The 276,438-nt window shown below is 37.4% G+C and overlaps 2 protein-coding genes and 2 long non-coding RNA genes across 10 annotated transcripts; 2 read left to right on the top strand and 2 right to left on the bottom strand.

Moving 5' to 3' along the window:
* Positions 1–16,421: 16,421 nt before the first annotated feature.
* CWF19L2 (CWF19 like cell cycle control factor 2) lies at positions 16,422–156,193 on the bottom strand. The gene is made up of 18 exons (XM_036902659.2): positions 156,038–156,193; positions 154,386–154,496; positions 153,557–153,679; positions 145,710–145,823; positions 144,860–144,979; positions 140,376–140,469; positions 135,625–135,740; positions 118,564–119,225; positions 108,620–108,716; positions 106,869–106,958; positions 85,234–85,350; positions 83,346–83,483; positions 44,880–45,092; positions 41,715–41,831; positions 36,525–36,680; positions 34,708–34,788; positions 30,020–30,121; positions 16,422–27,249 (listed from the first exon to the last, which is right to left on the bottom strand). The coding sequence occupies exons 1-18, from the start codon at positions 156,128–156,130 to the stop codon at positions 27,106–27,108; spliced, it is 2,688 nt and encodes an 895-aa protein (XP_036758554.2). The 5' UTR covers positions 156,131–156,193; the 3' UTR covers positions 16,422–27,105.
* Positions 83,399–119,098, top strand: LOC118921072 (uncharacterized). Its single transcript, XR_005028183.2, has 2 exons — positions 83,399–85,368; positions 118,781–119,098. It is a non-coding gene; the product is annotated as an uncharacterized LOC118921072 (long non-coding RNA).
* A 29,987-nt stretch (positions 156,194–186,180) lies between the features above and the next one.
* Positions 186,181–253,649, bottom strand: ALKBH8 (alkB homolog 8, tRNA methyltransferase). Of its 4 annotated transcripts, none has more exons than XM_057491041.1 (12): positions 253,255–253,649; positions 248,299–248,434; positions 236,610–236,847; positions 234,128–234,259; positions 233,379–233,474; positions 231,906–232,010; positions 230,722–230,792; positions 221,912–222,018; positions 202,232–202,383; positions 193,232–193,488; positions 189,549–189,698; positions 186,181–188,623 (listed from the first exon to the last, which is right to left on the bottom strand). In XM_057491041.1, the coding sequence occupies exons 1-12, from the start codon at positions 253,605–253,607 to the stop codon at positions 188,066–188,068; spliced, it is 2,355 nt and encodes a 784-aa protein (XP_057347024.1). In that variant the 5' UTR covers positions 253,608–253,649; the 3' UTR covers positions 186,181–188,065. The 4 variants fall into 4 exon arrangements, with proteins under 4 accessions (XP_057347024.1, XP_057347027.1, XP_057347026.1 ...); XM_057491044.1 differs by having other exon boundaries at positions 253,217–253,267; XM_057491043.1 differs by lacking the exon at positions 253,255–253,649 and adding an exon at positions 253,004–253,246.
* On the top strand, positions 253,510–263,809 carry LOC130680443 (uncharacterized). 4 transcript variants are annotated; one of them, XR_008993473.1, is made up of 5 exons: positions 253,516–253,654; positions 255,729–255,805; positions 256,178–256,321; positions 257,391–257,440; positions 259,286–263,809. It is a non-coding gene; the product is annotated as an uncharacterized LOC130680443 (long non-coding RNA). The 4 variants fall into 4 exon arrangements; XR_008993472.1 differs by lacking the exon at positions 257,391–257,440 and having other exon boundaries at positions 253,510–253,624; XR_008993470.1 differs by lacking the exon at positions 257,391–257,440.
* The last annotated feature ends 12,629 nt before the right edge of the window (positions 263,810–276,438 follow it).

Genomic DNA, 276,438 nt, shown 5'->3' on the forward strand with positions numbered 1-276,438 from the left:
AAACATAATTATCACTGCACCATTTCTTAAAGGATCCCTTTAGGCTTTCTAAATTTAGCGAACTCACATAGCACCACCTAAGTTTAATTCTGCAGCTGGTGCAGCCATTTCCAAGTAGAACACCATTTACAACTCAGATTTCAGCATATCCACCAGGTTGTTTCTGTTATCTGTTGTCATCACAGCTCTCCTCCTTTGCACAATTATCATAAAGTCTGTTAGTCATGATAATAATAGGCTCTCGATTTGGCATAAAAGTGTGCTCTTGACTCACGTGACAAAGCAATGACTTAGTATTCTAAGTTTCAGCTGAGGGCTTAACTTTCCACAATTTTAGACAAGCCCTCCAAGAGTGACCTATGGAAACTGTAATCTTTGTGGTTCATTCACATCATAAAGCATTCTAAAGCACGGTTTGTCAGAATGTGAACTGTCTTAAGATTCAACTAAGTCTCTAAAAAGGAACTGCATCTTCTTTCAGCTTTAAAAGGATGTAGAGGTCCTGATGCATGACCTTCATGAACACATCTTGCATCTCCTTTTTTCTGACCAGTCGTCTAATCTCCCCCACTCTCCAGGGCTCTTCAGTTAGCAACTCAACCCCAAAGGGGGTGAAAAACTTAAATCCAACCACCTCATCCTGAGCAGCTTTTGATGTCTCCTATCTCCTTCATTTCTTCCAACTTACACCTCTTAGTCTGGCTTCTCTACACCTGTCATCCTCTAGGCAATCTCCTAATTGCACGGCACTAAAATACAGGAGATAATTTGGCAATAACAGAGGGCAAGGAGAAATTTGGTAAAAAAAAAAAATAAATAAAGGTGATATTTTCCTGTGTGGGCCCAGGGAGAGGAGAAGGTCTGTGAACACACACATTAATAATTTTATCCTATTATCTATTTAATGGTGAAAGAAATTTAGTCTATTTGATAAAAATTTAGTTGATTTAACTCCTCCCTTTTCCCATCCTCCTACTTCACAATTTTTATTTCATATATCTCAGATAATAATCAGGTAAATATTTATATTATATTGCATTATATTTTCTATAATTTTTAATGTTTCAAAACCAAAATTCAAAGAGTTACTTAGATACAACCTCTAACTTCACTGACTTAATTGCTTATATTTCTTTTTTATTAAGCTTTTCATTGTCTGTTTTATGTGCATTTCTTGCTCTACCTGAAAAAAAAACCTGGAGCAAATATTTGCTATGAAAATATGTGAGTGAACTACTTAAAAGTCTTGCATGTATGAAATAGTTTGTAAAGCCTTTTAGAATTATTGAACCAACAGCTTCTCCTCAAAAATCTATAGCTGTTGTTTCACAGTTTTCTAACCTTTAATATTGTGGAGAAGACTGATGCCTACACTCTTCTTTTTCCTTTTTTGGTAATATACTTTTCTCAGCCTGGATGATTTTAGACATTTTAATATTTGAAATTCAGAAGTATAACTATGGACTAATATTAATTAATTGTCTCGTACTTGCTGAGGTTTTTGGATGTGATGATCTGTCTTCATTCCAGGGAACTGGTGTCACTATTTAATTTCTTCTCCTGAATCTGCCTCAGTCTTTTCTTCTAAAATTCCTAAATTGTAACTCCCTATCTATTTTCTTCTCATAGCTTCTATCTATATCTAAGTTCTGGGAGAATTTCTGAAATCAGCCTGAATTTTTTGGGCTTTTGGTATTCTGAAATATTCCGAATAATGTTCATATTCGAAAGAAAGCGATTGGATCTGTGACAGACTTGGTGACTAACACCTGTTTCAAACCTCCACACTCTTTCCCAACCCCGCCCAAAAGAGGCTTTCTCAATCTCCTTCATGGCTAGTGGTAGAGGCCTTGGGACATCATCCTGGTGAATGAGATGCAAGCAGAGGTCAGGGTCGGGGCGACTCTAGAAAACTTCAGCTTTCTTGATAAAAAGACAGATGTGACTGATACCAACTCTTTCCACTTCTTTGCAACAAAAACATGATGCCTGGAAAGGAAGAAAACATTTTGTCACCAGAATGGAAGCCTAAAACATTTGCAGATAGGCTTGCAATAACAATTTGGAGTCAGCCAACCAACACAAGCATTTGCATACTCCCCAACTTCTTGCTGTATGAGATAATTAGAAGTTTTTATTTCACAAGTCACAGTTAGTATTCTACTTGCAGCTGAACACATTCTAATCATTTCAGTATTTCACTCTCAACAAAAGAAAATCTAATTTTATGCCTTAAGAAATCCACTTTTTGTCATTTGGCTGATGGGCTCACTTTATCAGCAGTAACACAGATTTCACTTGAAATTCCCACAGAAAGGTCATCCAGGACTTCTGTTGCTGCTAAGTCTCGCCCAGTTTTATCTAGGAGCCTGTAGGGGTATCTTACAGATATTCCCAGTCCAGCTTATTCCCTGGACTACTCCATCTCCTGGTTCACATCTGCTACCCATGAAGCCACAGAGGGTTCCCCATTATTGCTATAGTTTTAGACATCTACCATGAAAATGCTGATACTCATTTGAAGGAAATACTTTCTGAAGTTCCTGAATCTGCCAACTCTGAAGGCGTTAGAGCAGCACTTTGTTCTTTACAGAAATGAGAAGGATGATAATAACTACAAGTTACTGAGCATTTAACTATGTCCCAGACTAAATGTTTTATGCAGAGTACCTCATTTTCTTCCTACAACCACCCTTATAATGTATGTTACTTTTATTTTACAATTAGACTAAGTAACTAGTCCAAGTTCACCAAACTAGCAGTGGAATCTGAAGTCAAATTTTTTTCCCTTTTAAATTTTTTATTAAGGTATGATTGATATACACTCTTATGAAGGTTCCACATGAAAAAACAATGCAGTTACTACATTAACCCATATTATCAAGTCCGCACCCATACCCCAATGCAGTCACTGTCCATTAGTGTAGTAAGATGCCACAGATTCACTATGCCTTCTCTGTGCTACACTGTTCTCCCCGTGATCCCCCAAACCATGTGTACTAAACATAATACTCCTCCATCCCCTTCTCCCTCCCTCCACACCTGCCCTCCCCCACCCCTCCCCTTTGGTAATCACTAGTCCCTTCTTGGAGTCTGTGAGTCTGCTGCTGTTTTGTACCTTCAGTTTTACTTCCTTGTTATACTTCACAAATGAGGGAAATCATTTGGTACTTGTCTTTCTCCGCCTGGCTTATTTCACTGAGCATCATGTCCTCCAGCTCCATCCATGTTGTTGCAAATGGTAGGATTTGTTTTCTTCTTATGGCTGAATAGTATTCCATTGTGTATATGTACCACATCTTCTTTATCCATTCATCTACTGACGGACACTTAGGTTGCTTCCATATCTTGGCTATTGTAAAAAGTGCTGCAAAAAACATAGGGGTGCATCTGTCTTTTTGAATCTGAGAAGTCTGAAGTCGAATTTAAAGATGACTCCACCACATCTAGCCTCTTTGCCCCGTTGCACTGTTACCTGGGGACCTAAGGAGAATGGAATGTTAAATTGGGAGTTTCCACTGAGGCTCCACCATAAGAGACATAAAATTATGAAGTGATGTCACAAGGTGCAAACTTTGAAATGAAATTGGACAACTCTAAAGTCATGTTGAGGATGCCAAGGAATCAAGGCAGTGGAGAGTCACAGAGGATTTGTGAAAAAATCTGGAGAGTAACTGAGTGGAGAAACAGTCATTCCCCAAAGGGGAGGGGCCGAAGGGCAACTCTGCTTCCTTCATGTCCAACCTGCAGAGAGAACTTGTGGTGGGACCACTCTGAGAGCTGGACAGCTGTCTTCTGAAGTTGAGAAGAAACAGTGGACTAGAGTGGACACCTGCCTGAGAAATCTACTGGAGGTTCTCATCCATTTCAGTGTCACCAGCTGGGCACTCCGTCGGTGAGAGCAAGGCAGAAGCTGTGCTGGGATTGCTCTGCCCTCCCCAGTTTTATGAGTCAAGGATGCATCAGTGTTTTCCACAGACCAAATGTGGGCCCCAATGGGAGAGAGAGCTGGCCTGGAGACTGCAAGGAAACTAGGGCTGGGACACGAGTGACAACACAGGCAGAGTCCACTGTACACCTTAAAGTCAGTGTGGCCCACCAGGGAGACCACCGGACGCCATGAATACAGCCACAGCACAGTCAACTGTCTACACCTGCCAGGCCCAGAAGGGCTGAAACCCCCTTAGAGGCTGAAACCCCCTTAGAACCTACTCAGCGCAACTCTGGCTTCCTTTCTGCTCTCCCACTCCCAGTGCCAGCCCCACCAGGAGTCAGTACTAAGAGCAGCTAGTGATGTAGGGGTAAAAAAATCACCAAGAAGCCACCTTCTTTCAGAGAGGGCAGGGGGATGGCCCACCCACCACAGGGCCTAACTGGAAAATAGGAAATCTGTACCTTGGACAGAAAAGTTTTCCAATATATTGGACTGAACATTTTAAACTGCAGAATCAGGGCAACTTAGAGTTACCTAATACTATTCAAGAAAGCTATGAGCTTGCCCAAGTTTCAGAGGCACAGGAAAAATTTCCTCCATTATATAGATTTTAAGAGACTAGAAGAAACAAAATAAATTGCTTTCAGCTGTGTTGTCAGCATATCCATACCCAAATATACACTGGGCAAACACCCATTTCCCTCAGAAGCCCTATAAAAAAACAGCTTCTTCAGCTTTTACCTAGGGCTTTCTCTCTCCATGGAGCTTAAACAAAACTCTGTGGGAACCAGTTGGAAAAGCAGGCACCCTACAGTACTTTCCATACTTCGCCTGTAACTCAGGCACCTACTAAACTGTCCTTCCCAATACAGCCCCAAACTCAAAGCCTTCAGGCAAATCAGTGCATACAGACTGATGTCTCGTGGGCCTTCTCACCCGCTCAGCAGCCACACGGTCATATTTCAGTCTTAGTGATGTCTCAGGGTGACATCCCTGCCGCACTGGCAAATAGTTAACCCAGTTGTGCACAAAAGAGGCAGGACCACCCCAAGAGAAGTTCTGGAAATTAATGGGAATATTATTCAAACAACGTAGTTGTGTCTAAGAATGTAGCCACTGAAGAGACCATCTTTTGTTCTCTTTTATAATAGTGCATTCTATTGATTTTTAAAATTTTATGTGTAGATAGGTTATGTTCTCTATGGATTTCATCCAGGCAGTAAAGGTGGCATTAAAAAAATTATTATTATGAAAATGAGAATTGGGTCTCATATGACTGATAACTGGACTTATATTACTTTATATTATTTACCCAATCTATAATTTTCTGATTCATATATGCATTTCTTGATTTCTTTTACTGAAGTATAGTTGACAGATAATATTACATTGGTTTCAAGTATACAACATAGTGATTCAACAGTTATACATATTATTAAATTCTTATCCCAACTAGCAATTACTGTCAACATAGAAAAATGTTACAGAATCATTGGCTCTGTTCTCCAGGCTGCACATCCATCCTGGTGACCAACTTATATTATGATTGAGATTTGTGCTTCTTTATCCCCCACAGCAACCCTGCTCACCTACCTCAAGCCCTCCCTCAAAAATGAACAAGTAGGACTACATCAAACTACATTTTTTACTTTGAAAAATTTCATATATTCAAAAGAGTTGCAAGAAAAATACATTGTTTGCTATTCTACTAGATTGGCCAGTTTTAATATCTTTGCCTTATTTGCTTTCTCTCTCTCTCTACACACACACACACACACACACACACACACACACACACGCATGCACACACACACACACACACACACACAATTTTACCCCCAAACATTTGAGAGCTACTTGCAGACTTTGATACTTCTTCCCTAAATACTTCAACATGCATCTCCAAAGAACAAAAGCATTCTCCTCCATAATGCAATGACTACACTTAGGAAACTTAACACTGATAAAAAACTAGTATCTAAGATACAGTCCCTATTCAAATTTGGCCAACTGTTTCTTTATGGTTTTTCTTTTTTTCCATCCAGGAATTAGTCAAACAGCACACATTGTATTTAGTTGTTATATCTATTTAGGTTTCTCTAATCTGATCAGTTCACCAGCCCCTTTGTGTCTATTATGTCACTGACACTTTTGAGGAGTGCTGGCCACTTGTTTTACAGTGTGCCTTGACACCTGATTGTTTCATGATAAGGAGATTCAGTCAAAAAAAATTTTGCCAGAATATGACACAGGTAGTGTGTACTTCTCAATGCATCACACTGGAGCAAATGGATACCATTTTATTCCATTATGATGGCAATGTGGTTTGATCATTTGGTTAAGGAAATATCCATCAGATTTTTCCAGTGAACAGACACTGATTTGTGGATGTATATAAAGTAAAATTTTAAAAACTGTGCCTTCTAGTGATACTCTTCTTGAGAGGAAAACCTAATGCTCACAAAATGCAAGCAATCTCCTTTCCACTACTTTTTTACTTGTTATGAAGATTCCAGAAGCTCAACCCTCAAAAGATGTTAGTAAGTTAGTAACCTTAACAATATTCCATCTGATTGTATTCAATTATCATGCATTTTAGATAAAATATTTGTTCAAAAACTGAGGTACTTAAATAGAAGTGGTAGATGAAAGTTAAATGTATACTTTTGTTTGTTTTCCTGTGCTCACTGAATAAACTTCATTCTCTATAATTGCATTTTATATGACCATGTTTATTAATGTTATATAAATTTTATTATTTACATTTAATTAAGTCTTATGTTATATATTAACATATAGATACATGTACTAATAAACATAGTCACACACACATAGTACTACTATATGTCTAGCTCCTTTTGGGCCCAGGCATGCTTTAAAATCCAAGTGGCAGGCAGGTAAGTAGCTGGATGAGTAGAGTCTCATCTCTGCCGCAAAATCTCCTCAAAGAATGTGCCTTACTACGGACAGATCTTGAATTCAAAGAATAGCTCATAAAATTAAATTGTAGCAAACCCCTTGAGAAAAAACAGCTTTTGATTTTTAATAGAATGTAATATGCTGCTGTGGGCATTCAAATTCCTTGGTCACTGATCTGCTGATTTGGCCCATTTGGTTCTCATTTAGAGTATTTAAAGATGAATCTTAACAGACCATAATAGCTTGAAATATTTAAGTAAGGTCCAAAAAAATGAGCAGTATATTTTCTTCTTACTAGAAAAGTAAGATCCCCTGAGTATTATGAACACTTTGTGTAATTATACAGAAATCCACAAAAATTATATCAGCTAATAACACACCACCTTGTTCCTCATTCCCTTGAGGTACATTCAAAAGAAAAACAGATGATTAATTTGTTAAGTTCAAGTAAGCAGGAAATTTCATTCAATACTTGAAAAACTGCTTCTCTGCAGTGAAACCTAAGTTGCATATTCAGGATAAAGCACATACAGAACAGTGTAAACTCACACCTTGACCCAAATAAGACTTTGTATTCAGCAAAACTCAGCTACCAAGGCAACTTGGAATTAACCAAGTTATCACTGTATGGATTCAGGTCCTCCATAAAGCAGCCAAATAGAGAACGTTTGAAAATGGAGAACCTGTATTTACAAGCTCGTCTTTATTACCAGGCACTTGTCTGTGTGATGAGTACGTAGTAACTCATTGAATTTCAACAGTTTTCTGAGATTTTTCTTGATACACCTCCACTGTCATTACAGTCTAAGAGCCTTTAGGTCAAGTTTTATTTTGTGTTCCATTCCCAGAGCGGTGCCCAGTGCCTACACCATAGTAAGTACAAAAGAGCATTAAATTAATGTGCATAAGCCATACAATTATTAACATATGACTGACTATATCAATCCAAAGTCCATGCTCTTCACAGTGTTTCCAAATAGGACTTCATATATTAGTGGAAAAAACTACATAAATTGAAGTGGATTGCATTTACCTTGCCACTAATTCTATTTAATGCCAAAAATATACACAACTACATTCAATTATTGAACTGTAAAATGTATCCAGTGGGCAGTCTGACAACAGCTACACTAAATGATAGTAACTCTAATGAAATATGATTGTTATGCAATTGATGATCAACACTTTAATATTCAGTACCTAAAAGGTAGTTGGCATGTCTCTTTATCATTCAAATATTTCTTAATGGAAACTACAATTGGAAAGGTAAGACTGATGAAAAGTATTAACTATGCAATAAATTCTGTTACTGCATATTTCATAAAGATAAATCCTACATGATCATTCTGGCACCTAGATATACCAATAAATCATCACAAAAAAGGCCCTATTAGGCCCTATTAGTAGAGATATTTGAAAGTTTCTGCTGAACGATTCCAAAGTCTTGTCAATTTTTATCAAAATGTTTTAAGAAACCAAGAATTTCTGGCTATGTTTAATTCAGGGAAGGAATTACCAAAAGTGACTCTCTACAGTTGTGTTGGGGTCAACAATTCGTGGATTCTCTCTCAAAGTTCAGTAAATTGACCTATGTTTAATGATACAAAAATACAAATGATAAACGGAAAGAAGGAAAGAGTGTGACTCCACTTCATTTAACTGTTACTCTTTATGAACAGCAGGGTACCACTGAAGCTGCTCCAATTCCTTCCTACCTGATCAGAGAAAGTGTTGCTTGTATCAAAGAAGTTGCATAAATAAATCTCTGTAAGAGTCCTGCAGTTCTTATCCTTCTTGGCGCTTCAGTAGCATTGTTCCTTCATCTGTACACTGATATGCCTGTGGAATGTTTGACCAAGACTGCAACACTGCAACATTTATTCCAGCCTTTATTTCATTGTAACAAGATGACTGCAAGATCTTCTTAGTGACCTTCCTGAATTTTACATACTCCCTTTCAGATTCATTTTCTAACATCTGCCCTAATGCCATAATACTGATGGGAAAAGCCATAATTACTTAGACTTTTGAGACTTTCCAAAATGTGAACCAGATCCATCAGGGTATTCTCATCTACTGAGAATTCATACAACTTTTGTAGATACATATGGTTTACTTGTATCGCCCAAACGTGGTTTGTATATTTTTCACCTTTGCCCTTTGCTCACACTGTTCCACCCAACCAGAACATCACATCCTAACAACCATCTAGAATCTTATCCATTGACTCAGTAAATTCGTTTTCTAAAATTGTCCCATCATGAACGCTCTCATTTCTTCTGAGATCCTTTTGATGCGATCCACAAGTTCTTCAGTTGTTTTAAAACATCATTTTAACATGATCAAACTTTCCAAAATTTAACACCTTAAAACTTTAATCTCCTTGAAGATAAAAAGCCCATCTTACTTTTTTCATACTTCCATTCTGCCTAACAGTCTGCTGTTTATAGTAGATACTCAGTAAATACTTGCTAATTTCACCAAAACCATGCCCTTTGTATTTTCCTATCATTTTCTTTGTTCATTTTGAAATGGAGTTATAGCTTCTATCAGTCGGGGGCATGTCTGTCTGTGAACTCTCATTGTCTGTAGAAACACTGGCTCCTGTTCTCTCTGTGTTATAGAAACTTTGTATGGAATTTACCTGATGAAATTCTGTCACTTGTTTTGAATAAAATTTGCTTCTACTTTTAGAGAGGGAATAGGCCAGGGTGGCTTCTTTTACTTGACAACATTGAATGATATTACACTCACTCATCATTAGGATTGTTTCCAATTTCTCCTGCTTTTTGCAGATTTACCCAGCATGCTATACAGTAAATATTTTGGCAATCTGAGGTTTCCTTTGTATTTGTGGATGTTAAAAGCCCAGTTTTCCCTCCACTTCCTTTTGTGCAGATGCTGATACTGATGCCAGGGTTCTTGTTTGCAGAGTCGAAGAATGAACTTAGCAAACACCCAAGGTAGGAGAGCCAGAGAGAGGCTTTTATTGAGAGAGACAGTGAGAGGACAGACAGAGCTCCTGGCTCACGCCAAGAGGGGACAAGAGAGCCTGGGGTGGTGCGTTGTCTAGGGGTTTTATAGGCAACTGAGGATTTTGGGGAACCGGATAAAGGGCTTAGGGGTATGGGCTTGTTAAGTGCTCCCTGAATATTTAGAATTAATTTAACACAAGGAACTTACTGCTCTGATTTCTCTCTGAGATACCAGTGTCTCAGTCTGGGAGCATATCAAACAAGGCTGCCTGCCCAGCCCTCAAGGTGGGCTGAGGTATTATTTGCTAAAGAATAAGTTAAGAATCTTACTTCTTAACTTCCTGGGTATTAAAATGCAATCTTATCTTTAAGGTGGAATCCTTCCTGCCTTTTACTATGTTGTTTATAGCTGGGCTTGCTTGCCATTAATTGCCCAGATTGCAAAATCACCTCAGCAGATCTGAAGGACGAAAGACAGCACATAGGCTTGGGCCTTTTAGCATGTTAAAGTGAATCTTACACATGATTATAAATGATTAGCATAATAAAAACATATGCTACTCTTCTTTATTTGGGGAATATTAACTGATCTCACTGAAGAATGACTCTAGAACTTAATGTTTAACACAGAGTTTTGGCAGGAGGTTTCCTTGCATGTAGTTACATTGCTCTGACTGCAGATATCCTGCCCTGCTTTTTCTGGAGGCCCCCACCCTCCTCTGACTACACCCATGGCCCCTGTCTCAATGCCATGCAGAGCCCATTGTTGGTAGTTTGTCCCTACATGCTTATAAATGGGGGCTACAGGAACACTGCTTTGATGATGATGTCTGTGGGTCTTGAGTTTTGCTATTCTATATTCAAGCTGCTTATTGCTATTTATAGATGGACTTAGTGAGGCTCAAAAACTATGTCACTGTCATCATTGCAAAACTATTTTTGAACCATCACTCACCTAACAAGACTCCTGAGAAAAATGTGAGGGTAAAAATGGATGAAATTAATTAGTTAAGTGAAGTATACTACTTATATTTGGCTTATTGACTGTGTTGTGCCATCCTGGAAGGTATCTGGAACATCTTTGGAAGAGCCAATGCTTTTATTATATATAGCTGCCATCCTGGAAGGTATCTGGAACATCTTTGGAAGAGCCAATGCTTTTATTATATATAGAAAAGTGCTATAAAAATAATTTGTTTAAACCAATTCAATCATTGGTATGCTATCTAGGTAATGAGTATTTTCACAGCCCTCATTTTCCATTATCTTTTAATTTTCAGGAAAAATGATATAACTGGATGTAACCAAAATAAATACCAATAAAAATACAAAGAGGGATTCTGAAATGTTCTGCCTTAAAAGTCAAACAAAAATTAGTAAACAGCACCAGTAATTCAAATGCCCTTCACAAACAAAAACTTAAGTTTCTCCTGTTAGAAAAATTAGTAAGAATACTTCTTCACTGTCTCTAAACTGAAACATATTCCAGCAAAATACTACAAGAAAGTGAATCAAATGACTTTTTTATTTCCCAGTGTATAAAGAAGCTATGTCTACACCTATACTGTAGTCTTTCAAGTGTGCAATAGCATTATGTCTAGAAAAATGTATATACCTTAAATTAAAAATACTTTATTGTTAAATAATGCTAAGCATCACCTGAGCTTTTGGTGAGCTGTCGTCTTCTTGCTGGTGGTCAGTCTTGCCTTGATGTGGGTGGCTGCTGAGTGGTCAGGGTGGTGGTTGCTGAAGGCTGGGGTGGCTTTAGCAATTTCTTAATATAAAACAACAATGAAGTTTGCTGCATCGATTGAGTCTTCCTTTCACTTGAACATTTAGAAGCCAGTGTAGGGTTATTAATCGGCCTAATTTCAAAATTGTTGTGTCTCAGGTAATAGGGAGGTCCAACGAGAGGGAGAGAGACGGGGAATGGTCAATCAGTGGAGCAATACGAACATACGCATTCACTGATGGAAGTTTGCTGTCTTACATGGGCCCAGTTTGTTGCACCCAAACCAGTTACAAAAGGAGCAAGAAAGATCACTGATTACAGATCACAATAACAAATACAATAATGAAAAAGTTTGAAATACTGCAAAAATTACAAAAATGTGAGACAGACACATGAAGTGAGCAAATGCTATTGGGAAAATAGACTTGCTTGACACAAGGTTGCCAAAAACCTTAAATTTGTAAAAAAATGTACCTATAAAGTAGGATAAAGCAAAGTGCAGTAAAACGAAGTATGCCTGTATACTAAACTCTGAAAGATGCACATTTTGAAAGAACTTTCCTATCTATCTATCTATCCAGTACTCTTCAGTTTAGACAATGTCATCTGAATTCTATATTTGAAGCAGAATAGAAAAGAAACTAGAGTTTTATTCAAAACCACAAAGGGAAACAGCATGTAACTCCTAGTACTATACTCACTACAAATAAATTTTCCCTCTAGAAAAGAATCAACTGAATTCTTTATTTTTTTTATATTGGTAGAAATGTGGTGGCAAACTGAAATTAAAATAAGTAAAGGAAATACACATTAGTATTTTTAGGTAAATGTACACAATGATAAAATTGGAACAGAATCAAAGTTTTAAACAGGCATAATTTTCTTTCAAATAGCAATAATTTCATGTGAAATTACTGAATAAGTAGGCAATAGTCTGTGAAAAACTGTATTCATTTTCTAGTATCCTGTACAAGTATATCTGACACTAGATATGTTTCTGGAGGTTTCCTAATACAGTTAACAAATTCACATCATAAAATGTCATGTAATAATAAAATATCCTTCCCAATAGATGTTCTATAAAGTGGCTTAAGTCCATGACTGCATACCTATATGGAGCATTCTTAACTGTATTAATTTTAGAAAATAGAGCAGAAAAATAAATAATAGTAGGTGCTTTATCTTTAGTATTGAACTTTTAAGATTAATATTTGAATAGGAACATTACTATGCTAAATTACACAAGAGAACGAACAATTTATGCTTTTAAAAATTTAATGCACCCATCTCAATCATGTTGGCTCCAAAGGTACAAGAATACCAGCAGAAATTTTCTGAAGATTATGTTAATAGTCCCTGGGTCATTTCTGTGTCCTCTGGCACCAGAAAACACTGACTGAGCTCTATCAAGTGTTTCTGGATCTCAATGCTTCTTCCCTTTGGTAGCTCCTCTCTTAGTTCTGTTATCTTGTTTTCAATTTTTTCTTTATATTTCTAGACACAGAATTATTTTTCAGGGAAAAGTGAATTGATGTGTAACCTGCAGAAAGATCTAGAACACTGATCAATAATACAAGTTGAAGCTCTTTCTGATAATGCCAATGGAAGGGTCCTGGACCAGAAAGGGGGCAAAACAAGCCTTATAAAGAAAACTATCACCTTATCTTTTAAAGCGCCAACTAAGATGAACCAAATTTCGGGTTCTAGTCCTAGGAATTTACCTAAGAGAAGAAATATAAAAACAAATCAAATAACATCTTAAAAGTCCTACATCAGAATGCTGTGCCGGGTACAATTAGGGCACAAAGGAGAAAGTGATGAATTTTACTCATGGTGTCAGTAAGAATTCCATAAAGAAGATTAACATCTGGACTGAACAAGGTCTTCAAAATTAGTAGATATCCCCCAATCTGTGTGTTGTGGAAAGGCGGTGGAGAAGCAGTCTAACTGACACAGCATGAACAAAGGTAAAGAGGCCGAACTAGCACAACATGTTAAGGGAATTACAGTTGAGTATGACTTTCACTGAATGGGAGGAGTTAGAAGTAACAGTAGAAAGGAAGGATGAAGTCATATTATGAAAAACATTTCTCATGCTGAGGAGTTTGGCCTTCATCCTGTAAGTACAGAAGAACCCTTCAAGGAGTGACATGGTCTTCTAGAGAAGTAATTCTGGTATTAGTAGAAGAAAAGGGCAAAACTAAAGGGGAAACAATAGTTGAGCTATTATAGTGATCCGGAAGAGAGATGATAGGAGGTCTGCAATAACGCTGTATCAAAGGGAACATGGAGGGTATCTGTGACGTGCTAAAGACATGACTGCTAATGGAATGTGGAAGAGAAAAGAGATGACTTTCAGGTTTCTGGTGGGAGGTTGTGAGGGGGTTCATTCACCACAAGGGAAACTAATGAAGGAAGAAAAAATCTGGAGATCAGTAAAATATGTTTTATTTGAATATGTTGATTTTGAAGTGCCTCATGGGATATTTAGGTAGAGAACTCATTTAAGGAGTATACAGAGAAAAAGGAACCACTAACTCTATCAATAAGAAACAATTAGAGGAGAAAAGAAAATAGAGACAGGACTACCAATGAAGTAAAAAGAGAAGCTTCAAGTAACATTCAATGTTCAGTCCTACAGAGAAGATAAATAAGATGAAGACTGAAAAAAGTTTTTTGGTTAATTTGTTTTGATTAGGCAACTGGATCAGCAATGCTATTGTAGCTCCCAAAATAAGTAGCTACTGGAGCCTCACTGAGGTAGATTTAAGGAAGAATAGGAGAGAACTTTGGATAGTAAGAAGAATGGCAGCAACCTACATCTCTGTCTTCCCATATCCCCCAGAAACAATACAGAACAAGGACAAACACATTTACACAGAAACCATACCCTCAACCTAAGGGGAACCTAGACATATTCTAACTTCAAATTACTTGTAACTGAAATTACCAAAGTGAGTGATCTCTTATGTTCCTACCACAGGCCTTTGAAGCAAAGAGCCCAAGAAAAACTGAGCAGAGTAAAAAAAAAAAAAAAAAAGGAGCCTGCCGTAGGCCTAAAATTAGTCTAAAATCACAGTAGAAACAGAAATTCCAATCTAGGAGGACAAAATGAGTATGCAAGATGCCCTTTGGTAACCTGGGTGGTAGAGAGAAGCAAAAACAGAAAACTCAAGAGTCCGACAAACAAAAACAAAGCAAACAAAAAAACACAGCACACAGCATCCCTTTCCCCACTACAAAATTTACAAAATCCATTAAAGCAACTGGACTTTCCTATACTGACAGAGAGAGTGCTTTTCACAGGGAAATTTGTAATCACCCCAAATCCAAACAATTAATGGGAAATGAATAAATCTCTATAATGGTAGTATAGGAAATCAGAAGATAGTAACACACATCAACAATGAAAATTTTCTACAAAAAGAAAAACTATCACACAAAAGAAAACCGTAACACATCAAACTTTATTAAAACACACAAGCATTTGGGGATATGAAAAAGCAATCTTAATTGGAAATTCAAAAAATTAAAAACAAATAAGCAAAACCAGGAATAAATAGATGATTAAATTGAAAAAATAAATGGAAAAAAAGACAATCATAACAGAAATGAAGATTAAATTATAAGGTACACAGGGAGAACAGACTAAATGAAAACTTAACAGGCATTGAAGAAATACAGAAAAACATGCAAGAGAATAAATATGAGGGAGGAAAAAGGAAAAAGGATCAAAGAATGAAATGGAAGATAGACCAAAGAGATAAACCACATATAATTGGAGTCTATGAAGACAACAAAAACAATGTAACAGAACTGATATTAAAACCATAGTACATGAAAACATAACAGAAAAAAGATCTGAATCTACATTTTGAAAGAGATCTTGTAATGAGAAATGTCAACTCTGAGACATCCTGGTAAAACTTCCAGACTTGAAATTTTTTAAAAATCCACAAGGATTCCAGTTTATACCATCAATAAGTTGTAAGGATAAGAGAAATTAGACTGGCATCAGACTTCTCAAGTATATAAAAATAAAAAACAAGGGCAATCAATGAAACAGCATTTTCAAAAACCTGAAAAAGTATGAATTAAGGATTTTATATTCACCATGCCATCTTTCAAGTACCAATACTATAGAAGAACATCTATAAACATAAAAACTTAGAGAATTATGCATCCATGAGCCATTCACAAGGAATCTATTAATGAATGAGCTATACTCAACAACAATAACAAAAAAATGCTGAGTATTTATTTACTATGCTTAATAGTAGCTTTAAGACTAAACAGATAGTAGGGATCAGAGTGCAAAACCAATATATAAAGATTATATGTTATGATTGGGTAGAAATAACACAACTAAAAAATGGAGCAGAAAGAAGAAAATACAATAAGCTCACTGTTACATAGGCAATAGGTATGAATTAAGGAATTAAAAACCCAATAAATCAGATAATAGACATATAAATAAGAAAATAGGGGATAAAGTGTAAGTACAATGGTAACCACTAGAACAAAAATTCAAACCTTCCTAAATATAAGTAAACATTTTAAAATAAAATAGCAAATAATGCAATTATAGAGAAATAAACAAAGCAAATGTAATAATTATAAAATCTGTGACAGACTTAAAACCAGTCATATTAATAAATATTAATAGGGTTAGTCATCTATTAAAAGTTCACTGTGGCTCTCAAAGCAAGAATCAATGTTATGCTGCATATAAGAAACAAAGTGATTTAAGAAGGTTAAAAATATGGAACTGACAATGGAATACCAAGTCAATGAAAAAAAAAAAAGGAGGGGTACCAATCTAGGTATCAGGCAAAATATAATCCAAACCAAAAAGCATAAATGTGACAAAGACCCTTTTTAATGTAAAAATCAGAATTTTACAATAAAGACATAACACATATGAATATGTATGTACCAAATAACACTGCACCATCATATTGTAAAGCAAAAAACTACAGGAGATACAGGCAAAGATAGAAATGCACTATAATAGGAAAATTAACAAGCAAAACAAAGTGAAAGACAGAATAAGTAGACAAAAAGTGAGTATGCATATAGAAAACCTAAACAACATAATCAATTAGACCTTATGACTATAAATCAAATTTTACATCCTGATAATAGACTGTACACCTTAAATGCATAGGCTATTTACAAAAATTGATCAGATACAAGGTCACAAAGTTCCATAAAGTAGAAATATTACCAGAAAGAGAATTCTTTAACACAACCAAGTAATATCAGAAATTATTAACAAACTCAAAATGCAACAATTATCTTAGATTGAAATTAATAAACATTATTTCAAATAATCCTTAGATAAAATGAGAAATGTAAACTAAAAGTAACAATTTGTAAGAATTATAACAAAAACACTTTCTATCAGAATCTATGAAATGTAGTTAATCAGAAAAATATCAATAAAAGAATGAGAATACATGAATTAAATTTAAAAACTAGAAGCTTTCGTAAGATTGTACATCAATGACACCTTAATAAAAAATAAGGAACATACAAAAAAATAGCTTAAAACTAAGGTTTTGATGAGTTTATTAAATTTTCATAATTGTCACTAATATCCCCAAGTCTGAAAAGAAAGAGTCATGTCATTTTCCTCTTATTTGCCTGCTTTTTCTTATTAAGAAAACAGTGGAAATGGCTGAAGGTTAATGGGCTAACCTAGGACAAAGTGAACAGTGGAGCTGACTTTTGAAGTGAGTGCTCCAGTGCTACAAACGGAATTGGGAAGTGTTAGAAAAAGCATAAAACCTAAATGTGATTTATTCCCACCAGGAGGTTTAAACATTTTAACAGTAAGGTATTAAAGGGCCATCTGGTGGAAAATATGCCAGGAAGCTGCTCAAACTGAGAGTGGGGTTTGGAGCGGGTGGGTGATTGGTAAGGACCTGGCAATACCTGTTTGAGTTTTTTAAACCTACCAACGAAATTAAGACAAATGTAATTGAGAAGGCCCTATTTGGATATAATTGGCTTAAGCGACATCTGGGAAAGAATGTCTATAGTACTCAGCCAATGAGGAACCAGGGGAGGGACTCACGTGCTAGGGAATAAATTACTTGCGCCAATGGCCTCAGGTGTGCCTCCTCACCAGACACTCGATGTTGCAAGACTGTCATTAAAGCCTCGCTTCGCTGTTCTCTTTGCCTCCATGTCCACTTACTGAATTTGGACCAGTGAGTGTGTTTCTCACAGAAGTAACTTAAATCCCACAGATCTTCCCCAATGGGAATGGGAAAGATTCCTAACTAGATAATAAGAACTCTGACACAGAATATTTAATATCTCAGGGAAAGGCCACAGAGTTCAACAACTCTAACAAAACAAACTATCTCAACCACCCTCCACTCACCATGGTTCCCCACAACTCCCTAAGCTACAAAAAAAAGTAGATAGAATATGATTTACCTACGCCTCAAACTACAGAGAGAAGTCTAGCAAAGACCTCCAAGCGTGAGCGAGACAAAAAGAAACATCCTGGCTGCTCTGCATACACACGGTGGCAAAATATTAGTAAAAGAATAAATGTACAAATGAGCTGAATAATGCATGCAAACTACAAAGAGCATGACTAAAAGAAAACTCCGCAAAAGAAATTTCTATATGTTGCTTCTTGAAGAACTTGATAAAAATCTGAATATTAAAAAAAAGCTCAAAAACAATGATTTAAAATAAAAGAACACAGAGATCACTGAGCTACAAAAAATGAGCTAGCAAAATAAAAATGAGCATACAGCATTGCTACAGAATCAGTAAATAAACTATTAACAGCAGGAAACAGAATAGGCAAGGCTGAAAAAAATCAAACTCGTTTTATGTCCATTTACTCAGGTGACACCAAATGTAAATTTTGATCAACTCAAAGGAATGCAGAGTACTGAAAAGAGCAAATATTTGAATAAATATCCTCATTTTAAAAAATCTCTTTAAATAAAATTAGGTGTTTAAAGCAAAAATAATTACAAGGTATCTGTGAATTATAACAGATAAGAAGTAAAAAGTAGGATAACAAAGGACAAGATGGGAGAAATGAAAGAATAAAGTTTCAAGGTTATTAAATGTGGTGTGCCATTTTTTGGTGGACCAACTCTGGGTGGCCTCCACCCTCTTCTGATCCTGGGCACTTCCTCTGTGCTCCCATGGCCTTGAGTGTGGACATGACCTGTGACATGCTTCTAACCAACAGTATATGGCAACAGAGTAGGTGATTATGTGACTGGGTCATGTAAGACTTCACAGGCAATCTTGCTGGAATTTCCTTCTCCTTTGCTGGCTGTGAGGGATTAAGCAGCTACGTTGGGGAGCCCATGTGGTAAGGAACTGCTGGTGCCTGATAGGAGCAGAAGGTTGCCTGCGGCCAAAGACCAGCAAAAAACTGACGCTTTAAGTCCTACTTGCAAAGAACTGAGATCTACAAAGAACCATGTTAAGTGCAGAAATGCATCTTTTCCCAGTTCAGCCCCGAGATGAGAACTCTGTCCTGGCTGACACCTTGATTGCAGCCTGGTGAGTCCTTAGGCAGAGGACCCAGTCAAGCTGTGCCTGTATTCCTGACCCACAGAGGCTGTTAGATAATAAATGTGTGTAGCTTTAAGCTGCTGAGTTTGTGGTAATTTGCTCTGCAATAAAAAAAATATTATCATATGATGTTTATTAGGTTTAAATCTATCACCTATTTGTTTTCTGTTTGTCCCATCCGTACCTTGTTTCCCTTTTCTTTTTCTATGTTTCTTCCATTTTATCTTCTTTGTTGGCTGACTGCTATAAAACTTTATTTGCTTGCTTTTCATCTTAGTCTACTTTAAAGTTCATAATTATACATCTTCATCACAGTCTATGTTCAAGTTACGTTAAACACTTCTGGTATAGGGTAACAACCTTATAATAGTATACTTCTATTTTGCCCCTTCCCACTTTTGCACTATTATTGTCATTTATTTTGCTTTTACATATGTTATAAACCTCACACTACTTGTTTTTGCGTAAACAATAAAGAGATTTGGAGAGGAGAAAAAAAATCTTTTGTTTACCCATGTAAGCCTTTTCAGTGCCTAACTTTGCATGCCTGGTAATTTCTGACTGGATGACAGACACTTTGAAATTTATGTTGTGACTATGTAGGAAAGGACCCCCCCCACTTCCCCTACTGTTCTATGACAGCTGCCCTTGGCTTCACCACAGATGTCTGTCTGGCCTTAAGAAACCTCTTGTACCCATGGGAAAGGAGCTAAATAAGGGCCTTGAAGGCCAGATGCCTGGCTATGAAGGCCACACACATGCGCATCTTAGAACACTTAATGTAACCATGAAGTAGCAGTATAGCAGTATATGAAGTACAGCTGTGTGCAGAATAAAGTGGCCTGTTTGAGCACCATCCATGACAACACCTGCTGCCTTCTCTGCTCTTCACATTGCCCAAAAACCTCAGAGGCAACCCCCAGACCCCGACACTTGGCACTGTGAGCAAGATGAGGTACGTGATTGGGACAGCAACAGTCCTTCGGCTCCCCTGAACATGGAGGGGTGGGTGGAGGAGATGTGGCCCCGGGCCTCTATTTTGGTACCTGGTGGCAACGCACTTGACCGCTTAGCCGGCACTGGAGGATTGGGAGTCTATACAGCTGACTTCAAAGGTTATACGGATGGCATTGGAAATGCTAGAGTCCCTAGTCCCTCAGGCCCACAGGGAATCGGCTGGGCAAGGGGCATGGATGTTCCTGACGGTCATCCACCATGCTGCTCGCAAAACTGTGGAGTTGCAGTAGCGAGTGCAGAGTCTCCGCCGGAAGAAGGAGGACTTTGGGCAACGACTGGTAGCTCCCGAACGTATGTTACAGATCAGTGAGTAACTGCCCTATACTCGTCGGGGGCAGGAGGCCCGGAGTGCAGCGCAGCGTTATTGGTTTGCATGCTGCTCCACTGTGCGGCCACCTGGGGGGATGCAGGAACCTGTAGCCACAAGGGGGCAGCCGGGTGACCCCCAGACAGCTACCCAGCAAATGAAGTACACAGCCATAGAATTGCAGAATTTGGCCAAGCAGGGTACGCAACATTTGGGGGAACCTGTGCCTGCCTGGCTGTTCTGACTGTGAGATGAGGGCGCTGAGAACACAATGTGTGTCAGCTTTAGCTCACTTAGGAGACATATGAGTAGAGCGACCTCAAGAAACCAAAGTGAGAACTACTGCAGTAAAGCAGCACAAGGAGAAAATAAATAAAACAGCCACGGCGAAAACGGCGCCAGGGGTGGCTGCGGTAGGACCGCTGAAAGTGAGCCGCAGACAGGTACGGACTGACCTTTTGGCTGCTGGATTGGCTCGTGAAAAGCTTGATGGACAGCCTTTAGAGGTCTTGATGGGACTATCGGAGCAGTAGCGTCCAAACCAACGCTATCGCCCACTGCCCCCAAAGCAGGTGCGGGAGAGCGCTGTGGCAGACCAGGAACCGGCGCCCCAAGCACTGACTTCCTCCCTGGCTAGGGGTGGGGCCGAGGTACCTGGTATACTGGGACACCGCAGGACCAGAGGCCATTTGTTGAACTTGCCACTCACTGGTCCCCACAGAATGTATAGGGGGTGTTGGCGTGGGTGGATATGGGTGCTGACTCCACCCTCCTTCATGGCAACTCGGATAGATTCCGGGACCCCTTTGCAGTCATATGGTGGGAAAACTGTGCAGGTGCAGCGAGTGACTGTGACTCTGAGAATTGGGCACCTGCCCCCACATCTGTATGCAGTTTATGTACCTCTGATAGCGGAATACATTCTAGGGGTGGATGTGCTATACTGTCTAACAATGCAAATAAAATGACTCTGGGAGAGTTTCAGTTGCGTGTGTGTGTGTTGTGAAAACAGTGCGGGGAGGTCATCTGCACCACACACCTTTAGTGTTGCCACAAGCCACCCGCCCAGTGAACGTTAAACAATACCGGCTGCCTGGTGGACAGGAGGAAATCAGCCAAACCATTTTGCAGTTAGAGGAAGTAAACATCATCCGCCCAGCACACAGACCTTTTAATTCACCCGTGTGGCCTGACGGCACTTTGAGAATGACAGTGGACTATCGGGAACTAAATAAAGTGACTCCCCTGCTGCATGCTGCAGTACCAAACATTACTGACCTGATGGATGAATTGACTGTGACTTTGGGAACTTATATTTTGTGTTGGATCTGGCTAATGCCTTCTTTTCCACTGACATTGCACCAGAAAGCCAGGAACAGTTAGTTTGCCTTCAAGTGGGAGAGCAGGTAGTGGACATTCACTGTCCTCCCACAAGGATACCTGCACAGTCCTACTTTGTGTCATGGTTTGGTGGCTAGTGACCTGGCCACCTGGTTCCATCCACCCTCAGTTCAAGTGTTCCATTATGTAGATGATATAATGTTGACTTCTGATTCTCTCCAAGATCTAGAAGCTGTGGCTCACAATTTGCACCAGGCCCTCCGGGGGTGGGGATGGGCCAACAAAGACCAGGTGCAGAGACCTGGTTACTCTGTCATGTTCTTGGGTGTTGTCTGGTCAGCTAAGACAAAGTGTTACCTGAAGCAGTGATTGATAAAATACAACAGTACCCCCACCCAGAAACTGTTAAGCAGCTACAAACATATGTGGGCTTGTTGGGGTATTAGAGAATGTTTATCCCTCACTTAGCCGTGCTGGTGAAGCCACTGCATCGCCTTATAAAGCGAGGGGAAGCGTGGGACTGGACGCCAGAGGTAGAAAAGGCTTTTGCAGAGACAAAAAGAGCAGTGGCTCAGGCCCAGGTGCTGCAAGTCACTGACCCCTCCACACCGTTCCTGCTGACAGTGTGTGCCAGCACAGATGGGTGCAGGTGGGGATTATGGCAGAATCAAGAGGTCCGCCAAGTCCCAATAGGATTTTGGTCTCAGTTGTGGAAGGGAGCTGAGACTCACTATTTGCTGTTGGAGAAACAGCTGGCAGCAGTGTATGCTGCCTTACTGGCTACTGAAGGAATCACGGGAACACAAGCAGTCTCCTTGTCTGTTACAGTTCTTTAGATTGTTTCTGTGGGCTCTGGGTACAGGGCTCTGCTTTGTGTGCAAGAAAGAAGCAGGCGGCTGCTGTCCTATAGAAAGGGGTGGGATGTAGGGAAGGTTCCCCCTCCCCACTGTTCTATGAGGACAGCTGCCACCGCTTCACCCCAGATATGTCTGGCCTTGAGAAACCTGTTGTCCCCATGCGAAAGGAGCTAGATAAGGGCCTTGAAGGCCAGATGCCTAGCCATGAAGGCCACATGCATGCGCATCTTAAAACACTTATGTAACTATGAATTAGCGGTATAGCAGTATAAGAAGCACAGCTTTGTGCAGAATAAAGTGGCCTCCTTGAGTGCCCTCCATGATGACCCCCGCTGCCTTCTTTGCTCTTTGCATTGCCCCAAAACCTCAAATGCAACCCCCGGACCCTGACAGACCACTGAATATATTTTTATTCCTATAAATATTTTGAAGTTTTATCCTGGGATGTAGTTAAGTTACTTGGAAACAGTTCAATTCTTTTGCCTCTTACTTTTAAGTTTCGTTTATCTAGACTGGAATAGTGCTAAGTCTTGAGACAATTATGCTGCAATACACACTACCGTTCTGTGTACTCTACCCAATTCCTGGTCAATCTTGAAATTTTCTATTCTAGCTAGTGGTGAAGGTTACTTCTTATCCTCTCAGGTAGGTCAATCTTTGCCTGGCCTTGGGTAGTTTGCTCTCATGCTAATCAGTGCACAGAAACTTGACCCTCTGAAGATCTCTAGAGCTCCCTTTCTGCCCAGCAATGTCCTCTCTAGTGACCTGCCATCCTGGTCTCTCCAGACTCACAGTCTATTCCCTCAATTTGGTAAGTGCAACTAAGCTTTCCTTGGATTCCCCACCTTGTACCACAAGATGGGAACTCTCAAGGCAGAAAGATAAGGAATTGCAGGGCTTATCTTAATTTGTTTCCCATCTCTTAGGGATCATTAAATTTTCTTGCATTATAGCCCATCATTTGGAACCATCATTTCATATATATTGTCTATTTTTTGGTTGTTTTAAACAGGAAGACAATGTGGTTCCTTTGTCTGGACTGAAAGCATTAAGTCTTAAGCTATTTCTTATAAAAAGAAAGGCTCATTCTGTGTTGAACCAAGAGTCCACAGGGCAGAGCAAGAAGTCCCCCAGAGTCATTCTCCAGAAGCAGGCCTGCAGCCCTTATCAAGCAATGGGCAACATGTGTGCAACTTAATTTTAGAATTGCCAGTAAAGAATGACTGCAATGTAAATCAAGTTGTCTGTCTTTTTCAATGAATGCACCTGCTGCAGTTATTGTATTATTTTCTTACTATTTTATGTGTGGGGTGTGTTGTGTATGTATATGTATGCATGCATGTAAGGGGTACAAACAACTTAAGTTCAAAAATCTTCAGATTTAAAGCACCTGAGTAGCTGCATCTCAGTAGATGGGATCCTGAATCTCAAGCCTAAGCTTAATGCCCTACTTGAATAAGACTTTCTTGGGAGGATATGAATATATTTTCCATGGGGGTGGAATGTAAATTTGTAGCCAGAAGGTGGACTTTGGTGGATTCAAGATGGACACAAATTATTTGACACTACTCTCATAGAGGAAGGGTTATGACCCCTTTTTTTCTTCTTTTAATAGACACACTACCTTGGCTTTAAGTCAATTAGCAAACAGAAATTACTTATCAGTAGTTTCTCCCCTCTTCTTGAAAGTAGGGAAGCTCTGTGACAATTTTGACAAAGAGAAAACTAAAAATGAAGCTATGCTAATTTCTGGGCCCTGGCCCTAAGAGAGTGGCACCTTCCACCTCCTATTTCGTGGAACTGCCTTTTAGAATGGTTGCTCTGGAGGAGGCCAGATGTCATAGAGCAAGTCCAACTACCCTGAAATTTCCGTACAAGAAACTATTGTTATCAGCCTGTCCCTACTCCAGTCATCCACTCCAGGCACTAGGCTTGTGAGTGAAGCAGCTAATTTGGTCTATTCAGGCTCCCGCATGCACTATACGAAGAATGGAGGCTCTACACATATGGCCCCAGGTATCTCCAGAAGTTTGAGTCACTCTAGCTGAGGCCCCAGAAATCGTGAAGCAGAGGCAAATCACCCAGCTGAACCCTGATCAAACTCCTTACCTATATAACCATAGGGTATAATAAAATGGCTGTGATAAATATCAGGAAGAAAATCAGCAAAGTCTCCTGGCTTTCAATTGAGTTTAGATATCCTTATTATAGACACAGATACAGTACAGATGTCAAGTTGGTATTTGGATGTATGGTTCTGGAGTTCAGTAAAGAGGTCCAGAGTGAACATATAACTTTGGGAGACATCCTTCTTATCCTGTTCTAGTTTTCCTTTTTCCATAGTACTGATCACCTCTGATATTTTTTAGGTAATTTATTTATTATGTCTAATGTTTATTACCTATCTTCCCAGATACAATGTAAGCTCCTCAAGGACAGGGGTTTTTGCCTTACTCACTAATGTGTCATCATGCGTGCAGAACAGTGAGTGGAGTAGAAGACAATCAAATTATTTGTTGATTTGTTGAATAAATGAACCAACTTAAAAATGGTATTTAAGACCATTTTAGTGATGAAATTACCTTGGGAGAGAGTGAGTGTAATAGAGAAAAGATAATGTTTGAGGAGGGGCATTTCACCTTTTAGAGGCTGAAAAGAGGAAGAGGAATCAGCAAGAGGATGTAGCCAGCAAGGAAGGGACATAAATGAGAGAGTGTTTTAGAAGCAGGTAAAGAAAGTGTTTCAAGTTAGGTTAATGATGATATAGACAGAGTAAGAAATGCACTGATAATTACTCAGTTTGCTGATGTAGAACGTCCACTGAGGACACTGACATCAACAATTTAAGTGGAATGGTGCAGATAAAGTCTAACCATACAAAGAACAAGAGATTGGAAGGAGAGGAAATAGACTTTTAAAAAATGAGTTCTGCTGGGGAAGAAAAATGGTAGAGAGGGATGTTGTGATGAGAGTGTTTGCTGTTGATAGAATATAAAATGTTTCACATGTTCACAGGAATAAACTTACAGTCAGGGAAAATCCAAACAGTACAAAGAGAGTAGGGGCAGATGAGTACGTGAGAAGGGATGAAATCTGAAACATAAATGAGTGAATGGCCCCTAGATAAGAACATAATAATTTATCTACAGTTAGAAAGATAAAGAGTAGAGTACATGGGTATGGAAGTAGGATATTGATAGATGTGGTAGAAATTTCCTTCTATTTGCTTCTATTTTCTCAGTAAAAAAGGGGGCAAGGTCTTCCACTAAGAATGAAGACAGAAGATGTATGAAATAGTCTTTTAGCACTGTACTCAAATACACTTGGCCCATTTCATGCTCTAGAATTTATACTGTGCTGCAATTATTTATGTACATGTCTTTTTCTCCACTAAACTGTAAAATAATTTATGGTGGGGAAGTGCTTTTTATTTTTGCATTACCACTATGTAACAAAATACTCTGCAAATAACTGTTAACTCACTGATTGAATAAACAACCATTACAGATTCCTCTAAGACTTTGCAGCAAAGACAAAAGAGTTTGAAAACAGCAATAAATAAAATACTATCAAGTACCTATTTGATGAATACACTTAAATGCAATTTGCAAATATTGAGAAACTGAAACCATTAAACTTCAAGTTGTACATGAAATTTTAAAATTACAAATACAACATCAACATTTCTTTCTTAACATACTAAAGAAATAATGAGATACTGCTATTAAAAATAACTGTAGAGTTACGTGTTAAGAGTACAGGACACAGATTCTAGGCATTCAACATTTCATGACAAAATGCCAAGGTTCAGCTCCAAATGATGATCTGATTAAAATTTTTAACTTTCATACAAAATTCAAACAACAACAAATTGTATTATTTGAAGCAATTATATTTAAAATCACCAAAATTCAAATACACTATTTAAAAATTGAGAAAGAAAAATGATCGAATCATGAACTTGTTATATTTCATTTAATTATTTATTACTTTTGGGATATTCTTTTTCCTTTAATCAAATGAGTAACAGTGATATATATGCTATTAGTAGAAAATTAAGAGCTCATCTATAAAATGCTATGAAAAGAAATTTCAATTATTACTGAATACTCCAACCAGTTTAAAAATGCAAAAGAAGGCACTCCATAGACTTGATTTTGAAGCAGCCCCACCTCCCTCTGAACTAATAAATAATTTGCTAGGTGTCCTAAATAAGCCCTCAGAAAAGTTTATATATTAACTGAATAGTTCAGAACACCAAGCCACAGGTACAGAAAGGAACAGCCGTTTCCTGAGTCCACAGGAGCAGGTGGGGAAGGAAACGGCAGAATCTAATGATGCACAGTTGCCAGAGACCCAGAGCATGACTCTCTTTCCCCATGACCTGCGGGTCAGTTTTTAGTTAGATGCAATGGATATAAAACTGAAAGGAATCAGCAGAGGAAATAAAAAATGAAAGGTATGACTCAACATTTTTTACTTTTGGTGAAGTCAAATGGTTTCCACCACTGAGCAAACTGCAGTGCTTTCTTCCTCTGATCCTCAAAGTTTTCTCGGATCCCTTTCCTCCAAAGTCTGGGTTCCAAATCCAGCATCCCACCAAGGATTTCCTTTTAAAGAATGAGAAAAACAGAAACATGGATGTATAAATGCTGAAAACATGAATGAATGAAAGAGGTATGAAATTATGTTTATTCCTCTACTAAACATAACATTAAGCAGTTCTCCATAAGGATATTCAAATTTTACATAAATATTAGTTTCAAATTTTAAAAAATCTTGTTTTCAGTTAGTCCTAACTATGCAAGCCCTGTAATTCTAGGGAGTTGAGGCTGTGTCTCTTGTCAAGCTATCTGTCCATTTTGTTGCTTGTTAGCACACCTAATAGCCAACAGCAAAGAGGAGGAAGAGAAAGTGAAATTTAACTAATTCAGTCCTTATTAGCTGCTCTGATAAACAGTTTGAAGAAAAAGTTAATTAACGTAGCAATTACAAACTTTTTTGTTTAACTGCAGTTGAATCTCAGGCTAACATTCTATCTGTTACCCAGGATATTTTATAAGTTTCTTCTCTGATTAGCTGGGAATCTTTTTTTCAGGAAACAAAACCATAATTTAATACTAATCCAAGTAAACTCAGAACTAAAAATTATTAATCACCTTTATTTGAAAAGTCACATTCCCAGGCTCTGAAAGGAATAGATTTTGTCTGCTTATTATTCTAGGTTATTTCCTTCATGATCCTCTTCCTGTGCTGTTAGCTACAGAAGCTAATCAAATTTAGGCTTGTGAGTATCCATGCACAGAAAGTTATGCGGGAGACGTGTAATGCTGAGAGGGAAGTCAGTATGGTGATTCAGGAAAACACACGACTGAGGGTCGAATTCTGCTTATTCAGTTGAGCTCTCCACAACTGTGTGGTGAGATCTTGGACATAATCTAAGACAGGCTCTTCATCGTAACAGTTACACCAAGGGCCCACTGCGTACAAGCAGGTGCTAAATATTGTAGGTGATAGAAAAATAATTAACATATATCTGTCTGTCTTCAGAGAGCTCATAACAGAATGTGGAGCATTACTGGGAGCCAGAATAATAACCCAACTATGGGAAGGATTGTTTTATATAGTAGAATAAGGTAAATGCCAAAGCAGACTATAGAGACTCAAAAAAGATGACATTTGTTGGATAAATCAGGAAAAATTTCATGGAAAAGGAACCTCTTTCACTGGGAAAAGAACTAAAGAAGCCAAAAGAGACAACAGTTTGTAGAAGACATCAAGAGAAATGGGGTAAATTTAGATTTAATGCAAGAGATACCTGGGCACCAGCCCAAGAAAGTAATGTAGTTTAGAAAATCTAGCTTATAAATTGAACTCAAGTTGTCTCCATAAAACATCAAGTTTTATCTACTGTCTACCATATAGGATTGATTTTTGTTAAAAGATGCAGCTGTCACTGGGAAGAGACTATCCCTTCTTGCTATCTGAGCAACTGCTTAGGAAGCAGGCTGAAGGAATTCTTGGGCTCACAGACTTCCTTGAAGAGCAAATTTTGCACAAAATGGGTCAGCGGTGCAATCCTGAAGAAGCTTTCCTTTTATCATTAAAACAGGATCATTCGAACCATAAGACATGCATAATACTTGGAGGGGGGCAACCTCCCACTTAAGTTTACACAAGTTAAAAAAAAAAGGGTATTTTACTTTGCTTTCATTAGAATCAAGTTAAAAAAAAATCCAGTCACTGAGCCTTCAGTCATAAAGCTCTATTGAATAACAAAATAATTTTTTCAGGACAATTAAAACAAATTTCTTTATAGTTAACTCTGGAATAAAATATTCTGAAAATTTCTCAAAGTTTCTGTAATATTATCTCAACAGTTCAAAGATAGATGGGCATGATTTGGGGCCTTTGGTGAGGGCAACAGCATGAAGGTTTTGAATCCAAACCTCTGGGAGTGCGAATCCTCTTGACATGTTTGTTGCAGAAGGTGGTCCTCCACAGGAGGTGAAAGCGGAGAGGGAGAATAGGAACCTCTGGGCAAGTCCATCAAGGCTCCTCTAATTTAGAGACTGTATGAGCAGAAAGGCCTGAGCTACACTATTAAACGATCACTTCTAGAGATATTATTGCCCAGACTTCTTTTGACTTCTTCAGTGGCTACATTAATTTCATTCCAGTCCCTACTACTAATATACATACTTCCCAGATATTCAGTAGATCTTATATTTAGGGACTATATGCCTAGAAGAAAGTAATGGAAAGAACCTACTAGCAATCAAAAGACCTACACTTTAATATCTATCTAAAAACTACCTATGTGAAATGAGTCATATATTCTTCTCTCTATATAGTCCTTAATGATAAATGAAGAGGTGAGATGATTTGTTCTCTAGTTCAACCATGAGCATATGTACCCCTCCTGGTTCTGTTACTTATTAGTACATGACCCTGGGCAAGTCACATAACCTCTCTGTAGCTTAGTTCCTTCATCTGTAAATGGAAGTTAACAGTATCTACGTAACAAGAGTTATTGTGAGCATTAAATGAGCGCTCAGAACAGAAGCTGGCTCATTGTAAGGCTTCAAAAAATGTTAGCAATTATCATTCTCAGCACAAGGCTGGCTGACTTGACAGGAAAACACTACTGTCACTGTTGACACTGTCCACAAATGTTTGGTTCCAAAGTGACATTCCTGACTGTTATAAATATGCTGGGGATATTTTCATTAATAGTTTCTAGGTTTTCCCTTTAAAAAGTGGGTGGAACAATGCTCACCAACTTCCCGGAATATACTGCCCAAAGTTTTGATTTCCCTTCAAAAGAAAAGTGTTACCAAATTGCTAATCTCTAGAATTTTATTAAATCTGTGCACATACCTTCCCAAAGTAATGAGGGAATTTGTGTTGATCTTCAATAACATGGGCAAACCCACCTTGGAGGCCAAAATCCACAGAGAAGTAAGGTAAGCCTCTTGGTACCTAAATAATCAAACCACACATAAATATAGCATGAAATCAGAAAGTTATGCTTAATCAATCTTCCTGACATGACAGGAATTAAGCATACTTCAAGACAAACATACACAATGAATTTCCAATTTTACAGGTTCTTAAGCAATGACCTAACTTTCTCAGTTAAGTATTTCATTTAATAGACTTTCAGCCAGACAGATCTTCCTAACATCAGCAATTATAATCAAAACCAATTATTTCCCTGTCTTTGGAGAAAACAGGAAAGAATAGGTGCTTTTTAATATATATATGAAATATAACAGAATAATTTGTCTTAGACTATTCAAATAGAGAATAAGGAAATTTTTTCTTGTATTTTCCTCACAATGCAGAATAGAAGGGCCTAGCCATATACTTAGAGCTTTTTTTACAGTATCCCTGAAATTTTACTATTTGTTTACCATAGTTAAATTAAACATGAACAGTCATAATATTTTATTAACTGGTGAGATGGGTATAGCAATAGTTTGTTGTAACAACCTCATTTCAAAATATTTCCAGGATTAACTATTATCTTTTCTTCCCTCCCTTTTTCTACACATACACACACACATAGAACACATTATGCACACAAAATATTTTTAACTTTATCTTGGTTGGAAATGGACATAATTTCTTGCTTCATCATTTAAATAGATTTTGGTCCTTCCAAGTTTTTCCGCCAGCCCCAATTCTGTCATGAGAAATTATCCAAGTGGGTCCACTTACAGTAATATCTCTTCTCTCTCATCCCCTTATTCAGACAGCATTTACTCATTCTGGCACTAAATCACATATTTCTACTAACTGTATGTATTTTATTATGTCCTCAAGAAGGCATGACTTGAAAAGAGTGTGGTATGGAGAAAACAGAGTGAGCATCTTGAAATAATATAAGGCAATTAAAATTAGGGCTTATAAAGAATTGACCATGCTATAGGAAAAGCATAAGTAAAAAAATCAGTTTACAAAATAGTAGAATGTAGAGAAATGGAGAGCTGTTTTGTGGCTTTGTGTTTTTTTATATTTTCACATTATTATCAAGAGACAGATAAAGTCTCTAATCGTAGCTCTGATTCTTTTAACTGTAACCTTAAGCAAGTTATTTAACATCTCTTGAGTCTCATGAGAAATACGAAGAGCTCAGAGGTTTGCTGTGAGGATTAAATAGGAAAATGCACATAAAGTGCACAGCCCAATGCTTGGCACAGAGATCACTCAAACATTACTTTCATTTCTGTCTCCCAAACAATAGTGCTTTGTGCAAACCAGGTGGTCAAAGAAAAAAGGATGGAAGGCTTCATTAGAATACCTTTGCTATCTGAAGCAGGTAAGTACGTATCAAACATAAATCTGAATGGCTAAAAGAACATTATGGAACTAAAGGACACACTTCAAGGGAGAGAGAACTTGAGGAAGCAACTGCGATGGCCACGCCCTTGCCTTTGTTTGTGTCATACGGTACTTGGCAAAATAATGGCCTGTTTGCCATGAATATATTATCTTGTATGGCAAAAGGGACTCTGCAAATGCAGTGAAGGTAGGACCTTGAAATGGGGAGATTATTCTGGTTTATGCAGGTGGACCCAGTGTAATCATAAGGGTACTTATACGGCAAGACAAAAAGGTTAACAGTCAGAGAAAGAGTGAAAGATCCTGCACTACTGACTTTGAAGATGAAGAAAATGACCACGAGTTGGAGTGCAGCGGTGGCTTCTGGAAACTGGAAAAGGCAAAGGAATGCACTGCCCCCTAGAGTCTCCGAAAGGAGTGCAGGCCTGCTAACACCCTGACTGCAGCCCAGTGAAACCCATCACAGTGTAGCCTCCAGAACTACAAGATAATAAAACTGTTGTTTTAAATCCCTAAATTCATGGTAATTTATTACAGCAGCAATAGGAAACTAATACACATACCAATTCTCAACTGACTCTGGCGTAACTGCCAAGGTGGCTCAGGGAACTCACTACCTCTTTTACACAAAGAGCAGCTGCTGCTACAAGCTTCTCATCAGTTCCGGTGCTGGAGGCTGCAGAAGCTACAAGCTCCTGTCTTTCTCCAAGAGTTGTTAGCAGGCACTGCAAAGGCTCTAGTTGCAAAGTAGAGGCACGTTTAGCACTTTCCTTTTCCTGCCTTGACCAGCCAGAGGGAAAAGAAGTTGGAACTCTGGTATGAGTTATGAAAAGCACTGACAGACTTATAGCAAAAAAAATTTACTGACGGTGGAAAAACAGCATCATCTGATTTTTCCCCTTTTAATATTCCAGATGTTACTTCTGAACTTCCTGTAACTGTCTTTGAGTTTGAAGGTCACAAACTTTCCTTGAAACAGACTTTCCTTAGATTTAAAAATCAGTCCCTAAATATGTTAGATGTTTTCCAACTATAGTTACCACAAAATTAAACTTAAAAATCACAACATTTAAAAGTTGGGGAGAATTTATATGAAATCTCAATAAAATAGCCTTGTGAAAAGAGACCACTTTTCTTGACAAGTTATTTCAAATCATGCAAATCCTCTTCAAGGAACATTCAGCATTATTTCCCTTGTAAGACTACACTGCAAAGAAAGCAAAAAACCCAAAGAAAGTAAATAAAATGGTCACAAAAAGAGATGCTTATACTTATAGAGAAAAACAAAAATAAACGAAGAAATCAACAAAGAATCTGAATGATTACAAGTATGTGAATCTCTACTAAAAACCAAGGATCTACTGGGGGAAAAAAATCACTCCACCCCCAATGAAGCAGGTAAAATACTTTCCGAAACTACCAAAGATATAGAGCTTAAAAGAAGTATAATGAGTTCTTTATAATAAAAATAATGTTGAAAAATAATGACTCAAGATTGTTCACTTCATGCTCAGAGACAATTTTATCATTTTAAAAAGACACTGGAAAGCTTGCTAACCTAAAAATGACCTCCTCTGGAATTACTCTTATACTCAAGTTCTCCAAATAATTAGTAAATCCTACAGCTAAGAGGGACCTCAGTAGGTCACCTGGCTCATTCCCCATCTGCCATGAATCTCAGATATAACACTATGTGGTAACTTAGAGAAGGTAATTTTTGCTATCTTTGAAATGCTTACCATTCCAACAACAATCTGTATCTGTTTTTATTTTCCATATTGGTTAAATCAGATGTTAAAACCTTCCCAGTACTCAATTCGAGTATTTATCCGGGTTTTAAAAAACAACTTACAATAGGTACTAGGTGGTTTACTGGTAAGAAAACTGCACATACAGTATAACAAATGGAAAATAATACCTTTCTTCTAAAATTTCTACTTCGAAATATTTTCAACTGTCTTTAAAATCATGTTCTAAAAGAGTACTTAATGGTGTTGGAAATTATGAGGAGTGAAAACCCAGTCACTAAAGATGTGGGTACATTAGATAGGCTCATGAAAGACGGATGTAAACAGAACATTTATGAAGTTTTTTTTTTTGGTTTTTGTTTTTTTTTAAATATATGTCTGGCTCAATTCACCAGCAAGCAAGAAAAGAAGGTTATAGGAAATGTTTTACCCTTGAATTAAAACTATCTCCAATGCAATGAAATTTCAATCCTTTGACTGGGAGATAATAAATGTAATAGAGAATTCTTTCAGTCACATTTATCAGGAGTCTAGCTTTCCAAAGAAATGGGAGAGAAATAATCTAGTGACAGCTACCAGAATAAGGGTCAGCAAACTAAAAAAAAAAAAAAAAGTTTTATTTAAATGAAATTTTTTGGGCTTTGCAGATCATACAGTCTCGGTTAAAATTCTCAACTCTGCCCTTGTAGCAAGAAAGCTGAAAAAAACAATACACAAATACATGGGTGTGCCTGTGTTTCAATAAAACTTTGTTTACATTAACAGACAGCAGGTCAGACTTCGCACACAGGCTGGAGTTCCCAAACCCTGTGCTAGACTAGAAGTTACATAAGGTCCTCTCTGTTTTGTTTCACTGTATAAAAAATACTAGAATAGTGCCTGGTAAATAGTAGGCATTTGATAAATATGCAGTATAAATTACTTTTTGAATAGAGAAACAAAAAGGAATCCACAGTTTATTATATCTCTAGTCCATTTAATTTGTATTTCTAGAAGAGTGAGGTCTTTAGAAAAAGTACTCAACTTATGTGTAAATTTTATCTAAAATTAATGGGCATTTCATTAAACTATGAAACATGGTTTAGGAAATACAAAAGAATGTATAAAGAAAAAAAAGGTACAAATTCAAAAGTGAGGCTCTAGAAAAATGTTTCTCATTGTAATTCCAGTAACAAGAAGGCCCCTCTCACCACCTGTCCCACGTAGCCCCTGTGGCAGTCTGATGGCTGTCATAGCCAGCTAAGGGGACTACGATGGCAGAGGGATGGGTCAGGAATAAGCATTCAAATAAGCATTTGAACGAATAAGCATTTGCTAGACCAGACTGGATGAAAATAATTTCTTTATTTGTAAAATTAGTTACTTCACCTTTAGTCACTCAGCCAAATGGTCTCTTTCTCAAATGGGACATGAAAATTAATGAAGATTCTGAATACTGGAGTAATTTCTTATATTTGAAAAAATGATACTTACAGACTTTCTGATATCTTTTGAAGAGAGATCAATCAATTTCTTGTTCATAGACCATTCTTCATCAGATTCCATTATGGCTTTCTAAGAAACAGACATTTGTTAATGAAAAAATAATTATGTAAGCAAATACAAAATAAATACCACTAATTAATTAATTATATGTGGTAGGTCATTATTTTGAATGGATTAAGGCTTTAATTTCTGTTAATACAGGAACTTGATTTTTTTAAAGTATTTAAAAACAATCCTTAATAAGATAAAGCAATTTAATAGTGATCATAATTTGTGAACACAAGAGTTCACAAATTCCTTACTCAAGGAATCTACTCAAAATTTCATTTAGTTTTACTGCTGTTTTCTATAATATAAAGAGTAATTTTTATACCATCTGCCAACCAAGTATTTGAACTACTTCTGGTTATTTAACCAAGTAAAAATACAGGAAAAAAAATACACAGAAATGGCAACATAAGGCTTACTAAGCTAAGCAGTTATGACCAGTATTTATGGTAGAGAACTATTTTATAAAAAAAAAAAAGTTATTTCATTTTGTAATCATCATTAATGAAGCAAATTTTAAAAATGAAATTAATACTCAAATAAGCACAATTTAAATACTTCACATATGCTGCTATTTCCTATTTAAAAGGAATGGGTTGCTTCTGTCGACATTAGCATGCAACACATTCAAGATAAAACTGAAGCCAAATCAAATAAATGCATCTTTAATGATCATATAAAAGGTTTACTTTAGAAAAGTGATACATGATTCTGCTAAGAGATGACATTTCTGTCCCCCAACAGTAACAGAAAAACAGTGGCTCCTCTACATTGTGCCGTGTACTTCAATGCCTATACAATCACCTAAGACTACTGAGGAAGTGCCAAAAAAACAATGAAAAGAAGTATACTCTCTCTTTCTCAACTGATTTTAATGTAAGACTGCCATGGTTTTAGGATTATCTGATTTATACTCCTATATTTAATAACATTAATTCTTCAAATCAAATGACCAGATTATTTTTAGAAATTTCTACAGAGAAAGTAGATTTTCACCACCTCATTAATCTTATCAAGTTTATAATCCTTTTTATTAAAATTAATTTAGAGTTCATATTAATAAACTTCACTGACCTATACCGTCTAAACATTGTATATGAAGTCTTCCTATACCACCTCACAAAACATTATTGTATTTTTTCACTGGATATGTTACTCTTTCAAATATGGTTCTACATTCACATCGTATTACTCTATAGATTATACTGTGTTCAGGTCAGCATCAAATGCATGCTAGTTAGTAAAAGCTCCTTGAATATTACACTGACAATTAAGAACTCAAGTCATTTATTACATGTCCAAAAATTATGTCAAGGTTACATATTAGTTTCTTTTCACAAATAGTCTGATGAGGCATTAAATACTGAAACAGAAATAACCTGTCACAACAGTTGTAATTTGTAATGTTTGTATGCAACTGTAGTAAGTTTTTCTAGAATTATGACTATAATTTTGACTTCAAAGTACTTCAAGGTAAAACCCTGATTTTTCATTTGAGAAATGAGAAATTAAAATACTAATTAAATTATCATTTGACAGTATATTCATACTTATAAGTAAGCATGCTTTTTAAAGGTCAAAATCCAAATTTCTTTCTAGAAAAATTTATACAGCTGAATTTTTTTGTTCTTTCTTCATTTTATAATATAAAATCAGATTTAAATATATAGGAGAAAAATACAAGAAAAAAAATAACTGTGTCCATAAGACAGTGCTATAGCAAAAAATGAATTCATGTAAAGACTATCTATAAATACCTTAAAATAGATGGGAGCCATATCACCCACTTCCTTTGGGAGAGGAATGCATTCATAAACCATATGATACTGTTTCTTCATGCTCATATTGGTTTCTAAAAAGATGCAGTCCAATCCTTTATCTTCAAACATCTTTACCAATGCTTTTCTGAACATCTGAAGCAAGGAAATTGGGTTGGTAAATAAAGCATTTTAAGGAGATTCAAAATATGAAAACAATAAAAAGTAAAATAAATCCCTTTAAAATAAAAAACAAAGTGTTTAATATCTGAACTCTGTAATGTTACCTTATAATTAGTTTACTTTCTAAATCTACTACATTATTTCTCATATTTAAGCAACTTTTTTTTTAAGCTGAGACTCACTCTGCACAGTTTTATGTATATATTGGAAATGGTTCAAGTAAACTAAAATGAGAGAAGGGAGACATAAAATCAAATTTGAGGTGGTAAAATATGCAGAACTGACAGTATAATCATCCATAAGCCAAAAAAGGTACTCTGAGTAGGTTGGTATCCTTAAATTCAGTAAGACAAGCAGAATTCACTTCTAGTTGTTTCCCTGTGCTCACCAGCTCTCCATTTGCTGGTTTCCTTATGTGTCTACTGAACTTTCACTTATAACCTTGTATATTCAAGCAGCCCCCTATTTTCATATATAATTCAGTCCTACCAAGTATATAAAAGCCAAATATACTAAAAATTGAAAAGACTGTTTTCTTTTCTCAAAGAGCTCAGCATTGTTAAAGAATTCTTTTTTTTTAAGTATTTTTCAAAAACTATTTATTTATGTACTTATTTTCTTATTTCACACTCTTAGGACTGAGGGACAACTGTTTGCAGAGCTTGGCTAGATGGAGCTTAGACATGTGGTCCAGAGATGTTCACATGTATTCACAGGACACCCCTTGCAGGACAGGATATAAAGCCAGGGGTTAGAAGAAGGGGAAGCAAGGCTGCAGACTGGGAGCCAAAAGCCAGCTCTACTTACACTATCATGTGTGGATGGACATCCAAGGGATCTGAGGATTCTAAATTCAAACTTAGGCTTGTAGAGTGCTGTGCAAGTGTATTTGTCTAAGTAGGAAGATGAAACTTTTTTATTTAGATTTATTGGCTTTATTTATAACTTCTTAAAATTTCAATTAAATTTTTAAATTATGATTATAGATCACATTGTAGAGATAATACAGAGAGATCTCACGTACCCTTAACCCAGTTTCCCCCCATGGTAACATCTTATAAAACCACAGTGCAGTTACACAGCCAAGATATTAACAGATACAGTCAAGATACAGAGCAATCCGAACACTGTGAGGATCCCTCTGGTTGCCCTTTTATAGTCACATACACTCTAACCCACCTCTTTCTAAACCTTGGTAACCACCAATCTGTTTTCCTTTTTTTTTAACTTTGTCATTTCAAGAATGTTCTATGAACAGAATCACATAATCTTCTGGGACTGGCATTTTTCACTTAGCATAATTCCCTGGAGATTCAACCAGGTTATGATTAAGGCCCTGCCTAGTAACTGCCATGTGGAGATAGATGTTCAGTTCCCCACTCAGCCTCTGCTGACTTTCTCCAGAAAGGGGAAAGGCTACTTATCGTTGCTAGGTAAGAGATGGGAACTCTGGGCTTCCACTAGGCCTCCATTGATCACTTATTACTGATCATTCATCACTTTCCTGTTTTTCACCCATTTTGTATAAGATAAAAGCAAGCAGGAAAAAAAGGGGGTAAATCAAATAATTTCAAATTTGAGGTGAACTAAAAAGATACCTAGTAAACAACAGATATGGGATGCATTTTCATTTCTGACCACATCTATATATAAGTTCAGCATAACCTCCGTCAACATTGAATTTTTAAAGTCTTGGCTAGAGGCTGCAGACATTCCACCTATAATCTCATTATAGATGATAGATAAATCATTATAGATAATTACTGATGATTGTTTCACCTTTTAAAAATTCTTCTGATTTTGATATCATATTTTATAAGATGACATTAATGAAGACAGTGAACACACAACTGAGGCTAAATTATGATAAAAAATAGTGAAATATAAATACTGGTATAAAAAACTATATGGTAAAACTGATCATTCAAATGTTATAGTTGCCATGTCCCTAATATGATTTCTGCAGATATTCTGCAAAAATCTTCTCCAAAAAAGGCTATGTTCACAAAACTCTCATTTTCCTCTTCCAAGGCAAACAAGAAGACTAAATTTCACAGCCTCTCTGGGACTTAGGTGGGTGGGGCCATGGTCCTGGGTAATGGAATGTATGTAGAAACAACATGTCATTGTATGTTGAAGCAGTCAAGAGGTAATGTGCCCTTTCGTGTTCATTTTCCTCCATTCAAGGGGCTCAAAGAGGAGAATTCTACCACGAGAGCCTGCCATGGAAGGAGCCTGGTGCCTGGATTACGCTTGGAGCTGATGTGCTCAACCCACACTGGACTAGAATGTAAGAAGTTAACTTTTGCTGCCTCAGGGTACTGTGAGTTAGGTTTTGTGTGCAACAGCAATGAAGAATACTAAGATGGGCAATTCACTGACATCAGGAATATGTGTGAAGCTGCTGGTCAGCCAGAAAGTGACAATAGTTAACCCTATTTTTCCCTCTATTCAACTGTATGTCCCAGAAAGTTACCTTCACATGCCTAGTATCACACACACAAGACAATTAAAACACAAATTAAAATGGGAAAGTATACAAAAAATTGGATTTTATAACATAGTTTTCTGGATTGTCTCTATTTTGTTAACTGTTACTATGTTTAAGAATTTTAATTTTTTATGAATATTTTCAGTTAATTGTTATTTATGTCATTATCTAGTTCTGTGGAGAGGAGATAATTTTATATACTAGAAAAAGGAAAATCATTGCTGGAATGGAAATAGATATTTGCTAACCAAACTTTTTTGAAGAAGGTTAAAGTGAATAAAAACAGCAGCAAGAACAGTAACAGAAAATTAGATAATCCAAAAATTATACCAGAAACTGCCTTACCGAACATGTGTCTACAATCCTCCCCTGGCTTAGCTGCTGAATGACTGTTCTAGATTCTATCTGGACAACAGTGAAGAAGACAGACTCAAGATGTCATGGATTATAAATGAAAACTCAAAAGTACTAAGTAAGTGATGATGTAAGAATAGGTCAGCACCAGCAGTTTCCCAAGGAGATGGCCCCATCATGTCACTCCACAGCGACGCTTCTGTGGGTAGGCCTCAGTGACCCCTACACCGCACTGCATCACTAATTTGGGATATTTTTTAAATGGACCTATAGTGCCTGCATATAAAACATATCAAGCATATTTGTCAAACTTAAAAGAATTTAAAGAGGACCAAGGTTTATTACATATTAATAAAACTAAAAACTTGGATTTTATTCACTTGAAATTTGTGATTATTCCCATATGTTTTGCTGAAACTTATTTTTGCATTTTCTATTAAATATAAAATCTAATTTTAAATTCAAATGTTAATAGAAGATGGTGATAAAAACCATTTGAAACAATACTGTTTTCTAAATCAAATCTTTTTTGTATATATTCTCTAAAAGAGGTGAATGACCATAAGAATATATTCACCAGGTCGTAATTGAGTTTTTGTACATATTTGAAAGTAGACAAAAATCTAAAAACTACATTTCTTTAAAAAAGCTAGAAAGCAAATATTTTATTCATTCACTATCTTACAGTAATCTACAACTTCTAACAATTTTTTCTTTAATCACATAAAAAGACCTATAATATCATTTTTTGCATAAAACAATGTCTTTTCCTCCCTCACTTAGTTTTCCATAATGCGTCTTGATTAAAAAATCTGTTGAACTATAATGTAAGCTTTACTACAATATACCATACCTTTAGACAGAATGAATGAATGACTTTATCTCTATGTTTCTTACAAGATGTGGATTATTCATATTCATGGGCTCAGTATCAGCTGAACTAAATAAATTTCTTCTTCATCCACCTCAGTGCTTTTCATCAAGTAGCTTAATTTCTTACAAAAATATAAAACACACAGACTAGATTCCCATATTACTTAAAATCTTTTTGGCACTGTATTTTGCTCAAAGTTAAAAAGTTCTGCATATACAGACTTTTTTTTAAAAAGACATTCCAGAAAAGTTCCAAAATAATTCTGAAAACCAAATTTGAATACTTTCCACTTTATTTCCTGCACTGACATTGACTACTCAAAAAAACAAATAAATTTTCACATTAAATATATTTGTCTACATTCTTACCCTTGCTTAGCCATAGAAGCATTATAACAGTCTGCCCTTTACCTTTCACAGCACAAACTTAAAAGATTATGGGAAGCAACAGATGGAATTTCATGAAATTCAGTCAAAATATCTCATCTTTTGGCATCTTTACTAGAATATGCAAAGACTACTGTTTTCTCTTTTGAAGTCTTACAATTTTTACATTTTCTAGCTGAGGGTCCCTGTAATCTCTATTCAACTGTCAGGCATTAAAAAAACAAGAACATTCTTTCTTTTTTGGTCATTATAAAGTCTTAAAATAATTCAGCAGCAATTTCAGCCATGTTGTACCTTTCAATTTCTTGAAGAACCAGCCACAAAAAAAGTCCCTGAATCCAAAAGCTGGACCAGGTTATGAAGAGAAAATGTAGAAATTAAAGGTGTTAACAAAATCACAGCAGCAAAGGCCAATTCCATTATAGGAAAACATGGCATTTGCTGAATATAAACCTCTGATTTCCAAAATTTATATTTAATTGTCTAAAAGTTATCTTTCCTTTTGGTTGTAATGTATTAGCTTACTGTGGTCAGAATGAGTACCTCATGCTCCACAAAAGCAAAGACTAGAAATTTCACAATTTTTTAAAAAATAAAAATTATTTTGTCACAGTTTATTTAGTAGGCAAAAGCTTTCAGCTATATACCTGAAACTAATAATCTCAATAAAATATTTTTTTCTTAAAGCTTTCAAAACAGGGATTACATAAGGATAATAAAACGGTAGTGAGTGGTGAGAACATAACATATACACCATACACAACTATGGAAATGTATATAGGTGTTTACGTTCATAAAGTAAAATCACTGGATGAAGGTATTAAACCAATGGGAATTTATGACAATAGTTTGCAAAGATGGCTCATAAGCATTACAATGATAATGAGCATTATCATGCTGACCTGAATTTCCTCCCAGATGTCTTCATCCAATAAGGTAGCTGCTCTATGGTGCTGCAAAGGAACTATCAGGCAGTGCCCTTCAGTAAGAGATCGGAAGTTGGGTAAACATAAATATACCTATGGGAAAAAAATTGCAAGGGTGAAATGTTATTGCTATTTATTCTCAGTTGTGACAAATGAACCACTAATAGGCAAACATGTCTAATATTCAATAATGATACCTGTTTATAAGCAATATATTTTATTTTGCCATTTTCTAAGATATTTAAGTTTAAAAATATTTTGAAAGCAATGAAATTGCTTTTAATAAACTGAAAATTCGTGCCACAAGTCTGTTTTAACTGTTATACATCAAAGATTAAGCTTACCCAAGAGCATAATCAATGAAACTTTATCCTTGACATGAGAAAACTATGTTTTCAAAGCCCTAGTAACAGAATAATTTTTGCAAGAATAAAAAAAATACATGGCCAGGTAATGGTACAGAAGTCTAACCAATGCCTATCAGTCAGGCCTGCCTTCTCTCCTTGGCTGAGAAAAGAGAAATAACCCAACTAAGAGAAAAGGGAAATGACTTCAGCATGGCTTTACTTATCTGGTTAAGTTCTACTTATTTATATACATGTATAACCTACAAGCTGGTGCTATTTTTCCATTACACACAAACTTTCTTTAAAAAAAAAGGAAATTAGTATGTATATAGTAAAAAGTATTCATGAGGAGAATAATGCTCAGCAAAGGGGCTTATAAAGAAGAAGCCTAGCAAAAGATACTAAGCACACTTAATATCTCTGTGCCTCCCTGGGCCCAGCCTGTCTTCAGTGCACTAAGGAAAATGAAGGCATTTAAAAAACCCAAACTTCTCCTAAAGTATTATAGGAAAGATTTAAATGTCACTTTCATTTACTCTTATATTTTTTAAAGGTAGGGATCAGCCTGAAGAGGAATGAAATACTTTTACATGTCATAAATACAAAAAATGTAAATGTTTATGTAAAGGACTGGAAAAGAATTGAGAAAAATACAAGCAACTAGTTAATTTTTTTTAATTGATTTAATTTTGAATGGAATTTCTACATTTACCTTTTTGACAAAGTGTGGAGGAAAAGAAAGGAGAAGAAGGGTAAGGAAATAAACTTGTTTAAAGAAACAAAAATCCAAATTGATAAACTATCGTAAAAATCTAAAGATATTAAAGACGAGAGTTGGAATGGAAAAGCCAGTGCCACTTCTTTGTATACACAGGAGTGTGTGTGTGTGTGTGTAAGTGTGTATACACAGCAGATAAATAAATATGTATATTTATAATCCCCAAACTATTAGTTCCTGAAACTAGCGTTCACTCAGCTTCCTCTCCTATCGCTTTTGTCATTCAACCCACTCCAGCTACACTGGACTTCTTTTCTGCTCCATGAATGCCAAGCTCATTTCCTCCTCAAGGCTTTTCACTCACTGATGTCCCTTCCTGAACCACTGTTCATGCATATCTCCATATTGCTTGTTCCTTCTCACCTTTCACATCTTTACTAAAATACCTCCTCAGAGAGGTCTTTTAGACCACTTTCTCAAAAATTCTCCCATCATTTTATACCATTTCCTTACTTTATTTGCTTCATGACAATGAACGCTTGCTTAAATCAGGGGAATTTATTTTATTTTCTGCTCTATTTCACTAGAATATAAGCTCCAGAAGTATATCTGAGTCCCTACTTTTCCCCAGTGACTAATTAGGTTCTGGTACATATCAAATACACAATAAGTATTTACTTTATAAAAGAATTAAATCACCAAATATTTATTGAAATAAGTGAATATTATTAATGCTATTAAATAAGTGATTATTGATATTTATTGAAATAAATGACTGTGAATATACATGCTTGTTATACAATAAGTAAAAGTTATCTATGTCCTCATGGAACTTACAGACTATTGAGGGAGAGATTCAATAAACAATAAAACAAAATACAATAATCTTTAAATTATGACATAATTTCCACTGTTGATGTAAATATAAATAGGTGTAACCACTATGGAAGGCAGTATTAAAGTTTCTCAAAAAAACCAAAAATAGAATACTATATGACCCATCCATTCCACTTCGGGGAATTTATCTACAGAAAACAGAATCATTGATTCAAAGATATATGCACCCCTATGTTTACTGTAGCATTATTTACAACAGCCAAGATATGGAAGCAATCCAAGTGTCCATCAACAGATGAAAGGATAAGGAAGATGCAGTACATATATACAACAAATACTACTCAGTCATAAAAAATGAATAAAATCATGCCACTTGTGACAACAAGGATGGACATAGAGGGTATTATGTTAAGTGAAATAAACCAGACAAAGACAAACACCATATAATTTCACTTATATACAGAATCGTAAAAACAAAACAAATGAATAAACAAAACTGACACAGACTCATAAACACAGAGAACAGACTGGTGGTTGCCATGGGGAGGAAGGTGGAAGTTGGACAGAATAGCTGAAAGGGATAAAGAGGTACAAACTTCCAATTATAAAACAAATTAGTTATGGGAATGAAAGTACAGCACAGGGAATATAGTCAATAATATTGTATTATCTTTGTTGACAGATGGTAACTACACTTATCGTGGTGAGCATTTAGTAATGTACATAATTGTCAAATCACTATGTTGTACACCTGAAACCAATGTAGCAACTATATTTCAATAAAAAAATACAAAAAAATTATGAGATATTCTATGAAGAAACAAATGGGTCCTATGAGAAAGTAAGGGAAGAAGCAGAAGCTACTTTACACTGAGTATCTCTCAAATCAATTCAATACTGAGAATCAAACGCCAATCATGAAAATAAAGTCACACAGCTGGTAAATGGCAGAGCCAGAATTTGAATCTAGGTGGTCTGGTTACAAAGCCAGGGCCCTTAAGCACTACCCATGTTGCCTTTCTAAAGAGTTGGATCACACAAAATGTGAATTTCATCTCATTTAAATATTTATATTTGCTCTAAAGAAGATTCTAAGAATCAGAAGAACTTAGAAAAGAAAAATATTTGAAACAAAGTAAGAGAAGATGGATTTTCTTAGAATCCTGCAAGAGCATGAAGAAAGAGGCAAATCTGCATATACAACTAAATTGTTTTCTTAAGGCAATAAATATTTCTTACCTTAACACCTATTGCAACAATAAGGTGTTTGGGAAATTGAGAGCTGTCAAAACAGTACAGACATTTTTCCATTTGTGCAACAAGACTCTGGTGCTCAGCAATAGCTTTTTTCCTCTGATTCTCTTCCTCTTCACCAACATGTTCCCTCTCAGCTGCTTTGGAGACAAACATGTCATCCAGAGTATAACAGTCTCCATCTGTTTTTCCCATAAACTGAAAAACCAAAACAACAGTAGTGGGGAGAAGTAATAGTTAAGATTTTATTGTACTGTAGCATATCTGTGAGTTCAGTGAGAAAACTCTTACATTTTAAAAAAAGAAAAGAAAAAAAAACATGATTAAAATTTAAACTTGACTTTCAAGGGTCAATCTACCATTATCATCATCAACAACCATCACCATCACCACAAAAGTCCACTTAGTATTTACCAAATGCAATTCTATGTGACTTGATTGTTTTATACTCTTACGATGGGACCGTTATTTCCATTTAGTAGATGAAGAAACTGAACCACAGAGAGGTTAAGAACTACTTTCACTTTAAAATTAGCATACACTCCATATAGAACATATAATATTTTTCAACTATATCTCCAGGCACCTTCTCCACACCTCCTTCAACATCAACTATAGCTACAGTGATGCTTCTAAAACATAAATTCTTCTTTACTTATTTCACTTATGTACCTGCTTAATAATCCTCAAAGAGCTCTACACTGAGAACAGGATGGAAGCCAAACTCCGGTGTGGCCTACTGAATCAGACACAGAAAGGCATGGTGGTCAAAGGCTTGGGCTCCATCTCCAGAATGGCCATGGTCACGTGATGGCCAAGGTGGAATTCTCTCTTATGCACATGACTGTGGATAAGTCATTTACTCTCTGTGTGCTCTATCATTGCTTTATTTTCTCATTTTACTATGATTGTAACAACATTATCTATCTCAGAGGGTTATCTCACTTAATCCTTACAACACATGCCTAACACACAATAAGGACTTTTAAATGTGAGCCACATTATTATTACGAATCACTTCGTGATGTGGCACTGGTGACCTATCCAGTCACATCTGATCACACCTCAGCTAAACTCTATGCTCAAGCCACCCTATTTTCAGTCCCCAAAAGTACTGTTACCTTCAGGCTTTGCACTCATTGCTCTGGCCAGTTTTGCCATTCTACTCCTACTGATGGATCAGAGTGAGGCTTGGATTTATTAGTCACCTCTGTGAAAAGGCCTTCTTCCCCAGTCCTCTAAGTTCCTCCCCCTGCAGTACTCCTGTTACTCTCGTGACAACCGCACCGTATTGGAATTGCTCATCAACTTGTTAACTTAGTACTAAACATCAAAAAGAAAACTTTTTATCATCAACTTTAATGCAATTAACAAGATGTCTGGATACTATCAAACATTTTAAAAAGATTTGAAGAAAGCTAGAGTGGCTGTATTCAAGTCAGAGAAAGTAGACTTCAAAACAAAGTGAATGGAGGATAAAGGTGATCATTTCATAATGATAAAGAGTCATACCATCAAAAGGACATAACAAACCTAAAGTATATGCACCTAATAGAGTTTCAAAATATATGAAGCAAAAACGTGAGAACTGTAGGAGAAATAGACAAACCCACAATTGTAGTTGGAGATTTAAACGCCACTCTCTCAGTAATTGACAGAACAAGTAGGAAATTGACAGATATATAGAAGATTTGAACAAACTATTAACCAATTTGACCTGACATTGACAGAAATTCTAACCAACATCAGCAGAATACATTCTTCTCAATGCACAGAGAACATTTACTAAGATAGATGACATTCTCAGCCACAATACGAGCTTCAATAAATTTAAAGGATTCAACTAACTTAAAGTAAGTGCACTGAACATAATGGAATTAAATTAGAAACCCCGACAAATATATTTGGAAATTGCCAAGTATTTGGAAATTAAATAGCACCCTTCCAAATAACCTGTAAATCAACAAAATAAAAAATAAAAGATATCTAGAATGAATTTTAAACGGCAATGAAAATACAAAATATGAAAATGTGTGGAATATTGCTAATGCAGTACTTAGACAATGACAGCACTAAAACATTCATATTAGAAAACAAGAAAGGCCTCGATTTAAAGATGTCAACTTCCACCTTAAGAAACTAGAAAAATAAGAGAAAATAAAACAATGTTAGCAGAAGAAAATTTCTAAAATGTCACTGATAGAACCAGGTAACACATCACGGGAAGATGGCGGCATGAGTAGTTCAGAGGAAATCTCCTCCCCTAAACAATAAATACAACTATTCCTAAAAGAGACACCAGTGGATGCAGTACAACAGCCAGAATACATCTACATCTGCAAGAACTCAGCATCACACGAAGGGGGTAAGATACAAGCCACAGCCAGGCGGGACCCGAACACTCCCCCACCCCAAAACCCGGCGGGAAGAAAGGGGTCAGAACGGGGAGGGAGTGAAAGCCCAGGACTGCTAAACAACCAGCTCTAGAAATCCGCACCCGGAACGCAGACACAAGGTGCACGGGGTACTGGATACTAGAGAAACGGAAAAGAAAAACCTGTGGTCTGTTCCCCGCAACCGGCGCCGCTGAGACAAAAGAAAAGCGAGTGCTTTCTGCAAGTCTTAAAGAGACAGGGACCCCATAGCTGGACGAAGTTGTCCCGGTAGCTGGGAATACCGGGGAAACTTAGGCGCTCTAAACGGAGGCAGTGCAGCTCTGAAGCCCCTCACAGGACTAGGCAGCTTGCCAGATGTTCCACCAACTGACGCGGACCCCAACACACGGGCCCAGTAGCAGGAGAGTGGGAGCGCACCGGGAGCGGAAGTGCTAGAAGGAACCAAGAACAGATCCGTGCGCCACAGGGCTAGCCCGCAGCGGCGTGACCAAACAGCCTGGGCACAGCTCACGTGCACCGGCAGCAGTGAACCCAGAGCCTGGTACAAGCCTGAGTGGAAAAGCCCCACGCGCACTGGCAGCGGAGCCAGAGGGAGCAGGCATGCTCCCAGGAGTTGACCGGAATCCCAGTCCAACACACAGTCGCCTGGGCCAGACCCAAAGGCCGTTGCTGCCACACAGCTGCCCGGCAGGGTCACCGCTAGCACAGAGGAGTGCACCTGGCGTGCCTGCCACTCCCCGCAGGGCTCCGCGCTGCTCTGACGGACACCACGCCCACAACAGTTTAGAGGACAAACCCGGTGGCTGCTCCAGGAGTGCGGATAACTGTCACAGGCAGCGGAGAAGGGCAAGGCATCCAGCAAGCAGGAAAGGACTTTCTTCTCCCACCTGACACACCCGCAACCTGGCTACAGCCACTGCTATCACCATGAAAAGGCCAAAAAATTTAGTCCAGTCCAATATAGTTCAAACAACACCTGAGAAAGGATCTGCAGAGGCAGACCTAACCAGTCTCCCTGAAAAAGAATACAAAATAAAAATCATAAACCTGCTGAGAGAGCTGCAGAGAAATATGCAAGAGCTAAGGGATGAAGTCCGGAGGGAGATTACAGACATCCGGAGGGAGATTACAGAAGTGAAACAAACTCTGGAAGGATTTATAAGCAGAATGGAAAAGACGCCAGAGGCCATTGATGGAATAGAAACCAGAGAACAGGAACACACAGAAGCTGATGCAGAGAGAGATAAAAGGATCTCCAGGAATGAAACAATATTAAGAGAACTGTGTGACCAATCCAAAAGGAACAATAACCGCATTATAGGGGTACCAGAGGAAGCAGAGAGAGTAAAAGGGATAGAAAGTGTCTTTGAAGAAATAATTGCTGAGAACGTCCCCAAACTGGGGGAGGAAATAGTTGCTCAGACCATGGAAGCACACAGAACTCCCGAGAGACGGGATCCAAACAGGTCAACACCAAGACACATAATAATTAAAATGGCAAAGATCAAGGACAGGGACAGAGTATTAAAGGCAGCCAGAGAGTAAAAAGGTCACCTACAAAGGAAAACCCATCAGGCTATCATCAGACTTCTCAACAGAAACCTTACAGGCCAGAAGAGAATGGCATGATATATGTAATGCAATGAAACAGAAGGGCCTTGAACCAAGGATACTGTATCCAGCACAATTATCATTTAAATATGAAGGAGGGATTAAACAATTCCCAGACAAGCAAAACTTGAGGGAATTTGCCTCCCAGAAACCACCTCTACGGGGCATCCTACAGGGACTGCTCTAGATGGGAGCACTCCTAAAAAGAGCACAGAACAAAACACCCAACATATGAAGAATGGAGGAGGAGGAAAAAGAAGGGAAAGAAATAATCATCAGACTGTGTTTATAACAGCTCAATAAGCGAGTGAGGTCAGACAGTAAGGCAGTAAACAAGCTAACCTTGAACCTTTGGTAACCACAAATCTAAAGCCTGCAATGGCAATAAGTACATATCTTTCAATAATCAACCTAAATGTAAATGGACTGAATGCACCAATCAAAAGACACAGAATAATAGAATGGATAAAAAAGCAAGAACCATCTATATGCTGCTTACAAGAGACTCACCTCAAACCAAAAGACATGCACAGATTAAAAGTCAAGGGTTGGAGAAAGATATTTCATGCAAACAACAGAGAGAAAAAAGCAGGTGTTGCAATACTAGTATCAGACAAAATAGACCCCAAAATAAAGAAAGTAACAAGAGATAAAGAAGGACATTACATAATGATAAAGGGCTCAGTCAAACAAGAGGATATAACCATTATAAACATATACTCCCAATACAGGAGCACCAATATATGTGAAACAAATACTAACAGAATTAAAGGAGGAAACAGAATGCAATGCATTCATTTTGGGAGACTTTAACACACCACTCACCCCAAAGGACAGATCCACCGGACAGAAAAAAAGTAAGGACACAGAGGCACTAAACAACACGCTAGAACAGATGGACCTAATAGACATCTACAAAACTCTACATCCAAAAGCAACAGGATACACATTCTTCTCAAGTGTACATGGAACATTCTCCAGAATAGACCACATACTAGGCCACAAAAAGAACCTCAGTAAATTCCAAAAGATTGAAATCCTACCAACCAACGTTTCAGACCACAAAAGTATAAAACTAGAAATAAATTGTACAAAGAAAGCAAAAAGGCTCACAAACACATGGAGGCTTAACAACATGCTCCTAAATAATCAATGGATCAATGACCAAATTAAAATGGAGATCCAGCAATATATGGAAACAAATGACAACAACAACACAAAGCCCCAACTTCTGTGGGACGCAGCAAAAGCAGTCTTAAGAGGAAAGTATATAGCAATCCAGGCATATTTAAAGAAGTAAGAACAATCCCAAATGAATAGCCTAATGTCACAATTACCGAAATTGGAAAAAGAAGAACAAATGAGGCCTAAGGTCAGCAGACAGAGGGACATAATAAAGATAAGAGAAGAAATAAATAAAATTGAGAAGAATAAATCAATAGAAAAAATCAATGAAACCAAGAGTTGGTTCTTCGAGAAAATAAACAAAATAGATAAGCCTCTAGCCAGACTTATTAAGAGAAAAAGAGAGTCAACACACATCAACAGAATTAGAAACAAGAAATGAAAAATCACAACAGACCCCACAGAAATACAAAGAATTATTAGAGAATACTATGAAAATCTATATGCTAACAAGTTGGAAAACCTAGGAGAAATGGACAACTTCTTAGAAAAATATAACCTTCCAAGACTGACCCAGAAAGAAACAGAAAATCTAAACAGACCAATTACCAGCAATGAAATCGAATCGGTAATCAAAAAACTACCCAAGAACAAAACCCCCGGGCCAGACGGATTTACCTCGCAATTTTTTCAAACATACAGAGAAGACATAACACCCATTCTCCTTAAAGTTTTCCAAAAAATAGAAGAGAAGGGAATACTCCCAAACTCATTCTATGAAGCCAGCATCACCCTAACATCAAAACCAGGCAAAGACCCCCACCAAAAAAGAAAACTACAGACCAATATCCCTGATGAACGTAGATGCAAAAATACTCAACAAAGTATTAGCAAACCGAATTCAAAAATACATCAAGAGGATCATACACCATGACCAAGTGGGATTCATCCCAGGGATGCAAGGATGGTACAACATTCGAAAATCCATCAACGTCATCCACCACATCAACAAAAAGAAGGACAAAAACCACATGATCATTTCCATAGATGCTGCAAATCATTCGACAAAATTCAACATCCATTCATGATAAAAACTCTCAACAAAATGGGCATAGAGGGCAAGTACCTCAACATAATAAAGGGCATATATGATAAACCCACAGCTAACATCATACTGAACAGCTAGAGGCTGAAAGCTTTTCCTCTGAGATTGGGAACAAGACAGGGATGCCCACTATCACCACTGTTATTCAACGTGGTACTGGAGTTCCTAGCCATGGCAATCAGACAAAACAAAGAAATACAAGGAATCCAGATTGGTAAAGAAGAAGTCAAACTGTCACTATTTGCAGATGACATGATATTGTACATAAAAAACCCTAAAGACTCCACTGTAAAACTATGAGAACTAATATCGGAATTCAGCAAAGTTGCAGGATACAAAATTAACACACAGAAATCTGTAGCTTTCCCATACACTAACAATGAACTAATAGAAAGAGCAATCAGGAAAACAATTCTATTCACAATAGCATCAAAAAGAATAAAATACCTAGGAGTAAACCTAACCAAGGAAGTGAAAGACCTATACCCTGAAAACTACAAGACACTCTTAAGAGAAATTAAAGAGGTCACTAACAAGTGGAAACTCATCCCATGCTCCTGGCTAGGAAGAATTAATATCGTCAAAATGGCCATCCTCCCCAAAGCAATATACAGATTCGATGCAATCCCTATCATATTACCAACAGCTTTCTTCAATGAACTGGAACAAATAGCTCAAAAATTCATATAGAAACACCAAAGACCCCAAATAGCCAATGCAATCCTGAGAAGGAAGAATAAAGTGGGGGGGGGGTATCTCGCTCCCCAACTTCAAGCTCTACTACAAAGCCACAGTAATCAAGACAATTTGGTACTGGCACAAGAACAGAGCCACAGACCAGTGGAACAGAATAGAGACTCCAGACATTAACCCAAACATATATGGCCAATTAATATTTGATAAAGGAGCCATGGACATACAATGGGGAAATGACAGTCTCTTCAACAGGTGGTGCTGGCAAAACTGGACAGCTACATGTAAGAGAATGAAACTGGATCACTGTCTAATCCCATACACAAAAGAAAACTCCAAATGGACCAAAGACCTGAATGTAAGTCATGAAACCATAAAACTCTTAGAAAAAAACATAGGCAAAAATCTCTTGGACATAAACATAAGTGACTTCTTCATGAACATATCTTCCTGGGCAAGGTAAACAAAGGCAAAAATGAACAAGTGGGACTATAGCAAGCTAAAAAGCTTCTTTACAGCAAAGGACACCATCAATAGAACAAAAAGGTATCCTACAGTATGGGAGAACATATTCATTAATGACAGATCCGATAAAGGATTGACATCCAAAATATATAAAGAGCTCACACGCCTCAACAAACAAAAAGCAAATAATCCAATTAAAAAATAGGCAGAGATGCTGAATAGACAGTTCTCTAAAGAAGAAATCCAGATGGCCAACAGGCACATCAAAAGATGCTCCACATCACTAATCATCAGAGAAATGCAAATTAAAACTACAATGAGATATCACCTCACACCAGTAAGGATCACCATCATCGAAAAGACAAACAACAACAAATGTTGGCAAGGTTGTGGAGAAAGGGGAACCCTCCTACACTGCTGGTGGGAATGTAAACTAGTTCAACCATTGTGGAAAGCAGTATGGAGGTTCCTCAGAATGCTCAAAATAGAAATACCATTTACCCAGGAATTCCACTTCTAGGAATTTACCCTACGAATGCAGCACTCCAGTTTGAAAAAGACAGATGCACCCCTATGTTTATTGCTGCACTGTTTACAATAGCCAAGATATGGAAGCAACCTAAATGTCCATCAGTAGATGAATGGATAAAGATGTGGTACATATACACAATGGAATACTACGCAGCCATAAGAAAAAAACAGATCCTACCATTCGCAACAACATGGATGGAGCTAGAGGGTATTATTCTCAGTGAAATAAGCCAAGCAGAGAAGGACAATTACCAAATGATTTCACTCATATGTGGAGTATAAGAACAGAGGAAAACTGAAGGAACAAAACAGCAGCAGAATCACAGAACCCAAGAATGGACTAATAGTTACCAAAGAGAAAGGGACTGGGGACGATGGGTGAGAAGGGAGAGATATGGGCGGGGAAAAAAAAGAAAGAGGGCATTACGATTAGCATGTATAGTGCGTGGGGGAGACGGGGAGGGCTGTGCAACACAGAGAAGACAAGTAGTGATATTACAGCATCTTACTACGCAGATGGACAGTGACTGTGAAGGGGTATGTGGGGGGGACTTGGTTAAGGGGGGAACCTAGTAAACATAATGTTCTTTCTGTAATTGTAGATTAATGATACCAAAAAAAAATAGTAGTAGTAGTAGTAGTAGTAAGGCATTTCTCAGAGCACATTAGCTTCATTATTTTTTTTGTATCATTAATGTACAATTACATGAGCAACATTATGGTTACTAGACTTCCCCATTATCAAGTCCCCCCCACATACCCCATTACAGTCACTGTCCTTCAGCGTACTAAGATGCTATAGAAGTGCTACTTGTCTTCTCTGTGTTGTACCGCCTTGTCCTAATTGTGATGTCCCCTTTTCCCCCTTCTCCCTCCCTTCCCACGCACCCTCCCCAGTCCCTCTCGCTTTGGTAACTGTTAGTCCCTTCTTGGGTCCTGTGAGTCTGCTGCTGGGACAGATGAGGGTTGAAAGGGTTAGGAGGGTGAGAGCCAAAGGTTACAGGGTTTCTTCTGAAAGTGAAAAGAAAAGTTCTAAAATCAACTGTGGTGATGGTTGCACATATCTATACACTAAAAACCACTGAACTGTATGCCCTAAATGGGTGAATTGTATGGCATATGAATTGTGTCTCAATAAAGCTGTTTTAAAAAAAATTTACCCAAAGAAAGATCTGGTCTTTGCCTTCTGCCCATGAAGGGTATCTTTAAGCTCCTGGAATGTCCTGCTTCTTGACAGCGGCTTCACTTACCTGGGGGCCTTCAGCCACACCAGATAGTCTATGTTAATAATGTGACTGACAGTGAGGACTTTGGATCACACAGTATCAGCTTCACCTCAAGAGCAGCTGGAACCTAAGGTCATCCTCAGGAGTAACTGGCCATCTCTGTGACCAAACCCTAACAGAAACTCTGCACACTAAGACCTGGGAGAGCTTCCCTGGTTGGCAATATTCTGTCATATTAACACATCATTGCTGGACAACTGGGAGCTTCATGCTAGGATATACAACTCTGAATGTAACACTTTTAGTGAATTCCGCAGGTAAAGTATCAAACCTTGAAGTAAAATATCAAACCTAAGGGTGGCCTTGGGGACCCCTGCACTGGCAGCTGGTGTCCAGGTGTGGTGCTGAAGGCTCTAACACTGTGCAGACATAACCACCAAATGCAATGCACAACCACTGATCAGACCTCAAAAAAAAAACTATAAATATTAAATATAGTTTACACATTCACATTGTTAAAAATAAATTCATGGTTTTGCACAGGCACCACCCAAAAGTGGACACAGGCACCCCCAAAAGTGGACAGCTGCAGCACTACAGCCCTCTTCTGGGACGGTCCTGAAGGACAGTGGTGAAGGGAAATCTTAGCAAGAACTTGGATTAAGTGCATCTGGAGGCTCACTTTGCCTGGACGAGAGATAAACTGACTCATGGACTCTGGCTAATGATGTGTTTGGATGGTCAGCGACCTGGAAGAGCACAATTAAAGAATTAGCAACAAGGGTATCTGGGGAAGAGGTAAGTGGACAGATCTCTCCAGATGGACACAGAGTATAAAGATATTTGTGACTCATATGAAAATCTTTGTCACTAGGACAAAGATATTTATGTCTGACCATTGTCCCAGTGAGCTAATGAACAAGGTGGCCAAGCAGAGATGGAAGTTATACATGGGCTCAGCAACACGGCCTTCTACTGAACAAAGCTGATCTGGCTACAGCCACTGCTGAACAGGAAATGTGCCAACAAGAGAAGCCAGCACTAAGTTCCTAATAGGGTACCACTCCTCAGGCAGATCAGCCAGCTACCTGGCAGGCTGGGGACATCGGACTGCTTCCATCATAAAAGGGGCAGCACTTTGTTCTTGCTGGAATAGACACTCTAGCTGTGAATTTGCCTTCTCTGCATGAAATACTTCTGCCAAAACTACCATCTATAGACTTAAATCATCATGGTATGACACATACCTTTTAACCAAGGAACTAATTTCATAGCAAATAAATGCGGCAATGGACCCATGCAGGTTAAATTCACAGACCCACACTCACTGCTTTCACCACGGAATGACAACCACTAGGCAATGGTCCGTTCCTACTTAACGCACCATGATCCCCCTCCCCATCAGCCTGAGGCAGCTGGCTGCATAGAACAGTAAACTGTGTTTTAAAGACTTTAATTAGCAGTGCTGGCTAGGTGACATCTTGTGGGGCTGAGGGAACACCCTCCAGGATGAAGTACAGGTGCTCTAAACAGGTGCTCTAAATCAGCACCTAAACCATGATGCTGTCCCCCTGCAGCCAGGATTCACAGGTCAGAGGATCTAGGGGGAAAAAAATAGAGGAGTGGCACATATCACTGTTGCCTCTTTAAATACACTAGGAAAATGTTTGCTTTTCATCCCTGTGACTTTAGGCCCTACTGGTCTAGAGGTCTTAGTGCCAAAGGGAAGAATACTTCCACCAAGAACTCAAAATGATTCACTGAACGTGAAGCAGAAGCTGCCACCTGGCTGCTCTGGCTCCTCATTCCAAGGGCAAAGAAGGGAGTTACTAGAGTGGCTGGAGTGCCTGACTTTGAGTATCAAGGGCAAACTGGGTTGGTACTACACAAGGAAAGTAAGCGGAAGTATATCTTGAAGGTAGGAGATCTTGGGCATCTTTTAGTATTTTCATGACCTATGATTAAAGTCAATGATAAACTACAACAACTCAAGGCAAGACTGCTAATCAACGGCTTAGACCTTTGAATGAAGGCTTGGGCCCACTCCACCAGGCAAGAAGGAACCATGACCAGCTAATGTGCTCCCGAGGGCACAGGAATATGGGCTGGATAGTGAAGGAAGCAGCTATAAGTACAAGCTAAAATCACAGTTGCAGAAATTAATACTTAATAGTAATATATGTGTTAATATATATGGTATATAATATTTGGTCATAGTTAAATTATCCCTTCAATAAGTTGATATGAATATGTGTGGGTAAATATACATTTAAATATTAACTGAGTTTTGTATTTTCTTCCCTTCTCTCATCCCCTTCCTATCTAACATAAAATGTATTAATGGTAACTTTGTATTATAATCTGCATAAAGCTTTAACATGTTTTTGGTTGCATGGGGGATAGCTGTATCATGTTAAGCAGAAGCATAACTTTGTAATTTTCTTTATTTGGAAATTAAATATAGTTTGAGGAGATGTGCCAAGTAACAAGGCATGGGTTGTGGTCACTCTGTCAGCTTGACTAGTCTGATATATACTTCCCAGTATTCCCTTTTCTGTGTGTTTCTGGTTTGGGTGGGCAACACAAGAGATTCTTAGAGGAGATTTGGAGAGTGGAAATGAAGCAGAGGCCGTTTTATAGCTTGCATGCACTGTCACTTAACCAGCTGGGTCACTTTTTAATATAAGGCGTCAGCTGAGACTGCAACCAGCCTGCCTTTCCTTCCATCCTCTTTGAGCTTCTCCGACCTCTGGCCCAGGTGTGTGTAGTCAGCTCCTGGACTAGTCTACAGGATTGCCAGACCACCACGGTAAGAGGCAACAAGAACTGGCACATGTTTCTGTCCATCCTGGAGCACTCTAGCTCATCCTGGTGGGTTCCAACTTGTTCATGTTCTCTCCCACTTCACAACCCATTTTTCCTTCCCAAGTGTATGCCCTCTGGACTTAAAGCTTCAACATCAGATGTAAACATAACAGTCTTAAAAAAGCTGCTTAGTGGGGCGGAAGATGGCGGCGTGAGTAGAGCAGCGGAAATCTCCTCCCAAAACAACATATATCTATGAAAATATAACAAAGACAACCCTTCCTAGAATAAAGACCAGAGGACACAGGACAATATCCAGACCACATCCACACCTGAGAGAACCCAGCGCCTCGCGAAGGGGGTAAGATACAAGCCCCGGCCCCGCGGGAGCCGAGCGCCCCTCCCCCCAGCTCCCGGCGGGAGAAGAGCAGGCAGAGCGGGAGGGAGACGGAGCCCAGGGCTGCCGAACACCCAGCCCCAGCCATCCGGGCCAGAGTGTAGGGCCCTCGATACTGGGAAAACGGGGCAGCAAGAACAGTGAGCAGGCACTGGAGGCTGGGCGACAGAGGACATAAGAAAAGCGTGCGACCATTTTTTTTTTTTTGCTTTTTTGCTGCTTTGTTCTGGCGAGCGCTGTTTGGAAGTCTTAAAGGGACAGGGACCCCAATATTAGGGAAACAGGGCAGAAAGACCGGTGAGCAGAGGCCTGAGGCTGGCACCGGAGAATAAAGAAAAACGAACGACCACCTTTTTTTTTTTTAAATAAAAAATTTTTTTTTTTTTTTAATTAAAAAAATTTTTTTTCTTGTTTTTTTTTGTGGTCGTTGTTTTGTTTTGGCGGGTGCTTTTTGGAAGTCTTAAAGGGGCAGGGCGGGCCACTTAATCCAGAGGTAGGGAATCCGGGACCTCTGGGCACCCTAACCCCTGGGCTGCAGGGAGCAGGGAGGCCCCTTACGGAGATAAATAGCCTCCCAGCAGCTCCTGCTCCAACGCGACTCCACCATTTTGGAGTAGCTGCCCGAGCCAGGCCACGCCCACAGCAACAGCGGAGATTAACTCCATAGCAGCCGGGCAGGAAGCAGAAACCCTGTCTGCGCGCAGCTGCGCAGCACAAGCCACTAGAGGCCGCTGTTCTCCCAGGAGAGGAGGGCCACAAACCAACAAGAAGGGAAGTCCTTCCAGCCGTCACTCGTCCCAGTTCTGCAGACTATTCCTATCACCATGAAAAGGCAAAGCTACAGGCAGACAAAGATCACAGAGACAACACCAGAGAAGGAGACAGACCTAACCAGTCTTCCTGACAAAGAATTCAAAATAAGAATCATAAACATGCTGACAGAGATGCAGAGAAATACGCAAGAAAAATGGGATGAAGTCCGGAAAGAGATCACAGATGCCAGAAAGGAGATCGCAGAAATGAAACAAACTCTGGAAGGGTTTATAAGCAGAATGGATAGAATGCAAGAGGCCATTGATGGAATTGAAATCAGAGAACAGGAACGCATGGAAGCTGACATAGAGAGAGACAAAAGGATCTCCAGGAATGAAACAATATTAAGAGAACTGTGTGACCAATCTAAAAGGAGCAATATCCGTATTATAGGGGTCCCAGAAGAAGAAGAGAGAGGCAAAGAGATGGAAAGTATCTTAGAAGAAATAATTGCTGAAAACTTCCCCACACTGGGGGAGGAAGTAATCAAACAGACCACGGAAATACACAGAACCCCCAACAGAAAGGATCCAAGAAGGGCAACACCAAGACACATAATAATTAAAATGGCAAAGATCAAGGACAAGGAAAGAGTGTTAAAGGCAGCTAGAGAGAAAAGGTCACCTATAAAGGGAAACCCATCAGGCTAACGTCAGATTTCTCAACAGAAACCCTACAGGCCAGAAGAGAATGGCATGATATATTTAATACAATGAAACAGAAGGGCCTTGAACCAAGGATACTGTATCCAGCACGACTATCATTCAAATATGACGGTGGGATTAAACAATTCCCAGAAAAACAAAAGCTGAGGGAATTTGCTTTCCACAAACCACCTCTACAGAACATCTTACAGGGACTGCTCTAGATGGGAGCACTCCTAGAAAGAGCACAGCACAAAACACCCAACATATGAAGAATCGAAGAGGAGGAACAAGAAGGGAGAGAAGAAAAGAATCTCCAGACAGTGTATATAACAGCTCAATAAGCGAGCTAAGTTAGGCAGTAAGATACTAAAGAGGCTAACCTTGAACCTTTGGTAACCACGAATTTAAAGCCTGCAATGGCAATAAGTACATATCTTTCAATAGTCACCCTAAATGTTAATGGGTTGAATGCACCAATCAAAAGACACAGAGTAACAGAATGGATAAAAAAGCAAGACCCATCTATATGCTGCTTACAAGAAACTCACCTCAAACCCAAAGACATGTACAGACTAAAAGTCAAGGGATGGAAAAACATATTTCAAGCAAACAACAGTGAGAAGAAAGCAGGGGTTGCAGTACTAATATCAGACAAAATAGACTTCAAAACAAAGAAAGTAACAAGAGATAAAGAAGGACACTACATAATGATAAAGGGCTCAGTCAAACAAGAGGATATAACCATTCTAAATATATATGCACCCAACACAGGAGCACCAGCATATGTGAAACAAATACTAACAGAACTAAAGGGGGATATAGACTGCAATGCATTCATTCTAGGAGACTTCAACACACCACTCACCCCAAAGGATAGATCCACTGGGCAGAAAATAAGTAAGGACACGGAAGCACTGAACAACACAGTAGAGCAGATGGACCTAATAGACATCTATAGAACTCTACATCCAAAAGCAGCGGGATATACATTCTTCTCAAGTGCACATGGAACATTCTCCAGAATAGACCACATACTAGGCCACAAAAAGAGCCTCAGAAAATTCCAAAAGACTGAAATCCTACCAACCAACTTCTCAGACCACAAAGGCATAAAACTAGAAATAAACTGTACAAAGAAAGCAAAGAGGCTCACGAACACATGGAGGCTTAACAACACGATCCTAAATAATCAATGGATCAATGACCAAATCAAAATGGAGATCCAGCAATATATGGAAACAAATGACAACAACAACACTAAGCCCCAACTTCTGTGGGACACAGCAAAAGCAGTCTTAAGAGGAAAGTATATACCAATCCAAGCATATTTAAAAAAGGAAGAGCAATCCCAAATGAATGGTCTAATGTCACAATTATCGAAATTGGAAAAAGAAGAACAGATGAGGCCTAAGGTCAGCAGAAGGAGGGACATAATAAAGATCAGAGAAGAAATAAATAAAATTGAGAAGAATAAAACAATTGCAAAAATCAATGAAACCAAGAGCTGGTTCTTCGAGAAAATAAACAAAATCGATAAGCCTCTAGCCAGACTTATTAAGAAGAAAAGAGAGTCAACACAAATCAACAGTATCAGAAACGAGAAAGGAAAAATCACGACGGACCCCACGGAAATGCAAAGAATTATTGGAGAATACTATGAAAACCTATATGCTAACAAGCTGGGAAACCTAGGAGAAATGGACAACTTCCTAGAAAAATATAACCTTCCAAGATTGACCCAGGAAGAAACAGAAAATCTAAACAGACCAATTACCAGCAATGAAATTGAAGAGGTAATCAAAAAACTACCAAAGAACAAAACCCCCGGGCCAGATGGATTTACCTCAGAATTTTATCAGACATACAGGGAAGACATAATACCCATTCTCCTTAAAGTCTTCCAAAAAATAGAGGAGGAGGGGATACTCCCAAACTCATTCTATGAAGCTAACATCACCCTAATACCAAAACCAGGCAAAGACCCCACCAAAAAAGAAAACTACAGACCAATATCCCTGATGAACGTAGATGCAAAAATACTCAACAAAATATTAGCAAACCGAATTCAAAAATACATCAAAAGGATCATACACCATGACCAAGTGGGATTCATTCCAGGGATGCAAGGATGGTACAACATTCGAAAGTCCATCAACATCATACACCACATCAACAAAAAGAAAGACAAAAACCACATGATCATCTCAATAGATGCTGAAAAAGCATTTGACAAAGTTCAACATCCATTCATGTTAAAAACTCTCAGCAAAATGGGAATAGAGGGCAAGTACCTCAACATAATAAAGGCCATCTATGATAAACCCACAGCCAACATTATATTGAACAGCGAGAAGCTGAAAGCATTTCCTCTGAGATCGGGAACTAGACAGGGATGCCCACTCTCTCCACTGTTATTTAACATAGTACTGGAGGTCCTAGCCACGGCAATCAGACAAAATAAAGAAATACAAGGAATCCAGATTGGTAAAGAAGAAGTTAAACTGTCACTATTTGCAGATGACATGATACTGTACATAAAAAACCCTAAAGACTCCACCCCAAAACTACTAGAACTGATATCAGAATACAGCAAAGTTGCAGGATACAAAATCAACACACAGAAATCTGTGGCTTTCCTATATACTAACAATGAACCAACAGAGAGAGAAATCAGGAAAACAACTCCATTCACAATTGCATCAAAAAAAATAAAATACCTAGGAATAAACCTAACCAAAGAAGTGAAAGACTTATACTCTGAAAACTACAAGTCACTCTTAAGAGAAATTAAAGGGGACACTAACAGATGGAAACTCATCCCATGCTCGTGGCTAGGAAGAATTAATATCGTTAAAATGGCCATCCTGCCCAAAGCAATATACAGATTTGATGCAATCCCTATGAAACTACCAGCAACATTCTTCAATGAACTGGAACAAATAATTCAAAAATTCATATGGAAACACCAAAGACCCCGAATAGCCAAAGCAATCCTGAGAAAGAAGAATAAAGTAGGGGGGATCTCACTCCCCAACTTCAAGCTCTACTATAAAGCCATAGTAATCAAGACAATTTGGTACTGGCACAAGAGCAGAGCCACAGACCAATGGAACAGACTAGAGAATCCAGACATTAACCCAGACATATATGGTCAATTAATATTTGATAAAGGAGCCATGGACATACAATGGCGAAATGACAGTCTCTTCAACAGGTGGTGCTGGCAAAACTGGACAGCTACATGTAGGAGAATGAAACTGGACCATTGTCTAACCCCATATACAAAAGTAAACTCAAAATGGATCAAAGACCTGAATGTAAGCCATGAAACCATTAAACTCCTGGAAGAAAACATAGGCGAAAACCTCTTAGACATAAACATGAGTGACCTCTTCTTGAACATATCTCCCCGGGCAAGGAAAACAACAGCAAAAATGAGTAAGTGGGACTATATTAAGCTGAAAAGCTTCTGTACAGCAAAAGACACCATCAATAGAACAAGAAGGATCCCTACAGTATGGGAGAATATATTTGAAAATGACACATCCGATAAAGGCTTGACGTCCAGAATATATAAGGAGCTCTCACGCCTCAACAAACAAAAAACAAATAACCCAATTAAAAAATGGGCAGAGGAACTGAACAGACAGTTCTCCAAAAAAGAAATACAGATGGCCAACAGACACATGAAAAGATGCTCCACATCGTTAATTATCAGAGAAATGCAAATTAAAACTACAATGAGGTATCACCTCACACCAGTAAGGATGGCTGCCATCCAAAAGACAAACAACAACAAATGTTGGCGAGGCTGTGGAGAAAGGGGAACCCTCCTACACTGCTGGTGGGAATGTAAACTTGTTCAACCATTGTGGAAAGCAGTATGGAGGTACATCAAAATGCTCAAAACAGACTTACCATTTGACCCAGGAATTGCACTCCTAGGAATTTACCCTAAGAATGCAGCAATCAAGTTTGAGAAAGACAGATGCACCCCTATGTTTATTGCAGCACTATTTACAATAGCCAAGAATTGGAAGCAACCTAAATGTCCATCAATAGATGAATGGATAAAGAAGATGTGGTACATATACACAATGGAATACTACTCAGCTATAAGAAAAGGGCAAATCCAATCATTTGCAGCAACATGGATGGAGCTGGAGGGTATTATGCTCAGTGAAACAAGCCAAGCGGAGAAAGAGAAATACCAAATGATTTCACTTATCTGTGGAATATAAGAACAAAGGAAAAACTGAAGGAACAAAACAGCAGCAGAATCACAGAACTCAAGAATGGACTAACAGGTACCAAAGGGAAAGGGACTGGGGAGGATGGGTGGGTAGGGAGGGATAAGGGGGGGAGAAGTAGGGGGGTATTAAGATTAACATGCATGGGGGGGTAGGAGAAAAGGGAGGGCTGTACAACACAGAGAAGGCAAGTAGTGATTCTACAACATTTTGCTATGCTGATGGACAGTGACTGTAAAGGGGTTTATAGGGGAGACCTGGTATAGGGGAGAGCCTAGTAAACATAATATTCGTCATGTAAGTGTAGATTAGTGATAGCAAAAAAAAAAAAAAAAAAGGGCAGTTCCTGTGTGGTAACCTCCAACGAATTCTACACAAGGGTATAAAGGGCATATAAAAGTGTAGGCAAAGGGTCTGTTTGTGTTTATACAGAGGATCAAAGCCTAATTGGGCTACCCCGAAAATGAACTAAGATACGATATGAAAAAGAACTTCCAACATCTGCACCCTCTGGAAGACTCATGCCAGAAGATGATTATCAAAAAACCCCAACAAAGATCCACGCACTGCTACAGCTGTAGATGCACTCATCCCACCAGTTCCTGGACCTGCCATGGGAATGAGGAAGGAGATATCTAAGCTGGCCTGTGCATACAGTAAAACAACAAAATTGGACTGGATCTATACTGTTGGAACTCAACCAAGAATTTGGAGAAGTGCAAATTGTAGCGCTCCAAAGTCTTACAACTACAAACTATTTATTGTTAAAAGAACATATGGCATGTGAACAGTCCCCAGGAATGGGTTGTTTTAATTTGTCTGATTTCTCTCAGACTGTTCAAGTTCAGTTGGACAATATCCACCATATCTTAGATAAGTTTTCACAAATGCCTAAGGTGCCTAACTGGTTTTCTTGGTTTCACTGGAGATGGCTGGTAATTACAGATATGCTTTGGTTATGTAACTATACTCCTATTATGTTAATGTGTGTGTGCAATTTAAGTAGTAGCTTAAAACCTATACATGCTGAAGTTACTCTACAAGAAGATATATCAAAGAAATAATCAATCTTCCCATGTTTTCTTCCGCCTGCTACTTCTATAGCTTTTCTTCTTCCTTCCTAATTACAACCCTTAAATAGAATTCGTGCCTCATATCAAATTTACCGAGTATCATAATTCTTCCAAGTGGTAAAGATACCTCAAGACAAATGCTGGGCATAGAAGCCACAGGGCATAAATATGCAAAGAAGTAAAAAGCTAACTTTTTCAAACAATAAGGCTTCTCTCTCACTTACCAACTTCACATTTCCCTGTATGGCCCCGGAAGATGACTGGTTAGCCAGAGACGGGTAAGATTCCTCAAGGGAGGAACAACCTAAGACAGGCACAGTCGCAGGGGGGCCATCAGGTGAGAAATTGGGGATCAACAGAGGTGAGGCTTAGAACCTCACCCCCCCGTTCTGAGAGAAATCTTCTGCATACGTGGATGTTTTATTGCCCTGGTCTAGCTTGGATTAACACATAGTCTACAGGCACACACCTGATCATCTACATGTGCTCTCTTACAACACTAAACTATGTTTTCTACCTTTATCTTGTATCTACCTACCACTTCAGCATTTTATTAAAAATAATAATAATAAAGAGAGAAATGTGGTATCCACATATAAATCAAGTATAAAAACCAAATGAGTATTCATATTTGAACTGACTGTTTATAGTTCATAATGCATGAGCAAAACCGAAAGTTTCTGTGATGACTGCCCTTGTACTGTTCACTATGTAACTTATTCATTATGTAAGAATTTGTTCTACATGTAAAAACTTGTTTGTTATGCCTCAGAAGATTGGAGACTGACAAAAATTAGGCTTGGGGTGGAATAATGATTGTGCATTGAGCATTGACTCCCCTATACAGAATTTTATTGTCGTTAACAACCATTTGATCAATAAATATGAGAGATGCCCTCACAAAAAAAAAAAAAAAGGACAGACTTCCAATGGTAAAATAAATTAGTAACCGGGATGTAATGTATAGCATAAGGAATATAGTCAAGATATTGTAACAGCCTGGTAGGGTGATAGCTGGAACCTAGAATTATGTATATAAATGTTCTACCACTGTGTTGTACACTTGAAACTCATGTAATGTAATACTGTGTGTCAACTACCCTTCAATAAAAAATAATTATTAAAAAAAAAAAAAAAAAAAAAAAAAGCTGCTTAACCATCTTCCACAATTGTATAAGGTCAAATCCCTGCAAGAAACCTGGTTCTCTATGTCTCTTAGCAGTTCTGTTTCTCTAACTGAAAAGTGACTGATACAGATTTAATCTTCCATAAATAGCAACAACAAGATGTTTTAGTTCCAGGGCTCTGCTTGTACATTTTTTCAAGAATGTTCTAAGAATATTATTTTTAATATCATTAACTATTATTCAAAAATAGTATGTAACAGCATATGAAATTCAGATATTTCAAATGTCAGCTTATAATATGATGGTTGAAAATTCTTGTAATAATAAAATAAAACTACTCCTTTTCTATAAAGTCCACTATCTCTAATGACCAAATCCAATAATACTGTTTCAGTACACTCTATCTGAATATAGTCAATCATCTCCCTTCTCTGGTCTTATGCCCTCGTTGCCATTAAATTTTGCAAATGGTTCTACCATCAACTCATAACCTGTACTGGCTCTTCAACATAATTAGAAAAGCCTCCCATTTTCCACAGTGGCTATTTAAAAGATCACTATCAACCCTGGACATTCCATCAACTAACTCCCCCCTCACTCTCAGTAGATGACCTCAAAAAGGAAACAAATCAGATAAGAATGTCATCTTACTACAACCAAACCTACAAACCATCCAGCAAACAGACTGCTTGTACGTATCCCCTCCCACTGTAATGGAAGGGCACATGTACTCATGTTTAATCCTGCCATCCATACACTAAGCCCTCCTCAAACATTCCAAAGAAGACTAACTGCAGTCTTCTGAGATACGGTACTCGTAACCTCTCCCTCTTCTTTCTCATTCGCCTTTCCTTCCCTTGGCAACAACTCTTCAAATCAGAATTCAAGTACTTAGGCATGCTAAAGATTCTTCTAGCTTAAATATTCCTTCAAAATACATATCCCCTTCCATTACAGTCAAAGCTAAACCTGCTGAATAAATTGTAGAGGGCAGAGAAGAAGTCAGGATTTATTACACAATGACTAATAACTGATAATAATTGCAGATGTCAAGTTATGATTGATATTTAGAATGCAACCATTATTGTAAACTGGTAGAATAAGTCTTTGGGAACAGTCAAATCTCCAATAGCTAAGGGTTTACCATTTAAGTATAAAAACTCTTCTTACTGTAGTCATTCGGAAAGGACATGTACCCAAACAGTACTATAACCTTTCCTTTAAAAGGTTTAAGCCTTTAAAACTTAACATATGGAACTTAATTTAATCTTTTCCTGGTTATAAGGGACAATTATTAAATGTGTCACACTTCAGGAAGGGCCCTCTGAAGGCTAGTTGCTTCTAAGCTAGCTACATCAACCAAGACATCCATGGTTTTTTTTAGTTATTTCTCTCCATTTTCCATCTCATTCTTCGCTCTCTATATTGTTAGCTGTTAGTTTTCATTGCTGTAAGCATTTCTTCTTGTGGTAGTCTCTTTCACCACTTCTAATTTGCTGCTTTTATTATACTTCTGGTCTAACACTGGATAACAAGTACATCAGAATTACATATAATATAAAAGTAGGGCTCCACAGAAAACTTCTCCAGGTAATCAATAAATAACTATTAAATTCAGAGTAAAAATAGAAAAGTTAGCCTACAATCTATAAACATTTTATTAGCATCAAAAAAAGGGACGCAAAATGCCTTTTAAAACCATGACATACCATGGAAAAAAAGATTCATATGCTTGCCTTATTCTCTGGTCTACAATGACATCCTAGCTAAATTTTGTTTCTTCTACTACAAATTACCATTCATATACGGCATTACTATGATGTTAACATACAATAATTTATTACAGGAAGAAAGTAAGGAATTAATTCTGTACATTTTTAAAGTTAATTTAGGATTATTTAAACTCAAAGATTAACGGAATTATTTTTCAAAGTGAAACTAATGCCACCTGGCAAAGGCAAGGAGAGCAAACGCTGTAGTCAGCAACGTAACCGAGCTGTGGTTTTGTTCTTCACTTTATATATTTTATAGTATGTGAAGCACCATATTACCTAGCTCTTCTACAAATAAAGGATCAGTATTATCATCACCTAGTTCATTGAAAAGGACACTAATTTCCAAGTATTAGCTTTACAAAATGACTAGAAATATACTCAGGTTTCAGCTACTCATATAACTACCAGATAAGTATACAAAAAAGCCAACAGTCTTTTGAGGCTCTGCCTACTGGTGATTAAATAACTATTAAGTTTCAGTTGAGAGAAAAATCTCAGATGAAATACATCCTATTATAGCAACTCAGCTGACAAACTCTATTTCTAAAAATTGCTCTCCTGTTAAATCATATACCACTGCAATGCTACAAAGTCAGCAACTAAACTAATATCCCAAATGGCTCATAATTTTAGCTACTAACAAAACCTGTTTAAAAAAGAACAAGAAAAACCAATGGAATTCCATTAAACCATATTAAAATCTTAGGAGGCAACATAACAAATTACTCACTTTCAGATGATTTAAGTCCTTAAGTTAATTTCTGACTTATCTTTCTTCCTCACAAAACATCTTGAGAATTAAAACTAACCTAATTAGAGATGTAAGTTTTTATGACACAAAAATTAGATACTTTTTCATAAATGAAAGAAACCTTGATGGAAGAAAAAAAATACACACATATTATTATGCCCTAGGAAAAGAGAGAATTTACTGGTGCTGAATCACAAAATTAAGAAAACCTCATCTTAAACACTGTAGATGAAAAGTGGGTATTTCTCATGCCTCTATCTCACTGACTCTTCCTATTCATACACATCTCGTGTTTATCATTATTCTTTCAGGGGAGCCTCTTTCACCTCTGTCTTTCTCTCTGTTAGGATTTCATATTGCCATCACAGCTCTAACTTGACTTTTTTATTCAGCAATCCTTTAGTGAATGGTGCCAAGGCTGGGGAACCCTGTTTCACAGGGATTATGAATAGATTATTACAGCAAGGAAAGTTCTTTTGTATTCATTAATGGTAACGACCATCCACATGAATTGGGGAGTTAAGTCGAATTATTACTCTGAGTCTGTTTAATCAGGTGAATAGTTTCCAAATTCAAGCCTGGACACTAAAGATATTAGTGAATTAATACTAAGTATACAAAAATGTTAAATGTCCTCTAACCATGAAAGCTAATTTGTTTTCTCATTTTGATGTTTCAGTAAAAAAAAAATGTGAATTATAACAAACTTTCATCTTATAAAAAATCAGATACTCAGGAAAACTCCATGAAAACTGAAAACTAAAACCCTTTTTAGCATCACTACATAGAAACAATGGTTTGCAACAAATCTATTTAATTGGTATTGCATTATTACATGGGGATTATCAACAGAGAAAAACAGATTAGTCCAATGCTTATAAAAGCATTTCAAGTTTTATGACAATGTTTAATCAAAGTTTTTATCATGACTGAGAAACTATCTTCCAAACTCCAAGCCTTCAAATTCATTGGAAAACGATGAATTAACTAATGAACATAAATTTCATACAAGTTTGGACTCCTTTTCTTAAAAAAGAAAAAAGGATAATTAACATACTAAATGAGTATACCCAATTAACAACAATTTAAACATAGGTCAAAATCCGAGAGTACCACCTACAGTTCTCATAAAATCTCATCATGGTCAAGAACTAAGACGTGGCCACAATGAGATACCACTTCACACTCATTAGGACAGTTGTTATTAAACAATAATAATAATAAGTACTGGTGAGAATGTGGAGAAATTAGAAGAACCCTTGTGTATTGCTGGTGGGAATATACAATGGTGTTGCTGTTGTGGAAAACAGTTGGGTGGTTCCTCAGAAGGTCAACCATACTCTGACTATATGATCCAGCAATTCCACATCTAGATGTACAACCAGAAAAACTAAAAGCAAGGACTCAAAAAGATGCTTGTACACCAATGTTCAAAGCAGCATTTTACTCACAAAAGCTAAAAGGAGGAAACAATCCAGATCTCCACAAATGGATTTTTTTAAGTGACATATACATACAGAGGAATGTTATTCAGGTTTAACAAGGAATGAAAATCTGACACATGTTATAACATGAACAGACCTTGACATTATGCTAAGTGAAATAAGTCAGATGCAAAAGGACAAATACTACATGATTCCACTTACATGAGGTACCAAGAAAAAGCAAATTCATAGGAAAAAAAATAGAATACAGATTACCAGGGTCTAAGGAAGATACGAGGGTGGGAAGAAGAGTTATTGTTTCATGGGTATAAGGCTTCTGCTTGGGATGATAACACCCAAATTTCAAATTTTCTTTAGATGTTACAGGAAAATATCCATGATTTCACTTTTGGATTAGCCTTTTCCAAAGCTATTTTCACCTCCTATCAATGTATGTCTATGAGAATAGGAATGGCTACCATGAGAAATGAATCAACCAAAGGATGCTGCAGTGAGTTGGCAATTTCAACATTCCATACTTTCTTCTAATCATGCCTTTAAGAAAGGTGTGTCATTTAATATCTTACACCTTGTTATTACAATTACAGTGTACCAAAAATAAAATAAAGGATTTAGGTTCTACTGTATGTTAAGGAAATACATGTAACTTGTATTTTAAAGATTATTTCCACTAGAAAATGTATCATGCCTTGAATGTCACAAATTCAGAAAAAAAATACAACTATCAATAGAAACACAAGAATATTTTATTAGACAATAATATTACCTTATTTTCTTAAAATTTAAGGTAAAACCCTAATAACTTTGAGTCTTTCTTTCCCTTCCTATTGTTCTCTTGTACCTTCCAATTTCCCTCCCCTCTAGTCCATTTTTAATGCATTATCAGTACAAAAAGGATAAAATTAATGCCCACAGTGCTAACAAAATTAATAAGAAAGATGTATATAGATCTCATGAAGATGTACCTAAGTTTACGTTGCCAAGGAAACACTGACGTCTTAGATTTCAAATGGAGGAGTTCATATTTAAAGGATGTTGGAGTCAATAGAGGTATTTTAAGAAAGAGCAACGCATACACTGGTTATTCCTAAATACCAATAAATGACACATGGAAATTATACAAAGACAATTAAATTTAGAGAACAGTCAACAACTATTAAGCTGAGTCATTTGAAAGGCAGTACTGATTTAATGAAAAAAAGCTAGACTAGGAATTTAAAGTTGAGGCTTCTGGTACTGGCTTTTGCAACTCATTAGCTGTGGGAACTTGGAAAAATTACCTAGCCTTGCATAAGACACTTAATTCTCTTAAGAGTCTTAATTTCCTCACCAGGAAAATGTGGAAAGCCAAGCATGGTTAATCAAGTCCCTTGCTGGAACCAAATAGCTTTAGTTCTATGATTTCAAAGGAAGAAACTTCCAAAAAGAAGTTACTATATACTTATTATCTTCTAGAAATCATAGTAAGTAGACTGTCATCCATACTCTACGATACAAATTTCCAGTATGATAATAGATGCCCATATTCTTCGTTTGGATATTTTTTGTTGTTCCCCTTTTTTATTAATTATGCAATAATATTCAGGAAAAAAGCCTGAAAAATACAGGAAGGATTAAAAAGAAACACCATAATTCTCCTATCCAAATACAGTTGAACAACACAAGAGTTAGGGAGGGATGCCAACACCCACTGTAATAAACAATCTGCATATAACCTTTGACTCACCAAAAACTTAACTACTGACAGCCTACTGTTGACCAGAAGCCTTGCCAGTAAAATAAAGTCCACTAATGCATTTTATGTGATATGTAGTATATACTGTATTCTTACAATAAAGTAAACCAGAAAATGTTTTTCCAAATTGTCACAGATCTCCAAAAGTTTTTCCAACACATTTCTTGAAAAACAAAACCCACATATAAGTGGACCTGTGCAGTTCAAAATCATATTATTCAAGAGTCAACCATACAAAAATATAATAAAGTTTATACTTGGCATGAGATGACTTTCTAACCTAGTAATAATAAAGAGATGCTATTAAAAATGTAGTGGTAAAATATAACTGGTAAGAAAGTGAACATAATCCAAATTTCACAATTACAAAAAAAGAAGGATGTACCATAAAAATTAAGTAAATGTAATGGAACAGGGTAGGAATGAACACTGACTGGAGGTAGTATCACATTTGCAATCCAACCCAAATATTTCTTCTTCTCAGTTTAGGTTAGGACACTCTGCTGTTGCTCTCAAAAGACTTTCCACTTGTCTTTCACAGTAATTTGCACATCCATAATTATTGAATTCCATTTCTCATAATTATGTACTGAATGCTTCTTTTTCCTCCCTAGCCTACAGCTCCTTAAAGGCAAGGATCATGTCTTCCTAATGTGCCACTGTATCCCCAGTAGAACACCTCACATATTGAATGTATTCAATTACCATTTGTTAACTGAATAAAAAAATAAATGGGATCTTGGTATGTTAACTATTCCTGACTGATTATCTTCTTCCAGGACCTTTTAACCCATTGTCAGGATAACTGCTTAATAAGGAAGGTACACAAATTCAAAGATACCTGCCATGAAAATATGCATCATTTAGATATCCTAGGGTAGGACTGATAAACCATGGCCCACAGGCCAAATAAGGTCAGCCACCTATTTTTCTAAGTAGAGTTTTATTGGAATATAGCTAATACTTTCATTTATGTGTCACCTATGGCTGCTGTTGTGCCACATTAGCAGAGCTGGCCATTGCAACAGAAAGCTGAAAATATTTACTATTTGGCCCATCACAGAAAAAGTCTGCCAACTTCTATCATAGACTAACGACTCTCAACTAATAAAAGAAGAAATAGGGTATTGAACATTTGTGGTCTCTTCATGAAAACACACAACTAAACCATATGCCAATATAAAATTGTCAAGGACTGAGGAAGAAAAAGATGGCAGAATAGGAAGGCAAGACAGTAAGTAACCTTCTCCCACATACACACCAAGGAAGCAACTACAGCAAATACTACTAACCCTGAAAACGACCTGAACACTACAGAACAGATCATCTACACTGGTGAAGAAGAGAAGCCCACATAGAGAAGGGTAAAGTGGCACAGCTGCAATCAATTGGGACCCAAGCCATTCCCCCATCCCAGTCCACAAGCTGGAGGGAGAGGTACCCAGCAGGGGCAGATAAGCACTCAGGAATCCCTCACACCTGGGCCTAGAGATCTGTTCTGGGAACATGAGTCCACACTGCACTGGGCTTTGGTGATTAATGGAACTGGACACCAGGGAGAGTTAGAACATTGTGGGAGGCTGAGACCCCTGCTACTTGTGGAGGACAGGCACGCTCTACCAATCCTTCTGAGACCCAACCAGAGGTGGCAGTTTGAAAGATTTACCAGCAGTGGAAAGGGCGCCAGAGAGGCGGGGGCTGGACAGAGCTCTCTTGGAGGTGAAAGGACAGATGGACGACAATTCCCCAGTCCTCCCTCAGCCCAACTGGCAGGGCACTTGCAGGAGCCAGCCCAATTGCTGGCTAATTAATTGCAGGATAATTAATACACTGCTGAGTTCCTAAATACTAACAGCAAGCTAACAGAAAGAGAAATCAAGAAAACAATTCCATTTACAATTGAATCAGAAAGAATAAAATACCTAGGAATAAACCTAATCAAAGAGATGAAAGAACTGTACTCTGAAAAACTATAGGTCATTCATGAGAGAAATTAAAGAAGACACAAATAAATGGAAATCTATCCCATGCTAATGGATAGGAAGAATTAATATTGTCAAAATGGTCATCCTGCCCAAAGGATTTTATAGATTCAATGCAACCCCTATCAAAATACTAACATCTTTTTTCAATGAACCAGAGCAAAGAATCCTAAAATCCATATGGAACCACAAAAGACCCCAAGTAGCCAAAGCAATCCTAAGAAAGAAGAACAAAGCTGGGGCTATTATGGTCCCTGACTTCAAGGTACATTACAAACCTACAGTAATCAAAACAAGATGGTACTAGTACAAAAACACACTCAAAGATCAATGGAACAGAACAGAGGGCCCAGATATAAATGCATGGATATATGGTTAATTAATATACAATAAAGAAGTCATGAATATACGATGGGGAAAAGACAGACTCTTCAATAACTGCTGTTTGGAAAACTGGACACCTATATGCAAGAGATTGAAACTGGATTATTGTCTAACTCCATACACAAATATAAACTCAAAATGGATTAAAGTCGTAAATATAAGACATGAAACCATAAAACTCCTATGTTTTTCATAAAACATATAAAAAAATATCTTCAACATAAGCATGAGCAGTTTTTTCCTGAACACATCTCCTCAGGCAAGGGAAACAAAATAAAAAATGAACAAGTAGGACTACATCAACTAAAAAGATTCTGTACAGCAAAGGACACCATCAGCAGAACAAAAAGGTAACCTACAGTATGGGAAAACATATTCATAAACAGTTTACTTGATAAGGGTTTAACATCCAAAATATATAAACAACTCATAAGCCTCAACACCATAAAAACAACCCAATTAAAAAAATGGGCAGAGGACCTCAACAGACATTTTTCCACAGAAGAAATACATATGGCCAAACGAGCACCTGAAAATATGCTCTACATCGTTAATCATCAGGGAAATGCAAATCAAAACCACAATGAGTTATCACCTCACACCAGTTAGAATGACCACTATCTAAATGACAAAAAATAACAAATGTTGGCAAGGATGTGGAAAAAAGAGAACCATCCTACATTGTTGGTGGGAATGTCAATTGCTGCAGCCACTATGGAAAGCAGTACAGAGGTTCCTCAGAAGACTAAAAATAGAAATACCATATGACCCATTAATTTCACCTCTAGGAATTAGCCCCCAAAACACAAAATCCCTTATTTGAAAAGATATATGCACCCCTATGTTTATTCTCACGTTATTTACAATAATCAAGATATGGAAGCAACTTAAGTGTCTATCAATAGATGAATAAGACACAGTGGAATATTATTCAGCCATTAAAAAAAGAAATTTGGCCATTTGTGACAACATGGGTGGCCATAGAAGGTATTATGATCAGTGAATTAAGCCAGGCAGAGAAATATAAATACCATATGATTTCATTTATTTGTGGGATATAAAAAAACAAAACAATACAAATGAACAAAAGAGCAGTATACTCAGAAACACTGAGAAGTGAATGGTGGTTACCATAGCGGAGGCATAGCAGTGGGTAGGTGGGGAGAGTGAGGGCAAGAGAGGCACAAAAATTCCTCAATCGTAATATGAGTTGGGATAGAAATGTAGCATGGAGACTATAGCCAATGGTTCTGTAACATCATTCTATGTTGACAGATAGTAACTGCACTAGTTGGCATGAGGCTTTAATAATGTGTCCAGCTAATATAATATGGAATACTTAATATAATTCTACTTGGGGTACATATAAAAGTGATTACCCCATTTTGTTTCAAAAACTTAATTTTTTTTCCTACAATAAGGAACAGAGAAATAAATGTAGTGAGAAAAATAAAATTATATTCATTTGGAAAAATTAGTGAATATTAACAATAAAACAGGAAAAACCATTAATAATAAACATAAAATTGTCACTATTTGCAGACAAATAATATATATAGTTAGATAGCCTTAAAGACAGCACCACAAAACTAGCAGAATTAATATATGAGTCCAACAAAGTTTCAGAATGCAAACAATATATAGAAGTTATTGCATTTCTATATACAAACAACAAAGTAGCTGAAGGAGAAATTAAGAAAACAAACCCATTTACAACTGCATCAAAAAGAACAAAATACCCAGGAATAAATCTAACTAAGGAGGTAAAAGACCTGTCTTTTCTTTGTTGGGGATTTTTGGATTACTCAATCAATATCCTTACTTGTTATTGGTGTGTTCAGATTTTCTATTTCTTCATGATTCAGACATGGTAGGTAGTATATTTCTAGAAATTCATCCATTTCGACTAGGTTGTCTAATTTGTTGGCATATAATTATTTACAGTAGTATGATCTTTTGTATTTCTGTGGTATCAGCTGTAAAGTCTCCTCTTTCATTTATAATTTTATTTGAGTCCTCTTTTTTCTTGGTAAGTCTAGCTAAAAGGTTTGTCAATTTTGTTTGTTTCTAAAAACCAACTCTTAGTTTCATTGATCTTCTCTTTTGTGTTTTCATTCTCTATTTCTTTTAATTCTGGTCTTATCTCTGTTGTCTCCTTCCTTTTGCTAACTTTGGGCTTAAGTTGTTCTTTTTCTAGTTCTCTATGTGTAAAGTTAGGTTATTTGTGATCTTTGTTTTTTCTACATGTAGGTGTTTATTGCTATAAATTCCCCTCTCAGGACTGCTTTTGCTGCATCCCATAAAGTTTGGTATGTTGTGTCTTGATTTTCTCTTTTATTCAATATATTTTTGGATTTCTCACTTTCATCTTTTATTGATCGTTCAGAAGCATGCTGTTTCATTTCCACATATTTGTGAATTTTCCACTTTTCCTCTTGTTGTGATTTCTACAACTGTGGCCTCAAAAGATGTTTGGTATGATTTTCAACTTCTTCAATTTGTTAAAGACTTATTTTGTGACCTAACATATGATCTATTCCTCGACAATGTCCCATGTGCACTTGAGAAGAATATATATTCTGTTGATGTTGGATGGAATGTTCTGTATATGTCTGTTAGGTCCATTTAGTCTAAAGTATCACTTAAGTCCAATGTTTCCTTATTGCTTTTCTGTCTGGATGATCCGTCCATTGAAGAAAGTCAGATACTGAAGTCCTCTAGTATTACTGTACTGTTGTCTATCACTCGTCAGATCTCTTAGTATTTGCTTAATATATTTAGGTGACCTGATACTGGGTGCATATATATTTAAAATTACTCTTCCCTTTATCATTATATAATGGCCTTATTTGTTTCTAGTTACAGTTTTTTACTTCAAGCCTATTTTATCTGATACAAGTATAGTTATCTCTGCTTCTTTTGGTTTCTATTTGCATGGAATATTTTTCTATACCTTCACTTTGAACCTATATTATGTCCTTAAAGTTGAAGTGAGTTTCTTGTAGGAACATATAGTTAAGTTTGTTTTGTTTATTCACTCAGCCACTCTACACCTTCATTGGAGCATTTAATCTATTACATTTAAGTAATTATTGATAGGTAAGGACTAAAGACTTACTATCACTATCTTGTTTATGGTTTCTGGCTGCTTGGTAACTCTTTTTTGTTTCTTCCTCTCTTGCTGTCTTCTTTTGTGAATTCATGATTTTCCATAGTGATATGGTTTGAATCCCTTCTCTTTGTGTATATCTTCTATAGGTCTTTGTTTATGGCTTACTTGGAACATCTTATATATACAACAGTCTTCTTTTAAGCTGATAACAACCTACCTCCTATCTCATAGAAAAATTCTACCCTTTTATTCCCACAACCACCATATTTTATGTTTCTGATGTCACACTTTACTTTCTGTATTGTGTATCTATTAAATTATTGTACTATAAGTATTAATACATTTGTCTTTCAACTTTTACACTACATTAAAATGGTTACCACCACCAAAGTACAGTATTAGAGTACTTTGAATCTGACTATATATTTACCTTTTACCAGTGTGTTGAATATTTTCATATGTTACCATGTTACTAGTGCCCTTTCATTTCATCCTTAAGAACTCCTTTCAGCATCCCTTATAAGGCACGTCTAGTGTTGATAAACTCCCTCAGGTTTCATTTGCTTAGGAAAATCTTTATCTCACATTCATTTATGAAGGACAGCTTTGCTGGGAAAAGTGTTCTCAGTTGGTACTTACTTTCTTTCAGCACTTTGAACATATCATCCCATTCACTCCTGACCTAAAAGGTCTCTGCTGAAAAATCCACTGAAAACAGGTAGGGGGTTGCCATATGTGAGATCTGTTTACTCTCTGTGACTTTTAAAATTCTGTTTATCTTTCACATTAGATTTTATTATACTGTGCCATAGAAAAGATCATTTTTGATTGAAATTTGGGGATTATCTATAAGCTTCATGAATGTGGCTCTCCAAATCTTTCCCCAGGTTTGGGAAATTCTCAGCCATTATTTCTTTAAATAAGCTTTCAACTCCTTTTCCCCCCTCTTCTCCTTTGGGACTCCATTGATGCATAGATTATTTTGGTTAATGGTGTCCCATAAGACCCACAGGCTTTCTCCATTTCTTTTCATTCTTTTTCTTTTTGCTCCTCTTAGTGAATAATTTCAAATGATCTACCTTTGAACTCATTGATCCTTTCTCCTGCTTGATCTGATCTGCTGCTGAAGCTCTCTATTGAATTCTTCAGTAATTGTAATCTTCAGCTCCAAAATTTTTTTTATGCTTTCTGTATCTTTGTTGAACTTCATCTTTTGTTCTTGCATCATTTTCCTGATATTGTTGAATTGTTTACCTGTATTCTCTTATAGCTCTCTGAACATCTTTGGAGCAATTATTTTGAATTATTTGCCAGGTAATTCCTCTCTCTCCTTTTCTTTGGAGCCAGTAAATCTTTAATATTTACTGTATTCCCTGATTTTTCAAGATCCTATAGTTTGCACAGTTGTCTGCACATTTGAATAAGCAGTCACCTCTTGCAGACTTTATGGACTAACTTTGAAGGGAAAATTCCCTTGCAGGTGAGGGTGTGCTGGAACAAGCAGTGACACTGGGTCTGAAGGTGCAGGGCACCAAGTGTGAGGGCATCTGGCAGCACTGGATCATGGGGACTGTGGTGACTCATCGGCTCAAGCTATTGGGGTACAAAGCATCAACTGCAGATTTCTTCATAGGAACTGCAGGGGGTACACAGCAGCTGTAAAGGTTGTTGAGGTCCTCAGCAGCACCTCCAAGTCCAACAGCTAGGGACCAAGGCAAGCAATAATAGTGGTCAAAGCCAGTGGTATGCACATACTATGATGCAGGGTCCAGCTGCAGATGACTGTGTAGTGGCCAGGCCTGGCTGCAATCACATATGTAGTGGTGGGGACCAGACCAGGCATAAAGGGCTGGAGTCAACTAAGGTGCACTGGCAACTGCAGGTCCTGGCTGTGAGCATGCACTACCATGGCTGCTATATCTCACCACAGTGCATGACAGTGGATGCCAGTGATGGGGGTTGGAGCAGAGGTGTACAGGTGCGAGCCAGTGGGGCTAGGTGATGATATAGGCCAGTGACAAAAGGCAGGGCCTGATTTGGGTGCAGAGGCAGTTGCAGGGACCTTGGCTGTTGGCATGCTTCCTGAGGCTACACAGTCTTCCCAAGGACATGTGCACAGAAGTAGAGAATGGTGACAGGTGTCAGGTTGGCAGCATGCATGTGCAGATGTAGAGAGGCTACACCTGAGCACAAACAAGTAGTGTCAGTCAGCCATACATGTCTAGCCTGGCATCCTACACTCACAGAGCTGCAGAGGCCTAGCTAGCTGATGGTGCAGTTTCCAGGCTTCATGGGGTTTTCAGATAAGGGTAAGACAGGAAACAGGAATGGACTCAGGCAGCTGGTGGCAGCAAACATAAATACCTGTGGTGAAAGCTGGTGAACTCTATAAGAGTTCCATAGCAGCTATTCTGGCTACTGGTTTATTCAGTGACGAATGTTGCTTAGTGTATCTGCAAAGCAGATCACTGGGAATCATGATCACTCCCACTCTGTGGCTGCTAATGGTATACCCTGCTTTGCTTCCTTGTTCCTGGCTGTCTCTTTATGTCACAGCTTTGCTGGTCTCTGTGTGGGATGAAACTGAAGTGGGACCTTATGTGGTGCCACAAAATGCTAAGCTAGTCATTCACCTGCTCTTCTTTTCCCTGTAAAGGGAACTCTCTCTTGCTGGAGATTTGCCTCCTGGCACTGAGAGCTTAGGGGACAGAATGACCCAGGCAAAATTAAGCTGTTTTCCTTCCATTTTTGTGCAATCATTTCCAAGTTTTCTGCTCCCTAAATTGCTGAAGTTGGTTAAGTAGACTCCAGAGTTCCTCCAGAGCTGTTTTTTTTTTTTCATGGGTAGCTACCTAATAATTGATCTTCATTGGGGGAATGAACACTGAGGTCTCTTGCTCTGCCATATTGGTGGCATCCCATTAGTAAATTTTTATAATATATTTTACAATGTTCTAGCTTAGTAAATTTGAATTTTAAAAAAACTCAAAGATTTAAAATGTTCAGGGAAACTAGACAAATATCTTCAATCACAATTATTTCCAAATCAGCTAATACTAAAATCAATCCTATACAATATTACTAAAAGATCTCATAATATATAAACAGAAGAAAAACATATTATAAACATGCTCTATTATTTGTTCCCTTAAAGCAATAAGCAATGGTGGTAAAATATGAAAAATACAAAACAAGTCATGACCATTGTATTGTGATTCAATAAAACAAGTCCTTATCCAAATATGGTAGAAGAAAAATACACAAACAACATGACGTATTTTACTTTAAATATATAAACATTAACCTTAGATGGACCTTCAACACTGCCTGATTACCCTACTTTATTTCACTCACCAGTTCTCTCAAAGACCATTTCACACCATCTTCACAGCTGATACCCCTAGTATTTTTATAAACTAATAGAATAGGAAGAAAACATTCATTTCTCCACCACCAAATTTATGATCCTACCTGCATCTGTAACCTAATATTCTGCCTTCCCTCCTGTCCTGATGCCCAGTAACCAACTCCTTTAAAGGCCATCACTTCACTAACTGTTCTCAGATTCTCTCTTGAACCCACTCTAATCAGGTTTTTCTCCTTCACATACCAAGATAATAACACTTAACCTCCACAATACCAAATCTTCAAAGATCTTAACCTCTCAGAAGCAGCTGACGAAGTCATTCACGATTCCCTTTCAGACAGCTTCTGGAACCCATCCTCAGTTCTCCTACCTCACTAGCTATACCTTCTCAATCTGATTCGTTGAATCCTTTTTGTCCTTTTCCATACAGTTCTCCAAGGGCTCAGTCCTCAGAAAATCCTCACTAATGATTTCTTAACTCCCATGTCTTTAAATACATTTAAATGTTGACAATATCCAACTCTATATGGGAGAACATCTACCCAGAGCCTCATAAACAGTAACTCCACACCACAAAGTGAATGTTTAATGAGCATTTCATACTTTATATGTCCAAAAATCGTATTCTTAACCTCCCACCTTCTGCGAAATTTGTCCCCCTGCAAGTTCTTGTATTTCAATAAATGGCATCAGCATTGTCCCAAATCCTAACGCTTCTCACCAGTTTACCATCCTGATCCAAGGAATGAATACAATAGCCTCTTAAGTGATCACTATGCTTCCACTCTTACCTCTTTATATTACCTTCTCAAAAGAGTTTCAAGAAAAATCTTTTCAAAACATAAACCATCTGTGTCCCATTTGGCATTTAAAGGGCTCAGGGTCACCAGTCTGTCCCAACAAGAAGTGCAAAGCTGAAAAACTGAAAAATCAACAACTCTTCTTAAGTCCATCAGGAAAGTGACTACCCCAAAATCAGACAGGTGGGTTCAGAAAATCCTAATTTATCTGTGCAGAAACCAGTGGTTCCCTGGGAACCAGTGTCAGGGCAGGAAAACCTAAACTATAACAAATTGTTGGAGGCTCAGTGTAGACAAGCCTTAGAGTTAAAAACTCCAGGGGTACCCAGTCATATGGTGGAGTTGGGGAGAGCACATACTTTTATATAAGAGAACTACCTCTAAGAGCTCTAACCACATCTTCACAGTAAAGATCAGAAAGAAAAATCCTCTCCTGCTTCCAGCAGCAGCAGGTAAAAAGGAACTATTTTGAAGTACACCAGAGCATTTTGTTTTTCTTAACAAGGGCCACCCTCGGTACAAGCTACTTTACAAGAGCTTAATGTGTTGGGGTTTTGCAAGAGCCTAACTTACCTAAAGGAAGGGACACACCCAACTCCAGGCCCCTCTAGCCTATCTAAACTAAGCAGGGAAAAAACTGAGAAGTACTGGTAAAGTTCACAGTCCAGGGCACAGGAATCCAAAGAACAAACAGATGGATAATATAAGTAAAGAGATGGAAATTCTAAGAAAGAACCAAAAAGAAATGCAAGAGATCAAAAGCACTACACCAGAAAAGAAGAATGTCTCTCATGGGTTTATTAATAGAATGAACCCAGATGAGGAAAGACTCTGAGTCTGAGGATATGACAACAGAAACCTCCACAATGAAAACAGAGGAAGAAAGAACAAAGACCAAAAAAACCAGAACAGAATATACAAGAACTGTGGGAAATTACAAAACAGAAACCAAGTCACAACACTGCCTTACTAAAAACCTTCAAGTGGGTTCCCATTGTTTAAAACATAAACAGAAGTTCTCGCATCAGGGCCTATAACACCTGACATGATCTGACCCCATGTCTGCCGTTGCATCTCCCACTTCTCTCTCCCTTTCTCCTTTCATCCCCAGTCAACGTGCTTTCAATTCTGCTCAAGGTTATCTCAGCTTCAGATCTGCTGCATTTGCTGTCTCTTCTGTGTGAACATCCTTCCCCCAGATATTCACGTGGGCCACTCCCTCATCTTGTTCAGAGTCAGCTCAAACATCACCTTTAAAGAGGCCTTCCTTCAACACTCCCCTGAAAAAAAACCTTAACTCCTCCTATTTTGCTTTATTCCCTACAAAAATATTTTCTATTTTGTAATATATTATTTGTCATGTAACATTTTAAAACTGTATTTTGTTCATTTTCTGGCCCATCCACTAGAAATGTAAGCTCTTTGAGGGAGAACTATGACTTGATCACACTTCTCTACACCCTGTACCTAGAATGTTATCCAGCAAAAAATTAGGTGTTCAATAAACAACTTTTAAATTAACAAATGACTATTACAGCTTTTTACCAGTTTTTTCCTTGTGTATAAATTTGAATGGACTATAAAATTACTAAAACTGTATTTAATTCAGATTTTCACATAGTGGTCTGTCCCATATCTGAGAAGGAAATTTTCATAAAAATATGTCCTTCCTTCTATATTCAATCTCCAGACTCTAGCAGGTTTCTAGCATTTCCCCCAAAATAAAAAGAAGTAATATCCTAATGGGCTAAATTTAAAGATCTCATACAATACTTGTGATGGGAAAATGACTATTTCAATTAGCCCCTAACCCCCAATTGACAAGAAACACATATACACACAGATAACTTGGCTACTTACCCTTATTCTAGTTTTCATTAAGTTAATTTTTTCACCAGGTAATATATTAACATAGCTTAAAAAAAAAGTCTGAAAAGGTATAGAGTAAAAAGTCTCCCCCCTACCTACCTTGTTCAAACTCCTGCCACAAAAAAGCAACCACTGGTATCATAAAACAGAGATGACAAATTTTTTCTGTAAAAACAGTAAATATTTGCAGCTTTGTGAGCTATAAAATCTCTGTTACAAGTATTCAACTTGGCCATTATAGAGCAAAAACAGCCTTAGGCAATATATAAACAAATGTGCATAGTTGTGTTCCAGAAAAACTTTATCTGCAAGAACAGGTAGTGAGCTGAATTATTCCAGTGGGATCAAACCCTAGTTATTGAGCTAAGTTTAAATATATCTCTTGTATAAAAAATGTTAATGGTAGTGTTTTGGAAGGGACTGCAGTAGAAGGGACTGCAACAAAGAATGTTATTTGAAACAAAAAATTCGCCCAACTACCCATAGTGATGTATGAATATACATTTTCATATAAAATACAAAGTTTTCATATAAACTTAGGATTATTCCAATATGCCTTCTGAATCCATAAATTACTACACCAAATACACTCCTTGTAGCCTAATTAGGAAGAACTAGAGGAACACTAACACAAACAGACTGGTAATCTAACTAGCAGCTCACTGTCAACACTAAAGTCTGGCCCTAAACTTTCCTTTAAATGGTAGATCACATATATAATTAAAATTTCATGGGATGCATTAAAAATTAAATCAGAGTCCCTATTTAAAAACTAACTGAAATCCCAAATATGTATTTCCCAATCAAATCAATTCCAAATGCATGTTCCTAATATGTCTTACAAAGGATTTAATTTAATAAAACAAACCACAATTAGAAAGAAACAGTTCTCTCTGAAAAGGAGATCATTGCTAGAATGAGTAACCAGCTTCTCAAAATTCAAACATATTCCAGGCATATAACTTACCTTAGATGCCATTCTCATAAGAAGTTTATTTTGATTTTCTGCTGTTCCCATCTTTTCATTCTTGACTAAATCATTTAGGCTGAGATTACTGTCATCATGAAAATATCTGACCCTTTCTTTTTGCTCACGGGTTGAAGCCTATGACAAAATGAACAATATTAATTTAGTGAAAACATGAGTCTCTCAAGTATTTTTAATGAATTACCTATAAATCTGATGTTAAATGCAAAAATCCCACTATGCATCACAATCTCCCCTTCCACGTTATCCCTGTTCTATCTGCTTCCACGTGGAAGAACTTCTCTTAGAACAACACTCCCTACACTTCTGCCCCTTTACTTTCCTCTTCTCTTGGGATGAAAGCATATCATTATCTGATTTCTGAGTTTGGGGGAAAGGGCGGAATTGCTTTATCCCTTCTCTCTGCTCTGCTTTTCCTTGTTAAGAAGAAGAGCTCCCTTTTCTGCTTCCTTGCCTCCAGCAGCAAAGACACTCAACAGGCAAAAACATGTGACAGAAAAATTCTGAATAAATCGTTTGGAGGTCCAATAAAAATTCCCTTCTCTATATGCAATAGGGAAGTCTCCAGTTATCCAGAGATCATGAAAGCATGTTGGAAACAGAGGTGGAGTATTAGCAAATCCACTTCAAACAGCTCTACCAGAAACACAGCTGACACTCTGATTCTCAACTAAATCCGTTCTGGATTTTCCTATCAGTTGGTCCCATGGCTACATGCAGAAAAGAAAAGTGCTATTTGTTTCCTCCAAAATCAAACCTCCCTATTTCTGTTCTCACATTCCTATATCCAAACCAAACCTGCTTTTCAACCTCCTTGATATCTTTGGAACCACATTTCCAGTATTTTCTCCCAACATTACTATTCCCTGTCTTCACTAGATTCTATCTCATACTCTATGACTTCAATTATTTCCTGGCTCCAGACCTTTAATTTCTAGCCTTCTTACACTTTCATTATGCTCGAAAAACAAACCTCAATCCTGAATGAATCTGTCTGCCACCTTTACTTTCATACCTAGATCACTCAGTAGTAGGCAACTCAAAAAGAGCCACACCACCATCTAGCAATGCACCTAGGGATCCCTAGCCAGTTCTGCCATTTCATGTAATTCAAACCCTTACTGTCTCCTGCCACATCTCTGCTCCAAACTCCTAATTCCGCCCATTTCATTAGAAGAGCTATCGTTCACACACTGTTTCCTGAATGAATGAATTACTATCTCTAGCAGCAAAAGCACTCAACAGGCAAACAATAAACATGAGACAGAAAAATTCTAAATGAATAAATATTTTGTAAACCCAATTACCATTTGTATGATCTTTCAAATTTAAAACTAAAAATCTAACTTAGGAAAACTGAATATATTGTTTTTGCCATCTCAAAAGCCTTAACGTAGTCCTAAAAACTCATTGCTAGAGTTACAAGATGGAAAAGAAAATTAGGCTTACAAAGGATCCAGCAGCTACATAATTGAGACATTACTGTATACAGACGACCCCATCACCATGTCTCAAATCAGCTACACAGACAACAGGTCTGGGAGACCACGGTTTTCCCTATGAGCTATGGTTAAAGTACATGAGAAGAAGCTATAAACAATGAATGTCAAAGAAATGTACACTAAAATTAAAACTGCGTTAAACAATCAATGTTCAGAATTATTTGAAAACTGTGGTTGAATTAGATTCCATTTTGTAAAAAGCAAAGGGACATAACTAAGAATAAAAATAATAACAATTTATTATCATCTAATGTTTGCATTATAAAACTACATTTCAGAAAATATTTTAAAGTAGTCTGATGCAAAGAATTCTCAAGAGTAGAAAAGTAATTCTGAATTAATAAACAAAGACTTGCTGAACATACCGTCTGTCTATTCCTTCTTCCTCCTTTGTATTCCAGAGGTTTTCCCGGTGCGTTTACAGGCCATATGCTTCCAGATCTGTCTGTCCTAACAAGGATCACTTCTTGCTGGTCTTCATTCTATGGGAAGATTCAGAGGTAACTTTTGAAGTTATTGTGAAGAGAGGTAAATGCTTATATTTAGTAACAAAAAAGCATAAAAATGATTCTAACTTTCACATAGTATTATGGATTATCTAAAGTCTCCTGGACTTTCATTTTCCACTATCAAATAAAATGACCATAATCTTTTCAGGGAAAAAGTGGGAAAAAAATACCCAAAATGTATTTTATTTTTTAAAAAGCAACCACAGAAGCAAACTTAAATATAAAGTTTTCATCTCAATAATATTAAAAGATGACTAAGTACCAATATTCAAATAAGCAAGTATGAGAGTAGATGTGTTTAATGAACACTTCTTCAAAGATCACACTAAAACTTGATTATAAGAAATAAAGCAACTACATGACAGAACAAAATTGTTAAATTAGTTACTATAAGGATACTCTACATACACAATGTTATTCTTTCCATTAACATCCCTCAAGTGATTTTCACTTCTCTGACTCTTCAGGATAAGTCACATACTTTCAACCTATAATTTTTTTCCTACAAGTTTTTAGCCAAATACATTGCCTGGTACAGTACAGAATGAGTAAATTTTATTCTATGGCAAAATGGAATATTACTGGAAAGGGTCTAATAAAAAAGTACATAAGAGTATCAGGTAACAGCTTTATTAAAAATAAATTTAAAACAAGACCAAGCAAATTATTCAGATTTTCATCGTTTTCTCAAATCAGAATGATTAAAAATCTATTTTAATTCCATCTAATAGAGACTTAGTTCCCCTGTTAAAATGGAAGAAAAAAACACACACCAATTATTTATCTTACGAAATACTAAGTGGATAGTAAAGATTATTATCACTACTTTTCTTTTTCAACTAAGTGACATTAATTTACAAAGTGTTGTATTTTCAAGGTACATCTACTCATTCTCTTACTGGATAATAGAGAAGAGCAACACATTATAACGTGGCCCCTAAACCTATCATATTGCTAACACTGATCTCTCTAAGGACTTGAAAATTGCTAAATAAATACTTGTCAATTATCATCTTCCTTGATTTGAAAGCATTTAATTCTGTTTATTATTTTCTCAGCCTGAAACTCGTCCAGTTTTAAACACACTATTCTTTCCTAGTTCTGCCTTACCTCTCTGACCCATGCATTCACTCATTCGTTCATTAAATATTTTTGAAAGGGCTCACCTTAGGTAGTAACTAAAAGGAATATAGTCCCTTCCTACAAGAAGTTTATAGGCTATTGAGAGAATTATCCTTTCAGGAATTAATCGGTATAAAGTCAATTTTACTTTCTCCTCTATTACAAACTGCCCTTCAACTGCCAATGATTCTTGGTTTCCATCCTTCAGCCTGAAACCTAATTATCACTCACACTGCCAAAAATTTATTATGTTAAACACAAACAGAATTATGCCATTCTTTGCTGAAAAATCTGCTGGGAGCCCGTATCACCTACGAGATCTATACCGCCCAAAGTGTGGCCCACAAACCAGTGTCAGGCTTAGAATTATCAGCCATGGTACATTTGTTACCAGTCCACGATGACTTAAGTATAAAAACTGAGTGTTTTTAAACTTTTATAGCAATCTTAAGGAGTAATTTATGTTGGATCAAGCTAAGTAAAAAGTTTGGACCTATATTTCACAATATCATTTTAGGACAAATATCTAATAAAAATATTAGTCCATGTACTAAAAACTATTAGTCCACAATGGACTGAAAATTTTAAAAATAAAAAAACCCACTCTGAACCTACACCACAATCTGAGAAACACTACTAGATATTGGAATAAAGGTCAAGCACCTTCACACAGTATAGAAAGTCTTCACATACTAAGGCCTTTTTTAAATTCACTTTTTTCTAGTTCTTTTTTTTTGTAATTTTACTGTATATTTTGCCTCCTAAATAATTTTAGGTGTATTTATATTGCTAGACCATAATCTTCTCAGTAATTATTTGTTTATTTACAATTATCTGTTCACAACTTCCCAGGCCAAAGACCAAGCTCTACACTACTTAGTATCTATAGTGCCTGGCACAGTGTCAAAAAACAGTGGGTATTCAATAAATGCCCGATAAACGGAATTAACAAGCTGGTGCATCAGACAAATTAATTATACTCCCAAAATTAACCCACTGTCCCTTCTGGTCTCCTCTTCTTCCCACTTCTCTAATTTCTGTTCCTCAGGCATACCAATACAAAGGTACTTTTCCCATTTGGATACCCAAGACAGAAATATCGAAAGAGTAGAAATATTAAGTTCTATGTATGCTACTATATTAATACTGAATATGGGACTTATTTAAGAATCTATAACAGTCAACAAACTATAGCCCAGAGGCCAAATCCAGCCTGCTGCTTGTTTTAATTTGGTTTTTATACTACTAAATGGCTGGGAGGAATCAAAATAATAATGTTCCAAGATAAATGAAAGTTATATGCAATTCTACTTTCTGTGTCCATGAATAAAGTTTTACTGGAATACAATTGCTCACTTGTTTATGTATTGTTTATGGCTGCTTCCTCGTTTCAACAGCATGAAAGCTGTGCAGCTGAGTAGTTGTGACAGACTAGATAGTCTACAAAGCCTAAAATATTTACTATTTGGTCTCTAGAGAAAAAGTCTGCCAACCTTTGATCTATATTTTCTTCATCTGATATAGCTAATTCAAAATCACTTAATGGTTTTTTGGGTTTTTTTTGCTACCTGAGAACAAGCTAGATAAAAATTTGCAATTGCTTGACAGTATAAGAATCAGAACCACATTGTAACAGGGTAACTGAATGAGGATCCAGTGTTCTTTCATTTTGTTAAAATACGCATGACTCTCATTTACTTCCATTTTTAGTCATAATGACCATAACAAAAGCCACACACAACCTGCCAGTGTTAAAAAACTGGATGATAGGTCAAAATACATGAAAGTGTCATTCTCAGACACTGGTGAGTGAAGGAATGTGATCCCTGAGAAGGAAAACAAGATGAGCCCTAGGATTGCCATGCTTGCTACCAAGGGGCGCTTTACAGGTTACAGTGCAGGAAGGGGTAATACAAACAGAGCTCAGCTTCCTTGCTGATTAAACTGACATGCACTTAAGCTATTGGAAGTAAGAGAAGATTTAGCAAAGAAAACAAATCAAGCAAACAACAAAAAATAAAAAATGATTCAAATATTAATGCCAATTAAGAATAAAATTTTTTACATAAAAGAAAGGTGATCATAATACAATCTGCTTTAGCGGTGCCTATTTACAGAATCAAGATATAACTTTGTTTAGAAATACAGAAGTAAAAAAGCCAGAAGGAACAGCTAAGAACTAAAAGCGGTTGCCTCCGAGACCACAGTAAACTCTGGGAAGGGCTCAAGGCATTGCTCTTCTTTCATATAGGCCGTTAGCGTATTTGAATGCAACACACTGATTTAAAAGGAAAAAGAATTTGCTTCAGAGCTGGTATTGAAAATTAATAGTTTGCTTGAAAGCCTTTTCCAGCATTCTGGAACTAAAGGAAAACTCTTCTACTAGATCAGATTTTCCTACCAGTTGGTATTTTGCAAGTTTGCCATCATTGAAGGCCATATAGCATCTTTTAAATTTTCAATAAACAAGCAGCTATTATTGTTCTTAGTATTTTCATGATTTTTGGACAATCTCTACGGTATCTCTAATTTTGTCCACAGAGAGCAGGTTGTCCGCTACACTCAGCCAAGGCAGTGAGTGGACTGAACACCAAGCCACATTACATTACCAGGACATGGATTCTGGCTCGATGCTATTTTTCAATCTGTACAAAGGTGCTCACAGGGCTGCATCTGCTCAGGGGAGGCACCTTTTTCTGATTTCATGATGGTACCAGATGGACTTACAGCAACCTTAGTTATATCTCCTTGTTTCAATTCTTAATACTATTTATTTGTGTTTACTTTTTCCCCTTGATCAGCCTTCTTAGTGGCTTATCTGTTAGGTTTTTTTTTTTATAGAATAAACCCTCAGTTTCCTAATCACTTCTTATTTTTGGTTTTATATTTCAGTAATTTCAGCTTTTGTCTGTTCTTCTTATCTCATCTACTCTTTGATATGTTTTCTCTCGTCTCCTATCTCCGTGCTGACTGACCGGCTAATGCCCCTGCTGTCCAGTGTGCTGGTGGGGGCGCTGGAGCCTGAACGCCCAGGTTACAAAGCTGCCTCATTAAATAACCTTCCAAGTTATTTACTCACCTCAAGTTCCTCATTTGTAAAATAAAATAATTCGGTGTTTTCAGGATCAAATAAATTAGTACATGTAAAATATTTAGAACACTGCCAAGGAATAAAGTGATCAGTATTAGCTATAACTTTTAGTTACCTTTCACTTAACCATTTAATCCTTTCTTTTCCTACCTAGGACTTATCCTATCTAATCTCTAAAATTTGCAGAATATTGTTTCTTCTTCACATCCACCTACTATTGTTTCACTTTCGCCTGGTTTTATTTCATAATTCTTATTTTTCATATGAATATTATTCTGTTCTCATGACTGAATCTATTAAACATACTTAATTTTAAAGTCCTTTTAATACTATACTATCATTTCAAATTACTGGCAATAAATGTTTACACCCCAATTATTTTTTACTCTTTCTGAAGAAAAATTAATGTTTTCTGGTATGCTGGTATACAAGCTTACCTTAAGTGGGTTTTTTTTTTCCTTCCCTCCTGTCTCTGCCTACACTTACCTTTCACTAACTGGGAGTGTTATACTGTCTCCACTCAGTCATCAGGATTCCCAGTTCTTACAATGATATCTCACACTGTGAAACTGGGGATATTTCACACAGCCCAAATAATGGCTGCAAGGCTGTATCAGCTTCCTCTACACCTCCCATCATAAACACTTAGCTATGAGCTACAGCCTTTTCCAGACTCCTTTTATGGGAACTCTCAAACCTGGTTCAGGCAAAGAAGGATGGTGTGAGCAGACCTTTTAATTCTCATCATCTCAGATGAGCTCAATTCTCAGCCACCCAGGCTGCCTATTTTTGGAGTTGGATCCCTGCAAACTCCAGCTCCTTATTGTTTTATGTTTCTGTTCAGTCTCCTATCCATCCACAGAGAAGAGTATCTTTATTTTTGAGCTATATTACATCTCTTCCAATTTTCACTCTTAATATTTCATATGAGATTGTTATGTTTCTATACAGAGTGAAGGCCTCAATGCACTAGTGCACCTCTCTATAGTCACAGCACTCAGAAATGCTCCCCAGTTATCTTCCAAGCTCTTTAGGTTGTAGAGACTACTATGCAAACTCCATATCAGCATTGTGATTAAGATAAGAGAGAGCCCAGACACAAACTGAGAATATATCCCATGACCACATCTTTTAAGCTCTTCAAGCCATCAATTCTGGAATCCTTCTAGAACATGCTGTAGAATTAGAATGAAGGCACATATTTATTTTAGCTTTAGTTTTACTTCTTGTCAAGTTAATATAACAGTGAACAAACCTCTCTCTTATAAAGCTGCTAATAGAATACATACTAAATGTACATATAAGCTTGAGAAAATTAAATATTAAATAATGTAAAGAATCACTAATAAACAATTATGAGTAATATTTAAGACTAGATTATAGCTAACTTCATAGCTTCAACAGTGGATTACCTGGGGACATGTTTAACCACTACAAATTTTACTTTTGTTAGGCAGATTATTTTCTAAGGCCAGTGTAGTATCTGGCTCTAGTGTAATATGTAAAGCCAATTCAACTCTTCAGTCTCTTTTCCTTTTTCATCATTGCTTCTTTGGAAACTTTACATATGAAGCGAGCTTTGAGAAGGAATATAACTTAATGTAATATTTTTACCATGTTCCTTTCAGCATTTGCCAGTGTAGAGAGGGATGAGAAGATTTAGAAATTTTTAAATGTTGACTGACATTTTGAAACTGTTTCACCCTAAAATAGTAGAATTCCTTTAGATGTGAAAAAAATTTTAGTTATTTTGACTTATAAAATAGATAAATTTAAGGATGACAAATGGTATATTTTATACATGAGCAGTAGCTAAAAACTGCCTTATATATTTTTCATATTTAAAAAACCAGGGAAAAAGAATTAAAGATGGCAGCGTGAGAGGATAGACAGAGGCTTCCTCCTACAACTGGATACAATTAGGAAATTTAACTGGCGCAACTAATCCTGAGAGAGCAACAGGAAAGAGGATGGCGTCAGACTGCACACACCTGGAGAAAAGAGCAGACCTCAGCCAACGGGGTAACGTACCAGACCTGTGGCTCCGCAGGACCCGAGCCCCTCCCCCAACCCAGCTCACCGGCGGGAGGAAAAGAAACGGAGCAGGGAGGGAGTGGAAGGCTTGGGACTGCTGAACACCTAGCTCCGGAGATCTGCTCTGGGAGCACAAACCTACATTCATTGGTGCTTTCATGAGAATCGCATGCCTACCAGGTTGGAAAGTTAATACAGGCAGAGTTCCTGGGGAGACTAGAATTCCGGCCGCTTGTGGAAAGCAGGGATCAATATCTGGCTGATCTGGGACAAAAATATACCTGTGTGCCCGGAACACTGGCTCAGGCAGTGGAGACAGGCACAGCAGCCGGGAGGCGGGGAACAGCTCTTTCCTCCCCCCAGGCACCAGTACCGCTCCCCTGCGACAACATTGCTTCAGGGGCTGAGCAGCTCCAGATACAACAGCTTCTGGACACTAGACGGCGCCATATACAAACATGAAATGCCAAAGGAACCTTGTCCAGAGTAAAATTATTAATACAACCCCGGAGAAAGATTTAAATGATATGGACCTCGTGACTCTTCCTGAAAGGGAGTTCAAAACAAAAATCATCAACATTCTAATGGAGGTATGGAAAGACATCCAAGAACTCAGGAATGAATTCAGGTCAGAGATCCAATCGTTGATGAGCACGATGGAGGGTATTAAAAGCAGGTTGGATACGGTGGAGGAGACAATAAATGAACTAGAAACTAGAGAAGAGGAATACAAAGAAGCTGAGGCACAGAGAGAGAAAAGGATCTCTAAGAATGAAAGAATATTGAGAGAACTGTGTGACCAATCCAGGCAGAACAATATTTGCATTATAGAGATACCAGAAGAAGGAGAGAGAGAGAGAGGGATGGAAAGTGTCTTTGAGGAGGTAGTTGCTGAAAACTTCCCCAATCTGGGAAAGGACATAGTCTCTCAGGCCATGGAGATCCACAGATCTCCCAACACAAGGGACCCAAGGAAGACAACACCAAGATGCATAGTAATTAAAATGGGAAAGATCAAGGATAAGGACAGACTGTTAAAAGCAGCCAGAGGCAGAAATAAGATCACATACAAAGGAAAGCCCATCAGGCTAACATCAGACTTCTCAGCAGAAATCTCACAGGCCAGAAGGGAGTGGCATGATGTATTTAATGCCATGAAGCAGAAGGGCCTGGAACCAAGATTACTTTATCTGGCAAGATTATCATTTAAATTTGAAAGAGGGATTAAACAATTTCCAGATAAGCAAAAGCTGAGAGAATTTACCTCCCACAAACCATCTCTACAGTCTATTTTGGAGGGACTGCTATAGATGGAAGTGTTCCTAAGGTAGAATAGCTGTCACCAGTGGTAATAAAACCACAGTAAAGAGAGTAGAAGAGCTAATTATGAAGTAAATGCAAAATTAAATTAACTATCCTCAATCAAGGGATAGACAAAAAGTACAGAATTTGATACCTAATATATAAAGAATGAAGGAGGAAGAAAAAGGAGGAGAAATAGAAAAGAACCTTTAGATTGTGTTTGTAACAGCATACTAAGTGAGTTAAGTTAGACTCTTAGATAGTAAGGAAAGTAACCTGGAACCGTTGGTAACTAAAGGCAATAAGTACTTTCGATAATCACCCTAAATGTAAATGGACTGAATGCACCAGTCAAAAGACATAGAATCACTGAATGGATAAAAAAACAAGACCCATCTACATGCTTCTTACAAGAGACTCACCTCAAACCCAAAGACATGCACAGACTAAAAGTCAAGCGATGGAAAAAGATATTTCATGCAAACAATAGGGAGAAAAAAGCAGGTGCTGCAGTACTAGTATCAGACAAAATAGACTTCAAAACAAAGAAGGTAACAAGAGATAAAGAAGGATATTACATAATGATAAAGGGGTCAGTCCAACAAGAGGATATAACCATTCTAAATATATATGCATCCAACACAGGAGCACCAGCATATGTGAAACAAATACTAACAGAACTAAAGGAGGAAATAGAATGCAATGCATTCATTTTAGGAGACCTCAATACACCATTCACTCCAAAGGACAGATCCACCAGACAGAAAATAAGTAAGGACACAGAGGCACTGCACAACACGCTAGAACAGATGGACTTAATAGACATCTACAGAGCTCTACACCCAAAAGCAATAGGATACACATTCTTCTCAAGTGCACAGGGAACATTCTCCAGAAGAGACCACATACTAGGCCACAAAAAGAGCCTATTCTACCAACCAACTTTTCAGACCACAAAGGTAAAAAACTAGAAATTAAATTGTACAAAGAAAGCAAGAAGACTCACAAATACATGGAGGCTTAACAACATGCTCCTAAATAATCAATGGATCAACAACCAAATTAAAATGGAGATCCAGCAACATATGGAAACAAATGACAACAACAACACAAAGCCCCAACGTCTGCGGGATGCAGCAAAAGCAGTCTTAAGAGGAAAGTATATAGCAATCCAGGCATATTTAAAGAAGGAAGAACAAACTGAAATGAATAGTCTAACATCACAATTATCAAAATTGGAAAAAGAAGAACAAATGAGGCCTAAAGTCAGCAGAAGGAGGGAGATAATAAAGATCAGAGAAGAAATAAATAAAATTGAGAAGAATAAAACAATAGAAAAAAATCAATGAAACCAAGAGCTGGTTCTTCGAGAAAATAAACAAAATAGATAAGCCTCTAGCTAGACTTATTAAGAGAAAAAGAGAATCAACACACATCAACAGAATCAGAAATGAGAAAGGAAACATCTCAACAGACCCAACAGAAATACAAAGAATTATTAGAGACTACTATGAAAACCTATATGCTAAGAAGCTGGAAAACCTAGAAGAAATGGACAACTTCCTAGAAAAATGCAACCTTCCAAGAATGACCAAGGACGAAACACAAAATCTAAACAAACCAATTACCAGCAAAGAAATTGAAGTGGTAATCAAAAAACTACCCAAGAACAAAACCCACGGGCCAGATGGATTTACCTCAGAATTTTATCAGACATACAGAGAAGATATAATTCCCATTCTCCTTAAAGTTTTCCAAAAAATAGAAGACAAGGGAATACTCCCAAACTCATTCTATGAAGCCAACATCACCCTAATACCAAAACAAGGCAAAGACCACACCAAAAAAGAAAATTATGGACAAATATCCCTGATGAAAGTAGATGCAAAAATACTCAACAAAATATTAGCAAAAACAGAATTCAAAAACGCATCAAAAGGATCATACACCATAACCAAGTGGGATTCATCCCAGGGATGCAAGGATGGTACAACATCCGAAAATCCAGCAACATCATCCACCACATCAACAAAAAGAAGGACAAAAACCACATGATCATCTCCATAGACACTGAAAAAGCATTCAACAAAATTCAACATTCATTCATGATAAAAACTCTCAACAAAATGGGTACAGAGGGCAAGTACCTCAACATAATAAAGGTCATATATGATAAACCCACAGCCAACATCATACTGAACAGTGAAAAGCTGAAAGCTTTTCCTCTGAGATCGGGAACAAGACAGGGATGCCCACTCTCCCCACTGTTATTCAACATAGTACTGGAGGTCCTAGCCACGGCAATTAGACAAAACAAAGAAATACAAGGAATCCAAATTGGTAAAGAAGAAGTCAAATTGTCACTATTTGCAGATGACATGATATTGTACATAAAAAACCCTAAACACTCCACTCCAAAACTACTAGAACTGATATCGGAATATAGCAAAGTTGCAGGATATAAAATTAACACACAGAAATCTGTGGCTTTCCTATACACTAACAATGAACTAATATAAAGAGAAATCAGGAAAACAATTCCATTCACAAATGCATCAAAAAGAATAAAATACCTAGGAATAAGCCTTACCAAGAAAGTGGAAGACCTATACCCTGAAAACTACAAGACACTCTTAAGAGAAATTAAAGAGGACACTTACAAATGGAAACTCATCCCATGCTCTTGGCTAGGAAGAATTAGTATCATCAAAATGGCCATCTTGCCTAAAGCAATATACAGATTTGATGCAATCCCTATCAAATTACCAACAACATTCTTCAACAAACTAGAACAAATAGTTCAAAAATTCATATGGAAACACCAAACACCCCGAATAGCCAAAGCAATCCTGAAAAGAAAGAATAAAGTTGGGGGTATCTCACTCCCCAACTTCAAGCTCTACTAGAAAGCCACAGTAATCAAGACAATTTGGTACTGGCACAAGAACAAAGCCACAGACCAGTGGAACAGAATAGATACCCCAAATATTAAACCAAACATTTATGGTCAATCAATATATGATAAAGGAGCCATGGACATACAATGGAGAAATGACAGTCTCTTCAACAGATGGTGCTGGCAAAACTGGACAGCTACATGTAAGAGTATGAAACTGGATCCCTGTCTAACACCACACACAAAAGTAAGTTCAAAATGGATCAAAGACCTGAATGTAAGTCATGAAACCATAAAACTCTTAGAAAAAAACACAGGCAAAAATCTCTTGGACATAAACATTAGCGACTTCTTCATGAACATATCTCTCTGGGCAAGGGAAAAAAAAGCAAAAATGAACAAGTGGGACTATATCAAGCTGAAAAGCTTCTGTACAGCAAAGGACACCATCAATAGAACAAAAAAGTACCCTACAGTATGGGAGAATATATTCATAAATGACAGATCCGATAAAGGGTTGACATCCAAAATATATAAAGAGCTCACGCACCTCAACAAACAAAAAGCAAATAATCCAATTAAAAAATGGTCAGAGGAACTGAACAGACAGTTCTCCAAAGAAGAAATTCAGATGGCCAACAGACACATGAAAAGATGCTCCACATCGCTAGTCATCAGAGAAATGCAAATTAAAACCACAATGAGATATCACCTCACACTAGGAAGGATCACCACCATCCAGAAGACAAACAACAACAAATGTTGGCAAGGTTGTGGAGAAACGGGAACCCTCTTACACTGCTGATGGGAATGCAAATTAGTTCAACCATTGTGGAAAGCAGTATGGAGGTTCCTCAAAAAGCTCAAAATGGAAATACTATTTGACCCAGGAATTCCACTTCTAGGAATTTACCCTAAGAATGCAGCACTCCAGTTTGAAAAAGACAGGTGCACCCCTATGTGTATTGCAGCACTATTTACAATAGCGAAGAAATGGAAGCAACCTAAATGTCCATCAGTAGATGAGTGGATAAAGAAGATGTGGTACATATACACAATGGAATATTACTCAGCCATAAGAAAAAAACAGATCCTACCGTTTGCAACAACATGGATGGAGCTAGAGGGTATTATGCTCAGTGAAATAAGCCAGGCGGAGAAAGACAAGTACCAAGATTTCACTCATATGTGGAGTATAAGAACAAAGAAAAACTGAAGGAACAAAACAGCAGCAGAATCACAGAACCCACGAATGGACTAATGGTTACCAAAGGGAAAGGGACTGGGGATGACGGGTGGGAAGGGAGGGATAAGGGCAGGGAAAAAGAAAGGGGGCCTTACAATTAGCATGTATAATGTGGGGGAGTGCATAGGGAGGGCTGTGCAACACAGAGAAGACAAGGAGTGACTCTACAGCATCTTACTATGCTGATGGACAGGGACTGTAATGGGGTTTGTGCAGGGGGACTTGGTGAAGGGGGGAGTCTAGTAACCATAATGTTCTTCATGTAATTGTAGATTAATGATAATAAAATGAAAAAAAAAAGCCAGGACAATTTTTCCACCTAGAAATTAACATTGACATAATTTAATGAAGTTCTAAAATATATCTCTTTTAATTTTAATGACTTGTAATATAGGTATTATTAAGCCACATTTTACTAATGAGGACACTAAAGAAATGATGAAGCCCCTGACTCAACTCTAAAGCTTTGGCTCTAAAAATCCCACGGTACTTCCACTCCCATACTATTTCTATTACGTTCCACTTCTATTATTCCAATTCTCTAATAAAATGAGTTAGTAAAAATGTCACTTTAGTAAACAATGACATTTTTTAAAGAAAAGTTAAACTGATAATGTTCCATTAACTGGTAATCTGTTTCTCAATTACGAAAAATTTCTTTCACCTAAATAAAATCTGCCCACGTTTTGACTGAGAATGCTTGAGTACCTTAATACAGACTCCACAACAAAGCCAAATTTTAACTGTTGATTTAACGTATTTTATGAGACTATGTAGCTTTGAGATGAAACTGCTGGCATTATGAAAAGATATGTCTGTAACTGCCATAAACAGTAAATCAAAAACACTGCAGAACTTTATTTAATAATGACTTCATTTCATTCCACTAATCAATGAATTCATAACACTCAGAAGTACTATTATCATTATATAATCTAATGGCATGAACATGTCTAAAAATATGAACCAGATATGGTTCTAGTCACTAAGGAATTCATAAATTATATAACAGAGAGAGAGAGAGAGGAAACAGGGGATTTATACAAATCTTCATTAGACTACTAAGTAAAATAAAGTATAGATCAAGTAGTACTGGCTCACAAGGGATGGAGAAATGGATCCGTTCATGGATACAAGTGAACTGGGTCTTCAGAAACAAAGATAGGATACAGGGTTCAGAAGTCAAGGAAACAACTTCAGGAAAAGCATAAAGATCTAGTAACAAAGATTTTGAAGCAAAGGCATTATTCATGTTTTTGAAAAATTTTTAATTTACATCACATTTTTAAAGTTCTCAAAAATATTTTAATGTCTTATCTCAAGATAAGAAACTTAGCTAAAGAAGTAAAAAAGGTGAGATATGTCCTAAGGCTCTAACTCCCACAAATCCACAGTTCTTTCAACTTTATCACAATAAACATTTAGATTAATTCTGGTGGCAACTTAAAGGACACTGATGAAAAAAGGAACAGTGTCAAAAAGATCACTCACTCAGGATGTTACTGTAATACTCTAAGCAAGAGATGACGAGGTAAGGGACTAGGGTGGTGACTGCAGAAAAAAGGATGAAGTATGTTGTGACTGCAGAAAAAAGGATGAAGTATGTTCAGAAGGAAAGGCAAAGTAAAACATTACTGAGTGGCAACTTGAATGTGCTTCCAGAAGAAGGAGTTAAGGACTTTGCCATGGTTTTCTTAACTTAGTAAAACAAAAGGATCATCATGCAATTAAGAGAAGGGAAATTATGTACATGAAGGAAATGGCTTTATACATTCTCAAGTTAAAAGTCTAGCAGGCAATGTTGAATACACTAGTTTAGGGCTCAACTTAAAGAGTCCAGCACTAAAGTTACACACTTAGGACTCATATTCACAAAAAGATGTCAACTGAAACCATGAAACTGGGAGATACAGTCAGGATGCATATAGAACTGATTCTTGTCTACCTAGCCCATCTCCTCATACCCCCTCACTCGTATCTTATTCGGTAGCTACTCAGAATGATATAACATATGCAAATCATGCCGTCTCATCCTTACCTTTGCACCCATACCCACACTGTAATGTCTGGAATACCCTTTCCTGCTGGTTTGCCAAAGGAGGATAATGAAGTTGACCAGAAAAGAGAAAGTTGTTTGTTTCTTTTAGGAACACAGAGACTTAAACATATTTAGAAGTTATAAGAAAGTGGCCAACAGAGAAAAAAATTGAAGATTTTGTACAAGAAATGGTGGGAACTGGTTCCAGAGGACAGAAAAGGAATGAGATCAAAAACACTGGTAAAGATCTTGGCCTTACAGGAAATGAGAACATCATTCCCACTGTCAGATAAGACATACATGAAGATTAATTTTCAGAAGAATAGAGAGACACTGAAAACATTCAAATTTATAAACTCTAATTTCCCAATAAGGTAGGAAGCAAAGTGATTGCAAAGAATAAAAAGGGAATCTGGGGAGAAGGGCAAAAGTTTTGAATAATTGCTGAGAGAAATGTAAGGGTTACTGTTAGGCTGGAGGAAGGAAAAACGAGGACATGCAAACAGAACAGAGAGATGCCATAGGGGGAGAACTGACCAGACCCCAAGGTCCGTGCCGTATATGGAAAGAGGCAGCTCTTCCTGAATTCTATCCTTCTGATGTGCCAACTAAGACTGGGATGTCAGCCTCCTCCCTCTTGGAAGGAAAAAAGTTTCTAGTTGTCTATTATGTCACTTTTAGCCAATCATACCTCTCTACACCCCCTAGGATAGCTTGCCCACTCCTCCCCCTCCTAATCCCTTATAAGCCCCCACCTCCCTGACCGGGTGTGACTTCCCCGGCCTGGATACAGACCGTGGAACATCACCCGGGAGTGGCATTCAAATAAACTACCTGGCCCTTTGTTGCCTCTCTTCGCCTGCTTATTTCAGCTAAAATTTATCTTACAGTTACTTGGTTTCCAGGCAAATCTGTACACATAGGAATCTAGGTAAGATTTTTTTTACTTTTTATATTTCAAATTCCAGCTTATCAATCTAGTCAATTATTTTAAATAATTCTTATTTATTTTAAATAATTTCAAGTGTCATACACATGTCTTACCTTATTTCTTGTCAAAAAATTAAAACAACTGAGATTCAGTTCATACTATACTTAAATTTATTTTTAAAAAATTAGGAAGTGACTTTATAGAATTTTAATGAGAATTAAATAAATTCTTATATGTAAGGTGCTTATTTAAAGCTTATTTAAAACAAGTCCTGGCACATTGCATTCCCTTAAAAAAATATCATCTATTGGTATTAGTAATGGTAGCAGGAGTTGCAGTACCATACCTATCATTATTGTTTCGAAACATTAAAATTGTATCTTGAAATTCAATGGAATAAATTTAGAAATAGAACCTGCATAAAAAATATTAAAGGAATTAAAACAAAATGTTTTTCTTAAGGTAATAATTTCTGTTAATACTCAGATGGCACAAATTTAGAAATTTCTAAACCCAGCCATATTTAAGAACTTAATTTTTAGATTTAATTCAAAGAATAACACATGAATGATTTACTGAGTATTTCTGGGTAGACGGGAACATAACAAATACCATAAACTTTTTCTATGATTCATTGGGATATAATTTCAAAATGTATAATATGTTTTTCTCTTGTCTTGGCTTTTTGTTTTGTGGTGGTGTTCAGTTTCCCTCAACTAATTTTATTTTCTTGTCCTCATAAATCTTTGTCAGCAACTGTCTACACCAGTTATTCTAGTCAGAACCCATTCAGTTCTGACTTATTAGGCATACTTATCATGCACTAAGAAACCGAAAACTACATTTTTAGCTTTCCTAAAAACACATTTAACTGGACTGCTTATGACTTTCTTCAGCAACTTGGTATGCATTCTACAACATGGCAAAAGTAATTTTAAAATGCATACAAGGACAAAATTTACTTTAGGGCTGATTTGGTTCACTCAGAATGTTTTCCCCTTAAGTTGCAAACATACAATATAAATATGTGACACCATCCTTCTACCTCCCCGAAAAAAATCTGGAAAGAAGAGATTTAAGAATCAAACCCTTGAAGAGAACATTTAAGTCACAAATGCTACTGAACATCATTAAGGACTCACTATTTCCCATAAGAAGTAGCATTTTATTTTCACCTTAAATTTCATTATACAACAGAAGAAGAAATGAAATGCTAACAATAAACCTGTTGAGGAAAAATCTAGTGAACTCTTAGGGGAAGACGGTGAGTAGACAGAAGACAGAGGTTGCTCCTGGATCATTCTTCTTTCTCCAAGGAAACCAACTAACTCACCAGTTACAGCTTCAGTATCTGTGGCTCAGCCCCAGTTCTAAATTTGAGAGAGTCTACAAAATAAGTCTTCACACCAAAATTCAACTTGGAAACATATCATCACAACTTTCAAAAATAATTACAAATTTCTCTAAATTATTATACCTGAAAGAATACGCTTCACAAAACAGGAAAGAAAAGAAAAGGGAAGGAAAAAGAGAAAGGAAAGGAAAGACGAACCAGAACCAGGGCCTGCATTCCTACACCCAAGGGACGTCCCTCCCACCGTGGGTAATGTTTGGCAGCCATGCAGAAAATTACTTCTGTGGCTCATAACTATGTCTTACAGACAGTAGTCATGAAGAGAATAGCTTTTCCATTGGCAAAGTTATAAAAACAGTGGTAAGATCACCAGGGCTGCAGCCTCAAAACATTCTCTGGATGCTCAGATTGCACTGAGCCCCCTTCACTAACCCCTGTTTCTATGCTTTTCCTTTGGAGCCCTATCAGAGCTGTAATTATATATATGTATAAATAATCTTATTAATATGTTCTCTTTCCAGAGAGAATATTTTCCAAGGGGATATATAATTAAGATCTAAAGGATGAACAGGTGGGAACTAAGGGAATAGTGGAAACAAAGAAAATTCCAAGCAAAGGAAACGTGTTGTGCAAAGGAACTAAGTCAAGATGGAAAGCAGCTACTTCAGAGGCAGAAACGATGATGATGAAAAGATGACGATCACCTTAGTGTAGTAAGTAAGAACAGCAAACAACAGATTTAAGAAACATTTAGCAGGTAATACTGACGCTATTTCATGATAAAGTTGATGTGAGGTGTGAGAAAAATTAGCAGATAGAAGATCCTATGCTATTCTAAAATGTGTTTCCATTTATGTATCATCTATGAAATTGTTTAGCTTTAATTTAGCTTGAAATGTTTGCTCTTTAGTAAGTCTATTTAAAGAAATAAGTTCTCTACTAATGTATAAGATATAACTTCTATTGTAAAGCTCAGAAATTAGTGATACTATGGGGAGGATTAAAAAACAAGTCAAACTGTATACAAAATAGGTACATCCACTGACCTACCTCACTTGGCTGGGGAGGAAACTGGCTAAATGACTGAAATAAAATATTCTTCTGCACTTACTCCGGGTCAGGAAAGGCTATACCATCAAGTTAAGTACACCTACGGTAATGTGATATGGTAAATGGAAGAATAAATGCAAAGCTGCAATAATGTTTATTTTAAGATTTAAAATATTTGGTTTAGAAAATTGAGAATGCAAGTGACTTCTGCAAAGAAAGAACTGAGAAGTATTTGTTGAATAAAGATTAAACCTCACTGCTTAAAAATGAAGAAGCAATGCATCAACACAAGTTTTTTTAATCTTGTAATTTTTCTTTTTTCCTTTTTACTATGTTTATGGGGATCAGTTGCAAAGACTGTGATGCCAAACACAGAAAACCAATCTTGGCATATAGATATTCTGGGAATCACAGCAATAATATTACAGTGAACTCACAATGTACCTAAGAATCAGATGGAAAAGATAGTGTTAAGGGAATAATCAAGTATGGTCTAACTGCTATTAATAGAAATATTTTAAATTACCAGTTAAGTACCTACCTGACTTTATGTATAAAATGCCACAGATGAGTTTATCTGTTTCTTTCATTACTTATTCATGTTTTATGACCATCTAAGGCCTTCAGTTAATTTCTCCATTTCTTTCAAGAAAATGTCAATGAAACCTTGCTCACAACAGCTACCCACAAATTATAATACTGCACTTCTCTTTTTTACCAGAAATGCAAACAAAACTTTAAAACCACTATACTATTATACAATCACTAATTCATTATTCATTGCAAATGGTAAGCTGAATTTTGTACACTATTAAAAGAGAGTAGAGCTACACATAACATGGGAGGGGGCACGGGGAAGGAGCACAGAGAAGACAAGTAGTGACTCTATAGCACCTTGCTACGCTGATGGACAGTGACTAATGGGTATGTGGTGGAGACTTGATAATGGGGGAATCTAGTAACCACAGTGTTGCTCATGTGATTGTATATTAACGATACCAAAATAAATAAATAAACAAACAAATAAATAAATAAAAGAGAGTAGAGCTAAATTCACTTAGAATAAATGTATCTATGATGTGATTCCACTGAAGGATTATTAACAGATAGAAGTTACAGAAGGGCAGATTAGGATCTAATATATTAAAGAATAGAATTAGATTTGTACTGGTATAGAACTGGTAATCTTCCAAAACTCAAGGGCTCCTATCATTCAGTGTCTAAGTACAGGTTAGACAGAGTTACTACATAGTGGGATTATTGTTGAAATAAGGAAACTATACTAATGGGAAGGCCAGACAAGAAGATTTTGAAATTCATGGGTCGTTTTTAAGATTTACATTAGAAAATTAAAGGCATGAAAACAAATTGAAGACATTTATACAACAAATATTTCAAGTATTTCTTGGTGTCTACAATGTGCCAAGTATTACCCTAGGCAGTAGATATGGACTTAAAGAAATAGGACAAGAAATTGTCCTAAATACTAAATGTATTACTTCTAAAGAAGAAGAGAACTAAGCAAACCAGTAATTACAAGTGTTGGTTTTTCAACCAAAGCCAAAATAATATTCATAGACTGCTGAATCAAGAGATTTACCTTGTTCATATAGAGTAACATTTCTAACAAATAAGCTAAGTAATGAAATAATTCCTCCCTGTTCAACTGTTCTATAAATGGGAATCTCTTTTCTCTGAAAGGACAAAATTTCTACCAGAAGTATTTCAGGAGTTTCCTCTAAAAAGTCAGCAAATTTCTGTGTAGTAGTAAGCAACTTTGTATTTCATCCTCATTTCTTAATAAAACTACTCTGAAATGTAGATAAGCCAAGGCCCTGGCCCTGATGGAATAAATGACTTTAATGGCAGTGGAGAATTCTTTCAGAATTGCTCAAAAGGTTTGTTTGACACATGTGCCTGGTAAAGTGTAAGTGGATTGAATGTGCAAGTGTACCATCCCTACAGAGAAGATGAAAATTTTACTTTCTGGTCAAGAATCCTTAGAATATATCAGCCTTTCTATTTGAAGCTTCAAAGGGCTATACAGTTTCCAGCAGAGGCTTACAAACAGAAATTCTACTTTGTATACTACTTTGACTACAAGTTTGCATTCTACTCCACTGAGTTATAAGGTCCACTGCTCATAAGCAAGGAGGAGCTAAAAATCATTAAGACATCATTAATACAGTTACATACTCAAGGGAACCCCTGAAATCCAGCCAGTTTTAGAACCCTTTCATATAAAGTGACTAGTGTCAGGGAAGAGATTGGTACAGAATGCAGGGTGATGACAATACAAATACATTTAATTTGAAAAGATGAATTGCACACAGAACACTTTAAAGGTCCTTGAAGTTTCAAAAGAATAAAAGGTTACAGCTGTTTGAGAGGATTAGAAAAAAAGAAAAAGGCTTCATGAAGGAGGTAAACAAACTGAAAAGTGGACAAAGCCTCAAGAGGGTGATGCATGGCACAGATCATTAACAGCATATGCAAATGTCAAAGAGACATGTAGGTTACACAGAGAGCCTTGGAGGTAAGGCAGAAAAGCAGGGTCATACTGTGGAGGCCATCCTGCAGGAAGATCCAGTACGTGAGTTAGTACTAAGAAACCACAAAAAAGTTTGGGTCCAGAAGTATTACAACTGCCAGGACACTTGAAAAAAATTATTTTGGCAAACGAATCTAAGATAGACTGTACAGTACAACCAGTTTTAGCTATCCTCTTTTAGTCCCTAATTTTTTATCCTCCCTGTAGTTTCTCATTCTCAATTCCTTAATCTGTGCAAAAAATTCTAAATTATCCAGTTTTTAAAAACATTAGCTAGCACAACTTAGTAAAAACAGCTATTTTCCTAAGCTTCCTCTATACTATTACCTAAGTTATTAATAATGTTAGCCTGAAGAAGCTTCCATGGACCTTTGTCTTCATACATTCTCATCTCCTCTCATCCTAACATTAAATTGTGTAAATTAATCTTTGAGGATAGTCTCTTAAAATCAGTTGTAAACCTCAGTATACACCTCTCAACACTGTAATGTACCCAACTCAGCCCTTCAACTTTTTCAATATACATTTACTCCTATGGTGACTTCATACATTATCATGGATTTCAATACCATCTATATGCTAATAACTCCCCAGTTTTTATCTTCAGCCCACGCTTCTCCCTACCCTCAACTTTATCCACCTGCATTACTTGCCATCTCCACTTGTTCCACATCTAAAAGATATCCAAACTCAATTATCTATAACGAAACTTAAAATCTTTGCACCAAAACATATCTCTCCTCTTCCTTCCACACCTCAAATAATGGCCACTTGATTCTTCCAGCTGCTAAGGCAAAACCCTGGGGTCCACTTTGCCTCCTCTCTTTATTTCCTGCTCCCCTTCCACCCGCACCATCATGAAAATCCTGTCAGTTCTTCTTTCAAAACATACACAGAAAATATTTATGTATATAAAAAATTAATCCCTTCTATCTCCTCAGCTACTTGCTTGGTCAAAGCCACTATCATGTCTTGTGTGTGTTATTGCCAAAGCCTAACAAGATTCCAGCTTCTGCCCTTATTTGCCTTCTTAACAAAGAAGCTAGGATGGTTCTGTCAAAATATATTTTCCGTTCACTGCCCAATAATAGCTCTTCATCCCACCTAGGTCAAGTTTAACATGACCTGGCCTCCCATAGTCTCTCTAACCTGGAGCTTCTACGTCCTTTTCTTCCACTCACTCCACTCCGGCAACACTGGTCTCCTTGCTGCTCTTGTACACATTAGATGCGTTCCCACTTCTGTTTCTTGTGCAAGGAGTGCTCTTCATTCAGATACACAGAGATTCACTGTTTTATTTATTTCAGGTTTTTGCATCAATGTCACTTTTTCAGTGAGAATTACCCTGTGTACCCTAAGCCACCAACACGCCTAGCACTCAAGGTCCCCACTACCCTGCCCGAAGATGGAGAACTTTCTAATATGCTGTAGGGTTTATTATTTTTATCATTTACTTTCTCTCCCCACCCAAATGAAACTCCATGAAGATAGTTGCCTTTGTCTGTTTTGCTCACTGATAGATGGAAGAATGAATCCCAGAACAAAATAATTTGTTTTACATGAAGTGGACACAAATTCAAGCCTTTCATTCTGTAAGGGAAGAATTTAAGGACCAGTTTGACTTGTATAACGTTAAAAAGTAAACGGCTAAGTCCAGAATAAAACCAGGTCTCCTTGGCCTATAGATTTTTCCAGAACACTAGTGGAACATAAGCAGTACCTATGAAAATAAATTTTAAAAACAAGCAAATAAACAAGCTTATATACATACAAACACACTTAACAGGTACAGAAATATCTTATATTAAAATATCACCACTGCCCAGTAGCAGTATTACACAAGGTAATTACATACCTACAAATTTCCATGACTTACCTCTGCCACAGATTTTTTTGATGTTTCTGTCATAGTTTCTTTTAATTTATTTGCCTTTTCAAGTTGGGCTTTTAGCTGTTCAGCTAATTCCTTCAAACAGAAAAACAAGAAAAATAAGAGTGCTACATAGTTTCATTCTTCACTGTAGAATACTTCAGATGTATATGACAGAAGGGAAAATAGCATCATGAACACCCACGCAGACATCACCTCCATTCTGCCCCCAACTCCCAGCCTAGTACACTGCCTGTGAATGAGCTCACCCCAGTTACAAACTTCTCAAATACCTGTGGCAGTTGTTTATGCTCTGAAGGTAAATAATTACAAGGATATATATTTTAGAGGAACTAGGGAGATGGAAGAAATACAAAACCTTCAGAATGACATTTATTATTCCTTAGTTATTATAAACTTCCAATATTCAAAATGTCAGTTATTTGAAATAAGGAAAGATCACACAATTTAAAATATTACCTTCTTTATTGAGTAATTTAGATAAGAATTATGAACATATTTAATTTTTACCCTAGAAAGTCTATAGGAATTTATAAAAAAACAACTGACATATAAAGCTATCAATCACAAAGAAGTAAATTAAATAAACAGAAGTATATGACAAGCCAAGAACAGTGTTCTCCACTGCAGTGGTTCTATGCAAATAGGAACACTTCTTTTAACATAAGTTAACCTCCTAACTTGGTGACCTGTCTTCCACTATTTTAACTAATTGCTTTGTACTTTCAAAACTCAAACTTTATTTTCATGCTGTTGTCACTTTGTCTCTCTGATCAATTTCTGGGTTCAGCTGACATTCAGGGTTACCAAGGACCAGATTCAAAGAGAGACAGCACCATATGCAAAATATACCTTTCATTAGACATACAAACTGATAAAAAATAGAAGTATCTTGTTTGGCCACCTTTTGTTCTACTAAAGAATGTTGTACTGATAATACACCAAAACAGAAAGCAACTGAAAAATCACTTACATTTGGGTTTAAGATGAGTACATACATATGACCATGAGGGAATCTATTCTGTAAAGACACAGAAAGCTGTCTGGCATTGCTATTCTGCCATGGGCACTATAACATGTATAACAGGAACGTGAAAATACAATAGATAGATAGATAGATAGATGATAGATAGATAGATAGATAGATAGATAGATAGATAGATAGATAGATAGATAGATAGATACTTGTATTCAATTTTGAAGTAAATCAGTCTTAAAGCAACACATTATTATGGAAATTATATAAGCTAACCTATACAAAGCATCTAACACATTATCAGGCACAAGCACACTGCCTTGCCATTTGAATAAATGAATTAGCCATCCTTTTTAGGAGCTCATTTTCTGGTTCCTAAGTAAGGGAATTTTAGAAAGTAATTTGCACTGTTAATAATACACGACTAAAAATGGGAAAGAAGAGAGTAACATTTTTGTCCCCCTGAAATATGCTCAGTAAGTTAGAAATCCAAAAATAAAGCAAACAGCAAAGTAAAAAAGAACTTAAAAAACATTTAGTTCCCTAGAACCTTAAATTTCAGAAATCTGACAGAGAAAGATAATTTACTTAGAGGTAGACAGTACTGTTTTCAGAAGTGTTCAAGAATTTCTTTAAAGAATCAATAAGCAGCAGTTATTTTCAAAGTGTGCTACATTCACATTGCTAAGGAACTTTCAAAACTACTTGTAAGAAGTTAAATATTTAATTACTATTTTCCAAAAGAACATACAAGTCTTACCATATTTCCCATCATTTCTGCCTTGATGATCTTGGCTCCCAACTTATTCTTCTCATCAACACTCAAGATGTGGATGGAATCATCCTCTGGACTGCCTCTGAAAGGGGCATAGTAAGAGTATAGGAAATGCAGTTACATTGCATGTAACATCGTCAAGACTCAAATGTTATTTTAATTGGCCTCAACAAACAATTCAGCACCAACAAATCATGATTCTGACACATTAAAAAAAAACACCCTCAATGTTCCACCATAAACCAATAGTTTACGGTACTCTGTTACAAAGCCATGATGGCCCATTGGCATTATAATAACTGACTAAAGTCCCAGAAACAATGAGATAAGTAATGTAAGTCAACTAGTCTTCATTATTTAATATTCCCATACTCATTCTAAAAAGGAAACAGAAGAAATTTAAATTCTAGAATCACACCATAATTCTACATGTCTAGGGGAAATTTGTCTCATTCAATGTGATAAATTATTGATAATCTAAGAAACTGTAACCAGGAAATGACATATTTAACCGCATTCCAAAAAACAATGAGATGTGCTCTTTTGCAAAATCAACTCAGAATCAGTCATACAACATAAACAAATTTACAACTATGATCATGTGCCAAACCTGTACGATAGAGTCTCACAAAAGAAAAGAGAAATTTCCAGCCAAGGTTAAATTCCTGGCATACACAGTTTTCCCTGCTTACTGCCTTAAGAAAGGCTCAAAACTACAGTGAAGGAAAGGGGAACACAGGCAGAGCCTGAAGGACTCTTTAGTGAAGGAGACAGATGAATCCAAGAACTTCAAGACAGCTAGAAAAGAGAGAGCTGCACAGTGAGGGAATCCCACAGAACTACACAGCCTTCCCTTTGAGTATTCAGCAAGAAACTACTTGTACTCAGGGAAAAAACTACTCCAAAGAATACAAATATAAAGACATAAATATGTTAAACATTAAAAGGACAGAAAAAGATGTATCATATTTAACACTGGTCAAAAGAAAGCTGAAGTGGCTTAGATTACAGAGAGAAAAATATTACCAGGGACAAAGAAGGTCATTTCACATGAAAAAGTCATTTCATACATTAAGAGTACAGAAGAATCCCTAAAACAGTTACATACCCAATAACAGAGCTTCAAAATACATAATGCAAAAACTGACAGAATTACAAAGAAAAACAAACAAATCCACAATTATACTTGCAGGGTTCAAGACTCCACTCTCAATATTTGATAGCATGAGTAAACAGAAAATCAGCAAGGATATGGAAGACTTGAATAACACTGTCAACTAACATGACCTAATGGACATTCATAGGATACTCCACCCAACAATGAGACACATTTTTTGTGAGTGTATGTAAAACACTTACCAAGACAGACCACATTTTGAGCCACAAAACAAGTCTCAACAAATTAAAAGAGATTCAAGTCATACAAACTATGTTCTCTGACCACAGTGAAATTAAATCAGAAATCATTAACAAAGATCTCTAGAAAATCCTTGACAATTTGAAAACAAAATAGCATACCTATAAATAACCCATGCACCAATAACAAAATAAAAGAGAAACTGAAAACTATTTTGAATTGAATAAATACATAAACACAACATATCAGAATTTGTACGATGTTGCTAAAGCATAACATAGGGAGAAATTTATAGCACTAAATATTTAGAAAAGAAGAAATCTCAGATCAGTTATCTCAGCTTTCAGCTTAAGTAGAAAAAGAAGAGCAAATTAAGCCTACAAGAAGTAATAAAAACCAGAGTGAAAACAAATTAAATAAAAATCAGAAAAACAATAAAGAAATTCAATGAAACCAAAAGCTGTTTAAGATAACCAATGAAATTGATAAACTTACTGATCAGGGAGAAAAAAAGACACAAATTACCAATAAAGAAATGAAAGCAAAGCCACTACCCATTCTAAGAACTTTACAAAAAATATCCATATGGCAAAAAAGCACATTAAGAAATGTTCAACATCAGGAGTTACTAGGGGAATGCAAATTAAAACCATAAGATACTGCTAAGAGCCACGAGAATGGTGGAAATTAAAAAGACTGATCATTCCAAGTTCCAGAACGGATGTAAAGGAACTAGAAGTCTCATATTGGTGTTAATGCACAATGATACAACCACTTGGTAAAACAGTTTGGCAGTTTCTTAAAATTTAAACAAGTAGTTACCATATGTTCAAGCCATTCCTCTTCTAGGTATTTACCCAAGAGAAAAGAAAGCACATAATGAAAGAAAGCAAATGAGTGGTTGCCTAGTGGAGTTGGAAGTGTATGGGGAGGGCTGAGAGGCAGAGATTCTGAAAGGATACTAGGAAACTTTGAGGGAGGTGACAGTTTCATTAGTACACACATACTTCAAAACATACCAAACTGTACACTATATATCTAAATGTGTGTGTGTGAGGATATATGTATGTGTGTATGTGCAAATATACACACGTGTGTACATATACTCACACACATACATATATGCAGTTTATTATGTCAGTTATACCTCAATAAAGCTGTTTTTAAAAACCCTCAGAGGTGAGTGATAAAGAAATGTTAATGCTGAAAAAAACCTGTCCTAATTTCAAATATAAAGGATATATATCCACATTCATGGTTTCCCTTAATTCCTAGATTTCATCATACGCTATTAAAATTAACTACAATTTTCAACATACATTCTGAGCATGTAACAGAAAAATATATAAATAGACCTCCAAATCAACACCTGACCTAACAATTATATACAGAAATTATTTTTAAATAGTGAATTCACCTCAGGCAAAAAAAGAATACAAATCTTTTAATAGACAATATTCGAGTTTTTCTAAAACAGGCATTAATCCCTGCCAGGATTTCTGTAAGAACTTCTTGTATGATGAAAGGAAAGACAATACTCAGGTGCTTGGATAAGAAACCTAAAATATTTCAGGTAAAGCACCATAAGAATGCTACACATTTTTTTTCTCCTCTCCACATTTTAAAAAGCAGTTAAAAAGAAGTTCTTTCACTCTACATTTTAAAAACCAATTAAGATGAACAGTAGGGGCACTTGCCTTCATGTAATCAGGAGAGCATTATTACTTTTTATATGCTTCTGTGGGTTGAGGTATTACTTGTATCGTTAGTTGTACTTTTTTGTACAGAAAATACTTTTCAGTAACTTTTTCAAATTAAATTCTGAGATACACTTCATTTTTATTGTACTATAAATGTAATTTATTTGAATTTCAGGCAAGTCAAGCATATTTCAATAAAAAGTCTTACTCATCAACATAATTTTTTCTCAACCTGCATTCTTTCCCATTTAATTAATTGTCCAGAATTCTATGCTTTGAAATTTTACCATTCCTATCCTTAATATGGAAATCAAAAAAATCAAATTTTACATATATGTATAACGCAAAACAAATTAAATAACCACAATTCATGCCCTTTCTAAAAAGTACCAGTGCAATTATTCCACCACAAATTTAGCTTGCTCCGGATTCTATCTCGGAAACTGCCCAACTTCCAAAATGAGAAACTCTCTGGCTGCTTTTCCTGCTGTTTTTTCCTACCTCGTTTTCACTGCCAACTACTTTTTTATGTGACCAAGTTTTGCTTTCCAACAAAGTTTGTATCTAGTTTATCTGTTTTTCATCTCAACCCCCAGTCAACTGAAAAAATAGAGAGGAAAGATAAAATGGATAAGGGGTGATTTCCCCAATATTTCTCGAAACCTTTCTGTGTTAATCCAGTAGATGCTCCAAACACAACACCAAGTCTACACAGGATTTCTTATTGAGCTCAGTCATTCAGAAAATAAGCCCTCTTGCAAGCAAGCTTGAGTTTGACAGGATCAGGAAGACCAAAAGCCATCCATCAGTCCATCCTTCTTTTGCGGAGGAAAAATTTAGGAATGTGAATAAAATATTGTATCAAATGTCAGTATGTCAATAGATTTCATGCCTACTAATAGATACCAATAACGTAAAAGCTTAAATACCTAAAAACATACTACTAATCAAATCTAAAACTCCCAAATGGAAGCTTTTTCATGAAGCACCAAAGGCTGTTTCTTTAAAATGCCAATTGTAACCTTGTAAGGTCCTTGCCAAGAAGTGGGAAATCCCTCTTTGTACTAAGAAAAGGGTTTTGGAATCAGACTGATAGGGATTCAAATCCAGTTTCTTTGCCATTTACTAGCTTTATGATATTGGGCAAGTATCATAATCTCTCTGAGACTATAAAATCAAAAATTTAATGCCTACCCTCACATTATCAGAATTCAGAATTAAATGAAATAATGTATACAATTACGGTATGCAGCAATATAATGAAATTCCAAACACAACACTTAACCTAGTACTCAGTAATGGTTAGTTCCTTTTGCCACTGAGAGCCCATTAATGAGTCAAAGAAGAATCTTCCAACTAGTCCTCCATTCAGCATGCTTAAAAGCCAATGGGAAATTTCTTCAAGAAAAGAAAAAAAGAATTTCTGAAAGCTGGTACACAGATAAGAAGTAACCAAATCCTTTCAAGGAACCACAGAATTAAAGCCTTCATCACTGAGCCATGGATGTGAACTCACCCTCCTCCTCTCTTCTCCGTTTACTCCTTTGCTTCATGACTTTGTCTCTCAAGTATAACCTCCTAATCAGTGTATCAGCCTCAAAATCTGTTCCATTTAACAAACCAACCTTTCTAAAATACAAATATGATCAGTTTCAAATCCTTGAGAGACTTGTTTCTTAACACTATAGAATATTGCCCAACTCATAAGCATGACTTCTGGAGCCATTTACATGGTATTCAGGAAATATTTTTAGTACTTGCCTATCCACCTTCTTCCCACTTGACTATATTCTGTAAAAGATTCAGAGGCTAAGCACTACACTAGGATTTTGAATGCAAAGACTAGAAAGAGATATACCTTTCCCTTGGGGAGCTACTGCATCCAACATTCCAAAATACTATTTGCAAATGCTCAACTATACAATGCTGTCTCATGTCTCATGCTTTTCCCCTCATGTTGGTTGACCTCTTCCACTTACTGCCTAATGAGTTCATCCTTCAAGACTTCACAACTTTCCCTACACACCTTTCCTGGATTCTGTTCCCCATAATTATATCCCAGAAGAATTAACCATCCCTTCTTGTAAGTGCTGAAAATATAAGAACCTATATGTGCCATGCACTTATATGCTGTATTTGTCCACATGTTTACAAACTGCCTCTATAATACTGTGAATTCCTTGAAGGCACATTCTATGTCATAATCTTTTTATACCATTCAACCTGGGAAACTGAAGTATTCAGTAAATACAAGATGAAGAGCAGAAAACTTGTCAAAACCATCTAATTTAAGTTCTGAGGGACATCTCTGACACAAATACAACCTTCCTTTGTTTCTTCATTCCTTGTCATACCAGCCCAGAACCTTTTTTTCAAAGTTGAATGAGTAAAAGAAACAGTCCATTTCTCGGACTTTCAGTTTCCAAGGATTACTTGAAGGAAATGTGAAGTGCACGTGGAACAATAATTTTAAGGTAATTTTGTTTCAAACAGTCATCAATATCTTTTGGTAAAAATAAAGTAAGTTAATAGCAGTAAGTCATAACAATGAGAGGACATCTCCATTTTGAGAGCTCTGTGTGAATCAAACTGTTACATCACCTTTTTTTTTCCTGAAGCTACCAAATTCATTTGGTCCATATACAGACGAAAAGGAATACCAATGTGCTGGGATGGATCATAGGTTGAAAAACCATGTCCCATGTCATCAGAATTCTATCCTTGTCTCCTGTCACCCACAATCTGTCATCACATTTTCCTCTTCTTTAACATTTGCACCCAAGGCTAATCCTTCTGCTTGTACCAGAACACTGGATCCTACACCCACCCACACTAACCTTGGGGCCTTGCTTAGTTATCCCATCTATCATCCCTCTTTATATTTAGCTTCTTCTAAAATTGATACTGACTACTTCCCATTAAAACATAAACATATTCAAGTACCTGCACCTTAAAAGGAAAAAAAAAAAGAGGGAGAGAGTGAGGAAGGCACTTCGTTTACCTATGCCTCCCACATGTACTTCTGCCTCAACCATCTCTAACCTACATTACAATTTAGTCTATGAAATCTGGTTTATAAATCCTTTTACAATGATTGTATTTTTGACTAAATTGCCAAAGATCTCTGTTGTTGTCTGCCCAGAGGCACACCTTTGCCATTTTACTTGACTCTTCCTTTTGAGAAACTTTACTCTCCTTTCAGTTCTCAGTGTGCAAGCTTAAGGCTTTAATCGAGAGAAGGCAATGAGGTGTGCTGAGGTCCAACCAAAGCTCGTAAGTTTAAGAAGGTAACTGGAATTTCACTAGACCTTTAAAAGAGGCATCTTTCATTATGATGAAATTCGTACTCACACATCTTTTTTTTCTTTTTCAGGCATTCCTAACAGGAATTAAATTGTTTATTAATAGATGAGGATAAATAAGATGATATATCAGGAATTCTGATCATCTCTAATACTAGTATTTTCAATATTAATAGATACTTCAACACACTTAATAGAACAGTAATAGGTATCAAATAAAGACATTAAAATGAGAGTTGTTGGGCCCACGTAACTCAAGACATTATGTCACCTTGTCAATACCACAGCAAAGACACTGCTCTCTAGCAAACAGCAAGAACTAGGGGTTTCCCAAACCATTTAAAATGATGAGCAGATGCTCTAAAAGAAACATCACCATGACATTTGCAATTACCCTATAAAAAAGAAAAAGTACAAGCAGTTCTCATTTTCCAGGATTACTATTATATTTCAGAAGTCCTCTTCATAATTAATTTCTAAATAGCAAATCCCATTTTTCCATTAAAATCTATTCTCTTTAACACACACACACACTGGCTGAAAACTTCGGAGCAAGAAGTAATTTAAAAAGCTCCAGCCCAATGACATTTCAGAAACCTTGAGTATACTGCAATTATTCTTTGCCTGCTGGCAGTATTCACAGATCTCCTCCCTTTAATTATTCTTTTCTTACCACTTGTTTTCAAATTTTCTCCTGTCTAAGAATCTCATGACTATACTTAAACCTTCAAAACCTGGCATCCTTCTCTTCACACATTCCATTTCTAAGAAAAACAAGTTCTTAATCACATGGGCCACAACTACGGGATGTTTTGGCTACTTAAGGTAATTATGGGGCCTAAAAGGGACAAAGGAAGATAATGATAAATCTGATCACATTAAGAATGAGTGAAAGGATGAAAAAGAAGAAAAAAAGTAAATCTAGAAATGATGAAGAAAAAAAAACTACATACATTACATGACAACTATAAAGAGCTCTCACAAAGAACTCAAAAGGTAGTCAAAACATATGACTTGCTAACAAAAATAAAATAAAAATAAACAACATTTATAAAAATATGCCAAACTTTACCTATACTTAAAGAAATGCAGATCAAGGAAAAATTGTTTCTTAACTATACAGACGGCTAAGATTAAAAAGTTCAACAATACTGACAGCAAGAAAGATAAAAGTTATCCTAATATATGACTGGCAAAAGTATAAATTAGTTAATACAACAAAATACATAAATTTAATTTCATTCTTTAGAATTTATCATACAGCTATAGCTACATAATATACAAGTACACATACAAAACAATTCACTGCAGCATTATTTGTAAGAGTAACAAACTAGAAACAACCTGAAGTCCATCAATAAGAGACTGATGAGAAATACTAGCTGGTATCTAAGTTTCACAATAAAATATTAAAGAGCCTTTAAAATGAAAAAAGTATACATACATATGAGCTAATGTGAAAAGATCTTTAAGATACACTGACTAGATGTAAACAAGGTTCAGAATAGCATGTGCATTGTGAAGCTATGTAACTTAAATACATATTAGGTTTTCTATAAAGAATTATCTGTTATTTCTTGTTAAAAGGTCACAGACCCAGGAAATGGCTGTTACATACATGTGCAAGATAAAATACATGACACCCAGTTAAATTTGAATTTCAGGTAAACAACAATTTTTTTAGCATTAAGTATGCATAAATATTGTAAGGGACCTACTTCTTGCTTATTTGCTAAATATGGCAACCCTAGTTACCTAACACTGTGCAAAAGTGACCTCAGTTGCCTCACTTTCCACATCTGGAAAATAGAGGAGTAAGACTAGTATTTCTTCTAGTTCTAAAATCAGTTTTATGATTTTTTTCTTCTAGTTAGGAAATTTACTCTCTCTAAAGCTCCACAGAATTCTGGCATTTTATAAAGAATTCAACATAGATCCAGGATAATGTTCAGATAAACAACAAACAGCTTCTACCAGTTCTTCACTGAATCTATTCAGTCCCAAAAAAGTAGGCATTCTGCAAGGTTCTCCCCTGGCCTTTTACTTTACACCACTCTAAATGCTCCGGTTTTTTTTCTTTCACCTACATGTATGATTCCTAGACTGTTCTTTCCCTTTCCAGTCAGTCAATCACAGAATTCCTGGACAGCCTCAAACCATCTGTAACATCAAAATTAACACAGCTAAGAAAGCACATTGTCTTCAGACCAAAAAATACAGCTTTCACTGAGTGCTGTATTACAGTGTATCTACCAGAAGCTTACAATTTAAATACAACATACAAGTATGAAGCAATTAGAGAAACCAACGGAATGCTAAGAGTATTTTGCTTAGCTGCTCACAGAAGTAAAGACCTACAGATCACCCAAATGTGAAGCCAACCCTAGTGATATCAGGAAATAAGAGCCTCACCCCATTAGCAATGGGGACTAGAAATAGTCTACCTTCCAGAACACCTGGAGGGAAGCCTGGACAATTATATATATATTTGGGAGCAAAACCTTGACTTGAATAAGAGCCCATTTGATCACAGCTCCTACTATTCAGTCCAAATCTCGCCAGCTCCTTCTCAATGAAAGCCACACACAGTGCTTTATAAGCCACAGCTTCAAACGTACTCACTAACAAAAGCAATTTGCCACACTCAGGACCCAAAACTACAATGCTTATACCTACTACTGCCATCGTTGAAATCTATTATTTCCTAAAACTTCTTCTTTAGTGCCCCCTTCATTTGGCAGTATTTTTTAACATATCTTAATGATCTTTCAAGTATAAATTAGTCATTATCCTTTGGACATTCCCTATTTACGGCTATCTCCAACAGGGCCAGCCCTACGACTAAATCAAGTCTTCCTAGGTTTGATCCCACTCAGCCTGGGTTTCCTCTTCTACTGACCCAGCCCTCTAATTGCAACAGGTATAAGAACAATAAAAACAGTAAGTGCATCCATTTTCTTAATCATTATAGCTACAACCAGCCATCCCACCTATGTTCACTTTTTAACACTAATATTACCTTTAAAGCCTGTCAACTGTCAAAAATGTATATTTCTTTCTCTAAAAAACACCCTAATTTGTTCTTCCCTCTGCATGATCTTTCACATATCTTTTTCACTTCATATGTGGGCTACAGCAGCATATTTTCCTTCAATCTCCCAGACCTCCAATTGGTATGCAATGTTTATTATTACAATTATACTCAACAATGGAGTAATTTCGCTTGAAAACAGTATGGCAATAGAAACAAAATCTATCAAAATAACTCCTATAGCACATCCATTTACAAGGATTATTAACTCATTCAGTTTTTTACACTGCAAAAGAGCAACAAATTTTGAGTTATAAAGATGAATTCTTACAGTTTTGTTAAATAAAACTGAAATAAAATGCAATCCATAAAACAAACCTACTCAACTGCTAAATGTGCGTATCTTACTTCTTCCATAAAATTTAACAGGAACCATTACTCATACCTATGAACTGATGTTCTAAAAATATAGTTCAGTTCTTTGAATCCTCTGGACCTTAATATTCATTTATCAATTTAAAAAACAAATGACACAATACCCAGCAGATGAAGACTTTTTGTCCCGGAGATGTTCTCCTTTCAGGATGTCATCTCTCAAGATCTCATCTTGTGACTTTTCTCTCACATCTCCTGAAATGCATTCAGAGTCAACACTGCGACTGCTTTTCAATGGCTTTCGATTTGAATGTCTCCTTTCTCCTTCTCTCCCATCAGAGAGACTCCATGATGATAAACTTCCATCACTGTTCTCCGCAGGTTTTCGAAAAGCACAATGCACAGAACCCTGAGCAACCAGGGCTGAAGATGAACTAGATGGTTCCAACTTTCTGCCCTTGCTTTGAAATGACAGTTCTTCATCATCAGAAGGTCTTAAGAATTTAGGTCTCAAATTTCCAAGAGAAGAAAGCACTTGATTTTGGCTTTGACTGGATTCTCTTCTGTGTGTTTCTGAAGTCTCAGATCTATTATCTTTTTCATCACCACTAAATTTACCTTTATTGATATTGTGTGTAGTATCTGTTGAACTGTATCTATACCTTGAACTTTTATTATATTTTACAAAGTCTGACCTTCTACTGTCTTGATTTCTTTGTGCTTTATCTGAATACATTGGTTTCCTCCACGTTTCTCTTCTACAATCTTCTTTCATGGATGAAATCTTTTCAGCTTCTTCTAATTTTGACTGAAATATTTCCACTGACTACAAAGGAGAAAAATTAAACAAGATATCTAAAATTAAAAAAGTATCAATGACTTGAACCCCATATACCACTGTCCAATGATACACTGTCATGTGGCACAATAAAAAAATAAGTAAATAACCAAGGGGAGGGAAAATACCATATAATCATCCTACCTAATATGGACTGAACTGTGTGGGTGGCCCCCTCTCCAAATTCACAGGTTGAAGCACTAACCCTGAGTACTTCATAATGTGACCACATTTGGAGAAGGGGCCTTGAAAGAGGTGACTGTGTAAAAATGAAGTCATTAGATTAGACCCTAATCCAATCTGACTGACATCCTCATAAAAAGAAATTTGGAAACACAAAAGAGATACAGGGATGCACACACAAAGATAAAATACCATGGGAGGATGAGAGAGATAAAGGAGCACAAAAATCTCGATCATAATTTAAGTTGGTCTTGGGATGAAAGTGAAGCTTGGAGAATTTAGCCAATGGTTCTGTTAACGTTACAGTTAACAGTAATTGCACTAGTTGGGGTGAGGATTTAATAATGTGTGTAACTGTTGAACCACTGTGTTGTATACCTGAGATCAATAAAATGTTGTTTATCAACTAAACTTCAATTTTTAAAAAAAGATAAAATACCATGTGAGGGCACAGTGAGAAGGCAGACATTTACAAGCAAGAAGAGGAGCTGCAGAAGAAACCAAACCTGCTGATGCCTGAGACCTTGAACTCAACTGCGAGGGAATCCACTTCTGCTGTTCACGCCACCCAGCAAACTAGTATACTAGCATACAATGAATGCTTTAAAAAATACAAGTAATCAATGAAAAATTAACAAATAATGAAAAAAACCTGGGGACTCAAAAGAAAAGCCACTTAGACCAAATGCCTACATCTAAAATAAAATAAAATACAAAAAACAGTGAAGACATAAATTTTTTTAAATTCCTGTCAGTGAGATTTCTACACTGCTAAAACATGACAGACTTACATGAAAAAAAGAGTTTAAAAATAAGAAAGTCCTGTAAATGAACACTGTGTCCAAAAACATGCAAATACAGTGAAAATAGTCATAGAAAGTGTTGACTCCAAATGAGTGAAGTGAATACTAGCATGGGAATTCCCATCCTTAGGAAAAGATGATAAACAGATTTATGTTATAAGGAAAAAAGACACATGGAAGATGAATTCTAGAGAATCTAATATGCTTACACTAGTACTTCCAGAAAAAAAAGCAAAGATGGAACAAAGCATTAACAGAATTTTGCCACAGAAATATTGCCACAGCTAATTTTCCAAATCCAAAAATCTCATTCAATAGTCTTCAGAGAGGAATAAAAGTGATGCATGCAAAGGCTCATATGTAAAAAAAAAAAACAAAAAACCCTAATTCCTGAGTCTCAAAATTCACACACACACACAAAATTCTTCACAACACTGATCAGTGAAGAAGGGAGTAAAGTGTAAGAGTGTAAACAAATGAGAGTGAGTAAATAACACATTACCTACAAAGCAAAGTAAAATTTATTAACTTTTTACCTATAATACTAAAGCTAGAAGGTAATGGGATAAGGATCAAATTTTTAAAGAAAATTATAAAGCAGTAATTCTACATACAGAATTGAATTCACAAAGTAGCCTTTCTGGTATGGACAAAAGAAAGTGCAAGGATTCAGAAAACAAATCAATTACTGATTCTGGGGGGAAAATCACTCAGGATAATTAAGATAAACCATAAATGAATTAGGGCAAACATCACTGAGAAAAGGAAGGCACGCTATAAACCAAATGGTAAATGTAATGATTAGGTCTAAACAACTGGTCTCAGAGTTGTGATGTTTAAAACAATTGTTAAGAATAAGATGCATAAATTTTTAACTTAAACTGGAATTAAGATTTAATATTACCTCAATAAAATCTAAGAGATAAGATGGGCATCAAATTGTGCTAAAGTTATCTTAGCCTAGGCAAAGATGACCAATAACATTTTATTTTAAATTATTTTTAAATACAGATTTAACATGTTTCTTAAATTTAATGACAATATGAATGGAACAAAAATGATGGCAGGGGGAATAGTTTAATAATGAAAGCATTGCCTCATAGGCAGCCTTTTTCCTTCTTAGTGATACATCAAATAATGGTGTATCTACATTAGATTCAATAAAATAGCAAAAGAAGCAATTACCACAATTAATCAAACGTTTATTATATCTTTTGCACCATTTAAGTGGGCTCTAGTTCAAATCTACTTATTAACTATGCAATCTTTGTTATTTAACCTCTCTCTGCCTCAATTTCTTCATTTACAAAATAAGAATAATAGTACTTTATTAAACAATTACACATAAAACACTTGATACATGAAAAGCACTCAAAATATAACAAAAACCCGAAACAACTTTATAAGGCTGATTCTAGTAACTGTGTTTTTAAAAGAATAAAACTAAGGTCACACAGAGAGAATAACAAACCTGATATTGAAATTTAGGACTATTTGATACAAAGCCAATGTTTTTGCCTACTATGTCAAAATGCCTCACTCTGTGATTCGAAAATGTTAAGAGATTATATAAAACTTCACAATTAAAAGAACAGATATAATAACCCAGTATTAAAACTTAATAAAAACATAAAAACTAGAGGCCATATACACATATGAACATATAAATGAACAAATTTTAGTACTGTATTAAAGGAAACGTCATAACCAAATAGATGTCATTCCAAGAATTCATGAATGGTCCAACATTAGCAAATGTAGTAATGCAATTCATCTCAGTAACAAGTAAAAGAAAAAAATCATATCATCTCAAAGGATATCAAAAACCTTATAAAAATTAGAAAACCTAGTTGGAGAAAAAAGACAGCAGTGTGAGAGGAGAGGAGGAAATCTCCAAAAACCACATATATTATGAAAATACAGCAAATACAACTATTCCTAAAAGAGTGACCAGAAATAAGATTGCAACAGCCAGTCTACAATCTGGGAGAAGAGAACATCTCATGGAAAAGGGTAAAGTAACAAAGCCATGACCCAGAGGGAATGGAGCACTCTCCCCACCCCAGCTCACCAGCAGGAGGAAGAGAATCAGAGCTGGGAGGGAGGAGAAGCTCAGGACTGCTAAATAACCAGCCCTAGAAATCTACTCTGGGAGCACAAACCCACTCTGAATGGTGCTCTGGAGATTAAAGGGAGTGAAAACCAAAGTCAGAGACTAAGACTGTGAACAGGTTCCACAACCAGCTGCCCTGGGAAAAAAGAAAGATGGGTGCTTTGAAAGACTTCTCAACAGTGAGAGGGCTGCTAAAGGGGCAAGGGTTTAGGAGAAGGAAATAGTAGACAAAATCGTCCTGGCACACTCAGCCCAGCAGGTTGGGAATTTTCAGGAGCTTCAGGCGCTCCATCCAATTGCTGACCATGCAGGAACAAGGCCCCTCACCACAATAATCAGCCTGCCGATTCTTCCTTCCCACCGGAACCTGTATGCAAACCGCTGTCCCTGCCATTGCTCCAGACCACCCAGAAGGCAGCCCCGCCTACAGAAACTACACAGCTTAATGCAGACGCTTCTCCCTGCATGCAGCTAACCAACCAGGACAATGGAGGCAGACACTGCAACCAGCAAACAGGAAAGGGCTTTGTCCACCCGGCAGACACCAGCACCACTCAGCTATGACACCCGTCATAGCCCTAGGCCATCCCAAGGGCCGCCCCAAACACAGCAACTTAGGGGATTAACCCAGAGCCCACTCCCTGGACATGGCTGACAGGCTGTGAGAGCAGAGGCAGACACTGAGGCCAGGATACAGGAAAGGGCTTTGTCCTCCCGGCAGTCCCTAGTGCCACTCGCCTGCAACCACAGTCACTGCTCCAGGTTCTGGACAGCTCCGAAGAGCAGAGCTTCAGAGAACAAGAGGGCACTGCCTACACAAACCTAATATTTCTCACTATCCAATAGGATTATGAAAATGCAGAAGAACCTGGTTCAATCTACAATCCCTCCAAGACCAGAAAGAGGGCTCAGTGAGACTGAAAACACCAATCTTCCTGAAAAAGAATTCAAAATAAAAATCATAAGCATGCTAAGGGAGCTACAGAAAAATATTCAAAGCTAAGGTATGAATTCAGTGGGGAAACACCTAAAAAATACAGTAGCTGAAATGAAATAAACAATGGAGGGATTTAAAACCAGATTAGTTGGGGTGGAGCCAAGATGGTGGCGTGAGTAGAGCAGAAGAAATCTCCTCCCAAAATCATATGTATTACTGAAAATACAACAAATAAAACTATTCCTAAAAGAGAGACCAGAAGACACAGAACAACAGCCAGACTATATCCACACCTGTGAGAACCCAGCACCTCGCGAAGGGGGTAAGATACAGGCCACGGCCCGGCAGGGCCCGAGCACCCCTCACCCCAGATCCTGGCAGGAGGAGAGGAGTTGGAGCGGGGAGGGAGAGGGTGCCCAGGACGGCTAAATAGCCAGCCCTAGCCATCTGCACCGGAGTGCAGACACACAGGGCGTGCATGGGGTACGGGAAACTAGTGAAACAGGACAGTAAGACCTGTGAGTGGGTTCCCACAGCCAATGACCCTGGGACAAAGAAAAGTGAGTGCCTTTTGAAAGTCTTAAAGGCACAGTGACCACACAGCTGGATGGAAGCGTCCCGGGACACTATTTGCAGATGACATAATATTGTACATAAAAAACCCTAAAGACTCCCCTGAAAACTACTAGAACTAATATTGGAATTCAGCAAAGTTGCAGGATACAAAATTAACACACAGAAATCTGTAGCTTACCCATACACTAACAATGAACTAATAGAAAGAGAAATCAGGAAAACAATTCCATTCTCAATAGCATCAAAAAGAATAAAATACCTAGGAATAAACCTAACCAAGGAAGTGAAAGACCTATACCATGAAAACTACAAGACACTCTTAAGAGAAATTAAAGAGGTCACTAACAAGTGGAAACTCATCCCATGCTCCTGGCTAGGAAGAATTAATATTGTCAAAATGGCCAAACTGCCCAAAGCAATATACAGATTCGATGCAATTCCTATCAAATTACAAACAGCATTCATCAATGAACTGGAACAAATAGTTCAAAAATTCATATGGAACCGCCAAAGGCAAAGAATAGACAAAGCAATCCTGAGAAGGAAGAATAAAGTGGTGGAGATCTCGCTCCCCAACTTCAAGCTCTACTAGAAAAACCACAGTAATCTAGACGATTTGGTACTGGCACAAGAACAGAGCCACAGACCAGTGGAACAGAATAGAGACTCCAGACATTAACCCAAACATATATGGCCAATTAATATACGATAAAGGAGCCATGGACATACAATGGGGAAATGACAGTCTCTTCAACAGATGGTGCTGGCAAAACTGGACAGCTACATGTAAGAGAATGAAACTGGATCACTGTCTAACCCCATACACAAAAGTGAATTCAAAATGGATCAAAGATCTGAATGTCAGTTATGAAACCATAAAACTCTTAGAAAAAAAAATAAGCAAAAAATCTCATTGACATAAACATGAGTGACTTCTTCATGAACATATCTCCCCAGGCAAGGGAAACAAAAGCAAAAATGAACAACTGGGACTATATCAAGCTAAAAAAGCTTCTGTACAGCAAAGAACACCATCAATAGAACAAAAAAGTATGCTACAGTATGTGAGAATATATTCATAAATAATAGATCTGATAAAGGATTGACATAAAAAATATACAAAGAGCTCACACACCTCAACAAACAAAAAGCAAATAATCCAATTAAAAAATGGGCAGAGGAGCTGAATAAACAGTTCTCCAAAGAAGAAATACAGATGGCCAACAGTCACATGAAAAGATGTTCCACATCGCTTATCATCAGAGAAATGCAAATTAAAACAACAATGAGATATCACCTCATACCAGTAAGGATCACCATCATTGAAAAGACAAACAACAAATGTTGGCAAGGTTGTGGAGAAAGGGGAACTCTCCTACACTGCTGGTGGGAATGCAAATGAGTTCAGCCATTGTGGAAAGCAGTATGGAGGTTCCTCAGAATGCTCAAAATAGAAATACCATTTAACCCAGGAATTCCACTTCTAGGAATTTACCCTAAGAATGCAGCAGCCCAGTTTGAAAAAGACAGATGCACCCCTATGTTTATCACTGCACTATTTACAATAGCTGAGATATGGATGCAATCTAAGTGTCCATCAGTAGATGAATGGATAAAGAAGATGTGGTATATATACACAATGGAATATTACTCAGTCATAAGAAAAAAACAGATCCTACCGTTCACAACAACATGGATGGAGCCAGGGGAATTATGCTCAGTGAAATAAGCCAGGAGGAGAAAGACAAGTACCAAATGATTTCACTAATATGTGGAGTATAAGAACAAAGGAAAACGGAAGGAACAAAACAGCAGCAGAATCAGAGTACCCAAGAATGGACTAAAAGTTACCAAACAGAAAGGGACTGGGGAGGATGGGTGGGAAGGGAGGCATAAGGGCGGGGAAAAAGAAAGAGGGTATTACGATTAGAATGTATAGTGCGTGGGGGGCATGGGGAGGGCTGTGCAACACAGAGAAGTAGTGATTTTACAGCATCTTACTATGCAGATGGACAGTGACTGTGAAGGGGTATGTGGGGGGGACTTGGTGAAGGGGGTAGCCTAGTAAACATAATGATCTTCATGTAATTGTAGAATAATGATACCAAAATAAAAAAAACAAGAAAGTAGAACTAAATACGAAGCAAATGCAAAATTAAATCAACTATCCTCAAAGTCAATCAAAGGCTAGACAAAAAGTACAGAATTTGATACCTAATATTTAAAGAATAAATGAGGAAGAAAAAGGAGGAGAAATAGAAAAGAACCTTTAGATTGTGTTTGGAACAGCATACTAAGTGAGTTAAGTTAGACTCTTAGATAGTAAGGAAACTAATCTTGAACTTTTGGTAACCACGAATCTAATGCCTGAAAGGGCAATAAGTACATACCTATCGATAATCACCCTAAATGTAAATGGACTGAAGGCACCTATCAAAAGACATAGAGACACTGAATGGATAAAAAATCAAGACCCATCTATATGCTACTTATAAGAGACTCACCTCAAACCGAAAGACATGCACAGACTAAAAGTCAAGAGATGGAAAAAGATATTTCATGCAAACAATAGGGAGAAAAAAGCAGGTGTTGCAGTACCACTATCAGACAAAATAGAATTCAAAACAAAGAAAGTAAAAAGACATAAAGAAGGACATTACATGATAAAGGGGTCAGTCGAACACGAGGATATACCCATTATAAATAAATATGCACCCAACACAGGAGCACCGGCATATGCAAAACAAATACTAACAGAACTAAAGGAGGATACAGACTGCAATACATTCATTTTAGGACACTTCAACACACCATTCACTCCAAAGGACAGATCTACCAGACAGAAAATAAGGACACAGAGGCACTGAAAAACACACTAGAACAGATGGACCTAATAGACATCTATAGAACTCTACACCCAAAATCAACAGGATACACATTCTTCTCAAGTGCACATGGAATGTTCTCCAGAATAGACCACATACTAGGCCACAAAAAGAGCCTCAGTAAATCCAAAAAAATTGAAATCCTACCAACCAACTTCTCAGACCACAAAAGCATAAAACTAGAAATAAATTGTACAAAGAAAGCAAAAAGGCTCACAAACACATGGAGGCTTAACAACACGCCCCTAAATAGTCAATGGATCAACGATCAAATTAAAATGGAGAGGAGGGCGGAGCCAAAATGGCGGCGTGAGTAGGACAGTGGGAATCTCCTCCCAAAAACAAATATACTTTTGAAAATACAACAAACACAATTAGTCCTAAAAGAGAGACCAGAAGACGCTGGACAGTGGCCAGACTGCAGCTACACCAGCGAGAACCCAGAGACTGGTGAAAGGGGTAAGATACAAGCCCAGGCCCGGCGGGAACCGAGCGCCCCTCCCCCCAGCTCCCGGCGGGAGAAGAATAGGCAGAGCGGGAGGGAGACGGAGCCCAGGACTGCTAAACACCCAGCCCCAGCCACCCCCACCAGAGCACAGACACAGTGCGTGGGCGGGGGGCCCTGGATACTGGGGAAACATGGCAGCAAGACCTCTGAGCGGGTGCCGAAGCTGATGCCCCTGTGACAAAGAAAAGCGGGGGCTTTTTGAAAGTCTTAAAGGGACAGGGACTTAACAGCTTGACGGAAACAACACAGGTCATAGTGCAGAAGCTGGAAATTACAGGGAAAACCGGGCGCACTAACTCCCTGGGCAAGAGCTCTGAGACCTCTCACAGAGGTAAACAGCCAAACAGCCCCCCCATCCATTACCCCTCCGGGCGCTGCAAAAGCAGAGAAGCAGCCTGAGACAAACTCCGCCCACAGAAAGGGAAATTCCTCCATTCCGGCCAGGCAAAGACACAAAGACCCAGTCTACACGCAATTACCCAACACAAGCCACTAGGGGTCGCAGTTGTCCCAGTAAAGAAAGGCCAGTAGTAAGTGAAAATTTTGGCCCTCCCAGCTGACAGTCAATAGCACCTGTCAACATGAAAAGGCAATAAATATGATCCAGACAAGACTAAACCAGACAGCTTCGGCATCTGCTACATCTTCCCCTGAGAAGGAACCTGGGGAGATAGATTTAGCCAGTCTTCCTGAAAAAGAATTCAAAACAAAAGTCATAACCATGCTGATGGACGTGCAGAGAAATATGCAAGAACTAAGGAAGGAGAATACAGAAATAAAACAAGCTCTGGAAGGACTTCAAAACAGAATGGAAGAGATGCAAGAGACCATTAATGGACTAGAAAACAGAGAACAGGAACGCAGAGAAGCTGATGCAGAGAGAGATAAAAGGATCTCCAGGAATGAAAGAATTTTAAGAGAGCTGAGTGACCAAACGAAAAGGAACAATATACGAATTATAGGTATACCAGAAGAAGCAGAGAGAGAAAAAGGGACAAAAAATGTCTTTGAAGAAATAATTGCCGAAAACTTCCCCAAAATAAGGGAAGAAATGGCCTCTCAGACCACAGAGGTACACAGAACTCCCATGACAAGGGATCCAAGGAGGGCAACACCAAGACACATAATAATTAAAATGGCAAAGATCAAAGACAAGGACAGAGTATTAAAAGCAGCCAGAGAGAGAAAAAACATCACCTACAAAGGAAAACCCACCAGGTTATCATCAAATTTCTCAGTAGAAACCTTACAGGCCAGAAGAGAGTGGCATGAAATATTCAATGCAATGAAACAGAACGGCCTCGAACCAAGAATACTCTACCAGCAAGATTATCATTTAAATATGAAGGAGGAATTAAACAATTCCCAGACAAGCAAAAGTTGAGGGATGTTAACTCCCACAAACCATCTCTACAGTGTATTTAAAGGGACTGCTCTAGATGGATGTGCTCCTAAGGCTAATAGCTCTCACCAGAGAAAATAAAACCACAGTAAAGGAGGCAGACCAATTAAATACCAACCAAACAGAAAATTCAATCACCTACCCATAGAGTCAGTCAAGGAATACACAAAGAATACAGAATATGACACCTAACATACAAGAGTGGAGGAGGAAGAAAAAGAAGGGAGAAAAAAAAAGATTCTTCAGATTGTGTTTATAATAGCCTAAAAAGCGAGTTAAGTTAGACTGTGAGTAAAGAAGCTACCTTGAACCTTTGGAAACCACGAATCCGAAGCCTGCAATAGCAGTAAGTACGTATCTATCGATAATCACCCTAAATGTAAATGGACTGAATGTAGCAATCAAAAGACACAGAGTTACAGAATGGATAAAAAGCAAGACCCATCTACATGCTGCCTACAAGAGACTCACTTCAAACCAAAAGACATACACAGACTAAAAGTGAAAGGATGGAAAAAGATATTTCATGCAACTAATAGGAAGAAAAAAGCAGGAGTTGCAATACTTGTACCAGATAAAATAGCCTTCAACAAAAAGAAAGTAACAAGACACAAAGAAGGACATTATATAAATAATGATAAAGGGGTCAGTCCAACAACAGGACATAACCATTATAAATATCTATGCACCCAAATATGAACAACAAATATTAACAGAATTAAAGGGGGAAATAGAATGCAAACCATTCATTTTAGGAGACTTCAACACACCACTCACTCCAAAGGACAGATCAGCCAGACAGAAATAAGTAAGGACACAGAGGCACTGAACAACACATTAGAACTGATGGACCTAACAGACAACTATAGAACACTGCACCCAAAAGCAACAGGATACACATTCTTTTCAAGTGCACATGGAATATTCTCCAGAACAGACCACATACTAGGCCACAAAGAGAGCCTTAGCAAATTCAAAAAGATTGAAATTGTACCAACCAACTTCTCAGATACAAAGGTATGAAACTAGAAATAAATTGCACAAGAAAACAAAAGGGCTCACAAACACATAGAGGCTTAACAACATGCTCCTAAATAATTGATGAATCAATGACCAATTAAAAATAGAGATCAAGCAGTATATGGAGACAAATGAAAACAATGACTCAATGCCTCAACTTCTGTGGGATGCAGCAGACAGTTCTAAGAGGAAAGTATATAGCAATCCAGGCCTATTTAAAGAAGGAAGCACAATCTCAAATGAACAGTCCAAACTGACAATTATTGAAACTGGAAAAAGAAGAACAAATGAGGCCCAAAGTCAGTAGAAGGAGGGACATAATAGGGATCAGAGAAGAAATAAATAAAATTGAGAAGAATAAAACAATAGAAAAAATCAATGAAACCAGCAGCTGATTATTTGAGAAAATAAACAAAATAGATAAACCCCTAGCCAGACTCATCAAGAGAAAAAGAGAATCTACACATATAAACAGAATCAGGAATAAGACAGAAAAATCACGATGGACACCACCGAAATATAAAGAATTATTAGAGAATACTATGAAAAATAACATGCTAACAAACTGGATAACCTAGAAGAAATGGACAATTTTCTAGAAAAATACAACCTTGCAAGACTCACCCAGGAAGAAACAGAACATCTGAACAGACCAATTACCAGCAATGAAATTGAATCGGTAATCAAAAAAATACCCAAGAACAAAATCCCCAGAACAGCTTCACTGAATTTCGTCAGTCATTTAGAGAAGACCTAATACCCATTCTCCTTAAAGTTTTCCAAAAAATAGAAGAGGAGCGAATACTTCCAAACTCATTTTATGAAGCCAGCATCACTCTAATACCAAACTCAGGCAAAGACACCACAAAAAAAGAAAATTACAGACCAATATTCCTGATGAACATAGACGCAAAAATATTCAACAAAACATTAGCAATCTATATTCAAAAATATATCAAAAAGATCATCCATCATTACCAAGTGGGTATCATCCCAGGGATGCAAGGATGGTACAACATTTGAAAATCCAACAACATCATCCACTACATCAATAAAAATAACAAAAATCACATTATCATCTCCATAGATGCTGAAAAACCATTTGACAAAATTCAACACCCATTCATTATAAAAACTCTCAAAATGGGTATAGAGGGCAAGTACCTCAACATAAAAAAGGCCATATATGATAAACCTACAGCCAACATTATACTTAACAGTGAGAAGCTGAACGCTTCTCCTCTAAGATCGGGAAAAAGACAAGGATGCCCACTCTCCCCACTTTTATTCAACATAATTCTGGAGGTCCTAGCCACAGCAATCAGACAACACAAAGAAATAAAAGGCATCCAGAATGGTAAGGAAGAAGTTAAACTGTCACTGTTTGCAGATGACATGATATTGTACATAAAAAAACCCTAAAGAATCCACTCCAAAACTACTAGATCTAATATATGAATTCAACAAAGTTGCAGGATACAAAATTAACACACAGAAATCTGTTGCATTCCTATACGCTAACGATGAACTAGCGGAAAGAGAAATCAGGAAAACAATTCCATTCACAATTGCATCAAAAAGAATAAAAAACCAAGGAAGTGAAAGACCTATATTCTGAAAACTACAAGACACTTTACAGAGAAATTAAAGAGGACACTAATAAATGGAAATACATCCAATACACTTGGGTAAAAGAATATTTAAAATTGTCAAAATGGTCATCCTGCCTAAAGCAATCTACAGATTCAGTGCAATCTCTACACAATACCAACGGCCTTTTTCAACAAACTAGAACAAACTGTTCTAAAAATCATATGGAACCCCAAATAGCCAAAGCAATCCTGAGAAGGAAGAATAAAGTGGGGAGATTACACTCTCCAACTTCAAGCTCTACTAAAAAGCTACAGTAATCAAGACAATTCGGTACTGGCACAAGAATAGAGCCATAGATCAGTAGAATAGAATAGACAGGCCAGATATAAACCCACACATATGTGGCCAATTAATATATGGTAAAGGAGCCATGGACAGACAATGGGGAAATGACAGACTCTTCAACAGCTGGTGTTGGCAGAACTGGACAGCTACATGTAAGAGAATGAAACCAGATAACTGTCTAACTCCATACACAAAAATAAACTGGAAATGGATCAAACACCTGAATGTAAGTCATGAAACCATAAATCTCTTAGAAGAAAACACAGGCAAAAATCTCTTGAATATAAATATGAGCAACTTTTCCTGAACATATCTCTTCAGGCAAGGGAAACAAAAGAAAAAATGAACAAGTGGGACTACATCAAGCTAAAAAGCTTCTGTAAGCAAAAGACACCATCAGCAGAACAAAAAGGCATTGTACAGTATGGGAGAATATATTCATAAATGTCATATCTAAAAAGGGGTTGATATCCAAAATATATAAAGAGCTCTCGTGCCTCAACACACAAAAAGCAAATAACCCGATTAAAAAATGGTCAGAGGATCTGAACAGACACTTCTCCAAAGAAGAAATTCAGATGGCCAACAGGCATATGAAAAGATGCTCCACATCACCAATCATCAGAGAAATGCAAATTAAAACCAGAATGAGATATCGCCTCACACCAGTTAGGATGGCGAACATCCAAAAGACAAGGAACAACAAATGCTGGTGAGGATCCAGAGAAAGGGGAACCCTCCTACACTGTTGGTGGGAATGCATATTAGTTCAACCACTGTGGAAAGCAATATGGAGGTTCCTCAAAAAACTAAAAATAGAAATACCGTTTGACACAGCAATTTCACTCCTAGGAATTTACCCTAAGAAAACAGGATCACAGATTTAAAAAGACATATGCACCACTATGTTTATCACAGCACTATTTACAATAGCCAAGAAATGGTAGCAACCTAAGTGTCCATCAGTAAATGAATGGATAAAGATGTGGTACATATACACAATGGAATATTATTCAGCCGTAAGAAGAAAACAAATCCTGCCATTTGCAACAACATGGATGGAGCTAGAGGGTATTATGCTCAGTGAAATAAGCCAGGCAGAGAAAGACAAGTACCAAATGATTTCACTCTTCTGTGGAGTATAACAACAAAGCAAAAACTGAAGGAACAAAACATCAGCAGAATCCCAAAACCCAGGAATGGACTAATGGTTACCAAAGGGAAAGGGACTGGGAATGGTGGTCAGGAAGGAAGGAAATAGGGGATTAAGGGATATTATGATTAGCATACATAATATGGGGGGCACAGGGAAGGAAGTATAGCACAGAGAAGACAAGTATTGATTCTATAGCATCTTACAATGCTTATGGACAGTGACTGTAATGGGGTATGTGGTGGGGACTTGATAATAGGGGGGAATGTAGTAACCACAAAGTTGGTCATGTGAAACCTGAGCATAAGATTGTATATCAACGATACCTTAATAAAAAAAAAATAAGAAAACCTATTTCTAATTTAAAAACAAGAGCAAAAAAAAACATACCTCTGGCTAAACTTTGAATGAAAGGATAGTTTTTAAAGATGATAACCTTTACCTTAAATGCAGGAAGTTATTTAAATACAGAAAAATAAGAAAACTAGCTTCCAGTGCTTTTATCAAAGTTCTGAAACTGTATTTCAAGGCAAAGTTTTAAATATTGTAATACTGAGTGGGAAAAGCAAAGTAACAATCTTACCAGATAAACCAAATTTTTAAAATTAGATTTAATGACAGGAATTTAGAAAACTGCAGGGCAGAACCAATAGCAAGTCTAAAAATATAAAGTGAAAAAGATTCAATATAAAATTGAAAAAAATAATTAGAAATAACTTAAGGACACATGCAAATAACCTGCATGTTATTTACTTAAGAGCATTTTGAAAGAGAAATTTACTTAAGAGTATAAATGAAAATATGAATACAGAAATACCCAGTATTTTAGATTAAATGACTCAACATTATAAAGATATTAATTGCCCTTGATTTATCTATACATTTAGTGAAATTTAGTGAAAATCAACATTCCAAAGAGTTAAGTCTTTAGTGGATGTTAGAAAACTGTTTCTCTTGAACTTGAACTTGACAAAATGATTCTACATTTAACAACAAAAAATATGTAAGAATGATAAGCTAATTTTTTAATGATCTTCTGAAAGAAGATTTACCCTGCCAGATAGTAAATGTTCATTAATTATTTGCTCTCTGCATGAGTTACTGAATGAAAACTATAATAATTACCATAGTATGATACTAATTCCAGGAAAGAGCCAAAAACCAATAGATCTGAGAGTAAAGGAACAGACCTATTTTTAAAAAACAATTTATTATACAATAAATGTGTCATTTCAAATTAGTAGGAAACGAATAGTTCACTCAAAATATTGTTAACAACTATCTGAAGATTTATGCTAAGTTAGACACATAGCTTACGCCATATACAAATATATTCCTGAAAGATTAAAGATAAGCATAAAAAATAAAACTGATCAAGTACTCAACAGCAAATATAGGTATACATTTTTATGATTTGGAAGAGTGGAGAAAGCCTGTCAACATATTACACCAAGAATATGAAGTAGTGAAAAAAGAAACCTAATGAATAATTTTGTTGGGTAAAAATACTCAAAACTTATCCATAGCAAATATAAACAAAGTAAAAAACAAACATGAAACAAAGAGGAAGAAATCTGAACAGATATATTAAAAGGTCTTAAAATTTATATCCCAAAGGAAAAATGAGTAAATACTACCAACAACCAATTCACTTAGAAATACAAATAGCCAAAAAAAATGAAAAAATATTCCAATACACTAGTAAACAAATCAATAAAAATAAAACCAAGAAAACTATTTACCAATCACAGTAACACAGGCTATAAAGAATGACAATCTTACTATTGAAAACCATACGATAAGAGTCTTTTTAATAAGAGTACAAATTTGGTCAATCTTTCTGTAGAGGAATTTGGAAATAATACATCTCACTCTATGTGTCTACATCTTTTAAAATAGCAATTTCATTTTTGTAATTCATCTTAAGAAAATATTCATTTCAGGTGTGCAAATGCACTGGACCAAGGTGTTCAGCAAAGTGCTTTTTAACGGGAAAAAAATAAAAACAAAAATGTCCCTCTATTGACTATTACATATATTTAACTAAGTGTAAAACTATATAAATATACATTAAAATATTAAGAGGTCATTAAAAAGTATATATTTACTGGCTTCCAATGATGTCTATATTCGTGAGTGAAAGAAGCAAGTTGTATTCTATAAGACTACTTTTATGAAAACTATTTTGAAGTACACAGTAAATAGAAAAAAATTTTTGGAAAAATATCAACATGTTAATGATTCTCTTAAAACAAAGGATGCTTTTTCTCTCTCTTTTCTATTTTTGTTTTTAGCTTGCCTATATTTTTGAAATCTTACTACTTTCTAGACCTGCTGTTTTCTGGAAATTAAGAAAAGAAGGACATCAGTAACTACTGACTTAGATTGTCCAGACTTTGGTAAATGGGGTAGCTGGTTCTCAAATATCATGCACTGTTGCATGGTTCTATCATTTTTAAAGTATATATATATACAGTCTTTTTAAAAAAACTATATTCCAAAACTCTGGAATAAACTAAAAACTCTGAAGTGTGCCAAAATTTCGACAGTGGTTATCTCCAGAGGTGTAGTATGGAGGCTTTGCTGTATTACTCTGATTTTCTCACAGTGAAAAATTGTTACTTTTACATTAAACATACACACACTTAAACTTACATATTTATGTTTTATATTCATTATGTCCATAAAACTATGCTATGTTAAGTTTATGTAACAAAAGCAGAAGGTGGCTTCAACAGTACATAGATGGAAATACAGTATCAATTTAAATCAAAAGTGTTTCATGGCACAAAACACTGACAAAGTTAGTTACTTAATTTCTCATATAACTCTGAAAAAGAGTACTTACTTCCTTAATACAAATACTCACCCCATATCTTTCTGCTACAATGTCTTCAAAATTTCTATTTTGTTTCTCAGCTTGTTCCTTCATTCTTTGATAAGATTTCCTTAGCCAACTTAATCCACCATCTTCTATTACTGAAACTAAATTCCAATATTAAATGTAGTTAAACTTTTCATGTGGTTTTGACAGAATTAATATATACCGCTTCCAATCAAAATGAGCAAAAGAGCAGTAGATTATATAGACACTGAAAAGTGACTGGTGGTAACCATGGAGTAGGGGATAAAATAGTTGAAGGAGATGGAGACACAAAATCTCAATCATAATATAAATTACTCATGGAAATGGAAGTACAGCATAGAGAATATAGTCAATAGTTCTGTAAAATGTTTCTGTGTTGACAGATGGTAACTACACTACTTCAGGTGAGGATTTAACAATTATATCTACTGGATCACTATGATATATACTTGAAACCAACATAATACTCTATTTCAACTATACTTCAATAAAAAAAATTTTTTAAAAGAGAATTTGAACCTCCAAAAAAATACATATTTACTGTTTTTACAATGACTTCCAAAGCATAAAATTGAATCTTTTTCTTTTAAAATTCAACATATATTTGAGTGCCAACATATGCAAGGTACAAGAATATAGGTCTACAAGGAAAGAAAAAAATTTTTTAAACTGTTTTCAAAAAACACTGCAACCTAAGAGAATGAAGATAAAATGATACAAATAATAAAGATAATATGTGATAAAAATTATAAAAAGAAAGAATTAAAAATGGGAAAAGGAAAATCATTTCTAAATGGCAGGTCAGGGAAAATTTCACAAACTGGGGACAAAAACATACTTTGGATTTCTATAAACAAAGGGGATTACCAGAAATAAATAAAGAATAAAGGTAGACACAATGGGGGCAAAGCTACCTGAAATATAGCATAAAGAACAAATAAGGAAATTGTAGATGATACTGCTGAAAGTGTATATTCAAATTGTTCTACTTAAGTTGTGATTACCAACTATGACAATCTGAATGCCTTCAAAAACACTATGAAGCTGCTTATATTACCTTCTATACATGACTTTTGATATGCTTGAAGAAATCTAATCAATTATTTAAGCCAAACTCTGTTCCTGATTTTCCTTATCCAAATATATCTTCTTTAGAGTACCCCAGTTCTATAACCAATAAAAATGCACATACACGAACCCCAAAAGAATCTTCATAGCACAATAATCTGCAGTAATCCCAACCTAGAAAACAATCCAGTTCTTCATCAGTAAAATGCATATATATCATAAATTATGATATATTCCTAAAACAGAACACCATATAGCAATGAGGATGAATGACTACAACTACACACAACTCATGGATGAATCTGAAAATGTAGACAAAAAAAGCAGGAAATGAAAGTGGACACAGTGTATGATTCCAGGTAAAACTGACTTCTGGTGTGTCAATTAATACAGTGATAACAGATATCCATTATAATTAGTAACTATATTAACAGCCTATTATAATTAAATTTATTCCAAAGAGTTATCTGTGAAACTGTAACATGACAAAAATTAGAATTTCCTGAACAATCACCAATTGTTAACATAATTCACAGAAAAAAGTCTCAGAGAAAAAATAAGACTAATTTTATTCCTCTATACTGACATTTATCAAGGAAATCTAACAAAAATTTTCAGTCAGTTCAGTCAAGAGAAAAATCCACAATTTTAGAAATAATTATATAACAATGCCACTTTTAGTTGATTCTATTTCAACAGTCCTACTAATTTTATAGAGATGGAAATAATAAAATATTTTTAGTAAGAGAAATTATCAAGTTTAATATTTAAAAAGACAACAGAAAACATACCAATTTGCAGCACCAGCTATCATGAAATCTAATCCAACAAATATTTAGCAAATTTTTACCATGAATATGAAAATTTGTTAAACACAGTAGGAAGTAAAAACATGAATAAGACACTGTCCCTGTCCTCCAGGCTGAGATAAAGATACATATATAGTAAACTATCATTGATGTGCAGTACTTAATATACACCTGTATTTAAAATGTTTTTTATAAGTCAAAAATTAAGAGACTGAAAGCACATGCTTCCATCATAAGAAAAAGTTGTATTGTTAGAGACAAATACAACCAAATGAACCTGAGCTGTATTCCCCATTCTTCTCAGAAGAAAAATAATAATAACAAATCAGGAGACCCAGACCTTAACCTTGCACCACTACTGCCTACTTGTAAGATCTTAAGCAAGTCATTGACTTGACTTCTTTGGACCTTTGCTTCTTCATCTGTAATGTAAGCTGATTTAAACCACCCTTGAAATTTCTTCCAACTCAAAAGATTCTAAAACAGAAAACCAAAAAGGAGAAGGAGAAAAAATCTATAAAAGAACAGAAACATATCAAAAGAGTTCTCTATGCAAGAATTTGGTAACAAATATAGTCTTCTAATGAAGAAATCTAGAACAACTAATCCTGGCCTGGGACTCAAAAGATGAGGGTTCAAGTATTACATTACCAGCAAATTACCTGGCCACTCTTAAGCCTTAGCTTCTTGAGCAACAAAATTAGGACAATAACTTCTACTTTGCTATCTTCACGTAACTGCTACAAAAATAAGCTGATATATAAATGTGCTATATAAACTTAAGAACTATGCAAATATTCCCATTACTAAAATATGATTACAAACAGTTTTGTATGGATACTGAAAACAGTATACTTACTTTTCCACTTAATTTTTTCTAAGGAAATAAATCAAGATTAACTGATTAATTTTTCAAAGTATGGCACCTCAATCATTGCCAAAAACCTGTTGGTATAATCTTCCCAAAACATGTAATCCTAAGTATCTGACACCACTGTCATTATTATTTACTATATTCCAGATACTGAGCTAAAAGGTTTTCTTATTTAATCATTTAAGTCCCTATTACAGATGAGTAATTTTGTACTCAGAGGTTAGGAAACCTGCCCCAAATCACAAAGCTAGTAAGCAGAAATGCCAAAATTCTAGTCCCAAGTAGCCTAACTCGAAACTCTGGGTCTTTAACTATAACACTGTGTCACCTCCAAATATCTCCTTAATATTAAAGATTTAACACTTTTAGGTGACTAACCATTTCAGCCCTAACGTTGGTCTAAACAGAAAGACTATTACTATCTGCACATGCAGTAAAACCTACAGATCATTTTTTAAAACTTAGTTTCAACTCTGGGATCTGAGCATTTGACAGACACAAGCTTTCTGTCATTTTTCCTCCGTCCATATAAATATATTACAAGAAGGAGAAGTGATGAAAGCATAATATGAAGGGGAAGGAATAAAAGCTCTCTTAAAAGCTTTATGTAAGGTTTTGCTCCTTGTGCCTTTGATTCTGCTGTTCCAACAGCTGAAAGATACTACCTAAGGTAGAGCTTTCAGTCTTCTCCACACAGTGAAGTTAAGAACCTGCTGATTGCAAATACCCAGAGACTGGATTTGTTAATTCTAAATTTACTCCATAGATGAATTTACAGACTGTTCTCTAGACTGTCCAGAGTGGTGGTAAAAGCTTGGATCATAAAATCAACCCCACAGCAATGGTTCACTGAGCTAACTTACTGCTCCCCTAACTTTTGCTTTTAAGTTTCTAAAAAAAAGTATTTCAAAGAGATCCTTGTATGACTATAGTCTTATTATATAACCCAGCAGAGACATTTCTACCCCTGGTGAAAGGTAACAAAGAAAATGTTAGAAGTCCTAATAACATTGGTAAAACTGCTAAAGAAAAATTATAAAAGAACCTGAAAGGTGGCTCTAGGAACATCTCTACATAAAATACAAAGGAATTTTAATGAATGGCCAAAATAAACCATGTAACAAAAAGCAAAAAAATATTGTGATAAATCACTAAGATGAAAAGATAACAATACTACTATCTGTATACCGAGTTCATATAGTTAAATAAACTTCTCATTGAGTTATCAGTGCAACACTTAACTGGCATATAAGTATTTCTTAAGTTATGGTATCACATATGATTATGTGACAGTTAAATATTTTGTCTCCATCTGCTGGAAAATAACAGCACTATCCTGAGGTCAGATATATGAACACAAATTTTTTGAATGCTGGCCAAGTAGGAATTTCTAAAGATAAGAAATCACATCTTTAATGTTTATACATTACTTTCAATAAAATTCAGACTCAATATTTTTATAGATTTTGTTATGGAATATCATAAACCAAAGCATTTTATTATATCCTCACAGAATCATACTTTCTATTAATCCATCCAAAATAGAAACTCCAATAAGAAAATGAGTATAAAATTATATTTTAATCAATTTGCTCTGAAATATATAATTAATCTTCCCATGGATTAAAATTTTAAATAGGCCTCAAAACACTGCAATTATCAGTGCTTTGTCATATATAAACTGAACCTTTAGTAATAATCCATAGGTGCTCATAATTTGAAACTTAACAAATTTCATGAGATAATCAATGAGCTTACAGTTGTTTCGCAAATATAGAAAAAAAACAAATAGTTCTAGACTTGATTAGAATTACTACATCAAACAAAAATATTTAAATAACCAAAGATAAAACTTAGATTGAACACATCTCAAAATTGATTTGGATTATTACAAACTTTTAGAATTCATGATACATCTTGCCAATCAACCAATAAACTCAAGTCATTCCACTAGGCGTATCAAGTTATAAGTAATCTAGGTGGTTACCAAAATATAGAGATACCTTTAGTAACTGATGACATATTACAGTCTTCTGGTGGGAGACCTGTCCCACCATCCTTCCAGTATGGATTCAATTCTCTTTCCAGGAGTCTGGACTGGAACAAAACATTTCAGAGGTTATAATTAAAAAATAATTCCACCACAAAATATATAAATAAATAATGTATCTAAGACTCAGTTAACAATTGTAACCTTGGACAAATATTTAAAACACTCTTAACATGCTTTTACAACTGGCAGGAAATAATGTTTAAATTAACATTTACCCAAAGTTTTCATTGCATGCCTACTATGAATCAGAACTACACTAGATGCAGAAAATATAATAGTCAATATACCTAACTCAGCCCTTGCTAGTTTATAATGAAGAATACAGAAAATAAGTAACTGACACGTGCTTTGAAGATAGAGTTGTACAAAATGCTAGTGCCGCACACAATTCAAACCACTCTCACACTGAATGATCAGACTTCCTAAAGGAAGTAATATGTGCAGTCTTGGATCTAAGTATGAATAGGAATTAGCCAAATTTTCTTTGTGGGAGAAGAAAGCATACAAATGCTCCAGGTAGAAAGAGTAACAGCATGTTTATAAAACTCTAGAGGAAAGAGAAAACACTGTATTTCAGGGAACTTAGAGAAATTCAAATTGTCTAAAACTTAGAAGCATGAACTTTAAGTAATTCAGATTGTCAAAAACTCAGAAGCATGAATGAGTAGTGGTAAGAGATTAGGTTGTAGAATTAGCAGAGACTAGGCCACACAGCCATTTTAAACTGCTGTTGGGGTTTTACGCCGGGGCAATGGTGAGTGATGAAAGTGGTAACTTTGTATGACACAAAAAGAAAACTGGTTTCAGAGTAGAAGAGAGACTGAAGAGCAAAATTAGGGGCAGGAATCCAGTCAGAAGACTGTGGTATTAATCAGAAATGGTATTAATCAGAAAAAAGATGATGGTAGCCTAGTCACAATTCAAGTGCCTCCTGCGTTCAAAGCACTAGAGCATGCTGGGCACTGGGGCTATAATGAGTAAGCCAGGAATAGTCCTTGACATCAAAGAAATTATGGTCAGATAATTAAGCAAACCCAACATAGATAGGGGCTATGACGGTAAAGGGTGCTAGAGAACCACATACCGGGAGAACCTAACTTACCTTAGGAGGTCAGAAAATTATTCTTAGAACTAATAATGCAGTTATTAGAACTAATAATGGCAATTAGATGGAGAAGAATGGCAAGAGTTAAATGTTAGTTTCCAGTATGAACCAACCATACAACTGAAAATAAAAACGGTGGATAAAATTTTTTTTAAGTTTAAAATGTATCCATGAGCTGACAAAAAAGTACAGAATCTCAAAGGACAAAATTTAAGTTAACCTTTAGATTTGATTTTTATTTCTTAGAGTAGTCTGTACCAAGAAAGACCATCACCTCCCTTGTCAGCTTCCTATAAAATCTCACAGTGTCTGAAGCCAAGGAGTTTCTTCCAGTGGGCTTCTCTAGACATGCAAAGACACATATCAAATACTCAACAGGATAAAAAGGCTGGTATTACGTGATGAGGAGGACAACTGACAAGAGGCTAGACAAATTGTGAGATTTGTCTATCTGAAAATATATAAAAGAAAAGGAACTCAAGTTCTCCAAATCAGTAAGAAAAAGACAACTCCAGAAGAAAAACAAGCAAAAAACATAAACAAGCAGTTCATACCAGCAAAATCCAAATGCCCAAAACATGAAAAGATTTCTCATAGTAATCAGACAAATGCATATAAAACAACAAAATACCATTTCTCACCCACATATTAGCATGACAAAAATTTTCAAGTCCTGATGGAGTTGGGACTCATTGTACTGAAACAGGAAAGGCAAGTACACAGAGCTACAGGGGGACAACCAGCAGACAGCGGAGCAAGAAAGCGAGCCTGCCTCCTGAAATCACGCTCTGCTGCTGGTGCACACTGACGGTCTGGCATGTTAAAGTAACCCTGGCTTGTGGTCTTAGTTTTGCTCATATTCAGGCCTGTTCTTCATATTAAACAACAGGATACAGTAAACTCTTGAATATCTTTAACAGATTGAAGCAGTGATCAATATTCTTAGAAATACTATTACATAAAACCTTCACCTTCCTAAGAAACTACAGTAATTTTTTTCTTGCTTATCTTACCAACTTCCTAGTTTTGAACTATAGGCTTTCCAATTAACATAATCTTTTCTTACAAATGCTTACATAAACTTCTCTGATTCAATTCATCAGCATCTACTGATCACAGCAGCTCGTTTGCTCATGCAGATCCGTCTTTTGCATCTGCATCATCTTTTTTATTCCTGCTGCTAGTCTGAATGCCACTTATTAGTTGTAGGTCTTACTTCACTTATCTGTGCTTCATTTATCTCGTCTGTACTAGTGCTGACTTAGCATGCGTAATGAACTAAGGACAGCCCCTGGAACTGAGAACCACTTAAGGCCAGATTATTATTATTGTTCCAGCCCTAATTTACTCTTGACTAGGAAAAAAACAAGATATTTTACAGAACTTAGTGAAGCTGTTCCAAAGATCCCTGGCCTCCAATGTTCCCATTTAGATAACTGTTTAATTATAAGCCAACATAACTTACCACACCTACATTTTTTTAAATTAAGGTATCATTGATATACACTCTTATTAAGGTTTCACAAAAAAAACAATGTGGTTACTACATTCACCCTTATTATCAAGGGCCCCCCATGCCCCATCACAGTCACTGTCCATCAGAGCACACCTACATTTTCAGAATTAAAATTAAACTGGGTAAAAAAATAAAAAAGATAAAAAACATTGTGATCAGTCTATATTTTTCATTTATTTGTCCCTCTGTGCTGCATTCACAATAAATTCTTAAAAACTATCTTCTTGTTCACTAACTCTCTCTTCAGCTTTATTCAATCTGTGTTTAACCATCTACTGAGTTTCTAATTTTAATTGTAACATTTTTTTAATTCCCAAAAGTTCCTGTTGGCCCATTTTCAAATCTGAATTCTAAATGATCTTTTTCTCTATACCTGTTGTTTTGTTTTATTGTTGTTGTTAGTTCACGTCATATCGTCTGTCAAAGGGGCTGGCCATAATACTCCAGCACCACATTCATCTGAAAGGTGCCCTTGGCGAAGGTGACTGTTTGCTATTCTCATCCACCTTATCGGATTTCACAACAGCCAGCTTAACTTTCTTTCTCTTATGCTTATTCTTTCTTAGCACAAAGTCTCAACACAAGATGAAGAGTGGACTCCTACTGAATGTTGCAGTCAGATGAAGTACATCCATCTTGCAGCTGCTGGACAGGAAAGATTAGTCTTTGCTGATCAAGAGAAATTCCCTCCTTATGCTGGATCTTGGCCTTTACATTTTCTATTGTATCTAAGGGTTCAATCTCAAAAGTAATGGTCTTCCCTGTACGGGCTTCCATGAAACTCTGCATCTTAGCAGTGGTTCCACTTTGGATGGCAGACCAGAGAGCTAATCTGTAAAAAGATACAGGTTTTGTGGGTCCAATTCTGCTGTTTATTGTTTCAGAAGACTCTCATATATGGACTTTTTTTGTATTTTCATGGATACTGTGATTTTAAGTTATGAACTTATATTCCATAGAACTTGTTTCTGGGAAACCTGTGGTGCCTAAATTGACAGTGATCCTCTACAAAGGGTTGGTGGTTACTCCTGCCAAGTACTTTAAGGCCCTACCAACTCAAGAATACTTTAAATTCTCACCTTGAAGATTTTTCAGACCACACAGGCAGCACAGTTTTAGCCCTAAAACCCTTATGAACCAAAGCTACAAAGCAAACTCAGTATTTTTTTTCCACTTCCCCTGCATTATTTATTGCCATATCACATCTTCTATCATCTAACATTTTTATATATACATACTTTTTAATTGAGGTATCATTGATAAACAATCTTATGAAGGTTTCACATGAACATCATGGTTTCAACATTGACCCATATTATCAAGTCCCCACCCACCACATGGCAGCCACTGTCCATCAGCGTAGTAAGATGCAATGGAGTCACTACTTGTTTTCTCTGTGCTATATATACTGCCTTCTCCATGACCTACCTATATTGTGAGTGATTATAAGCCCCTCAATCCCCTTCTCTCTCCCTCCCCAGCCCATCCTCTTTGGTAACCACTAGTCCCTTCTTGGAGTCTGTGAGTCTGCTGCTATTTTGTTCCTTCAGTTTTGCTTTGTTGAAACCAAACTCAACATTCACCCAACTATATATGCCCTAGATCTGGAAATCTAATATAGCATTAAACTGACTTCCTACAGGAAACTTATTTTTAAAAGAACTTTTATCACATTTCATAGTTGTTCCCACTAATTTTATTAAATATCAAGAGATAAAATAGTATTTCACAAGTAAAATAACATTTATGGAAATGTATTATTGGTTTATTAAAGGTAAATTAGAAAGTTAATGCATTTTAAACATTCTCTTACCTGTTCAAGGGCTTGGGTTTTCTCTTGCTCTATTTTCTTTTTAGTTTCCTTCTCAGCTTTAAGTAATGATGATGACACAGTTTTAACAGACATAAAATCAAAAGTCATCCACTCATCCCTCTGTTTAAAAAAAAAAAGTAAGTCATTTCAATCTAAATTGATTAGAATTTAACAATAAATAGTAAAAACAGTAGAGACTCCAACCTGGATCAAATCCTATGGCTAACTTGAAGCAAGTTTCTTAGTTTCTCCAAACCTTTGTCTCTCTCCTATAAAACGGGATAAAATCCCTACCTTTCAGGACTGTTTCAAGGAGTAAACAAGAAAAAAGATTTATGGCATCCAGTCCAGTGCCTGATACACAACAGGCACTCAAACATCAGTCTCTTTTCACCTTTCTTCACTGTGGATAACATTGTAAAAATTGCATTCTTCCTCAGGCATATGAACTAAACCCAAAATTTCTGAACTATTCAATTATAAGTACTGCTAAAAATATTATGGCATGAGGTGAAAAGAAAAACTGTGATTAAACTCTATTCATTGTAGAATGGTCAGATAGAGGTCACAGTGCAAAGCTTCAAGTACTTAAGGGGAAAGTGTCACTTCTCTATCAACAACCAGAAATAGGAAACCCTTTGAGGGACCAGAACAGAGATAAGCACTCACTTTTTCACAACAAAAGGCAAGTCTAAAAGCTAAGCAAATAGCATTACTGCTAAAATAATTCATAAAAGTATACTGTTGTCAAAGTCTAATTTTTCTCCAGCTAAAGAGAATTATAATCGTTTCATTTTAACATTCATCTATTCTCAGTTTACACTTCCTTATTTAAAAGTAGGTGACTTACCTGAATAACTTGGTTGTCTTCTTCTTTTTCTGAATTTTCATCTTTCACTTTCCAGGCTTTTTCCTTGCCAGGAGTTTGGGATGGAACAGCCTCAACCCACTCATCTTCAGAGCTCTAAGAATATAAGTGATGTTCTCAAATTTGCATACTTTCAGAGAAAAACCCTGTGCTGGTGTTAAATGGTAAAAATTCTTACAGTATACATCCCCTTTGAAAAACTACATTGAAAATCTGAAGAAAGAACATGTAAACCAACTATTTTAGGATAAGTCCACAAAACACCAACCAAATTATTTCTCTGTTCTTAATAGTTTATTATCAAGCTAAAGGAAAGCAAAAACCATAGATCAGAAGGGCTAGGTAGAGAACTCGCTCAGCACAGAGCTGTAGTCCCTACCAATATCAAGTAACACTGACATCTTAACTGGAACAGGGGAAACACCATCCAAGTAAATGACTTTGCCTCTAAGTTTCAACTTATAAGATTTCCCTGCATCTTAAAAATGCATAGATCTCATTAACAGCAAGGCTGGTAAAGCACTTTGTTACTGTGTTTAAATACCTGATTATCCAATCAACTAAGAAGTAGTTAGTCAACATCCCCTATGTACTATTATCATACTAGGTTTGGGGTTTTGTTTTCAACAAATTTATCAATCAACTCTTCTATGTTAAATACTATATATAATAAGTACTTTCACAAAGGCTCTCACATTGACTTTTTAAAACAACCCTACATAAAAAATTATTTTAGTTTTACAGGTAAGAAAAGCTCCCAAAATTAAGTAACTTACCCAGGCTATAGGGTATCCAAATAAGAGAACCAAAAGAGAAATTTAGATCTTTCCAGCTCTAAGATCTATTCTTTGGAGTTGTACAACTTAAGTGCAGGAAAGATCCTAGAAATCATCTAGTGTAAACCACTTGTTCATGCTCAGCAGAAAAACTCGGAGGCCCAGGGAGGAAATACAGAAATCTCCTTGAACATCCAGAATAATCAACAGAGAACTCACAAACAGAATGCTTTAGCATGCCGCGCTAATAAGGTCAAACCAGCTCTAGAGTAAAGGCTACTACAAATGCACATCAAAAAAACTCAAGCACCAGCCTTGTAAAGGCTAATCCACAAGTGACTAACTCCCTGCCAAAAATACTCAATACTTTTAATGAAAGTTAACAAAATTCAGCATAGTACAACTTTCACAAGGTTCAGTATCCAATAAGAAATTACAAGACATTCACATTATAAATGTGAAATAATATAATATTATTCAAAGATAGAGCATGATAAGCTAAAATACACATAAAAACAAAGGTACACCAGTAAGTCTATAGTGGAGATAAAAGAGAATGCTAAAAAGACCTCAATTAATTCAAAAGTCAGGGAAAGGACATAAAAAGGAATAAAGAACAAATGAGATAAACACAAAAGATGGTAGATTTAAATTCAACAATATCAATACAGATAGTTCCTGATTTACGATGGGTCAGCTCATAATTTTGACTTTATGACACTGTGAAAGTGATATGCATTTAGTAGGAAATGAACTTCAAATTTTGAATTTTGATCTTTTCGCAGGCTAGCAATATGTAATACAATATTGTTCCTGTGATGCAGCTCCCAGTCAGCCGTACAGTCAAAAAGGATACACAACCAATACACTGACAACCATTCTGTTTTTCACTTTCAGTATTCAAAAAATAACATGAGCTATCTAACACCTTATTATATAATAGGCTTTGTGTTGGATGGTTTTGCCCAACTGTAGGCTAATGTAAGTGTTCTGAGCACACTTAAGCAAGATGAGGCTAAGCTATGATGTTCCATCTGTTTGGTGTATTAAATGCACTTTTGACTTATGGTATTTTCTACTTAACAATGGGTTCATCAGGATATAATCACATTGCAAGTCAAGGAAGATCTGTAATTACATTAAATACAAATAATCTATACCACTGCTACCCAACAGAACTTTTCTATACCTAAACTGTTCAATACGATAGCCACTAACCTAGCCATATGTGACAACTGAGTATGTGAAAATTTGACTAATGAAACTGAAGAAATCAATCTTCAACCTGATAAAACTTTAGTGAATTTTAATTAAAATTTTAAAAATATGGCTGCCATATTAGTGCAGAAAATCCTCTAATTAAAAGAGAAGAAAATGATAATGGTAGATAAAAAGGCAAGACCCAAATATACACAGTCTATAAGAGATACACTTTCAATATAAAAGAAATAGATACATTAAAACTAAGAGAGTAAAAAATATATATTATAAAAAGACAAATAAAACTCAAGAGGCTTTATTAATATGAGATAAAGTGACCTTAAGTAAGAATATTACTAGCAATAAAGAGAAACATCTCATAATAATATAATGGTCAATACATCAATCCTAAATGTGTATATACATAATAAGGCTTCAAAATACATAAGGCAGAAACTGATAAAATGGAAGGAGAAATAGACAATCCACAATTACAGTTAGAAATTTTAATACTGTTCTCAGTATCTGGCAGAGGAGGAAAACAGAAAATCAATAATACAAAAGATGTAACATTACTAATAAGTTTATTAATCAACCCCAAATTATCATTTATAGAACACTATCCCTAACAAAGTTGAATATACATTTATTTCAGATAGACATGGAATTTTCACCAAGATAGTTCATAGGCTAGGTCATAAAACTAGTCTCAATAGTTTTTTAAAAACAAAATTAGAGTATGCTTTATGACAATAACAAAATTAAATTCGAAGTAAACAAAAAAACCCTGGTAAGATCCACAAATACCTGTAAATTTAAAAACTCATATGTAATCTGTAAGTTAAACAATGTCAATTAGAAAATATTTTGAAAAGGATAACGAAAATATAACACATCAAAATGAGTTGGAGATACAACAGTGCTAAGAGAAATTTATAGATTAAATGCTCATTAGAAAAGAAGGAAGATTTAGACTCAATGGCCTATGCATCCACCATAGGGAGCTACAAAAAGAAGAGCAAATTAAACACAGAGTAAGTATTAGGAAAGAAATAATACAGAGACAGTGGAAATCAATGAACTAGAAAATACACAAACAGAAAATCAATGCAACCAAAAGGCAATTTTCTGAAAAGATTATTTAATAAAGGTGATAAACCTCAAGCTATATTGACGAAGGAAACCAAAAGAAAACAGAAATTGCCAAAATCAGGAACTAAGAAAGCAAACAACTATAGATTCTACAGACATCTGAAAGACAGTAAGAGAATATTTCAAACAACTTCATGACAATAAATTCAAGAATTCAGATGAAATAAGCAAATTCCCTGCAACATAAATTACCAAAACTACTCAAGAATAAATAGAAAGTATTTAATATAGATATTAAAGGAATTAAATTTGTGCCTAAAAACCATCCCACAAAAACTCTGGGTCCAAATAGTTTCAATTAAGTTTCAGAAACATTTAAGTAGTAAATCTCAACAATCAATCGTGCACAAACTCTTCCAGAAAATAGAAGAAGGAATATTTTCTAACTCATATACAAAGCCAGCATTATGTTTATACCAAAACCCAAACACATATGCGGGAAAAATTCTCAAAAAATTGTGAGAATATCAAACCAGAAAATATATATGCCAAAATTATATATATATATATATATATATATATATATATATATATATACACACACACATATATATATATATATATATATACACACAAATAAAATACCATACACACCATATTTACTACATGTTTACTACATACCATAAAAAAACAAAAAATGATCTAATGGGTTTATCCCAGCTTGGTATACTGTTCAAAAATCAACTGATATAATTCCCTGTATTAACACAATAAAGGAGAAAAATCGTATGATCCTATTAATCAATGCAGAAAAAGCATTTAATAAAATTTAATGCTCATTCAGGACACCAACTCTCAGAAAGATAAAAACAGAAGGGAATTTTTTCAATCTGAAAGGACATACATGAAAAATCCACAGTCTTCACATGCTTAAAGGTGAAAATTTAAATGCTTTCCACCTAAGGACTAAGGCAAAGATGTCTACCCTCACCACTTCTCTTCTACGCTGTATGAAGCCCTAGCTAGTTAAACAAAACAACAGAAAACTAACAAATGAAATGAAAGTCATAGAGATTAGGGAAAAAAGTAAAGTGTCTTTATTCACACACAACAGAAACATGTTCTAAGAAAACAACCACAAAAAGCCACTAGTACTTATGAATTTAGCAAGGTGACAAGATACAAGGTAAAAAGGGTTTCCCTAAGGACACCTGTGATAAGCCAAAATGGCATAAAGCAAAGAAGCAATACCATTTCATGAAAGTGAAAATCCTCTTCAGATTTCTTTCAGTTAGCAAAAATGGGTACTAATGTAGGTCTTTTGTAAAAGCAGAGGCATAGCATGAACTTTCAGGTGGGGGATAAAACTATATATAAAAACCAATTTTAAATGTATATACTAGCTATAAACACATAAAAGATGAAAATTTTTTAAACTCTATTTATAATAGCACCCACAGAAAATAAAAATAATATATATGTATTTCTACCCTGAAAATTCCAGAGCACTGTGAGGGAAATTAAAGAAGACTTAAAGAGACAGAGAGAAAATAGCTCATGCATGATGGGTTGGGATACTTGCTTTTTAAGATAATAGTTATTTTAAGATAATAATTCTCCCAAACTTGATCTATTGATGTCAAACAATTCTGATCAAAATATCAGCAAAGATTTTTGATGAAAGTAGTAACTAAATTTTATTTTTAAATAATTCTAAAATTTATTTTAAAAATTCAAAGAATACTTACTGTGGTAAGCATTTAGTAATGCATATGACTGTCAATATAATCTTGTGTATCAACTAAAAAAATTTTTAATGTAAAAAAAATAAAAATGCAAAGAAACAGTATTTTCAAAAAGAACAAAACAATTTTCAAAAAGAACAAAATCATAAAACATATATTACCTTATTTCAAGGCTTACTCTAAGTGGCAGTAATTAAGACTATGTTTTTTGGCCAAGGAGAAACATTAGCTCAAAAGACAGAATAGAGAGTGTAGGAAGTACTCACACATGTATATTTAATTGATTTTCAACAAAGGAGCCTAGGTAATTCAACAGAGAAAGGTTAGTCTTCTCAACAAATGATGCGGGAATAACTGGAAATCCATACAGTACAAAGCTTTTACACTTACTACACAACCTAAACAAAAGTTAACTGAAAATAGAACAAGATAAACCAAAAGCCAAAGTTAGAAAACGTCTCTACATCACTGATCTTCAGGGAAATACCACATGAGTTATTACTACACACAGAGTAATATGGCTAAAAAGTACAAGGACTGACAATATCAAGTGCAAGCAAGGATATAGAGTAAGTGGAACTCTCATACACTGCTGGTAGAATTAGGAAGTGGGAAACCATGGCATTTTCCCTAGAGAAATAAAAATATGTTCACTAAAAGACATACACAAATGTTCACAGTAGCATTATCCATTAATAGACCCAAACTAAAAACAACCCAAATGACTTTCAAAAGGTAAACAGATAAGCAAATTGTAGCATATTCATATACTAATACTTGGCAATAAAAAGAAGTATTAATACATGTAACAACATGAAAGAGTTATAAAAACATTATTTTGAAGCACAGAAGCCAGCCAGAAAAAAAGACCACATTAAATGGATCAATTTGAAATATGAAAAATCTGAAATCAATATAAAAGTCTAGAACATGGAGAACTAACCATAGGGTGGTCCTAAAGCAGATGTATGGTTGCCCAATCCCAGGATAGGACAGGAGGGAGGGAGAGGAGGAAAAGACTGTAAAAGGTCATGAGGAACTTTAAGGGGAGTGGAATGTTCTCTATCTTAAAAGTCAGGGCTAAATAGGTATATTCATCAAATAGTACACTTAAGATAGGAGCATTTTATCGTATGTAAATTATGCCTCAGTAAAGTTGATGCTTTAAGTTTAAAAAAAGGAACCTTGACAAAGTCAAGATATACTTTCTAATCTCACATGGATCCTCAACACTACTCAGCCATTCATTTGCTTCTTTTTAATTACCTAAGCAAGGTTGATTCAAATCTACACTATTTCCTTAATCCTTCACCTTACGTCTACTCCCAAATTATCTTTTTAGATGATTTTACCTTCTACCCCACAAAGAAAACAGAGAGCAACAAGCAGAAACACCACCAATAATCTGCGACCCTCTCCCCAAACCTCATTTACCTGTATTTGTATATACCTTTACAACTCCCTCCTAGCTCAGAATCTTCCCCCTTCCCCTGAAACTGTGCCAATCCAAACTTATTTTCTCAATGTGATTTATCCCTTTTCCCCTAAAAACATCTTCTCGAAAAGACCTCCCAGCTACCCTGACTCCTCTAACTCTCCATCTCTCCTTCCCTTCACTGTCAGTACCAACTTCTCTTTCAATCTTCATCCTTCTTCAATGTGGTATGGGCACTGAGCATTCATTGAAACTACTCTCTCTATGGTATATTAATTATACATATATTACATATATACATATATAACATATATACAATTTATTACATATATACAAATATACACAGTATTTGTTGCAACAAAGACACACAAGTATTTCCAGGAAAGAACAGAGAAAAATAACAGGACAGTATGTCTCTAATAAGGGGAAGCAAGTACCTGTTATTAAATTACACAGTCAGCCTGGCAGATCTATCCTCACCAAAAAGAGATTCTTTTCCTGCGATCCCTGCATAAATTCCAGGAAGTTTTACAAATCCCACTAAAATAAACACATTTGTGTATAAATTTCGTTTTGGAGAAAGGATCATTTATTTTTACCAATTCTCAATGGGATCAGCAACCCAAGCCCACCATGTGGGAACAGTGCCTCTGTCTTCTTTTCACTTTTCACTTTTCCATTGCCCTAAGTCATATTAAAAATTTTTTTTCTGTATAATTTAAATACTCCCATCATTACAAAATATGCTGGCCCCTTGACAAAACTACTCAATTGTACTTCTCACTATGAATTAATATTCTGCATTCTCATATAAGACAGGCTTTCATGAGCCAATTATCGTCTCAAGTATAAAGCCAAAAATTTAGTTTCTGAAACTCAAGAGGGCCAGACTTTGGCATACGGTGACTCAGCTAAGAGTGTGACCCTCTGATCATACCTCAGAGATCAATCATCCCTCAACATCTCTAGCTCACCACTCTCTAAGCTCAATATACCTCTTTCTTCCTGAAAAATAAATGTGAAATGTTCAACCTGCTTTCCTTTCCTCTGTGAGCCTTCTCATCCCACCACTGGCTAGAAACACAGCAGACCCGGCATTCTCTTTCTTTTGGCACCAAAGATAAATATATAAACACGTCCTATTTTAAACACTTAAATGTTAATTTCTATGAAAATACAAACAAGGTTAACAGACTTTCTAATGTCTTGGAACTCTTTTAGCTTATTTTTACAGTACTGCTCTCTCCTATGTCTCCTAATTTTCCAAATACTTCTACTTAATGTCCTTTACTTCCCATCTGGCTCCTGTGTTGATGTTTTCTTTGCAGTTTCCCTGGGCAATTCAGCCATTCTAATGGCTTCAATAAACAATGATTGCCAGATCGTATCAGCATCTTACCTTTCTCTGTAAACTAACATCCTATTTCTACTATTCCCTGGACATCTCCAAGAAGATGTCTCCCAGGCATTTTCATACTCTAACTAGCAGTATTTTTTAAGTTTTCACTTATTTTACTACATTATTCCTTTAAAAACAATTTTCTGAAGTAGCTGCTTTGGTTAGTCTCAGCACACACTTACTGATGAACTATCAGTTGACTCAATGTTTTTTTCATACTTCTGTTTCTTACTCTTTTTTTTCTTCTCTTTCTTCACTTTTTTTGAATGCTTGTCTTTTTTCTTCTTTTTCTTCACAGAGTGTTCCTAGAAATAACCATTTTAAAGAGGTAAGAAAGGAATTTGGTTTTATCTCACTTTAAAAGGAAGTATTTTGAGGAAAAATGATCTATGTTCCAAAAAACTAAGTATTTCACATGAGACAGGGAATATGACTAAATAAAATCTTCAAAGAAACTTTAACATGCTTTTAATATATGCACTTCTAATAAACCATATAGCTGATATCTTTATCATTTATAGATTCATCTGACAGATATCAAATAAACATACACACATACATATATAAAAACATATGTGTGCATACATAGACATATTATCCTATGACCCCAAAAGAACTATTGTATAAGACTACTAGGCCATATGAAATGTAACAACATAGCATAAATTAAAATTGAGGATGAGAAAACAAGGATTGAGGGAAAAAAGAAATGACATTAAGCTTAAAATACCTGATCTTTTAGATCCATAAGATTGCTACAAATGAGCCAGAAATTTGAAGCTAAGCTTTCTAAGCTTTCTACTAGCCAGCTCAAATAACAAAATCTGTCCAATGTCATAATATACAAAATATTAAAATAGATTATTTCTGCCACAGAAATAAAACTACTCAGAAATGCCAAACATGTGATATTTATTCTGTAACTTTTGAAAATAGTCTGTAAAGGTGCTCTTCCAATATTAACTTAAGTGTAAAAAAGATGTTACATCAAGTAAATCTATTAGGATTCACCTCTGCGAATTCCTCAATTCGCTCATTCACATCAGGTAGCACCCATGTGTCCTCGCCCCGAAGTCGTTTAAGTTCTTTTTGCCTTTCTTCCTTCTCAAAATTGGCTTTAGCCTAAAACAATGAAGAAACAAAAATTAACTGATCCAAATGCTTTCCATGTAAAACAAAAACATTTCTCACTTCCATATAAGTCTCATAAATCAATTGTTCCTTGCCAGGAATTTGCTTCTACCTAAGTGTAGGAAAGATGAAAAAAAATTTTTAAACTTCCATATTACCAATCACATTAGCAATCTCTAGTGAATTGAGCCATCACCAATAAAGGACAGAATCCTGGAAGCTATTTATCCTTCCCCCTCCCTAGTCTCCCTACTTTAAATATCTTGAATCTCTTTTATTTTAATTATGACGAATACTACTGCAATTGCCTGAGACTTCTGTAACTGTTAGAGGAGACTGACCTCCATGCCATCAATCTGCAATGCCTACACCCTTTTACCCATGCCCCCAAAATGCTTCAGGAGGAACCATATTTCTAAAACACAAATAATCATATTGTTAATTTTTACTAATTCTTCAACAAGAGTCAAATAAAGTTAAGTTCTTCCAAGGAGGTTGTTTCTGCCCTTTCATTCTCTCTCTAAACTCCAAAGCTGGGTTTGGTCCTTCTCAAACTCTAGGCACATCTCTACTATAAAATTTATCACAGCTTATAAACCCCACTCCAAAAACTGCCTGAAATACCAAAGAGACAAGGATGAATAATATTTATTATACATATGTGTTACATATGCTGAAATCAGAAAAAAATACCAACCTTTCACCTGTCCAAGACTAATTTGCCTACTTTCCCCTTTTTTAATCCGGCTATACTCATTACGCCTTCCCGTCTTCTCTACCGGTTCCTTTTCATATGCATTTAAACTCATTTAAAACTATTCCACCTTAAAAAACAAATTTAAAAATTTGTAAAAACCCTCACTCGTACCCTATGCTGCACTACAACTTGTCCTCTTCACTGCCACACGTCATATATAATTTACATCCTCAGTTCGATAAATTACCTCTATGCATCTCAATCTAATGAGAAATATAATGTTTCACAATCTTTTTCGAGGTGCTAAATTTTCTGGTCTCTTGCGTCAACTCGTTTGACTCAGTAAGGATTTACAATAACCCTAGCATTGATACCAACACGTAAAGAAAATGAAACGGTCTATCTACTCCAATGCGCCTTACACGTGTTCCTGAAAAAGGAAATTTTCATTTCGGATACAGCAGGAGAGAACCCAGAGGCTGTGGTATATGCTGGGCGAGTTATTCGTGGCGGAGTTCCTCAAAAGTGCGTAACTCAGATGACCAGGTACTGGACGATATCGACCGATTTTATCGACCAAGAATGGACGATTCAAAAGGAAAAGAAGCTCAGGGGAAAGAAACAGTTCTTCCTAAAAAGAATAAGCAACTGGAATCTCTCAAAGCATCTAGGAGGAGGAGGATACCAAAGAGTCTGCGAGTATCCCAAAGCAAGACTCCGTCCCCACAAGGTGAGACACTGCGGTAAAGGGGGTAAGGAGGAGAGTCAGGCTTGTTCCCAGGAACCCTCCATTCCCACACTTCTAAGTGGCTGCAAAACCCCAAAACGGAGGTACCTGGCGCAACACCTCGGCCCTGGCAATCCGGGTCTGTTCTTTACGCTCTTCAACACTCCTCGCACTTTCAAATTGACCACTGGCAGCCGCCATAGTTGTTGTCGTCGTAAAGCTAGGACGTCGTCACGAAGTCTCAGTTTACGACTGTCGTAATTTAATAAACAAACAGGGACTTCCGACTAGGGAGGAGGGGCGGGGGGCATGCGCAGATCTGAGTCGTGTTTTACAGATCCGGGGCATACTGCAGGATTTAGAGAAGTGAAGACTAAATTGAGAAATTGCACCCCTCCGAATATTGGACTCGCCCTGATCAGGATTAATGTCACCGTGCTTTCGTGACGTTTTTTGCGCAATACTAATGGCCTTTTCGTCATTTCCTGTTAAAATTATCTGCGTAAATTAGAAGCTTGTAGAGGTTATCTCCGTGCATCTCCCAAGTTTTCCACCGCAGTGCCTCTCGCCAAAGAATTCCCCTGTGCTGGAGAAGTGGGCTGAAGGGAGGCCTGGAAAGTAGCAGGAGGGGCAGAATTGCTGTGAATACTTGATATTTTGCTCTGGTGGATTTTATTTATTTAGAATGTGAAAAAGTATTGTGAATTTTGCATTGTTCTTCATAATTTAAGCAGTTAGACGTTCTACATTTTTTTCTCTGACCTGTTATATGCTCATACTTACACTCCAAGCATTTTTCATTACAGTGGGCAACTACCTCTTTATCTGTGTGGGGCTTTTTTTGTTATTTTATGTTTGTATCTGCCAAACATAAAATTTTAGTTCCCTGAAGAGTAAGACATTCTGAAGTATTGATAAAGAGCTTTGAGAATACAAAACACGGAGCTTATATTTATAAAGATAAAAAAGGCTGGGGAATAATTATAAACTAGATAACCTTAAATTGACTGGTTTTTGTCATAATTAACTCAAATAGCATTGAAGTCTTTTCAGATTCTCTTGGGATTCAGAAAAACACTGTAGTACCCCTTGATGCATCAATTATGAGGCAAATATGGCAGTTACAGCAAAAGCATGCAAAATTGTGTGACAAAAATTTTAAAACCCTACTCAAGGCACAAAGAAGCCTAGAACAAATGGGAAGAGATACCATGTGCTTGAAAAAGCTCAACAACATGAAGAAATCAATTGTCCATAATTAATTTGTAAATATAGTGCAATACTAATAAAATTGCTGACAAAAGGAAATGTTGGAATCAGGGAAAAGAACTAGACAGGTTGATACAGAAAAATAAGGGAAAAGCAAGTTGTTTTGACTAGTTTACATTTGACCACATCAAACAGAAATCCATGTTTTAAACAAACAAGGGTAATGTAAAAAGGAGGCTGAAGATAGTTGTTTGGATTTTGATGCAGTTGCTGAAGGAAACAGGTAGTTTCTCCTTTTTTGCTTTGTAACACTTAGTATGTGACTTAAGCCTTCATGGTCCTACAAGGAATGCGTTGCATTCTTCAGCACTACAGCATCTATTAAGACATAAGAGGGAAGAACAAAGGGCAAAAGGTATATGCCCAGCTAAGCCTACTTCATTTTTATTAGACAAATGATGACATTTCCTAAAGCTTAGTACAGTTTCTAACATTTAAATCTTATGAATCAGAAGTAGGTCACAAGGCCACAACTAACTACAGAAATATGGTGAAGATTCCAGGATAGTTATGTTATGCAATGACACTCAACTTGAGTTTGTCTAGGTTTCTTTGTGGTTAAACTTAGGTTGGGCATCTTGAGCAGAACTATTACAAAAGTGTGAGTGTGTTCTTGCATCCTATCAAGTAACAATTTCCCTTTTGTCCATCACCAGTGATGTTAACTCTGATCACTTAAATAAAGGGGTGTTTGCCAAACTTCTCCACTGTAGAGTTACTCCTTTTCCCTTTGTAATTAAGTATTTTGTGAGGTAGTACTTTGAAACTGTGAAAATTCCTCACTAAACCTTAAAATTACTCATTTTTTATATCAGTATGGACTCATGGTTTCTATCTTTATTCAGTATAGTTATATTTTTATTCAAAGCATTAATAATACATTAGTATCAATGTTTATTTTGATGCTCAAATTGTCCCAAGTTTGGCCAGTGAGAGCCTCTTCAAGCTGGTTTCTGTTCCCTTTCTTTATACTACCATATTCCTTGATCATTTCCTTATTTGCCAATGCAAGAAGATGATCTAAACTCATCTTGTACTTTCTCTGCCTAAGCCTTGGAATTAGCCCTTTTTCCAAGAATTCCTGACTTGTTTTAGTTTGAAATGTCAAGTAAAAACAAATCCAGATTTAGATAAGGAAAGACTTTATTCAAAAAGACTTTTGCAATATAGGGAAGGGACAACAGCAAACAGGGAGGACATACCAAATCTTCAATCTGTAAGAGACTCAAAGGTCAGGCAGCAAGGGCTTTTCTATTAGAGGAAGGAAAAGCCAGAAAGAACTGGGTTTCGGGAACTGGAGTGAGCTGGTGGCATGACACACAGTTGATGAGGGAATGTTTTCCGTGAGGTCTGCCTCTTCTCAGAGGTCCTCTAAGGAGGAATGTTTCTGTGTTCCAGGACTTGCCCGGTGGTGGTTCACCAGGACTTTCCCAGTGGTGGTTCCAAGCCCAGTGGTCTGTGGAGAGGGGAGAAGCCTCACTGAAGTTTGGTCAAGTCATCTTAGTGGGTATTTTGTCCAGATTGGTGATGCAGAACAAAGAGTTGAGCTAATCACTTATGCTTCTTAGAAAAGGGAATTTGGAGAGACTCTGTCAGACCTTGTCATAGTAAACAAGGGAGTCATCAACAACTCTCATCTACATCACATGGGAAAGGATGGCTCCTTACAATAAACCATTTCCTGTAACACAAAAGGGTCAGGGGATTCCCACCCTTGTCCGCTGAGAAAATAGTAATTGTTCTCAGGAGCACAGAGCTCAGGTAAAGTTCAAAACCGTGAAAGCCAGGATGTGGGCCCTAAGTATGCTCGTTGACATTGGCATGTTGCTTTTCCAGTTTCTCTCAATGGACAGAGCTTAGGCAGGTAGAAACAGACACATATAGATGTCTTTATATTTCTCTATCTGTATTGGAAATGAGTTCATACAGATACCTCCAACTCCAGTTCAGCACCGCAGGGTTCATTCTAATTTTTCTTCATTTCCATGTTTGTGACTCCATTCTCCAACAAGGATAAACCTGATTCCCATTATCCTTAATATATTAACTTATCTGATCAATTACCCAGTATGTTACCAATATCTGTGGCCATCACTGCCCTGAAACTTGCCTGGATGCCCTCCTCACCCCACTGAAGCCCTGACATCTTGGCCAAACTTAAGCTTAGATTCCCGTGGAAAAAGGAATCTTTCTTCATCTTTCTTTAGCCAGTTTCCTATATCCAGAAACTGCATCTCCAACACCTCAAAGGTCAAAAAAAATGTTCCCTTTCCCTTATTCTGTGCATATTTTATGCATTAAGTTGGGTGCCTGAACACAGGCAGAGATAAACTGAGGGAGCAGAAGTGACTCCTGGGTTCCACCTCACTCAGCATTTCCTGGTCCCTGTACATGAGGCAGACATGTAGGGATGATGCACATATATGCACACACGGGTGGAGAGAAATAAAGAGCAGAGAATTGAGATCTTTATTCTCACTTAGGAAATAAATATGTTTATGTATGTATTTGAATTATTAATGGATTTTAAAGATTTGTTCATTTAAAACTTGATTCATTATATGTTTATGACTTTAATTTTACTTATTTTTAAATTTTTTTAAAAATTATTTTTCTTATTTATTTGTAAGGAAAGTTTTTATGTTTTGTTTTTACTAAGTTGTTGGCTTTAACTAGTTGTAATAGTGAAATGCAGGTATACCTAATGAAAAGAAAGATGGCTCTGAAAAGTGTTCGTTTCCAAGGAACAGTGGGGTTTGTGGCTTTCTGTGCACATTGAAGATCTTTAATAGCATGCTGCTATTTTTATTTTGCCTCACTTTTTCTGTTTTAGACACTTTCTGATCTTCCTCCAATTCATCAGAGAACTGATGAAAATTACGAATTTTTTTATTTCATGGCAAGGAGCCTCCAAGACATGCCTTACTCTTTTTTCTCCCCCTTGTCCAGGACACTGAGTGACTGAATTCAAACTTTTACTCATTTATCCAATAAATGTATCAAACAGAGGATGTGCCAAGCACTGTATGAAAGCTGAGTCTGTAAAGATGAAAGCCATTGGCCCTGTCTTCAGTTAGCAGGGGAGGGAAACAAGTAAGCCAGAAATTACTCACTAATCTTCTTGCTCTTTTTTGAATGAACCAGGCATATTCCCGCCTCAGATCATTTGCACATGCTATTCCCTCGTACTGGAATGCTCTTTCTAAATGATGTAGAAACAGTTTCAACAAGATACACTCAGAGAAGTCTAATTTATATCCCTGTTTCCTCACTCCACTATAGGTAATCATTTTTATTAGCCTTTCATTGTCCTTCTTTAGTTTCATTATAAAACTTTAAGTACAAATGAAGCATACCTGACACTATGACATAATACAATAATAAGTACATAGCACTGTTGACAAGGCATTTTTGCCAAAAAAACACAAAACAAAACCCACAAAACCATGAATTCAATCTAACCTCTACATCTCACTAGTTTATTGGAAACATGGGACCTACAGAAACAGGGTAAGTGACAATAGAGGAAAGCAATCAGCCAAATCCAGAATTTTACCAGACAAAAAATACATCCAGGAGATCACTCCACAGCAAGATATGTATCTCCTCCTGATTCCTTTTTACAGCTACATAATATCCTATTGTAAGAATTTATTCATTCATTTATGGTCTGTTTTCCCTCACCAAAAGTGGGTTCTATTAGAGCAGGGATTTTAGTCTATTTCTGCTTCAGTGCCTGAAACAGGGCCTACCATAGATGTTTGTTGAGTGAATTTCAAGGTGTGTGGTGGTTCTGATAGAGGAATTCCCGGGGTGATTAGGACTGCAGATGGTGGGGTAAGGGTAAGGGATGCTCCTTGGTCAGCTGAAACTTCTGAAAACAGGTGCACTGTCTGCCCCCACGTAGAACAAATTACTCAGGAATGAATCAGAATAAGCCCTTCTTCTGATGTAACAACCTTGGAAGAATCATGCATCTTTGGCACCCTGACACCTGACTTTACTCCTGGGCTTCTTCCTTGAAAAATCTAGTGGTTGAAGGTCTCATGCTGCCCAGGCCTGGATTCAAAGTCTCCATCACCTTGAGGAAAGATGCCCTGGTTATGAGATTATTCCCCACCAAGGGACCGTCTTCTTTGCTGCTTTACACACACAATAAATAGGTCTCTGCACAGGAGGCTAGGCATTATGTTTACTTCAGTTGGCCCATGTAGGGGAATAAAGAAAGATTGGGATAAGCCATTTCCCTCTCCTTTTTGCCACTGACTCACTCAGGGCCATCTGAACTTGCATACCCAAGGGGAGAGGTCTGCTAGGTAGCTGGATGTAGGAATCTAAGTTAAGAATTTGCAAGAAGCCATATGTTTTTCAGTTCTCTAGGCTATTAATTCCACCTTTTAAACTCCAGAGTAGATTATGACCCCCAAAAAAGTGATGACCTCTTATAGACTGATTGGATTCACTTTATTAGAGAGCCGCGCACTGCACAGCTGGTGCACCTCAGGCCAGGGGAACAGCGAAGGCAGAGTCGGTCAGAGAGGCTGCCGCACCTGTTCACGTGGTACCCACGGCCTCCAAGGGAGCACGCCGTGCAATATTCTCTAACCACTCTGGTACGGTTTACACAGTGACCTTGCATCTCTGTCAGTGAGATGGGCTTTCAAAGTTCATTTTACCATTCGGAGAGAAACCCCCATGAGTCCTTCTGCTGAAAGAATCACAGGAAATGAGCATATCAGGAAACCAAGACTAGATTTTGATACTCCTTTTCTTGCCATTCCTATTCCCCCACCCCAACAGACAATGCAGGGGAAAGACCATCCCACGTGGTCAATGCGAAGACCAGAGCTGCCCAGCTCACACTGACAAGCCTCCTGCACCCACATTCAAGTCTCACAGAGTCTGCTCTGCCCTGTCCACCATGTGAAAAGACACGCAGACTGTGGGGCCTGACTCCTGCCAGATCCTGACGTTATTTGGTCCCAATCCTCACTAAAGACAGCAAAGAATCAGGGGACAAATGAGATGCTGAAACCCTTGGAGTGAGAAGCTGTGCAGGGCACAGGAGCTATGCTGCTGCGGCCTTCACTGCCCCTCCCTGCGTCCCAGCCACTGCACCTCAGCCCCGGGGGCCCCCCTCCTGCTCTCATTCCCACCCAAGGCCTTTGCCCTTGCTGTTCCCTCCGCTGGGAATTCTCACATAATTGGCAACTTTTTGAACTTAATGTCGACGATCATGAATGTGCCCTGACACTAGTCCCCGTGACTCTATCACATCCCTCTATTTTGTTTTCATTATAGCACTTATTGCTACCTGCAACTATCTTGATTGTTTATTTGCTTACTTGTTTTTTCCTACCATAGCTCCAGCAGCTAGCCAAGTGCCTGGCACATGGGAGCTCAGTAAATTTGGTGAATGGAAGAATTTATTTAAAGAAATGTATTAATCCACTTACAGTTTAAAAGCACTCTTTTCTACTCATTTATTTGGAATTCATGGCTAATTCTTGCAATAAGGCAAAATCTATCAGTTTGTATAGAATCTCTCAAAAATATTTTTCTACAGAATTGCTAGCCTGCTAGATAAGAGAACTTGTGTGAAAACGTTTAACCTAGATAATATAGTGAGGTCACATTTTGTAAGTGTTAAATTCTATCATCCATGTGCATGGTAAATGTCAAGCACTGTCAAAATCACCCTTGAAAAATTTTTCAAATTGTCCATAAAATATAGGTGGTCTGGAGAAAACAACCATATATAGTAATATACATGTATTATATGTGTATATAGTAAACAACCATATACAGTAATAACATGTAATATGTATAGTAATATGTGAGTTCACATATTACTCTGTGTGTTTTTGAGGTTGAAACCTATCTTGTAAGTAGAATGACCATATGTCCCAGTTTTCCAGGTGAAATTATTAACAGCACCCCTTTTTACTTCTAGAAGTATCCCAGTTTGGATGACGTATCATACAGCCATTCTACCATTAAGATCATAATTCTCTTTAATATGACCCAGGAGTTTGTGTGTAATGAATCTTGGACTCTGTATTAGAGTCCTAGGCCTGCTGTAACAAGTTACTACTAATAGGGTTTAAAGCAACAGAAATGTATTCTTTTGTGATTCTGGAGGCTAGAAGTCCAAAATCAAGGTGCTAACAGGGCTATTCAACCTCTGAAAACTCTACGGAGATGCGCTGTCCTTGCTTCTCGTGGCTGCATCACTCCAATCTCTGCCTCCATCCTCACAGGGCAGTCTTCTCTGTGTGTCTGTGGCCAAATTTCCCTCTACTTATGAGGGCACCAGTCACTGGATTAGAATCTACCCAATCCAGTATGATCTCAGCATAACTTGATCACATCTGCAAAGACCCAGTTTCCATATAAGGTTACACTCCCAGGTATGGGCTTTAGGGCTTGAATGTATCATTTGGTGGGGCACAACTCAACCTATAACAGACGCCCTTCATCCCACAGATGTTCCCTGAGCACCTGCAAAGTGCCAAGCCTGTGCTGGGGGCTGAGCTTGCAAGGCTGAATATGCAGACCAGCTCAGTCCTTGAGGTTTTCACATGTGCTTCTTTAATATGTGGGTCCCTGAAGGGCCTCCTGGTTCACCCTTGACCTCTCAGCACTCAGGAGGGCAGGGCATAGCCTCCATATTTCATTAGTAGGAAAAAAGTCCTGAGGAAGGGCAGGAGGAAAGAAGGGCTGCTGGAATGAGAGGAGGGAGAGGACACAGGAAGGGGGTGCAGAACATCTGGCTAGAGCTTTACAGAGCAAGTGACATTTGAGCTGGGGCTCAGTAGCAAATGGAGTTTGCAGATAGAAAAGAGATAAGCCAGGGGGAGGAACTTCTAGGAGGGGCTAAAGTGTGAGCAATGGCCTAGGAGTGGGAAAGGGGCTGTGATGTTGGGAGGATAGGGGAGTATGATGAGGCTGGAAAAAAGGGTGTGTGTAGGGGAGGGCATGCTGCCATATGCACAGACCCTGAGAGCGGCTCTGCTCTGCGGAGAAGGGCTTTGAGAGCCATCCTCATAGCTTTGAATATTCTGTGGGTGGAGGGGCACCTTGGAGGTTTTAAAACATGCTCTAGGTGTCATAATTACCTGGGACTGTGCAGGAGGCAGAAAAGGGGTCCAGAGGGCCTCTTAGATAAAAATTGAAATATCATTCATAGAATAGGCCCTACTTTCTGACAGTACCAAATCTAGGATAAAACTACGTTACCTTGAAACTTACCCAAAATACCTAAGACAAATCTGACTTTTAAAAGAAGCCCCTGATAGCATCTTCTTACTGAGGTATGAAAGCTCCCTTATGGCAACACATAACAGGAAATCCAATCTGTGGGGCTTGAGGTGAGTCGCTCAGAGTCTTTATCTGTGGGCATCAATGTAGTTATGGAAGTGTCTTTAATTCCTAGTTTGCTGAGTGTTGTTAAAAATGAATGTGTGTTTAATTTTATTAAATGCCTTTTCTCCATTTGTTAAAAAAAAAAAAAAAAAAAGATCATAATTCTCTTTCAACATAAGGCTGCCTGCCTTTAGATTAAGATAAAGTTGAAGGAAAAGCCAAGAACCTTTTCTAACAAAATGCTGAAGTTAGTATCACAGATTTTAAAGTCCCCTTCTTTCAGTCATCCTTGTAATAATTTAAAGGTATCCATGAGGTGTTAAATGCACGGGTTCTAAAGCCAAACTTCCTGTGTGAATATTAACTCTGCCGCTTACTGTCTGTGTCAGTTTGCATGATCTGCTTCATGCTCTGGTTCCTCACCTGTGAGATGGGAATAATGGTGGTGTATACATCATAGAACTTCTGTGAGAATGAGAACATGTGAACCTTAGAACAATGCCTCAAAACCCTAAGTACTCAGTGTATGTCGGCAGTAATTTTTTAGACTTCGCTGGTCTTGTCACATCTCATCCGTTACCCGATGCCACACTGGGCATTGGAGTGGGGCTCCAATATCTCCCTTACCTGCCAGCCTCTTCCCTGGGGCTGGACCCTGCTTTTGTTATCCTCCACACTATTTTGAAAGGATCTCTCAACCTGTATGGTTCTGATCCCTACCAGATTATGAAAATTCCCCTTGGTCTTCCCCTTTGCCCAAGCATCTTGGATAATAACACCTGCCCTAAGCAGAGCAGAACTGTTTCAAATTCTTTGATCCAGGTGAATTAAGAAAGTGTTTTCTCCATGCAGGTGGCCGTATCTTTTGCTCCTGTTAGTTTTCCCGGCTCTTACTAGTATTCACTTGGGCTCCCTGCTCAACAAAACGAGTGTGTTATGTGGCTAGGGGTCAAGTAACTGATGGGCTAGGAGCCCATCTCAGTGGAACTGAGACTCCCACTGTCTTCCCAGGGGAGGCTTTCACTGGTTCAGAACCTTGGTTGGCTAAGCCTACAGTTTTTGGTCCTCCAAGCAAGGAAAGCATGGAACAACAAAATATGACATATTTCTATTTTCTCATACATAAAGTTCATTGTGTTTAAAGTACCAATCAACTCTTAAATACCCATAATAATGGAAGGAAGTAATGACACATTTCTATATAGTATTGTCCTAAATCCCATGTGTTTTGGAGCACAATTGTTTTTCCCAGCAGTAGATTTATTCTGTAAGTTATGCTGTGCTTGTATTTTTATTAAAATTAGTCTGCTTTCCTTGAGAACTGTGCCTTATAATCATAGGAAGAGACATCACAAAAGCTTTTTCAGTGGCAGGGGCTAGTCAGTCATGGCTGAGATATTCAGATTAGATGCTTACTATAGAAAAATCCCATAAATCTGTTGAAGAGTCAGTCACTGTAACCACTTTAGACATCATGTAACAAGATCCTATAGGGGGATTAGGGGTAGAATTAGGATATAATTTGAGGGATGGCATTGAATATGTGGACAGTTATGGTAACAAAACACTAACAGGAAAGCAACATAGGTAGAAAAGAAAAAATAAGGGACTACCTTTACTGCATAACAACTTGTGACATGTCAGCAACTTTGCGTAATTCGTATTGAAAATAATTTTATACTAAAATAGTTAAAGCTTTGAGAGAGGGAGGGGGGAAAGGAGAAGAGTAAAGAGGAGGCAAGAGAGGGAAAAACCTCACATTTACTGAGGGTGTTGTCCATGCCATGACCTGTGCTGAGCAATATACATGCATTAGCTCCTTTAGTCCTTGCAACACCGCATAAGAAAGATGCTGTGGTTACCCTCATTTCACAGATGGGCAATATGAGAGAGGTTAAGATCAATAAGAACCCAAGATAATCTGATTTCAACATCAACATTATTACCCCCCATTACCAGCACACCCTCCACCTCAAGTAGGAGATCCTGCAAGTCTCCCCACTGCTTTACAACTGCAGCAACTTCTATAACTCCCTGCTTTATATTAGGTTATGTTAATTAAGTATTATTAGTGAACAGGTGCTGGATATGTCACAAAGGAAACACGGTCATTCCCCGGCATATCTGTAATCTAAAGAGGCAACTCTCCAAGGGACAGAATATCAATGGTGCCACACCCAGACATATGCTAGGAAAGTTGTAATGCACAAGTTTGAGTGCTACCACTTCTCTATGGTTTCTGCTTATTTCCTCAAACTAGCTTATTTTCATGACTTATCTTCTTGAAGGAAAATTCAAACGTCTGCATTATTTTCCTTTTTCCTAATTTCTTATGGAACTATTTCCCACATACCACAGAAATCTGTACAATTCATAGTGTCAGTGTAGCTCTAGAAAATAAGTACAGTGGATTTGGCAAAAATAATCATATCCATTATTGAGGGATTCTGCCTGAAAAACCCCTTCCTATTTGCTAGGATACAGCATATATGGAATGGTTATACTGCAGATCTAGAGCTCATGCTGAAGCTGACACCCAATTGCTTTCGTGAACAAATGTCACTGCAAAAGATAGTATTAACCAAAGGGGTGTAAATGTAAAAAGTATAACATGGCATGCTATAGGGTAATGATAAGCCTTTTTAAATATTTTTGTATCTCAAGCCAGATTTCCAGAGCACTCCTGAGACTCGGATAGCCTGCTTTATTGTACGTTTTCACTTAAGGTTGAAAATTTCCTACACCAGCCCTGTTCAATAGAACTTTTTGTGATGATATAAAATGTTCTGTATCTGCAGCCTATGGTATAGCCACTAGCCACGTGTGGTCAGTGAGCACTTGAGTGACTGATCCAACTGAGGAACTGAATTTTTTATTTTTATTTCATTTTAATTAATTTAGATTTTAATAGTCATATGTAATCACTCATCGGTGGCTACCATATTGGACAATGCAGCTCCAGAAGGAAGAAACTGTGCCAGAGAATTATTGAAAAGTCTTTCTCTCTGCTTAGCCCATTGAAGAACTATGACAATGTCACTCATAGTGACCAGGACCCAGGGGTGACAATATGTTGCAATTTCTGTCTGTCATTCAGTGAACTGCAGGAGACCAACAGCTGCCACAGGCAAAGATAGATTCATGACCATGGAAGCTGCTTCATATGCAGAAGCTTGGCTCACATGAAACAGGTCTTCTGAATGGGATTATAGTTACAGATCAGATTATACAGAATACTCAGTCAAAATTATTTTTACACATATCAAAGTTTTACTCAACCTATTAATAAAAAACCAGCAGGACAAGGTCACTGGTTCCAGGGGTATATGAACAACCAAAATACATTGCCTGTTAGGAAAAAAATGCTGAAATAAGATTGTCAAACTAGATACAAAATGGTTAGTTTTCTGGGGCAATAAAATTGTAATCATTGGAGTTACTTGCTCTACCTGACCCAGGAATGAAGAAGAGGTAAAGGTGGAAAGGAGGAAGGGAGGGTGGCACCTCAAACTCAGGAGTAACCGACACTGGATCTATCTTTCCCAATCGCCAACTCCCCTCAGGTATCTGGGCTTTCCTCAAGGGTGCCAGCTATTCTTTTTGCCTTTGCTTCTACCCAGAAGAGTAGTTGCTAAATCTTCTTTTATAGGATTTTTACAATCATTCCTTTCTTTTCCTTCCCTTTGCTACCCAACCACTTCAGTTTCTTACCATTTCATTGTAAAAGACAGTTAAATACACAAAAATCTTCTGTACTACTTAAGATCCAGGAAAATTTCTCAAATCACTATTTATCTCTACTGTGGCAAGTTGTCCACTGAACACCACAAAAACAAATGGAACTATGTTAAGTTGTGAATACTCTGCCCCTTTAAGAAAAGCTTAGTAAGTTTTTACATTTTTAATCAACTAATACATTTAACAATCACCTTTAATTTTGACATTTACCACTGTTTTCTGAAGTATAATTATCTGAACAATGCTTAAGAAGCATTTGAAACATTTAAAAGGCATCAGAGGTCTTGAATCTTTTGGAAGGAAGGAAAGAAGGGAGAGAGAGAAGGAGGAAAACAATCAGTGAACCAAGTTTCTAAGTGCTAGAATAATTGTCTTCTCTTTAAGTCAGGAGGTTACAGATCAGTTATTATAGTGGAAAGGAACCAGAAATACATTCCTGTTGACACCTTTTCTTTAACCTTCTGTCTAGCTGTCAAGCAATCAGTACTTTGAAGCTGTGCATCTGCCTTCATTCTTCTGATCTTCTTTTGCATTAGTTTTTCTTTCACATCAGTCATAGACTACTCTGCTAGCCTCCTAACTAGTCTCCTTGCACTCTGTTCAGCCTCCCCCCTCCCACCCCAGCCCACTCTCTAGGCCTCCCAGATAGATCGTCCTGAACTGCTGCTTTAATCCCTCTCAGAGGACTACGAGGACTCTGCCCTATTACACAAGTTCCACTTTCCTTAACTAGCATTTGAGGCCCTTTGTATTCTCATCCCAACCTCTCTCTCCAGCCTCATCTCCCATTCCCTCTTCCCCATGCAAACAACAGTTGAGAACAACAGTCAGAGATTCTTGTTTAACTGGCCTTGGGTGTGGCCCAGACCTCCATATTTTTAAAAGACACCCCAAGTGATCCTGATGTGCAGTGAGGTAGAGATCCACTGCTCTAGTCAAACCAGAGTCTGAAAGTGTAGGCGTGTGCATTTGTGATTCCACCTCTTTGCAATTCCAACGTTTGCAACTATTGAAATCCTTACCCATTTTTCAAAGTATAGCTAAAATGCCACCTGTCTTGCCTGTGGATTTCAGTTCCAGGCAAGTTCACTCTTGATTCAATGAGGCTGAAAAATGACAATGGATTGTTGTGGATAAAATGAGAGTTCCTATGGCCAGGATTCTCACCTGCCCCCAGGTGACTAACTCACTGCACACCTGTGGGCAATACATGGCTGGTGACTCTATATAAAGAGCTCCGCCCAGCACTCTGGGCATGACACAGTGGCAGGGCTACAAGGCTGCAGGAAAGCAGAGCAGAGGCTGGAGTGGTGGCAGCGCTGAGGATAGAGGCCCAGAGGATGGCTGTATGTGACGACTGTATGGCACAACTACGCAGAGAAGCCCAGAGGAAGGCTATGTGGGACGGCTGTGCAGGCAGAGAGGCCCAGAGGCAGAGACTGGCTTGCTGCATGCAGACTCGCTTTGAGTGGACAGGATTCTAGTGACTGACCTGCCACCTGGAAATAAAGTTGGGTGTAACTCTTTCACGCCAAGAACATTTTGCTGTCGATTTCTTTGGTCACATTGAATTCATAGTGAACTTGCCTGGGGCTGAAACCCATTGGCAAGACAACTCTTCTTGGGGTGAAAGGGTTTATACCCAACTTTATTTCTACAGTGGCAAGTCAGTCACTAGAATCCCTCATCTCAGCAAGTCTGCATGTGGCAAGCTGGTCTCTGCCTCTGGGCCTCTCCGCCACTGCAACCACCCCAGTCTCTAAACTAGACACTGCCTCCACTCCAGCCTCTGCCCTCCTGCAGCCATGCAGCCCAGAGCACTGGGAAGAGCAATTCATATAGAGTCAGTAATAACGTATTGCCCACATGTGTGCAGGGAGCAAGCTGACCAGGGTCAGGTGAGAATCCTGCCACAGAAACTTATACACCAGCCCTTCCAACAATTTCCTTTGTAATTCTCCCAGCATTTACAACTATGAAATCCTTACCCACTCTTCAAAGTACAGCTAAAATGCCACCCCTTCCAACAATTTCCTCCCTGGTTGCCCTAACCAAATGTTATCTCAGCCCTTCTCTAAATTCCTACACCAATCTGTTCCATTTACATGCTCTCTTATTGTTAAAACTAACCAATTATCATTTATTTAGGTCTTTGCAGTTAGCAAAGTTCTTCCATATCTCTCTCCTCTTTATCTCTTTTATTCACTGTATGATGGAGGCTTTATCTACCCCAGGTTATAGATGAAGAAACTAGCTCAGAAAGTACATGTGAGTTTTTCCCAGGTTCACACAGTTGGCAAATGCCAAAGCTGCAGTCTGAGCTGGGTCTCCTGAGACCAGTGATCTTGTTGGAAATCTTCAACAGAAAGAGAACCAAATCCCCTTTACCATTAAAGCCCACAAGCATGATCCAGGGACCTGTCAAAATGCACACACTAGCCTCAGAGATTCTAGTTCCTATAGCTGCACAGGACCAAGAACCTGGATCGCCATCAGGTGCCACCAGGTAATTCTTATGTAGGTGATAAGGGGCCATATCGCAAGAAAAACTGCTCTAGGTGGTTATACACCATATGGAAATTGTAGGAAAACCCCCATAGTGCCATTTTACCCATGTAAAATGGTAATTCAGCAGCCACTAAGAATTAATAGACAGAAAATGTTTTTTGTCCAGGAGAGATCACAGCCCTTGTGCCCAAGAGCATTGTCTCTGTAACTGTGAAAGTTGTTTTTTAAAACCACATCTGTCAGTTTTCCAGACCAGCAGATAGCAAGCTGCCAGGGCCTGCTTGCTGGCCAGGGCAAACCTCCGCCTCCCAGCTGCAACAGCTGGGCTCGCTCTGTATGTCTCCTCCGGGAGGCCCAGAGGTCACCTGTGCATTTCTCACTTCAGGACTTTGGAGGAATTCATTTGGCTTGGAATTTTCACACTAAATTTCCCTCATGAGAGACTTCACTGACATTTTGTTCAGTTGACTAGGGCCATGTTCTAAGGCTTCCTGGGGTGGTGGTGGGACCTCTATATTAGAAACAGGACCACCTGCTTCTGAGGGGAAAGATTCCAGTTTTGTAAATGATACTGTTTCACAACAACCTTCACATTCTGAGGAAGATGTCTTTTTAGTTATCACCCAGGATAAAAACTGCCATTTGGCTGTTTGGCATCAAATCTCTTCTGCAGGTCAAATACGTCAATAATATCCTGGCTTGTGTGTGAACTCTGTGCAGTCCAGAATTACTCGAGTCTATTCCTTTCTCAAGCAGGATTTTTAAAAAGGTTATTCTCTAACTTGAGGCATGTAGATTTTCCATTTTTTGAGGAATCTTCTTTCACTGTGTAGTATTTATGTAGAGAGAGGACAGAACAATATATGGGATGAACCATTGTGTCTAGTTTAAACTGAATTTAAGATAGATAGAGGCTCTCTATTCCCTTGATTGCCACTTGACTTTAGAGATCAAAATTGTTCTGTCCTTCCCCCTTCCCACCCTTCAGAATCCTCTGGTTCCTGAAGAAGGTCAGAAGCGTCTGATCAGTAAAAACAATAGACATAGTATAAGCTTACAAGGTGTGGGGAAGTTGGGGTTCCTGTGGCCAGGATCCTCACTGAACTTAAACCACCTGATGATGAAGCGCTTTGCTTACCTGTCTGGTGAGTGCCAGGGCTGCGGGAGGGAGGGAAGGGCTGCACGCCAGCTGCGGGTCTCCGCTGGGCTCTCCGAGACCGAAGCGGCCCTGTTGGTGGGAAGCTGGGGAACCGGGACAGTCTGTGCGGAGCAGCCTGATCTGAGGGCCCGGGAGAGGCTGTGGCATTGCGCACAAAGACGGCGGCTCCTGGTTGGTAAGCAGGCGGCCTCGGGAAGGGCCAGCTGGAGGCCAGTCCCGAGAGGATGCAGCCCAAGCGCCCCTGGCCGGTCTCCTGGAATCCAAAACTTTCCTGCAGCAGGTAGAGTCGGCACAGGACGTGTGGCTCATTCTGCAGCGCCCAGGGCCTTCTGTAGCTCCGTCCCTGGGGGGCTGGCATGGGCAGGCTCCATCCTGGAGTCGCCGCGTCCCAGCTCCTCTTCCCCGTGGGCACGTCCTGTCTGGCTGACTGTGGCTCAAGACCCCAGCCGCTGGCCGGTGTGGCTGCATGGGGCCTCAGAGCGTGTGGTTACACCCTCGGAGCCACGCAGGTCACCCCTCTGCCTGGACAGGCCGACCTGCCGCACGCTCCATACACTGTACGGTGTCCTCAGGCACTCAGCCTCTGCTGTCCCCTTAACCAGCAGGTCAGGGTTCCCTCCTGAACCTGGAGAGCCAGCCCTGTGTCCCCAAGGCTACTCTGGGCTTCGGCCCACTTGCCTGCCGTGCCCTGGTGCAGGGAGCTGGTGTTGGCCAGTCTGCGGCTGCCTGTGGACCCTGATACAGTTCTGGGGCGTGTGGGGTGATGGCTGGGGACTGTCGGCAGGAAAAGGGAGGCTCTGAGGGCATTTGTCAGCAGCAAGATGGCATCGTTGCTTTTCAAGGTGGCAGGACCACCGTGAGGGACTACCGACCTCAAGGAAGGAGGGAAGGTGGGCTGTCCTTCAGGGAAAGGAAGTCCCCACAGGACTGGCCTGTTGCTAGGCTACCGCTTCTACATCCTTAGGCAATAAGCTGTTACTGATCTATATAGAGAGCTCAGCCCAGTGCTCTGGGCAGAGGCAAAGACGCTAGTGCTCCACTTACCGCCAGAAGAACAAGCCGAGTAATAGACTCTTTCACCCCAAAGAACGTTTCGCCGTTCAATTTCTTTGGTCACATTGAATCCATAGTGAACTTGCTGGGGGCTGAAACCCATTACCTCATGCTGTGTCTTTCTCAAAACAATCTTCCCCACTCCTAAGATATTCAGGCCTTTCAGTTCCTCAGAAAGGGAAGTAGGAAATTAGTTAATTTCTGGGTTTCAGGCCAAAAAGAGTTAGTTGTCAGGTATAGAAAAACCCTCCACATCTTTTCTCACCCTGTTCTGTGCCCCCGGAAGTTAGCGTTTCTGGACTGCATCACTGGGCTTCTTTGCTGTCTGGTTTCCTCTTGGGTTCAACCAGTGAGATACACAGGCAGCAGTCCAGAGAGAGAAGAAGAGAGAAGTGGGGTATTTATTCCCCTGACTCACCTCTTGTTTGGCTTTAGATTAAACAGCCTCTGTTCTTTTATCAAAGGCCACAGCCCTTTCTCACAGCTACCCTCTCATGGTTCCAATAACTGTTCCCTTCCTCCTGGCCTTGTTTTTTCCTGCATAGGGAGAGTTATGGCTCCCGCTCTAGCCAGCCATGGCATGCCTCATCTTTCTTTGATGGTTTCCCTTAACTTTGCCCACACTTTTTGTGAACAGTCCCTTCATTAAACTTTCCCCTCTTGCCTAGTTTAAGTGTGTCACCTGTGCTATTTGCTGGACCCTAACTTATAGGAAGAGCAACCTTTAAAGAGGCCATGTTTAATGATATTGGATTTCCCAGTAGTCTTGGTGTAAAGAAGGTAGGGCTAGTTTTAATTAAATTTGGTAAGTAAAGAAAGCGTTCTCAGATAAGATGATATAGCAGATCTGATTTGATATATACCCAACTTTATATCCCCCAAGTAACACCTACTTTTCAGATGCTCAGACATTCACAAAACAAACCATAAGTCAGGCCACAAACCAACCCTCAATAAATTATAATAAATAGAAACAGAGAACATTCACTGGTCACAAATTTAAGAAGAGTAGAAAAATTAAGGAATTTTGAAAAACTTATTAGAAAATCGTAAAATAAAAGTTCCATTGTGCTGTTAAATTTAAAGATTTTTAAGTCAGTAATTCTTTGGTCAAAAAGGAAACAACAATGGAAGTTGCCAGATTTCTTAAAATCAATCATGATGGAAACATGACACTATCAGAACTGAAAGGAGAGCTTAGAGAAAAATTGAAAATTTACTTCAATATAAAAAGATAATGAAAATAAATGAGCTAAGCATGTGTCTCAAAAAGGAAAGCAGAAAGAAGGCTATGAATGAGTTAGAAAATAGAAAAACAGTATTAAGGAATAAATCCAATAGCTAATTCTTTGGAGAGAAAGATAGACAAACCACTAACAAAATCAAGCGGTAATGGGAGACAGTACAGAAACACAAAATATGATATGATAAAAAAAAGTAAGCACAGGAAAAGAAAGATAAAAGAATCATAAAAGACCACTTTGTTCAATCCAGTGCCAACAATCATAAAAACCTGGGTAAAAAAATAATAATATTCTAAGATGCCATATTTGACCCCAGAAGAGAGAGAAAATCTAATTATATGTCCGTAGAAGAATTAGAGAATTTGCCAAAGAGCTAATCCCCACCCAACAAAACAAAAGTTCCCAGACGGCTTCATGAAAGGATCCTCCCGTCCCTCTGAGGAGACCATCCCAGTGCTGTTTAGCTAAGAGCTTGAGGAGTGAGATGGAGGATGGTGGGCAAACGGGGAGACTTCCAAAGTCGTTTTATGAAGAGAATATAACATGGACATCAAAACCTGACAAAGACTTCAGATAGATATAAGAAAACTGCAAATAATTCTCCATTATGAATATCAGTGAGAAACATCCCGATTAAAATATTAGCCCATTAAAAGAAAAAGTGTAACATGACCAACTGAAGTTCACCTTAAAATTTTAAAAAACAGGTTCAACATTAAAACATCTATAAATATAATTTATCAGATTATAGGTAAAAAGAAAATTATTACATTCATATCCTTGGGTACTACAATAGCATTTGAAAAATTAACATTCTTGTTTAAACAAAGTTCAGTAAAACAGAAATAGACTGGATACTACAATAACATTTCAGCCTCAAAACCACCAGCCTGCATAATGGAAATCATGAGACTCATTTTTCACTCAAGAATAAGACAAAGATGATCACTAGTCCACTATTATTTAACATCATACTGAAAATACTGGCTAACACAAATAGACAAGAGAAATAATTTAGAGTCATAAAAATTGTAAATGCAGGGTTAAGGCTGTCCTATTTGCATATAGTGTGACTGGATATGTGGAAATAACAAAAGAACCTATTGTACATTACAACTGGAAGGTCAAAATTAGCACAAATAAATCAAAGATTATATATACACACACAAACACAAAAATTGACTAATTAAAATACATGCCATTTTCTTGCATTAGAGGATTCAATATCATAAAAAACATCAACTCTTCCTAAGTTAACATACAAAGTTACTACAATCTAAATAAAATACCAACAAATTTTTTTGATTAGGTCATTCAAAAGTACACAAACACACACAATGGATAAGAAACTCTGAAGAGGAGCAATTGGTGGAGAGGGGGAGGAGACTAGACTCGCCAGATACTATAAATCCTTAACAATCAAAACTTTCCAGAACTAATAATAAGTAGCCTGAAAAATAATGAAACAAATTAGAAAGCACAGAAATATAGCCATTAATTATGGCAAATTAATATATGGCATTATATGGATTAATATATGGCAAATGTGGCATCTCAGATCAGTGGGACAAATACAGACTACTAAATAAATGGTATTGAGTCAACTGAGTAGCCGACTAGAAGAAATGAATAAATTTGATCCTTATGTTCTGCTATGCACTAAGATAAACTCCAAATGAATCAATATTTAAAGATAAAAACATAAAACCAATAGATTACTAAAATTTAAAATGGGGTGGGAATGGAGGAGAAGATATGAGACAATTCTTTAATCTTGTGGTGGGAAAGATCTACATTTAATTCAAAATCCAGAAGCATTTAAGAAAGGATTGACATCAAATCCCCAAGCAAAATAAAAAGCTAGAAAAAGTATTCACAGCTCATCTCACAAAGGGCTAATCCCTAAAAATCAACAGAGGAAAAAAACTAGAAAAATCATCAGAAAACATGAAGAGATAATTCACAGAAAAGGAATTATAAATGACTTAATACATGAAAATATGTTCAACCTCACTTACAAGAGAAATGAAAATTAAATACCCTGACATATGATTTTCCACCTATCATACAGGCAAAATCCAACATTTTAACAAATTCAGATGGGACTTATTCTCATATATTGCTGATATGATTAAAAATCAGCATGAATTCTTCAATGGGTTATATGAGAATGTCAAACAAGTCTACAAATGCACATTCACTTTGAGCTAGCAACCCCACACTTTGGAATTGTTCCTACAGATGTATTATTGATGTATATACAAATTTAGAGATGTAGATATGTATTTTCATAGTAGCTAAGAATTGATGTATTTGTTATCTGTTGCTGCAGAACAAATTACCCCAAAACTTTGTGACTTAAAACAATACACTTTTATTATCTCAGTTTCTTGTGTCAAGAATCTGGACACAGCTTAGCTGGGTCCTCTAACTCACTCTCCTCTCACAAGGCTGCCATCAAGATGTCAACCCAGGAGTGGCAGTCTCATCTGAAGCCCCAACTGGGGAAGAATCTGCTTCCAAGCTCATTCAGTAGTTTTTAGCATCATTAGTTTCTCAGTGGCTGTTGGACTAAGGACCTCAGTTCCTCACTGATGGAAAGTGAAAAGTCTGCCACAGTTTGCCCTTTGTTCCTTGCCACATAGCTGGTCCCACATGGCATGTCAGCCAAAAGGAAAATAAGAGTCTTCTAGTAAGACAGAAGTCAGTCTTTTATGACCTACTTATGGAAGTGACATCCCATCACTTCTGCTGTATGGTATTTGTCAGAAGCAAGTCATGAGGTATAGCCTACATACTAAGGGAGGATACTAAACGAGGGCATGGATACAGGCAGTCAGGGACTGTTGGGAACCACTTGCTACCACAGTTGTAAACAGCAAGATATTGGGAGCTGGCTATATGGCTGATAGGTGTTGAATAGGTAATACACTTACAGGCTTCAAAAATTAAAAAACAGTGAAAAGTATTCAGTGAAAAGCTACTCAGTGGGGAAACCACTAAACACCTTTTTGTATTTTAAAATTTTGAACCATATGAGTACATTACTTATTAAAGTTTTTAAATTAAAAATGCATTAATTTTTTTGGTAGCCCCATCATTTTTCAGGAGGTCTCCTGCTCTTATTCTCTATCAGCAAATCCAATTTATTTCTTTAGAGCACTTACCAGAATTTGTAATTATATAACTATTTCCATGTTAACATATTGTTTGTCCTCCTCATTATACTTTAAGCTATAGGAAAGCAAGGGCAAGGTCTGTCTCATTCACCAGTGTATAATCCAGTGCCCGCACAGTACTTGGCACATAGTAGGATTCAATAAGTACTTGTTGCATAGCAAATCAATGAATCATGCAAGCACTGAGACTGACAGTATACCCTCTTTTAAAACCCAATGGCATTATATAGTTCTCATCCCATTACTATACCTCTTTCATACTAGATTGTTAATTTTTTAATACACTTGTAGGCTTCTTGGGAAAAAATTAAACTTGACACAAGAAGTACAACAGTATCAAATTTATTAATATTTCCTTCTCATACTTAGCTCTAATATTTTAAATTATAACATTCTTTCAATAAATAATTGATTCCTTACTAAGTATCAACAAGTTTCTTATTCTTAAGAGGTTACATTCTAAAATAAAGAAGATAATTCATATACACAAATGAATATAAGGTACAAAGGAATAAACAAGAGCATCCCAGATAAGACTCTTTGAAAATCGGAAGAAAAAGAAATTATTCCCATCTGGGAGAATGGAAGAAACTTTTATGGAGGAGATAGCATTAAGCAGGCCTTTGAATAGTGGGTAAGATTTAAATATGTGAAAAATAACAGGAAAGAACATTTTGGGAGCAGGAAGAACAAGAATCAATAAACAACAAAGGTAAAATGTGAAGCAAGCATGGGAAGGAGCAAATATGGATGGAGCCCTGGGTGTGAGGTGCAGAGCAGAGACAACTGAGAGAAAACCTAGCAAAGCACAGTTATAAAGGGCCACGTCTATTATTTACAGGAGTTTGGATTTCATTACTTAGAATTAAAAGTCACTGGTGAAGTTCGGTTAAGGAGAAACAACTTCAGATTTTCTAAAACCCATTTTGGCAGCAGCAGTGTGGAAAATCAAAGAGAGGTGAAGCTTAATATGGGGAGAAATCAATGCATGAAATATTTAGGAGTAAGAACAGTGGGACTCAATGACCTAAAATGCAAGAAATGACTGTGAACAGCATGAGACAGAATCAACTCATGGTACTAAGTTTTGAGGTACAGGCTGTATGTAAGTGGCCTGGAATTCAGAGAAGGTAGTAATTAATAAGGGCTGGAGAGGCCTGGGAAGATTTTTGAATATCTAGTTATGAGTTCATGCCATCTGTGAGTCCTTGAGGAGCTGTTGCTAGCTGCTAAGTAAATCACAGCTTCAGTGTTAAAGAACCAAGTTTGTATTCAAAGTACAGATCGAGAATCCAAAATGTGGCTTGCTATTATTAAAAGAGATTGTTATTAAGAGCCAAGTAATTATATATTTTGAGCTACTCAAGTAGTACAGTATTTAGTGACATAATTTTTGTATTAAATAATATTGTACTAGTATAATAAATATTGTACTAATACAGTATTACTGTATTAAATTAATACAGTATTTAGCTAATCTAAGAAAACGCAAATTGAGTTGGAAATGTATTTTGGGTGCTAATCCAGCTGCAAACCGGGTACCAGGGGATGTGCTAATTTGCTCAGGCAATTAAACTACATCTTTAATTGGAGTCACCATCTGCTTAAGTTTATAATAATCCATCATCATTCTCCAGGGTCCAGCTGTCTTCCACAGCAGCCAGAGAGGCGAGGTGAATGGGGATATGGCAGGAATCACCACCCTTGAATCCTCCAAGCCCTTGATGATAGTACTTACTAATCTCTGAAATCCTTTCAGGAATGTGGTATTGCTTTTGGTTTACCTTAGAGAAGCAGTTCTAGAGGCTTCTACTTGGCCATTTCTTCCATAATAGCCCCTGTTCCACAGGTCAGGGAGCCAATGCAGGGATTCTGGCAGTTGCTGAGTATGTCTATTCTGCTTACTCATTTCAGAACTGGGGAAATAACCACAAGATGGGGTCAGGGACCCACTGGGCCCACTTGAGCTGGGCCTGAGCTAAAACTCAATTGATCATTTGACTTCTGTAAGCCCTGCTCTTACTGTTGGGCCGCAGCAATGTCTCGGGTCTCCTGGAATTGGTGTCAGTTCAGAGAAGTGTCCAGTAGTCCCCCAAAGTTCTAGTTCCTTTTCCCCAGTGCACAGCCACCTGGCATAAGGCCATATGTCCTTTGAGGAAGGCTTGGAGAAAGATATACAGTGTACATTTTTAGCAGTGTACCAGATGACTCCTTCACGGAGCCCTGGCCTCCCCTTCATTCAAAGGGCTCGTGTCCGGGAATTGATAGAGGGCCATGATTCTTTGTTTTGGTGACTTTAGTTAGACATGAACTATAACTTTTCTGCTGATACTGATCACGAAAAAAATTTAGTAGATGCTCATCTAACTCTCTTGTAGGGACACCATATTCAGCTAGCCAGCATCACAGGTTCCTGGGAGTCAGACTCTTCCGACCCCTGCTTGGACTCCGCTGTCCTCTGTGGTGACCACGCCCACCCTGGCTTTGGTGGTGAAGTGCAGCTGCTTAGCCCCTGCCACCCAGGAATCCAGTCATCTCCACTGTGCCCGAATCCCGGTTTGTGGGGAGCAGTTCCCACGGTAATTTCAGAGAAGGGTGACTACAGAGCTCCTCAAGGACACTGGGGTCTCCTCACAAATTTGAGATCTCCCTGGAGGTGCCCTGCCGCCAACCCTGCTCCTGATGTCGTCGCTGCTCTGCGCGGCACTGAAGTCTCTGCCTGCTACTCGGAAGCAAGATGGTCCCTTGTTCTGTAACTGCAGACACCAAACATTGCTATCAGTCCCATGGGTATAATGGTCCCGGCCAGAAAGTGCTCTGACATCATTTCTGCCCCACGAGAATGCCTCATGGAGCCAGTGCTGCAAATCTGCAGGACGCAGGTTCATATGTACCCTTTGGGGAGGTAATCTAGAGCAACAGTAATACCCTTGTTTGCAGCCCAGCCACCCATTGTCATGCTGGTCAATACAAGCCAAATTTCTTTTTAGATACCTTCTCCCATTCTCAATCCCATAATCTGTGCAGTACTGATGCTACCCAAAGATACACAAGAGGGCCCTTATTGTCTTAAGTCAGTCAAGGTATCTCATTCCTCTGGCTACAGTGATAGGTGCAGAGACTTGGACTAAACCTGGGCCTGAGCCAATCAGCACTCCATCCTCCTGGCCAGAGTAAAAGTATGACAGATCACAGATACTCCTACACCACCAGTCTTCTGACTACGCAGTCCAGTAACCTGTGACAGCCTGTATGGGAATGGGGTTTTTTCTAATTGGCTTAAGGTTTCTGGTCTAACTGAAAGGGTGGTCTTTTCATTACTATTGGTTTAATAGCTCTATTTAACAAGGAGATGTGTTAGTCAGGCTTCTTATTTTACTAAGAGAAAAAAAGGCAGAAGTTTTTTGTAGGATAACCCCCTGTATCCTGGCTAATACCTATCTTGCCTGTCCTATCCCACCCCAAGGTTAATCACACACTAAGGAATATGCCTCATACTCTTTCAGTTTTCACTCACATAGGATCTTTTCTTCTCATAGGATCCAAGTGTTTCCAAGAGGCTGGACCAAGGACTGACTGAACTGCTTATCATCCACCAGATATACTACCCCCCCTACACACACACACCCTGCCTCAAGGTTGGAAGGCTTGCAAAGATGCATGAAATCCTGGGGTACATTTATATCTTAGCCTGTTGGTGCCTTGGGTACTTAGGCTTTGGGGCTGCCTGGAAGTCACTGCCTGAAGTCTATACTTTGTGAGTTTCAGCTTTTTGGAGGGAAAAAGATATGGACCCTCTCCCAAGGAAGATGTACACATGCACCTGCCCACAAAGTTTTGTATACAGTTGCGGGTCGTTCACAAACCTTCTGAAGCCCGTTCACAGACCACAGGTCAGGAACTCCTCCTTCACTCCACACAGCTCGCTCAGCTTTTCATGCTGATCATTTGGAACAGCTCTAAAGGCTTTTATTTCTTTAAATGCCCTACTTTCCTTGCTGGAAACTACAAAAGCCAGAGTGGACATTCTGTAAAATTGCATTAGAGGCTTACTTGCCATTTCTTATTAATAACAAACTCCAATTGCTTTTACAAGACTGAAGACAATGAGACTTGACACTCTGATAGGATAGCTCTGGGTTTTTTCTTTCACACTTCCTTTTCAGTGTTTTTGAAGCCTGTAAATAGAGTTACAACAGAAAGTAAGGCAAAAATAAAGCTCTTCTATCACTCTTTTCATCACCATTTGTTCCCCCTTGCAGCTGCACAGGGCATTTGAAGGTTATGCTCATATGATTTACTAAAAATAAAGAGCCATCAGTCACTGCCTTTCTATTGCTTACAATAATTTGGAATTCCTAGATATGTGCATTTGTCTTGGTCTAATGATCCCTAAAGGAATTTATGATCACAATCCTTGCACTGCTTTATATTTATTTCTACTTTCACACACTGAGTGAACATCTATCTAGCTGCTCAGCAGTGCATGGACTGAGCTTTAAGGCTCTGCTGGGTTTATTTGCAGATATCTTATGAGGAAAATTTGCTCAGGGCAGCACCATGATGGATCCATGCTTAAAAGCAAGGAGGGAAAGAAAAGGACAAACCAAAATTGCATTTGAACTCAAGGACAGCAGCCCCACAGGGTAGATCCTAAGAAGTGCAGAGAAGTTCCACACTCACCAAGTATGGGGGCATTGCTCACGTCTCCCATTCTCCCACACAATACCTAACCCATCAATTCTGATGGTTCCACCTTCAAATTACACATCCCAAAGCTTACTTTTTCTTAACCACCTCTGCTACTACCACACAGTTGCAAGCCAATCATTATTTCTCACCTGGATTGCGGCCAAAGCCTTCTAACCGGTCTCCCTGCTTTTATCCTCTTTAGGAAAAGGACAGCAAGGTTTTATCTTGAAGATCCCTCTTTAGCTTCCAGGGAAGACAGACTACACAGATGTAGCTAGGAATCAAGAAGTAGAAATAGGTAGTGTAGAGAGAAGTAAAACATTCCCTATCCACTTCTGTGAGTGGAAAATTCAGTTGTTGACTTAACGCCCTGGCAAGAACAATGGACTTACTCTTCAATAAATTCCTGACTGACAGCTGGGGTTGCTTTTTCAAAGCAGAAAAGCAATGAAGAGAATGATGCAAAAAAAAGAATTTCTCTTAATTTTCTTTTTTAAAATGCAAAGGCATAGAGAAATATTCAAAGCAGCAAAAAGAATAAATAATACATTTTAAGACTTTTTATCCTTACAGTCAGTTAACATGGCTTACTTTACCTGGAATCTCAAATTCTCAAACAAAATACAAACTCACATTTAGGAACTGGCTAAGATCATTATTTGTTTAATATATAAATATATAATATTTATATGTATTTAAATAAGTATATATTTAATAATACAAATATTTAAATATATAGTGTATTATTTTCCTCAATAATTATAGAAAAGTTGCATAATTAAATTGGGTTGCCATTTGAAGTAATCCTATTGCAAAGATATATTTTTTAATTGTGTTAATTGTATAAACTTTTTTCAACCAAATGTTAGTCTCTGAAAGTGGGTATCTGAGAATCTATCTGAATTGTGTTTTATTGACTTCTGCAATTATAAAAGTCATAGAATTCTCTCCGTATTCGACTCAGTCTGGCTAGTTTATCAGTTTTATTAGTCTCTAAGAATATACTTTTGGTTTCATTGATGTTCTCCTTTTTTCTATTTCATTGATTTCTACTCTTTATTATTTCCCTTCTGCCTACTTTGCATTTCATTTGCTCTTCTTTTTCTAGTTTCTTTAGACAAAAGTTGAGGTCCTTGGATTCAGGACCTTCTAATTTTTAACATAGGCAATGAGTGCTATAAATGCTCCCCCTAAGTACTATTTAGCAGTGTGGTGGGAGTCCCAAGGCACCCCGCTCCAGTGATTCGCTAGGACTCACAGGACTCAACCTATTATTGTACTCAGAGCAAAGATTCATTATGGCAAAAGGACAGCACATTCAGCCAAGGGGAACGCATATGGGCTGAAGTCCGGAGGAAACCACACACGAGCTTCCAAGAGTACTCTCCCAGTGCAGTCACGTAGGACATTCCTAATTCCCCCAACAAGAAGTTATAAGAAAAAACATGAAATGTTGCCAACCAGGGAAGCTGGTGATTCAGCACCCAGTGTTTATTGGGGACTGGCCAGAGGCACCCTCTGCCTGCCATGAATCCAAATTTCAGACTTCCAGAAGGAAAGCAGGTGTCTAGCATAAGCCATGTTTATATAAACAGGTTAGGCACTAGGAACCACTTTTATCAGTCAGAGTGGTGGGAAGGACTCCGAAATCCAGGTCCCAGACACGAGCCAAGGGCTAACCTTGTAAGTAGATCTTCTGAGGATAGCAATGTCAGACCTTTCTTTTTTCCTGCACACATTTTGATGTGCTTTCATTTTCATTCAGTTCAAAATACTTTCTATTTTCCCTTTTGAAATTCTCCCTGAATCTATGGGTTATTTTCATTGTTGTCAGACAGAACATTTTGTTTTTAGTTTATTTTAATCTTTTTAAATTATTGAGTCATTTTATGACCCAGAAGATAGTCTTTCTCAGTAAATGTTCTTGCATACTTGGTAAGAATGTATATCCGGCTATTGCTGTCTAGAATGTTCAATGAATGTAAATCAGGTTGAGCTGGTTGTGTTGTCATCTATATAACCTTACTTCCTATATACTTATTTTATCAATTACTGAAATCTCCATTTATAATTTTTGATTTGCTACATTTCCTGCCATTATATCAGTTTTTGCTTCATATATTTTGAAACTATTAAGTGCACAAAAGAATAAAGTTAGAGGCCTTACACTACATGATTCCAAGACATACTATTAACCTACAGTAACCAAAACAGTGTGTTTTGGCATAAAAATACATACATAGATCAAAAAAAGATATCCACATATATACGGTCAAATTGATTTTCCAAAGAAGTGTCAAGCAATTCATTTGGAAAAGAAAAATCTTTTTGAAATGATGCTGGAAAAACTGGAACAACATGCAAAAAAGTGAGCTAACCTTCATAGCACATCATATATAAAATTTAATGAAATGGATCATTGATCTAAATGTAAGGGCTAAATGTAAAACTTCTAGATAACAATATGAGATAAAATCTTGGTGATTTGGGTAAGATAAAAGTTTCTTAAATATGACACACACAAAAAAAACCTACATAATTAAAAAATAATTGATAAACCGGACTTCACCCGAATTTAAAATGATTAAAAGACATTGGTAAGAAAAAAAGGCAAGGCACAGACTGGGAGAAATACTTGCAAAACATATGTATGATAAAGCACTTTTATGTAAAATATCCTCAACTTGTATAACTCATGAAAGACAACTCAATTTAAAATTGACAAAAGACTTCAACCAACACTTCACCAAGGAATACATACAAACAGGAAGTATTTAGGGCAATGCAGTAAAAATATAAAAATATACTATAACACACCCACAAGAATGGTTAAGATTGAAGTGACTGATGATACAAATGTTGGCAAGGTTATAGAGTTATTACAACTCTCAAACATTGCTGATGGTAATGCAAACTGGTATGATTCCATTTATAAGAAATTCTAGAAGGCTAAAGTAAAGCAATAGAAAGCAAATCAGTCTTTGCCAGAGAGGAAATTAATTGCACAGGGGCAGGAGGGAACTTTTTGGGGTGATGGAAATGTTCTCTATCTTGATTGTGGTCATTTCATGATTATATGCATTAGTCAGAACTCATCAAATTGTCTACTTAAAATTGATGAGTATTATGTGTAAATTATACCTCATAAAAGCTGATATAAAAATACATTTAAAAGTTTTACCTGTTATTTAAAAAACTTTTTTTACAAATTGTTTTAAAGTTTATATCACACATACATTAAAAGCATACAAATCTTAAGTGTATTATACATTGTTAGTGAATTAACACACCCACATAAATACCACCCAGGGTAAGAGAACATTGTAAACAATCCAGAAGACCTACTCATTCCCTCCTTTCCAAAGCTATTACCCAGCCTTGCCAAAGTATAATTTAATATTGCTTGTTATTGAATTTTCACCTAAGAAAATTGTGTAGTTGAGTTAACCTTACCCAGAGGGGTCTAGCCTTTGCCGTAGGTTCCTGGGATTGATCTCTAAGCCTATATGGAATGTCCTGCCTGTTAGTGTCTGTTCCTTTGGCCAATTTAATCTGTATCCTTTTGTTGAAATAAGCTGTGACCATGAACATAACAGTTTCAGTGAGTTCTGTGAGCCCTTCCAGTAAATTATCAAGAGGGAGTTCTTGGAAACCTCTGAACTTGCAGGTGGTGTTGCCAGGGATTCCTGAACTCTGCAGTTGCTGTCAGAAGTAGTAGTCATCTTGGAGACATCTGAACTATACAGAAATCATATGGTATTTTGTGTGTGACTTCTTTTACTCATCATGTTTCTGAGATTCATTCAGAATGTAGCTTGTAAGTATAGTTTATTTACTTTCATTGTGTTCAGTAACATTGAACTGACCATTATTTACTCACTCTACTGTTGGTGGACATTTGAATTGTTCCCATTTTGCACTCTTATTATTGATAGACCTAAAAAGGAAAAATAGAGAACTCCACATTCACAATGGGGAATTTTGATACATCTGTCACAACTGGTAAGAACAAGCAGACAAAAAAATACCAAACAAACCAAAAAACCCAGTGAGAACATAGTTTTTATTACATAGTTAACAAATTAGACTTGACATCTCCCAACACCTAAAACTCCTATGTGCCTTCTTTGGGAGTAATAATAATAAACATTTCCCAAATGCATACTATGTTCTTATACTACTTTAAGAGCTCTACAAATATTACTTCAATCAATTCTTTATATCTCTTCTTACTTTATGGTTAAGAAAATTGAAAAATCGAAGTTAAGAAAGTTGTCCAGAGTCCCACAGTTTAAAGTGGCAGATTTAGAATTCAACTTAAGAAAATCTGGTTCAAGTGCCCAGTTCTGAATTCTTGTGCTACTTTTCAGTATCTTCCATATTCTATTTCTTCTTGAGTTAATTTTAATATTTGCAGCTTCCTAAAAAATCACCTATTTCATCTACATTGTAAAACTTATTAGCATGAGTTGAACTTCAAAACTGTGATATAATATCCCAGAATTTATATCTGAAATAAAACCATTTTTAGCCCTGTATTCTTTTTTCCTATATCATGAACCTTATGCATTCATCTGGAGGGAACAAGTATAATCTTGTACTGAAATTCCATGTTAAAAATAATCATATCTCATCTAAGACCTATTATTGACCACTACAGCTTTCTGAAAACTTGATGTTTGAAGATAAGCATCACTAAAATATATAATAGTCCAGGCAGCCATCATTCACAAAAAACAGTTTTTCTTTAAGTGGTCCTAAGCATTACTACTACAAAGCAATGAACACTGGAAATAAAGTATTTAAAAAAATAAATAACTTTCCCTTCTGTGTGATAATTTAACCTATGATTAACTTCCAACCTTTGTTCCTCCTGGAAACTTGACCTAATTGGTAAGTTAACTGGGTATCTATGAAATATTTGTAGATAAAAAATACTCCTTGATTGTACCTGGACTGGAGCAAACTATGAATTAACTAGAAACACCCAACGACACCAGAGCTTTGGCTCTAAGGGCATAATTAGGTCTGACTGACGATTCTAACTTTTGCTATTTAAATAAAGGAGTTAAAAGAACATATTTGGGTTGCCTTTAGCACCTGGATCAATGCATTGGGAATACCAATTAACTTGTGGTAATAAACTACAGCGAGAATTAATAGTTATTTTGGCCCTTTAAAAAATCATCTTTTTCTCCCAACTGAAATCTCCTTCCTGCTTTATTTTATTTTCCCTTAGCATTTATCCCATGGTATGGAGTAACTATTTATTTACTCATTGTCTCTTCTCTTCTAGAATGTAAACAAATTTTTCTTCTTCCTTGGCCACTGCTTTCCCCTCAGTACTTACATAGTAACTGGTACATAGTAGGGGTTCAATAAGTGCTGGATGAAGCTCCTAGTAACATATGGGTGTATCTGACCGACTAAGATTTTATTGAGCACCTACTACATGTCAAGCCCTGTGCTGGTAAAGTTTGGTGATAGAGCAGTTATCATCTATGATTTTATAGAGCTAACGATCACAGGTAAAACTTTAGATAATTTTCCACTGAATAGGAATATTTTCTTTATTAAAATGTATGATTATTTTACGAAGATTTAGTTCATTTAGTAACATTTTATAACAAAAGTTTATCAGTACAACTCTGTACATGTGGATTCCAGATACTTCACAAATTACTTGAATCACTTTAAAAAAAACACACCTGCTCCTCCCTATAAGCGAAGCCCACATTTAGGGCCATAATACGGTCAGCCAGAGTATATACTAAATGTTTCTTAACTGGTCTCTACTTCCAAATTTCTCTTGGGCACTCTCCTTTGGTACTTTTCCACAAGTTTTCTCTTTAACTAAAAAACAGTTTCCTTTGTTTAAAAAAAAAAAAAGCGGATCATTTCTTCCCTGTATACATGTTCATAGAGATACTCAGACCTTTTGAAGCATCACACACCAGTTCCCCTGATCATAGCAGCTCTGCAGCACGCTCACGTCAGTCAAAGCCCGGCAGGCAGCTTCCAATTCCCCCCCACTGAACACGTGGTAGTAACGATGAAACACAGCGCTCGGGTCACGAGCTGCCCCCGGACCAGAGGGCTCAAGACGTTTATCTTTACCAGGGTTTCCCTTAAGGTGCCAGGGAACCAGTAAGTCTTGGGAATGAAAAGAAGTCCTGTTAGTGTGAATAGGCAGCTTGGAATTAGTAACTTTCCTTGAATTACATGCTCCCTCCTGAAAGTCAGTAATGGAGGGGACAGAACATGCTGGATCTTGACTGTCCACATTAGGCATTTGCTCTACAAGCAACTCTTGCACTGATGTACCACTGTTGATTGCTTTTTTCTTTTCTTGGCTAATTCTGTTTTCTCTAAGATACTTAGACTTTTTCTTATCATATTCTTGTTCCATTGCCCAGACATAAATGAGTGCCTTCCCACCAGGTCTCAGGAGTCGAACAAGTTCTTGGAGAGCTGTCACTCTACGCTCCTAGGAAAAAAGCATATGGCCATTTATCATCTAGAAAGAGATACAGAGAGGGAACAGGAAAATATAACTGACTATAGGACTGCTTTCCATTAAGATGAACAGCCCCAAAAATCTAACAGAGTATCTTATATAAAACAAAAAAGAAAAAGGGAAGGGAATTTTGTTCTGACGGAAGGGGGAAAAATGTACTGAAGTAGGGAAAAGGAAATAACGCTTTTAATAAAACAGAGGCATAGAGGGTTTTTCCTTTTGTTTTGTTTTGTTTTGAATTAAGTTAAGGTCATAAGGTGTACTGAAAATACTGGTGACGCCAACAGAGTGATATATGAAGTTACTGCTTAGGTCAGGGGAGGGACCACTGACACCCAGACTTTTTTCCTATAAGAAAAATATAAAACATTAAATTCACTTATTTTAATATTAGGAACATGTGTGACTAATTAAAAGTATCAGTGACATCCTACTACCAGTTAACTACTCAAATTTCAAAAAAGAATAGGAAAAGAGGAAAAACAGTATGGGAAGGAAGTAAAACTTGGATATGAGGGAGGGCAGTGAGGGCAGCAAAGGAGGACGAGGAGCTCGAGAGGCCCAGAGCTGATGCCCTCTTAAAGTCTCTCAAAGCTGCAATTCTGGGACTGTGGATTTGAGGAAGGCATTTAAAGACGAGTTAGACTCAGGACAGGAAAAGGAAGGACACATGCAGCCATACAAGCGGAGCCCCGCCAGGCCTCTGTGTGAGCACAGCTCCCATGTGGCTCAGCTCTGTTCCACACGCTTTCTTAACAAATGGGACAAACTGTATGACAATAAGAAAAACATGGAAAGAAAAGCAAAACTAAAATAGGGTCCAAATCTGTAAAATCCATGAAGACTTCTTGCCAATTTAGTTAAAAGATTTTGGAGAGAGAAAGACAATACTTACTGCTGTTGCAAAATGGTGAATAACAGCAATGGAGATGCAGGCATCACAAGACCCACTGCGGATCGGTACTGCCAGCGCATCGCAGACAAAGGCCTGGAACTGCCTCTCCCTACAAATCTCCACAAGCTTTTGGCTACGATCACAACCAATCTATAATAGAGAAAGAAAGGATTTCATAACATCTTTTTTAAACATCATGAGAAATTAAGAGTAATGGGCTTATTCCTCACATACTTCATATGTGAAGTTATTAGACACACTTCATACTCACTGTGAAATGGTCTAAGACCATGATATAATTAATTTTTATAGCCAATACAAAGTCAGATTATAACATTTACTGGGCAGCACTTATTACCTTAACAGGTATCAAACAGAACTCAAATTAGTGAATGGGAACAAAATGAGTAGAATAAAAATGACAGTGGTGGCAATAGGAGGCCCTAACTAGTATGTAAATCATCACTCAGAGCCTTGGTATTTTTGTAGTACTACACATTCAAAAATGGAAATTATTCCATAAATATAGACATTAGTCTTCTTGGGGCAACTACAAATAAAGGACTGAAGGTATCTCTCACTACTATATGAAATACACTGTGATGGCCCAGAGGGCAGGAGAAGGCTGGGTTTGGGGTTTTTTTTCCTGCCTCCTTATGTTTTTCAATATGTATTTGTATAATCAGAAAATAAAGTCCCAAAACAATAAAAAAGTAACACTATTTATTTCATTTTTTAAAGCTATTATTTCTGCTGAACAGCTCACATAGATACCAAGAAAGTGCTAAATTCAAAATTTATAAAATGCTATTTAACTAAACTTTTTAGTTTAACCAAACCATCCTGTGTGAATGACAGCACTGAAGGCAGCTAGCAGTGCCCTTCCATCTTCCCAAGCTGGTGAGGCCTAAAATGCCTTATGCACACGTTAGTTCTGTGTGAAGCTTTTAAGGGCTGGGCCTAACTTCTCTCTAGTTTTGTCATTATTTTTGTACACGGTTTTGCTGTCTAGTTCTAAGAATACATACAATGTGAACATTTAAACTGAGGGGGGAATGACAGGGGCTTAAGAAATGTTAAAATACTGATTAGCAATTATCCCCAGACATTTCTTCTTAACCCAATCTCTGCAATAGAGAAAAAGAAATGTGTAAGACTATCAAGCAGAAGTAGCCACCTCAAGCTTATATTTATCATTTGAATTTTCAATGTAGTAAGCATTAATCATTAGGGTTTGCGCAGTCCATCTAAGAATAAAGAACATGAATCTTCATGTCAAAACAACTCTTACTGAATTAAATCACACAACCATGATAGTCATACTTAATATGAATTTTCTGAATTTCTAATTGGTATTAAACAGCTTCTGTATTGTATACCAGAGCTGCATTAATTTCTGAAGTATAATAAAGGTACCAAGCAAGAGGTCAAGTATAGCAATTTTCCTTTGTTAAATTTTAAGATGGAAAAGTACTAAGTTCGGATTAATAACAACGATGGCACAATTCCCAATTAATTGCTCCCTTTACCTATGTAAGATACATCACTGGCTTATTGCTTTTGTTTATTTTCGCTTGTAGTCTATGCCACTGAGCCAACAGTCACAATATCAAGATGATAATACTACTCAAATAATATGCATATTATATTTTGGGGCTTGCCACCTTTTTACCAATAAAATTTTCATGAAGTCAGAAATTTCAAGTATGCCTGATGCTGACAGCTTGCTATACCTTTCTAAAGGTCAACAGGAAGAAATCCAACGTTATCTGTTAAACAAATACCCAGAGATAGAGCTCAATAACTACTCATCAGAGGAAAGTTATTATCTGAGAACCACATATAAAACAGAACAAAGAGAACAACATTCAAACAAAATGAGACAATTTCCTTCTTCCTGCCAGGCTTTTACAGTTATTTGTACAGAGTGCTCCCTTTCGCCAGCCAGAGAGAGGTGGGGCAATTCCAGCTATAAAGCACCCGGTCTAATGCAGGCCTGGCTCACGCCTGGCTCAGTACTCTCGACTGGCACTTATTTTGCTTGACTCTTCCATATACTTTAGTCAAATATCACTATTCTTCGTCTTCCCTTTTTATTTTTAAACTTCCTTGTATTTTATACTAACATTAGTATAAAGTATTTGAAATTTTCCCTAATAATGTTGTATAATGTCAACAATAGAACAGAAATGGCTTATTTATAAATATTTACATATTAAAGGACTCATATAAAACTACATAATTCTATATGTTAGATGGAGAGCAATGATATAAAAACACTAATATTGGCTAGGCTTATAGCTTACACTTATATTTTAAATCTTCAATAGAATATTAAACATGCAATTCTGGAAGTACAGATAAAAATGAAAGAATATTCAACCTAGTAATCAAATATGCAAACCCTAAAGCAAGATTTCATTTTTCTCTTATTAAAGTATCAAAAATACTTATTATCTTGATCTGGGTGACGGTTACATACATCTGTCAAAATGTATCAAGTTGTACACAAAGTTTGTGCATTTTATTGTACTTTAACTTAAAAAATGTACCTCAACTTTAAATAAATAAATATGAAAAAAATAAAGAATGGAAGAGTAGACTGGCCCCCTTTCCTGTCCTGCCCTCCCTCTAAAAAACAAACAAGTTTTTTAAACCAAAGTACACTATGGTGATAGCAATAATAAAACTTACTCATGTTGGTGGACAGTACAAACTGGATCAACCAATTAAAAAAAAAATTTGGCAAACAATTTTTTAAAGAAGATAAAAATATTCACAACTTTTGGCCAACAGTTAATCTCAAAATTTATCCTAAAAGAAATCCAAAAATATGAAAAAAGCTAATCAGGCTAAAAAGATTGGCTTTTACTGAGTATCTACTATGTATTAAAGCAGATTCTTTGTATTAATGCACTTAATCCTTGTAACATACTTTGAGTTAGGTATTATTATATTACAGATGAGTGAACTATTTTAAAGAGGATAAGCAATTCAATTGGCCCCAAGGTGAACAGCAGTTAATTGGTAGAGCCAGATTTTAAACCTGGGTTTTTCTCTTCCCACAAATCCATGTTCTTCCTTTTTGTCACATCATCTCTCAATGTACATGTTCATCACTGTGTTATTTATAATTGCTGCAAACTGAAAAGACGAAATGTCAGGTATCATCCACCTCACAAAATATTAAGTCCAGGAACTTTATAAGACTACCTATTAAAATGCAAATATTAATGACACATATGAGTTATCAAATTGTATGCATATTCATAACTATATAACAAATTATAGGAAATGTACTATATTTTTCACAATAAACTGGTTTATTAGGGTATAAGGATTATAGGCAAATACCTTTCCTTTCTGAAGGTATACTCCATCCATTTTCTGAAATATGGCTATATTATTTGTATTTCTCAAAAATACACATTTAAAAAACTATTAATGCGTAATTATAAGAAAACCAGACTGACAATATATAGTTTAAAGTGCAGAGAAATAAAAGACAAAGGCACTAAAGTGAAAGAGTATACTAAACTCTAGATTTGAGTTCTGGCTTCCCCAGTAACTAGCTGAACAGCCTAGAAAAACAGTACTCAGATCCCATTTCCTTATCCTAAAAATACCTACTAGTCAGGTTAATATGAGATTCAAATGAAATGACAGAAGCAACAATTACTTGCCATACACAGTTCCTCACTGATTCCAAGATACTTTCCATTTCCACAACCAATATCAGCCACTAGGGAACCACTCGGCAAGGCTTTCAAAAACTCCACAACATGTGGCCAAGGGGTATGTCTCGTGCTGCTGAAGTGTCCAGCAATCTCCTCATAAACTCGATGGACATATTCTTGCTCCAGTTGTGAGGCTTCTTTATCACTCTCTGGAAATGATGGGGGAGTTTCTTTCATCTGGCTGCCACAGACCAAAGAGTAACCTAATGAAAAAATAAGGCAACATAAATCTTTCATTTTTATCCAAGGGATTCATGAAGTATATGTTCTTAAAAGAACATGCAAATCAATCCAAATTTGGTGACTAGGGATAAGTAGGCTCTAATTTATCAGCTGAAAAAACAACTCTTACCTAAGAAGTTCAATTATATGTGTAAGAGGTCTAATATAAAAAGGAGGAGGGGGGAATTCATTTGCAACAAAACATGATTGTAATTGTGCATGCGTCATAATGAAGATGCCTATATTTCATCCTGGAATTAAGGGTCCTCTTATTCAGGAAAGCATCTTGATGGGCCTGACTAAACTGAAAGATATTTAGCTAAATTCACAGGACTTAAAGGGGTTTTTCTCATGGCCGGTGAAGGAGGTAAGAGTTCTGTGAGCTCTAGGACTCTCAGAAGAACGAGATGTAGAAGCCAAGTGTCATTTGGTAATAATCATAAGCATTGAATGAACACTATGTGAAGCAGTTTATTATGTATTGTCTCAATTTTCACCGTAACACTATGAGATAATACATCCATTTTATAGATGAGTAAACTAAAGAACAAAATGTTAAATAATGATCACAAAGTGACAAAGACGGTAAGTCATATAGCTGGATTTGCACTGAGGCAGTAGAGACTCCACAGCCCACATTGTCTCCAACTAAACTGTGTTGCCTCCTTCAATAGAATGAGAAAGCCCTAAAGGTAACAACATCAAATCGAGGAGATAACAGAAAATTTAGCATACACTGTTATCCTAATTAACATCCTAATTATATTAATATTGAAGATGTTCCTTGTTCTGTGCAATAATGTCTAATATTCATTTTAAATCCTTGCCCATTCTTTGCTATACTATAATTTCCCTTTGTCTTCAGCCAAAGTCTGTGACACACGACATCTTTCTATGGATTGTATTCTAGAGAATAAAAAAGGAGTAGTGTTCCCGGACAAACCACAGACAAGACTAAAGCAATGATTAGAATTCACATGGCAGCAAATACTTTGGCTGCAGAGTCAATGGATAAGAAATTTTCCCTAAATATGATTAGAGGATGCCAAACCTTAAAAAGCCTAGAATAGGGGTGGAAGTATCTAGTCCCTACTAATACTAAAGTGAAGCTATTAACATTCTAAGTGAACATTAAGAACAGGGTAGCCCCAGAAAGCTTGAGGGCTCTAAAACATACATGTGGAAATAGATGAGTTACATTATGCTGGCTAAATAAGAATTAAATTACACTATAATATATATTATACTTTTCCTAAACTGGTCTTAGGAAAATTTTGTTCTCTTAGAAATTATAAACATCTAAGTTATCTTAAAAATCCACAAAGTTTGACTAAAAGTATCCAAAAGATGGCCTTCGAATTTTAAAAAATCTATGAACTAAACCATTTGTAAAGTATCTCCTTCATAGAACTAGGAGAATGAAATAATAAACTAAGTAGAGAGTGTGGCACACAGAGAGTGATTAAAAAAAAATCTGTGAACCAAATATACAATTGAGCTTCCACAGCACCCCTTACACTTAATTAATGCCCATAACAGAAACATTTGCATAGGAAACTAGCTTGTCACTCCAACTAAACTTCAAGGTCCTTGAGAACAAGAACCATGCTTTATTTTTCTGTACCTTGTAAAGCTACTAGCAGTGTTAGACACTCATCAAACACAAAATAAATATATTTTAATTGATGCTTTAAGGCCTCAGTGATACTTTTAGCAAAAGAAACAAAAGCCTGTTTTAAGCTTCACTAACATTAACATATCAAATACAGAGATTTCAAATTTTTTAACAGGATATCTTGTAGACATAAGAGTTTTTAACTTAAAACGGTTTTAAGAACAGTACTAAATCCAAAAGCTACTGCTAGATACTGCCATAATCAAAACCCTCAGAATATAAAAAGGATATTACTACAACCACCACCATAAAATATTATTTATAAAATAAAAGAGATTTTTACTCAGAAAGGATTAAAAATGGCGGCATGAGAGGTGAGACAGAGACCTCCTCCTACTACCTCATACTATACGAAAATATAATGAATACAACTAATCCTGAAAGAGCAACAGGAAAGAAGGCTGCGCCAGACTGCATACACCTGGAGGAAATAACAGACCCCCATGGAACAGGGTAATGTACCAAAGCTGGGACCCAGCAGGACCCAAGCACTTCCCCCTGCCAGATCACTGGCAGAAGGAATAGAAACAGAGCAGGGAGAGACTAGGGGCCTGGGACTGTGAACACCCAGCCCTGGAGATCTGCTTTGGGAGCACAAACCTACAAAGCATGGTGCTCTGGTGATTAGTGGGGTTGGAAAGTTAAGACAAGTGGAATATCTGGAGAAAAGGAGATTCCAGCTGCTTGTGGAAAACAGGGATCCATATCTGGCTGATCTGGGAGGGCAGTCTGAGAGACTTCCTAAAAACGAGAGGGCTGCGAAAGGGGCAAGGATTGCACAGAACTTACTGCTCAGGAGAAAGGACAAGTAAACAGAATTGTCCATGCATGCTCTACCCAGCAGGTTGGGAACTTTCACGATCTTCAGGCGCTCTAGCCCCCTGGCTGGCTATGCAGCTGCAAGGCCTCCCACTGTGAAATGCAGCCTGGTGGGCCTTCCTCTGAGCCAGCCCGCACTGGGCTCGCAAACCGGCAAACCCTGCCCTGGCGTCAGGTGAGCCAGAGGAAAGCCCTGCCTAGAGCAGCTACAAAGGCAAAGCATACAGGCTTACACCTATGTGTTCAGCCCACTGGTTCTGGCAGCAGAGAAAGGCATAGTAGCTGGGAAGCAGGAAACAGCTCTTTCCTCTCCCAAGGCACCAGCTCCACTCTCCTGCGACCCCCGACATCGCTCCAAGGGTTGAACTGCTCCAGAAAGTAGAGCATCTGGGCACTAGAGGGTACCACATACAAATATGAAATGCCAAAGGAACCTGATTCAAACCAAAATCTCAACAACCCCAGAGAATGGGTCTAGTGAGACTGAACTAATAAATCCTCCTGAAAGAGATTTAAAAAATCATAAACATGTTCCTGGAGGTACAGAAAATATTCAAGAACTCAGGAACGAATTTAGGATGGAGATCGAATCATTGAGGAACACACTGGAGGGTATTAAAAGCAGATTAGATATGGTGGAGGAGACGATAAATGAAATAGAAATTAGAGAAGAGGGATACAAAGAAGCTGAGGCACGGAGAGAAAAAAGGATCTCCAGGAATGAAAGAATACTGAGAACTGTGTGACCAATCCAAATGGAACAATATTCATACTACAGGGGTACCAGAAGAAGAAGAGAGAGAAAAAGGGATAGAAAGTATCTTTGAGGAAGTAATTGCTGAAAACTTCCCCAATCTGGGGAAGGAGATAGTTTCTTGGGTCATGGAGGTGCACAGATCTTCCAACACAAGGGACCCAAGGAGGACAACACCAAGATATAAAATAATTAAAATGGCGAAGATCAAGGACAAGGGCACAGTACTAAAAGCAGCCAGGGAGAGAAATAAGAACACATACAAAGGAAAACCCATCGGGCTATCATCAGACTTCTCAGCAGAAACTTTACAGGCCAGAAGGGAGTGGCAAGATATATTTAATGCAATGAAGCAGAAGAGCCTCAAACCAAGAATACTCTATCTGGCAAGATTATCACTTAAATTTGATGGAGAGATTAAACAATCTCCAGATAAGCAAAAGCTGAGAGTTTACCTCCCACAAACCATCTCTACAGTCTATTTTGGAGGGACGGCTATAGATGGAAGTGTTCCTAAGGTTAAATAGCTGTCACCAGAGGTAATAAAAAGGGATAGACAAAGACTACAGAATATCATACCTAATATATAAAGAATGGAGGAGGAAGAAAAGGAAGGGAAAAAAAAATAATAACCTTTACATTGTGTTTGTAATACCATACTAAGTGAGTTAAGTTAGACTCTTAGATAGTAAGGAAGCTCCCCTTGAACCTTTGGTAAACACGAACCTAAAGCCTGCAATGGGAATAAGTACATACCTATTGATAACCACTCTAAATGTAAATGGTCTGAATGCACCAATCAAAAGACAGAGTCACTGAATGGATAAAAAAAGAAGACCCATCTATATGCTGCCTACAAGAGACTCTCTTCAAACCCAAAGACATACACAGACTAAAAGTGAAGGGATGGAAAAAGATATTTCATGCAACTAACAGGGAGAAAAAGGAAGGTGTTGCAATACTTTTATCAGACAAAATAGATTTTAAAACAAAAAAAGTCACAAGAGACAAAGAAAGACATTACATAATGAATGACAAAGGGGTCAATCCAAAAAGAGGATATAACAATTATAAATATGAATGCAACCAACACAGGAGCACCTACATATGGGAAACAAATACTAATAGAATTGAAGGTGGAAATAGAATACAATGCATTCTTTTTAAGAGACTTCAACACTCCACTCTGGAAAGGACAGATTACCCAGACAGAAAATAAGTAAGGAGACAGAGACACTGAACAACACATTAGAAAAGATGGACCTAATAGACATCTACAGAACTCTACACCCAAAAGCAGCAAGATACACATTCTTCCCAAGTGTCAATGGAACATTTTCAAGAATACATCATATACTAGGTCACAAAAACAGCCACAGTATATTCAAAAAGAATGAAATTGGACCAACCATCTTCTCAGACCACAAAGGTATGAAACTAGAAATAAATTATGCAAAGAAAAGGAAAAAGCCCACAAACACATGGAGGCTTAACAACATGCTACTAAATAACCAATGGAACAATGACCAAATAAAAACCGAGATCAAGCAATATATGGAGACAAATGACAACAATAATTCAACACTGCAAAATGTGTGCAATGCAGCGAAGGCCATGCTGAAAGGGAAGTATATTGGAATACAGGCCTACCTCAGAAAAGAACAATCCTATATGAAGAGTCTAAATGACAATAACTAAACTAGAAAAAGAAGAACAAATGAGGCCCAAAGTCAGTAGAAGGAAGGACATAATAAAGATTAGAGCAGAAATAAATAAAATTGAGAAGAATAAAACAATAGAAAGAATCAAAAGCAGGAGCTGATTCTTCGAGAAAATAAACAAATAGATAAACCCCTAGCCAGATGTATCAAGAAAAAAAGAAGAGTCTACACACATAAACAGAATTAGAAATGACAAAGGAAAAATCACTATGGACACCACAGAAATACAAAGAATTATTAGAGAATACTATGAAAAATTATATGCTGACAAACTGGATAACCTAGAAGAAATGGACAACTTTCTAGAAAAACACAACTTTTCAAGGCTAACCCAAAAAAACCCAGAAAATCTGAGCAGACCAATTACTAGCAACGGAATTGAACTGGTAATCAAAAAACTACCTAAGAACAAAATGCCTAGACCAGATGGCTTCACCACTGAATTTTATCAAACATTTAGTGAAGACCTAATACCCATTCTCCTTAAACTTTTCCAAAAAGTAGAAGAGGAGGGAATCCTTCCAAACTCTTTCTATGAGGCCAGCATCACCCTAATACCAAAACCAGGCAAACACACCACAAAAAAAGAAAATTACAGACCAACAACCCTGATGAACATAGATGCAAAAATAGTCAACAAAATATTAGCAAAACAAACTAAAAAACACATCAAAAAGATCATCCATCATGATCAAGTAGGATTTATTTCAGGGATGCAAGGATGGTACAATATTCAAAAATCCATCGTCATCATCCACCACATTAACAAAAAGAAGGACAAAAAACACATGATCATCTCCATAGATGCTGAAAAAGCATTCGACAAAATTCAACATCCATTCATGATAAAAACTCTCAACAAAATGGATATAAAGGGCAAGTACCTCAACATAATAAAGGCCATATATGCAAAGACCCACAGCAAACATCATACTTAACAGCGAGAAGCTGAAAGCCTCTCCTTTAAGATTGGGAACAAGACAAGGGTGCCCATTCTCTCCACTTTTATTCAACACAGTTCTGGAGGTCCTAACCACGGCAATCAGACAACACAAAGAAATAAAAGGCATCCAGATTGGTAAAGAAGTTAAACTGTCACTGTTTGCAGATAACATGATATTGTACATAAAAAACCCTAAAGAATCTGCTCAAAAAATACTAGATGTAATAACTGAATTCAGCAAAGTTTCAGGATACAAAATTAATACACTGAAATATGTTGCATTTATACACTAACAATGACCTAGCAAAAAGAGAAATCAAGAAAACAATTCCATTCACAATTGCATCAAAAAGAATAAAATACCTAGGAATAAACTTAACAAAGGAAGTGAAAGACCTATACTCTGAAAACTACAAGACACTAATGAGAGAAATTAGATACCAATAAATGGAAACACATCCTGTGCTCATGGATAGGAAGAATATTGTCAAAATGGCCATCCTGCCTAAAGCAATCTACAGATTCAATGCAATATCTATCAAAATATCAATGGCATTCTTCAATGAACTTAGAGCAAATGTTCTAAAATTAAAATGGAACCACAAAAGACCCTAAATAGCCAAAGCAATCCTAAGACAGAAGAATAAAGCTCGGGGGATTATGCTCGCCAACTTCAAGCTCTACTACAAAGCCACAGTAATCAAGACAATTTGGTACTGGCACAAGAACAGACCCACAGACAAATGGAAAGGAGCAAATATGGTCAATTAATATATGATAACAGAGCCATGGACATACAATGGGGAAAAGACAGCCTCTTCAACAACTGGTGTTGGCAAAACTGGAAAGCTACATGCAAGAGAATGAAATTGGAATATTGTCTATCCCATACACAAAAGTAAACTTGAAATGATGGATCAAAGACCTAAACGTTAAGTCATGAAAGCATAAAACTCTTAGAAGACAACATAAGTAAAAATCTCCTGAATATAAACACGAGCAACTTTTTCTGAATGCAGCTCTTTAAGCAACGGAAACAAAAGCAAAAATGAACACATGGGACTACATCAATCTAAAAAGCTTCTGTACAGCAAAGGACACCATCAGCAGAACAAAAAGGCATCCTACAGTATGGGAGAATATATTCATAAACAACATATACGACAAGGGGTTAACATCCAAAATACATAAAGAACTCAGAAGCCTCAGCACCAAAAAGCAAATAACCCAATTACAAAAGGGTGGAGGACCTGAACAGATACTTCTCCAAAGATGAAATTCAGATGGCTAACAGGCATATGAAAAGATGCTCCACAACACTAATTATCAGGGAAATGCAAATAAAAACCTCACACCAGTTAAGATGGCCAGTATCAAAAAGACTAAGAAAAACAAATGGTAGCGAGGATGTGGAGAAAGGGGAACCCTCCTACACTGCTGGTGGGAATGTAAGCTAGTTCAACCATTGTGGAAAGCAGTATGGAGGTTCCTCAAAAAACTCAAAATAGAAATACCATTTGACCCAGGAATTTCACTCCTAGGAATTTACCCTAGGAATGCAGTTTCCCAGTCTCAAAAAGACATACGCACCCCCTATGTTTATTGCAGCACTATTTACAACAGCCAAGATATGGAAGCAACCTAAGTGTCCATTAGTAGATGAATGGATAAAGAAGAGGTGGTACATATACACAATGGAATATTATTCAGCCATAAGAAAGAAAGAAATCCTACCATTTGCAACAACATGGATGGAGGTGGAGGTTATTATGCTCAGTGAAATAAGCCAGGCGGAGAAAGACAAGTACCAAATGATTTCTCTCATTTGTGGAGTATAACAACAAAGCAAAACTGAAGGAACAAAACAGCAGCAGTCTCACAGACTCTAAGAAGGGACTAGTGGTTACCGAAGGGGAGTGGTGGGGGAGGGTGGGTGGGGAGGCAGGGAGAGGGGATGGAGGGGTATTATGAGAGGCAAACATGGTGTGGGGGGATCACGGGGAAGACAGTGTAGCACAGAGAAGACAAATAGTGATTCTGTGGCATCTTACTACACTGTTGGACAGTGACTGCAAAGGGGCATGGAGGGGGACACGATAACAGGGGTGAAGGTAGTAACCACATTGTTTTTTTATGTGAAACCTTCATAAGAGTGTATACCAATAATACCTTAAAAAAATATATATATATATATAAAATAAATACATAAATAAAAACTAGAAAACATGGGGAAATAAAAAGATTTTTATTCATTGAGTCTAAAAAATATAGGTCATGATAGGTCACAATTTAAAATAATATACTCTTGACAAATTTTGGGGACTTCTTATATTCCTTTTCTAGATTTCCAAATTGACTAAAACATAAGCCACTGTTTATTCCCCTAGAGGTATCTATTTACTACAGAACCATTCGCCATCTCCAACTTCCCTGTTGGGTTAATGAGAAGTAATTCAGAACCTTGACAAGTTGTCTCCAACAAAACCTATTTTTGTAGAAGAGATATTCTAATGTACTACAGTTGTAATACTCTTAATTGTGACTCAATAAACAAAATATTTCCTTGGCATCCAACTATGCTCAAGTTCTATATTGGGGAAAATAAAAGGAAGATGCATTCCTACCTCAAGGAATATAAATCTTTAAGTGGGAGTGGTTAATAAAAGTATGTATAAGTACCACACAAGGCAGAATAATGCAAATTACATTAGGGAAGTTAAAACAAAAGCTCTCCAAGGTTCTGATGGGGCTTTAAAAGATTTTCATAATAGATTTACTCTATTTTACAGTGGAATCAAAATTAGATACTTACCACAGTTACAAGGTGTTTGCCTTACTTTCCTAAACGTAAATGACGTCCGTACTCCCCTCCTGCTTAAAGTTAAGTCTCCAGCATCACTGGTGATAATTCCACTTTTGTGCCCCCTGGATGCCTGAACAGTATCAAATTTCCTGGGTGTGATTCTAAAAAGAATGTTAACATAATTTATACTTCAGATCCTCTCAAAATATAGAGAATAGAGCAAATTTAGAAGAACTTACTGCAAATATCTATTGGATTGCCTGAATTGTTAAGCACTGTAGAAACAAAGAAATAGAAGTGTCTTATCTTTTAAGAAGTTGTCTTCAGGGTAATCATGAAAAAAATGTACAATGAACAAATTATTCAAGAGGGAGAAACAGAGTAACAAATACTTAGTGCTAATTTCACAAAGGAGAAAAAACAAGAAACAGGTGGGACAAAGAGCAAATAGATAAAATTCAAATCTATTATCAGTGATTATGTCAAATGTAAAAGGACTAAAAAACCCCATTAGAGATTGTCAGACTGCATTAAAAAAATAAAAACCAACTATATGATGATTATAGGATACATACCTTCAATATAAGGACAAAATATGTTTGAAAATAAAGATAGAAAAAAAAGATGTAACATACATAAAATATTCTGCATATACCAAGCAAAACCAAAAGAAAAGTAGAATAGCTATACTAATCAAAGTAGACTTTAAGGTAAGAGATAAAAAGGGACATTCATAATAACAACATGGCCAATACAACAGAAAGGTGTAAAAACACTATGTATTTGAATGCACCTAATTAATAATACAGCCTCAAAATACATAAAGCAAAAAGTGAAAAAAATCAAACAGGAGAAATAATAGACAAATATGTGATTATCATTGGAGTTTCTCATACATTTTTTCTCACTAAGGGAAATTTAGTTGAAAGTTAAGGATATCAACACCAGAAAACAACTGATAATGAAAGAAAAAATGCATGATTAACTCATATTTGTAATACAGACATAATAACTAAGAAAGATTGGAAAATAACAAGGGGGAAGTACAAGTCATTCTGGATTGTAAGAAAAGTTTAAAAGGGATCCTTGGAGTAAGATCAAATTTTCTAATGGAAAAAAATAATCATCTGGTGAGAAAATATATCCTTTTTAAAGTTAAATTTATGTAGCATAAAACACACAGATCTTGTGTACAGTTCCATGAGTTTTGACAAATGTACACAACCACGTAATCACCTCAAAGTACACAATATTTCCATCACCCAAGGAAATTCAGTCGATCTTTCCCTACCTCAAAGCAACCACTGTTCTGATTTTACCACTAGATTGCCTGTTCTCGAATTTCATATATGGTTAGTACTACTTTGTGTCTGGCTTTGTCTGTTCAACATAATGATTTTGAGATTCACCCATATTGTTTTTATATCAGTAGTTCATTGCCTTTTTATTACTGAGTAATATTTCATTGTATGAATATACCACAATTTATCCAAGATCTCTGGTAGATAAACATTTTGGTGTTCCTTGTTTGGAACTATTACAAATAAAGCTTCTATGAACATTCTTATACTCATCATTCTTAGATATATTTTTTATTACTCTTGGGTAAATACATAGGAGTGACATTGACAGGTCAAAGGGTAAACTACCAGTCTTCCAAGGTGGTTGTACACAGTTTTTACATTCACCAGTATCATATGAGAGTTCCAGGCTGCTTGACATTCTAACACTTGGTATTGTCTGAGTTTTTAATTTTAGTCATTTTAGTGAGTGGCAAGTAGTATGAAATTGTGCTTTTAATCTGCATTTCCCTGATAACTAATGATGATTTATCTTTTCACGTGCTTATTAGCCGTACATAGATTCTTCTGCAGGGGAGAAGGATCTATTCAAATCTTATGCTCACTCTTTTGTTAGATATATATATTGTGGATAATTTCTCCCCATGTGTGGCTTGCCTTTTCATCTTTTAAATGGTATCTTTTGATGAGCATAAGTTTTTAATTTTGAGGCAGTTAATTTGTCTTTTATTTTATATTCAGTATGTTCTGAAATCATTGTAAAAAAATACATGCCTACCCAAAGGCTGCAAAAATATCCTCTTGTATTTTCTTCTAGACATCGTTCAGTTTTGCTTTTACATTTAAATCTATAATCTACCCCATGTTAATCTTTGTGAATGGTGTGAAGTAGATCAAGGTTTATTTTATTTGCACATGTATATCCAATTGTTTCAACACCATCTGTTGAAAAATTTCCTTTCCACGTTGGATTGCATTGGTGTCTTTGTCAAAAATCAAACACCCTTATATACATGTACATATTCAGTCCCACTGGTCTATTTGTCAATTTGTACATCAATACTACATTCTTTTGAATATGTGGTTTTTATACTAAGTTTTAAAAGTCAGGTAGACTAAATGCTCTAACACTGTTCTTCTATTTCAAATTTGTTTTGATTATTCTTGATCCTTCATATTTCCTTATAAATTTTAGGGTCTGTTATCAATTTTTAAAAAAAACTTTTAAGATTCTGATTGGAGTTATACTAAACCATTAGATTAATCTGGGAACAACTGATATTTTAACAATATTAAATTTCCTATCTATGATTATGGCATTTCTATCTCTTCATTTGTTTTGATCTTCTTTAATTTCTCTTAGCAATGTTTCATGAATTTCAGTGTGTATGTGTTACATATCTTCTGTTAAATTTATTCCTAAGACTTACATCTTCTCAGGCCAACTTTTCTGCTTGATTTATTCTAGCAAGGCTATCTTCCTATGAGAGTGGTTTTCATAGTCACAAGAAATATGCTAAGCCTGAAATATCTCAGGAAATTAAAAAAAATAAAAGCACAATTTTATAGTTAAGTTGTTGGTATCTGTTAAGAGCCAGGTAAGTTTTTTCTACACCTCTAGAAAAGAGAAAGTTCAACCATAAAACTAAAATGGATTTAATCCTAAAATTTAAAAATGTAATGTATTTTAATTCTCAATTTTCATTCTCCATTGTTATACTGTTTCATTCAATCTATTGTTAGAATCAGAATTCCCAAAAGGCAACAAAAGCAAAAATAAATAATGGACTACATCAAAAGTAAAAGCTTCTGCCCAGCAAAGGATAACCATCAACAAAATAGACAGACAACCCATTGAAAGAGAGAAAATATTTGTAAACCATATATCTGATAACGGGTTAATATCCAAAACATAGGAAGAACTCATACAACTCAATAACATAATATAATTCAATTAAAAAATGGGCAGAGGATCTAAATTTTTCCAAGAAGACACAGAGATGGCCAGCAAGTACATGAAAAGTCCTCAGCATCATTAATCATCAGGGAAAAGCAAATCAAAGCCAAAAGAGATTATCACCTCAAAACAACTATTACCAGAAAGACAAGAAACAGTAAGTATTGGCAAGGATGTGGAGAAAGAGAAGACTAGTGAACTGTTGGTGGGAATGTAAACTGGTGCGGCCAAAATGGAAAACAGTATGGTTCATCAAAAAACGTAAAATAGAACTACCAATGATCCAGCAATCCACTTCTGGGTACTTATCCAAAGGAAACAAAAACACTAACTTGAAAAGATATCTGCACCCCCATGTTCGCTGTCACATTATTCACAACAGCCAAAACATAAAATCAACCTAAGCATCCACTGGATGGATGAATGAATAAAGAATATGCGGTATATATATATAATGGAATATTATTCAACCATAAAAAAGAAGGAAATACTATTCACAGCAACATGGATGGACCTTGAGAGCATTATGCTAAGTGAAATAAGACAGGTGGAGAAAGACAAATACTGTAGGATGTCACACATATGTGGATGTAAAACAAAAGCAAAAACAAACTTACAGAGAACAGATTGGTGGTAGCAGGGTGGGCAGATGAGGGGGTAGGTATGGTCGGGGGAAAGGTGGAAAAATGGTGAAGGTGGTCAAAAGGTACAAACTTCCAGGTACAAAATAAGTAAATTCTGGAGATGTACAACATAGTGAGTATAGTTAACAATACTATATAGTACTTTTGAAAGTTGCTAAGGAGTGTATCTTATAAGTTCTTATCACAGGAAAGAAAACTGTAACTGTGTGATGATGGATGTTAACTGGACTTATTATAATGATCATTTTGCAATATATAAAACATATAAAGATTCATTATGTTGCACATCTGAAACTAATACAATGTTGTGAATTATATCTCAATAAAAAAATTAGAATTCCCTGGTTTATAGCTTTTCCAACCATACCATAATTCATTAACTAATTTATTAGAGTACCAAAAAGAAGTATTTTACAGGTCTTGATACTACTTTAAAAAGCATTTTCCCTCATTTATCAAAAATTAATTTTTTAATATTGATCTTACTTATGCTACAAACTTGCTATATGCAATTACAGGTTCTAGTACTTGTTTTGTAGATTTCCTAAGATTTTCTACATCCACAGTCATAGATTTACTTCTTCCTTTCAAATCTGTATGATTTTAATTTCTTTATCCTATTACCAAATATTAATTAGAAGTGGTGAGAGCAGACATCCCTGCTTTGTTCAGTATCCTAGAAAAAAGCATTCAATATTTCCCCATTAACTATGGGTTCTTTTTTTATGGATGCCTTTTTTCCTTTGTTCTCTTAATATCATGAATTACAAAGTTTACTTTCCAAATGTTAAATCAATCTTGCACTCCTGGGATAAACTCTACTTGGTCATTATATATTGTTTTTTATGTATTGCAGGAATGCATTTCCTAATATTTTGTTAAAGATTTTCTTCATCTCTGTTATGAGAGATATTGGTCTGTAATTTTCTTTTACTGTAATGTCCTTGACAGGTTTTGGTGTCCAGGCAACGCTGTTCTCATACAAGAAGTTAAGAGAATGGCTCTTTTAAAAGAGCTTACACTAAAGGCAACTTTTTAGAAGGAAAAGCAAGCAATCATTGACTACATTTATGATTGTCTCTCTAATAGCTGAAAATAATTAAAACAATGGTGTTAAGCAGAGTCATGAACTTTGGAACATTGAGTATCTTGAAACCATTAGCAAACAAATTTCTCCTCAGGGGACTATGTAGTTCTCTATTATGGCTCTTTTAAATCAGTTACTTCACTTGCTTTGAGTTAAATCCTAGGCAGAGGCCAAGCAGTACTTAACTGCTTTTGGCACAAATCTCAGATTTTTAGGAATATGTCATCCATATGTAAAGAATAATAAAATTTTTAAACATTATTGAACATTTTCTCCTATGCACTCAAATTATAATCTAGTTGGGAAAATATTAAAGTGATAAAAACATTTTTTAGATTTAAGTAATAGTTCAACAAATAGTAAAGACATCTTAACAGTAGTAGGAGATAGTAATGTTTTCAGTAGTAAAGGGAGAAATTATTTCAGGCTAAGGTAATCAGAAAAAGCTTTATAAAATTATAGAGGGGTCTCAGAGATTAAAGATGGCCACATGAGAGGTGAGACAGAAACCTCCTCCCAAAACCACATATTAAAATAAAACAAATACATAGAATCCTGAAAAAGCAACATAAAAGAAGGCTGCAGCAGACTGTCTACACCTGGGGAAACCAGCAGACCTCAAGGAAAAGGATAATATACCAAAGCCGTGATCGAGAGGGACCAAAGCCCTTCCCCCATCCCAGCTCACTGGAGAAAGGAAGAAAAACAGAGTGGGGAAGGGTGGAGGTCTGGGACTACTGAACACCCAGCCCTGGAGACCTGCTCTGGGAGCATGAACCTACATTGCATGGTGCTCTGGAGATTAGTGGGGCTGGAAAGCTAAAACAAGTGGAATACTCAGAGAGACTGAGATTCCAGCTGCTTGAGGAAAACAGGGATCCACATTCAGCTGGTAAGGGACAAAAGAAAGGTGGGCAATCTGAAAGACTTCCTAACAGCGAGAAGACTGCTAAAGGGGCAAGGACTGCAGAGAGCTTGCTGCTGAGGAGAAAGGACAGGTGGACAAAATTGTCTGGGCACACTCTGCCCAGCAGGTTGGGAACTTTCAGGAGCTACAGGCGCTCTATTTCCTTGGCCAGCTGTGCAACTCCCAGGCCCCAGACCATGGTATGCAGCCTGCTGCACCTTCCTACCAGCCAGCACCAGCTCACAAAACGCTGCCCCCGCCATTGCACCAGGCCAGCTAAACGGCAGCCCCACCTACAGCAGCTACAAGTGCAAAGCACAGAGGCTTCTCCCTGCATGCTTGGCCCACTGGCCCTGGCAGTAGGAACAGGCACTGCAGCTAGAAATCAGGAAAGACCTCTTTCTTCCCAAGAGGAGCAAGCGCCACTCCCATGTGACCACCGCGATTACTCCAGGGGCTTAGCAGCTCCACAGAGTAGAGCTTCTGGACACTAGAGGGCACCATCTACAAATAGGAAATGTCAAAGGAACCTGGTTTAAACCAAAATCCCACAAACACAAGAAAGAGAGTCAAGTGAAACTGGCTGAAAGAGATTTCAAAATAAAAATCACAAACATGCTCATGGAGCTACAGAAAAATATTCAAGAACTCAGGGATGAGTTTAGGACTGAGATTCAATCATTAAGGAATACAATATCTGAAATGAAACATAAAATGGAGGGATTTAAAAGCAGATTAGATGTAATAGAGGAGATAGTAAATGGAATAGAACTGGAGAATAGGAATACAAAGAAGCTGAGGCACAGAGAGAAAAAAGGATCTCTAAGAATGAAAGAATATTGAGAAAAATCTGTGAACAATCAAAATAGAACAACAGTTGTATTATAGGGATACCAGAAGAAGAGAGAGAAAAAGGGATAGAAAGTGTCTTTGAGGAGGTAATTGCTGAAAACTTCCCAATCTTGGGAAGGAAATAGTCTCTCAGGCCATGGAGGTACACAGATCTCCTAACATAAGGGACTCAAGGAAGACAACACCAAGACACATAATAATTAAAATGGAAAAGATCAAGGACAAGGACAGAGTTAAAAGCAGCCAGAGAGAAAAAAGATGACATACAAAGGAAAATCCATTAGGCTATCATTAGACTTCTCAACAGAAACCTTAGAGGCCAGAAGGGACTGGCATGATATATTTAACACAACGAAGCAGAAGGGCCTTGAACCAAGAATACTCTACTCAGCAAGATTATCATTTAAATTTGAAAGAGGGATTAAGCAATTTCCAGATAAGCAAAAACTGAGATAATTTACCTCTCACGAACCATTTCTATACTGTATTTTAGAGGAACTGCTACACATGGAAGTGTTTCTAAGGCTAAATAGCTATCACCGGAAGAAATAATACCATAGTAAAGAAAGCAGACCAATTAATTACTAAGCAGATGCAAATTCAAATCAACTACACCCAAAGTCAGTCAAGGGATACCTAATATATAAAGAAAGGAGGAGGAAGGAAAAGGAGGAAGAAAAAAAAAAGAACCTTTATATTTTATTTGTAATAGTATAGCAAGTGAGATAAATTAGACTGTTACACAGTAAGGAAGTTTACCCTTGAACCTTTGGTAACGACGAATCTAAAGCCTGCAATAGCAATACATACATTTCTATCAATAATCACCCTAACTGTAAATGGGCTGAATGCACCAATCAAAAGACACAGTCACTGAATGGATAAAAAAACAAGACCCAACTATATGCTGCCTACAACAGTCTCATTTCAAACCCAAAGACATACACAGACTAAAAGTGAAGGGATGGAAAAAGATATTTCATGCAACCAATAGGGAGAAAAAGCAGGAGTTGCAGTACTTGTATCAGACAAAACAGACTTCAGAACAAAGAAAGTAACACGAGACAAAGAAGGACATTACAAAATGATAAAGGGGTCAGTTCAACAAGAGGCTATAACCATTATAAATACTTATGCATGCAACACAGGAGCACCTACACATGTGAAACAAATACTAACATAATTGAAGGGGGAAATAGAATACAATGCATTCATTTTAGGAGACTGCAACACACCATTCACTCCAAAGGACAGATAAACCAGACAGAAAATAAATAAGGAGACAGAGCCACTGAACAACACATTAGCACAGATGGACCTAACAGACATCTACAGAACACTCCATCCAAAAGCAGCAGGATACAAATTCTTCTCAAGTGCACATGGAACATTTTCAAGAATAGATCATACATGACAAACCCACAGCAAACACCATACTTAACAGCAAGAAGTTGAAATCTTTTCATTGAAGTTTGGAACAAGACAAGGATGCCCACTCTCCCCATTTTTATTCAATATAGTGCTGGAGGTCCTAGCCACGGCAATCAGACAAAACAAAGAAATAAAAGGCATCCAGATTGGTAAGGAAGAAGTTAAACTTTCATGGTTTGCAGATGACATGATATAGTACATAAAAAAACCCTAAAGAATTTACCCCAGAACTACTAGAATAACTAAATTCAGCAAAGTTGCAGGATACAAAATTAATATGCAGAAATCTGTTGCATTCCTATATACTAACGATGAACTAGCAGAAGAAAAATCAGGAAAACAATTCCATTCCCAATGGTATCAAAAAGAATAAAATACCTAGGAATAAACCTAACCAAGGAAGTGAAAGACCTATACTCTGAAAACTACAAGACACTCATGAGAGAAATTAAAGACACCAATAAATGGAAATACATCCCATGCTCATGGATAGCATTAATTAATATTGTCAAAATGGCCACCCTGCCTAATGCAATCTGCAGATTCAATGCAATCCCTATCAAAATACCAACAGCATTCTTCAACAAACTAGAGCAAATAGTTCTAAAATTCATATGGAACCACAAAAGACCCCCAACAGCCAAAAGCAATCCTGAGACGGGAGAATAAAGCTTGGGGGATTACGCTCCTCGAATTCAAGCTCTACTACAAAGCCACAGTAATCAAGACAATTTGGTACTGGCACAAGAACAGACCCATAGACCAACTGGACATACTAGAGAGCCCTGATATAAACTCAAGCATATTTGGATATATGGTCAATTAATATACAATAAAGGAGTCATGGATATAAAATGGGAAAATGACAGCCTCTTCAACTGGTGTTGGCAAAACTGGACAGATACATGTAAAAGAATGGAACTGGATTACACAAAAGTAAACTCTGCTTGGCTTATTTCACTCAGCATAATATCCTTTAGGTCCACCTATGTTGTCACAAATGGCAAGATTTCTTTTTTATGGCTGAATAATATTCCATTGTGTATATGTACCACATCTTCCTTATCTATTTATCTCTTGATGGACATTTAGGTTGCTTCCATATCTTGGCTATTGTAAATAATGTAGTGATAAACACAGAGGTGCATATTTCTTCTCAAATCAGGGATTTTGTTTCCTTTGGGTAAATTCCTAGAAGTGGAATTACTGGGTCAAATGGTATTTCTATTATTAGTTTTTTGAGGAACCTCCATACTGCTTTCCACAGTTGTACCAATTGACATTCTCACCAACAGTGTAGGAGGGTTCCCATTTCTCCACATCCTTGCCAATACTTGTTATTTCTTGTCTTTTGGCTAGTGGCCATTCTAATAGGTGTGAGGTGATATCTCACTGTGGTTTTGATTTGCATTTCCCTGATGATTAGCAATGTGGAGCACCTTTTCATGTGCCTGTTGGCCATCTTCTTTGGAAAAATGTCTGTTTAAGTCCTCCGTCCATTTTTTAATTGGGTTATTTGGGTTTTTTGGTATTGACTCACATTAGTTCTTTATATATCTTGGATGTTAACCTCTTATTAGATAAAGTTTACAAATATATTCTCCCATACTATAGGCTGCCTTTTTGTTTTGTTGATGGTCTCCTTTGCAATACAGGAGCTTTTTAGGTTGATGTAGTTTAGTTAGTTTGTTCATTTTTTTTGTTACCTTTGCCTGAAGAGACATGTCCTCTTCTAAAAGTTTTATGGTTCATGTCTCATATTTAGGTCCTCAATCCATTTAGAGTTTACTTTTATGTATGGGGTTAGACAGCAATCCAGTTTTATTCTCTTGTATGAAGCTGTCCAGTTTTCTAAATGCCATTTATGGATGAGACTGTTTTTCCCCATTGTATATTCATAGCTCCTTTATCATATATTAATTAACCATATATGCATGGTTTTTTATTTGGGCTATCTGTTCCATTGATTTGTGAGTCAGTTCTTGTGCCAGAACCATACTGTTCTCATTATTGTAGCTTTGTAGCATAGCTTGAAACCAAGGAGCATAATAACTCTAGCTTTGTTCTTCTTTCTCAAGATTATTCTGGCTATTTTGGGTCTTTTGCAGTTCCATACATTTTAGGATTCTTTGCTCTAGTTCACTGAAAAATGCTGTTGGTATTTTGATAGGCATTGCACAGAATCTGTAAATTGCTTTGGGCAGGATGGCCATTTTGACAATATTAATTCCTCCTATCCATGAGCATAAGATAGATTCCCATTTATTTGCGTCTTCTTCAATTTCTTTAATCAGTGTCTTACAGTTTTTAGAGTACAAGTCTTTCACCTCTTTGGTTAGGTTTATTCCTAGGCATTTTATTCTTTTCAATGCAATTGTAAATGGAAATATTTTCTTGATTGCTCCTTCTGCTAGTTTTTTGTTAGTATATAGGAATGCAACATATTTCTACACATTGATTTTGTATCCCGTGATACTAATAGCTGAATCCAGTTATTAGTCCTAATAGATTTTTGGTGGAATCTTTAGGGTTTTCTATATACAATACCATGTCATCTGCAAACAGTGACAGTTTGACTTCTTTCTTACCAGTTTGGATGCCTTTTATCTCCTTTTCTTGCCTGTCTATCATGGCTAGGAGCTCCAGTACTATGTTGAATAAAAGTAGTGAGAGTGGGCATTGAGAGTGGGCAACCTTGTCTTGGTCCTAATCTTAGAGGAAAGCTGGTAAGTGGTCATATATAGCTTTTATTATGTTGAGTTATGTTCCCTCTATGCCATTTTGTTGAGAGTTTTTATCATGAATGGATGGTGAATTTTATCAAATGCTTTTTCAGCATCTATTGAGATGATCATGTGGTTTTTATTCTTCCATTTGCTAATGTGGTGTTAAGACAGTGATTGATTTACAAATACTGTACCATCCCTTTATCCCCCTTGATGATGATGTTGGATGATCCTTCCAATGTATTTTTAAAATTCAGTTTGCTAATATTTTGTTAAGGATTTTTGCATCTATGTTCATCAGGAATATTGGTCTATAATTTTCTTTCTTTTTTTTCTTTCAGTGCCTTTGGTCTGATTTTGGTATGATGCTGGCCTCACAGAAAGAGTTGGGAAGTATTCCCTCCTCTTCTGTTTTTTGGAATACTTCAAGAAGGATGGGTATTAGCTCTTCTTTGAATGTTTGGTTGAATTCAGCTGTGAAGCCATCTGGTATTGGCATTTTGTTTGTTTTGTGTTTGTTTGACTACCAATTCAATTTCATTACTGGTAATCACTCTACTCAGATTTTCTGGTTCTTCCTGGGTCAGTCTTGGATGGTTGTACTTTTCTAGGAATTTATCCATTTCTTCTAGGTCGTTCAACTTATTGGCATAAAATTTTCATAGGATTCTAATTCTTTGAATTTCTGTGGTGCCAGGTGTAACGTCTTTCTGTTTCTGATTTTGTGTCTTTTTTTCTTAATAAATCTGGCTAGAGGTTTGTCTACTTTGTTTATTTTCTTGAAGACTCAGCTCTCGGTTTAGCTGATTTTTTTCTGTTTTCTTATTTTCCATTGTATTTACTTCTGCTCTGATTTTTATCACATCTCTCCTTCTAACTATGGGCTTTGTTTGTTCTTCTTTTCTAGTTCCTTTAGTTGTTGAGTTTAGATTTTTATATGGGAATTTTCTTATTTCTTGAGGTAAGCCTGTATTGCTATGTACTACCCTCTTAGAACTACTTTTGTAGCATCCCACTATTTTGAACCATTATGTTTCTGTTTTCATTTATCCCATGTATTGATTTCATCTTTGATTTGTTCACTGATCCTATGATTATTTAAAAGTATGTTGTTTAGCCCCCATATATTGGTGGGGTCTTTGTTTTCTTCATGTAACTGATTTCTAGTTTCATACCATTGTGGTCTGAAAAGATGCTTGATACAATTTCAATCTTTTTGAATTCATTGAGGCTCTTTTTTTGTCCTAATATGTGATCTATTCTGCAGAATGTTCCATGTGCACTTGACAAAAATATGTATCCTTCTGCTTCGGGGTGAAATGTTCTCTATATATCTAAGTCCATCTAGTCTAATGTGTCACTCAACACCTCTGTTTTCTTATTTATTTTCTATCTGGATGCCTATCCATTGATGCAAGAGGGGTGTTAAAATCCTTTAATATGATTGTATGTCTATTTCCCACTTTAGATCTGCATTTGTTTTATATATTTAGGTGCTGCTATGTTGGGTACATAGATATTTACAATTGGTATAGCCTCATGTTCAACTAATTCCTTTATCATTACATAATGTCCCCCTTTGTCTCTTGTTACTTTCTTTGTTTTGAAGTCTATTTTGTCTGATGTTAAGTACTGGTACTCCTGCTTTTTTCTCTCCTTTATTTGCATGAAATATCATTTTTCATCCCTTCACTTTCAGTCTATATATGTCTTTAGGTCTGAAATGAGTCTCTTGAAGGCAGCATATAGATGGGTCCTGTTTCTTTATCCATTCCGCCGCTGTATAACTTTTGATCAGTGCATCCATTTACATTTAAGGTAGTTACGGAAAGCTTTGTACTTACTAACACTTTATTGCTTTCTGGTTGTTTTGTAGTTCCTCTATATTCCTTTCTTCCTTTCTTATACTTTATGATTTGATGGTTTTCTTCAGTGTTGTGATTGGATTTCCTTTTTAAATTTTTTGTGTACCTGTTATAAGACTTAGGTTTGTGTTTACCATAAGGTTAATAGTTTTCTCAATATATAATAATCTATATTAATTTAATGGACATTCAATTTTGACAAATTCTAAAAGTTCCTCCTCCTTCACACTTTATGTATGTCATGATCTACATCTTTTGTATATCCCTTGACTAATTTTGTATATAGGTGATTTTACTACTTTTAACTTCATAATTGCTTTGTAAGTAATTGGCCTACTACCTTCACTGTAGGTTTATTTCTGCTGAATTCCCTTTAATATATCCCACAAGGCCAGCTGTTACTCTGCTGTATAATATATCTAAAGGAGTCCCTTTAATATATCCCACAAGGCAAGCTTACTGGTGATGAATTCTTTTAATCTTTATTTTACTGAAAAACTTTACTTGAAAGTTTTCTCTCCTTCAATTCTGAATGATAACCTTGTTGGCTATTCCTGGTTCTCAGTTCTTCCCTTTCAAACTTTGAATATTTCATGCCACTCTCTTCAGGTCTGTAATTTCTGCTGAGAAATCTGATAGCCTTATGGAGATTCCCTTATAGGTAACTGCCTTTCATTTGATGATTTTAAGATTCTCTCTTTATCTTTAACCTTTGCCATTTTAATCACCATGTGTCTTGGTGTTGTCTTCCTGGGGTTCATTTTGCTAGAGGCTCTCTGTGCTTCTATTTCTTTCCCCAGATTGGGAAATTTTTCAGCTATTATTTCTTCAAATAGACTTTCTACTCTTTTGTCTCCCTCTTCTCCTTCTGGGACCCCTATCATATGAACATTGTTTTGATTGGAGTTGTCACAAAGCTCTCTTAGCATTTTCTCAATTTTAGAAATTCTTTTTTCTCCCTGTTTCTCACCTTGGTTATTCTGCTCTTCTGTATCTTTCATCACACTGGTTCTTTCCTCTGCTTCTAGTGGTTTGCTAGTCAATCCCTCTATTGTACTTTTCATTTCATTTCTTGTGTTCTTCTGAGTAGCTCTCTCTCATATTTTCTCACTTGTTGAAGTCCTTGCTGAGATCATTAATTCTTTTCCCCAGTTCAGTGAGCATTGTTATGACTGTTACTTTGAATTCTTTATCAAGAAGACTGTGATGTCTGTTTCATTTAGCCATTTTTCTGGTGTTTTACCTCATTCTTTTGTTTTGAATATATTCCTCTGCCTCCTCCTTTGTCTGGTTTCTTGTGTTTCTTCCTTTGTATTAGATAGATCAGCTATGCTTCTGTGTGCCCTTTGTGTGACATGAGGTGCTTCTGCAGGGATTCACTGTGGGAAAGGCTGTCCAATTAGTAATGGCAGGCCAAGTGCCTGCAGTGGAGTGCTGGGGTTGAGCCAATGGATCAGGTGGAGAGTTTAGACCTCGCTCTTGCAGGCATCTGGTCAGTTGGACTAAGGAAAAGCCAGGGAAGGAGGGAAAGTGTAGTCCACTCTAAGCCTGCCAGTCAGCAAAATCAGACCACTGCTGGCTTGAGTGTGCCAGGCAAGGCAGGTACACAGGGAAGTGCCCCCATGGGGCTGAGCCACCAGCAAGGGAGATGGAGAGATTTAGAGCTGATCCTACAAGCCCCTGGCCAGTTGGGCTGGGGGAGAGCTAGAGTATCACCTGCCTGCCCTTTCTCCTGCACAGAGGGCTCCCTCTGACCCCAACCCCTCTGGCAAACTTTCCACTGCTGGTAAATCTGTCAAACTTGTATTGGGTCTCAGCAGGACTGACCAAGCATGCCTGTCCTTCACAAGTGACAGAAGTCTCATCCCCCTGCCCATCCAACCTTGTACCTCCCCCAGAGTGCTCAGATGCTCCCTGCGTCTAGCCCCCTTAATCAGCAAAGCCAATGCGGTAAGGACTCGTATTCCCGGAGCACATCACCAGGGCCAGGTGTGCCAGATTCCTGAGTGTTTAACCCCTCCCCACTCTATTCCTCTCACTCCTGCTTGTGGGCTGGGATGGGGGAAGAGCCTGGTTCCCAGTGGATCATGGCTCTGCTCCTTTACCCTACTCTATGTGATCTTCTCTTCTTCACCAAGTGTAGATGGTCTGTTCTGCAGTCTTCAGGTCGTTTTCAGGGTTAGTTCTACTTGCTGTAGTTGCTTCCTTGGTGTGTATGTGAGGGGAAGATTCCACCTTACCATCCTATTCTGCCATCTTTTTGTGGCTATTATCAAAAATTTTTATCAAAGTGTATTTCCTATGTTTATATGCATTTCTAAGTGTATTAATTGTGCTTTTTCAAACTATCTGCCCTTTTACCCAGAGTCTGATGAATAATACATCAATAGCTGGTATATTCTCTCTTCCGTTCCTGTCTCTATTTGTACCCACTTCTCTCCTCTTCCCTCTCTCTCTAATACACACACACACACACACACACACACACACACACACATGAAATCACATTATAGGCACTAGGTATCAATGGAAGCCTTTAAAAATAATATTGTGGGGTTTTTCCTTGAAGTTACAGAGTATTTTGAATCCAGAGAAAGGTTTAAAAATAAATATTGCCTATAATTCAATCCTCCAGAAATAACTACATTTAACAGCACAATATGCTTTGAACAAGAAAATAATGTGATCAAAATGATGTTTAGGAGAATTAATCTGCACAATTACCCAGAATAGATTAAAATATTTTTATAATAAAGGCATATGAAAAGTAATTTTTCATTTTATATTTGCTATAATACCATTACTCTGAAGTTTAAATATTACTGATAATAAAAATGTTTGAACCTAAAAAAGGAAAATACGAATATTCTCAAAATTCCAGAATACTTGATACCATTAAAGCACATCATAAGTTTCATTAACTGTAAGTGAAAATATTTTAAATGGCCATGAGGGGGAGGGCGGAAGGCAAATTTAAGCTCAATGCACAAAATCAAAGCATCTGTTTTTATGGCTGGCATTTAAGACAGGTTACAAATTCATTTATATATTCATTTCCTTGAATTCTTATAAAAACAAATCAACTAAAATCTCCATGCAGAACAGTATTAAGTATAGAACTCAGCAGTATTTTAAATATATGTAAATCTTCACAGTGTGATGCTTCCTCCTCAAAAGGCTGCATAGGTATTCCTGCTGAAACTGCAGAACCCATTTCTTTCACTTTAGATTGAACCAAACAAACTCAAATTGAGGGACATTCTATAAAATAATTGGTCTTCTTAAGTGTCAGTGTCACGAAAGACAAGGAAAAATTGAGGAATTGTTTCAAATTTAAAAAGACTAAAGAGAGCTGACAACTAAATTATCATTCAGGATCCTGTACTGACTCCTAGAGCAGAAGGAAAGCTTACTACAGGGCTGGCAAGAAGATTCTCAATCAAACTTTGGTCAGGTTGCTCTGAGCCCAGCTAGGCCCTGTCCTTAAGGATGTCCTCCAAGAGCCCAATTTTAGCAAGAATCAGGTAGTCAGTTGAGCTAGAATCCCTCAAACTTTATTGATATTTGATCATCCACAATATCTGACCAAAGTCCACACTCCCATCATCCCCCTGGTGATGTCTGATCACCCTGGTCTGCCTTCAGCAAGAATCCTGTAGTGAATTTGGCCAGAATTCCCCCATCCCCCGCCTTATCACTTATGTTTCCCTGTAGTAATTCTCCATACACTGACACTACCCCACCCCCACCCCCAGCTCCTTGGTTATAAATCCCCCCTTTTCCTTGCTGGATTTGGAATTGAGCCCAGTTCTATACTGTGATCTCTTTTCTCCTATTTCAGTAGCTCCTGAGTAAAATCTGGTTCTGTCCCCTTAACCACTGTCACGTTCTGGTTTGTCTTTGACAGTACTAGAAAGTAAAATGAGCAAGATTTAAAGATGGACTAAACAAGAGTATGATAAGGATATTTTATCAATGTTGAATTTCCTGAATTTGAGGAGTGCACTGAGGTTTTATATAATGGATTGACAGATGTTTTCTGTAACAGGGCCAGACAGTAAATATTTTAAGCACAGAGGAAAAAATATAGTCTGTATTTGAAGTCTTTTTCTTTCTACAACCCTTTAAAAATGTAAAAACCATTCTCAGCTCAAAAGCTTCATTAAACAGGTTAATGGTTGAATTTGGCCCACAGACCATAGTTTGCCAACCACTAATACAGAGAATGTCCTTGATTTTAGGAAATATACAATTAAGCATGTAAGAATAAAGGATCATGATGTCTCTAACTTAAGCTCAAATGACAATAACATTGTGAGTGAAATAAAACATGGCAAAATGTTCACCACTGGCAAATTTAGGTAAAAGATAAAGGGAGTTTACTATGCTTGCAACTTTTCATAAAACTTAAATTTTTTTAAAAATAAAAGGCTAACAACATCATAATGAACAGCGAAAAGCTGAAAGCTTTTCCTCTGCGATCGGGAACAAGACAGGGATGCCCAATATCCCCACTGTTATTCAACATAGTACTGGAGGTCCTAGCCACAGCAATCAGACAAAACAAAGAAATACAAGGAATCCACATTGGTAAAGAAGAAGTTAAACTGTCACTATTTGCAGATGACATGATATTGTACATAAAAAACCCTAAAGACTCCACTCCGAAACTACTAGAGCTAATATCGGAATTCAGCAAAGTTGCAGGACACAAAATTAACACACAGAAATCTGTGGCTTTCTTATACACTAACAATAAACTAATAGAAAGAGAAATCAGGAAGACAATTCCATTCACAATAGCAACAAAAAGAATAAAATACTTAGGAATAAACCTAACCAAGGAAGTGAAAGACCTATACCCTGAAAACTATAAGACACTCTTAAGACAAATTAAAGAGGTCACTAACAAATGGAAACTCATCCCATGCTCCTGGCTAGGAAGAATTAATATCATCAAAATGGCCATCCTGCCCAGAGCAATATACAGATTCGATGCAATCCCTATCAAATTACCAACAGCTTTCTTCAATGAACTGGAACAAATAGCTCAAAAATTCATATGGAAACACCAAAGACCCCAAATAGCTAAAGCAACCCTGAGAAGGAAGAATAAAGTGAGGGGGATCTCACTCCCCAACTTCAAGCTCTACTACAAAGCCACAGTAATCAAGACAATTTGGTACTGGCACAAGAACAGAGCCACAGAACAATGGAACAGAATAGAGACTCCAGACATTAACCCAAACATATATGGTCAACTAATATTCGATAAAGGGGCCATGGACATACAATGGGGAAATGACAGTCTCTTCAACAGATGGTGCTGGCAAAACTGGACAGCTACATGTAAGAGAATGATACTGGATCACTGTCTAACCCCATACACAAAAGTAAATTCGAAATGGATCAAAGGCTTGAATGTAAGTCATGAAACCATAAAACTCTTAGAAAAAAACATAGGCAAAAATCTCTTAGACATAAACATGAGTGACCTCTTCTTGAACATATCTCCCTGGGCAAGGGAAACAAATGCAAAAATGAACAAATGGGACTATATCAAGCTGAAAAGCTTCTGTACAGCAAAGGACACCATCAATAGAACAAAAAGGTATCCTACAGTATGGGAGAATATATTCGAAAATGACAGATCCGATAAAGGGTTGACATCCAAAATATATAAAGAGCTCACACACCTCAACAAACAAAAAGCAAATAATCCAATTAAAAAATGGGCAGAGGAGCTGAACAGACACTTCTCTAAAGAAGAAATTCAGATGGCCTACAGACACATGAAAAGATGCTCCACATTGCTTGTCATCAGAGAAATGCAAATTAAAACCACAATGAGATATCACCTCACACCAGTAAGGATCACCATCATCCAAAAGACAAACAACATCAAATGTTGGCGAGGTTGTGGAGAAAGGGGAACTCTCCTACACTGCTGGTGGGAATGTAAATTAGTTCAACCATTATGGAAAGCAGTATGGAGGTTCCTCAAAATGCTCAAAATAGAAATACCATTTGACTCAGGAATTCCACTTCTAGGAATTTACCCTAAGAATGCAGCACTCCAGTTTGAAAAAAGACAGATGCACCCCTATGTTTATCGCTGCACTATTTACAATAGCCAAGATATGGAAGCAACCTAAATGTCCAGCAGTAGATGATTGGATAAAGATGTGGTACATATACACAATGGAATATTACGCAGCCCTAAGAAAAAAACAAATCCTACCATTTGCAACAACATGGATGGAGCTAGAGGGTATTATGTTCAGTGAAATAAGCCAGGCGGAGAAAGACAAGTACCAAATGATCTCACTCATATGTGGAGTATAAGAACAAAAGAAAACTGAAGGAACAAAACAGCAGCAGAAGCACAGAACCCAAGAATGGACTAATAGTTACCAAAGGGAAAGGGACTGGGGAGGACAGGTGGGAAGGGAGTGATAAGGGCAGGAAGAAAAGAAAGAGGGCATTATGATTAGCATGTATAGTGTTGGGGGGTGCATGGGGAGGGCTGTGCAACACAGAGAAGACAAGTAGTGATTCTACAGCATCTTACTATGTTGAAGGACAGTGACTGTGAACTTGGTGACAAGTAGTGATTTTACAGCATCTTACTATGTTGATGGACAGTGACTGTGAACGGGGATGTGGGGGGGACTTGGTGAAGGGGGGAACCTAGTAAACATAATGTCCTTCATGTAATTGTAGATTAATGATACCAAAATAAAAACAATAAAAAATAAAAGGCTAACACAAAAACAAAAAAAACCTACAGATATCCCTGGGACTTTAAACCCAGAAGCCTCAATGTGCAGACATGGAGCATGATTCTGGGAGCGCAGGCAGAAATAAGAACTCTCACAAAGCAAAGAGATCCTGTCATCAAAGTCACTTCAATACATACCCATGGGTCCAAAGGTATCTAGATTCTCCTGTCATCACCATCAAACTCCGACGAGGCAACATAACTGGCACTGTGACACCATCTGGGTGCTTAAAATCCATGACAATCTTGAAGTAAAGACAAAAGCATAAAGATCAACCCAAAATGTCATGTTTTCCAAGGATAAGAATGATTCATTGATTCTGGCTATCTTCCTAGGATAACAGAAATTAAAACATGAGAATGTTTGTAGAAGAGCATAGCAGAGTGGTCCTCAAATTTTACTGCACATGAAAATCTAGTGATTGACTAAAAACACACTCCATTCATAGAGTCAGACTCAGCAGGCAGGGTAAGTCTCAGGAATCTGCATTTCTAACAATCACCCAGGAAATCACAATGTAGGTGGTCTGAGGATCATATTATGTGAAACACTAGATGATGGTCAGATACAAGGACTTAGAGCTAGAACATTCACATCCTGGCTCTTCCATTTCCTAGGCATCTGACCCAGGACAAGCCATTAATCCTCTTATGCCTGTTTCCTCAACCTTTACAGGACTGTTATATTAATTAAAATATAGTGGATATAGACCACAGTATCTGGCATATAAGTATAAAAAAGTAGCTATTATTATTCATAGGATATTAATAATAATTAATAATCCAAGGAGAAATAACTATTAGATGCATATTCTCATATAACCCATTCTGCCTTTAAAGTCATGCAACATTTTGGATATTAGGGACTGATTTACAGGAGATAAAAACAATCAAAGAACACAGGAACATTTTTCAGAGTTATGCTCAAATACTATGAATGGCAACCTATAAAGATACACCACCCAAGAAAGTTTTTTGGTCCTCATGAACGCAAGCACCAAAGAGTTCAGCCTAAATATAGCAGCAACTAACCAATGTGAATTTCAAAGGCATGCCACTGAGGCGAAAAATATTTTTTAAGTGAATAAATCAATCCATTTGAAAAATAAATACGACAACCAAGTATCAGTGGGATGAAAAGAATTTAGATTAGAACCTTCATTAAGGATTAACATGCAGCACAGTACCTGGCAGAGTAATAATAATATTGGATCAAATTAGAAAATACACATTAAGATTCTTTATGAATGATAAAGAATTATACAGCTCTAAGCTGTTTTTTTTTTCCTTCTCATCTATGCTTTCAATCTAAGTATGGAAAATAAAGTAAGAGGATAGAATATAATTTTCCAATAACTATTTGTTCAAAATAAACAATGTAATTTCAAATAGTCATACCCCAAAAGCATTCTATTTATAAATACTCCAGATAAATTATGAAGTCTGAGGGTAAAGTGTACTGATACTTGTAACTTCCCTGAAGAGCATAAATAAAATAGGGACTGATAGAGAATGGATAGATGAGTATTTGATAAAACAAATATATTAAAATGTTAACTGAAAAATCTAGACGGTGGGCATATGTTTTTACTGTACAATTCTTTTAACTTTCTGTATGAAAATTTTCACACTAAAACATTGGCTAATGGAGAGAAAAGGCCACTGTGGCCTTTAAACCAATACATATAGGTTTCAATTTTCTAAAGAGATGATAAGGTCCACATATAGGAAAGTATAATGAGTATATTTATTAATTATTTTATTAGATAAAATCATTTATGGCTTAAAAGGAATGAGAAATTTCTGGACAAAACCTGTTATGGAAAAATATTCTGAGATACTAGATTACAATTCATTCATTAGACAAATACTTATTAATCACTGTGTGAGACATCAAAGTCTACAATAGTGAATAAGAAATGTGTTCTCTGCCTAACCAGAGGTTATAGTTTCTGGCTAATTAGTATTCAACATATTTTACTAATGCATAATAGTTCATGTATTTGTGAAATTTAGACACAGTCCCTCCTATCAACAGACAGTAATGATTTTAAAGTAGGGAAATGCCAGTTTAAACTAATGATTGGAACTAATAAGATAAATATGAACATGACACTAATTCGTAAGCACCTGTCTTGAATTACACAACCCAACTTTTAAGGGAAAAAAATATACCACCAAATAAGTCAAATGTTATGGGAATTATGTTAGAATATGTACAGTATACCTATTACTGATTATTATTGATGATCATTACTGATTTGCTGGAGAGGCTCACAGAACTCAGGAAAACAGTTTACTTAGTCTTTCCCAGTTTATTATAAAAGGATAAGATAAAGGACACAGATGAACATCCAATGGAAGAGACGCATGAGGCAGGGTATGCGGGGAGGGGTGCGGCGATTCCGAGGCCCCTCCCAGCGTGCCGCTGCTGCAGCACCTCCCTGCGCCCCACGACCTAGAAGCTCTCTGAACTCTGTACTATTGGGATTCTTATGGCTGCTTCATCATGTAAGCATGATCAATTACAGACCCCATTTCCAGCCTCTCTCCCCTCTCTGGAGAATGGGGGAGAGGGCTGAAAATTCCAAACTTGTAATCACTGCTTGGTGTTTCTGGTGACCAGCCATTATTCAGGGGCCTGACAAGAGTCAGCTCATTAAAACAAATGACACTGCTACCGCCTGGGAAATTCTAAGGGATTTAGGAACTCCGTGTTGGGAACTAGGATGAGAGAACAAACATTAGAGCAAAGATGCTCCCAGTGCTCTTATCACTTAGGAAATTATAACAGTTTTAGGAGTTCTGTGCCAGAAACTGGGGCAAAGAGACAAATACATATTTTTTCTATTATGTCATAGGTATAATGTGAGAATACAGTTCTTTTTATTTAAAGAAAACATTTTTATGTTGCTCATGTGAAACCTGAGTGTAAGATTGTATATCAATGACACCTTAATAAAAAAATCTTTATTTAAAAAATTATATGTACATTTTCTATGAAGAATAAATTAATCTTAAAACATTCCATCATAAACTATTATCAGTGTTTTATTTAAATCATCTGTCTCTTAACTAAATCACCTTTGTTAAAAGACCAGAAAAAAATATTAAAAAAAAAATTCACTGAGGGTTCACAATCAGTAATGCTCCCCTGCAACTGCTGAATCATTGTGCCATGTGACAGCTTTGCTCCATGGGAGCTTTCTCCAATTATTCTTTCTGGTTTTTACCTATTTTCTTTATTTTCTAAGATGGCAGAGTCAATAAAGATCAAGTTCCCAGCAGGCTCCTGGGGCATGACAGAGGATAATGTTCAGTTCAAAGCAAGCAAACAAAAAACCCAGACATTCTCATCTTATAAAATCTTTACACATCCAAAATACAACAGAATGAAAACCCCAGACACAGCTATCACTATCACTTAGGTAAAGATACATGACAAGCAAGTACATGAAAGAATGAATAGATCTCCTCCACGTTGGCTAAATATGAAAATGAAGAATATACTGCTACTGGGAACACTTCTGAGAAAGAAGACAAATTTAATCCTAATCTTTATTGGTCAGAAATAGGCTGCAATCATTAACCTTTTAAAACCCCGAAGGGCAAACAGGCAGGAAACAATATGATGTGAAGAATGTGTGATTCCTACAGAATGATGAAAGCTGAGAGGATAGAAGTCACTACATTTAACTGAAGCAAATGTATCACAGCTGAGGATTTAGCAGAAGAGAGAGAAGTCTGCCTGTTTCCCACAGCCAGACAAATATAAACCCTCTGTAGCTAACTAATGTTTTCATTGGACTCAAATGAAATAAAGGATTGCCTTTTATTTTAAACAGCACACACGTGGTTTCCACATACTTCCTCATGGCCATGTCTACCATGTTTAAGTAAGTGGGAAAGGAGGGCCAGAAAGGGCAGACAGACGTAACTGCAAGGACATGAGATTGAAGCTACAAACTATTTACAAAGAGGTACAGCCATGTCAAAAATGTCTGGTTACATGCCTCCCCTGGATTTACAAATATAGAATCCCACTTATCATGAAATAATTGGTCCATTGTGGACAAGAAGAAATTGGAATATTTTTAGTGAAACAAACAGTTTTCTCTCTACAAAAGATGATACTCCCAGAAGTATATTTTGCTAGGCTAGAAAGTAGCTGGAAAAGCAGCTTGCTGATATACCACATTTTTCCAGGGCAGAGGAATTAATAGGAATTTTGCCTTGGAGACCAGTGGCTAATGTCAATGACCTTTAAATCTCTTACCTAAGCCATATTCACCTGCTTAATTTCCATCCTTAAAGACAAGTTAAAATCAAGGACCTCAACAAACCCATTTCCCTTCCCTGACTCCTACTGGCAAGGTATGTTTTAAGAAAACAAAACAAACTAAAGATTAGGAGCCTTGAATCCATTTGCTAAATTTCATAAAAACAAGGATCCAAGATTACCAAGTCTTGTGAAACTCAAAGGAAGGAGACATGACAGCAACACATCCTGGAACTGACGTACAGGACATAGGATCTCCCATCCGACATGAGTAAACGAAATAAGCTCTGCTCCCTTGTCGTGCAGTCAGAGCAATTATATAAAGCATTGGCTTCAATATTCTCGTCATAAGGTGAAAAATACCTCGCATATCAGCACACGGAGATGAGATGGTGCTTGTGGTTGCTCAAGTGGCATCTGCAGCAGAAAATACCACTTTAGCCCAAACACACTTTTTCTCATTGTTCTGTGGGATACGAGAAGCAAAGGTTTGATGTCTGGTGTGAAAACTTTCCTACTTGATCAAATACTATGTATATACCTTTAGGGTACACACCTGGGAACTTGTCTGCAGTATTGCATATAGGAAACAAGCAAAATTAGATCAGGCTCAATTTTTAAAATAAAACATCACAAACAAATCTACTTTAGAGCACATTCAGCAAATGCCACCTTTCAAACACAGCTCTGCTTTAAAAAACTAGGTCTCAGCTGCTAAGAACATAGATTCTGCCATCTCTTCCTTTTCACTCCCAAATACAAATGATTTTGAACTGTCTTATCTGACTGTCTCAGTGGAATATAAAATAAAAAGAAGGCATCTTGGAGTTTCATGGTACATTAAATACACTGCCAAGCAGCACAATAGAAAGCAAAATAAACACGGCACAAGAGAAAAATAAGCTTGAAAAAGAAAAGATGCTAAACTGGAGATAGTTTAGCCCCCACAGAATATTCAATACTATAAATGCTTAGTGTAAAGGCCCATGATGATCACGCTTATGTGTTTGCAATGAGACCACCTGCTATAAGCTCTCGTGTATCACACTGCAGCTTCCTTTGTTTGCAGGAACTCTGAAGTGAATCCACTGCCACCAAAAACCGATTCTCAAAAGAAAAGTCAATCACAAACCACTTCAATAAAATTGTTTTACTTTGTATATGATAAGGCTACAGAGATAATGAGATATTTTAGCTTAAAAATTTTTTTGCATTTTATCACTGTTTACTTGCTAGATTGTCTAGCAAATTATACTCAACAAATATTTTGAATGAATAAATGAATTTGTCATAAATAATTTATTTGAAAATTTAAAAATTGCTTATGAGTGGTGCATCTTAGATTTTTTTACAGAAGGCTTCCTAAATTCCATCTGTTTATTTTCTAGACTTTCCTCCTCAAACAAAATTAACCAACAGACATATATATAGATAACCAAAATGAGAGTAACAAGAACCACAGGAGTCATGAGTATATCTATTCCTGAGGCCACAGACTGTTTCCTATAATGCAAAACATACAATAGGGGTTGCTACACAATGAGATATCACCTCACACCTGTTACAGTGGCTACTATTAAAAATAAAAAATAGCAAGTGTTGACAAGGATCTGGAGAAAAAGGGACCCTTGTGTACTGTTCGTGGGAACATAAATTGGTGCAGCCACAATAGAAAACATTACGGAGGTTCCTCAAAAACTTAACAATAGAATTATTATACGATTCAGCAATTCCACTTCTGGTATTTATCTGAAGTAAACAAAGAAACTAACCTGAAAAGATATCTGAACCTCCATATGCAACATTATTTACAATAAGCATGATATGGAAGCAACCTAAGCATCCACCAATAGATGAGTGGGTAAAGATGTGCAACACACACACACTGTGGAGTATTAGCCATAAAAAAGAATGAAATCTTACCATTTGGGACAATATAGGTGAACACTGAGGGTATTATGCTAAGTAAAATAAGTCAGAGAAAGACAAATACTATGATTTCACTTCCATGTGGAATCTAAAAAACAAAACAAAACCAGACTCATAGGTACAGAGAACAGACTGAAGGTTGCTGCTGAGAGAGGGCTGTGCAGTAGGCAAAAATGGGCAAAGATTGGGATCAAGAGGTACAAGCTTAGTTATAAAATAAATGACATGGAAATGTAATGAATAGACAATATAAAATAATATATTAACTTGCATGGTGACAGATGGTAACTAGATTTACTATGCGATCATTTTATAATGTATATACATTTCAATTTACTACGTCATAAACCTGAAATCAATGTAATCATGTATGTCAATTATGCTTAATAAAAAAATTTAAAGATCTTAGAAATTTTCTGGGAAAAGGAAGAAAGTAAAGAATTAGACATAATCTCAGCCCAGGAGAAACAAACACTAAAAACCAAAACAGTGGTGCACTGACAAATTAGTACAATGAAAAGGAAGCTGGAATAGACATTACAATAAATTTATTACAAAATTAAGAATGTCAAGGATGGGAAGATAAAGAAAAAGGGACAAAAGTATGGGACCCAGACTCTACGTCTGTTGCAAGGAGTTAGGAGAGAATTCAGTCCCACAGTACCAAGAAAACCCAGAACAGCACAGGGTGCAATGGAGGGTGAATGCAAGAAAAGATGAAAGCCATCTTTCTCGTGACCACTTGAAACCCTATTGTGAGGCCATGGGAATAAGAACTTCCTTTATTACAGAAGTGAAGCTTCAAAATAAGTAGCCCAAGAAGCAGCATACCTTAACACCCTTTACCTGTAAGGATGGCTCTAAATTTGAAAAACATTCCACATACATTAACTCATTATATGCTCATCACAATCCTTCAGCCAGGCATGAGGATTATGCCATTTTACAGATGAAATAAAGGACCCCAAATATACTAGACTATTTAAATAGCATGATAAACTTAAATACTTAGTAAATTGTTTTCAAAGTTACCCCCAAATATACTAGACTATTTAAATAGCAATGATAAACTTAAATACTTAGTAAATTGTTTTCAAAGTTACAAAAAGATTCACTTCCCCTCAAAAGCTGTATTTTAAAAGAAAATCTATTGTTCTTGTCATAATTTAGAACATGAATGCTTTCCTGCTATTATAAAGATGACTTTAACCAAAAACTCCACTCAAATTGGCAGATAAAAATGATATGCCTCCAGAGACACGGAATGAAGATAACAATAACAGCAGATTTTCAGTGCAACTAAAGGGCAAGATTTCCCTTTTTTACAACTTTAGTGACTATGCAGTGTTGGAAAACACTTAGTCCCCATTCCTCTTATTTCCCTAGGAGGGGAGGGCATTTCCATAGGAAAGGATGTACAGGAGGAACACACCATGCTTTTCTCCACTCCTTCACTTTCAGCTTCTAGAAGGAATGTCTCAGCTGACTGGTTAGCCGGAGCCAAGCCTGTTTGGCTGAGCCTCCTTCAGACCCAGCTGCTCTGCAGAATCTAGTATATGCTCCTTCATGCCTCTATGACAGGGAAGCCTCTGCCTCTATAGGGGAGATCTCTAGCTGCCCGGCTGCGTCAGTGACAAGGGCAGTATGTCTTCTCTACTTCACAGGTGAAGTATTAACAAGCCCGCTGGCGAGGGCTCTAAAGCCATGCTCTTCCGTGTTTCTCAGTGATCTAGTTGCCACTCTTTTCTCCATTTATCTTTTGTCTCATTTTTCAATTGGTTATACAGTTGAGGGGAAAAAACAAGGATGATCTTTAGTGGTCCCTAGAGCTAGCTACAAGATCGAATAAGAGGTAAAAATAAACCGGACAAAGAGCTCTTTTCCTACCCATCCTCATTACTTTTGAAAGCATTTAATAAAAATCTACACACAGTTGATAAAATGGTTTTGTCTTATCAAATAATGCTAAGTCTCTAGTCACAGTATCAACATGATCATATAAGCTCAGCAAAAATTAAAAAGCCAAAACCCTAAAGACCTAGCGACAGCAACTACACAAACACAAAAAAAATACTAGTAAATAGTATTTGCTTCCAAGAATAGATCATATTTTGAAGCAACCTGTAGTTAGACGAGATGCCCTCATATTTTAAGGATTCTTCTAGATTTAAAACTCTTTATTTCTAATTAAAATTCTGTCTGCATCTTGTATGGATCAGTTTAAATCAGGTGTTCTATATCTTCTTTAGCAGTTCAAGTGAAGTGCAGCTACAGAAATAAATCAGTGCATAGATATGGACCTCTTATTATTCACATGTAAAAATCAGGACATTATCCTCTATTGCTTAGAGTTTTTGAGGGGATTGAATCAGGTAATATAAATGAAAAAATTAATCAAAATTCTGGACACATACACTTTCTTCTTTTTCTTTTTCTATAGCCTGCAGCTACCATATTTTGCCACTAGATGGCAATGCTGCATAAGTAAGATGTTGCACCAAGGGAAGTCTGGATTTTATTTAACTGCAAAAGTTAAATTAAATTCTAGCTATCCAATGAGCTAATAGATATAACCTGGGAAACCTAATAAGAGAGACTATGATAATTTCTCATTTTGTAAGAAATTAAAAGTGTCAATGGTGCCTTTCTCATCTTTAAATCTTAATTCACTTGAATTAAGAAATGGCATTTTTTAAGGTAAGATACTTGTTGATAGCTAATAAAAATGTTGAACATTTACCTCTGACCCCAGACTGAGAGAAATGATTTCATCCTCAAAAGCAGAATGTGTGTCAACGTGAGCAGGAATTCCTGGGATGGAAAATAAGATTAACACATCACTTCATTTTTCTCTTTGGTAGATTTAAGATGACTTTAAATACAGCCTCACACTATTATAGTGAAAACACTGATAATCAGAAGTGTACCATAATTTTAGTTAAAAAGAAACATTTAGGGTGAATATGACTAAACAGAATCAAAATAAATATAAATTAAAATTATCTTATCTTCAACTTCAACTACCACTGGGACTCAGTTCTAAACCAGGACTCAAGACTCACTGCCTAACTAGGACATTTACTGAAATCCAGCCTAAGAGGAAGATGTTAAAGAGAGATACTGAAGTCATTTTTTCCCTTAAACACTATATCCCAAAGTACTTACAGAACAAAAGCAATAGTCAGGTGTGAAAACAGCGTATCAGTAATTAAAACATGGCTGACTACCTATCTTTCAATCTATGTTAACTGAACACCTCTTAAGAAAAAGGCACTTTGCTACACAGTGAAAGTACACGTTGTCATAAGACAAAGTCCCTGTTCTCAGGAAGCATACAGACCAGCAGAAAGACTGATAGGTAACTATGCAATTATAAGACATTATGATAAATGCAGAAAAACCCAAAACCTCCATGATGCCTCCATTAATAAAACATTTAAGACCATTTGATTACTATAAATATGAGATGCAGATCTTGCTAACAGGTACAAAAAAAATCAATAACCTGAAGATTTTTTACTAACAGGTCATCCTAGAGTTGTCTTCCACATTCTCACAGGAGAAGAGCAAGACTACCTAACCAATTAGCCTTCATCTCTGCATCTGTAAACTGATTTGGTTTCTTCCATTATACATGCCTCCTATGGCTTTAAAACCATCTTCCCCACTCTAAATAAAACACTGAGAGGGGATCAAAAAAACAAAATCACAAATAGCAACTGTGTCAGTCTGTTTACCCTTTGAGAAGCAAATTCCTCAAGGGACTAACATGTAGATTTGGAAGGGATTCAAGTCAATGAAGGTAACAAATATAAGCAAACCAGGAGTTAGTATGAGCTAAAACATATGTTTGATCTTAGAGAGTTACACAATCTACTTAGTTATGAAATACATGACTGGAATTTTAAAAGAAGAAATACTCACCATGCCCAGGCTCATACTGGTTGATGGTCAACTGATCAGGTTTATGTTTAATGAAACCTTCATTCAACCACTTTTCCAAAATGCTATCCCAAATGTCAGGAAGACCTGAAGTCAGTAATCATAAAGATGAAACATTAAAATATTTACTTTGCATGTTTTATTCAAAAATAAAAATAATTATTCACTGTGATAATAATCACACAGCTTTTAATTTAGCAGTCAGATCTAAATAGAACAAAAAACCCACAAGCAAACAAAATTTTCTAAAGAATCTTCTCTTTTACTGATTTTTATCAAATAAAACACCCAAAAGAACAATTTTGCTGACAATTTTAGTACTCTGTAAAATAATAAAATTATAAAATTGACTATTACATACTGGTAATTAGCCTGACCACTTTGTTTTTTGTTATTTTAAATTATTCCACTTATTTTAAATTAAATTTTAATTTATTTTAATTATTTCAAAGTGGCACTAACTTACTTTCTTTGGAGTCATAAATGTTACTTCACGAGGGAAGGAAAATTTTTAAATAAGACCAAAGTCATAAAAATACAGATAAATTTAATTCCAACAAAGAATTCTACCAAAGGATTCATAATCAGATTATATAGTAAATTCTTATTAATCAATTACACACACAAAATTGATAAAGATTATGAAAAGTAAGTCACAGAAATGGCCAACCTCACTAGTCATCTAGTGATGTAACTCATGTAACTAATTACAGAGTTAAAAGTTTACAATACAACATGTTGGTAGGAATGAAGGGAAACGGGTCCACACTTGGTCTGAGTATGCTGGTATAGCTGTTTGGGGGGCACTTCATCAGCACCGACATTTTAAAATGAACAAAACTTTGACACAATTCTCAGTTGTCTCCCTAGAGAAACTTTTGCTTACTGCATAAAAAGGTGTATACAAGGATATTCACTGCAGCACTACTTGTAAAAGTCAAAAGCTAGAGATAACCTAAATGTCTATTAAAAGGGAACTGAGTAAGCCATTACTGAATAATCAATAAAATGAAAAACTTTAAGATCTCCAAGACATACCATAAAGGGAAAAGAGTAAGTTGGAATGATATATATAATATGTGAATATACAGCACATACAATATATTACATGTTAACAACTATATACTTTTATAGGTACCTCTATTTGGATATAAACTCATTTTTTCATTTTTTTAAAGGATTGGGAAAATATATACTAACGAGTTAATAGTACTACTCCTGGGAAAAAGTATAGAACTAAGGATAGTGTTCAAGAGGAACTGGAACTTTATCTGCATGATATGATGTTTCTACATCAAAACTGCACTATGCATCTAACTTGTTTTAAATTTATTCAATGTTTCAAAAGCTTACCAAAAGATGACAAATGAAACATTATCCTTAACTAGGATAGACTTCCAATATATTAAATCTTTTTTCAGAACCAGCAATTATTTTTTGTTAACAATTACTTACCCCCAGGTAATGGCTTATCTTTATCTACATTGTTGTTCTCATAGTGGAATTCATAACCAAAATGCTTTACTCTTCTGTGTTTTAAGGACTTTTGAACTATATGAAAAGAAAAAAAAGTGAACTACTTGAAAGAAAATAATTGCAATATTTTATATATTTCAAAGTTGACACTATGAATAAGGTTTGTTTAGTAATGGTAACCTGTTAACTGCAAAATTATTGTCTTTAATAAAATTAAACATTTTATCTAATATCTGCTGTTCTTTTAAGGCTAAAATTATAACAAATGCTTAGAGTTTCTCCCAATCAATCTGAAAGAGTTAAACATGCACACAGGCACACATAAGAATGCTAACTGATCTGGAAAGAGTCAGAGTAACTCTAACTTGCAAGTATCTCCAGGATCACTTTATATTACAGTGGTATGTACTGAACTTCCAATTCCTCATAGGAAATTTGCCTTAGGGTGGACAGGATCAAATAAGATAATATATGTGAAAAGGCTTATCAATGTTAGCTCTACAAATGTTGCCTAATATTAATTAGCTTGGAATTCTAAATTGGTAGCTATGTAAATATTATTTATTATTAATGCTCGTATGAATTGTGTAACATTAGATCCAGGCTACTTTCAGTAATTTTGAGGAAATATTAAGAGTTTCAATACATCACAGAAGGAGGAGAGAAGGAGCAGTAATATGGCATTTTTCAGAAACTCTTAAATAAAGATTTTTATAAGTCTTACTCACCATTTTGATAGTCTGTATCTTCTGACCAGTTAATGCTTTCCAAAAGCATTTTTTCATCATCAGAAGAAACAATTTCTTCTACTACCATGAGGCCTGGAGGTAAGGCTTGATGACCCAACTCTTTCCACTGTACTGTGGGAAACCAGATTAGATAGTCACATACAAAACTTAGTTCCTACATACAAATAACTCAGTTTTAATGTAGGCAGTGGGGGGACACGAGGAAGGCAGTATAACACAGAGAGGACAAGTAGTGATTCTACAGCATCTTACTACACTGATGGACAGTGACTGTAATGGGGTATGTGGTGGGGACTTGATAATGGGGGAAGTCTAGTAACCATAATGTTGCTCATGTAATTGGTACATTAATGATACCAAAATTTAAAAAAAAATTATTCATAGGTTACTTAAAAAAAACATAATAATAATAACTCAGTCCAGCAGCCAGTTATCAGTTCAGAAGAATCCCAATTCTCATCTTCAGAAATAAGAATGCTAAAGGCACACACATATTAAAGTATAAAAATAACGATGAAAATAAAAATTATGGTAAATTTTATCCACTACAATTACCAACAGCAAATAAAATAGTATTTACCTAAATATTATTTGAACATGATTAAGCCACTTTTTAAATCTCATAAGAAACAAGGTTTCTCATAATATCAACAGTATACCTGTAAAAAAGTCAGACTGTCTTTACTGAACACAAAAATTTAAATGCTCAGTTTTGCCCTTAGGTTCTTGATACTAGCTATGGTCAAGTAACAGAAAAATGGACAACATAATACTTTTTAAAGAAATAAAAATACCATTTTATGAAGACTTATTTGGTATATTTAAAGTAATTTAAGTCCCCGTGTCCTTCAAAATTTTAGAAATAGTTCTAAAACAAAAAGAAAAAGAATCTGACTAAAGGGAATAGTGTAATTCACATTTGCTGTTAAGCTATCTGACCATTCATGTTATAGATGTGATTTCTGAACCTTCTCTGTTGAACAGCTTTCATCTCTGAATCATTTAATATAAAAATTCATAAAAACAGTAATAAAAATACTAGATTTTATTAATATTTCAGAAATATAAATAGTGAATGATCTATAAGTACTTATCAACTGCTTACTATATGCTAGGCATTACATTATTTATTCAAATTATATAAGGAAAACTTTGGAAAGAATTCCTTAAGACAGGTAATTTATAGTACAGGTGATTCACATTTAATTTTCTAAGTAGTTTTAAAAAACAATTTTAATAATCTTTTGTACTTGCTATTTAGCAACTATGTGGTGGTAGATACCAAAACAAGTATCAAAACATTTCAGACACAGTTCTATTCTATTCATTCTATTAAAAATGATTTCCAAGGATATAAATGTGATTAAAACAGTCTTAGAAGTACATATGGATCTAATGTAAGATTTCAAATAAAGAACACTCCAAAACTCACTATGTATACTTTCTTAAAGTGTTCAACATACTACCTAAGGGAATACCCAAGGACAGTATTTTATGATCAAAACTATTCAATTTTTCAGAAACTCATCATGAGCACATAAAATATAATCTAGTTTTAAAAATCTGTGAAGTCAGATTTAAAGTCAAATACATAGGCAGTGAGAATTATAAGTTCTAAAATATAACTTTAAAGGAATTTTTTAAAGTTTCCTTTAAGTCTTATTTTATAAAAACATAAATTTGATCAGATTATACTCACCTACCCACCCCCAGAATATCTAAACAAAAGTCTTTAATTGCTTAAATAGGTGGCAAATAAATATAACAGAAGGAGATTGGATGTCTAAATCAAAGTTCATCTTAACACATCTCCTATCCATGGGAGAGTAGTGAAACAATGTAATAATCCCTGTAGTAATTCCGTAAATCAGCCTATAAAACTTTTATATTAAATAAATTAACTTAATTAATTTAAATAAAATTAAAATTTAGAAATTTAGAAATTTAAAAATCAGTTCCTCAATCAAACAAGCATGTTAGCACAGATAGAACATATGAATATTTCCATCATCACAAAAAGTTTATTGGACAGTGCTACTATAAACTTTGGGGATCTTTTGTGAATAACAGTGTTCTTCCATAAATATGAAGCTTGGTACATAAACATTTGGATCAATCAATTCTTAAGTAATTAAATGAAAACTTCTGGGAAGACACTGAAAAATAGATTGGTGATCTGAATTCTCAACATTAAATTTAAAAAAACATGATTAGGTAGCAGCATTCCAAAACAAGTAACCTGCATAATAAATACATTGCTGGGTTGGTGGGACCAGCTCCTTAGAAGTAGGCAATGTCTAAATCACCTCCCTTCAACTACCGGTCACAAAAGGCAAAACCACACGCTTAGAATGTCTGTCAAACAAAAAGGGGCTGGGTCCGATTTTGAACCTCCCAACTTAAGAAAACTCATACAAAAGCAAAGCAGTATTTTTAAAAAGATGTCTGTATAATAATATACCTTTTTCCACAAAATTCAAGTACAGAATGATCTTTTGTCCTAAATCATTCATTATTTCTTTTCCATTGAGGGTAACACAGGCTTTCTCAGATTCTTCTGTAGTTTTGTATCTTACAAATGAGTAGGGCTTCGTAGGCGGCATCAGGAGAGCGTCCACCGCTCCGCACGCCTCTAAGACCAGGAGCAGCCGGGTCCTGCTCACACCGTTACCCAGACCACCATTGGCAACAACCAGGCTCTTAAAAAAACAAAAAGAAAGGACCATCATGTTTATTTTTTGACCTGTTTAAAATAAAGATAAAGTTTTTAAATAAAATTAATATTTTTAAATAAGATAAAATAAGATTTTTTTAAGTACAATCTCTACAAAGGTATAGCTAAGAGAACTAAAAAAGGTGTAACTAAGCATTCCATGTGGTGATTACTTGCTTTTCTAATTTCATACAAAGTACAAAAATCAATTTACTAAATAATGGGAATTTAAAAGTACGCCTATGTTGTAAATATTACTAATTTTTTAAATAGCCTTTTCAGTAAAATATTCCTTTTTTAATAACCATACAAACAAATTAAAAGATAACTCCTTCACTGTTCAAACATAAATTTAACATAATGAAAGAGAAATAAAAGAAAGGAGAAGGAATAAGGAGTTACACAAGACTTGCGTTTTGTCAGACACTGTGCGCGACATGCTTTTACCTACTTAGTCCTCATTAACACAATCTTCACGACAGTCCTACACAGTGAGTACTACGGGCCCCACCTCACAGAGGAAGAAACTGAAAATCAGAAAATTAGGTTAAGGGAGTGACTAGGGGAGCTGGATTTCAAGCCTATTTCTGTCTGTTAAGTTTCCAGAATCCACACTTTTGATATAACAAGATAATACAATGTTTCCTAAAAACTAAAGTAAAGGTACTGGCTCAAAGAAAAACCAATTATAGGTTCTACTGAACACAAAATAGGAAAATTTTCCTCTGTGCCTGAATAATTCAGTCATTTTGCAATTAAAATTCTTTCCTTTGTAAGTTCATGCTTACTTCCTACTATTTGCAGTGTGGCACCAAGCTTTATTCAAGGGATTTTGTGGGGAGGGAAGAGCTCTTCTATTTTTCATTCAGATGGTTAAGGCCTAGTACCCTTATCATCTTTCTACTTACAAAGCATTCTATACAGTGTTAAGATCTTTAATTTATGAGCTATGACTCCCCAAAACTGCAATACAACAAAAGTAAACAAATGATGGCTTGCTCTCCCTCTCTCATCACATACCCGGCACTGGCAAACTGATTCTGAAAAGGGACAGATGGTGAGTAGTTTAGGCTTCGCAGGTCATGTAAGTCTCTGTCCATATTCTTGTTCTTATTTTTTAACCATTTAAAAATGTAAAACTCATTCTTAGCTCACAAGTCAGACTTGACCCAAGCACAACAGCTTGCCAAACCGATTCACGCTATGCTGGAGATTAAGAACATAATGTATTACTGTCATACACACAAAATAGGAATATCTATAACCTTGTTTTAAAAGAATGTAATAATTCTTATAAAAATTCAATAATAAGAAAACTAAAGCTCTGTTCTGCCATGGACAGCCAATACATTATATGTATACAGGCATACATGTACACATAATAAACAGTAATACAATAATATAAAATATGGTATAAAAGTTAGTCTCAGATGGCTGGCCCTGTACGTTATCCAATGAAGTTTGTAAAGTACCAAAATAATCTGGTTATATGCAGCTACAGTTACAAAAACATTTCCATTATTACCAAACTTAAGGAAATGCAAAGGTCTTATAAATATCAAGGGTCCAGTGCCCCATCTAGGAAATGAGAAAGATGGTGACATGTGACTTGAGGAATCCTAGTAGTCATCAAAGATGCAGTCTAAGTGATCTGTGGGAAATTTTAAAGGCAAGCCAAACAAAAACAAGTGCACTAGGGGAAGGAAAGGAGGCACTTGTTTCCTATTACATGTGAATTGTACAATACAATTAAATGCAATAATTCTTTCATTTATAATTGTTCAGTCAAGCAACTTTCCCAGCAATACGAAATAGAGAACTCAGAATTTTTTTTATCTTCAATCATGACAATTTTTTTTTTTTTTGTGAGGGCATCTCTCATATTTATTGATCAAATGGTTGCTAACAACAATAAAATTCTGTATAGGGGAGTCAATGCTCAATGCACAATCGTTAATCCATTCCAAGCCTAATTTTCGTCAGTCTCCAATCTTCTGAGGCATAACAAACAAGTTCTTACATGGAGAACAAATTCTTACATAGTGAATAAGTTCTTACATGGTGAACAGTACAAGGGCAGCCATCACAGAAACCTTCGGTTTTGCTCATGCATTATGAACTGTAAACAGTCAGTTCAAATATGAATACTCATTTAATTTTTATACTTGAGTTATATGTGGATACCACATTTCTCTCTTTATTATTATTTTTTTTAATAAAATGCTGAAGTGGTAGGTAGATACAAGATAAAGGTAGAAAACATAGTTTAGTGTTGTAAGAGAGCAAATGTAGATGATCAAGTGTGTGCCTGTAGACTATGTGTTAATCCAAGCTAGACAAGGGCAATAAAACATCCACGTATGCAGAAGATTTCTCTCAGAACGGGGGGGTGAGGTTCTAAGCCTCACCTCTGTTGATCCCCAATTTCTCACCTGATGACCCCCCTGCGACTGTGCCTGTCTTAGGTTGTTCCTCCCTTGAGGAATCTTACCCATCTCTGGCTAACCAGTCATCTTCCAGGGCCATACAGGGAAATGTAAAGTTGGTAAGTGAGAGAGAAGCCTTATTGATTGAAAAGGTTAGCTTTTTATTTCTTTGCATATTTATGCCCTGTAGCTTCTATGCCCAGCATTTGTCTTGAGGTATCTTTACCACTTGGAAGAATTATGATACTCGGTAAATTTGATATGAGGCACGAATTCTATTTAAGGGTTGTAATTAGGAAGGAAGAAGAAAAGCTATAGAAGTAGCAGGCGGCAGAAAACCTGGGAAGATTGATTATTTCTTTGACATATCTTCTTGTAGAGTAACTTCAGCATATATAGGTTTTAAGCTACTACTTAAATTGCGCACACACATTAACATAATAGGAGTATAGTTACATAACCAAAGCATACCTGTAATTACCAGCCATCTCCAGTGAAACCAAGAAAACCAGTTAGGCACCTTAGGCATTTGTGAAAACTTATCTATGATATGGTGGATATTGTCCAACTGAACTAGAACAGTCTGAGAGAAATCAAATTAAAACAACCCATTCCTGGGGAATGTTCACATCCCTTATGTTCTTTTAACAGTAAATAGTCTGTAGTTGTAAGATTTTGGAGAGCTACAATTTGCACTTCTCCTAATTCTTGGTTGAGTTCCAACAGTATAGATAAAATTTGTTGTTTTACTGTATGCACAGGCCAGCTTAGATATCTCCTTCCTCATTCCCATGGCAAGTCCAGGAACTGGTGGGATGAGTGCATCTACAGCTGTAGCAGTGCGTGGATCTTTGTTGGGGTTTTTTGATGATCATCTTCTGGCATGAGGCTTCCAGAGAGTGCTGATGTTGGAAGTTCTTTTTCCTATCGTATCTGAGTTCATTTTCGGTGTAGCCCAATTAGGCTTTGATCCTCTGTATAAACACAAACAGACCCTTTGCCTACACTTTTATATGCCCTTTATACTCTTGTGTAGAACTCATTGGAGGTTACCACACAGGAACTGCCCTTTTTTTTTTTTGGTATCACTAATCTACACTTACATGACGAATATTATGTTTACTAGGCTCTCCCCTATACCAGGTCCCCCCTATAAACCCCTTTACACTCACTGTCCATCAGCATAGCAAAATGTTGTAGAATCACTACTTGCCTTCTCTGTGTTGTACAGCCCTCCCTTTTCTCCTACCCCCCCATGCATGCTAATCTTAATACCCCCCTACTTCTACCCCCCCCCTTTTCCCTCCCTACCCACCCATCCTCCCCAGTCCCTTTCCCTTTGGTACCTGTTAGTCCATTCTTGAGTTCTGTGATTCTGCTGCTGTTTTGTTCCTTCAGTTTTTCCTTTGTTCTTATATTCCACAGATAAGTGAAATCATTTGGTATTTCTCTATCTCCGCTTGGCTTGTTTCACTGAGCATAATACCCTCCAGCTCCATCCATGTCGCTGCAAATGGTTGGATTTGCCCTTTTCTTATGGTTGAGTAGTATTCCATTGTGTATATGTACCACTTCTTCTTTATCCATTCATCTATCGATGGATATTTAGGTTGCTTCCAATTCTTGGCTATTGTAAATAGTGCTGCGATAAACATAGGGGTGCACTGATCTTTCTCATACTTGATTGCTGCATTCTTAGGGTAAATTCCTAGGAGTGCAATTCCTGTGTCAAATGGTAGGTCTGTTTTGAGCATTTTGATGTACCTCCATACTGCTTTCCACAATGGTTGAACTAACTTACATTCCCACAAGCAGTGTAGGAGGGTTCCCCTTTCTCCACAGCCTCGCCAGCATTTGTTGTTGTTTGTCTTTTGGATGGCAGCCATCCTTACTGGTGTGAGGTGATACCTCATTGTAGTTTTAATTTGCATTTCTCTGATAATTAGCGATGTGGAGCATCTCTTCATGTGTCTGTTGGCCATCTGCATTTCTGTTTTGGAGAACTGTCTGTTCAGTTCCTCTGCCCATTTTTTAATTGGGTTATTTGTTTTTTGTTTGTTGAGACGTGTGAGCTCATTATATATTCTGGACGTCAAGCCTTTATCGGATGTGTCATTTTCAAATATATTTTCCCATACTGTAGGGTTCCTTTTTCTTCTATTGATGGTGTCTTTTACTGTACAGAAGCTTTTCAGCTTAATATAGTCCCACTTATTCATTTCTGCTGTTGTTTTCCTTGCCCAGGGAGATATGTTCAAGAAGAGGTCACTCATGTTTATGTCTAAGAGGTTTTTGCCTATGTTCTCTTCCAAGAGTTTAATGGTTTCATGACTTACATTCAGGTCTTTGATCCATTTTGAGTTTACTTTTGTATATGGGGTTAGACAATGGTCCACTTTCATTCTCCTACATGTAGCTGTCCAGCACATCTGTTGAGGAGACTGTCCTTTCGCCACTGTATGTCCATGGCTCCTTTATCAAATATTAATTGACCATATATGTCTGGGTTAATGTCTGGAGTCTCTAGTCTGTTCCATTGGTCTGTGGCTCTGCTCTTGTGCCAGTACCAAATTGTCTTGATTACTATGGCTCTATAGTAGAGCTTGAAGTTGGGGAGTGAGATCCCCCTACTTTATTCTTCTTTCTCAGGATTGCTTTGGCTATTCAGGGTCTTTGGTGTTTCCATATGAATTTTTGAATTATTTGTTCCAGTTCATAGAAGAATGTTGCTGGTAGTTTCATAGGAATTGCATCAAATCTGTATATTGATTGCTTTGGGCAGGATGGCCATTTTGACGATATTATTTCTTCCTAGCCACGAGCATGGGATGAGTTTCCATCTGTTAGTGTCCCCTTTAATTTCTCTTAAGAGTGACTTGTAGTTTTCAGAGTATAAGTCTTTCACTTCCTTGGTTAGGTTTATTCCTAGGTATTTTATTTTTTTTGATGCAATTGTGAATGGAGTTGTTTTCCTGATTTCTCTTTCTGTTGGTTCATTGTTAGTGTATAGGAAAGCCACAGATTTCTGTGTGTTGATTTTGTATCCTGCAAATTTGCTGAATTCCGATATCAGTTGTAGTAGTTTTGGGGTGGAATCTTTAGGGTTTTTTATGTACAGTATCATGTCATCTGCAAATAGTGACAGTTTAACTTCTTCTTTACCAATCTGGATTCCTTGTATTTCTTTATTTTGTCTGATTGCCGTGGCTAGGACCTCCAGTACTATGTTAAATAACAGTGGAGAGAGTGGGCATCCCTGTCTAGTTCCCGATCTCAGAGAAAATCCTTTCAGCTTCTCGCTGTTCAGTATAATGTTGGCTGTGGGTTTATCATAGATGGCCTTTATTATGTTGAGGTACTTGCCCTCTATTCCCATTTTGCTGAGAGTTTTTATCATGAATGGATGTTGAACTTTGTCAAATGCTTTTTCAGCATCTATGGAGATTATCATGTGGTTTTTGTCTTTCTTTTTGTTGATGTGGTGGATGATGTTGATGGACTTTTGAATGTTATACCATCCTTGCATCCCTGGGATGAATCCCACTTGGTCATGGTGTATGATCCTTTTGATGTATTTTTGAATTCGGTTTGCTAATATTTTGTTGAGTATTTTTGCATCTACGTTCATCAGGGATATCGGTCTGTAGTTTTCTTTTGTGGTGGGGTCTTTGCCTGGTTTTGGTATTAGGGTGATGTTAGCTTCATAGAATGAGTTTGGGAGTATCCCCTCCTCCTCTATTTTTTGGAAAACTCTAAGGAGAATGGGTATTATGTCTTCCCTGTATGTCTGATAAAATTCCGAGGTAAATCCATCTGGCCCGGGGGTTTTGTTCTTTGGTAGTTTTTTGATTACCGCTTCAATTTCGTTGCTGGTAATTGGTCTGTTTAGATTTTCTGTTTCTTTCTGGGTCAGTCTTGGAAGGTTGTATTTTTCTAGGAAGTTGTCCATTTCTCCTAGGTTTCCCAGCTTGTTAGCATATAGGTTTTCATAGTATTCTCTAATAATTCTTTGTATTTCTGTGGGGTTCGTCGTGATTTTTCCTTTCTCATTTCTGATACTGTTGATTTGTGTTGACTCTCTTTTCTTCTTAATAAGTCTGGCTAGAGGCTTATCTATTTTGTTTATTTTATCAAAGAACCAGTTCTTGGTTTCATTGATTTTTGCTATTGTTTTATTCTTCTCAATTTTATTTATTTCTTCTCTGATCTTTATTATGTCCCTCCGTCTGCTGACCTTAGGCCTCATCTGTTCTTCTTTTTCCAATTTCGATAATTGTGACATTAGACCATTCATTTGGGATTTTTCTTCCTTTTTTAAATATGCTTGGACTGCTATATACTTTCCTCTTAAGACTGCTTTTGCTGCATCCCACAGAAGTTGGGGCTTAGTGTTGTTGTTTCCATATATTGCTGGATCTTCATTTTGATTTGGTCATTGATCCATTGATTATTTAGGAGCGTGTTGTTAAGCCTCCATGTGTTTGTGAGCCTCTTTGCTTTCTTTGTACAGTTTATTTCTAGTTTTATGCCTTTGTGGTCTGAAAAGTTGGTTGGTAGGATTTCAATCTTTTGGAATTTTCTGAGGCTCTATTTGTGGCCTAGTATGTGGTCTATTCTGGAGAATGTTCCATGTGCACTTGAGAAGAATGTATATCCTGTTGCTTTTGGAGGTAGAGTTCTATAGATGTCTATTAGGTCCATCTGCTCTACTGTGTTGTTCAGTGCTTCCGTGTCCTTACTTATTTTCTACCCAGTGGATCTATCCTTTGGGGTGAGTGGTGTGTTGAAGTCTCCTAGAATGAATGCACTGCAGTCTATTTCCCCCTTTAGTTCTGTTAGTATTTGTTTCACATATGCTGGGGCTCCTGTGTTGGGTGCATATATATTTAGAATGGTTATATCCTCTTGTTGAATTGAGCCCTTTATCATTATGTAGTGTCCTTCTTTATCTCTTGTTACTGTCTTTGTTTTGAAGTCTATTTTGTCTGATATTAGTACTGCAACCCCTGCTTTCTTCTCACTGTTGTTTGCTTGAAATATGTTTTTCCATCCCTTGACTTTTAGTCTGTACATGTCTCTGGGTTTGAGGTGAGTTTCTTGTAAGCAGCGTATAGATGGATCTTGCTTTTTTATCCATTCTATTACTCTATGTCTTTTGATTGGTGCATTCACCCCATTAACATTTAGGGTGACTATTGAAAGATATGTACTTATTGCCATTGCAGGCTTTAAATTTGTGGTTACCAAAGGTTCAAGGTTAGCCTCTTTAGTATCTTACTGCCTAACTTAGCTCGCTTATTGAGCTGTTATATACACTGTCTGGAGATTCTTTTCTTCTCTCCATTCTTATTCCTTCTCCTCGATTCTTCATATGTTGGGTGTTTTGTGCTGTGCTCTTTCTAGGAGTGCTCCCATCTAGAGCAGTCCCTGTAAGATGTTCTGTAGAGGTGGTTTCTGGGAATCAAATTCCCTCAGCTTTTGTTTATCTGGGAATTGTTTAATCCCACCGTCATATTTGAATGATAGTCGTGCTGGATACAGTATCCTTGGTTCAAGGCCCTTCTGTTTCATTGTATTAAATATATCATGCCATTCTCTTCTGGACTGTAGGGTTTTTGTCAAGAAGTCTGATGTTAGCCTGATGGGTTTTCCTTTATAGGTGACCTTTTTCTCTCTAGCTGCCTTTAAAACTCTTTCCTTGTCCTTGGTCTTTGCCACTTAATTATTATGTGTCTTGGTGTTGTCCTCCTTGGATCCTTTCTGTTGGGGGTTCTGTGTATTTCCGTGGTCTGTTTGATTATTTCCTCCCCCAGTTTGGGGAAGTTTTCAACAATTATTTCTTCTAAGATACTTTCCATCTCTTTTCCTCTCTCTTCTTCTTCTGGAACCCCTATAATATGGATATTGTTCCTTTTGGATTGGTCACACAGTTCTCTTAACATTGTTTCATTCCTGGAGATCCTTTTGTCTCTCTCTATGTCAGCTTCTATGCGTTCCTGTTCTCTGGTTTCAATTCCATCAATGGCCTCTTGCATCCTATCCATTCTGCTTATAAACCCTTCCAGAGTTTGTTTCATTTGTGCGATCTCCTTTCTGGCATCTGTGATCTCCCTCCGGACTTCATCCCATTTCTGTTGCGTATTTCTCTGCATCTCTGTCAGCATGTTTATGATTCTTATTTTGAATTCTTTGTCAGGAAGACTGGTTAGGTCTGTCTTCTTCTCTGGTGTTGTCTCTGTGATCTTTGTCTGTCTGTAGCTTTGCCTTTTCATGGTGATAGGAATAGTTTGCAGAGCTGGGACGAGTGACGGCTGGAATAACTTCCCTTCTTGTTGGTTTGTGGCCCTCCTCTCCTGGGAGAACAGCGACCTCTAGTGGCTTGTGCTGGGCAGCTGCGCGCAGACAGGGTTTCTGCTTCCTACCGGGCTGCTATGGAGTTAATCTCCGCTGTTGCTGTGGGTGTGGCCTGGTTCGGGCAGCTACTCCAAAATGGTGGAGTCGCGTTGGAGCAGGAGCTGCTGGGAGGCTATTTATCTCCGTAAGGGGCCTCCCTGCTCCCTGCAGCCCAGGGGTTAGGGTGCCCAGAGATCCCCGGATTCCGTACCTCTGGATTAAGTGTCCCACCCTGCCCCTTTAAGACTTCCAAAAAGCACCCACCAAAACAAAACAACAACCACAAAAAAAAAAAAAAAAATTTAAATTAAAAAAAAAAAATTTTTTTTTTTAATTAAAAAAAAAAAAAAGTGGCCGCTTGTTTTTCTTTATGCTCCGGCGCCAGCCTCAGGCATCTGCTCACCGGTCTTGCTGCCCTGTATCCCTAGTATTGGGGGCCCTATCCCTTTAAGACTTCCAAAAAGCGTTCGCCAGAACAAAACAGAAAAAAAAAAAAAAAAAAAAAGGTCGCACGCTTTTCTGGTGTCCTCCGGCGCCAGGCCACCGGTGCCCGCTCACTGTTCTTGCTTCCCTGTTTCCCTAGTATTGGGGGCCCTATCCCTTTAAGACTTCCAAAAAGTGCTCGCCAAAACAAAACAGCAAAAAAAAAAAAAAAAAAAAGGTCGCGCGCTTTTCTTATGTCCTCCGGCGCCCAGCCTCCAGTGCCCGCTCACTGTTCTTGCTGCCCTGTTTCCCTAGCATCCAGGGCCCCCTGGGCACGTACTGTGTCTGCACTCTGGCCTGGATGGCTGGGGCTGGGTGTTCGGCAGTCCTGGGCTCCGTCTCCCTCCCGCTCTGCCTGCTCTTCTCCCGCCGGGAGCTGGGGGGAGGGGCGCTCGGCTCCCGCGGGGCCGGGGCTTGTATCTTACCCCCTTCGCGAGGCGCTGGGTTCTCTCAGGTGCGGATGTGGTCTGGATATTGTCCTGTGTCCTCTGGTCTTTATTCTAGGAAGGGTTGTCTTTGTTATATTTTCATAGATATATGTGGTTTTGGGAGGAGATTTCTGCTGCTCTACTCACGCCGCCATCTTGGCTGCACCCCCCCAATCATGACAATTTGAAGATCATCGCTCTAGAAAAATTTCACCATGGCTATAAATTTGAAGGAAGTCATCTACACTTGTGCGACATCATGAAAAGTGCATTTGTTCTCCTTTGGATGGGTAATATATAATTGGAGGTCCTTATACAATTTCATTCTTTTCCTTTAAAAATACTGTGGAGAGAAAAATCAACAAGCCCAAATAAGATGACAATTTGGAAGCCAAGAAATTGAGATTTAAGCTTCCAGAGACCATGAAGAAAAGACAGATTAAACCAGAAACAAGCTTCAGAGGCAGTAAAGAAACTTAACCTATTTCTTTTTCTACCATTTCTCTTCACAACCCCTGTAAGGAAAAGAAAGCAAGTTACGTTTGGGAGGAGATGAGAGTAGGTTATGTCAGTGTAAGCCTCTGAGAACCTCACAGCTTCAGTGCCTCTTGGCAGAAATAGCCAAGTGTGTGCAGAAATATTAATTCTAATCTATTACCTATTCCATCATTTTCATAGGGATTGTTTTAAAATCTCTGAAGTCACTGATATTTAACAAAATCTAAGTATGGGCCTCTAACCTGCTAAATATAAATTTCCCTCAACAGACTACTCATTCCTAAACTCTGATGCGGCACAGAAGGCACCGTAAGCACACACGAGGGAATGGCACTGGCCTGAGAGTCTAGAGACCTAAATTTTAATCCCAGCTTCACCTTCTCATTTGTTTCTCTTTGGCCCTCAGTTAGACGATGACTAAGCTTCCTTGCTATTCATATCATTTATCTTTAGAACCAGAAAGAAAATTCCTATAGCATTTTAATGACTAGTAAGCACTGTCACATACACATTCTTTTTAGAATCTAACAATCCAATGGGATAAAGTGTTATGCAATACTATGTCCTTATGATGAAGAAAGCTGAGGTCAAAGGGCATTACTCTTGCCCAATGAAGTGGAGAAGCTAAGAATTAAACTAAGTTCTTCTAATTCATAGCCCAGGTAGTCTCATAATCATATGTAAATTTAATTATTGCCATCAGATAATAAAAAGGCTTTGTAAATAAAGTCCAATAAATAAAAAATGTTCTATAGCATACAATCAAAATACTTTATAATACAGGTGAAGTCAAGAATAGAAAAAAGATTGCATTAAGATACAAAAGATCTAGCTTCAGTTTTCTATTCAGCCACTTTGTATCAATGGACACACCATAACCTCTCAGAACCTTAGTTTTCTCACCTATCTCATAAGGATTTTTAGGGAGTTAAATAAAATAATGAATATAAGTATGCTTGGTAAACTGTAAACAGTTGTATAATGTTACTGTTATTAACACATACCCACAACTTCTAGTTCAATCAACACAATAATGAAAATTCAAACTATACTAAGTCCCAAAATAGAAAGTTCACAAGTCTTATTAAATATCGATGTAATACATGACTAATTACAGCCTTTTTCTCTTAGCAATTACTAGTAAATATGACTAACACATTAAAATGGCAATATATTTACATTCAGATGATAGTAATAATTTCAGGTCACCTCAGTGGCACAGGATACTGTCTCAATGCCTTCATGTCTCAGCAACGTATGCCTGGCTTTAATCTGCTTTCTTAAGAACTTCTTCTCACTTTTACTGAGTTTGTAATTACTCTGATGGTTGCTGTCCATGGCAATACTGCAAAAATAACAGTACACAGTGTCAACCTTAAGAGTCCTAAAGGGACAGTTACAATGATGCTATTCATATATTCCAGTTTATAAATATTTCTAGGAAATAGTTTTTTTAAATGCTTACTTTACCTTTCACCAACCAAGAGAAGTGAAAACAAACAGCTGCATGGAGAATAAAGGAGTATTTAAGAAAGTAGCAAGCAAAAACATCTACCAGCTTCTCTGGTGGTTCTACAAAACGTTCCCATGCTTTAGCTCTATTAAGTGAGCTATTTTACCCACAGGCCTGGCTTATTAAGTCCTAGATAAAATATGCCAAGGACAAATTTCAAAAACAGTGTTAGGAAATAAAAAAACTACAAAACAAAAAATTCACAGAAGAATATACAGTATAATACCACTTACATAAGTTCAGAACCCAAAAGTAAGCCATGTATTGTTTAGAAATACATATATAGTAAAAGAAAAGCAAGGAAACAACAGACAAAATTCAGAAGAGAAGTTATCTCGTGGGGGAAGGAGAGGAACGTATTATGAAAGAGACACATAAAATCACCAGGTATTTCTTAAGATAGACAGTGTTTAGGTGTTTATTATTTTTTAAGCTATACATGTTACCTATTTGTGTATCTATAATTTCTTAAAAACAGATATAAGAACACCATAAAGTCATTTTCCTTTTATTGAAATACGTCAATCAGTAAGTAGTGACTGAGTGCTTTGCCAAAGAGGCCTTCACAGTATCAGGACCCTACATCATGCTTTATTATAGTAGCCTATTTTATTTTGTTCACAGAATTTAACACAATTTGTGATGATTCATTTTTTACCCTAATTCCCCCATCAGGATGTAAACTACAAGATAGAAGGAATGTTACCACACAGTAGGTGCCCAATATACATTTGTTGAGGGGATAAACAAATGATAATGGTGAGTGCACACCTGCCTGTTTAGGGTTTCAGCACTCTGCAGCATGCAACTACAATACACAGCTTACACCTTCAACAAGTTTACAAGTTAGATGAAGAAAGCAAATACTAAACAATGAAAGAATATGACACACCTTCATGTAATTAGGTGGTAATGATGCAGTCTTCAGGTGTGACATGAATTAAAGACAAACAAAATTAGAACAATGTTAACTGGTGAAGTCTGGGAGAACTTCAGAACATAAGGAGACTTGAGCTGAGTATTTAAGGATAGTAAGAATAAAAAATCCTACGGAAGGGAGTGTATCCAGTGAGGCAATGAAGAGAAGCTGAAACAGAAATGCATGTGATCTGCAAACACAGTGAGAGGCAGGCATAATTTTTTTAGAGCAGGAAACGCTGGCTGGTCCACCAATCCCATTCTTCACCCACTTGAAAATCTCCAAAGTTAGCAAACAAAATAAATTTAGGAAGTAAAATCATATTCCAAAACAGCTCATAAACAGTCAAAATTCTAATTACTAATCTTTATGTATAAAGAAAAATGCCAAATCTATTGAAAGCACAGCCAGGAGTCCAGCCTAACTAACACACAGGACACATGTGATAGAGGAGGCAAGGCCAGCAAAGCAGGCTAGAGGGAAAGCGTAACAGGGAAGCGACAGGCAAGAGGGTCTGCAAGAATCCAGCTTGGCAAACAGAAATGCTGGCCTGACCTAGGAAAAGAGGGCGAGAGCAAAAGAAAAATTCCAGCACTACCAATAGGCCCTGATGACGACACAGATGTGAGGGGAGAAAGGAAGCACAGATCACTTACTAACAGGACGGAGCCTGGGTGACTTACAGAGACTCGCAATGTCATTTCAAACAGAGAAAGTCAAAAGGTCAGGAGGAGCTGCTCAGTAAGAGAGGTAATGAGTCAGATTTAGGATATAACACACTTGAGGTACTGGTGAGATAGCGTTCCAACATCTGGCTGGCAGATGACAACATGAAAAGAAGAGGAGAAGAGGTTAGAGAAAGTTTTAGGTATCATCATTTGACAGAAAGGGGATAGCTGAATGGACAGTTTTTATATTGAACTAATTACAATTATTTGCTCTAATATTCATACCTTTTCAATGGACTATGTGTTGAGAACAAGGATTAAATTAGATTTTTCTTTGTTTACCCAGAACCTCCTTCATTGCTATGAGAAAGTATAACACAGTATTTAAGGGTCCAGGTTCTAGGTTCAAATCTCAGCTCTACCACTTACTGGCTGTATAATCCTGTGTGAATTACTTATTTAGTTAACTTAGTTAATTACTTATTTCTGTGCTTAGGTTTCTTCACCTATAAAATAGGAATAGTGTCTATTCTTGGCACATTAACTCCATCCAAACCCTGCACTAAAAAGTCTTGACCGAAGTCTAGCATGGCTTCTGGGAGCATAAAACTATGCCCCTAGAATGACCCCAGCTCATTATTAAAATGCCTGCCTGAGAAAACTCAAAATGCTGCCAGGAAATTTTACTACTGTTGTTTACTACTATTGTTCTAGCAGCACCTAACTATAGGCCCCTGATCTCCTTTCCTTGGAGTAGTACCAAAAGGGGCTCACAGTTGTGAACAGGTATCTCTTGCAACTCAGAAGTATCTCTCTCAAGGATTTCAGAGTCATTCCCTTGAAATGTAATAATCAGGAAGGATCCGGCCTGTTTCCATGGCAGGATAGAAACTTCGGAAACTTTTTAACTCTGGTAACTGCCAGCTAGCAGCTAGTATGCGCTGACCAATCCTTTGTAATTTTCACCCCTGACTCAACGGAGCCCCCCTCTAGCCACCTCCCCATTCTCCCTTTATAACACCCAAATCACTTCTGCACAAATCAGAATAAAGCTGAGCTCTTTCCCCTACTGTCAGTAGTTACTAAATAAAATCTGTTTTTACACTTTAATGACTGGCTGTGTTAATCTTGGGCACTACATCATAATGCTGTCAAGAGGATTAAATATGCCTATTATTACATTACTGCTAATTTCCAGAAGAGCAAAGTCAGAATGGTTTATGAAGACAAAGAAAAGCTGAGGGCTCTCAAAGGAACTATCTTACGCCATTCCATCCAAGATCGTCATCTTTGGAATAGCATTTTTGCAGTATGCAATGGAGATTAAGGGGGAAACGCACTAAGAATTTTTCTCTAAAACATCACATGAGGAAAGACTAAGTGAAAGAAATGAGAAAGAAAAGATGCTGAACATGTCTTCTTAAAAGTCTAACACTAGGAGTCCAGCACCAGCAGATGGAACCTCATGATCACACTTCACCCTCTCCTTTCTCCTTCCTTCAGTCAAGCAGTAGTATTACAGGTGTAGCTTTGGAGGCTCGTTTATTCCCCATTCCAGTGACTTGGCAATGCACTGGCCCAGCAGGTGTGAATTACCTCAAAAAGGAATTGTCTGCGACCAGCAGCTGAGGTCTGGAGGTGCCCCCTTCCTAACAAAGCCACTCCTTTTGCCAAGGAATTTACACTGTTGCACAATGGCTTTGGATGGTCCTTGCCAGTTACGGGATGTTACAGGAATGAGGTCACTATTTACTACAATATTAGCCACAGTGAATCCAGTCTAATTCCATCCAGCCTAAGTACACTTTGTAGGATAATAAGATTTAGAAATCACACATGCTCTGCTGCTAAGTTCAACCCCAATGTAGCCTACCGGATACTGCCCTACAGTAATGGCAGTATGTGTCTCCCTGGCCTCCTTGAACAATAAAGTTCCTACAACCAACCAAGCAGATAAACAAATATTCCTTTTCTTGTGTGTAAATTATACTTACTTAAGAGCAAAAATCAGAAAGAACTCAAATTCCTATCAAATGAGCCCTGATTATAAAGTATCACACAGGTATACAGGATATACATACAAATCTCTAAGACATACAAGAAATTAGTGATAGAGGTTGCCACCAGGAAGGGGAAATGGGTAGATGGGTACAGGAATGAGAGGGAACGTTCCTGCTTTTTAACTTTTGAATCTAGTAGCTATTGAAATATCATTACCTATGAAAGGAAATGAAAATTTTAAATGATTAGAAAAAAACTGACCACATCAGTTGTCATACCACCCCATTTTAATTCTTTGAGGAATACCTACTCTATATTTTTGTGTGCCATCATTAATTTGCTTATTCTGTTTGCCTCCTCTAATTTAATAGAAAGTAAAATATTAAAGTATTTAGTCAGTATTGCTCACCATGGAGCATTCAGCACCTAGAACAGGATATAGCACCTAGTAGGCATTCAATAAACGTTTATCGACATATACTTACTAAACCTACTAACCTTGCCATCTTACCTCCTCAACCTCTTCTTCAATTTTGAGTTTGGTGTCTCTCTTCAATGTTTTCGTTAATATTTGGTGTATCCCTATCTCTGCAGTTTTCACACTGTATTATAATTGATTGTGTGCTGAGCTCACCCAGGGGGCCTTTTCCTCATTGGACTGGCATGGGTCAAAAAAGCCCCGGAAAGGCCAGCCTAATACTTCCTAGTTGCAACCGTCAGTGCCCAACCCCAAAAGGAACAACAGATCCGCAACAAACACAAACAGGGGCAAGTCAAATACCGACGGGACAGCCCAGGACACGCACACTCTACCGCCCTCGCACCGCAACACAGCACCGCCCGAGCCAACCCTCTTTTCCGCAAGCTCTCAGCCCGTACGCGACAGAGGCCGGCAGAGGCAGACAAGAGAAAGCAGCGATTTGCAGGCATCAAGCCGGCCAGTAGGGAGTGCCACAAACTGCCTCAGCTCACGATGGCTTCTCGCCACGTGAGTATTCGCTCCTTCAGCCAGCCACTCCAATGTACCCCTGAACTCTGCGGCGAGTACACCCACAGCATCTCACCTGGGCGCAGCCATGTTGGATAAAACTGGACTACATTTCCCATGAGCCTGCAGGGCGATGACCGGAATTCCCGCAACTCCTTTCGCCTCCCCCAGTCGCATTACGGAAGGCTTTTCAGCCAGTAGACCGCTGTTCCGATACTGTGAAAATTCAGTTGTCTTATTTTGGGTTATAATAAGGTTTGTGAGTGCAGCATATCTGGGGTACCTCCCCCAGATGGATACAGTCAAACAGGTGTATCCCTCGGTGTCAGTAATCCTCCCCACCCGCCCTCCGCTCTTTGCGCATCTTTCCTCCTGACCCTTATTAGAAGGATGAAAGAGGTCCCTGGGGTGTGAACGATGACGTCGCATGGGCGAAAGAGAAAAAGGTGAATATACGTGAGCTTGCCAGGGGAATGGTGAGTACCACAGAGTGGTAGGAAGGTGTGTGGAAGAATGTTGGGGGAGGTTGGACAGGAAAGGGGTTGCGTCAGATTTTGGAGAACTATGCCATTCTAATCTGTAAGCCTAAGGGATCTCTGGGGGGGGGGGGTGCTATGGGCAGAGCTTCTGGTGGAAGGTGGGAAGAGAGACTAAAAGTAAGAACACAGTGAAAACGAAACTATTAACTAGAACACAGCAGTGGCAGACGGAAAGGGCAAAGATGTACTAACATATCAGAAATAACAGAAATTGTATTAGGAGCTGTGTGCATGTAGGGAAGGAAACTTGGGAGTGGGTCGGAAATCCCTTCCCTGCAGTGCTGGTACAATGCCCCTGTCCGAATCCAACCACAGTGGACTATCAGTAAACGTTAAGGCTGGCCAGCTAGGAAAAGTGGCACTGAAAGAGTGCTATTAAGTGAAGAAATGGTTAATAAGAATGGAAAATAGGTTAGAAAGAGGAAAGAACAGAAGCTGACAGGCAGATAGACAGAGATTGCAATAGTCCAGGAGAGGGTGAAGCTAAAACTGAACAGCAGAAGTGAAGAGGCATGTGCAAGCTAGAAAGGCACATCAGCGAGACATTGTAAAGTACTGAAGGGTATAAGGGAAAGCATGTTCCATCTCCCCACTGTAGTTTTGCTCCTGCACTACCAGATGCTTTGAAAAACATTCCAGTAGAACTTTAATGATAGAAATGTTTTTTGAGTTGTCCAGTGTGATAACCACTAGCCACGTGTGGCTTTTGAGCATTTCAAATTTGGCTAGGCAACTAAGGAACTGAATTTTGAATTTTTAAAAATTTTAGTTTTAACTAATTTAAAGTTAAATAACTACATGTGGCTAGTGGCTACCAAACTGGACAACAATGTAACATATCCCCTTACCTCCTATTAACCAAATTCAGTTCTTTCATCTGCATATCCACTCTGCTTGAAGGTCCTGAACCTTTTAAAACTTTGAATTGCCTAGCCTCTGTGCAACTCCTCTCTCCTGTTTGTCATCACATACTGATGACGTGTTTTTCATCTGCATATCCACTCTGCTTGAAGGTCCTGAACCTTTTAAAACTTTGAATTGCCTAGCCTCTGTGCAACTCCTCTCTCCTATTTGTCATCACATACTGATGACGTGTTTTCAGAGTTTTTTTACTAGCTTCCCTCCCTCTTTTCACAATTAAATGCAGGCACTCTTTCAGGTTTTGTTTCACCCTGTTCTCTTATTTTAGCCTTTCCCTGTCTGCTTCTCCAGAGTTTTAGAGCTTTGTGAATAATTCTCAAATCATATCATCAACCCTGGCTTCCCTTTAGAAGGCAGTTTAGTTTAGTGAAAACAATGATGGGCATTAGAGCTAATGAACTGAAGTAGAAACTGCAAAATAGAGTTTACCTTTTAGGATTGGTGTAATAGTTAACTGCCGTACATAAAGTAGCTGTTAAATGATTGTTCGTTCCTTTTCTACTCTTTTGCTCCTGAGTTACAGGCCCAAATTTCCAACCACCTGCTGTCCACCCTTGCCTCCATATCCTTAGAAAAAATGTGGATACATTTAAAATTTCAGATGCAATCTTTTTTATACAGGCTCTTATCTTTGCTATTTCTCCCAGAGAAGATGATACCGTGAGGCAATTTTCAGCTACATTAAGGTTCTGTTGTATTTGTTATGTAACTCCAATATCTTCCATAGCCTTATAATAATAAAATTGTAGTAAGTGTTGAACTGAAAAGAAATTTAATTTTATGATAGAATTCATTTTCACCTGTACCAAAAGCTTTACATGTTGACCTGTATAATTTTTTAAAGGTATTAAATGCTGACCTAATGACTCTTTCCTTAGTAAAAGCCTGTTCTTAGCTTCACGATGCGTGAGTTCTGCATGTCACTAGAGCAGGGGATAGCAAAATTTTTCCATAAAGGAACAGATAATAAATATTTTCAGCTTGGCAGCCATATATGGTCTCTGGTCATGGTTTTTTGTTTTGTTTTGTTTTGTTTAACAACCTTTAAAAATGTAAGAACCTTTCTTAACTCCCTGGCTTATCCCAGCAGGATCTGGCTCATGTGCTGTAGTTTGCTGACCCCTGGACCCTCTTCCTGGACTCTTTAATCCTGAGCACAGTCTCAAGGTAAAGCTAAGATTAGTGCCACTATGGAAGGCATTTACAGTGAATTACAGTATAAATGACTTTAATCAGATTAGCCAACACTACATTTTAAAGCATGGAATAGTAGAGGTCTGTCCTACAGTAGAGTTCCAAAATTAGGGTGATGAGCAACATATTTAGAATTGCCTTTAGTTGCCAGTGACAGAAAACTGGGCTGATTGCTTAAACAAACAGTTATTTTTCTTCAGTTGACAAGCCATCCATACAAAAGCAGTCATTGGCGCTCATTGTGCTTTTCAAAACTGTCATCAGGAAACCAGGTGCTTTCATCTCCTGCCCCACCATCTTTGGTTTGTTGACTTTATCCTCATTCTTGATGTCTCCTGATTATAGAGTCACTGCTTCCTCTCCAGACATCTTGTTCCCAACTAGCTTCTCTAGCTGGATAAAAGGAGCAGAGTCTCCTCTTATCATCCAAGACATGAAGCTCCCAATGGACTCCCCTGGTTTCTTTGGCCACATGGGCTGCATGCTATGGTAAGCACAATAATGGACTCCCAAAGATATCCATACTCTAATCTTTGGAACCTGTGAAAAATGCAGATATAATTACGTTTGCAGTCTTTAAAATAGATTATCTAGGAGCCAATATAACCAGACAGATTATATTTACTAAGAGCAGAACATTTACTCTGGCTGAGCAAGAGAGATGGTGCAGAAGAGATCAGAATACAAGTGTGAAGGATTCAGCATACCATTGCTGGCTCTGAGTTGTAAGTGTCCACGTGCAAGGACCAGAAAGGGGCTTCTATAAGCTAGAGATAACGCCTAGCTAACAGCCAGTAAGAAAGTGGGGACCTCAGTTCCACAACCACAAGGAACTGGATTCTGCCAGCAACTGGGATAAGCTTGGAAGCAGATCCTTCCCAGAGCATCATAATAAGAGCCCAGTGAGCCAACACCTTGGTACTTTCCTTAAGAAATGGAACAGAGAAACCACATGACCGACCCAAACTTATGGCCTGTAGAACTGTGAAATAATACATTTGCTAATTTGTTACAGCAACAATGGAAAACTATTACACATGCTTCACCCAGACAAATCACTAGTTAAAGGGAGTGGCATTGCCTTGACTGCTTTGGGCCAGTCATGGTGAATTCCACAGGCTGCAATGAGGCCCATTGTTCCTGAGATCAAGAGATCTTGAGAAACTATGCTCTGTCTATAATTAAAATTAGTTCTGTTAGCAAGAAAAGTGGGAGAACAGCTATTGGGTAGACAACAGCATATTTCACAAGGGGCCTGAATACATCATCTGGCTGGATTATCATAATATGGTTTACCTCAAAACCTAAGAAAAAGGGATATTAGAAGAGTGAGCACTCTCATCAACTAATAAAGCATTCAAAGGTAGACGTCTAATAGCTTTACATTCCTGCTTCAAGATTCCTCATCAGAAAAAAATGGAAATGTTGCCAACAGTCCTTGAAAATTGTTCCATTTTTGCTATGGTTCCAAAATGTGATACGGTTTTACTGCAGTTTCAAATTCAACTCCTATACATAATGATGTTCCTGATTACCCTTTCCTTTTTCCCCCGCCTAGACCATTTGTCTTTTGCTACCTTTTGACTTTTTTCCCACTTGTACCCAATGGTAAGTATATAGGTTTTGATTTTTTTCCTATTTATGGTTGAAAAACACTTTCGTATCTCAGTGTTTCTTCCCCATGTATTCTTCAGCTACTTGTTTTATCCCTGCTGAGTAAATGACAAAATTCCTTCCCAAACTTTTGTTTTCTCTTCTGCTTCCCTGGATTTCTGCTTTCTTAAAACTCCAACAAGAATGCATAATTTTTATGTAAAACCATTTGATGCTCACTATGACATTTCAGGACTGAATACATTATTCATGCTCTGCTGATAAAAATTAAATGCAAAGTTTGCAGCTTTATAAGTCATATGGTGAAAGAATTCCTGTGCAGTAATTAGAAGCAAAAGTAACCCCTCAAAAAGAAGAAGATGATGAAAAAAAGAAAAGGCACGAGCCTTTAATTTCTAATACAAAACCATAAAAGTCCACTTGGAAGATTGTTATTTGGTCAGTTGCAAAACATAGGATTTTAGCTCTAAAGCATTATCAATCATCCTCCACCCCACAAAAACATGGTTTATTATTGAGGCCGAAAACCTGCCTACTTGACAAAATAATTCTTTTTCAGCAAAATACTTTTCAATTAGAAAAGAATAAAGAACTGATAACAGGATGCAAGAAAGTCTTTGGGATAGCCAGAAGAGTGGGATTTGTGGATTTTTAAAGGTTATGATAAATGAATGATTTTTAAGTATTTTCCTTAACTCTACAAGAAAAAATTTCTCTTAATTTGTAAACAATTTAAAAATATGTAACTACTTTGATAGATCCATTCTATCATTAATCTCTCAAAGACCCAAAAATACAGAGATATTTTCAAAAGAGGGCAAGCTTCATCATTAACTATACTGGATGTAAATCCATATTTCATATAGTCATGATCATTTCTGAATTTGTAGGTTTTTTGTTAGATCCAATTAGACAGTCTTAGCTTGTATTTACATTATGGCTGACTAAGACCTCATACTAGGAGAAATTGTGCCTTTTCTATTTTGCTTGAATTATCTTCATCTTCAGTGTAGAGAATTTAGCATTTTCTAGCCCACTTGTCCATTTTGCAAAAGTAGTTTTTGGGTTATATAAGCATTTACCAAGCACAAAAATCATGTCTTGGTTAAAGCAAAGGAAGGGAGGGGGCCAGGGTCAGCTCCCCTGCCTGCAAATTCCCACTCCACTCTTTGTAGAGCACCTCTCAAAGTCTATGACATGTGACACTCAGACATGCAGACCTAATAAAGCCTCCAGTATACTAAATGTGAGTAACATTAATTTGCTTTAGATAAAACTAGTAGAATTTCCATCGGATTTTTTCAGATAACCTGAATTGTCCCTACTGCATGTTATATACCACTGCACCTCGGGCATGTTGTTCAGAGGGTGACCCTTAGACTGACTGCATCAGAATCACTGGAGTGCTTGTTAAAAACAGAGTTCCAGATCTCACTAAACATAATAAGTCAACTAAAAGCAAATGCTAAGTTTAAGTGGTTTCTCTGAACCCAGTGGATTATAGTGTGTTTCAAAAATCTCGGGGGCCAGAACCCAGCAATATGCATGCTTAAGCAATCCTGCTGTTCTTCCTAGTGTTCAACCATCAAAGAAAAATAGTGTATATTAGTCATCAATATAGAGAGCTCTTTATAAATCTGTCCGAGAAAAACTGTCAAGGTACTGTCAAAGTTCTGATGTATTTGGATTTTTAATTTTATGTAAAATGCTTTATATTAGTGGCAAGGGACCAAGAAACCCAAGTGATACAGTGCTCATATTATGAAATTATTAAAGAACACATAAAACTATGTCTCATATGAGTTCTAATCATTGGCATCTCCGTATCCTATTTTACAGATGCAGCAACTGAGACTTAAAGCATATAAACTGTTTGAATGGGAAGTACTTAAGGAAGTGAGTTATATTCATGTCGGTGTTCTCACATGAATTAAAGGACTTCGTTTTATAAAACATAAATGTAATTAGGTCTTTGGTATAAATACTAAACACTTAACATACATTGGTGTTTAATCCTAACACAAACAATAGGAGTTTTTTCTCTCAGTTTTACAGATGTAGAATCTGAGGTTCAGAGAGGTTAAGTGGATTTCCAAAGATCACACAGTTAGTGGTGACACAGGCAATAGTCCAACCCCAAGTCCCTCCTCTTTTCCAATTGCATACATTTTGCTTAGGAACACCATTGCAGAGAAAATGTCCTGTGACATTTTGAAGTCTATCTGAGCACCATCAGACAAATACAGATGTGACCAACATGAAGAATGTTTTATTTCAATAGTTGCATCTTTTAAGCACATGCAAGAATAATTTACACAGTATAATTTTTTAACTTTCAATAATAGTTTGTCCAGAATCTTAAGTTTGTATTAGACACTATATTATTAATTTTTAAAAAGACAAACAGTATTAACTATCTTGTTTCCTGTTGTTCTAGCTTGCCAGTGTCAGAAATAAGATCAGATGTCATCATTTTCTCACCTATTTGAAATGGTTTATGGTACCATGTGGTTAATAGGAAGTTAACTAGACCTAAAATTTACTTTCAGCATCTCTAGGAAGCCTGTTGACAGTCTCAGGGTGAATAATTAATAATTAATTAGCATTGATTATGGAACTCCTCATGAAATTTAAAACACCCTAATGGAAATAGATAGCTTTAAAAAAATCATTTGAAATAAGAAACTTACTGAAGTTGAATTACTAAAGCAGTGATATATGTAGATCATGATCTCAAGTTAAATATCTTCCATGACCCTCAAAATAATTGGGGTTTACAAGTCCCTGACACTTCTTATGTCGTCCCCTCTATTACAAATTCCTCCATAGTTCTAAATGCCCTTTCAGTCCAATGAATATAAGTGGTATCGTGACAGTAGCTTTGTTTTGTTTCTAATCTAACCCAAGGAGATTGGAGTTGAGGTACTTAGATAAACCTTGGCTGAGAATTCAGGAAACAAAAGGAATTAGAGACAAAATGTTAAAGAAATAGGGGTCCAGGACCTAAAGAAATACAGTAAGCTCTGAGCCATATTCCTTTCAGTGTTACAGGCAAGTTCAGCCATTAGATGGCAGCAATGGAAGCAGGAACTTCTAGAATATAAGAAGCCCTGGGTGAATGCACATACTTGGACATCTGGATCCTGCTTCAAGAGCTCTGGAATCTCCAAAGGCTCTATCTGGAATGGAGTTCTTTAGGAGGTGCCACATCACTGAAGTGATCCTCGGTCTCCTGTTCACAGTCCAGATAGAAGTCTGAGTGCTAAAGTATTAAGCAGATGTTACCAAGCCATGGTAACAAAGGGTCTCTCAGAAGTCAGCTCAGTTTAGACCAAGAAAATCAACTAGAAGTAAGAGAGACACCATAGCACTTCAGTAAGAAGCAGGATGATGAAAGGGCTTAGGCTACATATCAGAATAGAGCAAAAAGCAGACCTGACTGAGAACCAGAAATGTTAACACAGAAACCAGTACCAAAGACCTAGGCTGGGTCCCAGGCTCTTCTAGTTATTAAGTAGTGGTGGTGGACATAGGGGCAGGCTAGGAGGGATCTTGGCAATGGAGAGTCATCATGTACTTGGGAGTAGTTCAGTTTCTTGGACTATACTGAAGGTATCTGTGACAGCTAAAATCAAATGGTGTAGATCATTCTTCCTTTTCATTAGCTGTTAAAGCAAATACAGTGATGAGAAATAAAACAAGGGTGTCAGTCAAAAAAAGAAGGCTGGTCAATGATTTTTCCAGTTGAAAAGAAAATAGGGGTGAGGGGTGGAGGAACAGACCTCATCACAAAGAATTGCAGTAGGGAGTTTACTGCTAGTACAATGCCTTGCATTCTTGGTTGTGCCATTTTATAAAGCATGACTTGGTCTCAAGATGATCTAGAACTTTCTTTAGTTTTCTAGACAAGTCTAAAGCAGAGATGGTGGTTGGAACAGGAAGTACCTAGGGACAGTGAGAGTAGAAAAACAGGGCCAAACTACTAACTGAAGAAGAGCTGAGAACTTCTGGTGTTCTAAACAAATACACTTAGATTTGAGCCATCATTTGCATTTCCTGAGGAAAAATGTGCTCAGGAAATCTATTCCCCTGGCATACTTTTTGGTTAAATCAGACTTAAGGCTGCTTGTATTGGGTTGTCTGTTTGATCCAGGCCCCATAATTAAGCAAGAATCAGTCACCCACCCTTCAAGTCAAAGGATCTAGTGCTAGCACAACCTCAAGAAAGCTCCTACTAGGTCCCAAACAGTCCTCCTCTTTCACATCAGGATCCAAGCTCATACTCTTGGTTAGTCAGGTTTGGAACAGCAGAAGTGGTCCTGAGGTTAAAGGATTGGAGGTAAACAAAACCAGATACTCCTCAGCCAGAGAACCCTGGGTTTGTTTCTTACACAAACGAGGCAGGAGAGCCCACAGGAAGTCTCACATGTAGAGATCTCTGAACATTTTGAGTTTCAGATTTTGATCACCATGAATCTAGGCCCTCAGGCCATGAAAACAAGCTGAGAACAGCCCTTGCTCCCAGAACAGTGAGGGGGAGACTGAGAATGTTGTCCGTTAGCTACAGAATGCTGGTCCCCATGCTGCAAGGCCACATTTAGGTGTGTCACGTTAGAGTCAGTAGAAGCACTGAGAGAATCCCACAAGCGCTAGAAGAAAGTGCCCACAGCTGAGGTCCTGTATGGACCTGGAGACAGGCTCCAGCCAGTTGTCTGTCATTAAAGATGTAGCCCAGGTTGGCAAAGATTTAGTCTTATTAGAAGGGGTATGAAAAAATACAACCCCCATCCCTCCAGACAAGGCAGTTTCCAGAGCAAGCATTGGCCAGGAAGCCAGAGTTCCAAGTCATGTGCGGGTACTGGAGTGGACAGCATGAAGCAGGCCAGACAGGGCTGTCAGGCCTTTCATATGGAGCTGAGCCACCTCCACCTGTGGTGTACACTGGACACACTGATAGAGGTCTGCTGTAAACAGCTGGGGCTTAAGCCCCTCTCTGCTGTGACGCACTTCAGTTTCCATTGGAGAAAAACCTGTAGCCTAGAATTAAAAAGCTGGTTTACTGCTTCTTACATCATCGCTGTTTCTCTCCCCTGAGGTTTGTTGGGGCTTGTCCACAAATGCTGTCATAGGGGCTGTTACTCACCCAACAGGTTTTTTATCCATTGAGAAATGGACTTTAGCCTGATTTTCATGTGATCAGTAGAAGAGTCCCTGACGAGGCTCAAGATCCTAGAAAACTAGAAAAAGGTAAGTCAACACCAAATAACTAGGCAGGACTCTCACTCCTCCACACACATCAAACCATTGGTGAAGTCAGCCGCACTGTTGAGATGTCCCATGTGCTGGGCCTTCAAAAGTTGCTGCTCCTCACTGAGGAAGAAGATGTAACCCTCAAAGCAGCATTCTCTTCCAGTAACTGATGGTCTGAACACCACAGAGCCACAGCTTTACCAGAGTTAAGGCAAGGCCCGGAAGGCACAAGTGAGGCTGCTAGTCCACTCCAGTTTTACTTTGCAAGTTAGGTTGTCAAAAACAAGTCTCCAACTCCTTGTTGGACGTAGAGACCTAAACAATACATATGCACTCAAGTAAGGTCAGAACACATTCAGTTAGTCCAGCAGCAGCTGAGAGGAGGAGAAGCCACCAGCAGGAGTCAGGACCTCCGCGGCTGCCCTTGGCAAGGCCTGGTTAAACCCAAAGAAAAGACACAGAACTACACTTAGAATGAGATGTGGATTCCTCAGTGCTGCCAGAAAACAGAACATCCAGAAAGCAGGACAGAATTTTGAGTGATGTGCAAGCAACACAAGGTAGAGTCTTCACAAAATAGTAACAAAAAAGGAGATCCAACAGCAGGCAATTCTTGGAATTCCCAGCAAAGGCCTCAGGGTCTCAGTTCTCAGGGAAAGCATGTTCAGGATACGGGTCTGGAAGCAGTGGAGAGGAAGAACATCTGAAGAACTCACACACTAACCCTGAAACTGAGCGGCAGGGAGGAGCCCTGTGGGGGCCCTAAATCTTTCCTGGGGGAAACTGCTGGGACACGTTAGCCTACAGATGAGAGGTCAAGGGACTCCAAGTGTGTTGAAAAGGCGCTCTTAATGAGAACAAACCAAGCCTTGGAAACAGATTGGGCTGGCAGGGGGTGCAGGTAGGTCTGATTTATATTCCTACAGTGGTCAGGAAGGTCACAGGGCGTAGTCTCTTCAACTTTTTATTAAGGCATTTTCCCCTAGTTAATCTATAAGTTCTTTGAAGGCCACAGCTTTTACTTTTGTATTAAACTATAGCAACCAGGAATGAGTACTCCTCATAAATAGTGCCAATATATGTTTGTTGATTTAGTCTGTTTACTGGTTTAAAGGCACCACAGTACAGCAGAGGAGCACAACTGAGAAGGATTTCATTACAGCAAGTCTTGTCACCTTTCTGCACCTCAATTGCTGCTCTGTAAAAGGGGGGGCAGTTGGACCAAACTTAATTTTCAAGTGTAATCTTGAGTCTTAGGGTTTCTATAGGATGCCTCAGGGGGTCACCATGCACAGTGGGAGTGGGGAGAGGAGAGGAACATTGTTCCATGCCCACTTTATTGAGAGCAGATCTGCTTTTTTTAATTTTGAGTTCACAGAAGGTCATTTATAAGGGTTCTATGGCTAATTTTTTTTTAACTACCTGACTCTAGTGTTTCAAATGTCCCTTTCATTCTAATATAATATGATTTTGTAATTGCACTGATGTTTATGTGGCACAAGCATCTTATTAGGTAGTAGTCCATCCCAATCTAAGAACAATACTTCCCTTTACCCTCACTGGCCTCTGTTGACTTTGGCTCTTTCCACTTTGGCAGCAATGAAATAAAGACAGATGTGTTGTGTGCATTTATGGATAAAGTACAGGTTCCTGTGGCCAGGATTCTCACCTGGACCTGGCTGGCTGGCTCACTACACACGTGTGGGCAAAATGTTGTTACTGACTGTATATAAACAGCTCCACCCAGTGCTCTGAGTGACATGGTGGCATGGCTACAAGGCTGCAGGAGAGCAGAGATGAGACTACAGTGCTGGCAGTACCGAGGACAGAGACTGAGATGGCTGTGGGGGTAGAGAGGCCCAGAGGCAGAGACCAGCTTGCTGCATCCATACTTGCTCTAAGTGGATGGGATTCTGGTGATTGACCTGCCACTGTGGGAATAAAGTTGGGTATAACCCTTTCACCACAAGAACATCCTACTGTCATTTCTTTGGTCACATTGACTCTATAGTGAACTTGTCCAGGACTGAAACCCATGGGCAAGGCAGCATCTAACTGTACCTCTTTTATACTCCTCAGCTTGATCTTTTCAAATCTCTCAACAACTCCCTTTCCTCCACTCTTTGAATGAGCCTAATTGATGTCCTTGTTGTTGGGAAAGCCACCTGGGACGCCCTTCCTCCACTCAGCTGGAATACACCCCTGGTTCTTTGGGCTTTTCCCCTCTGTAGCATTCCTACCTTATACTTCTTACTATTCCTCCCTTGGCATAATGCTTGGCTGTTTTCTTCCCCTCTGCCTTTTTATACCTGAAGGTTCCCAAGAATACTAAGAAATTACTGTGGTTGATGTCTGTAGACAGCTTCAGCAGTGGAAAAGGAAAAGAAATGGAGTAAGATGAAAGGGAGAAAAGAAAGCAACCGTCAAAGAGGAAGGAGATATGTATGGTCTCTTGATGTATGGTGATATCCACTCTTCCTTGCCCCTTCTCTAAAATACCTTCCAGATTGCTATGTATGGGGCTGTTTTTTTTTTTTTTCTGGTATGGTGTTGTTTTGACTAACAATTTAGTGAAAAAACAAAGCAATAAAACTTGCACTTTTTACTCCTCACCAAATAGCAGTCAACTAGTATGGATTTGAGAGACAGTATCACATAGTAGTTCAGATATGGGTTCTGCAGTAAGACTGCCTGGAATCTTGCTAGCTTTGTGACCTTGACCTCTATATGCCTCAGGTTCCTATTTGAAGGTGGGAATAATAGGTGAGATTGGGAATAAAGATGGGAGAGTAGGAAAGGAAGGCAGAAACCTTCTCCCACAAACACATCAAGGAAGCAAGGACAGCAAATACAACTAAACCTGAAAACCTCAAGACTGCAGACAGACTGCCTGCAGCTGTGAAAGAAGAGAAGATGACACAGAAAAGGGTAAAGTTGCAGGGCCACAGTCAAGCAAACCCCAGTCCTTCCCCGATCCTAGCCCACAGGTGGGAGGAAGAGGAATGGAGCGGGGAGGGGATAGGTGCTCAGGAACTCGGCACAACTGGAAGCACAGAGATCCCCTAACAAAAGGAACCCCAGGAAGACAACACCAAGACATATAATAATTAAAATGGCAAAGATCAGGGTCATGGAGAGAGTATTGAAAGTAGCCAGAGAGTGAGAGAAAATGTTACTTATAAAGGAAAGCCCATCAGACTTTCAGCAGACTTCTCAGCAGAAACTTTACAGACCAGAAGGGAGGGGCATGAAATATTTAATGTGCTGAAACAGAATGACCTTCAACCAAGAATCCTCTGCCCAGCAAGATTATCATTCAAATTTGAAGGTGAGATTAAACAATTCCCAGATAAATGAAGGCTCAAGGAATTTATAACTACTAAAGCAGCATTGCAGGATATGTTAAAGGGACTATCATAGATGTAAATGTTTCTAAGGCTAAATAGTCTTCACCAGTGAAAATAAACCCATAATAAAGGTAGTAGACCAATTAATTACCAGGCAAGTTTTAAATTAAAACAAATGTTCTAAAAGTAACTGCACACAAAATCAGTCAAGGGAGACAGAAAAAGTGCAGATTATGATATCTAACACATAAAGTGTGGAGAAGGAAGTACTTTTAGTTTGTGTTTGAAATAGAGCAATCATCAACTTAATCAAGAAGCTATCCTTGAACCTTATGGTAACCACAAACCTAAAACCTATAATAGATACACACACAAAAAATTTTTAATCCAATCATAACACTATAGAAGAACATCAAGTAACAAGAGTATAAGAAAGGAACAGAGAGGAGCTATAAAAACAACCAGAAAAAAAAATGACATTAAGTAACTACCTATCAATAATTACCTTAAATACAAATGGACTGAATGCACCAATCAAATGACACAGAGTCTCAGAATGGATAAAGAAACAAGACCCATCTATATGCTGTCTACAAGAGATTTGTTTCAGACCTAAACACATACACAGACTGAAAGTAAAGGGGTAGAAAAAAATATTTCATGCAAGTAACAGGGAGAAAAAATCAGGAGTAGCAGTACTTATATCAGACAAAATTTATTTCAAAACAAAGAAAGTAAAAAGAGACAAGAACACTGCATAATGATAAATGGAACAACCCAACCAGAATATAACAATTATAAACATCTATGCACCAACAAAAGAGCACCTAAATATGTAAAACAAATACAGAGTTAAAGGGGGAAATAAGTTGCAACACATTCATTTTAGGAGACTTTTTTTTTTTTTGTAGATAATTATTTTTTATTGAAGGGTAGTTGACACACAGTATTACATTACATTAGTTTCAGGTGTACAACACAGTGATTCAACATTTATATACATGACAATTCTAGGTACCAGCTATCACCATACCAAGCTGTTACAATATCTTGACTATATTCATTACATTCCAGTTACTTATTATTTTACCATTGGAAGTGTGTACTTTTTTGTTGTTGTTGTGAGGGCATCTCTCATATTTATTGACCAAATGGTTGTTAACAACAATAAAATTCTGTATAGGGGAGTCAATGCTCAATGCACAATCGTTAATCCATTCCAAGCCTAATTTTCGTCAGTCTCCAATCTTCTGAGGCATAACAAACAAGTTCTTACATGGAGAACAAATTCTTACTTAGTGAATAAGTTCTTACATGGTGAACAGTACAAGGGCAGCCATCACAGAAACCTTCGGTTTTGCTCATGCATTATGAACTATAAACAGTCAGTTCAAATATGAATACTCATTTGATTTTTATACTTGATTTATATGTGGATACATTTCTCTCTTTATTATTATTATTTTTAATAAAATGCTGAAGTGGTAGGTAGATACAAGATAAAGGTAGAAAACATAGTTTAGTGTTGTAAGAGAGCAGATGTAGATGATCAGGTGTGTGCCTGTAGACTATGTGTTAATCCAAGCTAGACCAGGGCAATAAAACATCCACGTATGCAGAAGATTTCTCTCAGAACGGGGGGGTGAGGTTCTAAGCCTCACCTCTGTTGATCCCCAATTTCTCACCTGATGGCCCCCCTGCGACTGTGCCTGTCTTAGGTTGTTCCTCCCTTGAGGAATCTTACCCGTCTCTGGCTAACCAGTCATCTTCCGGGGCCATACAGGGAAATGTAAAGTTGGTAAGTGAGAGAGAAGCCTTATTGTTTGAAATGGTTAGCTTTTTATTTCTTTGCATATTTATGCCCTGTAGCTTCTATGCCCAGCATTTGTCTTGAGGTATCTTTACCACTTGGAAGAATTATGATACTCGGTAAATTTGATATGAGGCACGCATTTTAGGAGACTTTAACACAGCGCTTATATCAATAGACCAACCAGACAGAAAATAAATAAGCAAACAGAGGCACTGAACAATATATTGGATCAGATGGACTTAACAGATATCTACATAACACTCCACTCAAAAGCAGCAGGATACACATCACACATTTTCTCAAGTGTACATGGAATGTTCTCCAGAATAGATCACATTCTAGGCCACAAAAGGAGCCTCAATAAATTCAAAAAGATTTGAAATTATATCAAGCAGCTTCTCAGACCACAGTGGTATGAAACCAGAAACAAATTACACAAGGAAAACAAAAAAGCATACAAACACACGGAGGCAAAATAACATGCTTCTAAATAATCAATGGATCAATGAACAAATTAAAACAAATCAAGCAATACATGGAGACAAATGAAAACAAAAATTCAGCAGTCCAAAATTTGTGGGATGCCACAAAAGTAGTACTAAGAGGGAGGTACATAGCAATACAGGCCTACCTCAAGAAACAAAAACAATCCCAAATAAACTGTCTGAACTCAAGAAACTAGAAAAGAACAAATAAAACTCAAAGTTAGTAGAAGGAGGAACATAATAAAGATCAAAACAGAACTAAATAAAATAGAGAAAGAATAAAACAATAGAAGGAAAATCAATGGAACCAGGAATAGGTTCTTTGAGAAAATAAACTCATAGCCAGACTTACAAGAAAAAAAAGAGAGGACACAAATAAGTCAGAAATGAAAAAGGAATAGTCACAATGGATATCACAGAAATACAAAGAGATATTGGAGAATACTATGAAAACTTATATGTCCATAAATTGGACAACTTCCTTCTGGAGGTTCTTCAAAAAATTAAAAATAGAAATACCATTTCACCCAGTAATTCCACTGCTAGGAATTTACCCAAGGAAAACAAAATCCCAGACTCAAAAAGATATATTCATCCCTGTGTTTAGTATCACATTATTTACAATGGGCAAGGTAGGGAAGCAACCTAAGTGTCCATCAATAGATGAAGGGATAAAGAAGAGGTGGTACATATACACAATGGAATATTATTCAGCCATAAAAAGAAATCCTGCCACTGCAACAGCATGAATGGACCTGGATGGTATTATGCTCAGTGAAATAAGCCAGGCAGAGAAAGAAAAATATTATAAGATTTCACTTATTTATAAAACAAATTTATAAATTTCACTTATTTATAAAATTTATAAAAACAAAGCAAAACAGTATGAATGAAACAGCAGTAGACTCATAGTGACTAGTGGTTACCATGGTGTAGATAAAGTGAAGGTTCCTGTGGCCAGGATTCTCTCTGGGTCCTGATTGGCTAGCTCACTACACATATGTGGGCAATACACTGTTATTGACTCTACATAAAGAGCCCTGCCCAGTGCTCTGGGTGACCTGGTAGCACTGCCGCAAGGCTGCAAGAGAGCAGAGATGGGACTGGAGTGGTGGCAGTGCCGAGGACAGAGACTGAGATGGCTGCAGGGGTAGAGAGGCCCAAAGGCAGAGACCAGCTTGCTGCATGCACACTCACTCCGAGTAGATGGGATTCTAGTAATTGACCTGCCACCATGGAAATAAAGTTGGGTATAACCCTTTCACCCCAAGAACATTTTACTGTCATTTCTTTGGTTACATTGAATCCATAGTGAACTTGCCCGGGGATGAAATCCATTGGACACATGTGGGAGGGGTTGGGGTGGCAGAGGAGGGTGAAGAAGATAAAAGGGCACAAAAATTCTCAGTCATAAGTTGGTCATGGGGATGGTAGTACAGCTAGGAGAATATAGTCAATAATTCTGTCATATTTACTATTACAGCCAATCTGTAATAAATATCACTAGTGGGGGTGAGGATTAAGTAAAAGTAATATGGATAACTCTTGAACCACTATGTTGTATATATGAAACCAATATAAGATTGTGCATTAATGACACATCAATATTAATTAATTTTTTAAGGGAAGGTAATAGTAATAATAGAACTCATCTTTATGGTGGCTGTGAAGGTGAAATGAGATAATGCAAGTAAAGTGTTCTAAATAAGGCCTGGTACAAAGTAAGACCCTATAAATGTTGGCTGTTATTATAAAAAAATGTTTTGCTCTAAGGCTTTTCCTCCATCCCTGTGTGCTACATCATGTTTCTTTGCAAATGAATTGGCCCAGTCTCCTGTGGCCTTACCATGCCTACCACAGCCTAATAAATGTTATTGGTAAACGATAGCAAACATTGCTTCTCTCTGTGGAGTGCCTATTAAATGTTCTTGCTTTTGTGCTAGTAAACTGCCAGTTCCACTTAGGCAAAGAAAGAAAAAACCACGTTGTTGTTGTCTATGCGCAACAGGCATGTTTAGAAGGCTCAGCCTGGGACAACATAAAAATTTTATTACTACTTTGCAAGAATATAATAAAATGACACAAATGAACTGCAGCTGATGCTTTTATAGAACTTGGCTTATCTCCTGTGTGTGATTCTTAATCAGCTGTATGCATTAATGTCACCTGGGAAAGTTTTAAAAAACACATACATGGACCTCACCCCCACAAGGAATCTGAGTCACTAGGCCTAGGTGATGTTCTGACATATTTATTTAGGAAAAGTTTACCCCAGTGTTCTGATGCAAATCTATTATTCCAAGTAGTCCTGGTCCCTTTCAGCCCATTCAATGAAAACTAATCTAGAATTGAAAACATCATCCACAATTTTGATGGCACTCTCTGTATAACTACGTGTACTTGAAAGTTCTTAGCAAATTTCCCAGGCATAGAAGAAAATGCCTGTATATCATATCCACAACATAACCATGGAATTATGTTCTGTTAGGATTGAGCTATTAGCAACTTTTCTATTGGGTTTTTCTGCCATTTTAATGAGAACAACACAAACAGTAAGCGCCTTTGAGGATAATTTTGTGATTCACTTCCTTCACCTGATGCTGACTCTACATTGGGATGTTGAAAACATGTTGGCACTGCTGTTACAATTTTTAGTTTTCTCTTGGATACTTTTCCCTCTTTCTTATTTTAGGATATTTATCTACTTTATATATAAGGCACCTCAGTCACTCAGAACTTTTTATTTAGAGTGCCTTGCCAGTGGGTTTCAGCCCCAGGCAAGTTCACAATGGACTCAATGTGACCAAAGAAATGACAGTAGCACGTTCTTGGAGCAAAAGGGTTTATTACCAGACTTGTTCTCCCGGCAGTAGGTTTAGCACTAGGGTCTCTGCCTCCACCCAGAGCACTGGGCCGAGCTCTGTATGTAGGGCAATAATAGCTTATTGCCTAAGGGTGTGGAAGTAGTAGCCTAGCAACAGGCCAGTTACATCATCAAGTGGTTTAAGTTCACTGAGGATCCTGGCCATGGGAACCCCAACTTCCCCACACTCCACCCATCCAGGATTCTCTCCTTACAAGTCTATGTGCACTCAATCTTCTGCAATGGTCCCTGTGCAAGAAAACTGGACCACTCTAACCAGATTCCACAACAGCAACAGAGGATAACAACACCTTAGAGTTAATAAAAAAAATTAAAATACAACAAGATTTTGATACAAGTAACAAAAATTATAATAATCCTCAAGCCAGAGGAGATTCCCAATTCACAAAGATCTTAGGGGCGATAATGAACAGCAGCTTACAAATAATAATAAAAATTAAGATACAACAAGATTTTGAACAAAAATTATAATAATCCTCAAGCAAGAGTAGGTTCCCAATCAACAAAGACCTTAGGGGCCATAAGACACATGTTTTAATGACACTGACATAGGCACATCTTGTCCATCAGGTAGGATGCATGCAAGAGAGTCGTCCTGTGATAGGACTGTAGCAGGAAGGGGTCCCTTCCAGGTCTAGTATACCATACTTTTACTCCTTTCCCCATGGAGGTTACTGAAGGGTCTATATATAGTGCTACTGGAGGTGCATGCACTTGGCCATAATGATAAAACAAAACTCCCCGGTAGATGATCCTACCTTCTGGGGGTGACTCTGCTGTTATTCCAGGAATACACAGGAGGCCAGCTTCCAGGTCTTGTCCCCAAGGTGCCAGGAGAGCCAGTCATCATTGATCCATGTGTCAAAAGGTCCAAGGCCATGTCCAGTCAATGGAGTCTCCAGGGTTTAGCCCAGTTGGTGCTGGCAGCAAGATATTATTCTGGTGGCTGACCCTCGGCTTCAGTGATTCTTCCTTGGTTTGAATTTGCAGTTGTATAGAGGAGGCAGTAATGTGTGTTAACATGTCTACGGTTTCTCATTCAGACGCTGAAGCACTGTCCATAAGCAGATGACCATCCACGCAGACTTTTGGTGTCTGACTTTAGTCCAGATTTTAACAACCATTGTACCTCTCTATCATGCCTGCCGTGGTAAGATTGTATGTCACGTGAAACTTCCATTTTTATTCCCAACTGTTGCACCCATCCTTGCAGTACATGTCCAGTAAAATGGGTGCCCTGATCACTCTCGATTACCTGTGGTTGGCCATAAGCGGCAAAGAGACGCTCCAGGCCTCTTTTGGTCACCTGCTGGTCTGCACAACATGTAGGAAAAGCAACTAGAAGTCCAGTAGCTGTGTCCACACAAGTCATGGCATATTGATATCCTTCTGACACACATAGTGGCCCAATGTAGTCTATTTGCCACCTGACGAGGGGTTTCAGCCCCTTAGCTATTGTCCCATGTTGCTGTGGAACTCGGTGTAACTCCCTTTTAGAGCATACAACACACTCCTGCTGGGCTCTACTAACTTCTTCAAAGGTCAAAGGCAAGCCCCACCGGTGGACTACAGCCCACATTGTCTTTTGCCCCCCATGCAACCAATGCTGATGTAACCATTGGACCACATCAGAGGCAGGCTTTTCTTCTAACCAACGTATCTGGGCCAATTTATCTGCTTCATCATATCCTGGGGCTGCCAGTGGCAAATGACCTGTCACATGGTATACTGTAATTATTTTAGTCTGACCACAGGCCTGTAAGTCTTGCCACAATTCTTGCCCCCAAAGGGGTTGGTGACCAACCAGCCCATTGGCATGGTACCATCTTGGTAGCCACAGGGTCAAGCTCCAATAGACAGCCCAGCTGTCAGTGCAGACAACTATAGGGGGGGCTCCTGGCTGATCACAAGCCACACTGTCCACAACTCTGCCCATTGGTTGCTTTTCCCCTCACCATCTTCCATCCATATTGTCTCAGTCTTAGGACAGAAACCTATGGCCCTCCATTTTGGTGGCTGCCCATGGCTGGAGCCATCTGTGTACCATGCATCCTCGGATATAGGGGCTCTTCCCTCCCAATAAAGACTTTCTGCTACTAATGGTTCTAAGGTAAATTTTTCCTGCTTTTCACTAGTATATATCACTGGCCCCAACAAGCGTTGGAGTTATTCACTCAAGGGGCTACTACAGAGACACTACATTGTAGGTAAGCACTGCACTTGGCCAGTGTAGGCATTTGTGCCACACCACTCCTTGGCTTTTGGGTCCAGTCTCGTACTCACACCAAGATGGGATAGGTGGTTATTACCATTATTGGGGACATTCCAGTGATGGGCTCTGTAGCCAGCAAGCCTGATATGCAGCCAGTTTTTCTAACAAAGCATATCATACCTCTGCCCCTTTCCAGAGTTGTGACCACAATACAATAAGTTGGCGAGTTCATTCAAGCCGCTGCCAGAGACCCCAGCCATAACGGTCTTCAGTCACATGAACATCCAGCTCACAGGGCCTTGATGGGTCTATCAACTCAAGGCCTGCATGGTCTTGACTGCCCGTTTTGCTGTAGTAAAGGCAGATGCACATGTTTCGTCTCAGTCCCACCTGACGCCCTTTTGTACCAACTGGTATAAGGGCTTCAGAATTTGCACTAAGTGCATGATAAACACTCTCCAGTAGCCTAAAAGACCCAGAAACTCCTGTAACAATGCTATAGTTGTAGGGGTAGGAAAGGCCTGGACTTTATCTATGACTGTTTCTGGTATAACTTTGGTTTTACCCGACCAGATGACTTCCAAGAATTTGACTGAATAACCAGGTCCCTGAACCTTGGTACTGTTCACAGCCCATCCTTTCTCCTGTAGATGTTGCAGCAGTCTAGGTGCTGCACCTTCTAGATCTGAAAAAGAATCAGACATGAACACGACATCATCAATATAATGGTACAGCTGCACCATTGGCGGTTTCTCCCATGTAGCCAAGTCCTGGGCTACAAGTCCCTGACAGATGGTGGGGCTGTGGAGGTATCCCTGTGGAAGGAAGGTGAAAGTCCATTGCCATCCTTCCCATGTGAAGGCAAACTGTTCCTGACTTTCCTGCCCAATGTCAATGGAAAGAAGGCATTAGCAAGATGTACCACATAATAGCATGTGAGTTCATGGCTGAGAGTACCCATCAGGTCTGCAGTAGAGGGGACAGCAGCATGCATAGGGGGTATGACTTTATTCAGTTCCCTGTAATCCACAGTCATATGCCAGGAGCCATCTGGCTTTTTTTATCAGCCACACTGGGGAATTAAAAGGACTATGGGTGGGCTTTATAATACCCACCTTCTCCAGTTCCTGAAGGGTTTCTCCAATTTCTTTATGCCCTCCAGGCCATTTGTATTGTTTGGTATTAGTCACCCACTGAGGCACAGGCAAAGCTATGGGCAGATGCCTAGCATGTCCTCTCAGAACTGCCTTCACCACACATACTCCCAGTCTGAACTCACCTGCAGTGGTCTGCAACCATAGACTCTGCAGGATATAAATCCCCAAAATATACTCAGGGATGGGAAAGGTATACACAGTATACTCTTTTTGGCATAGACGCCCTATCCCAAAGAGATTTGGGCTTGTTTCACTCAGGTAACTTTATCCCCATATTCATGTATAATATTTGGGGAACCGGGGGAGCACTCAGGTTTACCATAAATCAGTGAACACTCAGTCCCTGTGTCCACCAGAGCCAGGACGTGTTGTATGTTCACTGGGGATCAATGGATAGCTACTTCAACATGTGGCCTCTGGTACCCTCCGGTTCCTCATGGCAGGTACCTCGACTTTCTCCTCAGTTTAAACATGTTCCCCAATCATCTTTCTGTGTGGACTCAAGTGAGACTGGCTCACTGTCCAGCAGGAAGTCTTCCAAACACACAGGCTGATCTTGTGACTCTGTCCTTAACTTCTGCCTCTTTGGTCTTAATGTCTGGAACTGCTGGTCTGGTTTGAGTTGTTGCCATAGCTCCAATAAGATCCTACTTAACTTCCCATCTAATTTCCTTTCATCTGCTTCTGCCCGTATTAAATTAACCCACATCTGGGTCCTTGTAACCTTCATGGGGCCCTTTAAATTCTTCTTGTGAGCAGCAGACCTTATTTCTTTCTGTGTTCTCATTGCTTCATCCTCTCCTAAGTCTGCTACTGTACGTGTCACCTTGCTTATGGGTTGCCCTAAGTGAGGGGAAAGAATGGCCACCAGAGACCCAAAGAGGGATGTGGGAGCCATTTGAAGCACAACATTTCTCATCCCGGTAGTGAAAATCTTTTCATCTGGGCCATAATTCTCTGGACTATAAATGGCATTTCTTATGCCTAGCTCTCATAACACCTGTTGGAGCTCAGCATACATCTGCCATCTAGCAGGAGAGGATGGTAGATCACCCTGATAGGGCCGCACAGAATGAAGTGCAGCCATAAACCAGTTAAGGAGGGAGTGACTCCCTGGGTCTGATGTGCACTTTGTAATGGCTGCCTCAAAGTGGGTTGAACTTTCAGGGAAGCCAGCTTTCCCATCTCTGATCCCAACAGAACAATTCCATCCACCCCTAAGTCCCACAGATGCAGGAGCCAAGCTGATATTGATTCCAAGGGCTTCTTTTTGAGTGGGAGCCCAAATCCACCAGCTCAGCCTGAGTATAGGTGCTGACCATAGAGTGCTCCACGACCTGGGGAGGGGGCTGCTCCTCTCCTTGGGGAGCTCTTGGCTGCTGGGTCTTTATTTTCTTTAGAACCACTGGGCGTGCTTTCAATACAGGAGAGCTCAGTGCCTCCAGCACCACCCCTTCATCCTTCCCCAGCTCCTCCATTTATGGGGCTGATGGCACCCTTCTCTCCCCTCCCCTGAGTGCCTCCTCTGCTACAACCTTTACCTTTTCTACTCTGCCTCGCAGCAATACTAGCTCAGTCTTCAGCAGCTCTCTTACCTTCACCTCAGTGCTTCATAGCTGGTATTCCTGTGCCACCTCCAACCTGTGATTCCTTCAGGAATTTGTCTTTTTTCTCTTTCAGTGCACTTGGCAGCACTGCTATCTCATTCTGTAAGGAATCTTTTACCTCCTTCACAGACCTCACAGCTCACATTCTCGCACTGCATCTTATGGTTTCTGCAGGGGTCTGTCCTTTTCCTTCATGGCCATTATCTCTTCAATGGCACCTTGCTGCCAGCATCCTTG

This window comes from Manis pentadactyla, chromosome 13, assembly GCF_030020395.1.
Source record: "Manis pentadactyla isolate mManPen7 chromosome 13, mManPen7.hap1, whole genome shotgun sequence".
In the NCBI taxonomy this organism is placed as follows: domain Eukaryota; kingdom Metazoa; phylum Chordata; class Mammalia; order Pholidota; family Manidae; genus Manis; species Manis pentadactyla.

What these genes read in the sequence shown, in the direction of transcription:
- ALKBH8 (XM_057491041.1), bottom strand. Translation starts at nt 253,607, where the DNA reads ATGCGACGTCATCGTTCACACCCCAGGGACCTCTTTCATCCTTCTAAT. An exon ending in CTTGAATTTTGTGGAAAAAG is followed by an intron (nt 234,260 to 236,609) that starts GTATATTATTAT and finishes GGTTTCCCACAG; the next exon opens with TACAGTGGAAAGAGTTGGGT. An exon ending in AGATACAGACTATCAAAATG is followed by an intron (nt 233,475 to 234,127) that starts GTGAGTAAGACT and finishes CTTTTCATATAG; the next exon opens with TTCAAAAGTCCTTAAAACAC.
- CWF19L2 (XM_036902659.2), bottom strand. Translation starts at nt 156,130, where the DNA reads ATGGCGGCTGCCAGTGGTCAATTTGAAAGTGCGAGGAGTGTTGAAGAG. An exon ending in ACATCTGGGAGGAAATTCAG is followed by an intron (nt 36,681 to 41,714) that starts GTCAGCATGATA and finishes TCCTTGCTTCAG; the next exon opens with ATGTTCAGAAAAGCATTGGT. An exon ending in CAAAAGATATCAGAAAGTCT is followed by an intron (nt 30,122 to 34,707) that starts GTAAGTATCATT and finishes TTGATTATTTAG; the next exon opens with GTACCAAGAGGCTTACCTTA.